This window comes from Phyllostomus hastatus, unplaced genomic scaffold (assembly GCF_019186645.2).
Source record: "Phyllostomus hastatus isolate PE091 unplaced genomic scaffold, TTU_PhHast_1.1 phas_contig_80, whole genome shotgun sequence".
Classification (NCBI taxonomy): Eukaryota; Metazoa; Chordata; class Mammalia; order Chiroptera; family Phyllostomidae; genus Phyllostomus; species Phyllostomus hastatus.
The window spans coordinates 11,463,480-11,751,837 of NW_025333960.1; the positions used below are offsets into that span (position 1 = coordinate 11,463,480).

Consider the following 288,358-nt stretch of genomic DNA (forward strand, 5'->3'; position numbering starts at 1 on the left):
GACAGATTAGAAGGCTTGTGTGATTTGACTCAAAATACTCTGGAAGAAAATTTTGAAAAATAAACACAATTTGTCCTGGACCTAATAGGCTGACACAGAAATCAGGAGAATATGCCAGGGAATGAATCTTGACATTTTTGGAAGGGGTGAGGGTGAGAAGGCATGAACATAAGGTTGGCTGGGACAGTGTTTATTGCTACGTGGGCACTTTCCCACAGAGAAATAAAATGCAGTTCTTGATTGTAGTTATATACTTTTTCCCTTACCAGTCTTACCTTAAATCACTTCAGTCATTTGTGAAAAGTCATTTCAGTCATTTCGGGTCATCAGTCACTCTCACTCTTATTGTTATGTTTTTAATCATGAATAGAAGTCTGTGTGTGGGGGGGTGTCAAATGATCTTTAATTGAAATATTTTCCTTTGTAGTTTTTAACTAGCCAGGCACTTCACTGCACCACTACTGATGTCTTCTGTTATGTCATGAGGGTGGTGTCCATCAACACGCAGCCCACAGACTGGGCAGTTTCCAGGGTCTCTTTAATGGTTTCAGAGAGTTCTCTAGCTAAACATCAGTGCTGCATCTGTCAGGCAATGTTGATAATCTTGTCCAGTGACATTTTCCATTGTGCTTAATGTGTTTTGCTTCTTTCTTGCTTGTGGTAGTTCTTTGAGGCCTCTGGTGATCAGGGCAGAGGCAGAAGGCACAGCCTCCATCTGGGCCTGTCTGTTCTGAATAGTCAGTTTCACTGAAATCCTCAGACTCTTGCAACCACCAGTTGCTTTGGTGATGTCATTACCAACCTTTTTTGAAGACAGACCCGGGGTGGGGGGGTCTGTGGGCCAATGCATGGAACAGTCTTTAAATGCTAAAATTCCATTTTTGTTGTGACTTAATTCTGCAGACATGCAGTGTATGTTCTTCTCAGATAAATTTTAATATATTTCACTTCTAATTACCTAAATGTAGATGCTTGATGAATTTCTAGTATTGACTTTGTTTCCTTGTTTTTCATGACTTTAACTTAAATCCTATCTATGTCTAAGTAAAATATAACCTAGGTGCAAAGGATTACAAAAAACACAAAAATCAATATTCAAAGTCCTGACTTCTCCTTCAAAATCCATTCCTGTTTTCTACCATGCATTTGCACTTGGATGTGTCACCCAGCACCTGAAACTCACCTTGTCTGCACATGCCTATATCCTACCCCACTGTAGCCCACCCAGCTAGCTCCACCTCTGGACTTCCCTTTTTTTTTGGTTCTGCTATCATTTTCTCAAACCATTATATAAATTCTCCTATTGCCGGAAGTGTTAGGATAATCTTGATACTCATATTCAATAAGTCACCTAGTGTTATTACTTTTTCTTTCAAAATGCTTTTTGCATTACCAACTTTATTTCTATGTGCTAGTTTGTCTTTTCTCATTCATTCAATAAATAAATATCAGTGATATCAAGGGCACCATTGTTTGGCCCTGAGGATAGGGCAGTGAACAAAACAAACCAAGTCATGCCCTTCTGACTTCATCTGTCCTATCTTGGTGTCAGCCTCTTTCAGCTTGCGGGCTCTCTACTCCATGCAGCCAGCTGGCACTGCGGAAGTGCTCCTTGGATGGCATCACTAGTCCTCCTCTAGCCGCTCAGAGGGCTCTGTAAGATGAAACCCGCCTCCTGGAGTTCCAGTTTTCTACAGCCTATAGAAGACCATCTTAAACCCCTTACCTCCCTGAAACTTCTGTTCCAGTCAAAATGGGCTCTTTGTGGGCTCATTCCCATTTCACTACTCTCTCCTTTCTACTTTTCCAGCTATAATTTATTCCTCTCCTCTCTCTTCATGTAAAATTCAAAATTCCTCCTCCTGTGTGAATTTTTTCCAACCTACTTCCACTAACAGACATCTCTCCACTTCTGAATTCATTTAGCATGCACACTTGGCAATTAATCATGTTTTACCTTAGGGCATTCTTTCCCCAGTCTTAATCAGTGCTTCTTAATTAACAATGAATTCTCCAAATATCTGATAACAGGAATTTGAAATGACTCCTTCTTTGAGGAATCATTAGTTTTGGCTTATTGTATTTTGTTGTACTTTTACTGTTCTTGTAATCAATCAATCACACAGTTTAAAAAACAGAAGAGGAGGAAACAGTTCCCAACTCATTCCATGAGGCCAGCATTAACATCAAAGATGAATAATATATAATATCAAAGACAAAGATACTAGAAGAAAACCACAGACCAATAACCTGTGAAAATAAAGGAAATCTCATTTAAAATGGAGTCAAGAAGCCCTAAAGTGGGTACATCTCATGCATCTACCACTCCTTACAGCCTAAATAACCAGCAAGTAGAAAATAAGAATTATTTTGACAAGGGAGGACAATAATCACATAGTAATTTCATCTCTTGCTTTTAAAAAATGGAGAAGTGTCAAGTGTCAACTCCATGAGACTTTCCATGCCCAGGTAGAAGTTGTAAAGAAGTATGGATTAAAACACTAACGTTATAAAATAGAGGGGAAGAAAATAACTCTCATTCTAGAATAAATTTACTCCCTCTTCAACTGAATCCTAAAGAAACTGGCATGAACTGTGCTGAATGGTGGAACTTGGTATTTCCGTTTGTGCTGTTGTCATCTGTTTCCTGTTTCAATGTGTGGGAGGGGCTTAATCATGGTTTGCCTTAGAAAATTGGCACATTTGCAGCTTTTATTCCCTATGCAGAAAAAGCTTAGGACCTGTTAAAGGAATATTAAAATACAAGTTGCTGAGTGCAAATGATAATTAGTGATGCAAATAAAAACTTTGATTTGTTAAAAATAACTAAGTAGATCTATTAAAGGAAATTGCCCTCCTTAATGTGGGTATACTTTGTCAAATCATTGAAAGCCTACATGTAACAAAAAGTTAGGGTTTTTTTTATCATCTTTTTTTTTTAGAGAGAGAAGGGAGGGAGAAAGAGAGAGAAACATCAATGTGCGGTTGCGGGGGGCCGTGGCCTGCAACACAGGCATGTGCCCTTACTGGGAATGGAACCTGCGACACTTTGGTTTGCAGCACATGCTCAATCCACTGAGCTACGCCAGCCAGGGCAAAAAATTATTTTTTAAAAAACTTTTTAGAGTCTAACATGCTTTGGGTCTTTTAAGATGTTATACTAAGTTCTACTTCATTAGATATTATAAGTCTGAAGGAAAAGATGAGAAAAATTCCCCGAGCCAGTAAGACAAGAGGATGCCCATGCTCTTAGTCTCAGGAAATAGCTGAGTGTTTCTATTTTGTTAGAAAGAAGGGTGGGGGAGGGGGAACTTCAATTAAAGGAGAAAATATTAATTGAAGGTATATACACTAATAGCATAGTTGAATTTTAAGAAAAATGTAAAACATTCACTCCTCCCACTCAAGGCAAAAAAAAAGCTATTAATGATAAATTATTTCCTCATTAATTCTTGTTTAGAGAGAGGGAAAAAACAGATAACAAATAGGGAAATGATAGATAATAGAAAATGCTCGTGTTTTTCTGATCTTTGTGTCTGGAAGTTCTTTGGAGAAGGGGTTGGAGGCAAACTCCTCTGGAGGGTTTACACTGACAACCAGTGGTTGATGGCACCAATTCAGCACCAACAGGAATCCCCAGGGTGGTATGTGGTGAAGGAGGAAATTTTATTCAGTGAAAAACAGTTCAGTGATGATGAAGCACAGCTGTAAAAACAGCCGGGCTGTGAGTGCTCCCTGGGGCCAGCCCCCTCTCATGGTAGACAGCTCAGCTTCTGCTTGTCTGCTCTGTGCTGGTCTGCTCTGGCTGCATGGGTCTGCTTCGCCCTGCTCTGCTGCACACCTTCAGACGGCAGAAACACAGTGCAGGTAGGCGGTTCAGTGCAAAGGCACCTGTGTAGACATGGCTGTCAGGCTCTGTTTGTTTTGTTTTTTGAGCCCAGTTAGCCACCAGGAGCTGTTTTAGTAGGTATCTTCTTTCTCAAGGTCCACAGTAGTTAACCACAAGTTCTGATGTTTTTGTTAGGAAAATATTGTCACCTATTTTTACCCAGGCCTCAACCTAATTCTTATTGGTTTCAGTTTCTCCTACCTGCTACTAAATGGTTAGGCAAAGTGACCCTTTGTTGACCTTATTACCATCCTTGTCACTAGTGCAAAGAAACCCCTGGCCCTACCTTGTTTAGGGAAGGCGATCCCTCCCCCGATTTTCTCTGAGAAGTCACCATGTTCCGCCTTACCTGCCTTCACCCTCCCAGCCTTGGATTCAGACACCTATAGAAGTTAACTGACTTGCATTTGCTTTTATAGGTAGTAGGTAGCAGAGTGAAACTTGAATAGAGGACTTTATATCTGTTTATCTGTCTCCACTTCCTTGCTCTTAATTACCACACTAAGTTTGGTACTGACACACATATTCATTTCCAAAGGGAGATTATAAAGTAGTGAAATGGGTTTGTCTGTGTGTCTTGTGAAAACTCTGTAGGTACTTTGCATGCCATGCAAATGGGAATATATGTGCAATGCTTATTCCTGATTAGAAAGGTTTCTTATGGGTTTTCTCAGGAGAGCATTGATCGGTGCTCTGCTGAAACACTTCAAGTTCCATGTGCTTGTAGATTTTGACTAGTGAAGAACTGCAAATTTTATAACTAAAGATTTTAATCTACAAATTATTTTCTTGCCATCAGGAAGTAACTGGACAAAAGAAATGTGTGTTGTTGTGTTCTTTCTTTCTTTTAAATATATTTTATTGACTATGCTATTACAGTTGTCCCCTTTCCTCCCTTCACTCCCCTCCACCCTGTACACCTTCTCCCACCCACATCCCCCCTTTTAGTTCATGTCCATGTGTCATAAGTTCTTTAGCTTCTACATTTCTCATACTATTCTTACCCTCCCCCTATCTATTTCCAACTTACAATCTACGCTATTTATTCTCTGTACCCTTTCCCCCTCTCTCCTCCTCCCACTCCCCTGTTGCTAACCCTCCATGTGATCTCCATTTCTGTGGTTCTGTTCCTGTTCTATTCGTTTGCTTAGTTTCTTTTGGTTTTGCTTTAGGTGGTTGTTAATAATTGTGAGTTTGCTGTCCTTTTACTATACATGTTTTTTTTTATCTTCTTTTCTTAGATAAGTCCCTTTAACATTTCATAAAATAAGGGCTTGGTGATGATGAACTTCTTTAACTTGACCTTATCTGAGAAGCACTTTATCTGCCCTTCCATTCTAAATGAAAGCTTTGCTGGATAGAGCAATCTTGGATATAAGTCCTTGCCTTTCATGACTTTGAATACTTCTTTCCAGCCCCTTCTTGCCTGTAAGATCTCTTTTGAGAAATCAACTGACACTCTGATGGGAACTCCTTTGTAGGTTACTGTCCCGTTATCTCTTGCTGCTTCTAGGATTCTCTCCTTCATTTTTACCTTGGCTAATGTAACTATGATGTGCCTTGGTGTGTTTCTTCTTGGGTCCAACTTCTTTGGGACTCTCTGAGTTTCCTGGATTTCCTGGAAGTCTATTTCCTTTGCCAGAATGGGGAAGTTCTCCTTTATTATTTGTCAAATACATTTTCAATTTGTTGCCCTTCCTCTTCCCCTTCTGGTACCCCTATAATTCGGATGTTGGAACGTTCAAAGATGTCCTGGAGGTTCCTAAGCTTCTCCTCATTTTTTTGAATTCTTATTTCTCTGTTCTTGTCTGTTTGGTTGCTTCTTTCTTCCTTCTGGTCCACTCTATTGTTTTGAGTCCCAGTTTCCTTCCAATCACTATTGGTTCCCTGTGCATTTTCCTTCATTTCTTTTATCGTAACCTGCATTTTTTCATGTAATTTGCACCCAAAATCAACCAGTTCTGTGAGCTTCCTGATCACCAGTGTTTTGAACTGTGCATCTGATAGGTTGTCTATCTCTTGGTCGCTTAAAAGGATGAGTGAGTTCTGGGGCATTGATTTGTTCTTCTGTTTGAGCCATCTCTCTCTCTCTCTCTCTTTGGTCTGGTCGCTCCTGTTACAGTGAGGGGTGGAGCCTTAGGTGTTTACCAGGGCTGGGCACCCCAGTTGCTGGATTGTGACATTGTATGTGAGGGTGGGGTCGAGAGGGAACAATGGCAATAGCTGTGTTCTCCGTTGGACCTCAGTCCCTTCTCTGGGATCCTGGGTGTGCGCTCTGCCCTGCTCCACAATCACCGCCTCACTGGGTCTGCCAGCTGCCGCCTGCGTGCTCAGGGTTCATCCGCTGCGATCTTGGGTACCCCAGATGCCTTATGCGCCCCTGGATGCCTTATGCGCCCAACTTTCTCTGCTCTCCGCATTGCAACACATGCCTCGTCTTCGCCCCTCCTACTGGTCTGGATGAACAGGTCTATTTCAACTTCTTGCCTGTCCGACTTCCATTCAGATAAATTCTCTATCAGTTCTGAGTATTATTCTACCTCTAAATTGTTGTTGTTCCAATCTTGGTTGTGTGTGGAGGTACAGTGCGTCCACCTATGCCTCCATCTTGGCCAGAAGTTTGTGTTATTTCTAATAAAGGATACAAATAAAACATTAGAGGGCTTAGCTCCTGCACAGACAACAAAAGGATTAATTGCACCTGTTTAGTTGTACCTCTAAGTACCTTTAAGAAACCTTTGAGAAGAAACCAAGTGTCTTTAAGAAGAAGCCAAGTTTGGCCCTGACCATGTGTTAGTTGCTTAGAGCACAGTCCCAAACACCAAAATGGTCGCAGGCTAGTCCCCTGCATACCCAGGTTGAGAGTTTGACCCTCAGTCAGGGCACCTGTGGGAGGCAACCAATCAATGTTTCTCTCTCACATCCATCTTTCTCTCTCTCACCCTTCCTTCCTCTCTCTCTAAAAAAAAATTCAATAAATCATATCCTTGGGTGAGGATAAAAAATTAAAAAAGAAAAAGAAAGCAATTTCCAAAGGAGAAGCAAGGGAGGGTATTTTCATCATTCCATATTGGTATGATAAACTGCAAACCAACCAAAAGGTGGAGAGGTTGGTTCTGCATCAATTACTGAAAAGCATTAATAGCAAAAATAAGTTTCTAAAGTTTTAGAGTTCTAGAAAGAGTCCTAAAATTTTCAAAGTGCTCTTACAGATATGATCTCATTTGACCATAGTGGTCCATGCAGCAGTTTACAGAGAAGGGAGCTGATGCCCAGAGCATCCTACACACAGTATTTCACACTTAACAAATAAATGGCAGGGAGCACAAGTAATCTGAATATTGGTCTAAGACCTTTGAAAACAGCTGTGTAGTTCCTGAATGGCAGCACTGACTTCACAAATGAAGTTGTTGTTGCTGTTGTTGTTTGACAATATAAACCAAAAAATACAGAGGTATTTTTTTAGGCCAAATTATTAATTGAGATAATCCTGATTGATTTTTACTTATTATATAACTGGCTCTCAGGGATCATATGGAGATAATGAACAATGGACAAAAAGAAAGCAGTCACAAATTTTATTACATTTCCAAGTTGTTAAAGACAATATTCATTTATTCAACAAATATTTATTGAACAACTACCACATGCCAACCTCTGTGTTAGATGGTGGGGATCCCATGGTCATGTGTATGAAAAAAAGGGGTTCTATGAAAAGTAACCTCACAGGGTGATCTGATCACAAAGTCCTCACTGGGCAGATCATGGTGCGTAGTCATACCCCAGGCATATCATTTTTTATTTTAGTAAAAGGTTTATCTTTGCCTTAAGCAAGCCCTATCCATTATTTCTATGCATTTGGATTTGAAATAAGGTACAACCACCCTCACAAGAACACAGGATCTTAAGCATCCTGTAATCTAACCCAGCCTTGCACTTTCCCACCTCCATGTAAGTGGAGGTTACCAGTGGAGGCCAGGGTGCCAATCTCATGGTCATGTTTCTGTGACTAGTCTGTCTTTCACTCAGCAGCAATTAGCTACCACTCTAGAGCAGATGCTGTTGATGCCTCACCCATTTTCCCTGGGCACACGGATAAGATCACACCTACCAGATCCCACTGCAAGACCTGTGGCTCTTCCTGATCACCTTGTGTTGACTCACACGGAATGTAACAGCCCTGAGAGCAGCCCTTACTCAGCCAATGAAGTAGCCCCTGCCTTTGCCCTGGTTTGATTCCTTGACTCCCAGTCTCACCTGAAAGCCTCTGTTGCCTTGTGCCCAGTCTGTCTCTCAGATTCTCAACCCCATTCATACCCTGGGTTTCCAGTCCTCCCACCCTGACCCGAGCCCAGCCTAGGTTTCTGGGCAGGATTCCCCATCACCTTTATGGCGGGACGTAGGTGTTGGTTTCTCTTGAAAGAAATGGTACAAATAATTGGGGAGGATGCGGGGGGAAGCATGGTAGCCCAGGTGGAAGCCCAGCTGGTAGTGATGATAATGGTGCTGGAGTGGCCGCTGGCTTAGGACTCAGGTCCGGCCTAGGGGCTCCATGGCTCCTCCCGTAGCCAGATCTAGGTCATTTTGACAGATCTGTCTACTCAACTAACCACGGGCACTGGGTCTCAGTAGGTACATGAGTCGCCAGTTTGCACTACAGGAATAACCTGGGCATTCTGTGGCCCATCTCCCCTGGTACTCAAGGTCAGTTTTCTTGGCCACTTGGATATTTGGTCTCTGCTGGTTCCACAGTTTCGTGGTTCTCTCAATCTGTTCTCAAATCTCAAACAGACAGGGACAGGAATGTAGGGGAAGGAAGCAGGCGGCACAGTTCCTCAAAGCCACATCATTTGAGTCCACGTAGAAAAGGCACCAAGACGCGATGCACAGAGAGAGGCACATCAGGCTGTTAGTGGCAGTCAGACTGGCAAAGGTTCCACGTGGCTGGAAAACCTGTGTGCCGCACCCCGCCCACCCCCAATAAACAGATAATGTCTAGGGTGGGGCGGGGCTGTGCATCAGGAGGCGTGACCTGAGAGCAGTAAGGAGGGCCCAGTGGGGTGGGGCTGGCCTGGTAGTGGGCGTGGTCGTTGAATGGAGTGGGCGGAGTCAGAAAGCTGTGGAGAGGGCTGGTAGAGGAGCAGCACCGGCCTTTTGGCTTCGGTGGTAGAGCTGTTGGTGTCCAGTTGAGCAGCCGTTGGGAAGGTTTGGGTGGTGCAGCTGGGACCTGGGCCAGAGTCATTCATATGAAGGCTGGGTCCAGTTCTGCGGAAAGCAGAAATCCGCAGCCCAGAATGAAATGAATGACTGCCCCAGCTTGGTCCTTCAGCAAAGAGAGAGCCTGTTCTCTCAGCCCTGCACTACAGAACCTAAATCCAGTATTCGTTTTGTTCTCAGTATTTTATAGCACCAACTCCAAATTTGGGCAAGATGCCGAACTACATTTCTTTTCAGTCCAGCAGTGAGATTTGCTGATTCTAATAACTCTATCTACATGTTTACAGTTTACTTTCTCTGAGCCTTCAATAGTCTTTACCTGTAAGAGAATCTTATTAACATGTAAATATCCCTTGGGGTGGTCAGGATACCTCATAACAAACAGGTGAAAACGGGACTAAATAAAAAGACCGTGGAGGAGAGTTGTGTGAGGAGACAACACTAAATAATTTGCTCCTCAGCTAGTTCTTCTGAATTGTCCATGGTGAAGGGCCAGTTGGTTTTGTTTTGTTTTTAATTTCCAGTCTATTGTGGACTTGTACTTTTGTAAAATACTAGAAAAATTATTTACTAGATAAATAAAATGAAAAATCAGACACAATACAAACCCAGTTTTCAAAATTAAAGACAGCACAATGAAACTGCATTTTAACTATCATTAGAGTAAGTATAATGAAAAAGAAAAGAATTTTAAATCAATACACATTCACTGAATGTACATAGGTGGTTAATATAGAGAATTCCTATTATATTTCTAACATTTTGTCTTTGCATAACTGTGCTTCTTGTTAGTTTATATAATATAATTTTAAGGTTTATGATACTCTTTGTAGGGGGTAAGGTTTATCTAAATGACTTTTATATATTAAAAACTCAGTAGAGAACCTAGTCCCACAGAGTTCGTTGATTGCAACATAGGAGATTTTTAAAATAGTTTCAGCAAGTTCAAGATAATTCATCTTTAACTTTCAACCAAAATAAAACAAGTGATACAATATTTTCAAAATTCATTTTCAATCCATCAATACTTAGTTCCACAGTTTACCTTGAAAGTTATAGTTACATTTCAAGGAGACAGTTACCTACAAAGGCGTTCCCATAAGACTATAAGCTGATTTCTCAAAAGAAATCTTACAGGCAAGAAGGGTCTGGAAAGAAGTATCCCAAGTCATGAAAGGCAAGGACCTACATCCAAGATTATGCAGCAAAGCTATCATTTAGAATGGAAGGGCAGACAAAATGCTTCCTAAATAAGGTCAAGTTAAAGGAGTTTGTCATCAACAAGCCCTTATTATATGAAATGTCAAAGGGACTTGTCTAAGAAAAAGGAGATGAAAAATATGAACAGTAAAATGACAACGAACTCACCACTATGAACAACTGAACCTAAAAAGAAACAAAAACTAAGCAAACAACTAGAACAAGAACAGAATCATAGAAATAGAGATCACATGGAGGGTTATCAGTGGGGAGGGGTAGAAGGAAAAATGGAGAAAAAGGTACAGGGGATAAGGAGCATAAATGGTAGGTACAAAATAGACAGGGGGAGGTTAAGAATAGTATGGGAAATGGAGAAGTCAAAGAACTTATATGTACGACCCATGGACACAAACTAAGGTAGGAGAATGCTGGTGGGAGGGGATTGTGCAGGGCAGAGGGGAATAAAGGGGAGAAAAAATTTGGACAACTTTAATAGCATAATCAATAAAATATATTTAAAAAAGAAAGTTATAGTTACATTTCGATTATCTTTTATAAAAAGAGCCATGATTTTCTTACATATGGATCTTCTACTAATGAAAAATAAACTTTAAATTGTGCTGTCAAATATATCTGTATAACTTTTCAGATTGACAATATTCAGATAATAACCTTCATTGACAGTCATTGGTAAATTGTGGAAGATGCCAAACAACTGTAAACTGATTCTTCCAAGCTTCTAACTTTTGTTTTGACCTTTAGTAATGTATTGCTTGGCAAAACATGTTGCCACGCCTCCTCACATGGAAGCACAGACATCAGTAAGATGATGATGAAAACCGATAAATGAGCAGGACTGACTACCCAGTTTACATGTAAAAAAATTAGAACCATAGTAGCTTCTTATTTCTTAGAAACATAAAGAATTTGTCTCATAATTCAGACATTCCTGATGCAATTTTTCCACTTCATGAAGATCCTAACATACCATGCAGTACCAGCTATGATTCAACTTCCATATTATTACATTATAACAGGAATGATCTTAAATTCACCCCATCAAGGTTTTGCTGTGTCACTAAACATAGTTGTTAGTTCTGCTGACATATTTCACAACAAGGCTTTTCTCGGTGAAGGATGTTGTAAACTGATTATAGTCGGTTGCAAGCTCTCAGTATGGGTAACCCAAAATGTTTTTAACTCACTGCAGGTGTGCTGTCAGAACGAACTCCTACGCAAAACTTGAATTCCAAAGCACATTTGTCACAATGTAATCAATCCTTCATAGTTTTATTCAGTTCAGAGCTAGTTGTTTATAAATATTAAAGCCAGGAAAATACATATATCTTTTTACTATCATGTACAAGTTACATAATACCCAAACATTCTCTTTAGCAGCAATATCAGTGCAGTTGTCAGTTGCAATGAAAAATGGGTTGCTTTATATTTTCTATGGGTGGGTCTTGTATCTCAATAGCCAGTTCCTAAACACATCAGACTGGACAGTGGTACTTGAATCCTGTGTTTCGCCCAATGTTCCTAAGCAAACATCCCTGGTGCGATCTTTTGCTAATCACTCAAGCAATTATAAATGGTTTTTCAGTCTTAGTAACCTGAAGAACAATTGCACTTGAAACCCCCCAAAGCTTTGATGTTTATGTGTGTAATACCAAACATGTGCTTCTGTCAGCCTTTTAATTCAAAACTCTCAAAGAATTATTTTCCGTTTTGAATTTGTTTGGCAAGTAAATGTCACCTAAGAGTCAGTTTCATTCATGATTTCATTAGTCAGTACTTTTCCACAAATTATATTATGAGGTTATCACTTTGCCATACAAATTTACTTGCCTAATGTAGCTGCTAAATATGTGTGTGCATTTATACTAAAAGTCTTAATTAAAAATCAAAATGATTACTAAAAACAATAAATGATAAGTGATATATACATACAAATTATATAATGTTGGATTGTAATTGCCAAACCTGGACAGACCCACATGTGAAAGAGGTCCTCCTGTGTGCGACGAGTACACAGCTAGTGCCACATGTCTCCCCTTGGGACACTTGTCTGGAAATATTTTTGGTTGTCACAACAGAGAGGAAGGGAAGTGTTACCAGCATCTAGTGGCTGCAGGCCAAGGATGCTTCTTAACATCCTACCATGCCCAAAACAGTCCCACGATGAAGAATTATCCGGCCCCAGATGTCAATAGTGTCAGGTTGAGAAACAATGATTTAGTTACACATTGAAGTGCCAGTGGCTCTGTCTCCCAACTTTACACAAGTTGAGATAGAGCAGAGCTCCTCTCGAGACATCAGATGTAATTAAAACTTTATCTCCTTTAATACCTGCAATAGTTGCAGTGCAGATCCGATAAAGCTTCCTTCTATTTATTGCTTCAAGCTCCATTCCCACCTTAAATTATTTAAGAATGGCTTTGGTAATTCCTTCCTACAGAATGTCAAAGTTGTGACTTCCGATCCGCTTAGAGTCCGTAAGAGGAACACTAGCCATGATGACATATTCACCTGCAACCCCCAAGGAAGGCAGAAGTAAAGCCCTCTTTCTCCCCGCAATGTGTCCTACAAGCTGTGTGGCTGTGGAGTCTATAAGCCTCCCAAAATATTTCTGTTGTCGCTCCCATCCAGTGTTAACTGTAATCTAGCACCTGTAATTCCAAGGACTGTGGCAATACATGCTGAAGCAATACTGTAGAGGTAACGTGCTTCCCTTTCAAACCGACTTCGAAGTTGTTAGCTGGAGGGATCTTGGACTGTGTTAAACACTGTGCAGGAGCACAGGAAGATCCAGTGCAGTCTTCCTGAGGGATAGTCTTCATTGTCCTCTTGACCTAATGTCTGTAATGTTTCCCCCATGGTGACCCCTTCTGCTGTTCTTTTTTCAGGTAATGGCAATGGACAAAGCATGGTTCTCTCCCAGCTCCACTCAGTGTACAAAGTCAGAGCACTGCACCACATTTTGGATTCTAAGCACAGAGCCCAGACCCGTCTTACTGAGATATAATTAACATACAATACACTTCACATATTTAAAGTGTACAGTTTGATGAGTTATAATTTATGTATATATCTCTGCAACTGTGACTGGATAGTAAGAAGCTAGGAAAATTCCTGGGCAAATGGAATAGGGAAACTGAGACAAGAAAATTAAACAAGGCCAAACAGTTTCAGCAACTTATAGCCAGCTAGTGAACCACAAGATCTGACCTCCCCTAACCAGGGACACTTGAGAGTGAATGGTTTATGCCTCTCCTCCCTAACTAGAGTGCGTAGCTTCAGTCACCCTGGTCTTGGAAATAGAAAACAGAGACCTACTCAATGACATTTGTGTCAGCCAAACCCAAGGACAGATGAAGTCGGGGGAACAAATAACAAAAACTCCATTAAAAGCTAAACGGACCTGAGATACAAGTAAACAGTATAACAGACCAAAGAATATTTCCAGCCCTCCTGTGTGCTCATTTTGATACATCAGCATTTTAAAAATACACCTGGAAGAGTGATGAATATTCTGCTGAAACCCTCCCCTAAGATTCTGACCAACAGAAGAAGGATCAAAAGCCCTCAGGGTAAAGATGCAGCGTGGGCTCACTCTAGAGGGTGCCCAGCCCCTTCCTGAGCATGAAGTTTTACTTCCTCCTACACTCTAAGGGTCCCCAAGAGACTTTCAGCAGAAGCGCAATGGGCAGTGGCAGCTCCACTCAGGCTTACCCCCGATCCTGGCTCCAAGGCCCCCCTTTTCTCTGACTTCCAGTGAAGTAAATGCGGCCCCACATTGGCTCCCTCCTGTAACACTTCTAGGGAGCCAAAGCAGAGCACCGCCCAGGCTCTCTCTTTTTCCTTCTTCCTCCATAAGCCCCTCCTTTGTTCCACTGTGCCCAGCTTGAATAAACACACTCTCAAAATCACCTGCACTTGTGTTGTGAAAACTTTCCTACACGAAGTCAAGAACCTATGCACCACGGGCTGGCCTGAGATAGACCTGACTGTCCAGTAACACAACCATCCCCACATCCAAGGTAATGAACCTGCCCATCACCCCTGAAGTACCCTCGGGCCCCTTGGTAGGGGCATGATTAATTTCATACTATTCTACCTGTTTTCAAAGTGGTTCTCCCTTATTACACTTTCACCAGCAATGTATAAGAATTCCAGTTGCTGCATATCTTTGCTAACACTTGGTATTACAACTTTTTAACTTTAGATATTTAAAAAAAATTTTTTGTGTGGTTATGTAGTGCTGTCACATTGTGGTTTAATTAGCATTTCCCTGATAGATGTTGCAGAGGTCCTTTTCCATGCACATGACCACCTCCGTACTTCGGTGGAGTGTTAGCGTTACCGAACAACCAGTAGGGTCCAACTGCTTGTCGCCAACACACAAAAACTCTGGAGGCAGAATTTGGTACTGGAGGCGGGTGGGCAGCTGCCTCCATGGCTTCCCATACACGGGGGTCAGCGTGAGAATTGCCACCCAGCCATGCTCCTCCGGCCACCAGCCTGAGCCTCTTCTTCTCCCCTCTTACTGAACCAGTGCCTGCTGTGCCCCAGGCAGGCTCTGGAGTGCTCGAGGAGGGGCCCCAGGAATGTTCCTAGACCACAGGGTCCCCAGGCCCAGGGCCCAGGAACTCCAGCCCACAGCAGGCAGGAAAAGGGGAGAATCCAAGGGGGCAATGTTTCTGCATGCTTTCCCTTTTAAAGGCTTCCACCCCACTCAGAATCCCCTGCACAGCCAGCGTTTGTCCCCCTAGTTGCCAAGGCAATGTATGCTGGTTTGGCAGCCACACTGAGGCTGCTACACCTGGGCCATCCTTGGTGCTTCCCAACCTCTCCCTTATTTCCAGGTGTGTGTGGGGGGGTCCTCTGTTACATTAGGTCAAGTCTTGCTCCTTAGAAAGAGTTGTCTTTTTTTATTATTGAGGTAGATTTCTTTATATATTCTGGATATAACACACACATAGTTCCTCCTCATCTGTGACTTGTCTTTTCATTTCTTAATGGTATATTTGCTGAGCAGAAATCTTAAATTTTGTGGGTCCAGTTTATCAATTATTTCCTTCTATGGCTAAGTTTCCGTTGTCCTGTTGTAGTGAGGGCTATGTGGTACAGAAGCCTACTCCCAATCTGCCATCTCAGGACATGGAGCTAAAGACTACAGCAAAGTCCACTGCTGTGCAGTGTTAAAACATTATATAAACGCAGAGAAACAACTGAGAATGAACAGTCACAAAAGTTCATAAATAAGATGATAATCTGAAGAGTATGCATATGTCTATTAGCTGATAATACTCAGATGAACCTTTCAAGATTTCTCCCCACCAGCCTTCCCCGCTTCCATCTGGACTGTCAGAAAGGGTATAATTTACTGCTGGGAAGATAAACATTTCTATGGGAGCTCCCAGCACCCCGGAAGTCCTGTTTTTTTAAAAAAGATTTTATTTGTTTTAAGAGAGAGAGGAATGGAGGGGGAGAGACGGAAAGAAACATTAATTGGCAAGAGATACATGGATTTATTGCCTTTAGTATGCCCCCAACTGGGGACCTGGCCTGCCACCCAGGCATGTGCCCTGACTGGAAATCCAACCAGCAACCTTTTGGTTTGCAGGCTGGCACTCAGTCCACTGAGCCACACTAACCAGGGCAGAACTCCTGATTTTTTTCAATCTGCTTGTATGCTTTGCTGTCAAACCACATTTTGCAGACATCTTTGGAGTTTAGATAATGCCCTGTGTCACTTGGCACAGTCAGCAGGCTGTGAGCAATTGAAGTAGTGGGCTCAGGGTAGGAATCTTCCAAGAAGGCCAAGAAGAGAAGGGCATACACGCTCTAGTCAGAAGCCACGGGGGTAGGTAACCTGAATGTGCCCTTAAAACTATTAACTGGTGCTTTGCAATGACATCTTCATCAGCCATGGAGCAGGAAAAATGCCTCATTGCAACAGAAAACTGTGGCATGGGATGACAGTTTCCCTTACTCTTCCAAATGGATTAACTGGCTACACCGAGAGAGAGTGTGCCTGCTTATGCCTATTCTCTGTGCCAAAGGCCAGGAGCTACTACATCTGAGGGAATAAATGAACCATTTGGAATGAAACAATATTTGTGTAGGAGAGTCAGAAAGAACCAGTCTACTGGTCTCACCTTGAGTGATGTCCTGAAAAAGACCACAAGTCCCTCTGAGCTGCAAGGGATAGATGCCACTTCTAAGTTCTCAGTCCCTACATTTAGGACTTGAGTCCGGGGGTGAGCCCAGAGATACTGGCTAAGGCTTCTGTGCACACTAGGGGACCTGGAACCCTGCCTTTCCCCAGGGGAGACCAACAAAACCCCCCTGGAGCCATGGCAGCCCAGGGCCCACTGAGCTTCAGGAAAAGCCCTGCCCACCCATCAACCTCCACATCACCCAGGGCTAACTAAGGTGCTGCCAGCTTCTGGGGCCCTGGGGCATAGAGGCAAAGCTTTAAGAGCTTTCTGCCGTTCAGTCCCCATGTAGGGGGATGTTCGGAAGAACTGTTCACAGGAGACTTCTGACACAAGAGAGGAGGACAACAATGTCCACAACAGCACAGCCGCAACCACCACCACCCCGGCGTAGCTCTGACTGCCCTAAACAACACTGCAATAGAATCCAAGCTTGTGTTTACATCTAGTGACATGTTCGTGAAGAGCCAGATAAAGTTCTCCAGGATAATTAATGATATCATATGATAAAGAGGCTGTTTAAAAGGCAAAAGTGACAGAACTTAAATGTTTAAAAGTTCCACCAGAGGACCCGGGCCTACCTGTGTTCTTTTGTAACTGGGATTTGACTGTGCTGTCAGACCTGACCACCCTGGCATTTTACCAGCAGGCTGATGTGAGTTCTGGCAAGAACAAAGGAGGCAACTGACTCTGAGTCTAGACTCGAGGAACTAAAACAATAAAGGTGCTGCTAACTGAGATTTAAAAAGAAATATGTGTGGGCAGAATGGATTTTGACATAAAGATTTGAAAATTCACTTGGAAACATGCTAACTTTGGAATGGGTAGGAGAGTACTTTTGCTAGACTGAAATTGCTCTGTGCCACGATTTGATGTGTTGCTGCCGTGTGCTGTTATTAGAAGCAAACATGCTTATAACCTCCAGGATGAAGAAACGGGCATGCTGTTAAGATTAGTTGCATAGATAGTAAATGGATCAGTTAAGAGGTCATAGGGAAATTATTGTCTCATGGAAAAAGTCAAGTCCTAATGATCATATGTATTGCTTTGTATATTTGTATGTTTAATGGGTTAAACATGCATCTTGGGTGAAAGGATATAAATAAGGGGTCACTATAGTGTGTTCTGCATCTGTATAGAAATACAACCTTAGGTTAACTTTCTACCTCTTTTTCTCTGGGGCCCTGGTGAGAGAACACCTTAACTGTATTGTTGGGAAGGATTGCTTTGAGTTAAAGAGAGGCACACCTTGCTATGCATACCTATGCTTTTAAACTAGGATTTTTGTAACCTTTTCTTCTGACACAGAAAACTGTTTCCTCGACTTGATGGGTAGCACAATGTATTGATATGCAGTTAAGGCTCCACTGGACACAAAAAGACCAAGGCAAATACAGTTGACCCTTTGCACAATATGGGTTTGAACTGCAGGGGTCCACTTAGGGGCAGGTGTTTTCCAATATCTACAGCCGGCCCTGGGCCCCTGGGCCACCTGGGTTTCACACCTGTGGATTCAATCAATCTCAGGTGGAAAATGGTACCACTGATCCTTGATATATGCAGGGTTAGGGGTATAGACCCCCATGTGATCAAAAATTCATATGTAACTTTACTCCCCTAAAACTTGGTTATTCCTAGGTATCCACAGAGGATTCGTTCCAGGACCCAGATCCATAGATGCTCACGTGCTCCACATAAAAAAGCCTAGATCAGTGCACATAGTTAGCCCTCTGCACCCACAGACTACCAGCTGTGGGTGGAAAGCAGCACAGGTATAAGTGGACCTGCACAATTCAAACCTGTATTATTCTAGGGTCAACGATAATTCCTCAGGCTCATCCCTCTGTATGAATTGCTGCACAGTGAGAAAATATGTGATGGGATCACAGAACAAACACTGAGAATGAATTATTGTTACCTTGAAGTTCATGAAGAAATTGTAAGAGTTCCCAAATGTTTGCTAGTTGATATAGCTCAGGTAAAACTTTTTAAAAGCATACTCTTCCCCATCCTCCTTTCTCCTCACCCCTACCCACCCTCTGTCAGAAGATATTTAGAGAAGGTGTAATTTACTCTGGGGATGATAAAAGAAAACATCTAAGGGGAATGCCAGCCTTGCTGAAACTCCCAATTTCTTTAATCTACCTTTATGTTTTATTGTCAAATATATCATATTTTGAAAAATCTTTGGAATTGAGAAACAGCATTGTCTGAAAACTCTTTGCTTACTCCCAAATCATGAACAGATGGTATTGCTTCTATATTTGATTTCTCAGTTGTCTTTGGCTAATATGTAGAACACAAGTGATTTTTGTGATTGACCTTGATCCTATGACCTTGCTAATTGTTCTTAATAAGTCTTATAGTTTTAACAATAGATTCCCTACTTAGGATTTTCTTTACATAATCATATAGTCATATTGTCTGCAAATTAAACAGCATTATTTCATCCTTTCAATTTTTTTTTGTCCTTTTTCTTAACTTACTACATTGGCTAGGATCTGCTGTACAGTGGTGAATAGAAATAGCAAAAGCAGATACCTTTTCCTTATCTGTGATCTCAGGGCAGGTTTTCTCAAGAGTAGCTTTATTGAAATTTAGGGCAAGATAATTCTTTGTTTAGCAGGATCTTGTGTGCAGGGTAACATGTTTAGCTGCATCCCTGGCTTCTCACATACTAGAGGCCAAGAGCATCCTCTCCCTCCCCAGTGATGACAACCAAACAAGTCTCCAGACATCACCAAATATCTCCTGGGGAACAAAATCATCCCCCATTTGAGAACCACTGTTGGAAAGAAAATGTTCAATATATCAGCATTAAGCATGATATTAACTATAAGAATTCTATTTTCAAATTTCTACTATGGAAAATTTCAAGCACAGAGAATATTACATTGAACACTGGTATATCCACCACCATTCCACCATAAATATTTTACTGCCTCTGGTCTGGTGCATAATCTACCCATCTATCGATCTTTCCCTCTATTCCTCAATCTATTTTATTTTTAAACACATTTCAAAATAAATTATAGACACCAGTACACTGCTTTCTAAATATTTCAGTATGTATATTAACCTAAATGGTAATATTTATATATTATTACATATTTTTTTCTTTTTAGGCAACATTTACATATAATAAAATGCAGAAATCTTAAGCAAACATTCAAGGAATTTTGACAAGTGCATACATCTATGTAACCCAAACCTTTATCAAAATATAAAGTACCCTAGCTGGTGTGGCTCAGTTAGTTGGAGCATTATCCCATAACTGAAAGGTTGCAGATTCCATTCCCCATGGGGCATGTACCTAGGTTGTGGGTTCGATCCCCAGCTGGGGCACATATGTCCCTGGTCCAGGTGGGTATGGGAGGCAACCAATTGATGTTTCTCTCTCACACTAATGTTTCTCTCTCCCCTTCCTCTCTCTCTAAAAAAGCAATGAAAAACTGTCCTCAGGTGAGGATAAAAAATATATATATATAATTATATAACAATATTGTCCCATAGAAATATAATGCAAAGCACATAAGCCACATGTTCAATATAATTCAGAATTTCTATTAGTCACATTAAAAAATAAAATGAAACTACTGAAATTTACTAGTATATTAAGTAAATTATGTAAAATATTACTAATGAGATATTTTATATATTTTTTTCCTACTAAGTCTTCAAAATCTGGTGCATATTTTATACCTAGAATACAGCTTGATGAAGACTAGTTACATAGCGCTCAATAGGCCCACGGGGCCAGTAGTCCTGTCTTGGACAGCACAGGTATAGAACATTTCCATTCCACAGAAAAGCTCCTCATGCCACCTCCAATCTCCATACCCACCTCCTTGGGGGCAAGCATTCTATCCTCCCTCCATCATTATTCAGCATCGCCTATGTTAAAAGTTCATGTAAACAGAATTGACAGTGTGTAGTCTTTTGTGTCTGGCTCCATTCACTCAGCATGCTGATTCTGAGATTCAAGTGTGCTGTTACCTATTATCAGTTTATTCCTTTTGACTACTGAGTAATGTCACCCTCCATCCCACAGTTTACTTATTTTTTTATTGATGGATACCTGTGATGTTCTCAGTTTTTGGATATTATAAATAAAACTGCTGTGTACATCCTTATACAAGTGTTTCGTGCAGGAATATATTTCCTTTGGGGTAAAGGTCTAGAATTGCTTTGTCATAGGAAAGTTGTGTGATGAGTTTGATAAGAAACTGCTAACCCTTTTCCAAAGTGGCCTTTTCCATTTTATGTTCCTATCAACAATTATAAATTCTGATTCATCCACACTCAGAATAATCAGTCAATTTTAACTGCTTTAGTTTATTTGTAATGGTATTTCATTGTGGTTTTAATTTGCATTTCCCTAATGGCACAGTGTTAATAAGCATTGGTCATTTGTGCATCTTCTTTCCTGAAATGTCCACGTCTTATGTCCATCTTAAAGGTTGGGTTGCCGTTTTAATCAGTGGGTTCCTTATATATCCTAAATTTCAGTCTTTTGTCAAATGTGAATTACAAATATATTTTTCCTAATCTGTGGTTTGCTATTTGATTTTTTTTCTTTGTAATCCTCACTCGAGGATATGTTTATTGATTGTAGAGAGAAAGGAAGGGAGACAGACTGAGAGAGAAACAATTGGTTGCCCCCAGTACGAGTCCTGACTGGGGTTGCAACTGGCTTAGAGGTCAGTGCTCTAGCTAACTTAGCCACCTGGCTAGGCAGTTTTAAAGTTTGTTGAAGTCTAATTTATTAGTTTCTTTTATAAGCATTGCTTTCTGTTTTTAAGAAATCAGTGCCCATTCTTGAGTCACAAAGCTATTATCTTTTATTTTTCTTCTAAAGGCCTCATTGTTTTAGGTTTTATAATTAGCTTTATGATTCATTTTGAATGATTTTTGTGTATACTGTGAGGGGGTCAACTTTTATTTTTTTCCATATGGATATTTAATCATTCTTGTACAATCTGTTGAAAGTTCCCTTTTCCCATAGGGTTGCTTTGGCACTTGTGCTGAAAATCAGATGACCATGAGTGGGCTGGCCATTTTGCTCTTTGCCCTATTTTGTCCCACTGATGTAGATGTCAATCTCTATTCTGTATCATACTGTCTTAAGAGCTGCAAGTTTATGGTAGGTCTTGAAACTGCTCATTCTAATCAACTTTGTTCTTTTTTGTAAGATTACTTGAGGTATTCTACGTTCTTTATACTTCCATGTAACTTTTATAATTTGTCCATTTCTATCTAAAAAAGCCCACTGGTATTATGACTGGAACAGCATTGAATCTATAGAGTTCTGGAGAACCGACATCTTGCAAGTTCTCTTCAATCCACCACTTGTTATTCAAAAATACGGGGTACACACACACACACACACACACACACACATTTAGCTATTCTTTAATTTCTACTATTTGTAGTTTTTAGCAAACATGTTTTGCATACATTTTATTAAATGTATTCAAATATGTTTCTTGGTGCTATAGTGAGTGGAAGTTAAAATTTTATTTTCTAATTCTTTGTTACTAATAAATTTATTTTTATATGTCTTATATGCCATGATCTTACAAATTATATTATTTAATAGTTGAAGATACTGTAGGCTTTTCTGTATCATATCATATGCAAACACAGGCCATTTTATTTTTTATATCTTTTTATTTTTCTTGCCTTTTGCACAGATATATGGTTAAATGTTGAGTTTTCTAAAAAACCATAAATGGGTTTTGAATTTTGTCAAATATCTTTTCTATATTGAAAATTTTTTTAAAGCGCCTATTAAAAACCTGTCCACACAAAGCACCAACTCAAACACATTTAGGAAATAGTGTTTGCTTATTCAGTCTATCTCCTACTCACAACCATCCACCATGGCCATAGTGCCACATGGCTTCTGTGCAAGCCCACCACCTGGCTAGTAAGTGACAAAGACTTACAGGTCTCACACACAAACCTTCCAATTCTCAAGCTCCTGTTCTTTCATTAGCACCATGGTGGACTTAGGAGTAGTTAAATATAAGAATTCTCGTGACAGTGATTTCAGTTTGTTTATCTTTATTGTTATGAATAAAATGCAACATCCATATTATAGTTCACAATGAAAGATGATAGGATTGGCCGGAGAACATATATGCATGACACACAGACAACAGTGTGGCGATGGTCAGAGGGAAGGAGGGGCAGGGGCTGTGTGGAGGTGGGCAAAGGTAGGGGGGAAATAGGGATGTCTGTAATAGTGGCAACAATAAAATAAAGTTAAAAACAATCATTACTAAGTTTTAAGATGAGAGACAACATAAAACATTGACATTCCTCTCATGACATTATGATTTTTTCAGTCAAGTCACATAGTTTTAGAAAATAGTTGGAAAATGCCTGAAAGAAAGCATGCAATTTTCAAATTAAGGGACATGTATAAAACTATTGAGAGTGCTTGAAACATTCTAATCCATGTCACATAATTTTTATTAAGTGACATATTTATGGAAAAGTGTTGAAAATGCCAGTCAGAAACTAGGAACTATTCAATCCCATAACATACATTCTTTTCAGGCATGTAATACATTCGTGAACAACAGTTAAAATATGCTCGATAGAAAGAAGGGTCATGTTTATCTCATACTACCTTTCAGTCAAGGGCAATAGAGGACAAGCAGTCGGAAAATGCCTGCAAGGAGAGAGGAATGTGAACTCCTGCACTGAAGACCCACGTGTCAGTGCGGTCAACACCTGGGACGACGACTACAGGACACAATGTCTCCACGTACACCACAGGTCACATTCCAGAGTGTTTTTGGCTTTAAAGCTTTTGCTAAAAACACTTTTCATTATCAAATGTATGTTATTAAATGTACACTGAAAGCTAACCGAAGTGAAAACTAGTAAGACTTAGGGACAGTTTGTAACACAAATTATTAAAGTCCATCAACTCTTTTTCCCAAGAAAGGCAAGTGAGGTAGTTATATTGTGTGTACATTATAAAGAGATCAATATTCCAGTTTGTTTGAAGATCATTCACTCCAAGAATTGTATCCCCAAATGAGCTGCTTAACAAAGGGATTCCTTTTTGCAGAATAGAGGAAAAAATGAGCCACTTCTAGGGTTTCTTCTTTTTTTTATGAATAGGTGTTCCTAACAGGTTAGTTTTCTTTAGTACTCTCCTGGATATTACTTTCCTAACTATATACCAAGGGCACTTGGGATGAGGTGGGGTGGGAAGCTATTAACAATAGAATTTAGAAGCCCAGTATCTGACTCTGTTTTTACTTGCAAATATACTATGCAATTTTACAGATTCCTATAACTATTTTAAAACAACTCTTGATAAGGCAGGTAGTTTTTAATACTTAGGTGGCAGGCATTTTTGAATGTTAAATTTAGGGATTTGTTTATTCTTTAAGTAAAAAGAACCTGTTTACCCACATAAAAATTAGTCTGTGTATCTGCTGGCAATTCTCCCTGAATCAGTTAGTTAACCCTAAGACTAAGAATAATGGCTATCATGGGATAATGGCATTGGCATGGACAAGGCCTTCCATATTATATATTTATTTGAAAGTTGTCACACTTCCTTGACTATGTTAAAGTGAGTAATTTAAAGTCATTGGCTCAGCTAAGTCATTGATATCTGAAAGCACACAGAAGCAGTTAAGAAATTCAGAAACTTACTGCTTTTATCTGTCATCGGTTAGCCATTTATTTAGAACCAATGACAAGTGAAGTAAATCTTGAAATCTTTAGAACTCATATAGATTCTAATATGTTCTCAGTCAAAATAAATGAAAATTCCTAAGGAAAAAATGAATAGATTAATGAATTTTCTATATAAACACAACAGAATTTATTCAAAATGGTAAGAAATACAATGAGATAAATCAATCGTTTTCATATATTCATAGAAGTGTAAGGTAGCTAATTTGAAGAATTTCTTCTGTGTGTGTAGGCATATATTACTGCCATCTTATGTCCATAAAGTGAAATGTTTACTCTTGTTGTTTGAATTGCACAGATGATACAAGCATTTTTTCAGACTCTTGAAGTTTATTATGTAAACTCACATGCCATCAATTACCCATATATTGATAAGTAATAAAATGTAAATCTGAATGTAACAGAACATGTTTATTTTCTAGTGTGTTTTCAGGAAAAGGAAATGAAAATTCTCAAATAAATAAAATGAATAGATATTTGAGTTTTCTATAAAAATATAACAAAACCCTAATGACCATAAACAGAATTACCTACAAGTTGAATATAAGTAATGTTTTTATAGACGTCAAGGCAAAATGCAGTATATAAAATTGTTCTTCTATATATGGGCTTAAATTATTATAACATTTTAAGACTTGGTAATATTTAATGTTTTCTGCAACTGTGAGCAACTTTGTCTCTCCTTTGAACTGCAAGAGTCACTTGCGTGTTAAATCTCATTAAAACTGATATAAAGTCATCAAAATACCAATCTGTGGATTCTAATCCAAAGCCTGTGGGACAGATGAGACTGCTGCTGCATTTCTAGCTAACCCTAATGACTATCTCTGCATTCTCAAGATAAGAGGCAGAGCTGTCTGACCCCCTCAGCACATTTTAGATTTGCTCTGTTGGAATCACAGGGGATTGTGTGTTCTTGCAGGTCTAGAAAAGAGTTCCACAGGATATTGATAGTGAGACAGTTTCTGCTCACAAAATATGCACCTGACTTTAACACTTGATGCTAATCCACAGTGCTTGGCCATGACTATTACTGACAAACAGAAACAGAACCTGCTTTTACAGAATATGAAATCTGAAATATAACAGTATTTTTCAGCACTCTTGGATAAAGGCAGTCTGTGTTTTTAAAATAGAGCTGCAGAAGTGACTATCTACAGTTGTAAAATATAAAAAATGATATGTTCAATCAGAAAAAGAAATCAGTGCCTGGCACATGGAAAGTTCTTCACTGAGCACCATAATCATGATGAAAATAATAGATGCTCTGTGACTTCTGGCTACACAGGTTATGAAAACAAAAGAATACCCTTTGTCGAACTAAGCTTGCCTAGGGTCCCCATATTCACAAGGGAACAACCTTTAAAATATCAATTTTCAACAGTCTATCAAAAAGAAATGTTTGTTTGCACCAGAATGCTCATTGTCACGATACAGTACAACATACGTAACAATACAGTGTTTTTAAACAAAAAGTTCTTTCTTCTCCAATTCAGGAGTAAGTCAGAGCATAAATATTGTATGTGTAACTTTAGAAACTGATTCCCTTTGGAAAGTAGATTTGAATAATTTTTCAGAGTGGCAGTTACTGATATTTCTGGCATTCTTGCTCAAAAAGGTCAATATATGTATATAACGTAAGTATAAAAAAGTCTTTTTCTACCTCTTTGTGTTTCGTAGTAGCATTTACTACGTATAGAAGTGTTTCTTATCTCTAGGCATAGAATCAAGTTCATTTCTGCTGTGAAGTCAAAGTACTAGAAATGATTCGGTTCTTGTTCTAGATTGGTCTTTCTTCAGGAAGGACCACAACTTCTCTTCTTCACTCTTATCAAGGAGCCATCATGAGAAAGCTTTAGCTCCAATGGTTAGCCGTATCCCCTTCCATGGTTCACACTGACAATGCCGGGAGATGCCACTTAGGCCAAGGAACACCAAGAGGGTTACAGGAACAAACATGTCAAAAGCAGTCTTTTTTAATCCTACTTAATTTAGAATTTTCTTGGCATATAATTCATACCAGCTGCCATCTTGAATGTACTTCAAAAACTTGGTTGGGGTTTGATCACCCATTCTGCTTGAGGATTGACATGATATACATCCAAAATGTAAGCATCTGGGTCCAAGCAATGCTGTCCTGAAAGAAAGAGAAAATCAGAGCATGTTTATGAGTGAACACTGCTGTGTGCATGTATGTCTGCGCATGTATGTATGTGAGGCTTGAATAAGGCCGGTATAGTCCTCTCAGCCAGGAGTAAATATCATAAGTGCTTTCCTCATTGTTTATAGAGTTGAACATTTTAGTTATTAAATACTTCCAAACCTTTGCTGATCACTTGACAAGCGATCAAAATATATAATGAGAAAAAATTTGGATGGTGAACCTTATAGTGTACTTACACAAATCTAGATGGTATGGCCTACTACTGTAGTTATATGTGCTATACTTTTATAAAACTGGCAGCACATAGGCTTGTTTACACCAGCAGCACCACAAATACATGAGTAATGGTTTTACAGATAGTAACTTGACCAGGAATAGAAAAGTTTAAAAGTTCATTTTAGTTTCTTTTCTATGGCTGCAATGCCCACAGGCAGAAAATATGGAAATAACAAGATCATTCCATGTAGAAAAATTTTATGTACAATGCATTTGAAATTATGTAGTTAAATTCTAAAACAAAACCACCAAGATCTGACTGCTTGCTTGATTCATTCATTTATCGAATATTTATTGAGAGCTATTATGCTCCAGGAACATAATAGGGGCTGGGACTACAGCAACACATCAGTCAAAAATATTTGCCCTCTGTGTGCTTACATTCTAGAAGTTGTAAAGGCAACTATCAAATAAACAGGTAAAATATAAAGCAAGTCTGATAATAAAAAGAGTGTTAGAGAACAACAAAGTTGGGAAGGAATGTAGAGAGTATATAATCCAGGGAGGTCTCATTGAGAAGGTGATACTCTCAAGACCTGAATGAGGCAAGGGAGTGAGAAACGAACTTGTGTGAGTGTTCTGCAGAGGTCCAAGGCAGAATGTGCTCAGTGACTCAATATGAAAGGTTGGTGTTTGAGAGAAAGTCTGGTTATAAACGTGAGAGGCATCAGCATACACATGTATTCAAAGCAATGAGATAAACTGAGCTCCCTAAGGAAGTTAAGTGTAGATATAGAAGAGTTGGAAGGACTGAGCCCCACAGCTCTCCAGTCTTAAGAGGCTGAGAGGATGAGAACAGGCAAAAGAGACTCATGAGGAGTAGCCAGTGTAGTGGGAGGAAAGCCAGAAGCTCAGGTTGTCCTTGAGACCAGGTGAAGAAAGTGTTTTTCAGAGAAGGAAAAGATCAACTCAGGTAGTTATAAAGACAGACTGAATTGTTGGATTTCACAACATAAGAGTTCTCTAGTGACCAAGACAAGAGAGCAATTTTGATGAAGTGTTGAAAGATAAAGCTTGACTGGAGAGGTTTCAAGAGACAACAAGAGGAAGACATTGGAATACAGATGATTGATTCAAGGAGCTAATGCTGTACAGCAGAACAAAAATGGGAGTTGACCTGAAGGGGTCAAGAGAGAATTTTGTAAAGATGAGAGACATTACCAGAATTTTTATGCAGATAGAAATGGTGCAGTTGGGGAGCAGAGCTGATGCTACAAGAGCGAAGGGGGAAGTAACTGGATCGATGTCCTAACTGGGTGGGGGAACATGAAGTGAGACATGAGTGGAGGTACTGGTCTTAAATAGCACAGATGTTTCCTCTGGACTGTGAAGAAGACAAAGCAGAAGATATGGACACAGAAGAAACTAAAGGGAATTTTCCTTGGATTCCCTTTCCCCTCAGGGAAGAATAGACTTGGGCTTCGAGTGAAAACAGGGAGTTAAACAAAAAGGGTGTTGTGATTTTGGAAGTTCCATGATGTTCTTTTCTTTGTCTTTCATGAATCTCCAGAAAGAGATTTTCCAACTTTGAGTCACATTTAGAAGGCCCCAAATCTACTCCATGTCAACTAAAATATTCACATTTAAAATTTGAAAGTATTTTAGGAAAATCATACTGTTCTTACATGAGATTAGAAAATCAGAAACTTCCTGATTTTGAATTTATATATAAAAACATGTAAAATATACTTTTATAGTAATAGCATATTTCTTTTAGAGTAATCAAAGAATCCAGGCAAAAAATTGTTAAAGAATCCTTACCTATATTTCCTCCAATTTCATATAACCTTTGGTTTTGAATTTTAATGCATTCTGAAGAACCATGACTGAAAAAAGGAGAAAGCAATATAATTTTAAGCTTTTCATAACCTGAGGTAAATATGTAGATTAAATAACCATGCAATAAATAATTCATTCTGCCTTGAGTAAAATACATCCCACAAATCATCATTATAATTGAAATTATATAAAAAACAATTTGTTTGTTTGTTTCACACAGATAAGCATCTGAGGCACAGACAGGACAGGAATTTTCCACACCAAGATCGATGCTGTGAGGCTCCACAGCAGCCCGGAGCCCGTTTTATCCACACCCGTCAGCTCTATTTGAGAGGCAACTGCTGCTGACATATGAAGGCTGGCCAAGTAGCAGCTGGATGTTTAATATTGCCTTGTCACTGGTCACAGTACTCTCAGTTCAAAAGAAGTCAGGTTTCATTTCCATATTAGCCAAAAATTAAATGAGATTCTCTCCTTAGCCCGTGTCACATTTCTAGGCTTGCCTAATTAATACTTTGCTAACTGTCTAATACTGATCTCATTGCATGTCTTTACCCTATAACAAAAGCAAGTCAGAGAAGATGAATGCCCAAGTTAATTTTTCTACCCCAGGCTAGAATGAATGCTGCGGTGGAAGAGTCTGGAAAGACCATATCTGATCTCCATCCCACTTCAGGAATGAGTTTCAGCTTGTTTTTTTCAAAAAGATTGTTCTTATTCTCTATTGTGAGAAAGAATATGTACATTCTCTTTTATTTAAAAACTTACTGAAATAATTATAAATTTGCATGTATTTGTAAGAATACAAACAGATCCTGTGTTCCCTTTATCCAGTTTCCTCTAATAGTAAAATCTTTAAATACAAGTGCAATATCACAACCGGGATGCTGATAATGACTCAGTTAATATAGAACATTCCCATCACCCCATGCACCCTCCTTTCCCTTCTACCACTATACCCACCCCTCCCCCATCCCTGTCCACACTCCCATCCTTTATCCCTCTATTCTACATTTCTATAAATTTGTCACTTCAAAATGTTATGTAAATAGAAATATATAGTATGGAACTCCTTTGAATTAGCTTTTTTTCAATTAGCATAAACCCCTGGAGATTCATCCAAGCTGCTGAATTTGTACTGCTGAGTAGCAAAGCATGGTATGGATGTACCATAGATTCTTTAGCCATTTACCTGTTACAGAATATCTGAGCTTTTTCCAGTTTTTGATGATTATAAATAGACCTGCTATAAGCATTTGTGCACTGCATTTTGTGAGAACACAGTCTTAATTTCTTTGGGATAAAACTCAGGAGCGTGAATGCTGGGTTCACATGGTAATTGCATATTTAGTTTTATAAGAAACTTTCAAACAGTTTTACAGAGTGACTGTATCATTTTACATTCCCATCAGCAATGTATGAGTGATCACATTTCTCTATGTCTTTGCCATTATTTTGTGTAGACACTTTTTTTTAGCCATTCTCATAGATGCCTAGTGACAAAAGATACTGAACATTTTCTCATGTGTATATTTGCCATCTGTACATTCTCTGGTAAAACGTTTGTTCATGTCTTTTGCCCATTTTCAGAGTAGATTAAGAAAAAGATTTTATTTATTTATTTATTTTTAGAGAGAGGGGAAGGAAGGAAGAAAGAGAAGGACAAAAACATTTACCAGTTGCTACATGTACCTGCCCCAACAGGGGACTGAACCTACAACCCAGGCATGTGCCCTGACCAGGAGTCAAACCAGCGGCCTTTCTCTGTGCTGGACAATGCCCAACCAGGAACTGAGCCACACAGGTCAGGGGCTAGATCATTTTGTTTGTCTGATTTTTGGTTTTTAGTGTTACATTTTGAGTGTTCTTTATATATTCTATATACTAGGCCTTTGTTTAATATGTGGTTTGTAAATATATCCTTCGAGTCTTTAGCTTGCCTTTTCATTCTTTTTTATGGGATCTTTCAGTGTACATTTTAATTCTGATGAGGTCCAACTTGTAAATTTTTACCTCTTATAGATCTTGGTTTCAATGTTAAGTCTAAGAATATTTCACTAGCCTTATACCACAAAGGTTTTGTCATGAGTAATTGTCTAAAAGTTTTATTTTTTACATTTAACTCTGTAACTCTTTTGGGTTAATTTTTGTGTAAGATGTGAGGTTTATATCAAGGGCCTTTTATTTTTTTTTGGCTCATGGATGTCCAAAATTTTCTTTCTGCAAATGTTCTACATGAGCATATGAGATGACTTTGTAATACCTGTAAGAATCTGATGGATGCCCAAATGCCTCAAATGGGATGTCAAGTCCCTCTATCAGTGCGCATTAGTAACTATTTACAATGTTTTGGGTGTTGGGGCCAGTGGCAGAGAGAAGTAAATGTTTGGGGTTCCTGTTGCCTCTGACTACTCTTCTTTTATTATGTAAGCTTTACATATGTATACAGTATAAAACATATAAAAAGTGCACATACCATGTGACCAGCCCCCATTTCTAGAGAAGGAACTTTGTAGAACTTTCTGTCATGCCTCTGAGTCACTAACCTTTCACCTTCACAGAAAACCACCATACTGGTTTCTAACAGGATAGATTACTTTTATTGGCTACTCCTGTTTTTCTTTTAATTGAACATTTTATTGAGGTAATTGTTGATTTACATGTATTTATAAGAAATAATTCAGAGAGATTATCCTTTGCTCAGTTCTCCCAAGGGGTAAGATTTTACCAAACTTTGGTATAATGTCGCAATCAGGATATTGACATCAATACAATCCATCCATCTTATTCAGATTTATCACTTTAATTGTACTCTGTTGTGTGCGTATTATGTTCAGGGTAATTATGTAGAGGCTCCTTTATCGACCAGCACAGTCCAGGCATCAATGCCAACCCCACAAAGGTGCTTTGTGCTGCCCTTTTATATAACCACACTGATCTCCACCCTCCTTTCAAAATGACACCTCCCAACCGTTGGTATCCATTAATTTATCTTCCATTACTAAAATCTTTTAATTTCAAAAATATTATATAAATGGAGTCTTGCAGTACATAATTTTGTACAACTGGCTTTTATTTTTTGCTCCAAAAAGGACCACAAGGTCCTTTTTGATATGATTTGAAAGCTCCTTTTTAAGGACATCAAAATTTAACTAGAGACCATCAAACTGTACCTGCTTTCTAATGGACAGATTTAAACTAGTGCTTCTCATCTTTTAAAAATCTTAGGGAAAATGTTTTTCCTTGAATAGGCATGCCTAGCCAAAAATGATTATTTATGCTCTTTAAAAGCAATTAATGGCTGACATGCAAAAGAAATTTTTTTGTAAATATCATTCTGATCCCAAAGTTTACTGATAGTACATTTTATATATTTTAAGGAAAGCAACCACTGTGATGTTCACTTAACTACATAAACCTGATCTGACACTGGCAAGTTAAAGCCCATTGGAGCCTGAAATAATGATATTCCTGGAAAGCTATTAAGAGATCTACAAAACTAACTTGCTATAATTTTATTCTAATAAAAGTAAAACTCATTGAGTAAATTAAAACATCAAGACAAAACAGGTTTCCTATTAAGAATCGAGGGTGGGAGGTGGGGATGGCTGGGGTAGGGGGAGTTGTGGGGGGAAAATGAAGACAACTGTACTTGGACAACAGAAAAAAAAAGAATCCCATTAGTAATCTTACACAAAAATCAACTCAAAGTGGATTAAGAGCAAGACCTAAAAGCCATAAAACTCCCAGAAGTAAATGTAAGCAATAAGCTCTTTGACATTGGTATTGGCAATGATTTTTTTTTGATTGACACCAAAATCAAAGGCAATGAATGCAAAAATAAACAAGTGAAACTATGTTTATCAAACTAAAAAGATTTTGCATAGCAAAGGAAGCCATCAAAAAATAAAAAGACAACCCATGTAATTGAAGATTATATTTGCAAATCATATATCTGATAAGAGGTCAATATCCAAAATACATAAAGAACTCAAACAACTCAATAGCAAAAAAGCAATTTAATTAAAAAATGAGCAGAAGGTCTGAACAGACATTTTTCCAAAGAAGACATACAAATAGCCAACAGGTACATGAAAAGATACTCAATGTCAGGGAAATGCAAATCAAAACCACAATGAGATATAACTTCAGACGTGTTAGAATGGCTGTTATTGAAAAGGCACACAAAAAAACTGTTGTCAGTGTTGTGAAGAAAAAAGGACCTCCACACACTGCTGATGGGAATATAAACTGGTTCAGTCACAAGAGAAAGCAGTATGGAGGTGCCTCAAAAAATTAAAAATAAAACTACCATCTGACCCAGCAATTCCACTTTTGGGTATTCATCCAAAGGAAACAAAAACACTAACTTGAAAAGATATATGTATTCTCATGTTCATTTCAGCATCATTTACAATAGCCAAGATATGGAACAACCTAAGTGTTCACTGACAGATAAATGGATAAAGAAAATGTGAAATACATAATGGAATATTATTCAGCCATCAAAAATGGTATCTTGCCATTTGCAATAACATGGATGGAGCTTGAAGGCATTATGCTAAGTGAAATAAGTCATATAGAAAAAAACAAACACCACATGATCTCCTTTAAAGGAGGAATCTAAAAAAAGAACAAAACAAACACAAAAACTAATCTCACAGATACAGAGAAAAGATTGATAGTTGCTAAAGTGAGGAGGTAGGGGAAATGGGTAAAGGGGGTCTAAAGGAACAAACTTCCAGTTAAAAAATAAGTCAGTCATGGTGATATAAAGTACATCATGATGATTACAGTTACTAATACTATATTGCATATTTAAAAGTTGCTAAGAGAGTAGATATTAAAAGTTTTCATTACAAGAAAAAATATTGTAACTATATATGGTGACAAATGTTAACTAGACTTTCTGTGGTGATCATTTTGCAATATATACAAGTATCAAGTTATTAACACCAATTCAGAAGAATTTATGCACCTCCATGTTCATAGCAGCACTATTTATAATAGCCAGGATTTGGAAATAGCTTAAGTGCCCATCAGTAGATGAGTGGATAAAAAAACTGTGGTACATCTACACGATGGAATACTATGCAGAGAAAGAAAGAAGGAATTCCTACTTTTTATGACAGCATGGATGGAATTGGAGACTATTATGCTAAGTGAAATAAGTAATCAGTGAAAGACAAATACTATATGGTCTCACTTATAAGAGGAATCTAATGAACAAAATAATGAGCAAAACAGAATCAGAGGCCTAGAAACATGGAATAGACTGACAGCGGTAAGAGGGGAGGAAGAAGGAAGGGACTGGTTAAAAGAAGGTGGAGGGATTAGCCAAAGAACAAGTATGAAGGACCCATGGACATGGACAACAGTGTGGGTGTTCACTGCAGAAGTGAGGGGTGGGCTGCGTCCAGGGGGACAAAGGGGAAAATTGGAATAACTGTAATAGCATAAACAATAAAATATTTTAAAAAAGCAAATATCGAGTTATTCTGTTGTATACCAGAAATGAGTATGTTATATGTCAATTATACTTCAATTTAAAAAAAGAAAAGAAAGAATCCCACTTGTAGAAATTCCTTTAAAAAATACAAAACTTCTGTTATTGACAATTCTTTCATTTACTAACTTCTTACTGTACGTTTGACTCTTCATCTATTGGTAAAGCCTCTGAAGTAACAGGCTTTAATTTTTCAAAGAGGCCAAATCTGTAAACTCCTGGAAAGTTACTCATCTGATAAAAGTTCATCATCTTTTAGGCAGGCCTTTAGCCTTTCACTCACCTGTTCTCATACTGAAATTTTGCCAGTATGTCTTTGGCTGTAGTTTGGCTATTGAGCTGAATGGCCATGGACACCTTTGAGAGCAGTGGAGCGTGGACTCGAATGACTCCTTCCGGCACGTCAGACTGCCAGTGAGGAAAAATTCAGCACAGTCTGTCAGACTAGGATGCACATCAGTTCAATGACCGCACTTAAGATATATAAAAATTAGTGGCACTCTGAATTAGGAAAACATGTAAACATGACTAGTATTTATTCAGAAGGAAACACTTCTTCCTTTTTTACAGGAGACTCGACAGATCTTAACCTAGGAAATTACTGTCACTACATGCTTAGGTCTCATACAATGCCTTAAAAATTAGGAGAGTAGAACTGGGTTATGACAGAAATCTTATGTGACTATTACTACATTTTCATGAACAATGTTCTAAATAAGCCTACTGTAAGCATAATTCTATATTTCAATATATTTTAAGCATCCTCTTCTGAACCATTCAAGGATCATTATAAAATATGACTTTTTAACTATCCCCTTTCTTTAGCCAGCCCAAAGTTAATCCCAGATGGGCACTTGGAGCTTGAGCCCTCACAGTGCACTGGTGACTCTGTGAAGAGCAGGGTAAGGGTGGCTCCGGGGAAGAGGGTCTCTGCGTTCACACGGCATGACTGGTTTGGAGACTTTCGAGATATTCAAAAACTGTTGCTTTCTAATTAACAGAAATTTGTGTTTTGTCAGGGTCGACTGTAAAATTCCTTTGTTTCAAAATTTTGAGTGTGTTAAACTTTAATTCTCTAACTAGAGATGAACAGATATAAACTGGTATTTGTTTGAGGGCCTGGCCACTCCTCAGGTAATCATTTTAAATCTCTCTATTCTCAAAGGATGGTATTGTTGATGTATGTTTATGTGAACTGCCTCAATATCTACCCTAGAAGGGATATGTTGTGTGTGGCATTGTGTCCCCCGCAAATATATGTGGAAGTCCTTACCCCCAATCCCTGAGAATATGACCTTATTTGGAAATAGGGTCATTGCAGATACAATTAGCTAAGATGAGCTCATGCTGGAATACAGTAAGCCCTTCATCCAATATAACTGGTGTCCTCATAAGAGGAGAAAAGGCATACACAGGGTGAATGCCATAGAAAGACAGAGGCAGCGACTGCAATGCGCTGGCAAGCTAAGGAGTATCAAGAATTGTTGGCATTTCCAAAATCAAGAAACGACATCAACAGCAGGTCCTTCTTTCAAAGCCCTCAAAAGAAACAAACCGACACACTGATTTTGGACTTTTAGCCTCCAGAACTATGAGAGTATGAATTTCTATTGTTTTAAGTCACCCAGTTTGGGCCATTTTGTTATGGCAGCACTAGAAAACTAATACAGAATATTTTAAAGGAGGATCAGTTCTTATAGGATTCTTTTGACCATTCCCAGAAAGAAGCAGGAGAGCAGGGCAGGAAATGCACAGAAGGGATTTCGACCTGGGGTGGGGCAGAGTGCCCCTGGTTCACTGTGCTCCCTGGCTACCATGTGGGGGGCTAATCATTAGGGAGGAAAGGAAATTATTTATTTTCTTACCATTCTTCTTAAAGAGGGTGATTTCTGTAGTACCTTTGAAGTCTTAGGGCTTATAACCTAAATAAAACACATTTAGTTTTTAAGATTAATGTTAGAAAAACAAGCATATGCTGTTGTTGGAAGTATAAAATGGAACAATCTTATGGAAAACATTTTAGACTATTTACCAAGTTATAAAATGTATATGTACTTTGATACAATTCCAAATCTACAAATTTGTTACAAATATACATTTTTTTGAGAAATAACTTACAACAAATTTATTCACTTGCAAAATCTTAATAGCAAAATACTGGATACAGTCTAGGTGTTCAATAATATGGGATGGTTTAAATAAATTATGATGTGTCTATGGAATATCATGCAAAAGAAGCAGAGAAGAAGGCTTTGTGGACCTACGTGGAATAATCACCATGATTTCTTAAGTGAGTAACACGAGATGAAGATAGTGTTTCATATGTGTTATCATTCATGTGAAAAGGGGGAAGGACATTTACCCGTGTTTGCTTGTATGTGCATAGCACTTCTCTGGAAGTATGTACACCTGCAAGTTTGTGAGCCCACACAACCTGTCACAGGTAACATTATTTGTCTCTCCGAGGGGAAGTCAAGGTGGCCAGTTTTTATCCTATAGTCTTTCTTAACCTTTTGAATTTTTTAACCTATTGATGAACTGTCTGTTCCAATCAAAGTTAAGAATTAAAAGCATGGTAGAATAAAATAGAACTGAAGAAATACTGTTTCTTCAACTTTAAGTGTTGCTTTTATGGTACTTATAACTTTTAAATTCTATCTTGATTCTAACTTACAATCAAAACACTGAAATAATTGATATTCATGTGGCATTGTACAATTTACAAAGTGCTTTATACACACAGTACATCAGTTGATGCTAATGAAAACTCTGTGAGATAGATGACATTAATCCCCAACTTTATAATAAAGTTGAAATTCAGATAAAAAGTTTAATTTACTCAGGCTTGTATGGCAAAGCCTGGCCTGACCTCAGTTTCAGCTCTGAGCACATAATTTTGACATTAAAATTTCTCACAGTGAAGAAGGCAGAGTCAGGAGTTCAAAAGTCTGTCCCAACAGAAAAGCAATGAATAAACTGGCAGAAGCTGTCGTTATCAACATTTTCAGAACTCTGGATACTAAACCAAAGTTTGCAGTCAGGGAAATACTTAAGTCACGAAAACAGATGAATCTTGGTAGGGACACAGGCTTTGTGGCTTTTTAACTTACCTTTTCCACATCTCTGTTCCCTAGCTCAGCAATAAATAACCTTGGAAATAATGGCCTGCATTCCTGGCACAGAAACCAGATGATGCAGAAGACCTGACTGGTGGCTCCCTGGAAGACTCGCTCAAAAGGCTTGCCTTTTGCTTGCTTAGCTTAGAACTTGATCAGTGTTAAATTGGTATGATGTTTAAAATCTCTATAGGCAAATGTTTTAGCCACTGCTGCCTGATGCAGTGGGTAAGAATTGGGGTAAACAAGAGACTAACTAAGAAGCTTTGGAGGTAAGCCTAGAGATTAAGATACTTTGAGGAAGAAGGGCTTGGAAAAGCTCCAGTATATTATAAAGAATCCGGAAGGCCAAGTGCATGTCCAGGGCTGTGCATGTGTTCAGAAGAGACCTGAAAAGAACTTAAACTCTCCCCTCTCACTGACATTCAGGCTCTGTCCAAGCAGAAAGTGAAGGTTCAGGCAGAGTTATAAGCTGTCTGACTGAATGTTAAAGATGTGCCCCAACAAACACACAACTCATCTGCAAAGACTTGGAAGTTTTTTTGGTTCCAGCTGTTTAAGAAAATCTCTGTCCAAACATTAGTTAACCACTAAGCTAATGAAAGAGACACTTCAGTAGCCACACAAAATGAAGAATACAGGCTTTATAAAATTAGTTCAGCAGCAAAGTTACTAGACCAAGGAACAATAGCTACTATAGCAGCAACAACAAACCCTGGGAAATGTCCATGCAAAATGTCCATTTTTTAATAAAAAATTATGAGTCAGGCAAGAAAATATGGCCCATATACAGAAAAAATTAGTTTCAATAATTTCAGAAGAAACTCCTTAAAGAAACCTAGACATTATACTAACTAGAAAAAGCTTTCAAATCAGCTATTTTAAATTTGTTTAAAGAACTAATGTAACCCATGACTAAAGAACTAAAAAAAAAGAAAGAAAATGATATCAAATTGGGAATAAACACAGATTAGAAATTATAAAAAGGGATTAAATAGAATTTCTAGAGTTAAAAGTCCTACTGAAATAAAAAATACACTAGATAATTCAATAGCAGATTTAAGGAGTCAAAAGAAAATAATAGCAAATTTGAAGATAGGTTAATTGAGACTATCCAGTTTAAGAAACAGAAAGAAAAAACAATGAAGAAAAGTAAACAGACTTGGAAGAGAAACTGTGGGACAACATCAAGTACACCAACATACACATGATTAGTATCCCAGAAGAAAAAAAGATAAAGGAACTGAAAGAATATTTGAAGTAATAATGAATCAAAATCCCCAAATTTGCTAAAAGACATTGATCTACCTATCCATTAAACTCCAAATAAAATAAACTCACAAAGAGATTCACACCTAAATACATCATAATCAAACTGTTGAAGGATAAAAAGAATGTTGAAAGCAGCAAGAAAAAAGTAATTCATCACAAAAAGCCTCAATAAGATTCACAGCCAATTTCCCAACTGAAACCATGGAATCCAGGAGATAGTGAAATGACATATTCAAAGTGGGGAAAGAAAAAACTGTCAACTAAAATTCTATCTGGCAAAACAATCCTTAAAAAAATGGAGAATTTAAGGCATTCTCAGATAAACAAAAGCTGAGAGAGTTCATTGCTAACAGACTTTCCCCAGGAGAAATGACAGAGAGTCCTTCAGGCTGAAATAAAAGGATAGTAACTCAAATCCACATAAAGAAATAAAGGACATCACTAAAGGTAACTATAGAGGTAAATATAAAAAGCAGTATTAATGTACTCTTTGTTTGTAACTCTACTTTTCCCCAATCTCATTTAAAAGACACATGCACAGAGCTCTTATGATAAACCTATACTGATAAGAACACGATTTTATGAAGACGTAATTCGTGGCAACACCATAAAGTAGGGGCAAGAGAGGTATATAGGTAGAACGTTTTTATATACAATTGAATTTAAGGTGCTATTAATATAAAGTTGATTTTTACAAATTAAGATAGTACTTATAATCCCCAGCACAACCACTAAAGAAATATTAAGATGGCCAAATGTTTTTTCAGTTCTTATGTTAAAAAAGATACCTTTTTTCATTTTCACCAATAACAATTGACCATCTTATTCACCGTTTTGTTCCACTACCTTCTGCCACTGTTCAGGCAACTTCATAATTCCATCTTCCCAAAACTTTTTATCTTTTTTAAGTGAAGAGCTGTTCCAGGTGTCTTTTGCAGTTTTCCAGAGAACTGAAATTTCTTCCACTGAGAGAATTTTGTAAACACTGAAATAACAGAACTTCAAAGGTGCAATGTCGGGTGAATATGGCAGATGAATCAGAACTTCCCAGATAAGCTGTAACAGTTTTTGAGTGGTTATCCAAAAAAAAAAAAAAATTGCAGCCTTGCACTATCCTAATGGAAGATTACGCATTTCTGTTGACTAATTCCAGATGCTTTTTGTGGAATGCTACTCTCAGTTGGTGTAACTGGGACCAGTACTTGCTGGAATTAATCATTTGGTTTTCTTGAGAGGACTTCATAATAAAAGATTCCCTTCAAATCCTACTATATACATGACATCACCTTGTTTGGATAAAGACCAGCCTTTGGCGTGGTTGGTGATGGTTCATTTCACTTGCCCCATGATCTCTTCCATGCAACATTATTGTAACATATCCTCTTTTCATCACCTGTCACAATGTGTTTTAAAAATGGAACATTTTTGTTATGTTTAAGTAGGGAATCTCATGCAGAAATACAGTCAAGAAGATTTTTCTGCTTAACTTACGTGGAAACTAAACATCAAAGCGATTAACATAACCAACGTGGTGCAAATGATTTTCAATGCTTGATTTGGGTATTTTGAGTTGTAGTAGACTGTTCTCTGTGGCATGGGCCCAGCTCCCACTTGGAGATGCACAGGACCCACACCCACAGATAGGTTCTCCCATGGGGAATCAGGCCTGCAATGTACCTAGGCCACTTTGAGTCTTGCTTTTTGCTAAAACTCCCTCTCCCTGAATTGAGGACATTTACTGCAAAGCAACTTCCTAAAATACATGCTAAACCTTCCAAGGATGAGTGTAACTGGTCCAGCTATTTTTGCCTTTTCATTTGTAAATATCCTTCTTCTGTGATATGATTAGCAGCACTGGCTCCTTTGTTTTCTGTAATAGGTAACCACCTAAAGCAAGCTTGTGCATAGTTAATGAGGACCTTCTTGTGATGTGTACAGTAAGACAAGAAAAGCTCATTGGAGCAAGGGTGAAGGCTTTTGCTCCCCTTGAGAGAAAAGCCATGCTGTCCCTTTTCCTCCACTGGATTCGGTAACCCATGTGAATGTCTCATTTCATCTATAATGATGAGGACCCCACGAGCCAGCGTACACATCATTGAGTGTGTCGGCTATCTCCTGCATAGTGTAATGTTGATTGTTCTCAATTAATGTTTCCATTTGATCACTATCAACTTCAACTGGTCTGTCCAACCATGGAGTGTCGTCCAGCAAGAAATTTCCAGCATGAAACTTCACAAACCACTTTTGACACAAATAGTCACAGCACCTTCTCCACACACTGCACAAATCTTCCTTTGTGTTTCAGTTGTGTTTTTACCTTTCTTGAAATAATAAAGCATAATATGCCAAATATATTGCTTATTTTCTTCCATCTTCAATATTAAAATGGCTACACAAAAATTCATCAATTTTGATAAGTTTTTTAAATGCATACTGATATGACAGCTGTCACAATACAATCTAACAAAATTGCTTCAAATGCAATTAAAGACAGCTAAGCGCTACTAAAGCCATCTTACAGGAAAAACAAAACAAAACAAAAAAACTTTTCAGCCGACCTAATATTTCAAACAGATATAGCAAAAGAAACAATAAAAGAATTAAGACAATACACTTGACAATACAAATGAAGGCAGTACTGGAGGAATTGGGGAACACAACCATGTAAGACATATAGCAAAAAAAAAAAAAAAAAGGAATTGAAGGTAGAAATAGTTTGACAATAGTTGGACACTTTAATACTTCACTTTTATTAATGGAGAAATAGACTAAACAGAAGATCAGAAAGAAAATAAGATAACTCCAAGAACACTCTAAACCAAGTAGAGCTAATAGACATCTTTAGAACACTCCACCCAACATCAGGAGAATCCATCCCTCTTAAGTGCACATAACATTGCCTAAGATAAACAATGTTAGACCACAAAACAAGTCTCAATGAAATTTAATATATCTAAAGAAACAAGCAAAATATAACCAAAGACACTGAAATACAGGACAGGCTGATGGTGACCGGAGGGGAGAGAAGAGGGAATTTAAGGGGACAGTGGGAAGGGTTCACAGGAACAAACTTAAAGGACACATGGTCATAGACTAAGGGGAAGGTGGTAATGGGAGGGAAGTGGGGAGGGTGGAAGGGGGGACTGGATTGGGAATAAAAAGGAGAAAACTGTATTTGAACAATGATTAAAATAATAATAATAATAAAAATTTAATATATCAATATAATACAAAGTATGTTCTTCAACAATAATGCTATGAAATTAGAAGTCATTAACAGGAGGAATTTTGGAAAATTCACAAATATGTGGAAATTAAACAATAAATAACCAATGGATAAAAAGGGAAACTTAAAAATTCTTTAAAAGAAACAAAAATGAAATACAACATACTAAAACTTATGGGATGGAAAATTTGTAGATGTAAATGGCTACAATTTAAAAAAATTCTCAAATCTATAATCTAACCTTTTTCCTTAAGAAACTAAAAAATGGAAAACTAAACTCAAGCATAAAGAAGAAAATAATAAAAATTAGAGTTTTAATAAGGACTAGAGACTAGCGAAAATTAATGAAACAAAGGTTGATTCTTCAAAAACATAGACAAAATTGACAACCTTATAGCTATCTGACCAGGGAAAAAGAAAATTCAAATTATTAATCAGGAATATAAGTATAGATATTACTAACAGAATGACCAAACTTACAGAAATAAAAAGGAATGTAAGAGAATACTGTGAGCACTTTGTATACCAACAGTTAAATAACCTAGATGAAACAGACAAAATCTTAAAAACAGAACCAACACTGACTCAAGAAGAAATGGAAAATCTGAATAGAACCATAACATGTAAAGAAATGGAGTTAGTAATCAAAAATATTTCTACAAATAAAAGTCCAGGACCAGATGGTTTCACTACTGAATTCTACCACGCATTTAAAGAATTAACACTAATCATTCTTCAACTCTTCCAAAAAGAAGAAAACAGGGAACACTTCCTAACTCATCCTATAAAATCAGTATTACACTGTTGCCAAAGCCAGACAAAGACATGACATGAAAACTATATCCTAATATCCTTTGTACATGTTAATGTAAAAATACTAAACAAAGTACTAGCAACCTGTCAAGCAGCATATTAGAAAGGATTATACAACTTGGCCAACTAGGATTTTTCTCAAGAATGCAGGGTTAGTTTAACACATAAAAACCAATTAATAAGACATACCATATTAATAGAATGAAGAAAAACCAATTATCCTATCAATAGATGGGAAAAAAGCATTAGAGATAATTTAACACAGTTTCATGATAACAAAACACCCCCAAAAAGTAAGAATAGAAGTGAGTTTCCTCAAAATGTAAAGGGAATCTGAAATACTCACATACATTGTAACATCATACTTAACGGTAAAAGACGGAAAGCTTTCCCCTTAAGATCAGAAATGAGATAAAGATCTCTGCTCCTGCCTTCTCACTTTCATTTTACTGAAAGTTCTAGCCAGGGCAATTCAACAAGAAAAAAAAATAATAAAAGGCACCCAGATTGGAAAGGAAGAAGGAAAATTATCTCTATTCACAGAAAACATGACCTCATATATAGAAAATCTTACAGAATCTACACAAAGCTAAACTTTTAGAACTAATAAATGAATTTGGCAAGATTCAATATATAAAACTCAGTTGTATTTCCATACTCTAACAATTTACAATCCAAAAATTAATTAAGAGAACAATTTCATTTACAATAGTATCAAAAAATATTGTGTGATCAAGAAAGTACCAGACTTACACACTGAAAATTATAAAACATTGAAAAAATTATACAAAACCCAAATAAATGAAAGATGGCTCATTTTCATGGATTGGAAAACTTAATGTTATTGGAATGGCAATACTTCCCAAATAATCTACATAGTCAATCAACCTCTATCAAAATTCCAAGCACTTTTTATCTTTTTGCAGGAATGGAAATGTTGATCCTAATATTCATATGGAAATGCATGGAATCTAAAATAACCAAAGTTATTTGAAAAATAAAAACTTGGAGTACTTACATCTTTCAATTTCAAAACTTAAAGATACAATAATCAAAACTATGTGGTACTGGCATGAGAACAGACATATAGATCAATGCAATAGAATTTTTATTGTGGAAATAAACTTTTATATCTATTATCATTTAATTTTTGACAGGAGTACCAAGACCATTCACTGGAGAAACAACAGTCTTTTCAACAAATGGTGCTGTGATAACTGGATATTCACATGCAAAGGAATGAACTTGTACCCCCTACCTCATATCTTACACTAAAAATAACTCCAAATAGAATAAAGATATAAATATAAAAATTAAAACTATAAAATTCTTAGAAGAAAACATAGGGTTAAATCTTCATGATCTTGGATTTGACAAAGGATTCTTAGATATGACAACAAAAACATGATCAACAAAATAAATAGACAAATTACACTTTCTCATAATTAAAAACCTTTGGGCATCAAAGTACAAAATCAAAAACTGAAATGAAAATCCATAGAATGGAAAAATATTTTCAAATTATACACTTGATAATGAATTTGTATCCATAATATATGAAGAACTTTTACAACATAATAAAAATGAGAATAACCCAAACAAAAATGAGAAAGGATCTGGATAGACATTTCTTGAAGAAGATATACAAAGAGGCAAAAAGCACATGAAAAGATGCTCAACATCATTAGTCATCAGGCAAGTACAAATCAAAGCCATGACAAGATACCCCTTCTTACCCACTAGGTTGTTAGAATAACAAAATTCAGATAATAGTAAGTATTGGTAAGGATTTGCAGAAATCTGAACCCTCGTACACTGACGGTGCAAACGTAAAATTGGGCAGCCTCTTTGGAAAATGGTGGCAATTCCTCAGATGATTCAACCTAGGGTTGCCATATGACCCAGCATATACCCAAAGGAGTTGAAAACATATATCCACACAGTAACTCATATGTGAGTATAGCATTGTTCATAGTAGCTAAAAGGTATAACCAACCTAAATGTCCATCAATGGATAAATGGATAAACAATATGTGGTATGTTCATATGATGGATATTATTCAGCCATAAAAAAGAAGTGCTGATACATACTAAAAGTTGAGTTGGATGAACCATAAAAATATGGTAAGTAAAATAAATCAGTCACAAAAAAAACACATATTATATGAATTTGATTCATTAGAAGTGCAGAATAGGGAACTCTTCAGAGATAGAAAGTAGATTAGTTACTGCTTAGTGCTGGTGGGTGCAAATGGGGTGGGTGGGGTTAGAGGGATGAGAGGCAAAGGGCATGTTTTTTTTTCTGAGATGATGAAATATTCTAGAATTGATTGTGTTACTGGCTGCACATATCTATGAATATACTAAAATCCACTGAATGGTACACTTTAAATGGATGAATTGTATATGTGGATTATATCTCAATACAGTTTAAAAATAAAATCAAATTTCAAAAAGGAATAAATGAAGTACAATACATGCTATAGTATGATGAACCCAGAAAACATTATGCTAAGTGAAAGATATCAGACACAAAAGGCCACATATCGCATGATTCCATTTCTATGAAATGTCCAGAATAGGTAAATTCAGAGATGAAAAATAGAGTAATGTTCCTCAGGGACTATGGGGAGGGAGTAATGAGGAGTGAGTGCTTAACTGGCATGGGGTTTCTTTTTGAAATGATGAAAATATTAGGGAATTGGTGGTGATAGTTGCATGACATTGTAAATATACTAGAACCAATGAATTCTACTTTTTAAAATACTTAAAATGGTAAATTTTCTACTAGGTGAATTTTTCTCAAAACAAATTCTTTTTTTCATATGAATGTGTTGGTTCTACTTGACCTGAAGTCACTTTGCCTGCAATCGACGAGGGACTGCAGCCATTCATCATGACTGTGAGAAATCAGCCAGCAGCAACCCCTTCAATGTCTTGGCATTCACTACTCCTTTCCCTGGATGAGCTTTCCCTGCCTTTCTCCCTTCAAATGCTATCCATCCTTCAATATGCGGCTCAAATGTTATTTCCTCCATGAAGTTGCTCACAATTTCCCATATTGGAGCGCATCTTTCTCCTCTGCATGGTCCTCGCACATTGTGGGCACTGCTGATCTTGCACTTAATGCATACTTATAGCTCCTGTACACACTTGTCTCCCATGTTAGGTGTAAATTCCTTTAAGTGCAGAATAAGTTGTAAATCTTCCTCAAGGTCAAATGCAATGCCTGACACTCAGAGTCACCTTCAAATTAAATTAAAGCAATAAAGATAATTCTTCTGAAGCCCATTTCCGTTATGCACCTCCACACAAACAATTGTGCTAATATTCCTCAGAATGCAATGGATTTGTACAACACAACTTGAGAGTAAGATATTCTTTCAGTATTCAGTCACTAAAGAAATTTCTCAGGACTTCCAGCAAGATGGAGGCATAGATGGATGCACCGTACCTCCACGCACAACCAAGATTAGAACAACAACAATTTAGAGGCAGAATAACACCAGAACTGACAGAGAATTTATCTGAATGGAAGTCGGACAGCCAAGAATTTGAAATAGACCCATTCATCAAGACCGGTAGGAGGGGCGAAGATGAGCAGCGAAGATGAGGTGCGGGTCGCGGCACACGGAGAAAAGGGAGAGTTGGGTGCAGAAGGCAACCGGGAGTGTGTAAGGCACTTGGGGCGCACAATATCGCAGCGGGTGGACCCTGAGTACGCAAGTGGCAGCTGGTGGACCCAGTGAGGCGGCGATTATGGACCAGGGCAGAGAGAGCAACCCAGGAACCCAGAGAAGGGACTGAGGTCCAATGGAGAACGGAGCTACCGCCATTGTTCCCTCCCGCCCCCGCCCCCACATACAACGTCACAATCTAGCAACTGGGGTGCCCAGCCCTGGTGAGCCCCTAAGGCTCTACCCCTCACCGTAACAGGAGCGACCAGACCAAAAAAAAAAAACAAAACAAAAGAGAGAGAGAGAGACATGTCTCAAATAGAAGAACATATCAATGCCCCCAGGACTCATCCTTTTGACCGACCAAGAGATAGCCAATCTATCAGATGCACAGTTCAAAACACTGGTGATCAGGAAGCTCACAGAATTGGTTGATTTTGGGTGCAAATTACATGAAAAAATGCAGGTTACCATAAAAGAGATGAAGGAAGATGCACGGAGAGCCAATAGTGATGGGAAGGAAACTGGGACTCAAAACAATAGAGTGGACCAGAAAGAAGAAAAAAACAACCAAATAGGAAAGAATGGAGAAATAAGAATTCAAAAAAGCGAGGAGAAGCTTAGGAACCTCCAGGACATCTTTCAATGTTCCAACATCCGAATTATAGGGGTACCAGAAGGGGAAGAGGAAAAGCAACAGATTGAACATGTATTTGAACAATGAACATGTATTTGAACAAATAATAAAGGAGAACTTCCCCATTCTGGCAAAGGAAATAGACTTCCAGGAAATCCAGGAAGCTCAGAGAGCCCCAAAGAAGTTGGACCCAAGAAGAAACACACCAAGGCACATCATAATTACATTGCCAAGGTAAAAATGAAGGAGAGAATCCTAGAAGCAGCAAGAGATAAGGGGACAGTAACCTACAAAGGAGTAACCATCAGACTGTCAGCTGATTTCTCAAAAGAGACCTTACAGGCAAGAAGGGGCTGGAAAGAAGTATTCCAAGTCATGAAAGACAAGGACCTATATCCCAGATTACTCTATCCAGCAAAGCTGTCATTTAGAATGGAAGGGCAGATAAAGTGCTTATCAGATAAGGTCAAGTTAAAGGAGTTCATCATCACCAAGCCCTTATTTTATGAAATGTTAAAGGGACTTATCTAAGAAAAGAAGATAAAGAAAAAACATGTATAGTAAAAGGACAGCAAACTCACAATTACTAACAACCACAACTAAAGCAAAACCAAAACAAACTAAGCAAACAACTAGAACAGGAACAGAACCACAGAAATGGAGATCACATGGAGGGTTAGCAACAGGGGAGGGGGAGGAGGAGAGAAGGGGAAAAGGTACAAAGAATAAGTAGCATAGACTGTAGGTTGAAAATAGGAGGAGGGTAAGAATAGTGTGGGAAATGTAGAAGCTAAAGAACTTATAAGTATGACACATGGACATGACTAAAGGGGGAAATATGGGTGGAAGAGGGTGTTCAGGGTGGAGGGGAGTGAAGGGGGCAAAATGGGACAACTGTAATAGCATAATCAATAAAATATAGTAAAAAAAGAAATTTCTCTACTTATTATATATACTGCATATTGGAATCTTATATCTAGTTCACAGGGACTAAAACATCAACTTTCAGCTTTTGTGAGAACCATTCTATCTTTAAGTACTTAACAGAATAAAATAGTAAATAATCTTCATGAAAGAGATATTTCAAGAACCTCAACCAAGAAAGAACAATAAGATAAAAAAGACGACAGTTCTCTGCCATGGATAGAATTTTCATAATGTTTAGTCACAAGACTGACACTGTGAGAATACAAAATATTTGGTTCTCGGATACAATATTTGGTTCTTGCTCCGAGAAATAGAAATCTGGGTAGTAACACTATTTGCACCCTTATTTGTTGTCATTACCTCTCGTTCTATGGTTTTCCTCCTCAGCAACTTTTTGACACTTGGGAGTTGCTTCTTTAATAACATCGTGGCTTCATTCATTCTTCTGACTTGAGTGATTAAGAAAGATGGGACCTGGAGAAGAAAAATAGCTTGACTAGAAGGAAAACACCTGAATTAAACCACCCAGGTAGATCCTGTCTTTGGATATGGTAACTCCTAGCCACCTAGTATCCTGCAACTTTGGCATTTGTCCTTGTAAAAATCGGAAAAAAACTATTAGGATTCATACTTAAAAGAGAGAGCATATTCAGGAACAGGCCCTAAAGTGTATAAAGATGCCCCAGGCAACCTGGAATTATATTCTCATATTTTCTCCCTGTGACTGCAGGCATTACTTGTGCACAGAGCCTTTATGTTTTCCTGGTGCTGGTAGACTTCAAAGGAGCATGTCCATCTTCACACTGGAACTCACCTTCCATAGCATTTTCTGGTAGGTAAGCATTAAGCGGATGATGTGGGCTGCAGTGTTTGCTAACCGCAATTCTTCATAATCAGAATGTTTGCTTCTACTGAAGAAAAGGTTTGGTGCCATTACAGTTGAAATGTTCCATATACTCATTCGGTTTTTTGATTCATTGGCAATCACTTTATTAAAGAATGTCATGAGGGCCTAAAAAAGAAAGAGCACTATGTCACAGCGCTGTGAATTATCAGAATGCATCACTGATTGATGACATTTATTTCTATAACCACTCACTGTGCCTCTGGAAAACAGCCAGAACGCTGTTAGAAGTACAGAATGGTTAAATGTCACAGTCCCCTTTACTTGCTTAAAAGTGCTAATGAGAAATGTGGACAGTTGTTATGGAGTTTATTATATTGGAGTCTCTATAAATAATACTTTGCGTTTTCTTACTTTCTTTTATCCTAAATAAGTTTGACAAATATTAAAATTAAATAGCAAACTAGGAAGAGAAAATGCATCTCAAAAAATGTAATGCATTTTTATTATGAAGAAGGTAATTCTAGAAAACACCCTTAATTTAAAGCATTACTATTAAAAACTATTTACTGTTTCCTTGTGAATGGGAAACTCATTTCTTAAATAAATGAGTATCTTATTCCTTAGCCTAAATGTAAATAAAATTGAAAAAAATTAATTTTACTTTTTGGGTATGATTTTTCTGCTGCTTTTCAATTTTTGAATCTTCAATATACTGAAGGGAAATGCTTACATGCAGCGGTTAACAATATCAAATAAAAAAAGATTTGAGAAAGCTTAATAAAAGTTTGGCTATGCCACCAAAGTATAAATGCTTATTAGATATTCTGAAATTCACCAAGAAGACCAAAACCATAAAAGGAGATGCTCTTTAATTCCACAAGTTAAATTTGGGGAATTCTGCCAAATTTATACTGATACAGTATTTATAATGAGAAAATGGACAGCACATAATAGTAATAATAGCATTCATCTGAGGGTTTATTGTGAGCTAGGCATTATTCTTAGTAATATATATATCTCCACTGATTTTATCATTATTACAAATTCTGTGAGGTAGGTACTACTAGTAAGCTGTATGGATGGGAAACTAAGGTGTAGAGGGACAGATTGCTTTGTCAAACATCAGATTATTAAGTGGCAAAGCCAGGATTTGAACTGAGGAAACTGGATTCTTGAGCCAGAGCTCCTGATTGCTATACCACACCAACTTCTATCTTGGTTCCAGTTGAAAGTTAGGATGGGGGAGATGGAGGGAGGGAGGGAGGGAGAGAAGGAAGGAGGGAAGGAGGTTAGGGAAGGAGGGGGGAGAGAGAGAGAAAGAGAGAAAGGGAGAGAGAGAGAGAGAGAGAGAGATTTTTTCACAAGTTTCATAATGTTTTTTGAGGATATTCTGTTAGAAATATATCGAATTTTTTGATAATTGCTGCATCCTCAGTTATATAAAAGGATAGTGACATGTTGACCAAAATATGTTATACCAGACACATTTTTTTTTGGATAAAAGATTATTTAGACAGAGCCAAAAATAAACTAATAAATTCCAGTTTTTGAAAAGTTACCAAACTGTATTAGAGAAAGATTCTTATGCTATAGTCAACCCCATCCCTGGATTGAGGATATAGTATAACTGACATAAGCTATAATTAACACAGTTGTTTTCACTATGTAGGAGAAAAGTCCTCACCAAAATGAATTATCTGATATGAGGTAGCATTAAGAATCATTTCTTTTTTTAGCTTTATGTTTACTGACCTCAAAACTACTGGCTCCTTGTAACTTATTCTTACCTCATTTCAAAGATTCTCAACTCCTATTGTACTTAAAACAAATTTCCTGTTGTTACAGAATTACTATGAAGATAGCAAGATAAACTTTGATATTTACCAAGATACAGCAAAGAGATGAATATGAAATAAAGGGAAGGATATTTGGGATGAAGAATTATGGAATAGGATTCTACCCAATGTTCTCTTATATGTTAAAGGAGAAATTATTTTTCTGAGCTTAATTTTCCTAATCTATAAAGTAATAAGATCCTATCAGGTAATCTCTAAAATTCAGAGATTGTAGAATTCTTTACATTGAATTGAATTCATAAATTGTAAGGCATGAACATTTAAAAAAATTTATTTAAATCAGTGATTTCAAATTTTCTCCCCACAGACACTCATCAGATATTTGCTACTAGACTCAAGTGGGCAGCTGAGGACCGACAATTACAGCGTTTTATATTTACAACTTATATAACGTTTTCACATTATTCTGACATTATTCCATTTACGTCTTCCATCTTTGCTTTTCCTGCTCCTAACCCTAGCCAGTGCCTGGCATGTGGTGGACACTCAATATCTCTGGATGGATTGAATGAATGCAACTGAAATGTTCAAAGAAGACTCCAGGATTTACATTCTTTGCTGTCTTCTACGGATGGCGATGGGAACACTGAAAGGAACAGGAAGCAGCATGCTCAGCTGGCTTAGTGGGCTGCCATCTTGTTTTTCACTTTTCCACCTGAGCCATTTCCTCTGACCAATAAGAGCCAATGACAAACCATGAGGTCAACACAACATACCTGGGCTGTGTCCCTGTTGGCATCAGGCAGTGCCATGACCATGAGATGTAAGGCTTGAAACTGTACTTTGATGTGAGGCCCTCCTAACAAGAAAACAGAAATAACCACACGTTTGGAACACCACTGATGTATTCTGGCAGCATTCCTTGATAACACCTGGCAGCATGGGAGGGCTCCTGACTGCTCCCCGTGGTAAGGACTCAGTTGTTGTGCCCAACAACGGGCATTCGTTTGCTTGGACAGTCTATCAACCCCCCCTTCCACATCCCATGGTGCCATTGTAGAGGCAGGTGGCCAAGAAGATCCTCAAAATAATTCTGGAATTGTGTAACATTTTCCTTTTCAAAGTACTTTTACATACCTTACTTTACTTTTATGCTATAAACAGAAGGCTTGAAGCTCAATTCAAGAGAAAATAAACCTTGCTTCCACATAAAGCCACAACAAAGTAGAATTATTAGGAGCATAACCAGATTCAAATACTACTTAGTCACTGAGTGACCTCAAGCAGACTATTTAACTCTTTGTTGCTTCTATGTTATCTTTGCAAAATGGGATTAGTCATTTTACCTACCTCACTGGGCTAATATAAAATTTATATGACTTAAAACTTACAATGGATTAAAGACTTGAATGTTAGACCTGGAACCATAAAACTCCTAGGAGAAAACATGGCAGTAATGTCCTTGACAAAGGTCTTAGTGACAAACTTTTGAATCTGATGCCAAAATCAAAGAAACAGAAAGAAAAATTAACAAGTAGGGCTATATCAAACTAAAGAGTATATGCACAGGAAAGAGTACCATCAAGCCCTGGCTGGCGTAGCTCAGTGGATGGAGCGCGGGCTGGGAACCAAAGTGTCCCAGGTTCGATTCCCAGCCAGGGTACATGCCTGGGTTGCGGGCCATGACCCCCAGCAACCGCACATTGATGTTTCTCTCTCTCTCTCTCTCTCTCTCTCTCTCTCTCTCTCTCTCTCTCTCTCTCTCTCTCTCTCCCTCCCTTCCCTCTCTAAAAATAAATAAATAAAATCTTAAAAAAAAAAGATCCTGCTTTAAAAAAAAAAAAGAGTACCATCAACAGAATAAAAAGGCAGACTGCTGAATGCAAGATATATCTGCAAATCTTATATGTGATAAGAGGCTAATATCTAAAACATATAAAGAACTCATACAACCCAACAGCCAAAAACTCCGAACAGTCTGGTTTTAAAATGTGCAGAACAGACATCTGAATGTTTTTCAGAGAAGACATACAGGAGGCCAACTGGTACACCAAAAGATGCTCACCATCATTAATAATCAAGGAAATGCAAATCAAAACCACAATGAAATATTACCTCACACTTGTAAGAACAGATATTATCAAAAAGGCAAGAAATAACAAGTGTTGGCAGGGGTGTGGAGAAAAGGGAACCCTCATACACTGCTGGTGGGAATGTAAATTCCTACAGCCACTATAGAAAACAGTAAGGAGGTGCCTCAAAAAATTAAAAATAGATTTATCATGTGATCCAGCAATTCCACTTTTGGGTATTTATCTGAAGAAAATGAAACACTAACTCAAAACACATATGCACCTGAGTGTTTACTGAAGCATTATTTATAATAGCAAAGATGTAGAAACAATTAAGTGTCCATTTATAGGTGAAAGGAAAAAGAAAATGTGCTATACGCACACACACACACATACAATGGAATATCATTCAGCCATAAAAATCAAAATCTTGCCATTTGCAATAACACGGATGGACCTTGAGGGCATTATGATAAGTGAAAAAAGTCAGATAAAGAAAGACTAATACCATCTGGTCTCTTATCTGTGGGATCTAAATATAAAAAAATACCCCTCCAAACCCCCCACCCCTAAAGCCCCACAACCAAGTTCATAGATACAGAGGACAGATTAAAAGAAAAAAAAATCCTGAAACCTACTTAAGGCTTTGTGATTTGGACAATTATATAAAATCCATTTGTAAATGCTCAAGTTATCCTTGAAGTGGGGTGTGAATTATGCCCTACATTTATAGTTTTTCCTAGGTTGTGAGAGTTACAGAAATTGCAAGATTTGGTCACCTGTTGAGGTCTTTGGGGACATTTCCCACCAATAATTTTGCAAAGTTTGGACCACTTTGCCTTTGCCATTGTGGGTGCTTTATGTAGCATGTGCTCTAAAGTTCTGGACTTTCACTTGGGTGCCACTGAGTAAACACTTTGGGAGCATCCAAATCCATTGCTGGATGAGGGACAGTGCTAAGATATCATCTTCTTCTTTTTTAATGTAGAGATGGATTATTTTATTTGCATTAGTACTTTGTATTCAAATATGGATTCATGAAATCAGAGAGGACACCTTCTTTAAACACCAAGGGAAACAAAATCAGTAAAAAGTGCTTAGATGAATAAACCCCTTTAGCTTCTGAAATGTGGGCTCTATTTCATAGCTAAGACTTCCTTCCTATGTTGGACTGCCTCTAAAGCTCATTTTTGTTTCTTCTTCACATAGAAGTGATTTGGGAACTTAGAAATCTCTTCGTTTTTTCATATCATGCCTGTAGTGGTGCATGGTACATGATGCCTGCATTGCCCCTTCCTGAACGCAGAACCTGGTCCCTCAGCTGTCAGCTCTTCCTAGAAACGGCTCTCTCCAGTTACTTCGCCTGAGGTCATGCTGTCCTCTCAGGTACAGTATATATCCAATGATGGCCTGAGTCAGAGTAAAAATGCCCAACCTTCTCCCTGTATGGGAAACAATGAAAGGCCACCAAGCTTCAGAGTTCCCCCCAGGGTTGCAGGTGGTCTGGGCTGAGACTGCATCACTCATTGCCAACCTTATCCTCTGCCCAATTCTTCTTCCTTTCCCCTTCCCTTTCAGAAGTGGGGAACCCAAGTGGATGCCCGAATAAACGTTCTAAACAAACTAATATCGGTCTTCAACGCTGTTTCTGGGAAACACAACATAGCTTCAATCATGAGCAACCTTCTGTGGCATATTAGCAGCAAAGATGATACCTTAAAACTTTAAATAAGGTAGCTTCTGTAAACAGAGTGCCTGGCATTAAAAAAAAAGACAAAGATTAAATGAGTTAATATGTGTAGAATGTTCCCATCTGTACCTGTAAGTAGTTACCTCTATGTGTGTTTGCTCTTGCTATGATTAAATGACACATTCTAGATCTTAAATGGACATTTAAGGAAGGTGATCCTAGTGGGATCTCTGGAGATTGTTGATCCTTTATTCCTTGACAATCACAGAAGATGGCGCCAGAGGGTTGGCATTTATACTTGTGTTCTCAAAGCTGGCTTTTTTTCCCTCATCAAGAAAAGGATTTTTGCAATTCCATTAACAACTGGATAATCCACAACCATCTGTGCTGAAAAATGTATTTACTACAGCATCCAGGTTTTGCTTTGTCTCTCTGTAGTTTCCTCAAAATGGTCTCTTAGTGGGGAGTTCCTGGAGGGAAGCATTATGTTCTAGAATCCCTGGGGAGTTCTCAAGTTGAAGAAAAATCTCCCTCTTCCATGGATGAAAGGCAGTCAGCTGCTTACAAAGTTACTGAGCTTTACCGTACTGGAAACACTCCCATGACAAGCTGCTTGTTAGAGGAGGTTATGTGCACCCGAGTTAGGCGTGAATGACTAATGTTTGTAAGCACAGAATGAAGGAAGAGTTAGAAGGAGTATTTATAGGGCTGCATCATATCGTTTCAGCACAATCCCCATGGAGATTTCTAGAAATTTATGTCAAATTTGTAAAGCAAAATGACACAGGTCCAGGGTATTTTTGAAAACAGCTAATGCACGTTGACATGAGTTTGACTGGATAACAGCCTAACAGGAGCACATCGCAGGACAAGTATTTAGCAGAGAGAAAGCATTACTTTTATGAGTAAACTGCAGGCTACAGGCTGCCTGTAACCTTCCAATGCAACCTCCCCAGACTCCCAAAAACCCTCTGGTGCAGGGAGATAATAGATGCAGATGCAGAGCCTATACTTCCATCAATTTCAGAGAAACCATAAAGTTTGTGTTAAGGCTAAAAATCTAAACTGGCAAAGAGTCCATTTTTATTTTATTTAGGAAACCTGGCCCTACAGTGTTTTGTGGTTGATAGTATTTTCAGTTATTGTTAACGCTTTTTTGTCCTGAGGTCATTATTTCCTCAGAAAGGTATTAAACTTTTCATGAAAATATCTAAGGTTTGATTGATGAAATGTTAGTCTTTTAGTTTCACGGGTAACTTTTGGGCCAAGTTTGAAAAGAGAAATAATTACACTAGTGGAAATGACTCTATATCCTCCAAACTCTGTTCCAGAGTATAAAAAAGGGTAGTTTAAACATACTTACCCACATGTCTACAAGTCTTCCCTTTGGAAAATCTCTTACAACTACAGCTTATTCTAAATGGTAAAAGGGCTGTTTTTCCTGCAGGTAACAGCCCTGAACTTTGGGCTTCCTGTGGGGTTGGCTGGTTTCAAATCAATCACTGCAATACCGTATTTCTCACTTTCAAAGTCATGCAAAGAAATGTGGAATCCTCTGTGAACCTTCTCAGGATATTTCCCAGATTCCCTCTCTTAACTGAAGTGTGCTGGCCGCTGTGGGAGAGGGAACAATAAAGCCGAGTGGCGGCCACCGCTTTATTTGGGGGTGTCCTCCGAAGCTGCCCACAGCCTTTTCTGTGCATACGGAATCACCCTGTACTTAGCAAGCTTGTACACTCGGTCCTCGAGTAACACCCTCTCATTCAACATTGTTTCCGTATAATGTTGATGCAATGCTCTAGGAGTTTAACTCTCGTTTATATCAGTTAGCCTGTGGTAAAATTGGTTTCCTTATAATTGTTTTGCTTAAAGTGGCAGAATCTATCAATGACTTGTTTAAGTCTGTGATCCCTGAACTCCTCAGGTTAGTAGTGAATGCCTCTGCTCTCTAGCTCCATTCTACTTTTCTCGATTTCTCTCTTGCCGCACCCTCCAAAACATTCATCCCTGAGGCTGAACCGTGACAAATGACGCCTTTGCTGCTAAATACAATATGCACTTTCCACCACTATACTTTTTACTGAATTCCATCACTTAAGGGCTAATCTATGTGAATTTGTAATTTTCAAAAACACTATGTAATGTTACAATTTTCAGAGACTAAACACCTTCTGTGTAACATTTAATATGTGCTCCATCATCAGCACAGGACCTCAGGTTTAAAGAAAAGAGGTCTTATATTTTTGTCAAGGATTATTACACACAAGGCACTATTCTAGGTGCTTTCACTCAACGACAGCTCCGATGCACAGCTATTAACTGTAAGTTACAGGCACAGCTCAGAAAAGGTTCACTGCGTGGCTAACGGATGGTTGAGCAGGAATTTAAATCTCAAGAGTCTATCCTTTGTGCAAACCCCTCTGTCTTTTAATGATCATAAAACCCTTTAAATTTTATCTACCAGACTTAGATATATAAATATGTAAAGAGGTGGCTGTTTACCAGCAAACACAATATTCCACCAAGCCTTGCCGGGAAAGAGCAAATACACACTTCTGGTCCCATTTCATCGTGCACTTTCTTCCACTCTGTGTCAGCTTATTGACCTTATATCAGCCCATTCAGACTTAACATTTTCCACATACTTTCCATTAGCGTGATGAAGGCAGGTATGTATTCCACAGGGAAGAGAGAAGTGGGTAATTCTCTGAAAAAGGCTTTCAACATCACTGCAGCTTCTCTGTGGCACATTTTGTCCCATTTAAATTTGTCAGCATTAAACTTGGCATCCAGTTCTTCACGGTATTGCTGAAAGTCAAGGAAAACAGACAATATTTAATGAGCTTTGACTACCTGACATCACCTTTGAAAGCTGTCATTACACAAACGATTAAAAAGCCAATCTCCACTAAGCCTAACTTTTCAAAAGGCGAGTAAAGAACTGATAGTTATTTTTTGAATTAACTTTTAAAAATGGGTTTTCTAAAATCTTTTTAGGACAACGCTAATCTTGAAATCACTTGCTAATTCTACACAAATACAGGAGCTCTTTACTGCGGTCACAGTTTTATCTGTGCAGCTTTGACAGAACGCCACCTGTCTGCACATGACAGTTCACTGTCCGATTCTGACGAAGCTTCCATTTCTCTGCTATCCATGATCCCTTCCTTTTGTCATCCCTTTCTAAATGAGATCATGAATGTATGCCTCTCAGCTAGTTCACATCCAGAATGAGAAATACCCCAGTAAAGAAACTCTGATCTCATCGCAACATGAAAACCAACAACATCTCCCTGGAGCAGTTACGGCAGTTTTATGCCAAGACATACACATGCCCTCCACATGTTTGCATACTTGTCCAATCTTTCGTAAGGTTCAGAACACCGTGTAAATACTTAAAAATCCACTAAGCCCCCATAAGTGCTATTTATGTTATACACTTTACATTATCAATTCATTTCACTGTCAGTGCCACCTATTATCCATGTTTCTATTTCAAAGTCAAACTCACTTTTTCTTGCTCTCTTGAACTACAGATTCTACTATTAATAGCAGGTAGTTATTAGGTCAGTTACTTGATTGACCCTGACTGCTCCAAAAAGGAAACTTAGAAAGACAGCTTGGAAAACTCCCCATTTCTTTAAGTCCCCTGCTTTATTCCCATAAGAAGCCTATTTCCTCTAGCCTTAAACACGCATCATTTTCACATCTGACTTCTTCCTTCCAAGGAGCAGCTCATTAACCACCCTAGAAATAAACACCCTCATGGCTCCCAAAGCCTGCAAAACAGGGGTGCCCTGGGAGGACACATCTTTTAGAGAAAGACAGACATGATTTTAAGCCATCCTTCGATGGCATCAAAGGGTTGTTCTTCTTGTCCTTGAGAGGCTCTCAACATACAGCTTATCAATCAACTCTTTGCTGATACACTTAGTAAGAGCATTGAAGCATACACACAAAACTCTTCCTAGAATAAAAAAGCATAGACTGGGATCTAAGGAAAGGAGGATGCATGAGATCCATCTTGTAGTCCAATGGATATAAGTGTTTCATTAGTCATAATGCTAATTTAGGGCACTAAATACTGTAAGAAAGTATTTATTGAATGCTATGCAGTCCTGAAGGAAAATTGAACTCTGCCAGGGCAAAGTCTTGAGGACCACTGAGGAGTTGCCAGGGGAAGAGGAAATATAAGGGTGTCCTAGACAGAAGAAACTGTTTAAGCAGTGATACAAATCAAGGAGGCCCAGTAGGTCTGGGGAACTCCAACTAGTTCAGTGTTGCTGGTGCATCACAGGCAAGGAGGAAAATCAAGAGAAAGATGAGACTGAGGAACAGACCAGAGGCAACTGGACTTCATTCTGTAGGCAGTGCAACAACATGGAATGTTTCCAAACAAGAGAAGGACATGGTGACATTTATCTTTTCTTACAGCTAGATGCAAAAGTGATTTGGAGAAGTGAGGTTCTTGGCACTGGTTAAGGAGCAGGCTAGAGGCAAGGAAATAAGTTGTTGGACCATGGCACCATTTCTAGTGATGGATAATCAAATACTAACCTGGATGGATAAGCAGTTGTGAGAAAGGAAGAATTAAAATACATCATTGAGGGAAAGTTCTCAAAAATAAAAGATGATTATGGAGCTACTCCAAAAGAACATAGATGAAGGATTCCATCTTGGCACACTCCCCATTACCTTGCTCCAGCTCACTGGTATCTCACAGAAAAGAGCTTATATACTCGTCTAGAGCCCCAGTTAGTGCAACTGATGAGAAGTAAATACTGCCAGATCACCTGGCCAGCAGGGCTTAAGATTTCAGTCCCAAAGGATATATTTGCATATTTTAAAAAGCTGCTACCTGAAGGTCTGGCTTTCAAACAGCCTGAATCTAGGTGCTTAGATCCTGCCCTTAGGGACATTGGCAGGTCCTCAACCACTGGGAGCTTTCAAAAATATAACAAGCTATTTGGAGAAGTACAAAGATTTCAGAGACGACCAAGTGTTGGGGTCCGCCCTGCCTGGTCTCATGAAACTGTAACCTCCCGTGGCTAAAGCTGAATAAGAGGCCTCTGAACCAGGAGATAGTAAGGAGACAAAACTTATTTCCCTGGCATGAACGCTGCCTGTTCTAATGCCTGGCCCCCAATGTTTGATCAGTTAGCCAATGATGGGTAAGATTTCCCAAGGGGGGAATCGCCTAAGACAGGCAGGCATGATCACATGGAGGCTTCAGGAAAGGACTTGGGGGGCTGTGGAAATGAAGGGGTGATCAACATCGACCCCTGCCCCCTCAGCTTTGACAAAGCCTAAGTCCTTATTCTGGCTGTGAGAAATCCAAGTCTCCTGGGTTCCTTTGTCTCCTCTGCCCAACTCAGGCCTATGGAAATAACAGGGGCAGTACAGCCCAGACCAGAGTCGGCGAACCCCCGGGGTAATCAGGTCTGAGACATAGAATATGCAAAATCCTGTGAGATGTGCTTGCTGGAGGATGCTCTTTAATTAGGATATAAAGGCACAGGCAGGAAATGAAACTAAGCTTCAGGTCCTGTAGTCTTTTTAAATAATAAAACCCCAAAATCTCAGCCCAGAATCCCAGCGGGAGATCTGCCAGCCCCTTTAAAATCTAACTACTTGTTTTATCTTCCCTGTCAGACTGTAATTCACAAACTGTATCAGTATTCTTAATAAAAGCCTGCTTGGGTGGGAGAACAGGGTGATCTCCACTAGAGAGAGTGGCCGTTTCGTCCCTATTTCCCCACAGGACTTGGTTGTCCGTGTGTATGTTTTTCTCGTGTTTCGACGAGCATCTGCAGCAGTGATGGATACTGCTGGCCAGTATCTGCCACAACCAAGAGCTGGGGCAAGGTTGAATGGCATGGTTCACCTCCTACACAAGGCTACTCCCTCAAGACTGGGAGAGGTGATTGCTTCATCTACTTTATAAAAATCACAACAGAGAGAATAGCAAAATGAAGAAACAAAAGTGTATGTTCTAATAAAGAGCAAGATAAAACAGAAATAAAGTAATTTACCTGGTAAAGAGTTCAAAGTAATGGTCATAAATATGCTCACCAATTTGGGAGGAGGGATGGATAAACACAGTTAAGAACTCAAGAAAGAGATGGAAAAATATAAGAAGGTACCAAATATTAATAGAAGTCACAGAGCTGAACACAATGATTGAACGGAAAAATACCCTAGAGAGGGTTAACAGCAGACTAACTGAAGCAGGTGAGAGGATCAGTCACATTAAACACAAGGCAGTGGAATTCACCTAGTAAGGGCATCAAAAGGAAAAAAGAGAATCTTTTAAAAAGTGAAGATAGCTTAGGGCTTACGTGACAACATGAAACAATTGACATTTTCACGGCAGAGGTCCCAGAAGGAGAAAAGAGAGATGGGGAGAAAACCAGTTTGAAGAATAACGGCTGCAAATATCCCTGACTGGTGACGGAAACAGATATCCAGGTCCAGGAAGCCCAAAGAGTTCCAAACTAAGATAAAAGATAAACCCAAGAGACCCAAACTAAGACATAATTGAAATGTCCAAATTTAAAGACAAAGAGGAAATATTAAAAGCAGCAAAGAAAAGCTGTTACATACAAGGGAACCCCAAAAAGACTTTCAGCAGGTTTTTCAGTAAAAACTGTAGGCTAGAAAGGAATGGCATAACATATTCAATGTGCTGAGGGAAAAAAACTGCAGCCAAGAATACTTTACCCAGCAAAGTTTTCATTCAGAATTGAAGGAGGAATAGAGTTTTCCAGACAAGCAAAAGCTAAAGGGGCTCACCACCAGTAAATAGGCTTTAGAATAAATGTTTAAGAGACCTCTTTAAGCTAAAAAGAAAGTGTACTTATATAGTTACAATAAAATTTATGAAACAATAAATCCTACTAGAAAGGTAAATATATAGTTATGGTAGCAAACTAATCATGTATAAAGCCAGTATGAAAATTAAAAGACAAAAATCATAAAAATAACAGTGACTGCAATAACTTGTTAAGAGATACACAAGATAAAAAATGTAAAATGTGACATCAAAAACAAAATATGGGAGGGGGAGAGTAAAAAGTTGAGCTTTAGAGTGGAATCAAACTTAAATTGTTGTCAACTCAGAATATACTGTTATAGACATAAATTGTTATATCTAAGCATTATGGTAACCACAAAGCAAAAACCTATAGTAAATACACAAAAGACAGAGAAAGAAATATAAGTATACCACTAAAAAACTCATCAACCCACAAAAGAAGAGAAAGAAACAGAGAGAAACTACAAAACACTCATTAAACAACAAAATGGCAGTAAGTATATGCCTATTGATAATTACTTTAAATGTAAATGGACAAAATTCTCCAACCAAAAGACATGGAATAGTTGAATGGAGAAAAAACAAAATCTATCTATATGTTGCTTACAAGAGACTCCCTTTGGATGTAAGAACACTGACAGTGAATAAATGGGAAGAGACAGTTCATGCAAATGGAAATCAAAAGAAAGTTGGAGTAGCTATACTTTTATCAGACAAAATAGACTTTAAAACCAAGACTATAACAAGAGAAAAAGATGGGCTTAATAATGATAAAGGGGACAATCCAACAATAGGATACAACATTTGTCAATATTTATGCATTAAATATAGGATCTCCTAAATATATAAAACAAATGTTAACAGACTTAAAGAAAGAAACAGACAATAATACACTAATAGTAGGAGATTTTCATATCCCAATTTTATCAACTGATATATCATCCAGAAAGAAAATTAACAAGGAAACACTGGCCTTATATGACAGCATTAGATTAGATGGACTTAATAATATAGACATATGAGGTCTGTCCAGAAAAAGTCCAGCCATTGTTAATATACAGAGAATGATTCACATGATATTGATAGAACCTGGTAGTCAATGAGAGTGGACTGGAATGCACATGTGTGAACAATGATGACTTCACAATTGATGATAAGCAATTTTAATAGAGTGGCAGGACACAAATTAATATGCAAAAATTATCTGTGCTTCAACCAAAGTGTCCCAGGTTCGATTCCCAGCCAGGGTACATTCCTGGGTTGCAGGCCATAACCCCCAGCAACCGCACATTGATGTTTCTCTCTCTCTCTCCATCTCCCTCCCTTCCCTCTCTAAAAAAATAAAAAAAAAAATTATCTGTGCTTCTATACACAGATACAAAACTATCAGAAAGGGAAATAAAGAACAGAGTCCCATTTAAAATTGCATCAATAAAGAATGAAATACCTAAAAATTCTTTGGATCAAGGATTTGAAAGAACTGTATATTGAAAACTACAAAAACATTCATAAAAGAAATTGAAGAAGAAACAAATAATGAAAGATAATTTCTGCTTATGAATTTGAAGAATCAATATTATTAAATGTCCACACTACCCAGTGCAATCTACAGCTTCAATGCAATTCCTATAAATATTCCAATGGCATGCTTCAAAGAAATAGAACAAGTAATCCTAAACTTTGTTTGAAACCACACAAAACTGATCTTGAGAAAGTAAAGCAAAGCTGGAGGCATCATGTTCCTAATTTTAAACTATATTACACATAGTACTTAAAATAGCAGGGTAATGGCATGAAAACAGACACATATATTACTGAAGCAGAATAGAGAGCCCAAAAATAAAGCCACACATATAAAATCAATTGGTTTATGACAAAAGGAGCCAAGAATATACAATGAAGAACGAACAGTTTCTTTAATAAATGGTGTTGGAAACACTGAACAGCCACTTGCAAAAGAATGAAACTTGACCCATTTCTTATGCCATACACAAAAATTCACTGAAAATAAATCAAACCCTTGAACATAAGACCTGAAACCATAAAACTCCTAGGAGAAAACATAGATGGTACGCTGATGGTTTTTTAAATCTCACACCAAAAGCAAAAGCAACAAAAGCAAAAATAAACAACTGGAATGACATCATACTAAAACACTTCTGAACAGCAAACAAAACTATGAACAGTGGAAAAGCAACCTATTGAATGTGAGAAAATATTTGCAAATCATATATCTGATAAGAGGCCAGTATCCAAAATATATAAAGAACTTATATAGCTCAATAGCAAAAAAATTTTAATCTGATTTAAAAATGAGCAGAAGATCTGAATACACAATTTTGCAAAGACTACATACAAATGACTGTCAGGCACAAGAAAGGATGTCAACATCACTAATCACCAGGGAGATAAAAACCAAAGCCACAATGTGTATCATCTCACACCTGTTAGCAGGGCCATTTTCAAAAAGACAAAAAACAGCAAGTGCTGGTAAGGACGAGGAGGAAAAGGAACAGTTGCACATTGTTGATGGGAATGCCAGCCATTGCAGCCACTATCAAAAACAGTATAGAGGTGGCTCAAAAAATTAAAAATACATTTATCATATGTCTAAAAAAATAAAACATTAACTCATAATAACATATGTACCCCTCTGTTCACTGTAACATTATTTACAATTGCTAAGATATGTAAATAATCTGTGTCTATCAATGAGTGAAGAGATAAAAAGTAGCATATAATATATATTATATATGTATATATATTATATATAATATACATGTATATATTATGTGTTATATATACAATTCAGTCATCTTTTAAAAGAATGAAATCGTGCCATTTGCAATCACACAGATGGACCTTGAAGGCATTATGCTAAGTGAAATAAGTCAGATAGAGAAAATCAATTACTCATTACTGTATGGTCTCACTTTTATTGTGACATCACAAAAAGCTCATAGATACAGACTGGTGGTTGCCCAAGACAAGGGTGCTGAAGGAGAGGAGAAATGGGTGTAGGAGGTCAAAAGATAAAGAGGAAAAAAAATAAAAAATCAGTGATGAATTGAACGTGAGACTCAGAGGGAGAAGTAACAGCCCAAGATGGGGCTCTTCTCAGATCACTAGCTGGAGTAATGGGCAAATGGAAGTGTTGCTAACAGGAAATACAGGAGGAGAAAAATGTTTTCCATCCATTGCTTCGTACCACTGGTGTAAAGCGAAGGGAAATGGTGTTCAAATGGGCAGGAAGTGCCGGCGAGGGCAGAATAATTCAAATTCATTTCCTACGTACCCCTGCCATAGGAAGCTCCCTGAACACTAATGTGGCCATCATTCCAGCCGGCAGTGGTGCCTAGTCACCTAAAAGGTAACGTGGCTCCAGTGTTGCGAGCAGGCTCTAGAAAGATTCTTTAGGTTTTACCCCAGTTCCACAAATGACTGGTTGTATGGCTGGTGTCTCGAGTTTCTCACCGTATAAGAGGAATATTAACATGATCTCAAAGAGATTAGGTCAGATGATACAACGTGAAGGTCAGGGGGCAAGGCCTGCCATACAGTAAGTGCTCGGTAAATGCCAGCTGCTGGTAAGTCCCCCTTCTCTATTATAACCTTTAGTTTTATTACTAGGGGAAACACATGCATATGTGGTTGTGGATATTTGGGTAATAATATCATTTTGTCTTGTCTGAATGGCCAGTGTAAAACAACTGAGAGAAAAGGTCTCTTCTATCAGTTTCAACCAGAGCAGACTGTGGCACACGGGAGCAGAGCTGGTATTTCTGTGGTCCTGAATGTGAAACCATATAAATCTGGTGTTGCATTTACCTTGCCAAAGGCAGGTAGCATTTAAAGGTTAAAGAAGTCATGTTTTCCATCCAGTGTTAATGCAAACACTACGCAAGGGTCAGAATCATGTCCTTAAATCTCCTCTGGCAAATAAGACAGTCTGTTTCCATTTGAGGTAGTTTTGTAACAATGCCTTCAGCTTCAAAAACCAGTTCAGGAAGGAAAACCAGCAGAGCAGGTCACTAATTATAAAACATTTACAGAAGCCTCAGAATAATTCTGTGAGTCAAAAAAGAAAATCTTGCATGTCAAACAGTCTGCCTTTTTCCCTAAAATATATTTCCTAGTGTTTGGCTCAAATTTCTGTCATTTGGCAGAGGGAACATCATTGAAACAACGTAGTATGAAATTGGTTCCAAATAATCTGAGGCCTTAAATCCAGGAATGGGCTCTGCTGCTGTGGGCCCTGGGTGGCTCAAACTAGCAGGTTCCCCTAGCAGCGCGTTCCAGTTAGTCTTCCCAGGCCCTGAAAACATGAGACTCGCCTGGCCTGTTCACGATACATTAGTGTCAGCGTCACCTACCTGGCACAACTAGAGGATGAGTACATGGTTTTTGTTAATAGTCTTCCCCCACATGCATTCCTAGAAAAAACAGCCTAACAGATGAAAGTACAACAAAATAAAGTTTGTACAAGGAGAGAAATAAAGACCCCTTTAATATATCAAGTTACAATGCCTTTCTAACAGCAATATTCCTGTTTTTGTTCACTGGCCCAGATTTTTTTCACATCAGCTTTCCTGGAGCTCAAACCATGAAAACATCTGGATTACATTTTTTGGAGATGGAATAAATAGGCTGAAACTACATGGAACTGATGTAAGGAGAAAAGGGACTTCTAACCAAATGTGATCTAGAAATGCATGTGCCAATAAGGACACTTTGAAGGAATTATTAGCTTATAATCAGCATTTTTCAGTCAAAGATTAGCTAAAGAAAAGCAATGTCTGCTATGATGTTAAAATTCATGCATGTAAGAAATGTCATGTAATGTATTCTCTTCTTGGTTATTTAAGAAGAGAACTTTAAATCACATGCATTACGCTTCTCTGTCTCTCTGTGTGTCTCTCTCATGCACATGCACACACACACACAAACAGGAGCCAGCAAGAATGTGTTCAAATAGAGCTCCCTGATTCTAAAGAGATGGTTAGAGGTACACAGTCTAATTCTCTTCAAGAAAAAAAGTTTTTTTTTACTTCATTTTGATTCTATGGCTCTACAGATACAACCAAAGGTTTAACCAAAAGTAGTGTTAGCCTTCATCCTCAGGCTGATACATTTGTTCAGCCGTCTACAACAACCATACCTATGAGAACCTGAGATGAAAGCAGATTCAATTTAGAAAGCACACATTTTAAGGAGCCACTAGGGATTTCTGCCTTCCAAGAGAACCTGTGCCAGTATTTAGTGATCTCGAGCCGTGGGAAGTGACAAGTCACCCACATGCCCTAACCCTTACTACCACTGGCAAAGCATGGTGCACCGCTCTGATCTCCCTTCACAAAGAACTTACCAATCATCTGCAACAATCCAGGTAACTGACTCCCTGCTGTTAGGACCTCCTGATCTGCCTCAGCCCCTCCACCAAAGAAAGCCCCAGCAACAACTGAGTGTGGTGTCCACTGGCACTCTGCACAGGGCTGCTTTGTGGGACAGGATGAATTGTCAGATCCGCATTGTGGCCTGAGGCTCAGCCTGCCCAGTTCTCACCTCCATCCCTTATCTCACAGAAGCACCATCCTCCAAGAACATTCACCTTCTCCCCAGAATCTGCTTTCGGGATCTTCCAATAGACACAGCCTATTTATTCTCAGTTTCCACTTAGAAACACATCTTGTCAGATTTCTATATACAAACTTGGAGACTGCTGATAGAATTTCTCAAAACACGTACAAAAGTGAATTAATGAAGAGATGCTTTTTCACCTCTATACATTTCCTTTTAATAGTTCTAAACAGAAGCAGGCTCACTTTTCCCTCTCCCTGAGACTGTTTTCTGAGAGATTCATCATTTAAAATGCTCATGTTTCCATGCCCACCAGCCAGAGAGTGATCCTGGGGCAGGCAGGAATTCTTCATCGTGTTTGCCCACTGCTAGATGAAGTAGTATATTTTCCTGGACATTTATGAGAAAAGCTTTGCTTTTCTAATGACTTTTTTCCCTGATAGAGTTTGCCACCCTACATAAGTAAGAAAGCAAAGTAAAAGAATTCACATTGCACGGGTGCTTTTATATGTAGGAACTAACATCACTTTAAAATGGAATTTGGTTTTAGAGCTGCTGAGTATCATAGCAGTTATGGCCATCCTACAGATTCTTATAAAGACTTTGATTAAGGAGAACCAAAGAATATTTCTGAATATAAAGCAACTGGTAATGGGAATAAGGGCTCATATAATAATTGGCTTCATGAATTCCATGACTGAGAGGAACACAGCAAACTAAAGTGTTTAACCCCCCAAACAGTGATGGGACATTTCAACTTTTCAAACTAAAGACAAGCAGCAGTTTTGATGGTGAATTGATGTGCCATCTCATCACTGGTGGTTTTTTATTGTTGTTTGTTTAAGAGGATACACAACTCAGGACGATGGAACACCTGACTATAGGTATAGAGGAAAACTAGGCAGGAACAAGTGACAGTATCAAAACAACAACAAGGGACTTGATATCTGATGCTTGTGTGAACTGGGTCTGGCTAGCTTAGATCTCCAACTAGGAAGAGAGAAAATGTTTGTTACCTTGACTTTGGCAGTACATCCTGAAAGTCGAAAAATTCCTTCAGATTCCAAACCGGATTCCTCAACTTTCTCAAAAAACTAAAAAGCAATGATACATTACAAAAATAAATACCTCCAATACAATTACAAATAGTAAAACAATAGTGTTGATGACAACAAATGATAAATTACCAAGCATTATACATGCTTGGTACTGGAACACTGTGTTGAGTGTTTGCAACCACCCCATGAGGTCTCCATGAGGAAATGGGGACCGAGAGGCATTGCATCACTTTCCCAAGGTCGACCGTAAAGGTAATGGCACCAACTCACTGAAGCTCGTGCTCTTCGCCACTCAAGTATGCTGCCTGGTAACTACTTTAAGAGGTGATTACTACCTCTCTTTCTGCAGTCTGACCAGTAAGAAAAAATTCTAAATTCACTCTCAGTACTTGCAACCACTCTGGCTAAGAAACTATAGGAACTCTACAAAATGACCAAGGAGGTAGAAATTATAAACGTTTATAGCTCCCGTGAACTCTCACAGTGATGAGGATGGCGTTAATAATCTACTAACATTGATTGTGTACATTTTGTGTGTTAGATACTGTTCTCAATACTTCACACTGATCAACTCATTTAAATCCTCACAATAATCCTTTGAGGAAGGTTCTATTAGAATCCTTATTCTACTGCTGATGAGACTGAGGCATGGTAAGGATGAATACTTGCCCAGCTTCACACAAGAGCAGATCTACAGTCTTTGCTATTTTCCCTTCAAGATATGATGGTGCCTGAAACTAGGGTAGTTCTTGTAGGTATGGAGAGAAATAGATATGTAGGAGGAAGAAACTCACAAGAAAAGACTCTCTCATAGGAGCAGGAAGGTAATAAGTTAGGTTGTCTTAAATGAGGAACACTTAATATTAACATCAGTAGGAATAATAGCGGACATTTATTGAGTTGCTAATGCAATATAATCCTGGGTTTAGTTGAACTGTCATTCATTGTGCACCTTCCATTTGCTATGTCCTTTGCTAGGCTTCTGCACTTACATAGCAACATAAATTCATGTACTGAAATTTCTGTCTTGGATTTTTATTCATTTTCTTCAAACACTGTCCTGTACAGAGAGATCAAAGGGCATAATTCTGGTTCTAATTCAAGAACGGAAAACAAAATCTTAGGGTCACCATGGACTTTGACCTTGATTATATACTGTGTTCCTTTTCACATATACCTCTTGCTAGCTGTGTGTTCTTGGGTAAACTACCTTACTTTACTATGTCTTAGTTGTCTCATCAGTAGGAGATGGTAACACTGACCTCCTTGGGCTGATTAGTGCTGACAAAATGTGACAGGATTGGAGGGTACTGGAGCAGCCCTGAGCAGGAGAGGTGCCCTACAGACAGGCCCCACACACACTGGCACGTGGCCAGCATCCTCTGCCATCCTCCCTTCTCCCATTGGCAGCCAATTAATCACCTGATTTGAGGAGTAGCTCAACTTGAGGTATTAGTAGCAAAATTTAGAAAGATAGTGAAGAGATGGAGAATTATTACTGTGAATAATGTACGTTTCCTCAGTATTTTCACAAATCACTTAAAAACTCAATTTAAAGTTCAATAGAATTTGTGTTTAGGGTTTTCAATTTTAATTGTGCCATTGGATTTCACTGTTAAATAAATGCATACTCAGTAAATTGGTGTAAACTGTTGGGTATAAAAAAATGTAATTTAAAGCACATGTCCCAATCACCAATGACAGATACTAGCATATGACAGTTTAAATAATATCACTTTCAAAACTTCCCAAATCAAAATTCTTCTTTGTCTAACTCTATCCTATTTTCCTAGTCATACCTAAAAGACTACCATAACAAGCTGGTTTTTATACTTTATTAAGCTTTGCTTGGAAAACTCATTTAAATGATTACAAGCACACATTTGAAACACTCAACCTATATCTCAGCATATATTTGCATGATCAGTAAATACACTGCTCATAATTGTCATCTTTTATTTCAGACAGAATAATCAAATATACACAAACACATACATACAAATAATTTTTTGTCCAAACATTTTTCATTTTTTAAAATATATTTTATTGATTATGCTATTATAGTTCTCCCATTTTTTCTCCCCTTTATTCCCCTCTGCCCTGTAATCCCCTCCCACCAGCATTCCCCATCCCTTAGTTCATGTCCATGGGTTGTACACATAAGTTCTTTGGCTTCTCCATTTTCCATACTATTCTTAATCTCCTCCCATCTATTTTCTATATACATTTTATGCTTCTTATTCACTGTACCTTTCCTCTGACCCTCCCTGCTGATAACCCGCCATGTGATCTCCATCTCTGTGGTTCTGTCCCTGTTCTAATTGTTTACTTAGTTTTTGTTTTCAGGTTCAATTGTTGATAGTTGTGAGTTTGTCATCATTTTACTGTTCATAGCTCTGATCATCTTCTTTTTCTTAGTTAAGTCCTTTAACCTTTTATATAATATGGGCTTGGTTATGATGAACTCCTTTAACTTGACCTTATCTAAGAAGCACTTTATCTGCCCTTCCATTCTAAATGATAGCTTTGCTGGATAAAGTAATCTTGGATGTAGGTCCTTGCCTTTCATGACTTGGAATACTTCTTTCCAGCCCCTTCTTGCCTGTAAGGTTTCTATTGAGAAATCAGCTGATAGTCTTATGGGAACTCCTTTGTAGGTAACTGTCTCCTTTTCTCTTACTACTTCTAAGATTCTCTCCTTATCTTTCATCTTGGTTAATGCAACTATGATGTGCTTTGGTGTGTGCTCCCTTGGGTCCAACTTCTTTGGGACTCTCTGCTTCCTGGACTTCCTGGAAGTCTATTTCCTTTGCCAGATTGGGGAAGTTCTCCTTCATTATTTGTTCAAATAAGTTTTCAATGTCTTGCTCTTCCTCTTCTCCTTCTGGCACCTATATGATTTCTATGTTGGAACATATAAAGTTGTCCCAGGGGTTCCTAAGCCTCTCATTATTTTGAATTTTTGTTTCTTCATTCTGTTCTGGTTGAATGCTTATTTCTTCCTTCTGGACCAAATAGTTTATTTGAGTCCCAGTTTCCTTCCCTTCACTGTAGGTCCCCTGTATATTTTCTGTTATTTCACTTTGCTTTGCTGTCACTTTTTCCTCCAGTTTGCGACCATACTCAACCATTTTTGTGAAAATCTGGATTACCAGTGTTTTGAACTGTGTATCAGTTAGGTTGGCTACCTATTCATCACTTCTGTTTTTGGAGCTTTGATCTGTTCTTTCATTTGAGCCTTTTGTTTTTTGTCTCCATGCACCTGTTACTAGTAAGGGGCGGAGCCTTAGGTATTGGGCAGGGCAGGGCAGGGCAATCCACATGGTTGCATTGCGGCACTGTACATGGGGGAGAGGCCAGGGAAGAAACAATGCAGCTTGCTCAGCTCTCGGCTGGCTTTCAGTCACTTCACCCACTACCCACAAGCAAATTGGGCTCTTCTGGCACTGATTCCCAGGTGGGTGGGTTTGTATACATTCTAGGACCCTGTGGGTCTCTCCAGCAAACTGTCCTATGAACCTGGGAGGTTCTCCCACCACTGCAATTCCCACAGATTTTTACAGCCAGAGATTTTGAGGCTTTATTTCCTGGCACTGGAATCTTGGGTTGCACAATCTGTCTCACTCCCCAGTTGTTCCTCCCGGTTTATCCACAGGCAAATGTGGGACCACCCACTCTGCCAGTCACCACCTTGCCTGATCCTCCAGCCTCCATCTTACTTGCCCCAGTCCTCCAGTCATTGCCTTGCTACCAGTCCTTTCCACCTCAGCTGCCTGTTTCTGCCCCTCCCACCAGTCTGGGCAAATGTTGCTTCTTTAATTCCTTGGTCATTGGACTTCCAGACAGTTTGATTTTCTGGTTATTTTTTGTTTTTAAATTTGTTGTTGTTCTTTTAATTGTGTGAGGAAGCAAAATGTATCTACCTACACCTCCATCTTGGTCAGAAGTCGCCACACATAATATTTTTAAAAAATATTGGAAAAAGATATAACCAAAGGAAGCCATGGATGCTCTATGGTTAAACAATGTAACAGGCTCCAAGAGTTCACAGCAAGGCCAACAGGTCCAGGTGCTTGTAGGATGGATGGGATTTCTTGGAATAAAACAGAAATTCACCAAAGGCCTGAGCCCTAACAGGGCTTGCCTCAGTGTCTTTAAAGCTAAAGAAAAAATCATTAGCAGCTTTACAAATAGCAAATTGCAAGCACAAGTTCTATTAATTCCCCACTCATATTCTACTCACTTTTTGTAATACAAGGGGAACTTTTACTCCAGGGTCCTTCTTTCGGTCATTGTCCAGTAGGACTGTAAGTGGAACTCCAAAAATCCCATTGTCTTCATTGTAAAATAGTTGAGAAAAAAAAAGAATCAGAAAAGCACTATGTATTCCAGTATGTCAAAGTGTTAAAATCAGAAGAAATCAATCCTCTTAATTACCTCTTCCTTTTACTTTCTCTGTTTTGTTTCTCTTCAGTGGAATTCCAAAGGCATCAAAAAAGGCTGTCAATTCAATCAGAGAGAGGTGGCGAATTTTCTTCATGTCTTCGGCAGATAGATCTCCTGCTTCAGTTAGGCCAAATCTGGTTTTCTGAACAATAAATTTCTAAAATACATATTAAGAATATTTATTATTTAAGAAAAATCATTATACTTTCATTCAAATGCTATCTGGACATTCTAAATCTGTACAACACATGCTATTTGCACATATTAATAATAATAACTTTTTAAAAATCTGAGGCACATGCTGAATCATAAAAGATTATATGTGTGATTTTTAGAATATTTGCTGTTTACTACTATGCTAAATTTGAAGTAAAGTAATGGCATGAATACACTATAGTATTTGCAACACAACTGTAAAAACTGCTTCTTCCAAGGACCACCCTTACTGTTGACAACAAATACCCAGGCATCGTGTGACATGTGCATGCCATGGGCACAGGTGAGACAGGTATACAGAGCACTCCTTCTGTGTACTCTCAGAAGAGCTTTCAGCGTATTTTTTTGTTTTGGACTATAGTCCTTAAATCAGGTACCACATACTCTCTTCTGAATAGTTTAAAAGACTGTAAGTAATTTCCCAGTTGAAACTGATTACACATGTTTGCTGACACAGTAGTTATTCTACCTTAAAAATCAAATTTAGATGATTCTAAATATTCTTAAAAAGAACAATGCATAAAAAGTGCCAAGTAATCTACTATTATTTTAAAGACAATGATATTATTACATTCTCTATTTCTATATTAGAAAGAAAAATACACTAAAACAACAAAAAAACCTTCAATAATCCAGAAATATTGTGAAGACTATAAGAAGACTTTTTAAAACCAAGAGATTGTTCTTGTTAACATGTTAGTATCACTGCAAGTATTATATGTACCGTATTTTTTGGACCACAAGATGCACCTAGGTTTTAGAGGAGAAAAATAGGGAAAAATTTTGAAGCAAAAAATGTAGTAAAATATTTAATAACATAAATAATATTTCATCAATGTAAATAAATGTAAAGCTATATTCTGACTATAAGATGCACCCCCCTTTTCCTCCCAAATTTTGGGGAGAAGTGCATCTTATAGTCTGAACAATACAGTAATAATAATAATAAAATGTAAATATTATATAATTAACATAGAATTATATAACAAGTATAGACTAAGTATTATATATAGTCAGTATATAGTATATAACAAATATTTTGCTGTCAGGAAATGTGGCACTAAAAAATGCTAAAGTAGAAAACTATAATAGTGACTTAAATTACAAAGCTTTAAGTCCACAATTTTCCCTAGGGGTTCCTTAAATTAGAGCTTCCTTGGGGTTTTAAAACCATCCACCAATTCATTCATTCATTTATCCATTCAACAATTGTTCCTTGGAACTCCCAGTATTTAAAAGTTAAATAACAAAAGGTAGGATGTGGTTTGGGGTATAACTTGTGTTATTAGGTACTTAGCTATTTTACCTTCTGAGACCAAGCTTTCATGTAACACATAACAACATATATAACAATACATACAATAACAATATATAACAACACATAACAATAATACATAATATATAACAACACATAACAATGATACCATAAAACAATATATAACAACACATAACAATAACACATAACAACAATATAAACAACCACCACAATCCCTTATTGAGTAATTACCTCATGCTAAACCTCATGCAAAGTTCATCATGGGAGGGAGGCTGCTCTGCACCCTAGGCAAGCCAAACCTCAGGAAAAGACATACACTTGGAAGAGGGCTCTGGGGACCAGCATGCTTGCTTGGACAGTTCTCTCTCAAGGCTCAGAGGGACTCCCCTGGAAACCAGAGTCCTGCTGGATTTCCTCTCTTGGTCCAGAATGCCACTGAGCCCTTCAACATAGAGGCTGCTTAGGAACCAAGAGGGATTACTTAGTTTCTCTGGGCCTCAGTTTTCTCAGCTGAAAAATGGGACCAATCATAGGGATGATTATAACTGAATACCTAGTACAGTGTTAGGCCCATAGAAGGTACTCAATGAATCTTAAAGTTCTGGTTCTGCCCTCTGCTTCCTCTCCATCATGGGATGTTTGTCTGAGAATGGCCCAGGCTCCCTGGGGCAGACTCTGCCTATTGCCTTTGGCTCTGAACTGACCTGATCCCTGCTCATCGTGCTGTCTGCTGATCAGCACAAAATATTCAGGGCTCCATATCACCAACTCTTCACAAGTGCATTTGTTGAGTAGCAAATAGATTAATGTAGCATTTTCTGTATTGGGCTTTCAGGATATAATATCATATATATATACACACATAATGTATATTATATTACATATAATACATAAAAATATATGCATTTGTGTGTATGTATATATATATATATATATAAATATATAAATGAGGCTTCCAGGATAATGAAGCATGTAGCACTACTTGCTCTTCCATAATAATAATATAAATTCTTGAATTTATTTTGAATTTTAGTGCCTATCCTGTAAGCTCTCATTTCTTGTTAGGACTGTGACTTTCTGCAATACTCTCTTCTGATATGTGCTTCTAGAAGTACAAGTAGATAATACAGTTAGAGTCTCCACTAACCTATAAGTAAGGATATGAAATGCATGAAAGCACACAAGCCAGGTAGAAATCCTATTTCATCTATACAATGATACTCACACATACACCCTTACAACTCTTCCCCAACCCAGGGCTGCCAGAAACAGCCAGGCAGGCTGTGTGCACTGCACAGTAGGTGCTCCCTGAGTGCTACGAGACACTGCTGCCCGGCCTCTCGCCATCCTTTGTGCACACACAAAGAAATTTGTTTTGAAATCCTTGTTTGTGCTCTGGGCAGTGTGGTTTAGTTGGTTGGAGCATCATCCCATTGCCAAAATGTTGTGGGTTTGATCCCTGGTTGGGGTGTGTATGGCAAGGCAACCAATTGATGTTTCTCTCTCACACTGTTTCTCTCCCTCCCTTCCTCTCTTTTTGAAAACAATAAAAAATATGTCCTCAGGTGAGAATAAAAAAAAATCTAGTTTGTGCCATGGAGAAGTGACAGGAAGCTAGTGCAATAAGGATGAAGGGTTTTACTCACAGTTAAAATATAGTCTTCTTTTTTAAAATCTGACTTCTTAAACTTATTTCTTTTTGGAGCCTCTGTAACCATTTCCGAGTAAGATACTTCAAAGGACAGCTCTTCGGCTTTTGATGGAATGTTCTTTTCCAGATAATCATCATCTAATTAAAAAAGATATAAAACATTTAATATGCCATTTAATCAATCAATACCATTTACTGTAAAATAAACACAAACTATTTACGAGTTAATTCATAAGCACGTTAGTATGTTTAAATGTGAGGAAAGGCATCAGATTCATCCAGAATGATTTCAGTTCAACAGTAATACAGTGTCATCAGACTCCCCTATGAACACATTTCTGTAATCATTATCTAAACAAATTTCCTATTTAATGTGATGTTTTCAATTTTAGATTTTTATGTCTCATGAAAGGCACTGAGTATAACTAGAGGAAAGCCTGAACATGGGATATTTCCATATATTTTATGGTATTAAAATTAAGCCCATCTAAACCCAATGTTGCTGCTACTGGGGAGTGGCCTACTGGTTGGCTTGCTTGCAGCTGTTAAGCAGAGTGCTTACGGAAGAGGCTCCAAATCAAAGACACTACCCGAGTGAGTAGTTTCTGAATGACATGGTGGCAGCAAAGGAGGGAAAGATTCTGCCTCCAGTTTGGCTCTATTAATTTTGTCTGGTGCAGCAGAGCAGGGTGTTTGGAGGTGGTAGGAGTGCCTGCTGGAGTGACAGAATCAGTATGGGGAGAGTAACACACTTATATTTCCCTTTCAGAAATTTACTGCTCATTTTACTGAGCACCAGCACAGAAGTGAGAAGACATAGATCAAGGTCAATAGGAGTGTGTATCACTCACCACTCACTGCACTCTGAACTGCCTGTCCAGGGTCTGCCGATCCATTGGAATGAACTGGTATATCTGGAATAGTCTCAAGGATAGGCTGTGAAACAAGGGAAGAGAAACACAAAACATTTACTGTAAATGAAGTCTATTTCACATTTCAATCTGACTTCTGTTTGGTAGTATAAAAGAATTAGAAGCAATTCTTGATTTCATAAAGAGTCTGCATCTAATTTCCTTTGTTTTTTTCATTCAATTCAGACCTCTACAGCCCACATAGTTATCTCCAAAGAGAATTAAGTGAAGGTCAAAATAAGCACTTAGCTCTTAAATATTCTTAGCTCTGAAATATTTGTTGCTCATCTATTTCCTAATATATTGAAAGCACAATGCTTGATGTAACAACATAGTTTGACAATCAGTGTATTTGTTATTCTTAATGTGCCTGGTCACAGATCTTGTTTACAAACTCTAAGTCATGAGATAGGCAGGTGGTCAGTGAAAGGGATGCTAGCACCAGGCTGCTTGAATTTTAATCCTGGCTTTACCGCTTGCTGTGTAACTTTCACCAAGTTACTGAACTCTCTATTGTGTAGTCTCCTAATCTGTAAAATGAAGATGACAGCAGAACATATTTTAGAGAGTTATTCTGAACTTGACATCCTATGTGAAATCACATGAAACAATATCTGGGATATAGAACTATGTAAGAGTTAGCTACTATTAATATACTAACATATTAATTCCTTTACTATAAAATAGTTATAACAACTGCCAAAAAATTAGGAATGTTTCCTAGTTGTTTCCCCTCTTAATAAACTTACTGTCTTCTGCACAGAGACCCCACCAAAGCACTGCGCCCCCTGCAACACTATCAGATGCTGAGGATGCGCCTCTGTACAGGCCTGAGAAGCAAGTCACTGCTCTGGATGGATGGATACTAATAAGAAACATTTACACACAAATCCTACCATTTCTATGAATAACATTTTAATGTGGTAGTTATCTCATATTATGGGTGTGAGCATGAAAATCTTATTTTCACATTTATTTAGCAATTTCTGAACACCTGCTTCACAAAAGATGCTTTGTTGTACTACAAATTACACAAAGGAGTCTGAAATTCTGAGCCTGCAATCTTTTTTTCCTATTTAATTCAAAGGAGATGACACAACTTATTGTGTAAACAGCATGTGAATACACGGCCAATTATTAAAACATAGATGACTAATCACACAATTGGTAGAAGAATAAAAAGACAAAAAGGTCTAGGGCCATGAAATTCCTGGTTAGTCAGATTTTTGGTGGCTCTAAAACCTAACACTACAGAATAAAGATTACCCATTCACTAAAATTCTGAAAAAGATATGGACCATTTTCAGTGGTTTCCTCAAGTTTTCCAATGAAGAAATGTGTTATCAAACTTTGAAATAATTCCCCCATAAGACAGAACTCGAAAATTGAAAGATATTGATGTAGGGCTTAAAGTTGATAGTTTAGGATACTTTAACCTACTTAATGTTAATTCCTTACTCTGTAAAATGGAGAAGCTAGCCTGTTGGGCCGAATGAGTGCCTGCACTTTGTAAATTATTCTGGGACTTTGTGAGGAAGCCGAAGTTTAAATTGTGATCCTTGCTCCTGACTATTTATAATGAGGAAAACAGAGTAACATTTATGCAACATTATTTAAAGATAATAAGTCCACTGGTAAGAGGGAATTTCCATAACACAAACATAAGCAGAGAGAGCATTGGAGAGGAAGGTGTGGCCCAGAAGGTTTTACTAAAGAGGTGATTGAACTGGCCCTGAACTCAAGGGAAGATGAAAAGGACGTACAAAGGCAGAGGAGACGGGCAAAAGCATTCAGGCCAGATGTGGAAGTATAAATTGCAGGTATGGAACTATCTGAAGCATTTCAGCTATAAGGGATCATGGAGAAACTAGTTGCCAGGAGTTGAGGCAAAATGTTAAAAAATGTGAGAGACAACATTAGTCAAGATGATCTGTTCAAGCTACTGAAGGCTTTGAAAGTCAGGTAAAGGAGCTGAGACTTAGAGTCACAAGGGTTAAAACAAAGCAGAACAAAAACAAAAGACATTCCCTGTGATAAAGCAGAGGAACAGCAAGGTGAAAGTGAAAAAGGAAGATGGCCTGCCAGTGAATGGACTTTGAATTTTGAAGTAGATTGAGAAAAAAGGCTATGTGCTTGGTATTCAGTTTTTTTTCCATTGTACTTTTTTTCCCCATTACTATTTAGTCCCCTTACACCCCGCTCACCCCAACCCAAACCTCAATCACCATACAGTTGTCCACATCCATGAGTCATTTTTCCTTTTTGCTCAATCACCCTGTCCCCTCCCCTGCCCCCTCTTTGCTATCATCCTGCTCTCTATCAGTGAGTCTGTCTCTCTTTTACTTGTTAGTTCGGGTTGTTCATTAGATTCCACATATGAGTGAAATCATATGGTATTCACAGTTTTAAAACATCTATTTACCCATTAAACATAATAACACCAGTAGTTTAAAAAACTTACTAGCGATTTTAATCTATTTAAAGCATAAATGCCACTCTCATTTAAAACAAACTCCCCTGGCTTGTCCGTAACAGATCCTACTGTTTATCTGTGGGTCCACCCACAAGAGTTCCTCATTGGGGCTTCAAATGGCAAAGAATGGCAACATTTTCAGCCACCAAAGCTCCCTCTGCTGTTCAAATCATACTGCATTGGGACTGGAGAGTAAAGTAGGGAGGATTATTATTTTAAATTCCAAATTACAGAAGGTTTGCACTACCTGCTTGAGCTCTCTTAAAAGTAGACTTTGACTATCTGATACATCCTTCACATTAAAAAAACACCATAACGCCCTGGCTGTGTGGCTCAGTGGACTGAGCGCCAGACTGCGAAGCAGAGAGTCACTGGTTCGATTCCCAGTCAGGGCACACGCCTGGGTTGCAGGCCAGGTTCCCCAGTGTGGGGAAGCACAGGAGGCAACCGCACACTGATGTTTCTCTCCCTTTCTTTCTCCCTCCCTTCCCCTCTGTCTAAAAATAAATAAATAAAATCTTTAACAACAACAACAACAACAACAAAACACTATACTGCTTTCCTATTCATTACTTACAGGAGAAATTCACTGACTCAAGAGATGTTTCTGACCCTCCTGACTGGCTGCTTGTTTTTTTCCTCATGGTTTGAGATTATATACTATATCTATGTGTTGTAACTCTATGTACTAAAGCTGCCTGTGCTTGAGTCACTACAGATAATAAGGTCCCCCATCTTCCTCTTTTGCAACTGAGATCAGAACTAATTGACCTATGCTTTGCAACAGCTGTGCCAAATTCCTCAGAGAACTTAAATAAGCCACATTCACTGACAAATGTGCAATAAATTTTGAATTGAAAAATAACAATTACAAAATCTATCCAAATGTGAATTTATAAAGGAATCCCAATGACATCTTGGATTCAAAATTAAATCACACTTAAAATTATGAACTAAACATTAAAAACAATAAGTACATTAAATTCCAAAAATCCATGAGAATGGCCAAAGTACTGAGATTCTTAACCTTAAATGCAAATGAGAAAGATTATATATAAATAAAATGTTTATAACCCGAGAGAAGGAAAATATTATCTAAGCAGATCTATGAATAGATAAAAAATTAATAATTAAATAAATCAATATAACAGAAAAAGTAGGCTTAATTAAAGGTTAAAAATTGGCAATACTGCAACTATTTAGTTAGATTGAAAAAAATTTTAAAACCATAAATTATGCAAAAATAAAGGAAAAATAGCTACCTTCAAAGGAAATTTAAAAATGACATACTTAAATAAATGTGTATATATAGTCATGTATATGTAATAACATATATTAAAACTAAATAAACTGGATACTTTGCTAGAATATATATTACTCAAATTCATACAAGTTGGGATTGAAGGGACTATAAACCCCAAACCACATCAATTGAAAAATTAACTAAAGCATTATGCCTACTACGATGCAATGCCCTGGATATTTTATAAACACGTTACATTATAATAGAAATTTATATATAATAGATTTTATAGATTATTTATACTAATAAATAATCTACAATAAATGGCTACAAAATACTGAAAAGTGTTCAAAGTGCTCAACCTATTTGTACCAAGATTAGCACAATTCTGGTAACAACAATAGAAATTATACACACACACACACCTTATTAGACTAGTGGTTAAAAATGCTAAAATAGTAGCAAATCATAGTCTGTAGTATGATAAGAGTACCATAACATGATAAGCGGGGTATATATAAGCAACAGAATTATAGTTCAATATTAGGAAAACCTGTCATTAATTTCCTGAATTGCTTAAATAATAAAAATAATATATTCATTTTAATAGATGATGAAATCATTTGATATAATTCAAACTTCATTCCTTATAAAAGCAACTACAAGGCTGAGAAACCAAGAATAAATAAATATTCTACTTAGTGATGAAACTTACAATTCATGAGAAAATTAAAAACTGTAATCTAAAGATCTCCAACATTATTACTCAATGTTACAAGTGATTACAATCAGTCAACAAGAAAAAGAAATAAGATACATTGAGTAAATAAAACTTTCATTACTTCAGATAACTGCACAAATTATAAAATCAAATGAAAAATTCTTAGTAAAAATTTTTTCAGAAAGGAAGTTATAAGAGATATTTTTGTACAAAAACAAAATAATTACTTTTCTTATATATGAGTATCTGCAAAAATAAACTAGATATCATAAATACCCTACTATTTAAAATATGAACAAAAACTATTAAGTGCTGAATAATTAACCAGTAAAAAGATGTGTAAGAAAAAAATATAAGAAAGTTATAAAGTTTTTTTGAAGGATAGACGGTATAAATGGAAAGACACACCATTGTTTCTAAATGAGGAAACTCAGTATTTTACGATGTGAATTCTTTTCCTGACATTAATCTTTAAATTCAATAAAGTTCTCAGGTGAATCCTAAGAAGATTTTATAATGGGAAGTAACAGTTTTATTTATTCTAAGCTCATTTGAAAGAAAACATCTCAGAAGAGCAAAGAAAATTTCGATGCAGAATAATGACAGTGACCTTATAACAAATTTAAAATTAAACTACAGAGTCATAGTAATTAAAAACAGACCCCATATTTATAGGGGTTTCATGTATCACAAAGGTTCATTTCAGACCTGTGGAAAAGATGACAGGCTGAAACAAGTACTGGTCAAGCCAAAGTTATCCCTTTGGAGAAGGTCAAGTGAGGTTACCTCCTCTATACAATGCCACAGCATAAATTCCAATGTGGCAAATTATCAGCAGTCTCTGCAGTCTTGGAGATGACAGTGAAATGTCCCTGGGAATCTATCTAGGCAGGTGAGATTTACCTTTACAGAGGTCATGGCTGGGACCTCTGAATCACTTGCCACCACTTCACTGAATTACTAGAAATTCCACCATCTAGAAGAGACTGGGGAACAAAACTAGGGTGCCCATAGCTCCAACAACCAAGAAACAGGGGAAGCAAAATGTATTTAGCTCCCAGTTCTAGAAGGTTTACCTCCAGATGTTCTACAATGATTTTCAATACAGGTGCATGAAGGGTTACGTTGGCATTTGCGGGCTAGTCTAACAAATAACCAATTTGCTTAACATTTCTAAGTAAAGCTATTCTGAATAACAAACCAAAATCAGTCATGTTAGAGACTGGTGCTGATGAGATTTTTTTTAGATGTTTTTGCTGAAACTTTTATTTTTGTCATTATCAGTATTCAATCAGTTTTCCAAAAACAAGATGAAAATAAAACCAAAATCTGAGTAATTAACTTATCCCAGGAAACTCTATCTATTAATTCCCAAAAAAGATAATTTATTTCTCCTATGCTCTCAAATTTTCAAAAAGTCTATTTGCAGACAACATGTGCTCAGTAAGGATATGTTAAATGAATGAATGAATGTATGAATAAATGAAGTAAGCAACCAATGATATGTAGAAGCTAACAGAAAAAAAGAATAAAAAAATGAAAAAAACACGACTAGCATCAGTCTTTTTTTGCTTAAGGTTTATTTGGTGTTTTAGTTGGTGTGACACTTAGATACTTGGGTGCATTATTTATACGTAGACTTATCTTTTTACATGTATGGCAATGTACACTAATCTGATACACACACTACACAAAATAAGATCCTTTAGAACAATTATGCACAAGACATGCAATATTGGATTTATACACTGGATCCCAGCGTGCTTGACTGGAGAAAATGTTGAACTAGCCATGTTCAAACTGCCATGGAAAAGCCTCAAAAACAAGGCCCATCCAACTGACTTTTTTCTACTCAACTGTGCAAACATCCTGGTCCCATTTCTGCTTGGCATGTGCCTGGAACCAAATGCCTGGGGTGGGAAAGTCAGCTGGAGAGGCAGATGAGGTGTCAGACTGTGTCAGGAAGGTGGGGAGGAAGGGCTGTGAGCTTTAAGCATGACATGCAGCTCTCAGAAAGATGAGTTTGAGGATGTAAACTGAAGTCCAGGGGATGACTTAAGGGACTATTTCAGTAGTACAGAAAGATGATGGTGGGTGTCTGTACTAAAAAAGTAGTTGTAGGAAAAAAGGGGGACTAGACATGTGCTAGAACTACTTAACATAATAAAATCCACAGGTCTCAGTGATGGGCATGTAGAGGAGGAGAAGATCATGAACTTGAAGCTAATATTTAAATCTTAGGCACATGGGTACCACCTGCTGAGGCAGAAAATAATGGATCATAAGCAGGATCCCCATTCAGAGGAGTACAGCACAATTGTATTGAGGTCTATTATGGCTAACTAATTCACTTCCAGTACTTATTAGAGTATATGAATGACTTACTTTAATAAGTAGGGTGGGTTGGAGATCATTATTTGAGATGTATTCACTCATTTGCATTCCAATGCATGGTGTTGAATAAGAAAGTAAGGGCTGACTTTATAGCCAGTTGTTCAGACATTGTGGGTAATTCTTAGCCTATCTATACCAACACCTGTAGTGCTAATGATCAGTTACTCATTGACAAGTCACTCAGAGTATTTTATTTCTTATGTGATCAATGTGCAACAAATCAACTCCATAACCAAAAATCTAAAAACAGAAAAATTGATTTTCATGGGGCTAACAGCATTATCTCCCTGAACAATGGCGATATACTGGAAGGATGATATGCATGTGAATGTCAACTGTCCTGTGCCTCAGAACAGACAAGGAGAAACTACTGCCCTGCAGGGGCATCTGAATGTGCCCCCTCCTATCTGTCTGAAGTGCTATCTGTTGTCCATCAACTTGCTATCAGGGAACCACTACCCCATCTAACAGAATCTCTCACTCCCTCTTGTACATTATGTTACTGCCTGCAGAGACACCATGTGGGGATTCCCAATGAAGGTGGGGAGAGGGGAGTTTTAACAAACAAAAGTACAGGTTCTGTTACTCAAGGCTAAGTAAGTGACTTTGTATGGAGTGGAGGGTTTGCATGAGTGAGTCCTGAGAGCTAAGGCTGGAGATGTAGGCAGTAGTGGAAAACCTTAAATATCAAGATGAGGGGTTTTAATTTATTCTGCAGGTAAAGGGACTTTGGTCAAGATGGTAGAATGCAGCCAGAGCATGTGAGTGAACTCAGCTAAAAGGCCCAAAGCTGGCAAATTCCTCCCTGTTTGGTACACGTAAAGAACATCCTTGGTTTATGGCTGTAGTGGTCTTCTTAATTTAAGAAGTCCTCTTTTAAACTGAAATCTATTCATTCCTCAGTTTTGGGTCTCCTTCCTAATTATTACAAGGTTGGTGGGTCTATTGGGAGACATAAAGTAGGAATACTCTGGCACTCTTTGTTCAAGTTTTTATCTGTTTTGAAGAAACTGCTTCTTTTTGCCTTGACCTTGAAAATTTGTCCTGACATGCAATTACGTTGGCATGCAACGACTTACCACGGAGCCACTGCTGGAAAGTGCAAACTTCCCTCCTTCATCCTGGCACCCATCTGAGAAAGTACTACTGTTGAGAGAAGCATCGTCTGGCTAAATGGAGACATGAAAGTACCATTCTTATTCAGGCAAGTACTTTCTAAAGTGATCGTGTACTCTGCCACATGTACTTATTTAGGTATGTCTGGCAACCTAGGGAGCCATGACTGTCTGGGCCCAAACAACTGCATCCAGCCCGCCAAGGATCATCATTGTGAGCCACCTAAACAGCTTCTGACAGTGGCTGCTGTGGCAAACACTGCTATTGCCTGCCATGAACTCCATTTTCCTTAATAATATCTTGATTTTTGTTCCAAAGATTTAGGTATTGAACTAAAGAATTTGATCTCCAGGAGTTTTTTGCAGCTAAGAGTGATCATGTGACAGGTATGGCCAATGAGGTATCAGACTAATTTTACCAAGAGCCCTTCCAGAAAAGCTGAGGCTTTCCAGAACAAGAACAAGGTCCGCTGCTGCATGCTCATGACAGCACACAGATGAAAGCCGAGAACTGCCTCGCGCCCTGTATGGACAGGGATGATGACCATAGGGGAGAATGCCAGACAGAGATCATGTGTGGTTGGACCCATGCTCAGGGTCATCATGTAGCTGCTCTGTCAGATTTGGGCCATGTCTCTTAATGAGAAGCAAAGCAACTTCTAATTTTCTATTAAATGCAGCCAAACACCAACTTAACTCATCTAACCTTATTTTCTTAACAAACCTGAAACTAACTTTTTTGGAGATTAGAATTCCGTAGCAATAGTACCAAGTTGAGCTGGAACTAAGAAATTTTTGCTTCAGTGTACAATGGCTTTACTGAGATTTAAGACGTAAATATTCTTTCCTTTACTAAAGGAACCTGTTACAAAACTGAGTACAATTTATACTTATGAAGATATACTCTGTCATTCATCTTGCTTGACCATATTTTCTAAATTTTCTATACATAGTATGTATCACTTTGTAAAGTGAACAGAAACATTTTTAAAGAAAGAAATAAAGCATAAGAACTAGCAAAAAATTAAGTCAAGATGATGAATTGACAATCACTATATTTCCTCCCAACCCAAACCACTAAAAATGGTAGAAAAGATATTTTTTAAAGGAACAGATTTTGAATAGCACTTTAAACCAGTAAAGAAATCTGTAGCAGATCAACTGATAGAAATTTCTAGATAAAAAACAAATAGAATTGGTTTGGTAAAATAAAAACCTCTACCTAAAAGCAGAATTTAAAAAAGAAAACCTAAAAAAAGTTTTAAAGGAAACTTGTTGGGAGGGAAGAGAAAAACAAATAACATAGACTGTACACAGAGAAGGAAAGGGCTGCAGGTGAATAATTAGAAATGTTTACAAAAGTGGAGCCAAGCAGATTTCTCTCCCTTAAATATGTAAACATTAACATAACCCTAGGAAAAAATACAGTCTACATAAAATGAACTAATTGCTTTGAAGGTATGTCGGTTTTTAGTTGAGTATAGTGATCTAAGTGAGAGGGAACTTAGGAAGAGAGAAAAAATGACATGGAGGGGAGATTGAAAAATAGCATCAGCTTGGACTGGAAGTAATTAGAAATTCTTCATTCCCTTCATTGGTTTTGTATTGGGGGAGTGTTTACTAACCTACCTGCTTCCTCCAAGCAACTTAAATTTAAGTGTACCCCACTCACAACACATACAACCAACAACTTTGACCTTTCGGGAAAATTCATCTATTATAGGGGGAAAATACAGCAATTTCTTACAATAATCAATCGTAAACTAGTAACTGCAAAGAACTCTAGGGGCCTGGAGAGCTGCAGCTGCACCTGTAAGTGCGCTGGTATCTTCTGCCTGTGGAACACTTTCTGCCCCTTGTCTTCACGGGTGGGGTTTTTGGTGCATCACCTACCTCACCTTCCTGCTGTGACAGGATTCTGGTCCATAGGGCCATTGGGGGAGGGACTGGGAGCTGAACAGGAAAAGATGACAGTCGTAGTCTTGGCCAGAAGCTGTCCCTGCACTGAGGATACCTGCTGCCACCCAAGGGGAGAGGGGCACTTCTCTGACCAGGCACTGCTCTCCCTCAGGCAGACGTTTCACTGTTTGCATCACTTACTGCCTCACAATCCAAATGTTAGCGTGTTCTCCACACAAGATGTTTACATTTGAAAAATAACTGTAAAAAACTAAAGATTTATGCCTTAATACTGAATTACTGAAAAATATTTAAATGCTAGTCTGTTGTTCTTTATGAACTCACCCACAAGGACCAAGTTTGAGTTTCATTTAGGACACACATTAAAAAACAAACTGGTATTTGTTGTTACTGCCTATAGATGCTTTTTTTTTAAAAGGTATAATTTAGTTATTTTTAATTTGTCTATTAAATTAGTCCTTGTTGAGTTTAAGAGCTATGAACCATGGGGCTGTGGGTATCTGTGTTTACCAATAATATGTACCTTTACCCAAGAGGAATAAGAATATATAATTTTTATATTACATGAGTATTCATGGAAGCATTACTTATAAAAGTTTAAACCTGGAAACAATCCAAATGTCCATCATATAGTATATTTTATAGTTATATAAATATACCAATATAGTATATTTATGCAATGAAATAATAGTAATAAAAGCACCAAACTTATAATACAAGCAATAGATGAATCAAAAAAATATTATTATGAGTAAAATAAGTCATTTTCATAGGTGCATACTACATTTATAATTCCATTTATATGGAAGGTGAAATCAACATAAGGTGTTAGAAATCACAACGGGGCTTGCCTCTACAGGAGTAGACCAGAAAGAGTTTCAGAGAAATTTCTGGGGTGACAAAAATGTTTTATATTTTGACTAACTGTGGTTACATAGGTGCAAACATGTTAAAACTAAGTGAATTATACACCTAAAATGTATGCATTTGTTATTTTTAAATTATACCTCAATAAAAAACACATTACAATAATTTGATTCCTTAAAAATAATTGAATTGTTTTCCTCACAGTGATTTATGGATCACTGTAATGAATCAAGAGTCTATGACTATACTAACTGGTCCATCAGAGAGAAAAAGTTGTTCTTGGGAAAGGAGAATAAGTTTGCTAACATTTACAAAAAGTGTGAGGCAAGTTGAAAAAATAATACATTCATGAACAAGAAAAAAATTACTAATTTGGAACATAATGTTGAAGAAATCTAGAACACGAAGTAAACATGATAAAAAAATTTAGAAGATATTAAAATCCAATTCGAGCAAAGCAACAACCATTCGACATGTGTTCCAGAGGGGTGGGGCACAGAAAATGGGGAAATAATGACGACAGAACAGAAGACAACTCTGAACTTGAAGAAAACCATTCTTTGATGGAAAGTACTCACTGAGTTCTGACCAAGACCAATGAAATAAAAGGCAAATTCTTGCAAAAGTTCAGAACTCCAGCAATAAATTCAAAATTCAAAAATGTTGAAGACAGGGTACACAAAAATAACCTAAGAAGCTTATTTAACTTAAAGGAATGAGATTCAGGCAACTAAAATAAGAGTGTAACTAACAGTCTCTCCACGAACAATAGGAGAAATTCTACTGTGCAGGTTTTCCAGAATTACGTCTTCTAATAATAATGGACAGTCAGTTGGCACGTGTTCCTTATAGAAACACCAATGTGGTATCCATACGTTGCTGACCATCTGGTAAGTGTAAGGATTAAAGCCGCACGCTAAGGTGGCAGCATGCAAGAAAAATGTTAGACGTTCATGCTAACGTTTGCACTGTATTGAGTTGCACCAGCCTTGGTCTACCTACCAAGAGTTTTCCAGTTTTGTGACTAAAATATACTCCTACTTATTTAAATCAAGGTTCCTTAGATTTTCTTTTCTATGAAGCAAACCCATATGTAACTGTTCACAGATGGTGTGATTATATTCTGCAGTGAACTGTGAGTCAACACAAGTGTAGCCATGTGATTTTCCTTAGGGCAGGGGTGCCCGACTCACTTTCCCCAGGGCCACATCAGCCTCAAGGTTGCCTTCAAAGGGTGAATGTAACTTCAACTCCTTAACAGTTAAGGAGGAGTTACATTTATACAGTCCTAAAATGATTTTGGCCCTTTGAAGGCAACCTCGAGGCTGATGTGGCCCCCTGTGAAAATGAGCTTGACACCCCTGCCTTAAGGCATTGGAAGTAAACTCAACCGACTGCCTTGTAAATAAACACCTCAATTGATTAATTCATTTATGTCAACTGCACACGTGGGAAATGCTTTCTCTAAAATGCTTTTAGAGGTGTGGGTGATTCAGAGTCAAGGGTCAACCACAAATAATACATGAATAGACTATTCTTTATTGGAAGCAGCCTATTGCTGAATAAACACTTTGAGTATTAATGAAATCATAAAGCATTGTATGTGCTCTTTTTAACAGGTTTATCGTGGTATAACTGACATACCATTAACTGAACATATTTAAATAGTATAAAAGTGTACAATTTGACGAGTTTGGACAAACAGACCTGTGAAACCACTACAATCATAACAATGAACAAAACCAGCACCCCCCAAAATGTCCTCATGCCTCTTTGTCATCTTCCCTTTTCTGCCCTCCTTCACACCAGGTCCCCAGGCAATCACTAATCTTCTTTTTATCATTAAAGGTTAGTTTATGTTTTCTATAATTTTTATGTAAACTGAATCTCTTTTTCTGGCTTCTTTCACATGGCATGATTATTTTGAGGTCTATCCACTTCTACTGTGATAATCCACGGTGCATTGTCTATCTCTATAGTGTATATCAATATTTCACTGCTTTTTTGGGGAGCTAGTATTCAATTATATGGATGGATATACCACAATTTGTTAATCTATTTATTTGCAGGAAAAAAAACTGGGTTATTTCCAGTTTGGGGCCATTATGCTATAAACATCTGTGGATAGTCTCTGTAAAACTATATTAATGTATTATCTATAAGTAGAATGGCTGGGTCTATGGTAGGTATATATGTAACAATTTAAGAAGCTGTCAAATTATTTTTCAAAGTGGATGGGCCATTTTACATTTCCAGTAGCAATGTCTGAGAGGCCGAGTTGCTCTGCATCCGTAGCACCAGCTGGCATGATACATCTTTTTAATTTCAGCCATTGTACAGGGTATATACAGATATATCATTTGGCCTTATTTCCATAACCACTAATGATACTGAGTACCTTTTCATGAGCTTATTTTCCATCCATATGTCTTCTTCGATGAAGTGTCTGTTCAAATCTTTTGATTTGAAATCATTTAAAAAGACGAGAAAAGACTGGATAAAATTGTACCACTGGAAAACTCAAAATATGTTCCTAAAAGACAAAGTTGATCTTTCTTTAAAAATTAGAGGATGCTGTGGCTAAGTCAAGAGAACTCACAGTGGAAAATAGCAGCATGGAACAGATTGTAAATAATTTTTAGTATTAAAAAAAGGGAGTTTTCTGTAAACAACAGGGATTACATTCTGGGATAAAATAGAAGAGTATGTCAAATGACCGAGTCTCTCTCTCCTAAAACATAGTGGAGTCAACAAAACATAACTAAAAAACAAGAAAAGAGAACCCTGGCAGCATTCACATGAGTGATAAGGGAGAGAGAGAGTCCAGAAATCATGTGAGCTCTTTTCCAAAATCTACCTTCCTCCCAGTCAAAACAGCACCAAAGAAGAGAACAAATGGAGAAAAATTTGAAAAAGACAGTTATCTCCTCCTTATTATGAGGGAAAACGACTGAAGATGTGAGTAATCACATCTGGGTTCAATATATCCCTGCTCTTTCAAAGCCTCCCCACGATACCACCTCAGCAGGGAGCATGGACCTGCAGGGACTCACCATTTTGCTTTGTTCTCCTTAGGAGGAAGTTAGAAGAGGGTCTATGACACAGGTGGCAAACACAAGGCCTATGGGCCAAATCTGGCCTTCTGCCTTGTTTTATCTGGCCTGGCACCTTGTTCCTACCCGGTGGCAGTGTGGACCTCTCACTTAACTGTTAAGGAGTAGTTCCATTTATTTATACAGTACTAACATTAAATTCGGCCCTTTGAAGGCAACCGCGAGGCTGATGTGGCCCCTGGTGAAAATTAGTTTGACACCCTGGACTATGAGGATAGAAAAATAAAGAAAATAGATTAAATAAGCTGCATCAATGGAGAGAAAAGATAGCTTTCAATAGGAATGCAGGCAGAAACAAATGTGAGAAAAGGCTGTGGGATAAAACACAAATACAGCAACTGTTTCCATTTGCAGTTTGACAGCAGCCTGATCATTCCCCGAGGGCTGCCTGACTTTGCCATCTTTGGGGTCAGCATGAAGCAGAAGTGGCTCATGCCACCATGGTAGGAGCAGGGACTGGACACCGAGGGTGAGAAGTACTGTCTGCACATGGAGCCTGCAGCCCACCCACACTGGAGACACAACAGGAGCCCTCAGGACACCTGCTGCTGCTCCACCTAACCATCCTATGAGAGGTTTTAAATGAAAGGAAAAATGTAAGGAACCAGAATGGTTGAACAATCGTAGGTTTCCTGGGTATGTATCTGTTTTTACAGAGTGTGCAGTTATTTGTGGATTTAACAAGGGCTCATTTACTGCTGAATGTCTTCCTACAAATCAGTTAAGGGCCGGGAGGTATGGTGACAGCTGCAGCTGTCCAGCCATCTTAACTATGTTGCTTCATGTTGAAGTTCTGCACAATTGTTTTGAAGAAAAACCTCTTCTTTCATCCCCACCCCCAGTTGCCCTGCTATAACTTACCGAGGAACCACTGGTTTTGATAACTACCGGCAGCTCTTTTTCCTCCTGCGTAGTATGATTGTCACAGGCATCACCTGGCTAATGAGAGAAATGAAAGTAATTTTTATCCAGGCATAGCCTTCCCAACATGACTGTTTCTTCAACTGTGAATTACCCTAGAACCTGTAAAAATGTACAGTCATTTCAGTGACTTGTCCATAATTATATTGAACCTTAGAAATATCATGCACTATAGTAGAAACTGGTTTCCAAAGCAGACATTGCTAAACACCTGTCAAAATCCACTTTAATTCTTTAACTTTTGAGTATCATGATTTTCTCCCACATGCTGTGCATCTGACTAAAAGGACTAAGTGTGATCTTGCGCTGGTTACACCCAATGGGATCTGAGTAAAATCGTACATGGTGAAGCCTTTGGGAAGGCTAACGTCTTCCTGTTGAAGTGGAAATTACCAGCTGGCTAACGCTTCTTCCAGAACGTGGACAGGTGCCTGTGATGCCCAGACCGTCTATAAGCATTAAATATGAGCCCGTATGCTGAGGGGAGCAGAATGAAAAGATAAAGAAGTTGGTAGATCCGTGTAAAAGAATGTCAGCCATACCGGCCTCAGATTTCTTATTTTGTAAGGAAAATAAACCTCTAATTTTAGGTCTAAGTCATGCGGCATACTGATAAAACTGTGCCATTTTAGTATCAGGCTTCATGACTATATTTTGCAATGATTATAGATCAACAGCAAGGACAGTCAGTTTTATTCAATTATGAAATTGGAAATACATTAGATTATCTCACACATACATATGACTGAAACATATTTCATTCTCAGTCACAGAAGACTGGAAAAGCTCTGGTTTTCATTATTCAGGAATTATATGTGCAGACTATTCTGACAATGATGGGCTACATCATAGGTCTCTCACAGACATTCTAAGACTTTTAGCAACACTTGCAATATGATGGCATTCCCCAAAATAAGATGAAAATATTCTGTTCTCTGATGAAAGCAACTTTTGCAAAATTAAATATAATGGGTATTAATATAACCATAAACTTTTGCATGAGACCTTAGAAACATTTATTTTTCATTTTGCTTTTCTGTATTTTCTTTCTCCAAAAGTATATGTATTGTATGTATTAAATTGATAACAAAAACACATGATCTATTTTGAAGTGGAAACAACTAAGGAGGCACTACAGGAAAACTCAGGTAAGGATGGTGGGTGGAGGTGCACCACTCCCAGTCAAAATTAGAGGAAGTGTATATTTTTATAAGAACAAACCATAGGACGAACCTGGACTGGGGTGGCGGTCACAGGCTGGAACAGTACCAGAGAAACTGGGGAGACAGTGACACCTGGAGCTGGAAGAAGAGATGGGCCGCAAGTGGCCGTGTCACAGACAGATTCTGGACTGGTCAGTTGGACTGTATGGAAAGCCAGGTGCTTGTCAGGAGCGGCAGGAGGCACCCAGCGAGATTTTTCTCAATAAAAGAACTGAGCAGCCACGCAGGCACCTCACGCACATAGAAACCTTGCATGTGCATCAGCCAGGCCAGTGAAGAGGGAGGAGTGGGAATGCGATTTGCTCCCACTCAGAGCCTCACGAATTGATCCAAGAGGTGCTGCAAGGGCTGGGAGAGGCAGCCCAGGGAGACTTTTTCTAATACAGGAATGGAGCCCTTGGCACACACTGAGGCCAGGCCAACAAAAGGGGAGAAGGGTGGGTGCAATCTGCTCCCACTCGGGGTACTTCACAGATTGATCAAAGGGTTGCACAACCACGTAGATAATCGGCGCTGGCCTAACACAAATACATGGAGTGGACAGTGTGGGCCGCACAGTGCTCTGAGTGTATGGGCTGGAAACTGGGCACCTGTGAATACTGTAGCCCAGACTGGGCCCCCCATCCTCATGGAACCACAGGGAAGGGAAAAAGGAACGCAGCTCCACTGGGCCTGCAGGATCCAGGAAGACCTACAAAACCTGTTTGGTAGGTTTAAAATCACCAGGAGGCTTCTTTTTCTTTAGGAGTAAGACAGTAAGACCTGGAGCCCAGAGAAAACCAGAGATGGATCCAGGAAGAAGTCAGAAGGTGAACACCAACAGCTGAGACAAATTTCACTTTACTACCCTTTAGAATTACATGTTTTTTTATTTCTTTTCTGTTTATTTAGTTCTTTTGTTTTGTTTGCTTTTATTGTTTGATTTGTTTTTTAATTTTCCCTTTCATATTGCATTTTAGTTTTTCTTCTTTCACTTCACTCATATTTCAAATAACTCACTACCCTTGGTCTTTTACTTTTTATTCTGATTATATATTTCTTATCATACCATTGTTATTCCAAATCCCACACAGCACCCTTCCTTGGTCTTAATCCATTTCGCCATCTTCCTCAGCTTTATTAATGTTGTGGTTAACTTTATTTTCTCTCAGACTATGCTGGGTTTCTAACTCTTACTCTCACTGTTTCTCCTCCATCTAACGTCACATAGCGCTCCTCTTTCTTATGTCAGGTCACATTCTTTTTCCCTTCTAATAGTCTTATTTCTTTTTCACCTTTTATAAACAGTGTCTAGTTGGGTGAAATATCATGGTTATTGCTGTACTTCTCCAAACAAACTCCTATATGTTCACTATTTGTTTGTACTTTAAACCCCATAGAACATAGGTGCCAAATACAAGGCCCACGGGCCAAATCCAGTCCTTCACCTTATTACACCGGGCAAGGCACCTTGTTTCTACCCGGTGGCAGCGCCAAGCTCCTTGCCCCTACTTAAGGAGTAGTTACATTTATACAGTCCTATAATTACATTCGGCGCTTTGAAGGCAACCTCGGGGTTGATGTGCCCCTCCCCACCATGAAAATGAGTTTGACATCCCTACACTAGAATATTCTCCCACTGTCTCACTCCATTTCACCTTCACCCTGACCCCGATCATCTGAGTAAAGAATTTTATTTTTCTCTCCCCTCCTTTTCTTTCTTTTCTTTTTTCCTCCCACCCTCTCTCAATCTGGGCTTTACTTCCTACTCTCATTAGTTTGCTTCCTCTGTCCTCTCAAACTCATTTTTTCTTTACTGTAGACATCTCACATTCACTTTTCACTTTTCGACAATATTCTTATTCCTGTTCTACCTTTATTAAACTTCATTCAGCTGTCGTTGCTACAGACCCTGCTATGGTTTTTCTGCAATTTTTTTCCCATTAGTCTAGCACCTTTTCAATTTCACCTCAAACCTCATAGTATACTCTTCCTCCTTCTTACCCATTGTTTCCATCATGCTTTCGTGTTTCACTTATGTTGTAAATTTTGCTCTCACTCTTTCTTCACCTCAGTTCTATCCCAGCTCTTATCAAGTCTCCTCCCTCTTACCACACAACAATACTTTCCCCTCTTTTAGTCATCTCATATACCCTTTGTCATATCTTATAATATCTGTATTCTCTCTTTACGTTTATTGATCTTAGTTCAATTGTGGTAGAGACTACTGATGTGGTAGTGGGTTCATTTTGCTGACGTAGGTTTGGTTGTCTGGTAATACTGCTTTGTTAACCAACACTTGTACAATACCATACGAGACAAGGTGGGAGTTGTGAATTCCAGTAAACCCACTAGAGGGGAAAACCCACCAACAAAGGAGCAACCGACAGCTAAATCCCAAGTACAAGAGAGATGACACAAATGGAAGAAGGGATAATCCTAGAACATCCAGACAAGTTGATCAAAGAGACCACACCACTGAGTCCCACAGAATCCCTACCACAGAAGTTCACCCTACGAAGTCAGCTGGAAAAGCATAGCATCTAGAATCACAGAAACAAACAAAAAGAGTCACCTAAAATGGGAAAGCAAGAATGGCCCACAACTGAAAGGAATGGAAGACTCCCCAGTAAAAGAGCTAAATGAAATGGAGACAAGCAAACTATCAGTTATAGAATTCAAACAGATGGTTATAAGGATACCCAAGAAACCCACTGACAACTATAAGGAACTGAGTGTGAACTAAAACAGCATGAAAAAGGAAATAGAAACTATAACCAAGAAGCAGGAAGAAACAAAGAATACATTATTTGAAATAAAAAAAAATACACTAGAAGGAATTACAAGCAGACTGGATGAAGCAGAGGACTTAATTAGTGAGCTGGAAGACAAAGTAAAGAGAAATACTTAGGCAGAGCAGCTGCACAAAAAAAAAGACAAAAAATATGAAGATGGCATAAGGGAACTGCAAGACAACATGAAACACAACAATGTTCAAATCATAGGAATACCAGAAGAAGAAAGGGAGCAAGAAATAGAAACCCTGTTGGAAAAATAATGACAGAAAAATTCCTGAACCTGGAAAAGGGAAAAGCCACACAAGTTCAGGAAGTGCAGAGGATCCCAATCAAGATGAATCCAAAGAGGCCTTCTCTAAGACACATCATGATTAAAATGACAAATATTAAAGACAAAAAGAATCATAAAGGCAACAAGGAAGAAACAACCAGTAACATACAAGGGAGCTCCAATAAGGCTATCATCTGATTTCTCAAAAGAAACACTACAGGCCAGAAGGGAATGGTAAGAAATATTCCAAGTAATGAAAAGCAAAGGCCTGCAACCGAGACTACTCTATCCAGCAAGGCTCTCAATTAAAATGGAAGGTGAAATAAGGAGTTTCCCAGACAAAAGAAGGATAAAAGAGTACATCTCCACCAAACCAGCACTGTGAGAGATGATAAAGGAACTGCTATAAGAAGAGAAAGAAAAAGAGTAAGAGAGGAGCACAGGTACAAAGGGGGTAAAATGAGTAAGTGCCTATCAATAATAACTTTAAATGTAAATGGATTAAATGCTCCAATCAAAAGACATAGAGCAGCTGAATAGATAAGAAAACATGACCTGCACACATGCTGGCTACAAGAGACACACCTCAGAACAAAAGACCTACACAGACTGAAAGTGAAGGGTTGAAAAAAATATTCCAAGCAAGTGAACAGAAAAAAGAAGCTGGGGTAGCAATACTTGTATCAGACAAAATAGACTTGAAAAGGCCATAAAAACAGACACAGAAGGACACTTCATTATACTCAAAGGAAGAATCCATCAAGAAGACATCAACATTATAAACATATATGCACCCAACATAGGAGCACCCAAATACATAAGGAAAATCTTGGAGGACTTAAAAAAAAATATAGACCAGCAACACACATATACAAGGGGATTTTTAAAACCCCACTGTCAACAATGGATAGGTCTTCCAAACAAAATATCAACAAGGATATTGTGGCACTGAACAATACCGTAGATCAAATGGACTTAACTGATATATACAGAACCTTTCATCCCAAAGAAACAAAATACACATTCTTTTGAAAAGCATGTGGAACATTTTCAAAGATAAATCCCATGATAGGACACAAAACAAGCCTCAACAAATTCAGGAAAACTGAAATTATATCAAGTATTTTCTCAGACCACAAGGGCTTGAAACTAGAAACCAACCTCAAACAAACAAAAAAAAGTCAAAAACACTCAAATTCACGGAGATTGAATAGCATGCTATTAAACAATAAATGGATTAATAATGACATAAAGGAAAAAATCAAAAAGTTTCTGGAAACAAATGAAAATGAACACACAACAGTCCAAAATCTATGGAACACAGCAAAGGCAGTCCTGAGAGGAAGTTCACAGCATTACAGGCCTACCTAAAAAAGGAAGAAACATTTCAAATAAACAACCTAACCCTACAGCTACAAGAACTGGAGAAACAACAACAAACAAAGCCCAGAGGAAGTAGAAGGAAGGAAATAACCAAGATCAGAGCAGAATTAAATGACATAGAGACTAAAAGACAATTCAGAGGGTTAATAAGTCCAGGAGCTGGTTGTTTGAAAAGATAAACAAAATTGATAAGCCTATAAGCATACTCATCAAGAAAAATGTAAAGAGGACCCAGAAATAAAATCAGAAATGGAAGAGGAAAAAGATTACAACTGATACCACAGAAATACAAAGGATTGTAAGAAATTACTACAAACAGTTGTTTGCCAAGAAATTTGAAAACCTGGGTGAAATGGGCAAATTTCTAAAATGGTATAATCTTCCAAAACTGAATGAAGAAGCAGAAATCCTGAACAGAATGATAACAGCTAGTGAAACTAAAGCAGTAATCAAAAAACTCCCAGCATACAAAAGCCCTGGACCAGACAGTTTCAGAGAAGAATTTTACAAAACATTTCAGGAAGAGCTAACCCCTATCCTTCTCAGACTATTCCAAAAACTCCAAGAAGGAGGAAGACTCTCAAACTCTTTTTATGAGGCCAACATTATCCTAATCTCAAAACCAGATAAAAACACATTAGAGAAAGAAAACTACAGGCCAATATCGCTGATGAATATAGATGCTAACATCCTCAACAAAATATTGGTGAACTGCATCCAGCAGATCATATACCATAATCAAGTGGGATTCATCCCGAGGATTCAAGGTGGAACAATATTTGCAAATCAATAAACATAATACATCACATAAACAAAAGGAAAGATGAAAATCTCATGATCCTTTAAACAGATGCAGACAAAGCATTTGATAAGATACAGCACCCATTTATGATAAAAAGACTCAGCAAAGTGGGAGTAGAGAGAGCATACTTCAATATAATAAAGGCCATACACGAAAAACCTACAGCCAACATCATACTCAATGGGCAAAAACTAAAAGCTTTTCCACTAAGATCAGGAACAAGGCAAGGATGTCCACTTTCACCACTGCTATTCAACATTGTACTGGAAGTCCTACCCACAGTGATGAGACAAGATAAAGAACTAAAAGGCATCCAAATTGGAAAGGAGGAAGTAAAACTGTCATTGTTTGCAGATGACTTGATAATGTACATAGAAAATCCTTTAGACTCCCCGCCAAAAGTACTTGACCTAATAAGTGGATCTGGCAAAATAGCAGGACACAAAGTCAATATTCAGAAATCGAAGGCATTTTTGTACACCAATAATGAAATATCAAAAACAGAAATCAGAAAAAAATACCATTTGCTATAGCAACAAGAAAAATAAAGTACCTAGGAATAAACCTAAACAAGGAGGTAAAAGACCTGTACTCAGAAAACTATACAATACTGAAAAAAGAAATTAAGGAAGACACAAATAAATGGAAGCATACACCATGTTCATGGATTGAAAGAATTAACATCATCAAAATGACCATACTACCCAAAGCAATTTATAGATTTAATGCAATCCATATTAAAATACCAATGACATATTTCAGCAATACAGAACATTTCAAAAATGTGTATGGAACCCTAAACAACCCCAAATAGCCACAGCAATTTTGGGAAAGAAGAACAAAGTAGGAGGCATCACAATACTTGATATCAAACTATATTACAAGACCACTGTAATCAAAACAGTCTGGTACTGGCATAAGAACAGACATATAAACCAACAGAACAGAACGAAGAGCCCAGAAATAACCCCCCATCTCTATGGTCAATTAATATTTGACAAAGGGGGCAGAAGCATAAAACGGAGTAAAAATAGCCCCTTCAACAAATGGTGTAGGGAGACCTGGACAGCTACATACAAAAAAATGGAACTCAACCACCTACTTACACCATACACAAAAATAAACTCAAGATGGATAAAAGACTTAAATATAAGTCATGACATTATAACAGTCCTAGAGGAGAACATAAGCAGGAAAATCTCAGATATTCCACACAGCAACATTTTCACTGATATGTCCCCTAGAGCAAGGGACATAAACAAATGGGACTTTATCAAAGTAAAAAGCTTCTGCATGGCTAAAGAAAACATCAGCAAAATGAAAAGGGAACCAAACATATGGGAAAATATATTTGCCAATGATACTTTGGACAAGGGTTTGATCTCCAAAATATATAAAGAACTCACATGACTCCACTCTAGGAAAACAAACAACCCATTTAAAAAATGGGCAATGGACCTGAACAGACACTTCTCCAAGGAAGACATGCAGAGGGCCCAGAGACATATAAAAGGATGCTCTGCATCACTAGCCATTAGAGAGATGCAAATTAAAACCACAAGGAGATACCCTTCATACCAGTCAGAATGGCAATCATAAACAAATCAACAAACAAGTGCTGGCAAGGCTGTGGAGAAAAGGGAACCCTAGTGCACTGTTGGTGGGAATGCAGACTGGAGCAGCCACTGTGGAGAACATGGAATTTCCTCAGAAAACTAAAAATGGGACTGCTTTTTGACCCGGCAATTCTACTGCTGGTATTATACCTTTAGAACCCTAAAACACCAACTCAAAAGAACCTATGCACCCCAATGTTCACAGCAGTGCAATTTCCAATAGCCAAGTACTGGAAGCAACCTAGATACCCATCAGTAAATGGGTGGATCAAAAAACTATGATACATTTACATGATGGAATACTATGCAGCAGAAAGAAAGAAAGAAGGAGCTCCTACACTTCTCGACAGCATGGATGGTACTGGAAAGCATTATGCTAAATGAAATAAGCCAGGTGGTGAAAGACAAACACCACATGATCGCACCTATAAGTGGAACCTAATCAAGAAAACAAACGAGCAAGAAAAATATAACCAGAGACATTGAAATAAAGAACAAATTGACAGTAAACTGAGGGGTGGGGAGAGGCAGATAACAGGGGAATTAAGGGGAAGGGTCATCAACCACCCATGGACAAAGCCAAAGGGGTTAGGATTGAGGGTGGGAGGTGAGGGTGTGTGTGACAGGGAAGAGTGGTGGGGGACAAATGGAGACAACTGTACTTGAACAACAAAATAAATAAATTAATGTTTATGTTGTTGTATTGAGGAAAAAAAGAACAAGCTGCAAACGGCACTGGAAACCAACAAAGTGTTCTAATAACAGATCAGAATTTGTTAGAAATTCCTGAAATTAAAATGTAAGCAATTTATTTCATAACTGTACAGAAATTCTCAGACTAAGCAGCATAAGACAACCTTGCTGTCATGGAAAGGAGGGATCCACAAAAAAACAAATAAACAACAAAGCTGAGAGTGAAAATTACAAAGGGCAGTGAGGGGCTTGAGGGTAACAGCCAGGATAACTTATTGTAAAGTGCTTTCTCAAAAGAGGGGCTAGGCTGACCTCCCCACAGCCCTTTTTATACTAAACAGCAGGCAGGAGCTATGTATGAACCCAAGAAAAGCACTCTAAATGAAGGAACTATCTGCCTTGGTAAGATGTCCAGTGTTGGGACCAAAACAAGACTTTAATTTAATCAGGTTATTCTGAACCTCCACAAAAGATGGATGGGAGAATAAAAGGAAAACATCAGCTTTGTCTAGGATAGAAAATAAAGTTGTTCACTGCTCTCCCTTTGGCACTGAAGATGTGTGTGTGTGTGTACTAATGCAGGTGTGTTGTTTAACTTCCATTTACACACCGTTCTCATACTTGATTTACGTATACAGTACCCAAAGCTTTCCCTCTTATTCAAGAAAGAATTATTGGAAAAATCTATGTAATGGCAGGAAATAATATAGCAATGACATATCATAAATCATTGAAAAATCAACCTAGTTCATTAATAAATATAAATTAATCACCAAATATCATCAGTCATTGGAGAAAATCAACATAAAAAGTCAGCCATGGAGAAAATTAACATCCTGAAAAAGACATGTAGTGATAAACAGTCTGGGAGAAAGAGATAACTGAAGGAAGAGAAGGCAGCTTATAATGATTTAATAATTTCACAGGGATTTGAGAAGCTATTGTATCCATAAATCAGAAGCTAACTATAATAATAAAGGAGAAGTCATTTAAACAGCAAGAGTTCTTGTGAAATAACAGAATTTAATTGCTGAATTAAAAAAATTAATGGCAGTTAAATTATAACTACTCAGGGCAAATATTAAAATTAGGGATCTATAAAATGATGTACACAAAATCATTACCAGCATACAAAACAAACAAAAAAGATAGGTAAAATATAAAAGAAAATTTAAGAGATATGTGAGTTTAATTAAAGCAATGAAAGAAAAGATAGAGAAAATGAGAAAAATAAAATAATTAGAGAAATGATTGGAAGAGAATGTTCAGAACTAAAAGGAACATTTACAGAAACAAAAAAACTGAGTGCTAATCATGATTAAAGAAATGATTTTATATCCTGATGAAAGTTCAAGTCTCCAACAATAACAATAATCCTAAAAATCTTCAGGAAATATGAAAATAAGAACAGGATATACATAGAGGAATAAGATTTAGAGAGGCATCAGACTTCTCAATACTGACCCTCTATGTAAAAGCAAATAGATGAGTATTTACATATATCTTAAAGAAACTGACTTAGGGTCTAACATTTTGACACTCACTATGTTAGGATTTAAGCCTTTAGATATGAAAATTTAGTATCCAGAGATATTTCTTGCCAGATATGCTCCAAGGATAAAAGGCTGAATCTGCTAAGAAGATGTAATATTTTGTAATATGAGTGATTACACAGATTAATATTTTGACTGCTCTCTGTAGTCATTCTGTAATGCTAGCCTCATGACCCCGCTGTGAGAAAGAACAGTACAACTGACCCCTGAACCACAGGAGTTCGAGTGGCTCGAGCTCACTTCTACATTCATGAGTCAGGTGTACTTGCTTTATCATTCTGTAAACTTGTGAGCAGTTCAGGGGTATGGCTAGGGTAAAACAAATGTTCTCTTCCATCTCAGGGAGAAGTTTCTTCACGTCTTGGCACCACACCTGACCCTGATTAACCTTTAAAAGGAGATAAGACCTTCAAGAAATTGAAATAAAAGGTGATAAAAGTGAGAAAAGAGAAAAGAAATAAAATGAATACAGACTATTCATGAGAGTCCACGGCTAGGGGTGGAAGTGTCAGGGGTGTGGCGTAAGACCTAACGTAAGGCCAGCTGTTCTGTGCTGCCTGGACAGCTGATAAAATCGGGGAGGCCATGAGTGGCCTGACCACAAGTTCCCCTCCCATTCTGCCTCTGTACATAAGGTTCCCCAGCCAGACAACGCTCCCGATCCAGGAGACCAGACACAGTTCCTCATTATCCTTGAGTAGTGGGTTTCAGTTCCTCTCCAGCCTGTGAACTCATTCAAACAAGCCAATCACATCCTCCCCTGGGAGCCAGGGGGCACCCAACCCTCTTGTTACTACAAAGCATGCCTCCTGCAGTCTGGCTTGTTCACTAGGCCCTGAGAGCACCCCACCTGTGGCTCTGTGTGGTGTCCTCCACCCGCAGGCTGTGAGAATATGTGACTCATAAGTTGCTGTCAAGTGCCAGGTGTCATGTGTTTGGCCATCCCTATAGCCCTAGGGTAGGAAAACCTCCTCACCTGTGAGGTAAATGGGAGGCAATCAAAATGTAGGTAGAGTCAGGTGGGGTAAAGGCTCATAGAAACCCATTATTTGGAAAGAGGCCAGTGTCTACTCTGACTTGTTCTTCCTCTGGCTGAGGGAAGAGGCAGTGGCTGCTGTGAAGGAAAATGGGGTAGGAAGAGAGGAATAAATACTTTGGGTCAAGTTCCTGGTTACAAGTGGGGTATATAAGACTCCTTGCACTGAGAAGGCCACATGAGGCCTGTTTCTAACTCAACAGAAAATGTAAAAACCTCTGACTAGAAAGAGCTCTCTTATGAGAAATACAATAAAATTAGAAAAAAATTAGAGACAAAAATCTGCAAAACAGGATGGCTCACAGCCCTAACCTCCTCTACCTCCGCCCTTGGCTTACTCTCAGTAAATGACGGGCAACCAGAATACAAACTGTTCACATCCAAACCCTGCAAAAGAATTTTGGAAGGGACCAAAAGTAACCCATGATAGAGTGCCCCATGCAAAATATACATAAGATGAAAATAGATTATATAGAAACTAAAAAACTGAACATCATCATCATCATCTTCATCAGATCAAAGGTGATACAAGGGTTATTCTTAGACTAGCAAAGATCCCTCTTCTTCTGTTAGGAAGAAAAAAAACTGAGCTAAAGAGAAGGAAACATATTAAAGCGTAAAAGGAAAGTCTCCCACTGCAAATGCTCTGCAGCTGTGAGTCCAAATGGAGAAAGATATCAGCAAACCCATGACCTTTCTACTTTTCCTACTTGGGGTGCAAAAAGGACTTCAAAAAGGACCCAAGTCTCCTGCCAAGTGGTACAGATCACAATGGGATAAACTCATCTCACAAAAATAAAGCTGTCTATTGAGACAGTTTTACTGGCAGTTATAAACTTCAATTTGCTCTCTTTGAAACTCTGGACTAAAATGAAAAAAGTGCACTCTAATGAAATGTCTCACCTCCTGTGACATGAAAAATGTCTAAACCCCTGTGCTAGATGCTGCACTTTTTCCCACTTACTGCTGTACATTTAAGATGCTGTTGTGCTTCTGTCCCCCAGATATTTACATTTAAAAAATAACTGAAATGTCTAAATATTTCCTATAGTGAGAATTACATTAATATTGAAAGTTACATGGAGGGTAGTGCAAGATTTTCCATTATTCACTCAACAAACAGAACAGAAGTTTAGCTAATGACCTCCCCCACATTCTGACATGGCTGTGGCTGTAGCTAGAGCTGTGGTTGTTTTCCATGTTGTAGATATAGGTAGGCCATGTAGTTATTTGTGGTTTGAGTCTCTTTTTTGTTGTTACAAACAGGGATTTTTTTCTCAAGTATTCCTGACTGCCTTGAACTAATTACTTTTTTTTCCCAGTCTCCTTACTCTTAATCCCCCTTGCTTTATCTTACCAGTAGGCCATTTCTGGAGGGAACTGCTGACAGCCCTTCTTCATCCAGGGTTGCATCCAAAAGAGGAGTTGGGATACAGGAAAAATCATCTGGCTATTGAAAAAAAGTGAAAGTGCATTTTTATTCAGGCATATTCTCCCAAAGGCCAATGTGCATTCAGTTATGTGGTATGTATAATACGTGTACATTCATACATATTTGTGGAGCTCTACATACAAATGACCTGCCTGCATTCACTGATCATTGCATTCAGTCATTTATCAGCTAATACTTGCCAGGATGATGATAGACACTGGTCTCTGTGGAGACCAGATGCTGTCAACTGCCTACCCCTCACTTAGGCACCTATATTCCTTAATAGCATACTAATACATTTTTAGAAGTTTTTGTGTCCATCTTTAAAAAATTTGATTTTCCAGGCCTTCTTGCAACTTAAAGATGTTCATTTAACAGTGCTGGATGACAGGTAGTAAATGGAATTCTACCATATCAGATTTCCAGGAAAGGAAGGCCAGAGGGACAGAAGCAGTCGGTACAAGTTCCAGGAACTGCCAGGAACATAGACATGGTGCCTGTAGTGGCCAAATCAACTTGTAAGCAATAGGACCAAGGCCTCATATAAAAGACAAAATAGAAATGCAAAAGGAAGTTGGGTCAATGCTAAGGAAAAGGAACACTTACCTTATCTTCTTAAAGAGAGAAAAACAAACATCTATATTTGTACAACTCATGATTTTTGGGGTTTTCAGTTAAATGTTGTCAAATGTATATAAGTGATGTAATCAATCATATTTTTCTTAAAACAGGATATATGACCCACTTTTACAGTCAATTATAAGTCAGTACCACCTTTAACAGTTATCAATAATGAAATTAGAAATAAATTAGAATGTCTATTTTGCTCAATTAAAAAAATACTTGGTTCACGTATTCTGATTACTATAAAAATGTATCTGGGTACTGGAATTCTATTCATGATGAGAAAGACTACAGACCTTGTGTTATGTATCCAAAGGTTGATTTAGTATTTGTGACTTAGTGTATAATGGCTCTACTAAAACAAAGGTTGAATATTCTATTCCTTTATGGTAAGAACTCCATTGAAAATAAAATTTATTGGATATTTAATGAAATCATAAAATTTTACTTGGGTCCATAGAAATAGTCATTTTTTTTACCTTCCTTGTCTATATTTTCTAAGTTTCCAGTAAAGATTATGTATTACTTTTATAATAAGGAAAAAGAAACATTTTTGGGAAGGAACAATACTACTTACTAGCATGAGAAAATTGGATCAAGATAACAAAATACACATACCACTTTCTCTTCCCCCTGAAAATCACTCAAAGTGTCAAGAGAGATACCTTTTCCATAGAGTAATTCTAGAAACCATTAACATTTCCACTAGAAGAACAGAAATTGTTGAATGTTCCTGGAAGATAAAAAGCAAGCAAGAATGGTTTGATAAGAATAGAGAAAAACCTCAGCCTGAAAAAAAAAAAAGGTACAAGAGGAAAATGTGTAGCAGACAAATGCTGGTCCAGAAAAAATCTCCTAGTAAGAACAACAACAACAATAAAAAGCACATAGTCATCCCTCAATTTGGAAAACAATGAACAAAGTAACTGAAGAATGTTTTTCTGAACAGAGAGGCCAGGAGACCTTTTTTCTCTCTGACACTGAGCAATAGGTAACAGCTAAATGTGATTCTAGGTTAAAACCCTAGAATTGTCCTCTTGGTGTCAGAGTGGCCACCTGCCTTGGGGATGGTGGTGGCTGTCCTACCAAGTGCGTGGTTGTCTTGAACAAAAAGAGAGTTGAACTGCACTTCACTGAGGACTTGTAAAAGGATATGGGCAGGAGTATAAAAAGGGAAGTTAGGCTTGCCTGATGGGAAAATTGGTTAGGATTCTGCAGGACTCTTTTTACTTTGACACTGATGGCATATTTTTGCCTCTTAAAGTGAAATGTGACAGTTGACATGGACACACTTCACCATTCACAGATACCCAGACTCCTATTACAAGGGATCTCTGGAGATAAAACAGGCTTACATAACTGCATAGGAAATATATAGCCATAACCTTTACTAATCAATCAATATAGTCCTCTGTAAATAAATATCAATCAACACCCAGGGGTCAAAATCAATTGAATAGCAGTGAAAGAGAAAGATGATGCCAAAAAAAAACACTTAACCCTGAAATAAACAGATAATTTAAAGAAAATAAGAACTCTGGAATTTAGGTTTTAATTTAGTAATTTCAGAGTGTTGAGAGGCTACTGCAGCCAAGAAACAAGAACGGATGGCTAAAAAATGGAAAAATCAGGGGCAAGGAGAGCCTGTGGGTAATTAACAATATAACTGTTAAATTTTAAAAAATAAAGGCATATTCTTCTGGCCAAGATGGAAGTGTAGGTAGACACACTTTGCCTCCCTGCACAACCAAAAGATCAACAAATTCAAAAACAAAAAAACAACCAGAACTGACAAAAAAATTGAAATGTACAGAAGTCTGACAACCAAGGACCTAAAGAAGGAACATTCATTCAGACCACTAGGAGGAGCAGAGACAGGCAGCCAGGAGGAGAGGACTTGTGGCAAGGTGGGGGCTGGAGGACCAGGGAAGTCAAGGCGGCAGCTGGCAGAGCAGGGAGTCCCACGGTTGAGTGCAGATAAATGGGGAGGAACAACTGAGGAGTGAGACAGACCATGCAACCAGGGTTCCAGCTCAGGGAAATAAAGCCTCAAACCTCTGACTGAAAAAACCTGTGGGGTTTGAGACAGCAGCGGGAGAAACTCCCAGCCTCACAGGAGAGTTTGTTGGAGAGACCAAGAGAGTCCTAGGACGTACACAAACCCATCCACCTGGGAATCAGCACCAGAAGGGCCCAATTTGCCTGTGGGTAGCAGGGGAAGTGACTGAAAGCTGGCAGAGAGCTGAGTGGGCCAAATTGTTCCCTCTTGGACCCCTCCACCACATACAGCATCATAACGCAGCAATGTGGGTTGCCCCGCCCTGGTGAATACCTAAGGCTCTACCACTTACTACGTAACAGGTACACCCAGACAAAAAAAAAAAAAGACTCAAATGAAAGAACAAATCAAAGCTTCAGAAAAAATACAAGTAAGCAACGGAGAGATAACCAACCTATCAGATGCACAATTCAAAACAGGTAATTAGAATGCTTACAGAATTGGTTGAGTATGTTCACAAAACAGAGGAAAAAGTGAAGGTTATGAAAAGTTAAGTAAAGAGAACCAACAGTGAAGGGAAGGAAATCGGGGTTCAAATCAACAGTTTGGACCAGAAGGAAGAAATAAACATTCAACCAGAACAGAATGAAGAAACAAGAATTCAAAAAAATGAGGAAAGGCTTAGGTACCTCTAGGACAACTTTAAACGTTCCAACATCTTCATAGGGGTGTCAGAAGGAGAAGAGGAAGAGCAAGAAGCTGAAAACTTATTTTAAAAAATAATGAAGGAGAACTTCCCCAATCTGACAAATAGACTTCCAGGAAGCCCAGAAAGCTCAGAGAGTCCCAAAGAAGTTGGACCCAAGGAAGCACACACCAAAACACATCATAATTACATTACCCAAGATTAAAGATAAGGAGATAATCTTAAAAGCAGCAATAGAAAAAAAGACAGTTACCTACAAAGGAGTTCTCACAAGACTCTATTGATTTCTCAATAGAAACCTTACAGCAAGAAGGGGCTGGAAAGAAGTATTCCAAGTCATGAAAGACATGGACCTACATCCAAGATTACTCTATCCAGCAAAGCTCTCATTTAGAATGGAAGAGTAGATCAAGTGCTTTGCAGATAAGGTCAAGTTAAAGGAGTTCATCATCTCTAAGTCCTTATGATATGAAATGTTAAAGGGACTTATCTAAGAGAAAGAAGATCAAAAATATGAACAGTAAAATGACAAGAAACTCACAACTATCAACAACCTAATCTAAAAAAAACCTAAACCAAAAATGAACTAAGCAAACAACTAGGGCAGGAACAGAATCACAGAAATGGAGATCACATGGAGGGTATCCAGCAGGGAAGGGGAGGGGGGAATGGAGGAAAAGGTATAGGGAATAAGTAGCATAAATGGTAGGTAGAAAAATAGGGGATGGGGGCGGAGGTGGTTAAGAATTGTATGGGAAATATAGAAGCCAAAGAACTTATATGTATGATCCATGGACATGAAAACAGGGAGAGAGGGAATGTGGGTGGGAGGGAGTGTGCAGGGCAGAGGTGAATAAGGGGGGGGGGGCGGAAATGGGACAACTGTAATAGCATAAAATATATTTTAAAATAACAGCATATTACTAATATAAAAAGTGATATTGAAGGGATATTCAAGAATGTAGACCAAACATACATGCAAAACAAATCTTGGAATATATAAGGGGACATTTAGGAGAAAGAGAGATTCAATCCAAACATTGCAACAATTATCTAACAGGAATTTTACAAGGAGATAACAGAGAATTTGAATGGAATCAGTATTGTTTTAAATGTTAGAAAAAACATGTGGAACTTGTAGAATAAATGAGCTGTTATATTGGAAGAGCTCACTTAGTAGTGACCACGATGAATTTTTCAAAATGGTAAAACAGGTAAAACTTTCAAGGTTCCAATGATAAAAATAAAATGTGAAACAAGCCTCCATATCTGCATGTAACGAAGTGCGAATAATACACACACTGCAGCCGTGGTGCCCGAGAGGAGCTGATGGACAAGCACCTTCAAAATTCTGAAGGAAAATGGTTTTCAGAGTGGGCTTCTATGTGCAAAAAATTAAAAGAAAAACTAGTTTAATCTACACATTTATCTTTCAAGTCATTGAGTTTATATCTCCACTAGGTAAGTTTGCTGGGTCAAATTCATATGGCTAAGATTGATGCAAAATTACCTTACAAAAATTATAACGTGAAGTGGAAAAATTTAGGTAATTATTCTATTAATGTAGATTAATGATGCCAAAGAAAGAAAGAAATAGTAGTAGAAAAAAAGTAGTAGTAGGAAATAATGGGAGGGAGACAGAGAGACAAAGAAGAGGAAGAGGAGGAGAAGGAAAAGCACATTCGCAAGAGACAGACCAAGACAGATATTTGGAGAAAAAGGAGAGGGAGGAATTGGTGTTTATGCTGTCAAATTTAAATAGGAAACTGAAAATTTTAGGTGCGTTCCTAAAAGACTTTCACATGTCTTTACTTGGGGAAACAGATGCTGATTTTTTGAAAATCTGTGAGGGTGATTATTAGGCTTTATATATTGTAAATGTACAATATTTTTAAAAATACTGCTTTTTATAATTGAACCAAGAACAAACTGAATTTTTAAGCAATGTATATAATGCCAGGCTTTCACTGACTTTCAGACATTCCACTTGCCTGGACAGCACAAGACCTCTCCCCCTTGAGCACCTGGTCTTAAGTACCTGCAACTGCTCTCCCTGCCTCATTTCCATTCTCCATTCCTGGCACTTCAGCAGCAAGAGCGGAAGAGGAGAAGAGGAAGACAGCAGGAGGAAGCGCCACCCCTGCCCTCCCCAGGCTGCCTCTGTCCCCACAATAGCACTGTCGTAGGCCCTGTCTCTGCCTTTGCTGGAGTTGAACACCCAACAGTTCATTGTACCTGTGCATTATGGAAAAGTCAAAGACTTTTCCTTTCTTTTTACACTTAAAGCCCCAATGGGCAAGTGCCCACTTTATGTTTCCCTTCAGGATCTAAGTAAAAGAAGGGGAGGAGCACAAAAAGATCCCTTTGCCTCCCTGTTTCTATTTCACTAAACAGCCAGTTTTTTAGGAACTCTAAAGAGGCTACTTTTGTGTTTTCTTAAGTAACTGGAGAATTTGGGAGAAACCAGTAGACCCTTTCCTATTTTGTAGTTTGCTAGCAAAGAGCAACAAACTTTGTCTGAAGTAGCTGTAAACGGAAGTGGGAAAGAAACCATATAGCCCAAGTCTCATGACTCTCTCAAGATGATCTGGAAGAACACTGAAAATGACCCAGAGAATTTAAATCAGCAGGGTAAGACTTCTTTGGTAGACATCTCAGCCAGGAACTTGTGGCTGGAGCCCTTGCCTGAAGTTGTGGGCATCCCTCTTATTTACTTGATTACAGCTGTAGGATATCTCACCAACCAGAAGACACAGGTTTCAAGTAGTTTGAAAGTTCAAACAGCACAGAACTCTAAACACACGTACCTCAAAGTGTATCATTATATACAGAAGATTCTAGAAGTGTGCTCTTCAATTCATTAGCTACAGGCCAAGTGTAACTAATTAGATTTAAATCAATTAAGATTAGGTAAAATTAAAAATTCAATTCCTTATTCACACCAGCTGTATTTCAAATGCAGGCTATCATATTGGACAGCACAGAAGTACATCATTTCTATCACTGTAGCAAGTTCTAAAGGCTAGTGCCATTCTAGGACAATATTAGCACAAATGCAAAGGTTAACTAAGTGTATGTGAGCTGCTCTGGCCACTACTCAATGTGATTAATATATCTAGGAGAAGATATGACTTACAGACAACCTAAAGTAACTCAAGTGGGAAACTGTCTTCAACTATGCTTGCTACCCAAGATCCTTGAGGTTTTAAATTATGTCATTATTGACTTCCAGCCAAGATAGAGGCATAGGCAGACACACTGTGCCTCCTCGAACAACCAAGATAGAGACAACAACAATTTAGAAACAGAATAACAACCAGAACTGACAGAAAATTGATCTGAATGGAAGTCGGACAACCAAGAACACATTCTAAAATAGACATGTTCATCCAGACCAGTAGAAGGGGCAGAATTGGGCAGCCGGGTCCGGGTCTTGGTGAGGAGAGTAGAGGGCATTGGGACCAGGCACGTAAGGCATCCAGGGTGCGCAATACCGCAGCAGGTGGATCCTGAGCACGCAAGTGGCACCTGGCAGACCCCAGTTGAGGGGTGGCAACTGGCAGACCCAATGAGGTGGTGATTGTGAAGCAAGGCACTGCGCGCAACCCAGGATCACAGCGCTGGAAAATAGAGTGTTGGGGCACTGATTGAAAACACCTGTGGGGGTTGAGGCATTGGGAGAGACTCCCAGCCTCACAGGAGAGATCCTTGGAGGGTCCCACGGTGTGCACAAGCCCAGCCACCTGGGAATTGGCACCAGAGGGGACCAGTTTGCTTGGGGGAAGCAGCGGAAGGGACTGAGGTCCCACGGAGAGCAGAGCAAGTGCCATTGTTCCTGCTCGACCCCGCCCCACATACAACATCACAACCCAATGACTGGGGTGCCCTGCCCTGGTGAACACCTAAGGCTCCACCCCCATACATAACAGGTGCGACCAGACCAAAGGGAAAAAGAAAAAAACATGGCTCAAACAGAATTGAAAGCCCCAGAACCAGTACTTTTAAGTGACTGAGAGATAGCCAACCTATCAGATGCACAATTCAAAGGACTGGTGATGAGGATGCTCACAGAATTGGTTCATTTTAGTCACAAATTAGATGAAAAACTGGAGGCTACAATAAGTGAAATGGAGAAAAATGCACAGGGATTCAATAGTGATGGAATGAAAGCTGGGTCTCACATCAATGGAGTGGACCAGAAGGAAGAAAAAAACATACAACCAGAAAAGAATGAAGAAATAAGAATTCAAAAAAAGAGGAGAGGCTTAGGAACCTCCAGGACATCTTTAAACGTTCCAACATCCGAATTATAGGATACCAGAAGGAGAAGAGGAAGAGCAACAAGTGGAAAAGTTATTTGAGCAAATAATAAAGGAGAACTTCCCCATTCTGGCAAAGGAAATACACTTCTAGGAAGTCCAGGAAGCTCAGAGAGTCCCAAAGAAGTTGGACCCAAGGAGGAATACACCAAGGCACATCATAATTATATTACCCAAGATTAAAATGAGGGAAAGAATCCTAGAAGCAGCAAGAGACAAGGAGAAGGTAACCTACAAAAGAGTTCCAATCAGACTGTCAGCTGATTTCTCAAAAGAGACCTTACAAGCAAGAAGGGGCTGGAAAGAAGTATTCCGAGTCATGAAAGGCAAGGACCTACATCCAAGATTACTCTATCCAGCAAAGCTTTCATTTAGAATGGAAGGGCAGATAAAGTGCTTTTCAGATAAGGTCAAGTTAAAGGAGTTCATCATCAACAAGCCCTTACTTTATGAAATGTTAAAGGCACTTATCTAAGAAAAAGAATATAAAAAAACATGTATAGTAAAATGATAGCAAACATAATTATTAACAACCACACCTAAAAAAAACAAAAAGAAACTAAGCAAACAACTAGAATAGGAACAGAACCACAGAAATGGAGATCACATGGAGGGTTAGCAACAGGGGAGTGGGAGGAGGAGAGACGGGGAAAAGGTATGGAGAATAAGTAACATAGATGGTAGGTAGAAAATAGACAGGGGGAGGACAAGAATAGTATGGGAAATGTAGAAGCTAAAGAACTTATGACACATGGGCATGAACTAAAGGGGGGAATGTGGGTGGGAGAGGGTGTGCAGGGTAGAGGGGAATGAAGGGGGGAATGGGACAACTGTAATAGCATAATCAATAAAATTTTAAAAATTATGTCATTATTGATATTACAGTTAAACAGGTGGATAACCTAAATCAGAGTGATTAACTAATCTGCCTCAGGCAACTTTTTTGAAACTGCAGCAGAATATCTAGTCTCCCTTACCTATATACGAATTATCCCCCAAGTTCCAAGAATCCTATCTGCATACAACTTAATATAGGACCTTTCACAGAAAATGTGTCCAATCACTATTTGTTGCATCAATAACTCAGTTATGCAACACACATTGCAAGGATGCAATGAATGCATGAATAAATGAGTTGTAAGGCAGAGCACACAGTGAAACAAACATACAGCAGAACACGATGAACAGCTTCAGAAACAAAAGGCTGTGGAGCTGCTCAAGGTAAGCTGAAATTTCAACCAGCTGTTCCTTATAAAACATGTGATGTTTCCCTTATGCTTTTTATGAGTCATTCTCTCTCCTACTTAATTAATGCTCATATCTTTTGATTTTTTACCTTTTTAATTTATTTGACCACAAAGGCTACCCTAGGCACTCACCCACGTCCGCCCCCCCACCCCCGCCGCCCGCCCCCCGCCCCCCCGCCCCCATTTAAAACAAACCACCCAGACTTGCTTGTAATACTGGGGCCATTTTCACAGAAATCCTGCAACTGTTTCCATTTAGCACTTAGATTTAACTAAAAGCTCTGTGTATCCCATCCACAAAGACTTGCTCCATGCCAAAAAGTTATTGTATAAGTCAATGAAAAAGGGAATGCATTTAGTGTTGAGGGAGATTGCTGAATGGGAGATAAGGAATGATAGCCTAAGTTTCAAATTTGTAAAAATTTGGATCATGCTGTCTTTAGTTTTCTTTAAAATCTAGTGAGTGAATGGCCTTTTCTGATACTCTTCTTATTCTACTCCTTCCCCTTCCCTCCACCCCCAATTAGCCAAACCAAACCAAACCAAACCAAACCAAACCAAACCAAACCTTTGAGCTATGTTGGTTACTTACAGGAGAGGCGCTGACGCCAAAGATGTCTCTGACATCCCTGATGGACTGCTTGTTCTTTTTCCTCATGGTTTGGGTATAAGTATTGTATCTCTTTTTCACTGCAGCTGCTTGGGTTCGAGTCAATGTGGAGAGCAAGGCTTTGCCATCCTCTTCTTCATCACCTGAGATGAGGGTTGATAAACCCACATCTTGCAACCACTCTGCTTCAAGTTCCCCCTCTGTAAAATGACATGACCAATAAAAGGTTAGAATATTCTGTCTAATTGGATGACGTGTATATCTCTAGGTCTTGCACATCAGGGAATAAGAAATATCAGTAAGCAATATATTAAGATGGTCCTTTTTCAAAGTTATGGAAAAGACCTATAAAATGAATAAAAGTCTGTATTTCATTTTTCAAATAAGTCAAATTTTAAAGTGTTTTCTAGTACAGTAAGGTTAATTGGCAGATTGGGTAAGGAAAAATGCCTTTTTCCTTGTCAGACAGTTAAATATAAGCCATATCTGGACTATCAATTCAAAAAAGGATAAAATATGAATATTTAAACTAAAACCATAATAGAAAAAGAGGGGTTTAACAGCACATAAAACACTGTTTTCATCCCTCAAAGGCAGATTGAAATCCCAATGCTACCATTTATTAGATGAAAGGCTAAGGAAAGTTTTAAGATATCTCTTGGGCTCAGTGTCCTCTTGGCAAAATAGAGGTAATAATAACAAAATTATTAGGTGGCTATGAGGATTGTTTTATCAACACAGTTGTAAAAATATACGTTCAATAGATATTTGTTCTTTTACTGTTCTCCTTATTCTAAACAGTAGGTAATTTTTCTGTTTTTCAGAAGGCAATTTAAAAATGTAAGATCTGTCATAATAAGAATCAACTGCTGTGGTAAATCAGAAGTACAGAAATAATAAATAATTCCGAATAACAACATCTTATAATAGAAAATCCACTGCACGTACAATTTTGGGAACTATGCTAAACAAGCATTCCTGAATGGGGTTTGTCTAAAGAGCAGATTAGACTGATTTGTAAATAGCCTCTTCAAAATATCAGTCTAGGAATCTTGGGCTATGCTTACATTATTGCATCATTGGTATGTGAACAAAGCCTTCCAATGTGCTTCACAGGTCCAGTTTCTTAGCTAGGCAAATCTTTTATTTACATCCTTGTTTTTATTGTTCATTGGCTTTATAAACATCCCCTTTAACAGAAAATGCAACAGTGGGCCTAAGTTGTGCCATTCTGCGCTAATCCACCACATTAGTAAGTTTGTTGGGGAACCATATTTAAAAGGGAATAAAATCTTCCAGGAAAGGTAGAGTAGCTTGTGTATAACAATTATGAACTCTGAACTAAGTATATAAAATAATTAAATTTGAAGGTAATGGAGAGGAACCAAGTGCAGGCAGGAACTGAAAAACAATTAAATTTGATAAAAGAAAAAGCACTGCATAAGAGTCACACTTATGCAACTTTAAAACTGAGGTCCTTTTCCAATTCCTACAGTGCTAGGTGGCTAGAACTCAAATAGAAAACCATAGTTTTACTTATTTGAGAAGTCAGAGCATAGAGTATGGGATTATTAGAACAGCTGGAAAGTGGAAACATCCCTGTTAAGACAGTCACCTAGGAAAGACCTCCAAAATCTGTGCATAAATTCTGACCAAATCACTGACTAAACCTTAAACTAAAAAGGCATATGAGAGACACCAGGCAACCTATTGAAAAACAGCAGCTACCAGGCTAAATGAATGACCAAGATTATAGATGCTGCACTGGGCAGGGAAGACAGACTCAGGAGTGTGAGTCTCATCAAGTTAACTGCTGCAACTAAAATTAACCCCCTTTACAGGAAGATAAGAGAATCCAGAGTCTCTAAAACATATTAATAATGTCACAATATTATTACACTATCAAAAATGTTATAATATCTAGTATATAGTAAAAAGAAAAATGGATTAATTTACCCAAGGAAAGGTAGTTGATAGACTCAGATAACTGATGTTGGGCAAGGACTACAGAAGCCTTTATATCTATACTCAGAAACAAAAGAAAAGATGCCCATGATGAGTGCACAGTATATTACAGCAAAAGTGAAAGTATAAAAATATCTAAAAGAACTAAAATTTAAATTATAGAACTAGAAATTAAAATATATTAAATACAAAATTTGCTGAAAGGGCTTAACAGCATACTAGAAACTGTAAAGGGGCCACTCAACTTGGATATTCAATGGAAATTACCCAATGTAAAAGAAAGAAAAATATTTTAAACATTTAAAACATTCCCCAGTGATCTTAGGGAAATGCTAAGTTGTGTAATACACATAGAGTTGAAGTTTCAGAGGAGAGAGAGAGTAGTGCAAAAAAAATTTTTTAAGAAATAATGTCCAAAAGTTTCCAAAATTTGTGGAAAACCCAACTAGTTCAGCAAGTAAATACAAAAGAAAGTGCACTTAGGCATTTTAAAATCAAACTGTTGAAAACCAAAGATAGAAAGAAAATTTATGCAGTTAGAGAAAGACAACACATTACATACAGGGGAACAATAATATGAATACATTAACTCCTTAATAATATGAATACATTAACTCCTTAATGTAATAATGGATGTCAAAAGACAATAAGATAACATCTTTAAAATCCTGAAAGAAAAAAAAAACCTGTCAAACAATAATTAGATATCCAGCAAGAATACTCTTCAAGAATGAAGGTGGAAAAAAGTCATTTTCAAGTGAATAAAAATGAAGAGAATTTATCACCAGCAAATTTGCTCTGTAAAAATATGTTAAAGATAGCTCTTTTTAGGCTAAAGGGAAAAGACATGAGATAGATACTGAATATATAAAAAAAGTAGTAGAAATGTTAAATATGTGGATATTAATTTCTTTAAAAGACAGATAGCCACTGTCTCTTCTCCCTAAATTTAGTCTTAAAGCCTAAAGCCATCCGTTGGAGCAGAGCAAGGGAGGGGCACATGCAGAGGAGTAATCTAGGGATGTCGGAGCCTGCGATGAGAAGGGCAACCTGAGAGGAAGAGAAAAATTCATACTGTCAGGGGCACTGATCAAATAAGTATAAGTAAGTGCATATATTTAAGATGATGAAGGCCAGTTTTCTCACTAAGAAGGAAGTCAGAACTGCTAAGGAAGAACAGTATAATGAACTGAGTGGTATTATATTGAAATTGAAGGTATAGGTGTGAACTCAAATATTTCAATGTCTAATTATAGAAATATAGATATAAATGTGTATGTATGTAATATACATATACATTGTATAAATATATAGGTACATACACATATGTGTGTAGGTATATGTGTGTATGTATACAAAATATATGTGTGTATATATAATGTGCCTAATGAAAACATTCTTATGTGTATACTTACTAGTTAAACCACCTTTAGTCTTTCCTGGTTGTTATGTGTTTACGTGTTGATAGGTAGCACCTGGAGGAAATGACATATGCTTTTAATCCCAGGTGAGTAATCTTGCTCTTTTTGAAAACTAAAGATAATTACACTCTTACTATTTTCATTTATTTTGGTCTTTAACCTTCTTTTATTTAATTTTACTGAAAACTAGTACATTTTTATGGTATTTATTTTAGGTAGCACAAAAGAATACATTCTCTAAATACACTATTATCAATAAACGCTTCAAAGATTTTTAAAAATATTTTATTTATTTTTAGAGAGGGGAAGGAAGGGAGAAAGAGAGGGAGAGAAACATAGATGTGTGGTTGCCTCTCAAGCGCCCCCTACTGGGTACCTGGACCACAACCCAGGCATGTGTCCTAACTGGGAATCAAATTGGTGATCCTTTGGTTCACCACAGGCCAGGGCTCAATCCACTGAGCCACACCAGCCAGGGTACTTCAAAGATTTGAATTGGCAGTATTTTCCATCTCGCTCTCTCTTTCTCTTGCTTTCACTCTCTGTCTTCATAATTAATAGTCAAGTACATAGATGTAGAGGCCATCAAAGTTAGAATACTCAAACTGATTTTATTGAAATACTGTATCAAATATAGCAGCTAGAAGGCTAAATGAATGACCAAGATATAGATGCTGCATAGAGCAGGGAAGACAGACTTGGGAGTATGGGTCTAGTCAAGTTACCTGCTAAAACTAAAATTAACCCCATTAGAGGGGGATAATGGACTACAGAGTCTTTAAAACTGAATTAAATTAATAGGCACAGCATCCCTAAGTAGCAATATGTAAGAGGTCAATTTGAATTTTGTTGATAGCCTGCCTTTAGGTCATGTCTTCTTAAACAGAATCTACCTTGAACCAGTCCAGTAGATACAAACCAATGGGAGCAGGTGGCTGATATGCTGAATTCTACTAAATTCATTTGTTAAATTGTTAATGGGATGAGTTCTATCTGCTGACAGAACAAGAGAGAGCATACTGAGATAGTAAGTCAGCACACAGGAAAGGGAATCTAGAACCTTACCATCCACAGGCTTGAGCTCGGCTGGTGTCTGCTCGTCCTGCCCTCCCATGCTGTTCTCTTTAATGCTTTCTATTTCCCGGCAGAAATCCTCCATGGAGGCGCTGTCTACGGAGGCTTGTGAGTTGGAGCGGCTGAATGCAGGAGAATGTAGGGATTCATTGGAGAGCATCCTGTTAATTCTTTGGCAGCGAGGGATGGATTTTCTGAGGAAAGAATAATATCTGTGAATAAAAATCAGTGTTTTCTATGGCATAAATTGCATAATTCAATTTAGGTTTAAAGCCGTGGAGAAATGGAGTTAGTGTGGTAGAGAGAGATTTGAAGGAACAATCTCCGTTCAGTAGTGCCCCTCCCCCTTTTTTTTACTCTATATAATTCATAATGCCTCTGTGGTCATTTAAGACTTACAACAGAAGTACTCTTATACTTTTCATATACTTATAAAGTAGGAAGTTATTTGTATTAGTCAAAACATGTATAGCATGTCTCTGTAAAGTATCTAAGATGACGATAGAGAAGGGTGTAAGAAGTTGGCTGCTCACATCCATTAGGATTGCCCCCCACCCAAAACAAAAGAAAAGGAAACAACAATGTTGATGAGAATGTGGAGAAGCGAATCCTGGTTCACTGTTGGGAGGAATGTAAAATGGTTCAGCTGTTGTAAACAAGATCTCAAAGAGATTTTTATATGTTCGTATTCATAGAAGCATTACTCACAAAAGCTACAAGGTAGAAACAACACAAATATCTGTTAATGAATGAACAGGTAAACAAAATATGGGACATAATACATACAATAAAATATTATTCAGCCTTGAAAAGGAAAGAAACCCTGATATTTGCTACAACATGGATGAAACTTAAAGATTTATGCTACGTGAAATAAACCAGGCACAATAAAAAGAGACTGTATGATTCTACTTATATGAGGTGCCTAGAGTAGTCAAACTCACAGAGACAGAAAGTAGAATGACAGATTCCAGGGGCTTGAGAGAAGAGGGAATGGGTATTTTAATGTGAACCGAGGCTTATTTTCTTAAGGTGAAATGAGTTCTGGAGCTGGATGGTGGAGATGGTTGTACAACAATGTGAATGTACTTAATACTTAATATAGGCTTGATGCTTAATACACATTTAAAATGGCTAAGAGGGCCCTGAATGGAGTAGTTCAGTGTGTTGGGCATTGTCCCACAAAACGAAAGGTCACCAGTTCGAATCCTGGTCAGGGCACATGCCTGGGTTGCAGGCCTGGTCCCTGACCTATGTTTCTCTCAAACATTGATGTCTCCCTCTCTTTCTCCCTTCCTTCTCTTTTCTCTAAAAATAAATCAATGAAATCTTTAAAAAATAAAAAAACATTGAAGTAGCTTTTTAAAAAATGATTAAGAGGGTAAATTTTATCTTATGTGTATTTTGCTAGAATTTTTTAAATTGGAAAAAAATTGGCTTTTGAGATAATGAGATAGTGAGAAAAAATAATCCATAACCTTCAATGGAAAACCCTATATTAGGATGGGGAAGTGGGCATCAACCTGGAGCACAGAGACCCATGGTCAGTTCAGGGACAACTGGATCACCACCAAGGCTGGGAACCAATCACCGAGAAGGGCAGGGTAGGCTCCGGTTATCACTCGCCAACTGGACAACCATCTATCTAGGAGACAGATGCCGAGAATGGAGCAGCTTCCTGGGGCACATTCCTCACGGGGCTGCTGCAAGGACTAAATGAATTAGCACATGTAAAGCATTTAGAACATAATAACGTTTAATGATTTAGTTTAAAAAACAAGAGACATCATAAGGTAGATATGTCAAAATGTTGGAATTCTGAGAGATTTTGTGGTTTATGTATTTTTATGTAAGGTATACATGTGTTAACTAACCTTATTGTGGCAATCATGTGACAATACATGTGCATCAAATCATCAGGTTGTACACCTTAAACCTACACAATGCTGTTAATTATATCTCAATAAAGCTAGAAAAAAAATTAAATATTTGACTTCCATGATCTATGATTGACAAATATTACACTTCCTAAAAGCAGAATTTTTTTAACTGAACACGGTAGTCCCCAATAACAAAAAATAATTAACTTCATGTAGAAAATCTTTTGTTCTTGTACTTACATGTTTTTAGATTTATTTTCCTATTTGGTATGAGTATGCAACTCCTTTCAAAGCATCTCTGAGTTTACCCTGCTCTCCTTGGGTTTAGGTGGAATTGAACTAAAAGAATGAGACTGCCTCTTACCCAATGTGTGGTCTGAGCTGTTTCACCGCCCCTCCACCAAAAAACACTCAGACAGAAAGAGGTAATGGCACAGAAACGTCCAACTGCGGGCATTATGACTGAGAACAGTTAACTTTCGATATGTGGAACTGCAGTAGTCATGTCTTATATTTAGCATGTCTGATAGCACACATAAAGCACACTGATATTCATGAAAGTACAAAAAGGGAAGGAGATAAGAAAAAAGTCTCTTTCCTCATACTGCCCATACCCCTAGGAATCCTAGGTTTCTAAACCACCTTTAGTAAAACTTTCTGGAATTTTATCATTTACCAGAAAGTTTTACTTTCTGGTTCCAGACTGAGAGTAATTCTAGATTTGAACATTAACTAGAGCAAGATAGTCAATTTATTTTTAAAAACCACAGTGTTTCAGCCCTGGCTTCTGTGGCTTAGTGGATTGAGCACCAGCCTGCAAATCAAAAGGTCATAAATTTGATTCTCAGTAAGGGCACATGCCTGGGTTGCAGGCCAGGTCCCCAGATGGGGTTGGGGGGCGCACGAGAAGTAACCAATGCCTGTTTCTTTCCCTCCCTCTCTCTCTCTTCTCCTCTCTCTAAAAATAAATAAAATCTTTTTTAAAAAGCAAAGCATTTCAGGAAAATATGAAACACCTTTTTTATGTTTATAAGTTGTGCTGTGTGATAAAAATAATTTTAAGTTGCTTTGTTTGATAATTAGGTAATAAGAGTTTTTGACTCAATTCTTTATAGTTTGACAAGACACATTCTGGTGGGTGAAATATAGATTAAATCAACACAGGTAACAAGACAGTTATTGCTTTCTTTATTAGTTTTAGGCCTTAAGCGTTTTCCCTCTTGCAACAAGACTAATACTGAAAACTACTAACAAATTCCTAGAGTTCTAGAATATACACATACCTACTTCTTATAAATTTAACCAATCACCACTGCTCATACCGCTGACTGCCCTCTGTGTACCATATTCAGAAAAGGTTACAGATGCCCCAAACATCCTCTACTTCTGGATTTTTTAGGTTTATTTCTTTAAAAACATTAATATACTTAATTTGAATAAATACACAGTTTTAACCATATACATAAAAGTAGTTTTTAAAAATTTTTATACAGTATATTAATAAGTGTAAAAGGTTAAGTAACATACTGTTGCATAAAGCAGAAATTCTCCTCCTATCTGTACCACATCAACACTGCTGTATAAGCTGATTTCTCTCCCCCACTCAAAACCATGTCATAGACATCTTTTCCAGCCAATATAAATATATCATCTTAATAGCTGCATAGAGTAGCATAATTTGTCTTGGAAATTAAGCAAAATGCAGATATACCCAAGCACTGAAAATGTTCGAAGAAGTGGTAAATTTGGGACACAATAAGTGAATCTTAGAAGATGAAAAGCAGATGTAGTTAGGGCTAATAATGATGATCTGAGTTACAGGACACAGTGCGGCGCTCATGCGGAGGGTATACTGATGAACCTCAGGGAACAGATCATCATACAACTGCTGAGGGCAGGGGGTCAGAAGGGAAACACAGATCATGAGCATCTGACTAACACCCTGGTTTCATCTGAGACAATCCGCCAGAAGAATGCTGTAATTGCAATGATCCACTATTCATTTTTGGCCAAAGTGGACAGACAGCATTTCTGGGACAGGCACATTTGGAAGAGTCCTCACAGTTTTAGTTAGATATCTAAATATTTCCCCCCTCATCACGGGGTGGAGCTGGGAGACCATGACCTTCCATTCTTAAAGCATCACATAATTGCGATCCTCAGGCTCATCCAACACTTTGATGAGCCTTAATCTGTAGCTGCATACCTCACCATATTAGGATAAATAAGAGCTTAAGCTTCATCAGCTGTTTGTATTTTTTTTTATTTCAAAACAAGACCAGGAAAACATTACATGAAAAACAGAATGCAATTGTATTACATAGCAACTTAGGGAGGGAAAACACTTTGGGGTTAGGTTTAACATTAGATTTAAAGTTCATGGTAATTACCATAAATTCAAAGTGACATTTTAAAAAACATTGTATTATTGTATTTTCCTTGATCATTTTTTAAGGAATAACTTGTATTATATTTTAATGATTATTAGAGACCTATAATTTATTATTGTCTACTTTGAATTAGTGTGTTACAATTTCACAACAATGTAAATATCTTACAAGAGTATAATCTCTTTCCTCTTTATATTATTATCATAATGTTGCTTCTTCACATGTCTACATTCCACAATAGTTATCATTGCTATTTCTTTAAAAAAGTTAACAATCTTTTCAGAAAGTAAGTAAATAGTTTTTATCCATCTTTGTGCTCTTTATTCCTTCCTGCACGTTAAGTATATCCACAACAGGTCATTTCCCCTCAGCTTTGAGAACTTCCTATAGCATTTCTCTTCTCTTTCCTTGCCATTTCTAGTACTATGGATCTGCTGGCAACAAACTCTGTCAGGTTTCTTTCAGAATATGTCTTTAATTCATTTTCAGGGGGGTATTTTTGTTGTGGTTGTTGTTCACTGGACATACTAATTTAGACTGACAGTTTTTTGTTTGCTTTTTAAAATCCTTTTAAAGATGTCATTGCACTGTCTTGTGGACTATTGACAGTAATAAGAAGAGAATTAAAATTCATATTGATGTTCTCCTAAATATAATGCATTTTTTTTAGCTGCTTGTGAAACATTTTTGCTGTCAGCTGTTTAAGTAGGATGTGCCTAGATTGTGGATTTCTGGGTATTTATTCTGCTTTAGGTTTACTGAGCGTCTAGAATCTGTCATCGATTTTGGTTTATTCTTATCTTTTTCTCTTGAAATATTACTTGCATCCCATTCTCTCTCCTCTCCCTCTGGGACCACAGAAACATGACTGTGGGGCCACTGGCGCCATCCCAAACATCCCTCACAACCCGCTTTGCCTCCCCCTCATTCTCTGTGCTTCTGTTTGGAGATTTTCCATTGCCCTGTCTCCCACGTCTTCCTTTCTTCCATGTGTCCAGTCTGCTGTTAAGTCCATCCAATGACTGCTTCAATTCTGATTTTGTGTTTTCATATCAAGAATGTCCAATCAGTTCTTTTTAGAGATTCTATTTCTATGTTGACATTATTCATGTTTATAGATTTTTCTCTATTTTCTTCAACATTTATTATTACTTGAAAGTTATTGTTTTTTAATGTCAACATCTGTGTCATCAATGTGTCTGCTAATAGTGAAATATAGTCAATTAATTGTTCATGGGTCACATTTTTCATTTACAAATCTCCTAACTTTTTGTTGTATGGCAGACATTGATTTTAAAAGAACTCTAGACTACTAGAGTAAATAATAATTTCCTCCAGGAGGGCAAGCCCTTTCCTTTGTCTGACAGTTCAAGTGAGGCACAGATCAGTTCAGTCCAACATGGAATTGAGCTGGTCTGGGCTGGGTTGCAATTTTGTAAAGTGTAGGTCATCTAAATGTTTCAAATGTTTCAAGGGAGAGATCTGTCCCATCTGTATTATAGGTCCCTCCCTCTAGAAGGACTGTGAGATAAATATCATGGTACTACTGAAATCTCTCTCTGCTTTACAGCTCATCCCCAGCCTCCTGTGTTGCTGTGCTCTAAGCAAAAATATCAAGGAGAAAACTCAGGTGTGGAGAACTAGTTCTGTATTTGGCACTTCTTCAAATTCCAATGTGCTTAGACTGTGCAGGCCGCCATTAACAGCTCCACTGGTGCCTCCTCACCACTGCAGAGTCCCTCTACCCATTCAGGTGTGATCTTCTGCCCAGCAGTGCACATACTCAGGGAGAGATTCATTCCCATGGAGGGAAATGACTTCTGCCTAGGTGTTCTGCTCACCTAGGAAGTACTCTTCCCTCATTGGAATTTAGCTCCTTTACACTTCTCTGGTCCACAATTCTCCATTAAAGTTTTTTTTAAACATGCATGATTTTAACATTTGTTCTTTTTTTTCTCTAGTTATTACAGCAGGAAAGATAGCCTGCCACAACCTATTTATGACCTAGCTAGAAGTGGGACTCCCAAAGAACACTGTACACATTTTGTTTATACTCCCGAGAAACACTGTAAAAATGGATATTTTTAACATTGTATTTGCTTACACACTACTTGCTCTGTCTAACCACAAGTTCAAGTGTTCTGAATATTTTCCAAAGAATATTTGTAAAATATTTGTAATACTTCTTGCTAAGAAATAGTTACTCTGTGGGCCTTTACTATCTCTTATTTTATAGAGAATTTCACATATAACAAGTTTATATCACACACATTATATCATTTGTTATTTACATTAACACCATGAAGTAGTCAAAGCAAGTATTATACATCTCATTATATTAAAACAATGAAAGAAACAGTTGCCCAGACTAAAGTGGGGACGCATAACTTCCCATTGCAACTACCACAAAATGCAAAGTCTTTTCTAGGATTTCGCAGCCCAGCATGCTCTGTCCTGGAACTTCTTCTCCAGTCTTACCTTATATCACTCTCTCTGGCATTAGAAATAGGCATGCTAACCTTTTCAGTTTCCAAAAAGACAAGCTCTTTCTTCTGTTAGGACATTTTCTCTTGTTGTTTTTTATTCTGCCTGAAACGCCCTCCTGAAATTTCCATGGCAAGATGCTTCTCACCACTCAGCTCCTGGCCTAAATGTCACCTCCTCAGGGTCACTTTCCCAGCCACGCCAGCATGGTGTTCCTCCAGTAATCCACAATCTTGGCTTTCTGCCTTTCCTTCAACAATATGCAATTAATTCATTCACTTATGTCAATTTTTTGGAACTATTTTCCCCATCAGAATATAGAGGAGCCATGTCTGTCTTATTTACACAGTATCTGGCAAATAATAGAAACTCAGTTATATTTGCTGAATCAATGACTAGCGTGGACCACAAGAAAGAAGATGAATACTAAGAAGGTCTCCAGGAAGCTAATGGAGCTCGAGTTTTAAAAACAGAGCCTAGCAGTCATTTCCACACAGGCAACCTCTCATGCAAACTGCACTTTGCACTTTGGGGAGAAGCCTGCACTGAACTACCTGCCTCTGCACTGAGCTGCCTGCCTGTACCAAGTTCCTGTCATCTGGGCCAGCCCTTACAAAGGAGTTCCTGGAACTTTATTCCTCAGGCTTCCCCTGTTCCATCAGAGCTGAGCAACTACATCCCCATCAACTTCTTTGCCAACCAATCAGAGCAGCTCCATTCTAACCAATCAGGACAGTGCCTTTTAGACCAATCAAACTATAAGGATTTGAAGTCCTCATTTCCATGAAGACAGACCAATAAGGGATAGGGACACTGATTTCTGTCTATATAAGTCAGCTCCCCTGTGGCTCAGAGAGTGCACTTTCCTTTTCCACCAAAGACTTTATAGGCTTCATTTCCCTGGCTGGGCTGAAACACCAAAGACCAAACACCAAAGATGCCCTGCTGCAGCAGGGCAGGCAGGTACAGGGCAGAGCAGGCAGTGAAGAGCACAGCAGAGCTGTCTAGCAAGAGAGGGGCCTGGCCTCAGGGTCGGCCTGCCCCAGGGCTGCCTTGCCCCAGGCCTGGTAACAGCAGTGGTGTTTTCACAGCCCTGCTTTATCACAATTGAGCTGTTCCATAGCCTTGTTGTTTTCACAGCCATACACGGTTCAATTGAGCTGTTTGAACTGAATAAAGTTTCCTTCTTCACCACAACTCATAATGGGCATTCCTGCTGGTGTTGAATCGATGCCAATGACTTTCAGTTGATACGAGTGACAGAGGAGCCAGGATATGAATTCAAGCCTTTTCCACATTGATGCAATGCCCTCCCCACAGTAGTTTTTCTTAATTTTAAAAGTCCCCTGACATATTTGTATATCTGCTTATAGCTACCAACATCTTTATATCAGAGAAGGAATATAATATAGGGATTTAAAGGAAAATCTATGAAGCCAGCTGGCCTGGGCTTAAATGTAGATCTAAGGCTTTAAACAAGCTGCTGAAACTCTGTGCCTCCATTTCCTTATTTATAAAATATTTACCAAACCGAAGGGGTTCCCTGCTTGGGGTGTTCTATTCAAGAATGAGACCTTGTTGTTGCAAGGTAGTTTTATTTACTTGAAGCCAGTAAAGAAGATATATTCAAAGCTCTGTCTCCTCAAAGGGAGGCAGAGCCACTGCTTATATACACTATTTAGTTAATTACATACTGATTTCTTCTTTGCGTTTGACTACACTTCACTTGGTTCAGTATCTGTCAAGCTCATCCTCTTGACATCTGTATCTACAAAATACTGCGCTACATTTTAACATTTAGCAAGAATAGCATTTAGCGATAACATTTAGAACTGATCAGACCTTGAGACCCTTGTCCTATCTAACAGAAATATTAATCATATCTATTTCAGAGTTGTTAGAAGGACTGAGTTAATAAATATATATGTAAAAATACATGGCACATAGTTAAGCCCATGTTTTAAGTGATAACTATAATTTGACTAATTTGCTAGTATGTTTATAGCTAGATTTAGGATCAGACTACAGCAGGTTCTAGAATACTACCAGGGGACTAAAACATCACTAGAACTGTAATGAGATAAATAAAACTAGATCAATCAGAACTCCTCTTGACCCAACGCCATTTTCAAGGCTTGTTTCCCCAACTCCCTTAGGCTGAATATAGATATAGGACACAAATTTAGCCAAAGTCACACAAGGAATATTCCCCTTTATGGTTTCAATAAAATTATCCCCCCCCCATATAGGTACTATTCCCTTCTCCCTTATTAAAATGTGGACAAAATGACTGATGCTTCAGCAGCCATCTTGTAACCATGAGAAAAAAGCCAAGAAAAATTATAGTAATTATTTCTTATAGTAATCAGTAATTATTTCTGAGTCTCAGAAATAATGTGAAATGCTACCTATCTCTGGACTTTGAGAAATCTGAGAATAACAAACACTCACTTCTGAAAACTAATTTTTATTGTTACTTGCAACCAAACTCATTCTTAACTGATATAATTGGAAAAAATACTTTAATAGGTCATTTGGAGTAGTGTGAGATAAGACATCCTCTTCAACCCACTGAAAGGAATATTCAATTAAGAATAAGCAGTCAATAACCTGCTTCCTAAAGAAGGTGAGTTCTAATATAATGATTTTCAGTTTTATAAACTGCCAAATTATGAGCCTCATCCCATGTCTTGGTCTGATCCAGATCCCTATACTACAGAGTTAAACTTCATGACTGAAGACATTCCTGCCACACACAGGAATTATATTCACATTGCTCTCCAGTCCAACATATTTCAAGAGTTTTATGAAGAATATGCATAAAATCAAAGATTTCTTCTTCCCCTTCTGAAAGAAGAGAAGGACTTCATTCTTTATTGTCAGTGTCTTTGAGTGATGTTGATGCCAGCACAGTGTGGTCATCTGAAGGAATGGTCTTGGGGACTGACCACAGTGGGACTTTACAGCAGGGCTCTTGCAAGACAATTACTTGCTCTCTGGGAAAGGCCCCAGGCACAGTCCCAGTAATGCCGCTGTTTGCCCTCTTTGCTTCCTCAGGAGGCCATTCAGATAAAGTAAAAGGACATTCCCTTGTTTTTATGTTCTGGCTTCTCAGTAATCTTGGATTCTAACATGCATATAAACAAGCTCAAGTTGGATGTCTTGCAAAAAACACTTGAAAGGCACTGGTGATAAAAGGAAGCTATAGTTTCAGAGTAATAGAAGCCAGAACAGAGAAGAGGTTCCCACTTTCTTTCTCAGGCTCCCTGACTCTGTCTTTCAATATCATTCTGGCGTCCTCTCACTTTCATCCTGCCATCCCAGTTTTATGTTCCTTTCCTGGCCTGCCTCTCCCTCTTAAGGGACAAGGAGAAGGCTGATGAAGCTATTCCATCACAAGGTAAACAGGTGTGCCTGAACCTCCCCCTGTTGGCAGAAAGGGATACAGAAAATGTGTTTGTAGATTAGGGGGAGGCGTACAACAGGAAACAAACCTCAGTCACTCAACAAGGAATATTCTAAATCATCTTGAAAGCTGGAATTTTTTTTAACTAACTGAAGTTCACATCAGCAATGAAAGTCTTATGCATCTATCTATCACCTTTGTGCTAGAAATAAGGAAAGTTGCAATGGAGAAAAGAACAACTTTAAACCATTATACACCTAACCCCAGTGATTTACACACAAGGATTTACAAGGAGGCTCAAATGGGGCAACAAGCCCTTTTGTAAAACAGAATGACAGACCTTTTCCTGGGGGTGGGGGGAGGGCAGCATGTTTTTCTGTACTTCTAGCTATGAAAGTAAAGCACATCCACATGCTCGACTCAAAGTAATCTATGCTATGTTCTGTCTACCAATCTACCAAAGAAAAGGTGATTAAATAGAATCATTATTTATATAGTAACTACATAATTAATATACATATACACACATATATTTAACAAAATCAAAATACAACCTGTTTCTTAAAATCTCCCTACCTTGGCTGAAGGGAGTGGGAAATGGAGAGTGAATAGCAATGGGTATGGAGCTTCTTTTTGGAGATGAATAGGTTCTGGAGTTAGTGATGATGGTATTGCAACTTCTTGAATATACTAAAAACTATGGAACTGTATACTTTAAGAGGGTGAACTTTATATCATGTGAATTATATCTCAATAAAAATATCAAATCAGAAAAATTACCTTTAATTTTTTAAAAAGATTTTGAAAATTAAAAGTGCTTTGATACTGACAACACCAAAGAGTGGTAAGGATGCACAGCAAGAGGAGTTCTCCGTCTTTGCTGGTGGGAATGCAGAATGGCACAGCTACTTGGGAAGACAGCTTGGTGGGTTCACACAAAATGAATACCCTTACCATACAACTCAACAATCACTCTCTTTGGTATCTACCCAAGGATTTGAAAACTTAGGTCCATGTAAAAAACCTGCACACAATGTTTAAAGCAACTTTATTTATAATTGTTATGACTTGGAAGCAACTAAGATGTTCTTCAGTAGGTGAATGGATAAACTATGGTATGTCCTGACAATGTAATGTTATTCAGAGCTAAAAAGAAATGAGCTAACAATCCATGACAAGACATGAGGAAAACTTGAACACATATTAGTAAGTGAAAGAAGCCAATCTAAAAAGGTTGCATACTGTATGGTTCCAACCACATGACTTTCTGGGAAAGGTAAAACTATGGGGACAGTAAAACATCCATGGCTGCCAGGGGCTGGGAGGAGTGGCAGTAGGGATGAGGGAGGGGTGAGGGAGGGGTGAGCAGGTGGAGAACAGAAGGATTTGAGGGCAGTAAAACTGTTAGCATAGGTAGCTACTTTGTATTATTAAGGGAAGGAAGCAAAGGGAATCAGACATTAAGCCTTATTAAACTAGAGAGCCGAATCACATATTAAGCCTATTTTACTGGGCTGTTGAATGGGACATTACACCTGCTTCACTAGGAAGATGCAGCATTCACAGGCTCCCCAGGAGACCGCCACATCCTCTGCCCTAGGGACTTAGTCCCTGAGCAGGCAGGAAGAATCTTCTAGGGAAACTGCATGCCTGATACTGGGACGATCTGGGGAAAAAGAGGGGGAATTCCTCTGCTAGGCACATGCACAGTAGCAACAAAGATGGCAACAGGGGAAGTAAGCTTATGCACAATAGAAACCAGATGACACAGCAAAACTTTGAGGCATTTGCCATAGGAGTCAAAATGGTGACACAAATTTGCAAAAAGAGGTATGGGCTTAGACAGATGGAAAGGTTCTTTCATGAGTAGTTAGTGGCTGCTCTGAGCAAAAATAACAGTCAAAGATGGGAAATGGTCTAAACTATTCAACTAATAATATTTGAAACAAGTGACAGGCTAAAACAAAACGTTTGCTTTGCTGGCAAAGGAAATCACGAAGTGTGAACCTCTTATGTTCTGTCTGTTTTAAAACTAATATGCAGTTCATGACCTTGATGTTCTCAGTCAAGCCTACATGACTCATTATATTATCCTCAAAGATAAAGTTGAAATTATGAGTGGAATACTAGTTTGGTGATACCTAATCATTGCTCAGAGGCTCATATTTTTATTCAATTAGGAGATGCCCGGGAAAGAATCTACAAAACAGAATGTAAGAAAAAAGCAGCTTTCTTTTACTTTTTAATAGAATAGAATTCTACCTTAATCCGTTTAGAGACACAGGTTACTATAAGAGTCTTGGTGATCTGTATGTTTTATGCTTCTGAAATTACTTTTCTCCATTTAATAAAAAATGTTTAAATACTGTTTTTATGCAAAAAGTTATATATTTTCTCTATATTTTAGTACCAAACTGCAGTGTGTGTGTGTGCGTGTATATATATATATTTTATTATGTGATTTAGAGGTGCCTGCTGTGGCTGGTATTGCTATGCATGACCTTCAAAGAGTTTAACCAGATGATTTCTCCATTCAGAGGGCCGGCCTTGGTTTTCCAGCTCTCTGTCTGCCTCTCTGGTGCTGTGATGGTTTGTTGGAATGCAACCGTGTAACTAACCTCTGTTTCCTCAGGTGGCCTCTCCTGTAAAACGGAACTCCTCAAACATATTCTGTTGCATTTATTGTTATTATTACTCAGTTATTAATGTTCAGCCATAAAATGTGAAAACTCTATTCCATTGCTTTCTTGTACTGTTTGTTATTGAAATGTCTTTCTTTCTGTTGCTCCTCTTCAGTTCCAAAAATTGAGTAATAGGACAGAATCACAAACAAGATCAAAGGGATCATCAGGCAGTCTCTCTGCCTGGTGTCTCATATGGTCATCTGCACGTACAGGACCTTAAAGAGCTCTGTGGTCTGGACTGACAGATTTTCCCCTAAGCCGGACTGGCCTTCTTCCTCATGGGGTCCTAGCATCAGCTCAGCTTTAAAGTATTTGGTATCAAATCCAAAGTAAAATATAAACTCCATTTATTAAATTCTGGCAGGAGTGAGTTAGACATTTGAGTAAATATTTATCAACATCACTTGACTTCTCTTCTTAAACAATGTAATTTTCCATACTCAGGCTCACTCCATAATGGTTTTAGTTCTACAGGGTGAATCTGAGTAACATCTTGTGTTCCGCCGTTTGTTTTTATTTGCTAACCTTAAGATGGCCGCTTCCCAATTTCCATACAAACAACTTTAAATTGTAAAGCCATAACTAGGGTTTCCAATGAAACAGGGTCCTAGAATTGAAGAGCAGAGAGGGAATTTGAGAAATGCCCAAACAAATCACTATGTTTTACAGATAAGAAAAGTGAAGCTCAGAGATGTCAAGTAACTCATCAAAGATTACACCATTAATTAGTAAGAACTAGAACTACAAATTTGGTTTCCTGATGCCTAATCCCATAATCTTTCCCCCTGATCACCAGGCTTCTGATTCATTTATACTTTATATAGTTTAATCACTCACCAAAAAAATAATATAGATTCAAACTTTCACATTAGAGATTATTCTTTTCCCTTATTATACTTCTGAAAAGGACATGATGACATATATTATCAAGTGAATAATATTTTTATTATGAAATATTCTAGGAATTATGTCCTTACTCAAAGTTTTTATTAAATAACAAAGAGAGTCCTGGCTGGTGTAGCTCAGTGGATTGAGTGTGGGCTGCGAACCAAAGGGTCACCAGTTTGATTCCTAGTCAGGGCACATGCCTGGGTTGCAGGCCAGGTCCCCAGTGGGGCCCATGGGAGAGGCAACTACACACTGGTGTTTCTCTCTCTTTCTCTCTCCCTCCCCCTCTCTCTAAATAAATAAATAAAGTCTTTAAAAATAACAAAGAAAGCTATATACTGAAGTGTCTCATAAGATAAAGATTTTTTTAAAAGTTCTCTAAGAATCCGAAATAATAAAATTGGTGAGTGTAGCAGACCAAATACACTGGCTACTGTAAGTTGTATATAACATATATACAGCTATCACATGTTAAAAGAAACAACTGATATGTATCTGACCTAAAAGGACTATATTAGCACTATTAAACATAAATCACATTTTCATTTATCCATTGATTAGCATTTTAGAATATATTAGTTTCTTGAAATACTATCAATAATTTATGTCTTCTATTTCAAAACCATTCAAGGAAGTAGAAACTAAGACTTCTTTTTACTCAGCTTTCTTCTGTGGCAGGTAGAGACACTGCCTGAATATCATAGCCAATTTAAAATAATAAATTCTAAATTCATATTTTTGTTAATGCTTGCTGTTAATAACAGCAATACAACTGAAGAAATTTTAAATTAATTCTCTACCTCACCCTTTACAATGTATTCAAAACACTGTTCATCATCAGATAAATTCCTCGTGCAAAATGTAAGAGCCAGCAGTCAGAAGCTCTTCACACTCTAAAATGCCCTAAGAAAAAATGTCAGAATTAGGGTCCTCCCAGTCCTTCTCACAGGATGATAAGGCAAAGTACAGACTAGTAATGTGAATGCCCATGATAAACATGAACTTTGAGAAGACAAGAGGTCTAAGTTCCATCTAAAAGAATCAAATAAGCAATTTGATACTGCCTGACACCTCACATAATAGGAGCCCATGTTGCTAGTATATCTGAAGGTCCACCAGAGTTTGGATAAATGACTTGAGTAGTTCAGTATCTAATCCCTGACCAGTAGACAGGCAACTATAACTCTGACCAATAGTTTATGACATGGGAATGGAGAATGACTTATTTTCTATCACCTCAGGTGAAGCTTTTTCTTTCTAAAAAGAGTAACCCAAACAGAAACTTTTCCCTCTTCAAACACTTCCCATCCACTTATTTGCCATTAGTATTATCTTTCTTTTTCACTAGGATCCCACTGGCTGGGATTAATTATGATATCAGTAAATCCTTGAATAGACTCTGATGAGGGCAAATTTGTTGAGCTTTCATCCATTGTTTTTTGTTTGTTTGTTTGTTTGTTTAATACCGTGGATTTGAAAAAGAAGATACCTCCTAACGAGGACTCCTGGTGGCTAACTGGGCATAAGTAAATACACACATAGCTACATACATACATACCTACATACATATACACATACACATAAACAGAGCCGGGCAGCCTCTTCACAGCGGCCTCTCGTGCAAACCGCACTTCAGGGAGAAGCCTGCACTAAGCAGCCTGCTCCTGCACTGAACTGCCTTCCTGCACTGTGCCACTGCAGTCTGAGTCTGCCCTTAATAAAAGAGTTTCTGGAATCCTATTTCTACCAATAGAACTAAGGCTTTCCCCATCCAATCAGAACTGTGCAGCAATATCTTCAGAAGCATCTTCACCAACCAATCAGAACAGCTCCATCTGACCAATCAGGGCTGTGTCTTTTGGATCAAACTTCAAGGACTTGGAGTCTTCACTGGGACCCGAGATAGGGACTTCTGTCTGTGTAAGTCAGCTACTCTGGCTCTGGGAACACAGTTTTCCTTTCCATTCAAGACAGAAAATGGTGTTTCCCAGGATGGAGTTGAAACACCAAAGATGAAATAGTGAAGATGAAACAGAAAGATGTCTTGCTGGTGCAGAGTGGAGCAGACTGGCACAGGGCAAAGTAGAGTGGACTGAATCAAAGCAGATGGAGCAGAGCTGAGCAGAACTAAGTAGAGTGAGTAGAGCTGTCTCACCAGAGATGGGCCTATTCTTAGAGCTGCCTCACCACCAAGCTGTTCCACAGCTGTGCTGTATCAATCACAATTCAGTGTTTACACTGAATAGTTTCCCTCTTTACCACATTCCAGACTGGGGATTCTTGTTGGTGCTCAATTGACACCAACGATCAGACAATACAAATAATGCAAAGGAGTTAGGTGTCACATTTCATTGTATTTCATTTATTTAAAAAGAAGTTGACACTTAAATTTTAGACTTTTTAAAATTTTGATAAAAAGGCAAGAGTGTTTCCATTTTTGCTTTTATTTCCCATGCAAAGCTTCTTCTTTAAAGCAAAAATTACCCAGATTCTACTTAACAGAATATCTGTATCTCAGCAGAGTTGTAAAATAAAATTCTACTGGGGCCCCTGCTAACCAATATACATAGTACCTCTGTATGAGTTCAACAACGGCTATCCTTTCTGGAAAAATATGGTTTGGCTAATAGAGCAAGGTTAAATCTCCACTTAATGCCTTGGCATTTCTATTCAATAAATAACCTGTACAACTATATTCATTGATCCTGAATTCTACTAAATGAGTCAGAGTTTTCCAGTTATTTCTATTATAAATTCTTTTAGGAAAATGCCAATCTCTAGCCAAACTTCTGAAATCACATATTTAACAAGAAATAATTTTCTTAAATGTTTGGTAAATATGGATTCATAGCAATTCATTAATAAAAAAGTAATAATTATGGGAAGGTTGTGAATATTAGTTTGTGAATATTAGTTACTCAAGTTCTGACAACTTGAGTAACCTTGTGAGGAATATGCTCTTTCACAAAAGAACTATTAGTTTTATTATCCTCAATAGAAAAAAAGAAAAATAAACACTTTGCATTTCTCAAAAGAAGCTATAAAAATACATTGTGATGGGAAAAAATAGATTTGTAGTGTTAAAAACTCTAGAATAATAAGGGAAAGCTTCCTGAGTTTTCCATACACCTCTGCACTTCTGATCACCATAAACATGAATAGGTAAACTCTGTTGCACTAGGAAGTATAGTTGCATATGTGCAACAGACACATATTAAGGGACCTCTATATGGCAACCCCTTTGAAATGTCTACTGAATGAACTGAACAGGCTTTGCAAAAGAATGGAAGATAGGTTCATCCCACTTTTGAGAAGTGAATGCATGATCATCAGCAAATTGAACGTTGGTTCAAAGATTGTTCTTTCCCCCTCCCTCCTTCAAGTATTTTCGTCTTTCTAATATGCCAAATTAGTTATTAATAATATTCAGAAATTTTTATTTTAAGATGATTTTTTCATCAATCCAATAAATGTTCATTAAACTAATATAGTACTAAGTTTTGGAGAAAATTGGCCAAAGGTGACCCTAGTTGCAGCAGCAAGAAGATCCAGGATCCAGGGATACCCTTTGAATGGGCAGAAAATGTGGATGCTCTTACAGTCCCATAGGACTGGTACTTTCTTTTGTATTTGACTGAGTTGATGAGTTTTCCTTCTCAAAACTCTATTTTATTTTGTTGAAGATTTCTTAGAGAACTTCACAGAAACTTGAATTCAGAAGCTTTTGAGAGGTCTGAGTACAAGTGTTTTTATAAGCACCACCTCCGTGCCTACCCTAATTCTAGTGCCACTTTTTGTGAGTCCCACTGAAAAACAAATCTGTCTCCTAGCAAAAGATTACTCTCTCCTGATTCTCATTAAACCTCGCTGACCAGGGCTTCTTTGTCTATGCTCTAAATCCTCTTTACCCATCAATCTTTACATATTGCTATCTCTCTCTAGACTCTACTTTTAGTACACAGTTCTTTATAGTCTACATATCTACCTGCATAGATTCCTCCAAAAAGCTCTTCTTGTCAGAATTTAGCTGTAACCTATGTGCTGGTGCCTCCCCAGACCTTAACTTTATTCTCAACTACTCCCTTAGACTCATCTAACAGCCCGGGACAGCACTATCTGGACGAGACTTCAAGACAATGCCATGCAGTTCCTCAATTACACATCCTACAGGTTAAAAGCTGGGTGCCTTTGCTCATGTTTTCCCTATGCTTGGAATCTTCCCTCCCACTCTTGACTTAATTTGAGACCCATTTTATGCAGCCTCTCCTGAGAAAAGAAACTCCTCAAACCTATTCTGCTGCATTCCTCACAATGTGGGCTGCTGGACTTCTGAGCACACTTCTGTTAGTGCACTTACTGCTATCTCCATGAAAAACATACAAAAGTAATTTGTGTGTGAATGAAGACACAGGCCATCACACCCAAATACTTCTACTGAGCTCCAACTTTCTCAATAATTGGCCAAAATTTTGGCTTGGTAGCAGAAAAGAAAAAAATAGACTTATGAAATGTACCTACAACTAAGAATTTTAATCTGAGGGGGATTTAGAGGTGAAAGTGAAGTAGAAAATGTGTGCAAAAAGAATAATAGATTTCTGAAGAAACTTACTGACTACAATATGATGATAATAATAATGAATAATTTAACAAATATTTACTGAGTACCTACTGGTCATGGGTATGAGGTTAAAGGTGGCAGACACTGTTGTAGGTACAGTAGATACAATTATAAACAAAAAGATCTAGCTCTCATTGAGCTTTCATTCTAATAAAGTCAAAAGGAACCAAAAAGCAAATACTGTATATGTTAATGCATGCAGATGTATAATAATGAAAATTTCACAAGTGATCTTCCATTGCCAACCATAAGAGCAACAGGGTTCAAAATTACCCTCCTGCTGTAAAGAACTAGGAAACTGGACAAATAAAGAAAACAACTGTTTTAAATTTGACAGTCGTCAGTGGGAGACTGTGATACCACAGAGAAAGGAAACAAATGAGGTGAGTCTTCCAATGGACATGGCTATCTATTTGGAGGCAATTTCAAGAATAAAGCACAGAGAAAGAGATCATGAACAGATCGTGAACCCATCCTCACTGAAGTGAAGGAACAGGTATCAAAGCTCAGGGGGCAGCGTCAGCTAGACTTTGCTGGCCAGAGTACCAGAAAGACAGGATCTACAAAGCAAAATTGCTCCAGGAATCAGCATGCTCCTTAATTCTTTGGCTGAACACCTACCTATCAAGGCTGCATAAGGTGAACATTCACACAAAAGAGTAAAAAATCAATCCTAGGAATATCACCCAAGTGCTATAATCCAAAAAATTTCCAGCTGAGGAATACTTCATGGTTCTGTGGATTGAGTGCAGGCCTGCAAACCAAGGGGTCACCAGTTTGATTCCTGGTCTAGGGCACACAGCTGGGTTGTAGGCCAGGTCCCCAGTGAAGGGGTGCATGAGGTACAAACACACATTGATGTTTCTCTCCCTCTCTTTCTCCTTCCCTTCCTCTCTCTAAAAATAAATAAATAAAATCTTTAAAAAATTTCTAGTATTCACAAGGGCCAGGAATGTGTGTTTGTACAGTAGTGTGTATATGAAAAACATATCAGGTGTACTTCTGCTTTCAACCATGACAGAGTAACACATAATACCAGTGAAAGAGATGTGGTAGAATACACAGAGCATACATAGACTGAGAAATCTCACACCTTACTACTAAGGCTAAATTTACACAAGCTAGAGTGTACTCTAGAATGCACCCACTCCCTAAAAACCCACAAATACCTGTCTGCCAAAATAAATTTATATACTCTTTTTAAAAATACAATAATAAAAAACTAAAATCTACTGATCCACAACCTAAAATGTACAAGTTCAAGAATTCAATGAACATTACTAAATATGTGAAGGAAAAAAAGTGACTCATAACCAGAGAAAATCAGTTAGTAGAATGACACAAAAATGATGGAATTAGCAAAAAATTAATGTTAAAACCGCTATAATAAAAATACTCAAAATGCACAGGGACTTTACATAAAACATAAACATAAAAGAAAAAGAAATATAGGATAAAAATATAAAGTTTCTATACATAAAAATGCAGTATGTAAAATGAGACATTCACTGGGTAGAATTAATAACAGATTTGGCACTGGAGAAAAAAACAGCAGTAAAAACGGCACAATGTGAAACACACAGAGAAAAGAGAGTGAAAAATAATAAAAAAGAACCAATAAGAGGATGTCGGACTGTCTAATGTGTCAACTTTCAACCAAGATAAAGAAACAGGAACCAGATTTACCTCTCACCCCAAATAAAGAAGAAAAAACCAAATGAAATGTATTAATTCTCAAGATACTAAATGTCAGGAAATTAAAAACAGTGATCCTTGACAGACAGAAAGCAAACTGAGTCCTACAACAGCTCTAGCTTAAGACCTAGAGGGAGCTTCCAGAGCCATGGCACAGGGACAGGGAACCTAGCTGAGCCTGACTGCAGCAGATGGAGCTGGAACTCAAGGATGTCATGGAGCTCACAGAGAAAACTAACAGAAGTAAGTTCTACAAAGGGGCACAACTGCAGAGATACTCAGTGGGTCCTCAAGCCTTCAGCTTAGTACTAGTCAGCAAACTCATTCATGGGAATTACTCTAAGCCAGGAGGAAACTACTGGAAGGATTAAAGAAAAGTATACCCAGTAATCACAGAAGGTCAGAAATAGTTAGTGCTCCCACTAGCCAGAGTGAAAAACCTCATGATTTACAGATAGAACCTTGGATAGAACACTCAAGTGTGTTATCTGACAGTAGGGGAAACTTTTCCTCAGGCTAAATGGTATTCCACTCCTATCCAACGAATCTTAAAAGCAAGACACTATAGGGTAAACTCTAAAGTTTTCAAGTCCCTGGGGTGGGGATGGGGCAGAAGTATTTATAGACATATAAAAATATTCAGCACCAACAAAATAAAATTCACAACATTAATTCTGATCAAAGATTACCAGGCAAGAAAAGAAGCAGGAGAGTACGTCCTGTATTGAGGAGACAACTCAATCAATACAAACAGACGTAGAAATGACATAAATGATAGAATTAAAAAGGACATTAAGACAGTTATTACAACTTTATTTTGTATGTTCAAGTAGCTAGAGGAAAAATTGACATCCATATCAAGTAAATGTATGGAAGATTTAAAAAAGACCCAAATAGAATATCCAAATTTGACGAAATCTCCTCTGAAGCCACAGATTCAAGGAGCTCAATGAACTCAAAGTATAAGAAACACATAGAAAACTATACTGTGGCACATCATAATCTAATTGTTTAAAAACTGATAAAGAAAAAATAGCTTAAAATCATTCAAATATATTATGAACAGAGAAACTTTTAAAAAATGATTATCAGAAAATTTCATATCAGAAACAATGCAATCCAAAAAAACAACAAAGAAACATCTTTTAAACACTTAAAGAAACAACTATCAACCCAGAATTATATATAAAGTGGAAATGACTTTCAGAAATGAAAGGGAAATAAGGTTCCTTCAGAGATAAAAAAGGTAAGATTCATCAACAGCAGAAGTTTTCTATAAAAAAATGCTAAAGGAAAGCCTTCAAGCAAAAGAAAACTGATGCCAGGCAGAAATACAGATCCACATAATGGAACGAAGAGCACAGGAAATGGTAAACACAGGAGTAAATATATAACATTTTTACTTATTACTTAAATCCCCTGAAAGACATTGATTATTTAAAACAAAAATAATATAGTGTTATTTCATAGATATTAATATTAATCTATAATACATTAAGTAACAATATATATTAATACATGGTAGACTGTGATAAGTTACAGATTGTAATATGTATCTTGAAGTAATCATTAAAATAACAAAACAAAGAAAAAAGTTCATATGAACCTGATAGATACAGTTATTGATCAAATTCCTTAAAAAATAAATAAATAAATAAAACACAACAAAGAGCTGTTAAATAAAAAGTACTCAATTTGTCCAAAATAAACTCCCCCCAAAAGAGAAGGGGATAAAGAACAATTACAAAGACATATAAAAATAGATTTACATCCAACTATAACCTATTAGAGTGTAAATAGTTTAAACTTTCCAATTAAAAAACAGATTGTCCCATTAGATTAAAAACCAAGACAAAAAAAAACCCCACTGTTGACAAGAAGTCTACGTTAAATGTAACAACACAAATAGCTTAACAATAAAAGCAGAGGGAAAAACACCATGCAAAAAAAAATTAATGAAAGCTGAGTGGCTATATTAATATTAGGAAAAGTTGATTATAGAGTGAAAATTATTACCAGAGATTAATCAAATCATTTTATGGTAGTAAAAAGATCAAAAAGGAATAATCTTAAACCTTTATGCATCTAATAACAGAGCTTTTAAAAACAAAGCAAGAACCAATAGAACCTCAAAGAAAATAGACAAAAATCACAGTTATAGTAAGAAATTTCAAAACTTTTTTCCAACAATTTATATATAGAACAAGCAGACAGTAAATCCGTAAGTATAGGAGATAAATTCCTTGACATTTACAGAATGCTCTAATCACCAGTAGCAGAATTCATATTATTTTCAAGTGTACACATAACACTACCCGTAGTTAATATTTGGTCCAGAAATAACTGTCAATAAATTCTAAAGAATTCAAGTCACAAAAACACGTTCTTTGACTACAACTGAATAGAATGAAAAATTTATAGCTAAATATGGGTGGAAGATACTGGAAAGTTTTTTAACTAAATAGCATACTTATTACAAATAACCAATGGGTCAAAAGAGAAAGCAAGATGCAATTATAAAGTATAAATGCATAAACACAGCATGACAAAAGCTGTGGGATACAGCTAAAGCAGTACTTGGTGGGAAAATTAATAGCACTAAACACCTACATTTAAAAAAAGACAAAGGCTTTTTAGCCAATGACTTCAGATTCCTCCTTAAGAAATTAGATAAAAAAGCAAATTAAACCTAAAACAAGCAGAAAATAGAAAATAAAAAAATACCAGCCCTGACTCCTGTCACTCGGTTGGGCATCATCCCATCCCACAAAATGAAAGGTCACCATTTCCATCCCTGATCAGGGCACGTGCCTGGGTTGCAGGTTTGGCCCCTGGTCCGGATGTGCATGAGGAGCAACAAATCAATGTTTCTCTATCACATCAATGTTTCTCTTCCCCCTCTTTCTCCTTCCCTACCCTTCCCTCTAAAAATAAATAAAAATAAAAAATATATTAGAACTAAAACAATAAAGTAGAAGACAGAAAAATAATACAGCAAATCAGTGAAACCAAATGCTTGTCCAATAAAATTAATAAACCTCTATCCACACAGATTAGGGGGAAAAGATAAACAATACAAATTAGCAATACCAAGAATGAAATGTTCTATCACTATACATTTTACAGATATTAGAATACAATGTAGCAATATTATAAACTTTATGCTAACAAGGGCAACAATTTAGGTGTAAAGAACAAATTCCTTATAAGTTAAAATCTACCAAAGCTCACTAAGAAGAAATACATAACCTGAGTAGTCCTATATCTATAAAAGAAATTGAATTTGCAGTTAAACACCTTCCCACAAAGAATACTTCAAATGCAGGTAGCTTCACCAAACATCTAGAAGAAATAATACCAATTCCACACAAACTTTTCCAGAAAATTAAAGAGATGGAAACATTTACTAATTCCTTATAAGAGGCCAGCATTATCCAAATACGAGAATGAGGTAGATACCATAAGAAAAGAAAATCAGCACCAATGCCCTCAACATATGTAGGTGCAAACATTCTTAACGACTTTTAGCCAAATTCATAAATGCATAAAAAGGATAATACATCCTAACCAGTGACTTTGTCCTAAGACAGCACAGATGATTTAACATTTAAAAATTGTTCATTTAATTCATCATATTTAGTCATCATCACTTAAGTCACATATTAACAGTAAAAAATAGAAAACACATGATTGTCACAATAGATGCGGGAACAGTTATTTGACAAAGTCCAGCATCCATTCCTGGGGCGGGGCAGGAAATCCTCTTAGCAAATTAAGATAGGAGAATTGCCTGCAAAGGGCATCTGAGAAAAAACAACAACAATAAGAAAAACAGCTAATAAAACATATTTAATGATTAAAGAATCAATGTTTCTCCCTAAAATCAAGAACAACACCTGGATAACTGCTCTCACCACTTCTATTTAGTCTTGTACTGGAGACTCTAACCAGTGCAATCAGGCAAAAAAAGGACAGAAAGGGCATCCTGATTGGAGGAAAGAAAGATACCTGCATATCTCTTTATGCAGGTATAATCACCTATGTGGAAAATCATATAGAATACAGAAGTTACTAAAATTAACAAATAACTTTAGCATGTTTACAAGATAAAGGTCAATATATAAAATAACAATATACAAAAGAAGTTGTATTTCTATATACTGACAGTGAGCAATTAGAAATAAACGTTTAACAGCAATACAGCCCTGGCCAGCGTGGGTCAGTGGGTTGGAGCACCATTCTGTAAACTGAAAGGTCATGGGCTTGATTCCTGGTCAGGGCACATGCCTAGGTTGCAGGTTTGGTCCTTGAACTTCGCTCTCTCCAAAATCAATAAGTATGTCTTTGGGTGAGGATAAAAATTATTTTTTAATAAAAAATAAAAGCAATACCATTCACAATACCATTAAAAATGCAAACTATGAGGTCTGCCCAGAAGGCATCCAGCCAAGTAATTTGAAAAATAGAGACATTTATTGAAGAAGATACAACATATAAGAAACATTGTACAGCCCTGGCTGGCGTAGCTCAGTGGATTGAGCACGGGCTGCAAACCAGGCATCGCAGGTTCGATTCCCAGTCAGGGCACATGCCTAGGTTGCAGGCCATGACCCCCAGCAACCGCACAGTGATGTTTCTCTCCCTCTCTCTCTCCCTCTCTCTCTCTCTCTCTCTCTCTCTCTCTCTCTCTCTCCCTTCCCTCTCTAAAATAAATAAATAAATAAATAAAATCTAAAAAAAAAAGTTAAAAAAAAAGAAACATTGTACATAGGACAATGATACCTCAGTCCCCTTTAAATTAGGCACCTTGGGACCCCACACAGTTCTCCCAGTTGCCATCAGCCACCCCATCACATTTTCCTGAATTTCATTAATGGTCTGAAATTTCTTCCCTTTCAAAGGTGACTTTAGTTTTGGGAAAAGCCAGAAGTCACAGGGTACCAAATCTGGGCTTTAAGGGGGCTGAGTCACCTGGGTAATTTGATGTTTCACCAAAAAACTCTGCACAAAGCACAATGCACAAATGGGCACGCTGTCATGATGAAGCTGCCAATCACCAGCTGCCCATAGTTGTGGCCTTCTGCATCATTCAGTTTCTGTGGAGGAATGTTCAAGCTTAACACAAAATTTGATGCAGGTCCATTGCTCTACTCACTCAGTCATTTTGCATGTGACAGGCACACAGTACACATACATGCTCACTCAATGGCATCTATGGCCCCTACTGACCAGTACAGTGAAGCTGTCATTGTTCACACATGCACATTCCAGTCCACTCTCCTTGGCTGCCAAGTCACATTTATGTCACACAAGCCATTCTCATTATTTTAACCGTGGCTGGATTTTTTCCAGACAGACCTTGCATATAGAAGAAAAACCTAACTAAAGATGGGCAAGACCTACGTATTGACAACTAGAAACATTGCCGAGGGATATTAAACACAATCTAAATAAATGGAGAGATAGAAATTGTACAGAAATTGGAAGATTGAATACTTCAAAAATTGCCAATTTTCCCCATATTAATCTATAGATTTAATGCAATCCTACTCAAAATCCCAGGAAACTTTCTTTGGAAAAATTGACAAGTTTTCTGAAGTTCATATGGAAATACAAAAAATCTATAATAGCCAAAACAAATGTGGAAAAAAAGAAAATCAGAATGCACATCTAAATTCAATACTTTTTATAAAGCTGCAGGAGAAAGCAATACAGTATTGTCATCAAACAGACACACAGATCAATTGAATAAAACAGAGTCCCAAAATATACCCACATGTATGTTGTCAACTGGTTTTCAACAAAGGTGCAAAGGCAATTCAGTGTAGATATGATAATCTTTTCAACAAATAGTGTGAGAACAAATGAAGATCCATATGCAAAGAGAAAACTTCATACCATATATAAATATTAACTCAAAATGAATCACTTATCTAAATGTAAAACATAAAACCTTTTAAAACTTCTAGAAGAAAACATAAGAGAAAATTTTTGTGACCTGGGGTTAGATGAAGATTTCAAAGGTAAGACTCAACAGACACAATCCATAAAATAAAGCATTTACAAAATGGATTTTTTTATTTATTGATATTTAGAGAGAAAGAGGGAGAGAGAGAAACATCAGTTTATTGCTCCATTTATCCATGCATTCATTAGCTGATTTTCCTCTGTGCCCTGACCAGAGACCGAACCTACAGCCAGTATACTAGGACAGTGTTCTAACCAACTGAGCTACCTGGTCCAGGCTGTAAAATGGATTTAAAATCTGCTCTTCAAAAACACCATTAAAGAATGAAAACATCAGCCACAACACTGCAAATCACATATCTGATAAGGTGCTTGTATACAGAATATTTAAAGAACTTTCAAAATTCTGTAATAATAAAAGACTTTTTAAAATGAGCTAAAGATTTGAATACTTCACACACACACACAAAAACTGTACACATTGTTGAGAGAAAAAAAGAGGTAATGTACAAGCCAAGAATGAAAGTTAAGTACTACTTTCTCTAACATACTGTCCCTGATCTTCCTACTTGAAAAGTAACATATGCCACTTACACATTGATTTGAAGATATGACTCATCTCAACTATTAAATTTTAAACTACTTGCAATTAGAAATTAGAAGAGATTTATTTGACATCTCTCAGACCATCATAGGTCCTGGCATGGTGCCTGCTTCATGAGTAAATACTAAATGCATAAAGATGAATGAATTATAGGTACACATAGATCCTTTCTTAAGTGAATGCTGTATTGAAGAAACATGGCTAAGAAAATTATTTTATAGGTTTAACAATTTTATCATTTATTTTTGTGTTGTAGAAAACTTTGAATTTTATTAAACAATAAAAACCTATCTTCTTCCTCCTTCTAAATTTACAAACAAAATTTAATGATGTTCCTTTAAACTCAAGTTTTAACAAAACAAAACTAAATTTTTAAAAAAACCTAAGAGCTTGTTTTTAAAAACCTGAAGTTAATCACTGTTCTCTAATTTCCTTTCTCTCACAAACCTCCAAATTATAGAAATCAGTTCCAGGCAGTGCCAGCTCCAAAAAGATAACAAAGGTATGCTGTTTTGGAAAAGAAAAGGAAACAGAAGACTCGAGAGGAGGAGAGAAGGAGAGAGGGAAGGGGAAGAAATACCACATAAACTTTCATGGAAATCCACAGTCCTTGTGTGCACTGTCCCAGAGACAACTGCCAGGACACTTTGGCCTCAGACAATACTCTGAAGCAAAGGCAGATAGATGCCTCAGCTTGGAGAGCACCCAGAATGCAGGGATCAATGAGCTGACAGCCATCTTTTCTCAAAGTGGCACAGAATAAACTCCAAAAAGCATCAAAGTGATCTAGGTTTTTTCCATCTCTAAAGTTTTGCTGCAGGTGTGGCACACTCATGCCAAAGGGGGGAAAAAGGCCATCTCCCACAAAGTAGGACATATTTTGAAAGTGGATATATACGCGAGAGAAAGTTAACTTTACACAACGCCTGAAGGGCAACAAACAGAGAGCAAGAGATCTATTAGGCACCCAAAGCCTACTCACTTTCAATAAATATTTATTGGGCACAGACATATAAAATTTTTTTCCCCTGTGGTGAGCTCTTAAGTCTGCCTAAATAAACCTTATCTTATTGCCATGTCAGTTTCCAGAACTCTCTACCAAACAGCCACCCTGGCTAATATTTGTGTCTCATTTCCATTCGTTATATAAACTTTTAAATTAATTGTAAAAGAAAATATAAAAGCACAGAAGTGTATAAGTATACACACCAAAAGGAGAGGAAAACACAAATAGATAGTTTCACTGACAGCAGACTCTGTCCATTTTATTCCTAAAGATCTAATGGCACTTTAAAAAATATTTTTATTTTTTAATAGTTCATTTTTATTGTATTTTTCTCATTACCATTTATCCTCCCCCCCCCAACTCTGAGATACTTTCTTCCACCTCCACCCACCCCCTTACCCCCCGGCAATCACCACATTGTTGTCCACGTCCATGAATTCTTTTTCTTTTTGGCCCAACTCCTCCACAACCCCAACCATCCTTCTCAGAGCTGTCAGCCTGCTCTCTGTGAGTCTGCCTCTATTTTGCTTGTTTGTTCAATTTGTTCTTTAGATTCCACATGAGTAAAATCATGGTATTTGTATTTCTCTGACTGGCTTATTTCACTTAGTATAATGTCCAAGAATGTAAATGACCTCTACTTGGAAAACTATAAGACACTGAAGAAAGAAAGTGAAGATGAAACAAAAAAGTGGAAGCATATACCTCATTCATGGACAGGAAGAATTAACATCATTAAAACGTCCACACTACACAAAGCAATCTATACATTCAATGCAATTCCTACCAAGATATCAATGACATCCTAGAACAAGAACAGATATTTCACAAATTTATTTTGTACCAAAAAACCCCCAAACAACCACAGCAATCTTGAAAAAGAAGACCAAAATTGGAGGAATCATGCTACTTAATATTAAATTATACTATAAGGCCATAGTAATCAAAACAGCATGGTACTGGCATAAAAACAAACTCATAGATCAATAGAACAGAATAGAGACTCCAGAAATTAATACCCACATTTATAGTCAATTAATACTTGACAGAAGAGGCAAAAACATACAATGGACTCAAGATAATTAATTCAAAAAATGGTGTTGGCAAAATTGGACAAATACATATAAAAAATGAAACTAGACCACCTTCTTATGGCACACAAAAGAATAAACTCAAAATGGGACTTCTGTTAAATAAGTTAACTTGCTATTCTCATTATTTAAAAGATCTACAGGGTGTTGTAACGAGATGTTTTTGGAAAAAGACAAAGAGTTGAACTTAACACAATTCAGAGGGGAAAAAGAAAGAAAGTCACTATAAAAAAAAGTGCAGTGAACTGGCTACTACTGATTTTCTTAGCCTGCACAAACACCTAACTTTTTCTGAAGAAATGACTTAACATGCTGAAAAAAAGTGTTGCACTCAAATAAGTGGTTACTGATTTAGAATAAGGAAGACATGAGTATCTTTGAAGTCAAAAGGCATAAAACCACTTGAAAAGGAGAGACTGATGTGGGGGTGGGGAGTGTTGGGGTACCAAGCAGGGCTGCCAAGGGGCAGGTGAATAAAGCTTCAAGCTTAGCAAAAATCCCATTTTTCTCAATCAGGACTGAAGAAAGGGAAGATAAAGATCTGTAATTCAGAAAGGCAAGTCCCATGTGATCTCGTTATCCTCTAGAAAAATTTACATATGCATACATGCATGTAGGCATACTCTGTTACCATCTACTGAGGATTCTTTCCAGTAAGTGATCACAAGTAGAACCTTGCTGGCTGCCTATTACTAGAGCCTCTTGCTCTTGGTAGTACCTGGGACTTCCTAAAAGTTATTAAATATTAGGGCCTGGCCATATAGCTCAGTTTGGTAAAGTGTTGTCCTGATATGTCAAGCTTGCAGGTTTGATCCTGGGTCAGGGCACATATAGGAAGCAACCAAATGAGTGCATGAATAAGTGGAACAATAAATTGATGTCTTTCTCTCAAACCAATAAATTTAGACTTCTGGCCAAGTTGGAGGCATAGGTAGACACACTGTGCCTCCTTGCACAACCAAAAGAAGGACAACAGCAAATTTAAAACAAAAACAACCAGAACCGACAGAAAATCAAACTGTATGGAAGTCCGACAACCAAGGAGTTAAAGAAGAAACATTCATCCAGACCAGTAGGAGGGGCAGAGATGGGCAGCTGGGCGGGGAGGACTTGCAGTACGGCAGTGGCTGGAGGACTGGGTGGTCCCACATTTGTGTGTGGATAAACTGGGAGTAACAACTGAGGAGTGAGACAGACCGTGCAATGCAAGTTTCCAGAGCAGGGAAATAAAGCCTCAAAACCTCTGACTAAAAAAACCTGTGAGGGTTCAGGCAAGTGGGAGAAATTCCCAGCCTCACAGGAGAGTTTGTTGGAGAGACCCACAGGGTTTTAGAATGCACACAAACCCACCCACCCGCAATCAGCACCAGAAGGGACCAATTTGCTTGTGGGTAGTGGGTGAAGTGACTGAAAGCTGGCCAAGAGCTGAACAAGCAGCATTGTTCCCTCTCAGACCCCTCCCCCCCATACAGTGCCACAATGCAGTGATGTGGGTTGCCCCGCCCTGGCAAATACTGAGGCTCCCCCCCTACTATGTAACAGGTATTACAAGACAAAAAAATATGGCCCAAATGAAAGAACAGATCAAAGTTCCAGGAAAAGTACAACTAAGTGATGAAAAGATAACCACACTATCAGATGCGTTGTTCAAAGCACTGGTGATCAGGATACTCACAGAATTGGCTGAGTATGGTTGCAAAATAGAGGAAAAAGTGAAGCTATGAAAAGTGAAATAAAGGAAAATGTACAGAGAACCAACATTGAAGAGAAGGAAACCGGAACTCAAATCCAACAGTTCTAACGAGAAGGAAGAAGTAAACATCCAACCAGAGCAGAATAAAGAAACAAGAATTCAAAAAATGAGGAATGGCTTAGGAACATCCAGGAAAACCTTAAACATTCCAACATCGAATAATAGGGGTGCCAGAGGGAGAAGAGGAAGACCAAAACATTGAAAACTTATTTGAAAACATAATGAAAGATACCTTCCCCAATCTGGCAAAGGAAATAGATTTCCAGGAAGTCCAGGAAGCTCAGATAGTCCCAAAGAAGTTGGACCCAAGGATGCACACACCAAAGCACATCATAATTACATTGCCCAAGATTAAAGATAAGGAGAGAATCTTAAAAGCAACAAGAGGAAAGGAGAGAGTTACTTGCAAAAGAATTTCCACAAGATGCTCAGCTGATTTCTCAAAAGAATCTTCACGGGTAAGAAGGGGTTGGAAAGAAGTATTCAAAGTGATGAAAAGCAAGGACCTACAACTTAGATTACTCTATTCAGCAAAGCTATCATTTAGAATTGAAAGGCAGATAAAGTGCTTCCAGATACGGTCAAGTTAAAGGAGTTCATCATCACCAAGCCCTTATTACATGAAATGTTAAAGGCACTTATTTAAGAAAAAGAAGATCAAAACTATGAACATTAAAAATGGCAATAAATTCACAACTACTAAAAACTGAATCTAAAAAAAACAAACTAGCAAACAACTGGAACAGGAAGAGAATCATAGAAATGCAGATCATTTGAAGAGTTAGCAGCTGGGAGGGGAGAAGGGGAGAATGGGGTAAAAGGTGCAAGAATTAAGAAGCATAAATAGTAGGTACAAAATAGATGGGAATTTTAAGAGTAGTACAGGAAATGGAGAAGCCAAAGATCTTACATGCATAACCCATGGACATGAACTAAGGGTGAATATTGCTGGAGGGAAGGGGATACTGGGTGGAGTGAGGCAAAGGGAGAAAAATTTAGACAACTCATGGTGTAATCAATAAAATACATTAAAAAAAAACCCAGTTTTGTTACTCCTCCCCAGAAAAAGCAGGATTTAAAATAAAGAATTTAGACCCTTTAGTGAATCTAAACAATGTACAAGAAAAAGTGAAAACCACTGTGAATTTTCAATATCACAAGTTAAGAAAGACAATGCACTTTAAAACAAAATTATTGGAGCCTAGCTACGTCACGTGAGACACGCACAGAACAGCAACACCATGTCAATAGCCAGGGAAGGATCACGTTCCTCCTGCAGAGTCTGGTCAATTCCAAGACCCCTCTGCAAATCATAGGATTTTTCCCCGATATTGAACACTAAGTGGAAAAACAGCTTAACAGTGTTTAGCTATTATTTTTATTTTTCCAAACTGAAAATGAATAAAAAATATTAATTTTATCATTGTATAGAATGTACAAAGCACAACCTCTCTTTTCCCTCTATATTTATTGCATGATCTAACAGAGCCTTGAGCAAATAATCCAACACTCTCATACTGATGCATGAATTTGGTGTAAAACTTTCTATTCACGTTATGAATTACGTGAATTCCTGTTATCCTTCTTGATTACCCTTAACCTTCCTGGGTCTCCCTGGACAAATGACAAGTTTAAATCAAATCCTCATTTGGAAGCCAATATATATCCTTCACCGTTGAAAACAAGGGAACTTACCATCTTTTAAATGTCACGGCCAAAAAAACATACTATGTTTTACAATTCACAATATTGCCTCAAATGGAACTGAGATGGGGGAAGGAAGGAGAGCAGAAAAAGACATTTAAACAGTTTCCTGAAAATTGGCTGCAATTCCTTATTCTTTTTCACTCAGAACATAACCTCCAGAGCTCTAAATTTAATTTTCTTCCACACCGTTTCTATATGCCCTGAATTTGCTAATTTCCTTTAGGCACAGTAAGACAGAAAAAAGAAGAAATAAACATAAAATGACATATGGTCTATATAAAAAGAGCACCACTGGTCTGTATACCTAAAATGACAGTTCAAAGAAATATTGGAGGAGCAACTTTCTCCTTTGTCCTGACTTCGAGTATAAGAAAACCTTATTCGCTCTTAGATGCCAAGGTCTTCTGTTTAACCATGATCCATAACAGCTATGGACGTTATACTTCATAGCATTTCAGAATTCACATTTATCAAGTCTGATAAATTAGGAAGAAATGGAAGTTCCATGTGTTAACTGACTTGCCCAAGGTCACGTGACTTTAGTAGCATGGTCTTTTGGGAAGAAATGTGGAAAGCCTTTGCATACAAATGATCAGTATAAATGCCACACAAATCACCCAGACTAACTGAGGTGGTTTTTTCAAGATTATCTTTATGTTCTGCTTAATGTTTACAATGCAAGTTTGAACCAAGTAATTAGGATCATCAGCCTGGAAGCAGATGTAAGGAATAGATTTTGTTTAGAAGTTGGCTGGAAACTGGCTAGATTAGACCCATTGCTAGGGGAACCTGCAACATTGTGTGTCTAATGAATTAACCTAAGAGTGTATAGTTGAAAGAAGAAAGAAATTGCAGCAATTTATGTAAAATTGAGGGGGGAACACTCTATCATCTGATTAGGGAGGGAAATACAGAGTTCTGAAGATGTCATGATAACTACACTATCATGTAGTCCCCCTCCACTTCTTCCTTAGCCTAAGCTCCAAAGATTGAAGAACCCTGAGGAGCATTTGACACTGTGAGCCCATGCATCTGCAGGGAGAGCTCCGAAATGCTGTGGGAGAGCTTTTTCATTGTTGGAACGACTAGGGTTCTTGCTACAATTTAAGTGGCAGGGCCAGGAATGCTAAGAGTCCTCAATGCAGTGGACAGTCCTACACCAAGAAAGAATTGTCCTGTGTCACATATGACTTTCAAACACCCTGGTGGGTATTCACTACAGGTGAAAGACCTGTTTATAATTTTCAGAAACTAGAGCCTGATTCAGTTTTAGACCTGAAAGTATTTTTTTACACACAGAATTTTCCAGCCACATAATTATGATGTAAGTTGAGAGAAAAGTGTACTTTTAAAACCTCACCCAAGGATATGTTTGATTCGAGAGAGAGACATGAATATGAGGGAGAAACATCGATCAGTTGTCTCCCATATGTCCCCTAACAGGAAATCAAACCCACAGCATTTCAGTGATCCGGATGATGCTCCAACAAACTGAGCCACCCGGTTAGTGGAAATTTACCATTCTGGAAATTCAGGTCATGTGCAACAACAGGGCAACACAGCTAGTGTGGGCCAGTCTCCACTCGCAGCATCCCCATTCCTGGTGATTCTGCACATTGGAGCGACCATCTGACTCCTTCGTCTTGCCGTCTTGTTTAGTCATTTCCCAGTGTTTATATATGGAAATACTTATTCTGTATACTTTCATGTTTCCTTTATTTTACATGAAAGTTGGGACATTTTTAAAAAATTGTATGCTGTCCTGGCTGGCGTAGCTCAATGGATTGAGCGTGGGCTGCAAACCAAACTATTGCAGGTTCGATTCCGAGCCAGGGCACATGCCTGGGTTGCAGGCCATGGCCCCCAGCAACCGCACATTGATGTTTCTCTCTCTCTGTCTCCCCCTCCCTTCTCTCTCTAAAAATAAATAAATAAAAATCTTTAAAAAGAAATTGTATGCTTAGGTAGGTTATATTATCCATAAATTCTAATTTGGGATTGTAAAGCAGGTGACATGTCTAACAGGACCCAGAGCCAGAGCTGTAAATCATTCTTTCTTTTCTCTGGAAAACCTCATTCCTGGATTCAGTAAGTATGCTGTCTCTGGTTTTCCTGAACATTCTTTCTTCATTTATTTCACTTGTACCCAACTCTTTAACTTTTTTTCATTGTTGACACTGTCACAGATGTCTCCATTTCACCCCCCTTTACCTGTCTACACCCAGTCCCTGCCCCCCACCCTCAGGCCATGACCACTCTGTTGTCTGTGTCTCTGTGTCAGCACACGTGTTCTTTGTCTAATCCCTTCACCTTCCTTCATCCAGTCCCACCCACCTCTGACAGCGGTCAGTCCGTTCCATGTGTCCGTGCTTCCGTTCCTGTTTTGTTCTTCAGTTTATTTACCCACTTCTTAAAAGCAGCAGTGCTCCACAGTTTCATCCCCACCCCTCTATTCTTACTGATTTATCTCTCCCTCTTACTTCTCAGACTTCGACTAACACTTATTTGCCAAATTGCTCTCAAATCTAGACCTCGAGTTTCCCACTTCTTTTGCTGAATCTGACATTAACATTTTCATGTTCTCACTGTACAGTAGCTGGATATTCTACCAGTGTAATATCTCAGATGAAGCAAGTCTGAAACAGAACTCATTGTCTTCCCTGCAAAGTCTGCTCCACCTATATTCTTGTTTTTCTTGGTAGTGATAATATAATTTAACAAGTCTGACAAATTAGAAAACTGAAATCATTTTAGACTAATTCATCATTTTTTACTTTCCCAAAGCTATTGTTCACCAAATCAGGCTAAACTATCCTACATCTTAAATATTTCTAAGATCCATCTACAGCACAATTGTTTACATTTTTTTCTGAAATACAATACAGCAGTATTAAAGTCTTACTGTTAAGTGTGATTTAACTCATTTTACTAAAGTTATATAGCCTATAAAAATCATAATTTTAGATAACTTTAGTCACAAAGATGTTAATTAAATATTAGGGTTTTTTATGAAAGTTTGGAAAAAAAACAAAGGAAACAGTTTGGTATTTTTATTGTGCATCCATACAAAAGTTATTTTGTAGCCATTAAAATTTGCTAATGGGGTGCCTTTATTTATAATAAAAAATGCTTTTCACAGTGTTAAATAACAAAACCAGGATCTAAAAATTATGTTAACCATATGACATATACACAGGGGAAAATAACCAGAATGAATCATTAATGGTGGTTATCTCTGGTTACAGATTATTTGTATTTTTCTCCTAGTATTTATTTTATCTTCCAGATTTTCCACAGTGCTAATGGTTTTCCTATAAATAATTATTTTAAGTCCTTTTCAAGTCTTGTCAATAGTGCCTGAACTATGGGTTAGTCTCCTAATGCTCTTTCCATGCTTCTAGTATCTCTTCCCTTCACCCCACCCTCCACACTGCTATCAGATGCATTTTTTCAAAGTACCTATCTGTTCAAGGAAGTCCCTTTCTACTGGCTCCCTACCACTCAAAGACCAAGGAGCAAACATGTAAGCATGTCATGAAAAGGTTGGGCAACTTCTCTCCCAAGCCTGTTTTCTCAGCTTCATCCCCGGCAACCCCTCACCAGCGAAGAAGCTTTGCCACCTTTGCTTGAACAAGCCATGGATTGTGGCATTTTTGGCAAGGCTGTCCTTTTGTTCCTTCGTTGCCACGTCAAGTAACATATTTATCCTTAAGACTCATTTTGAATGCCATTACCTCTCTGAAGCATTTGCTGACAGAGGTAGGAGCCACTTACACTCTCCTCCCAAATACCATTGTGGATACTCTCCCATTTACCTCTTGGTACCAGAGAGAAATGGCCTCAAGAATTAATCTTCCTGGGAAAACACTGTGTCTTAGTAATCTTTGTATCCCAAGCCCTGACACAGCATCTGGCACACACCAAGCACTGAAAATATCTGATGGATGACCAAAATATCTGATGGATGGCCAAAACCTAGTAGGAAGAAACTCAACAAGCACCCCAGACACCTATTTGGTGGGGAGAAACTGAAGCCCAGCTGTGGTTTCTGACCATTCAAAAGGCAGAAGGAACCAAAACATATTGAAAGAAGCAGAACTACTAGGTAAGTTAAAGAGAAAATGACAGTTAGATTAAAGTGATTGATAACTGCTGGAGATTGTTTAAAAAGGTAAATTAAACTTTTACATTAAAAAGAAATATCTTGTACCTATTATTTAAAACAAGAAGTCCCGAGAGTTGTGCCTAACACAGCCCACCCTCCACCCTTGGGGCCCACCAGGGGCTCCATTTCCAACTCTTAAAGCTTGAATAAGATAGTCATGTTTAAAGAAATGACTAAGAATTGTTAGCAAAATTTAAAAAAGTTGTCTTTAACAAAAATTCAAATTATATTTAACACAAAACAACAAACTAAAAGTAACACCCAGGGTCAGATGACAAGGGTAAGTGGCACACATTTCTGCACAGGAACCGGTTAGTGGGTACAGATAATATTACAGGGATCCTATCCTTTGGCTCAGCAATTCCAAGAATCAAATGCTGTACCTAACACTTTTAATAGAAAATCATAACTTTGCTTAAAACTATGTTTTTGAGAAGTAAAACAAAACACCCATGGAAACACTTATGGGAGGCCAAGACACCAGATTCCTATTCAAGGTACTATCTATCACTTTGTGCATCACAAATTTTCAAAATCTTAATTCCTGGGCCACATTCTAGGTCAGCTGAATCAGAATCCCAGGGAGTAGAGCCCAGATATCAGCATTTTTTGAAAGCTCCCCCTATTGAAACCATTACTCTACCTGAAATGATTTCCCCAATTGTGGACCATGCCCCTGCAAGGAAATGTGCATCTTCATTATTACTTTCATTGTTAATCCCATTCTGAAAAAGTGAGGGGCTATGATATAATTCACTCTCAAAAAAAAAAAGTGGTTAACACAGTGTAGTTAAAGAACTTTCTTTACTCCAGGGATGCTGATTTTTCTTTTAGTTGATTTTTTCTTATTTTTAAAATATATTTCAATACGAAATTTAAATATGAACAAATGATCATATTGGAACATTTTAATATGTTTAGGCCAAAGGAAAAAGCCTGGAGAATAAAGAATTTTATAAGAAACTGAGCTGGAAAATAAAAATTTGCCATTGTAGGGATTTCCCCCCCCCCCCCATAGCAACATTTTAATAGCTTTGAATAGCAGTTCTTGCTCTAGGAAGTATTTATTTTAATCTTTTCAATCAAATTTTAAATGATACAATCTTATATCATTTTTCAGGGATTCATTTAATAGCAATAATGATTTCAAAGAATGAAGAGAACTGTGTGGTCACTCATCCTAGGACGGTGTCCTATCAGGCAGGTACTGATGAAAAGGTCACCGTGAGAAAACTGTGGGGGCAGTAGGTTCTCACTCTCCATTCCTGAGGGCTTCCATTCTCCTCTGAGTTCTCAATTCTTTACCCTCGCTGTCGCCAATTTATCCTGACTTGGGTATACACTTGGTCCTTTCAGCCTCTGGATAGTTAGGGAAATCCTTTCAACTTTTTCTTTAAGTATATATGACAAGATATGTTTCCAAAAATTATTTACTAAAACTAAAGAAATAAGGGGAAAATAAAATAGTAAAGCAATGGGAAATTTATAATATTAACTTGGGGCTAATAGTGCAATTTGACTGGCATAAACTGACAACTCTAGAAATTATTACCTTGGTCACTTGATCTCAAAATGCTGTTTTTGTTTAACTGACTCTTTCTGCTCTGTGTAAAGATAAGTAGGGCCTTACTCCCAATTCCACCCCCACCCCCAATAAAACTTACTTCAAATATTGTGTCTCTTCTAGGGAAGTATTTTTAGACAATGTTTAATCTCAACCCATATCAACAAACATAACATATATCTCTATTCAGTAGACACACATATCATATGTGCAACAAATACAAATCTCGTGAGTCTGGTTATATGTGATGTGTTATTTCCTCTTCTATTCCATGTTTTCAAATGCTAATAGTAACATAATAAGTTGATTTCACAACCCACTACTTGCCAGTATTAGTAGTTAGAAAACTAAGCAGAGTCTGCAGATTTCTATCTCAGTCTTGTGCTCACATGTACATGGAAGCTCGTTTCTAGATCATAGGCACAAACATGCCCCCTTCTCAGTTTCTCTACTCTGTCTGCTTCTTTGAAATCCCCAGGACCTTGCTGGCTGGTTCAGTCACTCCCCATACAGTAAGGACAATGATATAACAGGGGTGTAAGAATAAAAGAATCACAATCAGGGTGTCAGCTGTTAGTATGCACAGAAGTTAACCCAAGTTCTAGCTGCTTGCAAGCGGAGGAAGCAGAGAGGAGGGAGCAATATGTGGTGGTTGAAGGTATCACTCAGTTCTTATGCCAGGAAGAAGTAGCAAAACTGTGGGTAAAGAATGTATTTTGAGTGATACATCTGGTTTTTTTTTTTTTTGAATGGTGAATAAATGAATTGTTAATTCAATACTCATGATCCTAAGGCAATATTTTTTAAAAATTCATAATGGTATAAAAAATTGTCCCCTCATTTTGTGTGGGTAGTTTGAAATCTGTGTTATTCTATTTAAATAAGTGATACAGAGACTTGAATGGGAGTTGCTTACAGGTAACATAATCAGGAACTCCCGTAAGAACCTTTATAAAGGGGAATTTAGATTCTTTAACTAGCACTGAAATTAATTCCATTGACAGCTTATGAGGTAATAAGTTGGTTGTTTTCTGGATGAATTTCCTTTTGGAAAAAATCAGCTCTTTAATTTCTTTGGGGCTCTGGCTATCCACAGGTATCTGCTGCTCAACAGCTACTGCAACATGAAAACTGAGGCCGCAGATCACTAGCTGCTCCTGAGGGAGATGCTGCTGTTTGTCAAATCTGGCATTAGGATGAAGTTTTCGAGCAGGGGATTACAATCAACTATCTTTACTCAAGATTTTCAATGTGATTAAATGGAGAAAACACACCTTTCCCTGGCTTTACAGAGGGACTTCATCACATGAATTAATTTCAATAACTCTGGCTTGTGTTTCTCTCTCTGCCTTCCCTGCTCACCTTGCTCCAACCCCTCTATCCCTCAGGGACTTAGCCTTTCCCTAAGATAATCAGCAACCTCCTAGATAACAGAAAAGAGTAGCCAGGACCTGACTAATCGTCTCATGGTCTGAAACTGGCAGGCAGAGATAACATCTTCCCCTAAGTTGTATTTCACTTCCTGAGCCCTAAGATGGAATGAACCCCTGGCTACTTGCCCATTAGACCAGACAGGAGGATGTCGGAAAAGACCATAGAACTATCCTCAAGACATGAAGAAATGATTCATTACGCTTACCTCACTTCTAACCAGCCAGCTCCCAACTGGACCCCGAACCTCTAACCCACAGTGTCTTGTGATTTTACCCTGCATAAACCTACAGGCCCTTGGGAGCCAGGTTTATAGCATTGGCTCCTGTCTGCACATTGACCAATTCAACATTGAACTATTTTTCTTTCTATACATTATACAGACTCCTGCTGATGCTTTTCTTTGGATCAGTGTGCACAGGCAGACACAGTCATTAAAAACAATCAGGGTACAGGTAACATATGAACATGTCTTCATTCCTTCACTAAATCTAGTTGAGGGCTTATTCTTATGCTTGTCTTGTTATTTGTATCCCTGACACCTAAGACAGCACACCTAGAGTTTAGAGTGGGCTCAATAACTCATTAACAAATAACAGGAAGGGTACAAAGGATGTGAGCTTTGCTCCAGGGTAGAGGGTAGAAGGTAGAGGCAGGGTAAGAGAAGCAAGAAGAGTTGTAGGCTTTCCCCAGAAATGAGGATTACAGTCAGAGGAGCAAGCCTCCACCCAGCAGAGTTCCTGGCCACTTACTCCCTGAAAAGGAAGCTTATTTCTAGAGCAGGGCTTCCCCACGTTTAAGGCGCATTTAAATCACATAGAGATCTGGCCAGCTTCTGATTCAGGGAGTCTGGGGCAGAACCTGAGTCTGTATTTTTAACAAAGCTCCCAGGTGTTACAAATACTGCTGGTCCCTAGTTTACAAGCAGCTCAGGCAGCAAGGCGGCCCGGGGCCCTGTGTGCTAAGACTCTGTGACTTTGTGGGGCTCAGGGGGGCTCTGGGAAGAAAAGCCAAAACTAAACAAGGTAATTGTTTGGAAGAGACTTCACCATGATGTGAGAAGCATTAGAGGATGCAGCAAGAACAAAATGGGAGATCTTATTGCTAGTTATGAGGAGGATGACCTGTCACCATCCCCAGACCAAAGGGCAAAAGGAAGAAGAGGTTACCAGGACCAAAGAACCTGAGGCTGGAACAGGCACAGTGGGACAGGGTCTTGGACAGAGCTTGTTCTTGAGTATCTGGGGTAAAGGAACACACACACTTCCTAGGAGAGAAGGGAGAACAACCCAATCTCACTCCCTTCCTGCCTTCTCATTCCCTCCTGTACACTCACCTTGGCCAGTCCCATCTGGGACCCAGAGGATGAGGGGGCTTGTTGATGAGCCCCAGAGAGCTGTCTGTAACAGAGACGGTGGAGCAGAAGGGAAACTGGATTGAAGGACATAGGAAGGTATCCAACATAGGAACTTTGGACCAATCTGACAACTTATGATTTCCTGTAGTTAAAAGTAAATACCCTTAAAACAGAAAGAGTTTGGACTTGTCTATGGGGGTACAGAAAAAGACTGCAATGAGTCTGTGCTATTTCTGTAGGTAATCTTCAGGAAGAAAAGAGTCTCAAGGGACTTGGTAAGTAGGGACAGCTTTAGGGATAAAAGAAAAACAAGCTAAATGCCTGAGGCAACATCATAAAAGAAGTGCTGGAAAGCCATTAAAGACCAGCTCAGGAAGTTAAGAATGGAGTGGCCCTACAGGGTTCTCCCAGAGAAACAGGCCTGGCAGGTTGGGGCTGGGGGGCAGGCGAGAAAGCCAGCCTTCCCTCTGCCTAAAACCTCCTTTTTTTTGAATTTAGTGCAGTATCAATCAATGGTGGATTTCCAAGATTTGGGGATGAAAGCAGACCCAGGAAAAATCAGAAATGTAAGCACCATGAATAAAGTCAGCTCCTGAAAAAAATCCATCCAGAAGTTTGTTACACCAATAAGATTTTAATTATACATGTATGTATATACATATATATGGATTCCTCATTAGAGCCCTCATCAAGGCTCTTGGGAAAACATTCAGAAATGGAAAGAGTAAAATCCTCATATCAGACTTTTCAACACATTAAACACCAGTGTCCTTTCCTCTAAAAAAGTGTCATCTCCCATCTCTGAGGGAAATGCCATGCTCCTCACCAGTAACAGTGGGGACAATGCTGTACACAGCAGTCCTTCCCAGGTGCGGACAGCAGCCAAAGTTTCTGAAACCTCAAGATAGTGCAAACCCAATCTGGACCTTGACTGATGAGTCGGATTTGGGAGTCCTTTGCCAGGATGACATGATATAACGCTGCTGGACATGTCCCCACTTCAGCCCCTCCAACTGCCTTCCTTAAGCCCATATTCGAAGAGATGGATATGATGTGGTCAGTTTACCACTTGCTCCAGGTGAGGCAGGAGATAGTCAGGAAGGAAGCCTCAGAGGCCCCACAGGGCTGAGGTAGAAAACATCTATACGTGACAAAGACCCCGTAAGACGGATTGTTCCTGTTTTCTGGGATAACTCTAAATCATAGAATGCGCCTGCACGCTACCCCTGATTCATTATAATATCATTATAATGAAATAACATTGTGGGACTCCCTTCTCCAGTAGCCAATCAAGAAAGTCATAGGAAACCACACATGCGCAGTAGCTTTGAAATCCAACTCCTTGTACCTGCGCAGGAAAAGCCCGCCAAAGACTAGCAAGGGGGCTATAAGAATAGAATCCCCCCAGCCCATGTGCCCTTTTTTCCTTCTCTGCTCAGAGTTGGCTCACTCCTGTGTCTTGTGGTGTGTACTATCACTTTATAAACCTCCCCTCTTTCTTTATGCTATAAACTTTGTGTGTTCGGTTCAATTCTTTGTCCTCGATCACTAAGAACCTGGTTACCTGTGCACACCTGTGCACACCTGTGACACAGGGAGGGCTGTCAAAAGAAAAAAAATTAAGGAAAAAAAAAAACAACCCAGCAAAGATTCTAAATTCTTGGCTCTAGTTCAAATGAGACAGGTAAGTTTTGAAAAGAGATAAACTGGCAGAACAAGTTGTTTTGTTGTTTTTGTTGTTTTCCTACCCCATTCCAAAGTGCGAAGAAGGGAAAACTACCTGGAGAGAAAAAAGCATTATAAGCAATTAGAGGTCCTGCCCTCCAAAGAAGGCCATGATGTAGCCAGTGGGAGCTGGGTTTCTTACAGTTTCCCCAAGAAGTTTGGAAGGCTCCAGGAGGAGGCTTGCTGCTTGCTTCTCTTCTTTAATCACTAAGAGAGACTGCTACTGCAGAGACATCCCATATCACAGGGACCAAGAAGAGGGAGTAGAGAAGAGCATGGTGGGCTAAGGCAGAGGGAGTCAGGCATTCCCTGCATTGCTTAAGGGGTGCTGGCTTTAACTAAAAGAGAAAATAAAGAAGGCAAACTGGTTGATCTCAGTCTGACAGACAATCCAGGCTGGAAATAAGGGTCCAGATGGCAGGGACTGCTCTGTGAGTAGTTCCTAATAGGAATTCAAGTGGGAACCACGCCCATGCCCACAGATCTGCATTTGCATTCCAGGAGCCCTGAATCTAATTCCATTGGGGTCAGGAGGTCAGTGGAAGGCTCAGAGAAGTCAAGGGAGGGGAGTCTGAGTCCAGAACACAGGTCCCTTAACTGCTGCTATAGAAGTTCTTGCTTAACGCAGTAGTATTGTAACAGGGCAGCCAAGAGGGGGGCCCCAAATAAGGATTTGGAATGGGGTCCAGAACTCAGGGTGTCCAGGAAATATTAGAAAAATATATACGATGTCCTTCCCCCTCCCACCACAGGGTTGAGCTGGGGGAAGGGCCACATGGAGCAGGGCCATTGAGAGCTGTTTTGTACAGCAACAGCTTCACAGCTAACCTCTGACATGGTCATTTAACATATCTATAACCTTTAACTGGTTTCATAGATATGTTAAATAGTTGTGGCCATGCTTTGAGCCAAGGGGATGGGAGTGACTTCTACCCAGGATGTAAGTGGGAGGCAACTCCCCCTGGTTACAGTGCCTGCATGAGAGCTTGGAGATGGTTGGCTCCACACCATGGGGCCACGCCTGCCCAGACTCATGATGGCAGCCCAGAAAAGCTGGAAGAATACTGGAATGCTGGCAGGTGTAACTGATTGTAGGAGGAGTCAAAAATAGGGCTATAGTGGAAGATTGACTTGGTGTTTTAAACCCAGGCGCAGCAGCCATAGAAAGAGAACCCTGCAGCTTTGGCAGAGTGAGGACCACGTGGCTTTAGGGTACTCCCTTTTGCCACATGGCTTAGGAAGCAGGAGAGACTATGCCTGGAAGAAAAATGGAGAGAGGACTCTTGCTGGTGGGTTGTGAGAAGGTGCCACATGGCTCTGGATTAATTGGAGATTGTGGCGGTGACACAGCTGATGGTGCCAGGAGCCTGAATCATGGACTTCTTTTTTTCCTGAGATATGGTATGCTGGACTGGGCAGAGGGAGAAGGAAGGACTGTGTGCGTCTGTGGATATTCTAAAGGACTTTAGTCTGTATAACTTTAAAATATTTCCTTTCCTTTTCGCCAATTTCTGTCATTAAGAGATGTCTTTCCTCTGGCAGCAGGCACAGCGAACCCAGTGGGGGGTCCTTTCGGTAATAGTATATCCTACACCCCCCATGACCCTATTCTATAACAGTATAGGGTGTTGGGAGAGGGAGAAAAGGGAAAGAGTCTGCATATTCCTGGTATTTAACCAGGAGCAATTTAGAAAGCACTAAATTGGATGAAGCTGACTGGCTGTGGCTGTGACTAGATTAAGTTCTTCTGCTGTCTGTCAAAAATGGAAGATTAGAGTTAGAATATAAATGTATTGCCAGAAATAATACAAATTATAGTCTGTGACTGTGAAATTCATGTGCATTACAAGACTAACTGATTTTTCCCAGGCTCCACTGCTTAGATGTTATATGTGAATATTCAGTTACACTCGAATTCTTTCCAAAAGCAGCAGTCCTGTGGTCTGGCTCCTGCAGAGGAGAGAGAATCTGATTCTGGTTGGCCATGTGGTCTTGGCCTTGACCTTACCTAAAGTCAGATTTAGAGCTAGGATGGCTTCATGGGTCCAGCCCATGCTCAAGGATTGGCAGCCCTGCCTGGAATCAGCTGGGCCTATCAGGGTCCTTGGTCCTGCCTGGGAGGTGAAATGTGCAGGCAAGTCCTGCTCACACATGTGACAAGACAGCTGCCACATGCAACCCCACTGCTCACAAGCACAACCTGACCCTTCTGCTCACCTCTCCATTCTAATGTCTTATTGATCCTCATATTTCCCCTAAGTTTTTCAAACTATTTTAGTTCATAGGGATCCCTTTTACATAAGCTAGGGACTCAGGTTCCATGCCAGTGAAGTTTTGGGTTCTCTTCAATTTACTTTTATAACAGGATGGTTGAATTTCTAGCAGAGTTTGCTAGAAAGACACACATTGACCAGAGTCATTTTGAAGCAATAAAGAATTATCACAGGCCTATGAACACCTTGGCAAATGGATGTCACCATTAACTAACACATCTTTTCCTGATAATAAGGAAGCTATTTAAATGCTACGTAAGATTAGGCAGATGTTCTGGGCTCCAGAAGGACTGAAGAGCAACTGAAGGTGATGTTTGCCCTAGAGCCAGGGCAGATGTTCGTAAAATGGCTTTTAGGAGGTCATGGGATACCTGTACGCTGGGAGTTATATACTGAAACTTTAGTTGTAGAATGCTGATAAAAACAACACGGAGACCCATTTTACATAAACGCAGTCTTCTTATTCAGTTTGTGAAAACCAAGCAGGAGAATGGTAAAACCATCTTGTAATCTTGTTCTACCCAAGAAATGTAATAAACATATGTAATCCCTGAAAATGACTATTTGTCAGCAATATTATGCATTTTCTATCACGTGAATTCCACAACTCTGATCAGAAGCCCAAAGAGAACAGCTCTACCTAACTTCACAGAGCTTTAAAATCTGTCTGAATACTGCACTTTGGGGCAATTTACCCAAGAACATGATGCAGGATGGTTTTTATATGCAGGACACCGTGCACCATTCAACAATACCTAGCCATTTTTATAATGGCCTATGACAAGGACCAGGCTCTTATGTTTGCACAACTCTATGGCACGGATGTTAGAGGAAAAACTTCTCTAATACTCAGGCAGTGTTCTTTGAGGCCTGGTCTGGAGAATAAAGGAAGGGAACATACCAGGATACCAGCAGATTGCTACGGATGTTCTGACCCCTGCTTAAACTGCAGAGTTAGGCCAACACTCGGCTTACAGATGTGAAGTGGTGATTCTGTGAGACGAAGTGAGGGACACCCTGAAAAAATACGGCCTTCCAAACCCATTAGAATGACCTTCTGTGATAATCCAATACCCTTAGTATGAGAGAGTCTGTTATTCACAGTACCATTTAGCTAGGAACTAGATCTAGGAACCGTATCACATTCAAGGAAGTCAGTTAAAAACATTTCCAGATAGTACAGCATTCACAAAGTTATTTAAAACATAATTAAAGTCCTGGCTGCTGTTGGTCAGTGAGTTGAGCACTGGCCTATGCACTGAAAGGTCTGATTCCCAGTCAGGGCACATGCCTGGGCTGCCAGCCAGGTCCCCAGTTGGGGGCGTGCAGGAGGCAACCCATTGATGTTTCTCTCCCACCTCACTCTCTTTTTTCCTCCCATCCCCTCTCTCTGAAATATAAGCATTAAAAAAAAACAGAATTAAAGAGAGAAATTGACTCTAGTCAATGTGCACTAATAATCAGTAATTAAATGCAAAAATCCCTAGTGTCCAACATTCAACACTTCTGTGAGAAGTACTATCTGTACTATCACAATTTATTTTTATGGATAAAGAAACAAAGGCTTAAAGGAGAGATAATCAATGGCCCGAGAACCCACAGCTGGTAAGAGGAAGACCTAGAGTTCAAACTCACACTGTAGAACTTCTGCCAGAACTCTGTGTATCTCAGATACTTTCCCCATAGGCTGCTTGCAGCGTTATTTCTCATGCAGTGGTCATTGCTTATGAACGAACAGTACAACCAATTTTTAGAGAGCCTTCTGCTCACTAATGAAAGAGCACACCACAGTGGAATCAAAGCACTTACACATTTTTAGGACCTCGGAAGCTGCCCATAAAGTTTCTAAGACGTTTCACAAGAAACCTGGAGCTCATTAAGGGGTTGTCAATCGTCATGTGGATTCCATCACTGCACTAATTTATTTTAAAACTAGAAATGTAACATGTAAACTTTATTTAAAAAATCCTAAAGAAAAGCTGGGACATCTAACAACTGGTTTATGAATGAGTTATACATATTTCCAGACTATATCAATCCTTAGTCAATGTACAGAGAACAGTATTTCCCAAGTTTGGAGTCAACCCTCCGAGAGTGACAGCAGTAAGAACAGCCAATGGTTTAGTCACTGTCTAAGGAAGCTACTCTTAAGCACAGCTTGGAATAATGTTGACAGGCTTGAGAAACACTTACATCCAATCCAAGAGTTCTTATTGCACTCAGCAGATGGGAACACTGCTCAAGAGAGTCAGATCTTCAACATTTGTGGCTTCCCTGCATTTAGTGCTTCATCCTCTTTCAATCTCTCTCTACTTGCAGCACCCCACCCCTCTCCATGACCTTATCTATTGTCATAGTTACACTTACAGGCTGAGGATTCACAAATCTTTGGCTTGATGGCTCTTGAGCTCTGACTCTTCCAGACGTTAAAGTCCCTTCAGTGTGTTCTCTTCACCTGAAGCTCATTATTTCTAAAGTTCAGCCCCCTTCTAATTGTAACCACTCCTTTTTCCAACCTCAGGAGTAGTGTCAGTAAACACCCTGCAATTTTTATTCCTCCCTCTCCTTTGCCCTCCATATTGGAAAGGTCCACAAATCTGGGCGAGTCTACCTCAGACACATCTCTCAAATCCATCTTTTCTGATTTTCTTGTAGGTCCAATGTACAAATGTATGATACATCTAAGGCATTGTACCACCTAAATCGTCTCCCAATACACTGTCTCCTCCCATTTTAAAACCCTTTACATACACTTGAAAGAATTATGTTGCTAAAACAAAATTTAATAATGATATTCTCTTGTTAATAATCAGTTGCTGTGCCTTCCCTAACTGTTGACAGGGTATTCCAAACTCATAGCCTTATATAGAAATTTCTTTATAAGCTACCTTAGCTTACTTTTTCCAACACATCTCTATCCCCTACTCCAAAGTTTGTTCATAATGATCTATGTCGAGGGGGACAAGATATTTCAGTGGTTAAGAAAGAGGGCTTTTAACCCTGTGGAGGTCACAGATCATCTGAGAGATACAAGAACTCTTTTCTTAAATATTGTTACACATATCAGGTGCAAAGGCTCACCGCCATAGCTAGATGTGTGTTTGTATTTGACTAATGCTACACCATAATGTTTAAGCCATAAGTTTGGTTATAACATATGTTTTGTAAGGGTGTATAATATTCAACAGTAAATTGTATCAGAGATACTGTGAACTCTGAAGTCAGTGATGGTGTAGTTGTTTTATTCATGAACTTCAAAATCAGTGTTCTGTTTTCATTTACTGTTGAAATGGCTAGAAAAATATACTGATGTGATAATCCAAGAGATATTAAAGAAGTTCATTGAATACTTATCAAGTCACTTATCAAAATATTTTGCTGCCCTGGCTGGTGTGGTTCAGTGGATTGAGCACTGGCCTGAGAACCAAAGAGTTGCTTGTTCAATTCCCAGTCAGGGCACATGCCTGGGTTCTGGGCCAGGTCCCCAGTAGAGGGAATGTGAGAGGCAACCACACATTGATGTTTCTCTCCCTCCTCCTTCCTCCCCTCCCCTGTCTAAAAATAAATAAAATCTTTAAAAAATATTTTGCAAGTGTTATAAAAAGTATTTATGCCTTGAGCATAGCAATCTTGTTTATGATGACTATTACAAACATTTTGCAAAGTCAACTATTGGAGATTCTGATTAATTAATATTAAAGATTTTATTGGTTGTATTTTTTAGTAATATCCATGTTTCTATTATTTGAAAAGAAAATTTTAGCCCTGGCTGGCGTAGCTCAGTGGATTGAGCGTGGGCTGTGAACCCAAGTGTCACAGGTTCAATTCCCAGCCAGGGTACATGCCTGGGTTGCAGGCCATAACCCCCAGCAACCACACATTGATGTTTCTCTCTCTCTCCCTCTCCCTCCCTTCCCTCTCTAAAAATAAATAAATAAATAATATTTTTTTAAAAGAAAAATTTTTATTCTTCATGTTTTATTTTCTATATTTAATATTTTCTAGATTGTAACTGAAAAGTTAAAATCATGTACTTTATTACATAAGTATAATAAATGCAAATTTTCACTTTTTAATTTTTTTTCACTTAAGCACATACTAATAATGAATGTATCTCTTGGGTACATATGACTTACGCTGTAATTTTTTTTTTAATGCAACATCTACAAGGTTAAGCTGCACTGATGGGAACTGAACCACAGATTTACTTGTTACTGATGTGATAACCTATGTGTCCACTCTGAGGCTGATTTCTTATGTCTCAAAAAGGGGATAAATTGGGAAACAGTCAAAAGTGGCAGCCTAAGTAAACACAGCTCGCCTTCTCATACAACCATATCAAAATTACAACTAACCTACATTCAGAACTGCCAGAAATGGAGCTGAATGGAAGTCCTACAGCTACGAAATTGAAGAAAACACATCAAGACTGTTAGGAGGGGGCACAGGCACAAAACAGGCTGGTCTCACACCCACATGTGGCAGATAAAAATCAGGAGGGATATCTCAAAAGCAAGGGGTCCCAGCTCCACACCAGAACCCAAAGCCCAGGGTGCTAGTGCCAGGAAGATAAGTCTCCATAACTTCTGGCTGTAAAAACCAGTTGGGATTGAGGCTGTGGAAGACAGAAACTACTGGAGTCCCAGGCAGTTCCTTTTAAAGGGCCCATACAAGGACTTACTCAAAATCACTCCCTCTCATCTGCAGCACCAGGGCGGCAGCCTGAAAGGCAGCACAGACAAACAGGGAGGAACTAAAGTGTCTGGCATTAGGGCGAGGGCAGGGTGGCAGCTTTCTCCCAGATGGAAGTGCTGGCAAAGGCCATTGTTCTTTTTCTGAGCCCTCCCTCCACAGAGCTGGCAGGTGGGCACCATATTTGAGACTCCATCAAACTGGTTCACACTGTTTGCCCCACCCTGGTGATTTCTCGAGGTTCCATCTCACCCAACTTTAAGGCCCACCCTGTTTCCAGTGGCTTTTTCACATGAATGGCTTGTCTTGGCCCATGCTTCAGATTTTCCTAAACCTTGTCAAACAAGCAGCATCTGGCCTCAGCATTCCCCATACATCTTGCTAAATGGCCCCAGGCCTAGCACTGCCAGCATCTAGCCTTAAGTTACAGCTTGGCCTCACCTGGGTACCTCTAAGCCAGCATAAATAGCAGTCATCTGCAGATCACTTTGAAGCTTATGCCAGGTAGCTTCAGACAGAACACAGGCAGAAACTGACATTGGCCTGCGCCTCTTGGGACACCCCAGAGTCCAGGCTCCCAGTTGACAGCTATAGACCACATCGGAGCACCACCACCCAACCACCTTTATAAGTCACACACTCAAGGGGCAGACTCAGAGGGTACCAGAGGCCTGCTGAAGTAATTCCTGCTCTGTGGCGTGGGCCGCTGCACAGCTGATCCTCCACAGTGATCAGAGCTTGGTGATTAGTGGTCACAGGCAATCCTTGCATCTGACAAGCCCAGGTAACCGCCCCCTCCCCCATTTAGCTTGCAGCAATCAAGGCTGAACTACAAGAGGAGGATGTTTACAACCCACACAGTGGGCATACCTTGAGTGCCCAGCTTAGGTAATAAGGGAGGCTGTGCTATTTGACCCTATGGGACACCTACTACATTAGGTCAATCTGTCAAGCCAGGAAGTCATAGCAGCTCTACCTACTACATAGAAACAAACATGGGAGGCTACCAAAAAGAGGATACAAAGAAACATGCCCAAAATAAAGAACAGAACAAAATTCCAGAAAAAGAATTAAACAAAACGGAGACAAGCAACCTACTAAATGCAGAGTTCAAAACACTGGCTATAAGGAGGCTCAGTAAACATAGGGGAAGAGCAGATGAACTGAGAGAGAACTTCAGCAGCATAAAAAAAGATCTGGAAACCATAAAAATAACCAGTCAGAAGTGAAGGATACACTAACTGAAATGAAGAACAACTTACAGGAACTTAACAGTCGAGTGGATAAAGCTGGGACTCAAATCAGTGATTTGGAATATAAGGAAGCAAAAAACACCCAATTGGAACAGCAAAAAGGAAAAAATGAGGAAGTCCTGGAAGCACAGAGAGTCCTAAATAAGATGAACCCAAAGAGGTCCACACCAAGACACATTATAATTAAAATGCCAAAGGTTAAAGACAAAGAGAGAATCTTAAAAGCTGCAAGAGAAAACCAGCTAGTTACCTAAAAGGGAGTTCCCATAAGACTATCAGCTGATTTCTCAAAAGAAACCTTGTAGGCTAAAAGGGAATGGCAAGAAATATTCAAAATGATGAAAAGTAATGACCTACAAACACTTTTACTCTAACCAGCAAAGCTATCATGTAAAATTGAAGGACAAAGGGCTTCTCAGACAAGAAAAAGCTAAAGAAGTTCATTACCACCAAACCAGTTTTATGTGATATGTTGAAGAGTCTCCTTTATTAAAAAGATAAAAAGTATGAACAATAAAATGGTAATAAATATATATCTATCTACAACTGAATCTGAAAAACAAAAAAATAAATGAACAAGCAGAATAGAAACAGAATCATAGATACAGAGAATATTTTGATGGTTGTCAGATGGTGGGGGGAGATTAGGGGGATGGGTAGAAAAAATAAAGGGATTAAGAAGTACAAGTTGGTTCTTACAGAATAGTCATGGGGATGTAAAGGAGAGCACAGGGAATATAGTAGCCAAAGAATATATATGAATATATATGCATTGCAAATGGATATGGACAACAGGGTGGGAACTGCCTGATTAGGGAAGGGGGCATCTGGGTAGAGGGGTGTAAAGGGGGAAAATTGGGACAACTGTAATAGCATAAATAATATAATTTAAATATTAAAAAATGGGATACCTTAAGGTTATCATCAGAATTTATTAAGTGAATGTGTTAGCTATTATAATCCTCATCATCAGGTATATATATAAACTATTATTTAATGTAGAAGAAATTTTCAAAGAAGAAACACTTTGTTCAAATATGTTATTTTACTTAATTAGTGCTATCCTCAAGGCTTGTATCCTTTGGTCTCTAGAGGTCCTTGAAGTGACGGTTCAAAAAGAAAATTGAAATAGGTTTGTAGCACTTAAAAACTGTCCTGTTGAGACTCTGATGATACCCCACTATTTTATACCACTAATTTAGTAATTCACTGAACACAGAACTTCCATATGATATACCTTACACTTTTATTTTATTTACTGTGTTATATCTCCAAAGAAACCTGAGCATAGAAATTTTATCTCATACTTAACATCTCAGCACTATATAGCCCAACACTAGATTCTTGATAGACTATCAATAAACACAGAGGTTGGAGTAAGTTATCACACTTAAGATTGCTAATCTCCATGGTAAATGCCAAAAAAGAAATTCAAGAGTTTCTGATGTTGGTGAACCATGATTTTCTTCAAGGGAATAATGATTATACTTCATAAAAGAAATAAATTTTTTATTTCTTTTATTCTCTATAAAGGAAAATGCAAATTAGCATGAGTCCGTGCACACAGAAGTTAATATTAGGCTTTGAGTAAGTATTTTAACTATAGTGTTGACAAACATAGTTTATAACATGGAAGCCGTATTTCTCCAGGTGACCTACACTATTTGGTACAAGTAAATGTGCACAGCACTTATAAAAACGTCAGCTAATATATGACTGCCAGCAAACATGTCTTCAAGTCTGGCCCCTTTTGTAGACTATCTCACAGGGCCCCCTTGGGAAAATGCTGTTCCTCTACAACAGTCTGTCTCTGGAAATGTATCAGTGTTTCTTTGGACAGTCAAGTTTTGAGGTTTTGAAAAATCATGTACATAAGTTATTCTGAGCTTCTTCAGTAAAATATATACCTACTGAGTACCTACTGATACAGCTGACAACTCTTAGCAGTTACTGTGTGCCAGGTACCATTTTAAGCACTTCACACGTACAGACTGGTTCAATCCTCACAATAACCATGAGAAATAGGTACTACCACCTCCATTTTACAGATGTTGACAATTGAGGTTTAGGGAGAAAAATTCATATATCCATGATTATACCAAAACTAAGGGCTACAGCCTGAGTTTGCACACAGTCTGGCCATTCCCAGAGCCTCTGCTCTCAACCACTGTGCCAAGCTGCTCACATAAAGTAGGACTCGGTAGGTGCTAGGAGTCTCAGACAATGCTTTGGGAACTCGAGGGAAGAAGAAAGTAGTCCCTATTAAAATTCAGGGAAGACCTCAAGGAGAAGGATATACAAGAGTGTGAATAGTGGAGATGAGATAGGCATGAGTACTTACTATTCTGGTAGACTATTTTGAATAATCTGAAATGAAAAAATTTCCATTGGGAGGATTAATGGACTAAAATTAACAGGACAAACAATAGGAATGAGGATGAAGTTCAGAAACTTCAGCTGCACATATTTAGGATGACTGTTTCCTGGCATGAGTACCATTCGCATGAAAAAGATGAAAAGATTTTGGTTAAGTGGAAGGTAATTACCAGCCAACAACATTACATGGATGCCACGAAAACTACCGGTAACTGGATTCTAAGTATCATAGAAGTGGATCATTCAGGAAGGGGAGATAATTATCTCAAATGCAGCAGAACTGGAACTCAGCTGTGGGCTTCACATTAAGGAAGAATGCTGACAACCAGGACTGAATTCAGAGTGGGATGGATTGGGAGACCATCAAAAAGCCATGCCACATGTGAAATGTTGAGAGCACAGGAGAACTTTAGGAGGCTTCGAGGAAGTGTCATCACTGTCTTCAAATATTCAAGAACTGTCTTGGGAAAAACAATCTGTGTAGACTCACTCACAATATAAAATTAGAACCAATGGGAGAATAATAGGACCAATGAATCAATTAATATTAATGGCTAGCTCTATATTAACTATGTGGGAGGAGGAATGTTACTGAGGTACAAGAAGTAATCTGTATTCAGTGGGGCCTACATGCTAGCTAAAGAGACAAGATAATGCTTTTTAAAAAAATACTCATCTTGCTAAGTATGGGAGTGCATAAATATTAAAGGAAAGATATTGATAACCTAGTCTTTACAGATTTGGAGAAGTCGATTTGAGGGAAGTGGTGAGATAGTGCTTTAAGGAAAAAAGGGGTGTGGAATTTGAGCTGGACTTTTATAGACAAATCAGTTTACAAATCCAAAGTGGTCAGGTCGCCACCCTAAAGCCCAATCTTCAGTAAACAAAATTGCAAAAAGATTACTGAAAATGCTCAGTGAATTCCCTAGGGTTTAAGAACACAGAAAATTCTCTGTACTATACTGCTAAGAAGTAAAGTGATTCCTTTCCCTTCTTTTCTCACAGTAGTACCCTCCCACTGCCCCTCCCCCACCCCGCCCCCGCCCCAGTCCAACACAAAACCATAGTGACAAGATCACATGTTACTAGGGAAGAGGAATAGATGCTATTGGAAAAGGTAGTAAAAATGGGCTGAGAATACAGAATGAGGGCCCCCCTTTAATGAAGAGAAACAGCCTCCCCAATCTGTTCTACAAGTAAGTCCTGCAGCTACTTCCACCAAAACCTCAAAGAGTTTTCCTACAATCTCCAGATCGAAAAACACAGACAGATAAAAAATTTTATCCTTCACTCTGCACTGTGTGGGGGAAAATGCCCAGGCCTCGGGAGTCAAACTTTCACATTCTTGTCCTGCCGCTTATCAGCTGTATAAACTTGGTCAACACACATCACCTCTTTGTGCCTCAGTTTCCTTATCTGTAAACTGCAGACAACCACTTCTCCGTGGAGTTCTTATGGAGATTAATGAAGCAGTGTTCCCAACATGCCTGCGCACATTCGGTGTTTCACTGCTTACCTCCAACCTAGAGATTTCTAGAGAGCTGTTTAGGCAGCCCAGATACCTTGGTTCTTTGGAAGTTACACTGCTTCTTGAAAAAATTCAAGATGAGTTTATTTAATATCACAGATTTCTTCAATTTCATAGATGAGAAAGCAGCATTGAAGGGGTTGCAACCTCTTACTGTAAGGGATTGCCATAAATTTATCTTTTTACCAAAAGAGATTATGCTTAGGGTGTCTGGTTTTGTAAGGAAGAGGAGGTGGAGGGACTGGGGGGTTGGGGAGGGAGAAGGAAGAGAGGAGAGGGGGAGGAAGAAGAGGAGTTGCCACTTCTAGGGACAGATCAAGTGATAAACCCTGTAGTCTAACTAAAATATACTAGTAGATTCACGCCTACTAAATAATTTGAGGTTAGCAAAGAATGAAAGACAATTAAAATTTAATATGCTGTTATTTAAAAACAATCTTTTGAAGTAAATTGTTTGCCTCCATTTTACTTACATTTCCAAAAGGCTTACATTACTCACGTACATTTACTTACATTTCTTGAGTATTCACACAGTTCCCGTGGGTGTCCGACACCGGTGCTGAACTCACCTCATCACCCAGTTCGGGCTGTCCCAAACTCCTGCCTTCAGCAAGCAGCACTGTGTCCTGGGTACTGCCTGCATTTCTGCAGCTTCCATAAACTTTTGAAGTTTATGAAAGCACTATTTGGAATGAGCTCCACAAATTGTGGAACAAGAAGAAAAACTGGGTGAAGTATCTCTGATCCTGTGTTCCAATGTATACTTATCCCATGTTTCAGGTAGCTAAGTATATAAGTAACCAAAATATTGTGATTTTTGTGAAGCACCAGGATGGTTTCTTGGAAAGTCAAAACCAGGTTGATCTGCAGCTAGGCAGAAAATATGGTTTACCTAGCTGGCACTAATTTTACTAAGTATATTCTTAAGAGAAAGAAAAAAGTTTAAATCTTCATGTTCATTTAATTAAATACACCTAACAAATAGAGAATCACTGCGTATAGCCATCGCTCACCGAGATAAGACTTTTCACTCTGCTCACTTACAAGCCCTGAGTTTGTTTGGTATCTGAGCTTTGTAAATGTATCATTTATTCATCACTAAAGTCACCTAGGAATGAATGGCCATCTAATCAGCACTTATATTGTCCAAACACTCCTCTCAATAGTTTTCTTTCCCTCTTAAATAATGCACAGGCTTCTCTATCACTAAGAAACAATTTCCCTTTCTCAATCCTTCCTTCCTTGTGTTTATACAAGCCTTTGAGGGTGGCTGTTCTTGGTGCAATCTTCTCTCAGTGAATGGTCTTATCACCAGGTCACACGGCACCTTCAAAGAGGGCTGCCAGGCTGGTTTACTGTCCTGAGGCAGTGCAGCACTGCTGCCCTGCACGGTTACTAGAATAACACAGCACATCTTGACTGGACTGCTTTCACCCTCTGCTTTTGGAAAATTTCCAGGCAGGGTCTGTGTTTACATCAGCAAGACTGATTCAAAACACCATCTCAGGGGTTTTAAACAGGCTTTGAGACACATTCCTGCACTCAGCTCAGGGGGGTGAGTAGGAGGCCTTCCAGTAAATCTGTTACTTTGCTTTGTCCTTCTACTTATTGCAGAGGGGCTCTGATTTCCTTTTAGAGCATCTCATAAGCCATTTTGTTATTTTTTCCTGAAGTTTTTGCCAGGACTTCAGCTAAGAAGAGGCCCTTGCATGATCATGTCTGTTGTCTTCAGAATTCCTTATCTGCAAAGATTCTTTCTTAGGTAAATTAAACTGTGATCTTTTTTCCATCTGATTTTGTTCTTCAGCTTTAGGATCAAAAAACCTTTTGTTTACATTTTCAAATGTAAACACAAATCTTATCTTGTTCAACTTGCCTTTGATTAGCAAAGTTTCTACTCAATCCCTTGGTTACAGTTTAGCATGAGACCCACAAAATTTGCAAAGGGGCAGGACAGTGATTACATGCAGAACTACAGGGGCCGTCAAAATGAAACTGTAGAATATAAGACTTAAAAACATTTTCTAAATATAATGGAAATTCCTTATTACTTACAAGATTTAAAGTTAAAGAAACTGTCCCTATTTACAAATTTGGTAATACTCATCAAAGCACATAAATGTTAAGTTATTTTCACAAATGAACACATTTGGTCCACAATACTGCCACATCCTAAACACCATGTTGTATATTTATGCCCTATCATGGACCTTGATTTTGCTTACCACCTTCTAAAATCTGAGTTAAAAGTTAAAGAAAAAAAAACCTCTTACAAAAATGCAATATTTCATCTAAGAAGGTGTTCTTATCACACGCTAATTTAAAAAGATGCTCTTTGGGGCCAAAGTAGACATCACCTGTGAAGAAACTACGGACACAATTGTAAAATATAAAGCTACGTAACTAAGAGGAACCCAGAATGCACTAAAGCAAATGATTCTAATCTAATTTAAAGGAAATAAAATTCAAATAACCAACCACAACCACCCCTTCCTAACATTTCTACTTCCCTCCAAAAGACAACACATAGGACCTGAACAAAAGTTAAAAGAAAATAAAGACCAATGAGTTATTGACAGGGTGGCTAGACAACAGTATTCTGAACATTAAACATAAAAGGTTAATCATTATTATGGAAACCTTTCTGGGAAAAGCAAGCCATTTGTGTTACTTGAAGTAGACCTTTGGTTTGCTCTTAAACAGACTAATCATGACTTTGGGAATACACTCTAACATAAGCACTGGTTTCTCGAAGAAGGTACATAGGAAGAGTAGGCAGAAGCCAGGAAAAGAGCAGAAGAAATGGTCAGATGCAGGTCACTCAAATCTCCAGGCAGGATACTTTTCTGTAAAGCAGGCACATCTGAGAACTGCCTCCCTATTCACCTGTCTTCTCCACTAGGCCAAGGGCAACAGACACAGCCACTTGAGATTGGTGCCCTTTTCCTAGCACTGAAAACAAGAGGAAGAGCTTGGTAGCCTGACCAGAGAAATACATTAATTCCGTTAAAGAGTGGATGATCTTGCTTGGTTAACGCTGGCAAGGGAGTCCACCTCAGTAGGCACTTATATGGAAAGATTGGATTAGATCCTTGAAAAGCTCCCACTCAAAAATAAGAATTGGAATAAAAAGACTGCTAAGGTATACTATTTTATGTCTCTATTAAGATCCTATTTTAAATAGTCTTCCCAAATTAGTAACAGGATTTATCTACTTTCTTTCTATGTCTGACCTTGAGACATTTACAATCCCACAGTAACAAAAATCTTTAAAAGGTTAAAAAATTACAATTGACTATCACTTACCAGTATTACCTATATTCTGCTGATCAAACTGTAAGCCCCACCTATGCATTCACTTAAAAACTGATTTTTTACAAATCTGTAGTAACAACGTCCTCTTTTCTTTTCTCTTTTAAATAAAAGAAAGAACCAGGCTACAAAAAGAAGTCTGTACCCCAAATTGTTGATTTAGGAAGCTCTCTGAACCTTACCTCTTAGCAGATTAAAAGTCTTCAGGGGTGATCTTCTTAAGGGAGGGGCACAAAACATCCCTGAGCCCAGGTGTCCTCATGGCCCAGAGGTGGGGAGCCCAACCCCCAGCCCACATTCACCACCCCACACCACTGACTGCTGCCCCCGCCCCCAAGGGAGGACGGTGCTGCTGCCTCCAGCCTGCAGGCCCAGTGAGACACCGGGCAGTGGAGTTCCTTGCCGAAGTGGAGAACTAATTCCCATCACACAGTAGCTATTTAAAGAGGTGGGGCCTGCAGGACAAATGTGGCCTCTGAGCCTTCCTGTTTGTGTCCTAGCTCAAATTTTCATCCATTTCCTAAGGAAGACTACAAAGTGTAATAAGCCTTGAGAGGGCGAGATTTATGATAACGGTGTGCAAGGGCAATTTTTAGAAACAGTTTTTTCCTTTCTTTCTTTTCCCCAAAAGCAGATATGAGGCTTTGAAAGTACTTTAAAATTCGAAAGCAAAAACTATCTGTTGTGGTTTGGTAAAGATTTTCTATTCCTGAAAGATTTTGAACCTGAAATGTAGAAAGGAAAAATTTTGTCGATGATTAATCTAATATATGTTACATAACAATGCAGAAAATAATACGTAACTTTTGGTCAGAGGTGAGGGTTTGTTTCGAAAAACCTTTGCCATGTACTACCTTTAATTAAAGAAATTCACCCACTCTCTCAGGGTCTCAGTTTCTTTGTCTGAAATAATGGGACTAATAACATGTAACTTACTTGTGTGTTGTGAGACCTGCATAAAATGACTAAAAGAACCTATACTTTGCCTCATATAAGTCAGACCATGCTGTCATTACATTGAACTATCTAATTTCCACATGCTATTGCCTAACATCAGGACCTTGTAGCTAGACAAAAAATACAAATACATCTCCTTTCTTCTCTGCAAAGTACGTATGCATTTGTTGGCTTGTGTATTGTCTGACTTCTCCATTGGCACCAAGGTTGTAGGAGGGCCAGAGTCCTCACTGGTGATGCTAATTTAACAACTCCAAGTACCAAGAACAGCTCTTGGCATGTATTACTATGCAATATGCAATAAATTCGGTTAAATAAATAAGTAGATAAATGCACAATTTCAGACAAATCAAGCACAATGTTCTATATATAGCAAGAGTGCAATAAATACATATTGAATTATTAAATGAACAAAACATTTTCTGTAAAGAAACATCCCATGAAGATGCAATCAAATTTTAAGAAAGTTGAAGGTCTTACAAACATTTGAGATAAATATGACTATATGTTTTATTAATCCCTGTTCAAATATTAAGATGGTTAATGTATATACAATCTTCTTACATCATGAATATTAGGTACAATATTCAATATGAATTAACTCACTGAAAAACAAATTTAGGTTAATTTAGAATGTAACTAAAATCATTCCTCAGGCCTGTTTCTGTTAAAAATGGAAACGCCCCTCTGATGCCCTCTAAGTCCTAACTTGGGGGCAGTGGGACCTGATAAGGACTCATGGATTTCTTTAAAAGCATTACCAGCCAAGAAGGATAAACATGCGTGGTCCCCTGTGGTTCCAACAATACCAATGCTAATGTTTACTATCACTAACATGCCAGGAGGCAGGACAGCCTCAGGAATCTGGAACAATAGGTTTTGTTTCGAGCCTTCACATTATTGCCTGAACCCAGTTCGGGCCACTTCAGGCCACTAAGAGACTAAAATCAATTCTTTCATATCTTCTCATTAATCTATTCTGTGTACAAAAGATATGGACTTTAGTGGATATTTGTCCACTTGACCAAATTACCAAGAGAAGTATCCTGAATTTTAAACATCATTGGAAACATAATTCTCTCTTCTAAGGATTTCTCTAGCTTTGCCTAAGAAATAGGAACTTCCACATCTCTCTCTTCCTTTCCTCTCTGCCTTCTCTTGGCTCCCACTTTACAGGAAGAACAAGAGCTCTCTTGCCACAGATCTTTTCACAAGCATTAAAAATGGAGGAAAAGAAGATTTGAAGGTACTTACTCTGAATTAAGTCATTTTAGTTCCAAAATATGAGGAAGCACTTCATAATCATAAAATCTGAAAGTTCTATAGCCTTTGGCTGATGAAAAAGAATCTCTGAAGAAAAGTGGTGGTCAAATAAAAACAATTTACTGCCATTAGCAAGTTATTTGTCCTCTCTGTTTTTTCAAGCTACAAGTTTCAGGCACAGTAAAGATGTTTTTCGCCACATCCCTTCTCCTCCTCCCCCTCTCAAGCAGTTTCTCTACTGCTAGAGGCATTTTTAACTGAGTAATTAGAGATTCTAAAGAAGTTTTGAAGTAGATTCTTGACAGCTTTCAGCAGCAAGGCTTTCTCGCCTTACATGTAGCCTCTGGCCTAACAAATACCAATCTACATGGAGCTCGTGAGTTCAACTCGGAGAGATCAGATGTGGCTTAAATACCTCCTGGAACATGCACGTTTGACCCTAGGGATGGAGGGTGAATTGTGAAAACTGTCATCCAATAGTCCAGCCTCTTCTTCATCTAATGTAAGAACTCTTGTAAGCACTCACCCAGAAGCTCTGACATCCTCTCCTGGGGATTCTGAGGAACCTGCCAGCCAGATCCTGGATTAGTGGCTTTATAGCCCTGGCTAGTAACAGACTTAATCAAGATATCATTGTGTTACTTGGTTAGCAAATAAAGAGATAACTTCAAGCTAATGACTACAGGGTCTTCTTGTGCTATTTCCATAATTATTTGGGATCATATATCTGATTTAAAAAAACATTTATCTAATACTACAGAAAATATAGCAATCAATCTTGCAAGAGAAGACAATTTACAGGTAATACTAAAAGGAGCAAATACAGAATACATTATCCCAAAGTCTGCCATTACTGGGTATTACACTGCACAAAAGAACAACATGAATTTCTCCTTTTTGCCATCCATTATTTTATAGAAGGACAGCTAATTTCCTGTCAGCTGACTCTAGTAACTATGCTTAGTTAGGAATAAAATGAAAGATTTATCTTATTGATAAGGAAGTACTGTGATAGCAAGTTAATTCCAAAAGTTTAGGGCTATTTCTTGTCCAGAAGGAGAAATAAAGGAGATAATAGTTCTTCCTCCTTTTCTCCTTTTCAGCTTCCTGTGGACAGTGCTCTTCTAGATGCTTTGAAGACACAAGATGTGTAAGTACAGTGTTCCTATTCTCAATTCATGAACTGGTAAGGCAGCTCCAGAAATAACTATAGTATGAAGGTACTACGTAGTAAAGAGGGAAGTGCAGCCTAATATCAAGAGTACAGGGCTTGAAGTGAGGACATCAGTTCAAATTCTGGCTTTGCTGTATCCATGCTATGTGATCTTGGGCAAATTTCTGAATCCCTTAAAGTCTTGCTTTCCTTATGGGTAAAATGGAGAATACACTAGACCTGCCTCACAGGAACATGGTGAAAATTAGAAGAATTTATGAATGCAAATCCTTAATGGAGTGCCTGTCTTTTGGAAGTCCTTAATAAACAGTGCTGATGTAGAATAAAAACATTAAAAGAAATACTTAAGTTGCTATGGACATTCAAAGGAGAAAAAAATTCTATCCATAACTAAACTAAGAGAGACAGAATTTTCCAGCCAGGAAACTGCTCTGTTAGAATAGCTGGATATTGAGGTTATTTTTTACTTATATCCCTTAAGATTGGAAGATAATTAGGAAAAGGGTACCAGAAAAGAAGAGGGGCCACCCCTAATTTTCCAGTTGCCATACCCCTACTTCTCTGATATGCCCAACATGGTCCTGTGTCTAATCTCAGCCTGTGCTAACCCAAAGCACAGCAAATGGCCTTGGAGTCTCTTCTCCCCCTCCTGCAAAATTCCTTCTCTCTCAACACCAGAGATGGTCTCAAAGGCTACCTTAGTATGTAGGAGAAAACATCCAGAATATTCCTAAAAATGAAAACTTCTGTTTCTGGCTATGGTGAATTAAGTGGGACTGGATTAGCCTTTCTACAGTAAATAACTGGAAAACTGGATAAAATATGTGAAAAACTGTTCATAGATATTAGATTAAAGGAAGCACAAAACATGATCCCTGAGAAAAGGGGGACATCTGCAGTGAGTTCTGCAGTTACCCCACCTTTCGGCCTGGATGCTCATTTCAGACTGGCAGTGCGGTGAGAGGAAACCCGAGAACACTGGGGTCTCACAGAGTTGAGGGGACACAGAACAGAGTTCACAGAGGCTAAGGCATATGGAATTTGCCAGGAAAAGTACCTTACAGGAAGGATCTATGCAGACGAGATCTCAAGAAATCAACAAAGGGATTTCCTTGAGTTTGTTGCTGAATGTTAAGTCATACATGCATAGGTCCAACATTATAATTATGGGCAAAAAAACAAGTAAATATCTATGTTAAACAATTCCAAGATCTGCTGAAGGGCTAGGAGACACTTGGGTTGTTACCAGCCTTTGCTGAGCACCTGGGGCTTGAGGTCACAACACCAGAAAATTATCTGGCAGAATGACAATTGAAAGTACAGCATCAGTGTCACAGCATGGCTAACTCGGCCCTAGAGTACCGGCTGTTCCAGACCTGCCCTAACAAACCTTTGTAGAGAAAGACAACAAAAGTTTACACAAAACAAAACAAAACAAAACCATCACAAGTCTATCATTCAATAAAAAACTAAGACAGCAAAAAATCAAGAAAATGAGACACAGAAACAGACTCAGAAATGACAGAGCTGAAGAATTAGCACAAAAGGGCAATTATAAATATGCTTAAAGTATTTATGGATTTAAAAGAAAGATATGGGGAGATAAATGGAAGATTAAAAAGGAATTAAGAGGTTATAGAAATATTTTTTAAAATTTTGAAATGAAAATATACCAAATAGAATTATCAGAACATTAACTGCAAAAGAAGAGACCAGTAAATTCAAAGGCAAAACAATACAGAAAATACCTTTCATGTCCGTTATATCTCAATTAAAAAAAAAAAATTAGGTGGCAGTGGTGGTGGTGCTGGCGCTGGAGCGCTCCTCTCAGGGACCAGCTGACCCCAGGAATGAGGACATTCTTCCGCCACCATGCTGCTTTTCCTACCTGCTGCCGGGCCCTCCGTTCTCACCACAGCGCCAGTGCCAGAGAAGGTATCACGCGGTGGACCCACCACTGGAGTGCAAGGACAGCAGGACCTTCAGCTTGGGGAATATGGTCACAGCTAAGCCAGGGAAAACACCAGTTCACGTTTAAGACCAAGAACATCGGAATGCTTTATGAATGTGAAATATCTGATGTGCAAATACACATGTCCACTTTCACCTTCAGAATAACAACTGGTGACATAACCTGAGAAGGTGAAGGTACGCTTAAGAAGCTGGTAAAACATAGAGCTGCAGAAGCTGCCATAAACATTTGGAAAGTCAGTGCTTTGTATTCATGCCTGATCCTTCCAAACAACCGTGGAAACCAGCTTAATCCTGCTTGTTCATTACAGGCAATTCATCCTGGCTAGAGACTTCCTGAATATACCCTTTCCCAGAAAGGAGGAACTGCTCAGAAAATATACCTTGCAGGCTCAAGGCATTATGGAAACTGGAAAAGGGACCTCAAAAAAAAAAAACAAAACAGGCCAACAGAAATGCTGCTGAGAAATTTCTTGTGAGACTCAGTAATATTTCTCCAGAGAACCACATTTCCCTAACAAACATAGTAGGTCATTCTTTAGGATGCACTTGGCATTCCTTGAGGAATTCTTCTGATGAAAGGATCAACTTACTGGAAAGAAGCCCCCTAAATATTTCAAATACAGATTATATCCAGCTGCTTAGTAAAATCAGCAAGGAACAAGGTTTTAATATAATATATTTGGATACAGGAAAATGAGGGCCAGCAGATACCAGTGTCTCGCTGAAGGGTCCACCAGTCCCATCACAGTCTGCCGTGGCTCTGGGATCTCCTGTGGTGATCACAGAGTGATGCAGCTCACAATGCTTTGCAGTATTTAAGACAATAGCAGAAAGAAAGTAAACTTGGAGCAACTTAGAAAACCCTTCAGCAGCACATTTAAAAAACTCCCCTTTGACCCCTTCCCAGGTAAATCGTTTACTGCAATGTTTAGTTTGTTTGCTATTTTAAATCTCTTCATAGATTCCATTAAGACTCCAGATTTAATTATCTCCCAGTAGTTGTTATTAAGCTCTTTTTAATAGTGTCAGCATTGTATGGTATATTATACTTATACACTTTGTCCTGTAGGCAGAGTGTAGCCCCCATTTTACAATGCCATGCATGTAAAGAGAAGAAATGCATGTTTATGGACGATGATAAAGATTATGATCTAAAACTATTGCTAACAATGTCTTTCTTACTAGTGATTAACTTCTTCTTTGTGCGAGACTTTATAAAGGGAATCTGAAGGAAGCCCCTTAGCAATGAGTGTTGAGAAACGTACTAAAAGGCTTTTATTGAATGTGATTGTTAAATGGCAGGGAACATGAGTGGTCTGCTGCATATTTGAATCCATGTAATAAAGAGCTCTTGTTACAAAAATTAAAAATTAAAAAATTAATTAAGCAATTAAATATGTCAACTACACTTCAATAATAAAAAGAAAACACCCAAACTGAAAACACAGAGAAAAAAAGCTGAAAAAATGAAGTGTCAGTGACCCGTGGACCAACATAAAGCAATCTAACACAAGTGTTACCAGAGTGCTGGGAAGGGAAGGGAGGGCGGGGGATTAAAGTGATGTAAAGGAATAATGGCTGAAATGTGCCCAAATTCAATGAAAAGTACAAACCAGAGATCCAATAAATTCAATGGACCCCAACAAACATAAAACAAGAAACCACAGCCAGGGACAGCATGATAAAAATAGTTGCTGAAAACAGAGATAAAGAGAAAGAGCAAATGTGGCAGAGTGGGGAAGCACAGGCACATTACGTACAGAAGAGCAAAGATAAGAATGACTGTCAACTTCTTATTAGAAATAACACAAGCAAAAAGCAGGGTTTTTTCTTTCAAGTACTGAAAGTAAAAAGTAAAAAGGTCAACCTAGAATTCTATATCCAGTGAAAGTATCCTTCAAAAACAAGGACTAAGTAAATCCAATCTTAGACAAACAAAAGTACAGAGAATTCATTGCCAGCAGATCTGTACTACAAGAAATATTAGAGTATGTTTTTTCAATAAGAAAGAAAATAATACTAGATGGAAACATGAAACTATACAAAAGAATAAAAGTGTGGGAATTTGTAAGTATGTGGTCACATAAAAAAGTATCTTCTCATATTTGTACCTCTTTAAAATAAAATTGACTGTTTAAAATAAAAATAATAACAATTCATTGTAAGGTTTATGACACATGTAACAAATAAAATGTATGATGACAATTCCACAAAGGACAGAAAGGAGAAAATGAAAGCATAGAGTAAAAAGTTTCTTACATTATACATATAATATTATTTGAAGGTGGGATGTGATAAGATAAAGTGGCACAGTGTAAACCCTGGCATGACCATTAAAAATAATCAACAAAGAGCTATAAGACAAGAGTGGAAATAAAAAGAAATACTAAAAATAATAATAATACTTAAGTAACCCAAAAGAAGGATAGGAAAGAAGACAAGGAGGAAAGAGAACAAATGGGATAAATAGAAAACATATGGCAAGACAGTAGATTAAACCCAGCCCTGTAGGATGCCTACAAGAAAAACACTTTAATTATAAAGACACCGTGTACAAGTAAAAGGATGGACTAACTTTACCAGGCAAACATTAATCACAACAAAGCATGCATGGCCATATTAATTCAGACAAAGCAGACTTCTGTGGTAGTTTGGGTCTTTAGGGGAAGCAGATATCAAGAACTGAATCAGAAGTTCAAGAGACTTATTGCAGGACACACTTGTGAAAAATAAAGGTGAGAGGGAGCAGGAATGGGTAGAGAAAGGCCTTCGGACATGACTGCAGATCTGACACATGTGAAAGGAGAGGAGGAGAAAAATCTGGGTTGGGAGAGCCTCACACTGCAGTGCAGGTCCAAGAACATCTCAGCCAGTCTAACTGCCAGTCCCCAGCAGAAACTGGCCATCAGAAGACCTGGTATTGGTTAGAAATGGCCCAGATCTAGTTTCATGTTGAGCTCAGTCATGGGCTAACAGCATCCTGTTGAGAGCATAGCTACAGTGCGACTGTGCGGCAGATCCCAAAAGTGTGACAGCTGAGGGTACGGGCTAAGGAAACTACTTTGGGGAAAAGAGGTCTGAACAGAACAACTCTATTGCTGACACAACTTTGGAATAAGGGATATGACCAAGGACAATGAGCAATATTTCTTAATGATAAAAGGCTAATTTCATAGTAGAAACTAATGACCCTACATGTGTATACATAAACCACAAGGCTTCAAAATAACTGAAGTAAAAACTCTCAGACCTGAAAGGGGAAACAGATAAACCCCAGTGATAGTTGGAGATGTCAGCCCTCCTCTCAGTAATAATAGAACAAGTAGACAGAAAATCAGGAAAACTATAGAAAGCTTAAATAACAGCATCAAGCCCTGGCGGGCGTAGCTCAGTGGACTGAGCACAGGCTGCGAACCAAAGTGTTGTAGGTTCGATTCCCAGCCAGGGCACATGCCAGGGTTGCAGGCCATGGCCCCCAGCAAACGCACATTCCCCTTTCTCTCTCTCTCTCTTTCTCCCTCCCTTCTCTCTCTAAAAATAAATAAATAAATCTTTAAAAAAATAACAGCATCAAACAAATGAAAACATAAAGGACATTTATAGAATACTCCCACTCAAAAGAGCAGAATACACATTCTTTTTAAGTTCACAGGGAACAATACCAAGATAAATTATATGCATGGCCATAAAACACCTCTCAATAAATTTTAAGGTACTTAACTCATACAAAGTATGTTCTTTGACCACAAAAAAATTCATTCAAAGGTATCTAAAAATCAGAGATCATAAAAGAAATCCTAAGGGAAATTAGAAAATATTTTAAACTGAATAATAAGAAAATTACAACATATCAGTATTCATGGGATACTACTAAAGCAGTCCTTAGAGAAGCAATTTTATTGCGTTGAATGCTTGTATTAAAAGAGAGGTCAATAATCACTGTCCATCCTAGGAAGCTAGTAAAAGAACAACAAATTAAGCCCAAAATAAGTCAAAGAAAATAAATAATTAAGAATAAAAATCCCCTGGCGGGCGTAGCTCAGTGGATTGAGTGTGGGCTGCGAACCAAAGCATCGCAGGTTCAATTCCCAGTCAGGGCACATGCCTGGGTTACACGCCATGGCCCCCAGCAACCGCACATTGATGTTTCTCTCTCTCTCTCTTTCTCCCTCCCTTCCCTCTCTAAAAATAAATAAATAAAATCTAAAAAAAGAATAAAAATCAATGAAAGAAAAAGAGTAAGCAGGTGAAAAATAGAGGAAATAAGTTTTTTAAAAGCTAGGTTTTGGAGAAGATGAATAAAACTGATAAATTTGTAACAGTGTGATAAAGAAAAGAGGAGAAAAGGCAAAAATTACTAGTATCAGGAAGGAAAAAGATGATCGTCCCTAATTATGATGAGTATCCTACAGATAACAAATGGATAATAATGGAATATTATAAACAACTAAGAATGCCAACAAATTCAATGAATGCTCCCATGAAATGGTCAAATTTCTTAAAAGATGTGAACTACTAAAACTGATAGCAGAAGAAGCAATCTGCCCATATGCATTAAAGAAACTGAACTCATAATTTAAAACTTTGTCACAAAGAAAACCTTTGGCCTAGACAGCCTCCCTGATATGCTATCAAAAATTTGAAAGTGAAATAAGCCAGTCAAAAAAAGAAAAAAAACAAATACCATATGATCTTATTTATATGTGGATCTAAGGAACAAAATAAACGAACACACCAAATAGAAACAGAGACATGGGAATACAGAACAGACTGACAGCTGTCAGAGGGGAGAAGGGAGTGGAGACTGGAAGAAAGAAGGTGAAGGGATTAGCCAAAGAACATACAAGGTCTGTCCAGAAGATATCCAGCCATGTAATATGAAAAACAGAGACATTTATTGAAGAAGATACAAGATACATGAAACATTGTGCATAAGACAATGATGCCTCAGTCCCCTTCAAAGTAGACACCTTGGGGCCTCACACAGTTCTCCCAATCATCATCAACTGCCCTTATCCTTAAACCATGGGAAGCCATGAAGATAATTTTAATTGGAATTTTATTACTGTCTTCTCAAATTTTATCTGTACAAAGTATACTAAGGTGAAACATGAAAATCTTAATGAAAATAATTCCCATGGAGTCTTCTAATATGGTATACATATAACAGTCCCTTTTAACATGCAGTAAAAAAGACTCAATGCAAAGAAGAAACTTAGAATTTTCATTTATCAAGCAAATATTTATCGAGTACTATATACAAGACACAGATCTTGGCATTTTATATTTATCAGAAAACAACATGAACTCTCTTACCCTCATAAAGTTTAAGTCTAATGAAAAGATAATCAAGATGGTAAATAAATAAAGTATGTAGTGTTTAAAAAGATAATAAGTATCATGAAAATGAGGAAAGATGAGTAGGGTTAAGGTGGATACAGGAAGGTGTGGGGAGCAAGAGAGGGAGGTAGCGAGTGGCAGTATTAAAATTGTTAAGGCCTCTCTTGGAAAATGAAATTTGTAATATTTTGGTTGTTTATGAAATTTTGGCAGTTTCTGCTGTAGTAAGAGAATTATTCCAGTGCCATTTCTAAAAGCACTTCAAGTTTAATGCCTGAGACAAAGAGATCACAGGAAATATTAGCTGTTGCTCAAAACTTACTGCTTCTGTCCTTGCTGTGTCCTTGTAATGATCCTTCTTTTAACAACAACATTTTAAATATTGGCTGATGACTTCATTATACTTTCCACATGTCAGTAATTTATTGATGGACAAAAGAAAACCAGCCTTGCCAGTGTTGTAACTGTAGCTTCTTTTGGCTGGAAAATGCTGACATATTTTCATCTTCAAAAATCCTTATTCCACTAGAAAGGAAAAACTGAAAAGATACCTCCTAGTACAGATACAGCAGGAAGGGAAAATGAAGGGTGAATGCACATTGCTAATGTAACAATGCTTGCATAAAACTAGGGAAAATTATTAACTAATACCTTTAGTTACAAGCAAGTTTTAAAATAGGTTTTAATATATATTGAAATCTCAGCCCATCTTTTTTTTTTTTTGGAAAAAAAGAGTCTGGAAATAAAACTGTTTCCTTGAAAACACAAATGGTCCCAAAATGATTACTGGGAACAAAAGAAGCAAAATGATTGTCAAGAGGAAATGTGCTCTGAATCCAGGATAGAAAATAGTTCTTGTTTACAATGAGCTGTGAACAGCCAGCTTTGACTGTTAATGGTTATGTGCCAATGATTATTAATTCAACTGCATAGCAAGGATATTAAGTCACAGGATGACTGTTGCATTTACGCTGTACTTCTACTAAAGCTTGATTTTATTGGCTATTTTCAACAGCACTTAGGCTTAGGTTTGTATTCAACAGCCTTTGGTAATTCTTCTATAGGAACCAAACTGAGGAAAGCCTTTATTATTTAATCATATACACATTCAACAAGGAAGGACAAATAACAAAACCAAGTGTGATCCCCTTTTTAAGTCAAACAAGCTATTTGCCTTACCTAATAGGTTGTCTTTGATTTTGATCAGTTATCATTAATGAGTGAAACAAGTTTACTTTTCTGAAATGTTTATATTTTTTATATTAGCAAGCCAAACCATAGTCTGTACTTTAATAGGGAGACATGAACAATCAAGATGTCATTCCAAGCTTAAAATAATGATAATAAAATATTGTACTTAATGCTGACTAGTGATGTATGTGCTTTAGATATACGAACTAATCTCACCACTCTATGAGACTGTACTATTATTACTACCATCATTTCACAGATAAAGAAATGGAGGTACAGAGGAGTTAAGTAATTTGGCCAGGGTTGCATAGCCAGGCTTCTGATGGTGAATGAGACTCAAAAAAGTTAAGCAGCTGGCCCAGGATTACACAGCTAGCTCCTGATGCTTACAAGTTGAAGAGAAATCCCTAGTGTGTCATTTACTATGTCCACTTTCACAATGCAGGAATTTACATTTCTACAAGGTCTTCTACTTCTGGGAATGAATTTTTTAGGCATCTCTATAGGTATAATAAACTGAACCAGGAAAAATATAACATGAGGAAATAATAATATGGTTCTTCAGTGAGCTTTCTGCAGCACATCAACATGCCGAGTAGAAAAGCCTTTTCTTTTTCCTTTTTTTTTTTAAAAGATTTTACTTATTTATTTTTTAGAGAGGGAAGGAAGGGGGGGGGAGAGAGAGAGAGAGAGAGAGAGAGAGAGAGAAACATCAATGTGCGGTTGCTGGGGGTCATGGCCTGCAACCCAGGCATGTACCCTGACTGGGAATCGAACCTGAGACACTTTGGTTCGCAGCCTGTGCTCAATCCACTGAGCTATGCCAGCCAGGGCAAAAAGCCTTTTCAATACAGCACATTTCCAAGGCTACAAAAGCATTTGCGGACAGTATAGTAACAGCGTGTGAGAAGGTGTCATATTGAAAGGTAGGCAGGGTAGAGCTGTGCCCAGCAGAAATGGCTGGCTTCCACTGACTCAGAAGAAAAAGAAATCAGTTCAGCTCTAAATACAAAATTTAACCAACCCATACATGATGGAACGAGAAAAGGATGCTACATCTATTTACAGAACTTTGTAAACCTGTAGTGTAAGACAAGAAGAATCATACTTGCTCAAGTATTCTCTTCGACTAGAAGACTTGCAAGGCAAATATAACTAACTGTTGGGTAATATTTACATAACTCGTGGAACGGGAAAGGGTTAAAACAAAATATCTATTGTGTACCCAGATTTCGTCAAACAGTGTGCTACAATGTTCCCATTCCATCTACAAATGACCCTGAACGATGCAAGGGTAAGGGGTGTCAATCCTCCCATGCTGTTGAAAATCCATTTATAACTTTTGGCTTCCCCAAAACTTAACTACTAAGCCTACTGTTGATAGGAAGCCTTACTGATAATATAGACAGTTGATTAAAACATTTAACATGTTATATGTATTATATACTGTATTCTTACAATAAAATAAGCTAGAGGAAAATATTAAGAAAATCATAAGGAGGAAAAAATACATTTATTCTATTTATTTTAAAAATTCTATGTATAAGTAGACCCATGCAGTTCAAACACATGTTGTTCAAGGGTCAACTATAATTAAATCTTGACAACTTACTTATAAGGTGTTTTTCTCCGCATTCCTAAGGATTAGAAAAATTGAGGGTAAAAGGGTTCAGTTATGCAAATTGCCACAGTAAACAAAAGGGGAAGTCAGAGTTGCACCTAAGATCTGTGAGACTGAGGATTACACCACACTCACGTTGCCCTGCAAGGCTACCCCACCTCAGAGAAGAAATCTTCATAAGAGGTGGTCTACTTCCTATGAAAGATCACATTGTATATATCATAGTCAAGGGCTGAGCTCTGAGGTGAGACCCCTTAGGTTTGAAGCCTAGTGCTGCTGATGACTAACCACATAAACCTGAGCAAGTTACTCGACCTTATTGTGGTCTTAGTTTCCCCAGCCATGGGTAACAGTACCTATTTTATAGTAATGCTGTGATATTAAAGAAATATATATATACATAAACCCTTAGGGCAATGCCTGGTATATAAGTGTCCAGTACATGTTCTTATTTATATCATTATTAAGGAAACTCACTGCTATAACTTAAACTACTTGAAAGCAAGTGTTATACTTGAAGGCAAGAATTATAAGCCTATTGTCTCCCTGGCACTTTATATAATCCCTGATACAAAACAGATGTTCAATGCAGTTTAATAGATGAATATCTAGACTACTGTAAAAACAAAAAGTTTTTAAAATGGCTTACTAGATCCAATGTTATCTGACCTGCCTTTACCTCCCCCCACATCATCTCTTACTATTCTACCCTCTTGCCTTATTCTCACCACTGCAGTAACATTAGCTTTCTTGCTCTTTCCTGAAACAATGGGCATCAAGGGCCTTTGTACTTGCTATTCTCTCTGGCAGATTGGATATTTTCGGGTCTGAGTTCAAATGTTATTTCCTTAGTGAATCCCTCCTTACCACCCCATTTTAAATTTCAACAACTCCTCACCTAGCCCCTTATATTTTGACCCCTTTAATTTTTTCCAACAGCAATTATTATAATACAATATATATTAACTAAAAGCTTAACTTATTTATTTGTTTTCTACTCCCTAGAATGTCAGCCTCATGACAGCAGAAATTATTGTCTGTTTTGTTTTGAATACTACTGTATCCTCAGTATCAAAAGGCCAATTGTATTCGAACATGAGAAAAAAAGAAAGAAAGAAAGAAGAAGGCCTGATATTTAGTAGGTTCAATACATATTTGTTGGGTGGTGAATGAATATAAGTCATTAACTTATTAAAGATTATATTTCAATTTGTACATCTGTATATAGAAATACGTGGTGATACAAAATCTGATGGACAGACTATGGGGATGACTTTATATGTAAGTTAAACTGGAATTTCAATTCCTGTATTGCATCAATATCCACAGAAAGTGAGGAAGCTACCTCTGTTTTACGGGAAATAAAAAGTCATTAGCCTTTCCTTCACAAACACGCATGGTACGTAGATACTGTTAAGCTTTCTCTTTGTTGGAAACTTAGGCTGACTCTACAGTTCACCTAAGTTAAATGTCTTTTCTTTTCAACAGGAAACATATGACACTCTTTTCTTGTGGTTTTCTAATTCTAAATTCCTAATGAGAAAAACACAAAATTTTCTGTGCATAGACCCGCTTATAAAAAACTCAATGGTAAAATGCTTTGAACAAAGACATTACCCTCTGCCACACTGTTAGGATATTAAAGACATCTTACTTATTTTTCCTGGGTTTTTCCTTTATTAGTCTGAATATAAAAAGATTAAGGTCATACAGATAATATTAATAAACTATGCTTTTTGTAGCTCCTTTATATATACAAAATAGACCTAAATAGGCAATGTATATTGTCACCTGTAGTATATATAAGTACAGGAGGTTAAGTCCATGCACTTATCAATTACATTTGATATTATATACAGAAAATCCCCCATAAACACTGCACTTAAAATGTAATGTCAGGGTTGTTGTTTTTTTGTTTGTTTGTTTTGTTTTGCTTTCTTTTAAAATTCCAAATTTATTTAGCTTTCAAAACCCTATCCAAATGTCACTACATCCAAGAAAAGAAATCTTACCAAGATCCTTCACTAATCAGAGTTAAACACATATTATCAGGTGTAGTTAACACCTGCATTTTAAAAGGCTTATTGGTTTCCCTATGAGACTGTGAACCAAAGAGCAAGAAATTCAACTCTCTGTGTCAGAGCCTAGAACACTACCTGGCACAAGAAAGTGTTCAATAAATGTTGAATTGAGTTACTTAATGTAGATTCAAAATAAATGTAACTAATAAGATGAGTCATATCAAGTATAAAATAAAGATGAGACTTCCAGCTAAGATGGAGGTATAGGTAGATACACTTTGCCTCCTTGCACAACCAAAAGAAGGGTAACAACAAATTTAAAAACAAAAACCAACTAGAACTGCCAGAAAATCTAACTGTATGGAAGTTCAACAACCAAGGAGTTAAAGAGGAAACATTCATCCAGACTGGTAGGAGGGGCAGAGACGGACAGCCGGGGTGGAGAGGATTCTTAGCAAGGTGGCAGCTGGAGGACCAGGGCGGGCAAGGCAGCAGCTGGCAGAGCAGGGGTCCCACATTTGCGTGCAGATGAAATGAGAAAAACAACTGGGGAGAGAGACAGACCAGGCAACCCAGGGTCCAGCACAGTGAAATGAAGCCTGAAAACCTCTGACTGAAAAAAACCTGTGGGAGTTGAGGGAGAAGGAGAAATTCTCAGCCTCACTGGAGAGTTCATTGGAGAGACCCACAGGGTCCTAGAACGTACACAAACCCACCAACCTAAATATCAGCACCAGAAGAGCCCAACTGGCTTGTGGGTAGCAGGTGAAGTGACTGAAAGCTGCTAAGAGCTGAACAAGTGGCATTGGTCCTTCTCAGACCCCTCCTCCCCATACAGCACCACAAACCAGCCACTTGGGTTGCCCCACCCTGGGGAATACCTAAGACTCCACCCCTTCCTATGTAACAGGCATGCCAAGACAAAAAAATATGGCCCAAATGAAAGAATAGATCAAAGCTCCAGAACAAAATACAACTAAGAGATGAAGAGATAGCTAACCCTATCGGATGCACAGTTCAAAACACCAGTAATCAGGATGCTCAGAGCATTGGTTGAATTTGGTCCCAAATTAGATGAAAAAATGAAGGCTACACTAAGTGAAATAAAGAAAAATGTACAGGGAACCAATAGTGATGGGAAGGAAACTGGGACTCTAATCAATGGTGTGGACCAGAAGGAAGAAAGAAACATTCAACCAGAAAAGAATAGAAACAAGAATAAAAAAAAATGAGGAGAGGCTTAGGAACCTCCAGGACATCCTTAAATGTCCTAACATCCAAATCAGGGGTGTCAGAAGAGGAAGAGCAAGAAAATGAAAACTTATTTGAAAACATAATGAAGGAAAATTTCCCCAATCTAGCAAAGGAAATAGACTTCCAGGAAGTCCAGGAAGCTCAGAGAGTCCCAAAGAGGTTGGACCCAAGGAAGCACACACCAAGGCACATCATAATTACATTACCCAAGATGAAAGATAAGGAGAGAATCTTAAAAGCAGCAAGAGGAAAGGAGAGAGTTACCTACAAAGGAGTTCCACTAAGACTCTCAGCTGATTTCTCAAAAGAAACTCCACAGTTAAGAAGGGGCTGGAGAGAAGTACTCACAGTTATGAAAGGGAAGGACATACATCCAAGATTGCTCTATCCAGCAAAGCTTTCATTTAGAATGGAAGGGCAGATAAAGTGCTTCTCAGATAAGGTAAAACTAAAGCGGTTCACCATCACCAAGCCCTTATTGTATGAAATGTTAAAGGGACTTATCTAAGAAAAAGAAGATCAAAAATACAAACAGTAAAATGACAAACTCAGAGCCATCAACAACTGAACCTAAACAAAAACAAAAACAAAAATGAACTAAGTAAACAACTAGAACAGGAGCAGAATCACAGAAATGGAGATCACTTGGAGGGTTATCAGTGGGAAAAGGGAGAGAGGAAATGGGGGGAAAGGTACAGGGAACAACAAGCACAAATGGTAGGTAGAAAATAGACAGGGAGAGGTTAGGAATAGTACAGGAAATGTAGAAGCCAAAGAACTTACATGTATGACCCATGGACATGAGCTAAGTGGAGGGTAGGGGATGGGTTTGGGAAGGGGTATACAGGGAGGAGAGGAACAAAGGGGAGAAAAAATAGGACAACTCTAATAGCACAATCAATAAAATATATTTAAAAAAATAAAGATGAGCCCTGGCTGGTGTAGCTCAGTGGACTGAGAGCAGGCTGCAAACCAAAGGGTCGCCAGTTTGATTACCAGTTAGGGCACATGCCTGGGTTGCTGGCCAGGTCCCCAGTGGGGGCCACATGAGAGGCAACCACACATTGATGTTTCTCTCTTTCTCCCTCCCTTCCCCTCTCTCTAAAAATAAGTAAATAAAATCTTTTTTTAAAAAAGAAGAGGCATTCTCTTTAAAAAAAATAAATAAAAGACGAACTCAAGTAGAAAGTAAGTGTGCTTGAATTATGGCTATGACCATTTTTTGAAAGTAATTTTTGATGATGATTTTGTACTTAGAACTAAGTTTTATGACATGTGCCAAAAGCATTGTCTGAAATAATTGGTTTTATTTTTTTATTTTAATTAATCTTTAACAATATCATTCTAATGGAAAGATGTGTAAGTAATTGGTGTTACTTCTATGTGGCACTTCATGTGTTTCAAGGATTCCTCTCCCAGACCATTTAAGGCCACTTCCCCCATAGAGCTCTGCTGTCTCCCCAGGCAGTAATAGCTGCTGCCTCCTTCGTGCCCTTGGTCTTGAACAGATTTCCATCCCAGCCCTTGTCTCCCTCATTGCATGTATTTGCTCTCATGTTTGTCTCTTTGAGGGCGGAGACTGTCTTACTGTAATGGCAGGGGAAAGCCCTCAGAAATGGGAAGGGGTGAAAAAGTGTGGAAGGTTGTGCATGCGAGTGGCCCCTCTACAACCCGGACACAACCAGGATGACACACGCATGACTCAGCAGAAAAGAAGCTTGGGAAGGGCTGATGCTTGTTGGATGGGAAGGACATACCCTCCCTTTTACTTCCACTGCATGGGTGATTATGAGAGCAGTCTTTTAAAAGCCGAGTGTGTGGAAAATGTACTCTTTTGCTCTCCCCTCCCCTGGCTGGTTGGTTGGCAGCTGGGGGGCTCAGGCTCCTCAACCAGCGGGCCTTGTAGGGACTGAGTTGTCTGGGAATATTCCCCAGGCCACTCCCCGGGTACTTCAGGACCTGCCTGGCCAGGAGTGCTGTGAGCTCTAGGCTGGCTAGAGGGGAGGGGAGGAAGGTTTGGCTGGGGAGGATGGTGTTCCGGAAGGCAGCGGGGGCCAAGCCCTGCGCCCCTCTTCTGTGTCAGAAGTCGCCAGAGTGGCCACCCCTCCTAGGGAGCCCCAGCTACAGTCACCCACAGTCGCTGCTGCTCTGCCTGCTCCAGCCCAGGCAGGGCCTCTGACCCACCACACTAACGTGTGGGGCGGGGCGGGGCGGGGCGGGGCGGGGCGGGGCGGGGCCTAGCGAACAGATCAGTGCCAGTCCTGGAAGCTCCGCAGCCAAGTGACAAACTCCACATTCCTCCCCTGCACAAATGCCACATCAGTAGCAGCAGCACTGATGACCAGAGCTGTGCTGCCAGGGTCCTGCCCAGATAGGCACACAGACACACCAGAGAAAGAGAATAGCACCCTAGGAGTGGGACGCATGGACACACAGACTCTGAAGGATGCCGGAAGCCAGGCAGTGACTGGAAACCAGCTAAGCGAGCTGCATTTCTTAAAGAATGGTGCTTTTGGGTAGGAGAAGAGGTTCCTGGGCAACCTTATACTGCGCTGACAGAGGGTGGCAGGGTGATTTTCTTTGGATGTTTTAGAGGAAACAGGCTTTGATGCAGAAACCTGCCATTATTTCATATACTTTAAATAAAGGATTCCTTTTCCTTTCCACCAGACTCTGTCTCCAGAGTTTCTGCCTATGGACAGAGAGCAGTAAATCCCTACTACTGGCTGTTCTGGAATAGCAGGATGCTGTCCTGTAACATTATTCCCTTCATGTCCCAGGTATCTGGCACATACTAAGTCCTTGATCAATCACCAAAAATTTAAATGTATTAAAGTTTCTCTTAAGTTTAAAATTATAATTCTGAACCAGCCTGGCTCAGCTTTCATTGGATGCCTGGACAGGGCCAGTATGTTAGTGTTAATGGACTTTGGATTGTAGGAAGTACCTGTGAAATTCTAGAAAATGTACCAACTTGCATTATTTTTTTAAACACCAAATAATTCAATAATTGAGCTATTTGTCCTTCACTAAATTTACTCGCTCTTATTCTTTTATTCAATGAGTTCTCTTCTCCTGCACAAATTAAATTGTGTAGAATTAGCCCTGGCCAGGTGGCTCAGTTCATTGAAACACCATCTGGTACACCAAAAGGACACAGTTTGATTCCTGGTAGGAGCACATCCCTACTCTACAGGTTCAGTCCCCAGCTGGGGCGTGAAGGAGGCAATAGATTGATGTTTCTCTCTCTGTCTCTTTCTCTATCTCTCTAAACAAATCCTTGGGTGAGAATTAAAAAAATTATGTATCATTACATTTTATCATCCATTCTGAAATTTCTTAAGAACTGCATTTAATATTTCAAAAGAATAAAATAGCCAAGAGAGGGCCAAACAAATGTAGGGATATAGCTTAGTTATATTTCTGGATAACTACTTGTCTGCTTTCATACTTTCCTTCCTTGACCCCAAATAAAACTGCAAACACTGTGGGGAAAGAAAAGGGAGATGCTAAGAGATACCGTGTTCACTGGAGCCCTGGCAGCCACACTTCTGTCTTTCATCCCTTCCCCTGAAGCACACAGCTGCTGTTCTCCTTCCCATCTGCAGTCTGGGTAGGATTGCTTATGGTAGTTCATGTGCCTCAGCACCAGAGCTGGGAGCATCCAACTGATATTTGTGGGCCACACACCATGCTGGACACTGGCCAGAAAAAATACAGACAGACTTTGTGCTACTGGAGAAGAAAATTAAACAAGTATTTGAAACAATATTAGATGAATGCTATGATAAGGTAAATAAAGCTAGTCTGGAGTCAAACTCTAATAATAGCTGAAGAAAGAGATTGGGTGATTTGTACACAATCACATTGGTTGGCACTCTCTCTTTTCCTGTTTTCTGATCAGTAAATTTAGGATGATAAAACTACCTCCCCATCATAAAGGTATTTTGAGAATTAAATGGATGACACAAGGCAAAACACTGTGACTGGGCCTAGCCTGTAGTGACTAGTCAGTACATTGATGTTGTCATATGAAATAGCACCTGGTCTAACCCAGGAAAGATCAAGTGACTTCTGAGTTCAGTCCTGAAGAATGAAATAAATTCATCATGGGTATAGAGCTAGTTAGGGCTGTCCCAACAATATCCCATCAGCTGAGTGGCTTAAACAGAGAAATTTCTTTTCTTCCAGTTCCAGAGGCTAGAAGTCTGAGAGCAAAGTATCAGCAGTTCTGGTTCCATTCTTCGACCTCTCTCCTTGGCTTCTTCTCACGCTGTCTTCACTGGGTCTTCCCTCTGTGCTAGTATGTGACCTAACCCCCTCTTCTTATAAGATCAATGAGACTGCAGTAAGGACAATTATAATGACCCCATTCTAACTCAACTGTCTTATCTCCAAATATACTCACATTCTAATATACTGAGTGTTAGGACTCCAACATATTGTAATATAGATTAGAACACAATTCAGCACGTAACAGCGGGGAAGGCACAGAGAATTATTTCTAACAGTAGGGATAACATGTATGAATTGAAAGAAGATGGTCTAGCATGTTGAAAAGAAACTGAATGAAATTAAACCCTTTTTGCAATATAGATCTTAGAGAAGAAATAGCAAAAGGTGACTCTAGAATGGGAAGTAGAAGCAAATTAGGCCTCGTAAGGCCTTATAAGATAGTTTAGATATTAAGCAGTTGGAGTTTATCCTAAGGGAAAGAGAAACACATTGTACAATTTTAAGCAGGGCACATATGGGACATGATTGAATTCCATTTCAGAAAAACTATGCTGTCTGCATCATAAGGAGTTTTGAGAGGGATGAAAGCAGAGTAAGCACCTGGCAGGCATTTGAAGTAAGAAAAGGGGGAAAGACTGATAGCTTGAGTCATGCCAGGGGGGTGAAAGGAACTAACGTACCAGTATTCTGAAAAGCTAGTCAATAGACTTGGTGATTGCTGGAGGGCAGGAGGGAAAAGGAGAATAATCTGTTTGTTACCAGCAAATAAGTCAATAATGGTGAAGGGAGATAACAAAGTCAAAACGGACCTCTTAAATTTGAGAAGCCGGGGGGACTATGAGTAGATCATTGACTATTAACAGAGCCTACTGCTTATTAAACCCTTACTACACATCTCACAGTGTGCCAAGAACTCTATACACACTATTACACACCTTTCTACAGATGGGGGAGCTGAGCCTTCATGACATAATATAACTTGGCCATGATGGCCCCACATTCCTTTGACACTCTGCCCCCACTCCCACCCCTGGGGCACCACTATCTTGAGCTCTGATACTGTAGATTAGTTTTCCCTGTTATTGTACAGTGTGTGACTGGAGTCATGCAGTGTGTGCACTCTTGTCTGTATGTCTACATGCATTTTAAAGTCTGCAACTTAACTTGCGGAGGAAAGTGTTATTGTAGACAGAGAAACGTAAGTATAATCTCATGAATTCATCTTCTTATATTCTAAGGCCCCCTGACATGAATATATAGTGCCTACACATTTGTATTCTGAATTACACCCAGGTAAAATCAGTAACGTGAAATGAATCCAGGGAAAGACAAGGCCTATGTCAGTGTTGTATCCTTTGGAAGAGATTGAGTCATTGACCCAAACTAACTGTAACAAATCCCTTCATATGAATTAAAGATTAATGTAAAGTAATAGTAATGGTGAGAGAAATTTTAAAGGGAAAGTTCTATTGCAGTAGCTTAAAGTCAGTTGATAAGATTTAGATAATAAATTTGAAATCAACACTAAGTGTTACTTTATCAAATTAATCCCTTTTTCTAGTTATGAATCTTTTGTACTGCAAAGGAACTGCAAGTGACTTTAGAAAGTGTTCTGAATGTGTTTTAAAAACAATAGCAATGTCAGTAGAAAATAAGCTTTTAACTAGATTTAAAATTATTTTCTAAAGCAATTTCATAGAAGTTGTGTCTTTAACTTTCAACATTTTACTGTATATTTATTATCTGATACAACCATATATTGTACTTGCTGAATTCTGTTTCTCACATGACCCTAAGAATGTCTTGGTGAAGTAAGGATTATAGTCTTATTTTTAGGATAAGAGGGTCTTGGCCCTGAGAGTTCTACCCTACTACTTTTGTTTTTGAATCACAGTATTAAAAAACTGTAAGAAATTTTTTACTTGAAAGATGAAAAATGTTTATAAAGGGAGAAAAAACTTATCTACTCACTGTAGTTCTCCAGAACAGGTAGTTTGGTTGGTTGGTTTAAATTTACATAGGTGTGTACAGTTAGGCTATATAACTCCATTTCAGAAAAGATTCACATCATTTTTTATTTTATTTTTTTAAAGATTTTATTTATTTTTAGGCAGAGGGGAAGGGAAGGAGAAAGAGAAGGAGAGAAACATCAGTGTGCTGCTGCCTTTCAAGCACCCCACCACCAGGTACTTGGTCCACAACTCAGACATGTGCCCTGACTGAGAATTGAACCAGCGACCCTTTGGTTTGAAGGCCATTGCTCAGTCCACTGAGCCACACCAAGGCTGTCTATTGATTTTAGAGAGGAAAGGAGACAGAGAGACAGAGACAGACAGACAGAGACAGAGACAGAGAGAGACAGAGAAACATCAAATGGTTGCCCCCCATATGGTCCCCAACTGGAGACTGAATACCCTACCTAGGTATGTCCCTGACTGGGAGACAAACCCACAACTTTTTGGTGTACTAGATGACTTTCCAACCAACTGACTCACCCAGCCAGGGCTGTGATCAAAATTCTGACTGCAGGACACTATGCCTTTTAACACAGTGAAGAGCAGAAATTTCTAGGTGAAATTTAAAGTCAGGTTATTTTGCAAAAGGGCAGCTCTGCAGCTGGGTGTGTAGGAGCCTAGTTTCTCTGTTATATAACTTTAATTTTTTTTTAAGGTCAGATGGCATTCAGTGAGAGTGCTCAAATTTTAGTTACTTTTTACTTTTCTTTCTGGTTCTTGTAATTTCCATATATATTTCCTGTCACACCTGAATTCTAGATTTCAATTCCTTTATTCACTTAAGACTGATGTTCCATAAGCATCTGTGGCTTATTTAAAATTCTTAAATATATTTTCTGTCCTTTATTATTGAGAAGTCAGCTGCTAGCCTTATTTGTACTTGAACAATGATTAAAATAAAATTAAAAAAAGAAAATTCTTATATATGTTCTGTGCAGAGCTCAAGCTAGAATTAACCAACCACACTTTATGCAGAATAATTGGGTAAAAATTAGTAACATTTTAATAATAACTGAAAGAATTATTGAAAGGAAGGGAGCAACTGCAACTTTATATATAGTTCAGTAAAGGTATAAGATAAAAAAAAACTATACCCAAACTAAGGCTTTTAATAGTCATGGATAGGATGTTCTAAATGAGAACTACAATTTCCTTACTGGTTTCTAAGCTTTACATTTTGAAAAATGTGATTTGTTCCAAAGTTTGTACCAACTCCTTAATAAAATTTTTTGAAACTTGAGTAGCTGTGTCTGAAAGGATTAGAGTGAGAACTAAATCCCTATCTGCCAGGACACCTGAATTTGTCTCCTGTTAAATCATATCTGTCAGTAGTGAAATGAAGATTGGAAGGAAACTGTAATCATTTAAAAGAAAGCTTGCTAAGTATTCAATTCATTTTAATTGATTTTAACCAGTATTTTATTCAAACTTACATTATACAGTGTCACATGTGCAACTAGGATTAAAAATACCTCATTAATAAAAACCCATTTAACAAGGCAATAAATTCCATATTATTTCACAGCAACCCTAAAGTCATTCTACGTCCTTACCTGACTCTCACTGTAAATAAATCATTGTTTCCACTTTGCCTTTGATCTTCTGTGGTTAAAAACCACAATTCTCATGTATCTAAGGCAATAACAAGTGGACAAATATTGAATAAAAAATTTCACAATTACCATAAAACCTCATTATCTGGTCTGGCTACCTACAAATTTTTAACTAGACCAACCAACTAGAAAGAAAATTGGATAATTTGCATTTCCCTTTCTTTCCCTTGCTTTGTGATATAATATTAAAAAGCAAGAAAGCAACAAACTTCTACAGCAGAATCTACAACCTAAACCAAGAACAGAACAATCTTATTTATGCTGTATGAATTTTAAGATCCCCCTCCTCATTTCACATCTGAGGTAATTATTATGTTTGCCTCAGGAATTCCTTACTTTGAATCTTCTAAATAATATTTCCAGAAAACCTGTAATTCCATGCATGCAGTGACATGTATAAAGAACAGTATATAAGTTTTAGGTTTTTTCCCCAGCACCTCACCTCGAATTTCGGAAATATAGTAGGTATTTAACACAGCACAAAGAAGGGACTCACAGGCACTTAGAAAATGTCCCTCAAACTCAAAAATGTATAGCTCCACCTTGAGCTGTTGAGGATCAGTCCTGGGGAAACCACCCTGTACGCTTCTCAAGGGACAGAGCTCATTCATTTTCTTCTGGGGCTGTACAGTAAACCGGATGTCTAGTCCTGCTTGGACAGGGTCAACAGCTCTGCGTTCAGTGTTTTATTCTACTGAACTCTGAAAAAAGCCTTCACAGCAGTTTTTAAAGAATTTACCAACATTGCTTAAAAACACTAGACAGCCTGTTCCTGGGCCTCTGATGTCTCCAGCCCCATTATCTTTGGAATGATGGAAAGAAGGACAGAAAGAGAAATCACAAAATTTTAGAAAATTCCTATATCTTTGTCATTACTTAATTATTTTTAATCTTTACCAGAGGATATATTTTCACTGCTTTTTTTAGGGACAAAAGAAGAGAAACATCAATGTAAGAGAAAAGCATGAATTAGTTGCCTCTCATTCGTGCCCATACTGGGGATTGCAGGTGCCCAGACCTAGGATCATACAGCAGAGTCCATCAAACCTGCAACCTGGGTATGCGCCCTGACCAGGAATCAAACCCACTACTGTTCGCTTACATATGGGACGATACTCCAAACAACTGAGCCATACCAGCCAGGGAGTCATTGTTTAGTTCTCCATTGAACAGGAAGGATCAGTGGCACATTGGCCACTAAACATTTCTTTACCAGATCTATATCGATTTTATTTCCTTGGGGTTGTAAACATCATAATATAAACCCAGGCCCCATATTAATCATCAATATGTCCCTATGATTCCTAATACACTCTTCTCAATATGTAATGCTGGCCACGTTTGTATTCTTACTTTTTTCTTCCTCTGACCCATCACTCTAGATACATTTTACTTCTCTAGAAAAGAGAACTAAATTTTACTCCATTTGCTTATCTTCCTGTCTTCCAATCCTGCTCCACTGAACCCTAGTTCTCCCTTATATGTCTCTAAGAATATTTAATAGAACCTTTACCTGTTTCCCAAACTTCACCATGTTAAGAATGGCTTATTCCACTAGTCAGTTCCATGTTTCCAAAAAAATATTATTTCCCATTTTTGATACCTATTACACAGGCCATATTCTCTGCAAAAGGTCAGAAAGGATATTCTATGCTGGGTGTTTCTGAGAGTTGTTTTCATTACTCAAATTAGGTTTTCAGCACTTTAAAGGTAGTGGCATGAAGCAGGGAGAGGGGGGAGGTAAGGGGAGCAGGAAATGCTGATTCAAAGGACTGTGTGAAAAATGAATGATGCATAATAAAAACATAAGAAGAATACAATAGTACCCCCCTTCCCCATGGCTGTATTTTCCACAGTTTTAATATTAAATGGAAAAATCCAGAGAGAAACAATTTATAAGTTTTAAAATGTACATTACTCTGAGTAGTGTGATCAAATCTCTCACTGTCCTAATTTATAAGTTTGACTTTATCATAAGTATGTATGTATAGAAAAAAACACAGTATATGTAGAGTTCAGTAACAAACACTATTTCAGGCACCCACTGGGGGGTCTTGGAACGTATCCCTCATGGAAAAGGGGGAACTACTGAGTCAATTCTTACATTGCTCTCACTATGTGGCAGTCGTTCTAAGGTCTTTACTTACGTTGGTGTTTTTAATTCTCACAATAAGTCTACGAGATAGTCTCCACTATTATTCCCTGAGAGGAAGCTGAGCTCCAGAGAAACTAAATAACTCGCCCAAGGTCCTACAATCAGTAGAAGAGCCAGCATTCCAGTTCCCTCAGTGTGGCTCCAGAAATCTTGCCCTCACCAGTGAAAGTAAAATTAGCAGTGACTTATGACCGCAATTCTCTTCTGATTCATATATTAACTGTAATAGTTAAGACATACACTAACTTAATCGATATTTTTGGTGTTTACTGATAATACAAAGAAACTGCTCAAATGCTGTCCAGAAGTGATACTCATTTTAGGAAACAAGAAACACATTTTATGGCATTTGGACTCATGCACAGAGTGACCATTCCTGGTTTGATGAGAAAAGCGCAGGTGTGCCTGTTGTCCAGACATGGTCACTGCTATGGTTGCTGCTAGCATATCCTTTCACTTCCAAAGGTGTCCCGACTTGGACAATAAAATAGTCATCTTGCTTATTATGCACAGCCAGTGAAACTGGCACGAGTCAAAATACACTAAATTCAGATAGGATTTATTATTCATGAATGAATAGTATTATTCATGAGTAATATTCATTATTCATAATAATGAGTATTCTTTTTCATCTCATTATCATTCTTTATAGCAACTTCAGAAGCCACTGATTTATGCCAACAACAGTGGTAGTTATATGTCCAGCATTTAGTCTGTTATCTTAATGTATTTTTTCCTGCTGTATGGTCCCATCTCCAAACTTTCTATTCAATAAGAATCTTTCACTTAGTTTTTTCTACCTATAAAATTCATTAGGACTACTTATTAACTCCAAGCTTCTAAAAGGTAAAAATATCAATGTAAAACAAATACCCTCCTTCTTCCTGACCTTAAAAAGTAGTATATAATAAAATTTCGGGCAGAAAACTATCTCTATAAATGTTATTTTGTAATCTTATATGTTCATTAAAGGGAGAGTTCTATTGACCTTTTTAAACATTTTATAGAATTTGGTATATCACCACATGAGTTTTAAATGATCTTTTAATCATCTTCTGAAATTAATATTTGAATAGAGGCTGACAAATGCTGCATTTAGTTTTAAAAATTCAGATTCTTTCTTTTCTTCATAAACTCAGTTGTTTTTACCATCATGAGCTGGGTAGTGCCTTTTCCCATTTCTCTTTTTTCTGCCTCTTCCCACCTTTACACATTTGATTTCAGTCTAGTCCTTTTGCCAAATGACCACCTCTTTTCCTCCAGTACTTGCTGGTCTATAATAACCACCCTATTGACATTTCTATCCTTAAGGAGTCCATTGTCACTTTCTGGAAATAAGACACTGAATAGTTTCCTTCTCTCACACTATGCCTCCAGGTCAGCAATTACCTCGGTAGGCCTACACTTTCTCTGTATAACTTTATGGTTCTTCTGAAAAGTGACTTTGGTCCCCTTACACAAACTCCCCGCGCTCCTTACTCTTGGATCAAATTCATCATCCTTAAAATATCATCAGATGTGTGGTATGCTTGGGAAATAGCTGGTGAATTAAGCTGCCCAGACCCTGGGCTTTATTTACCACACTGCTTATGAAGATCTTAGGGAAACTGACCTGCAGAAGAAGGGTAGAAATTATTGCCCTTCCTCCAGGGAAGATCAGCTTGATATGCTCTGAAGCACTGGGTTTCATTATTTTACCTTTATCTCAGTCCATATAGATATTGGTACAGTCAATCACTAGTTCTGGAAAGTTGCTCCAAAGCAGCAGTGAATTATATAAAACAGACAACTACCCATTGTATTCTGCTTAGTGATTTGAAAGGCTTTTTACTTTTCCATGTGCATTTTATTTTTTTAAATTATTTTATTATTGTTCAATTACAGTTATCTGTATTTACCCCCTACCACTCCCCGCCCCAACCCCAGCCATCCCCACCTCCCTCCCCTGCTTCCATTCGATAATGTTCTTTTTATCTTAGCATGGGTTTTTAAGATCTTAGTATTTAAACTTATCCTGACTATGATGCCCAGTAAAAAACTGTATTCATCTTTAATTTCCCTGAAATGTACCTTATCCTGCCATCAGTTAGCATCACTAAATGCTGTTATCCAAAGAAAGGTTTAACCTCACTGTGATCTATAAATGTTGCTTGCATGTGTTACCATTTGGGGAGAAACTACAATAAGGTCTGAAGATGACATTTAATAGAAAGAAGTGGATATTTTATTAAAGAAGAAAAGAATTATAGCTTCAGAGTCACATGACCAAAAATGAAGTATATATTCCATTCCATAATAATGTTTTAAAGTCATTTCTTCCTAATTACCTGTTATCTTCTTTCTTCATGAAAATGGTCTTATTTAAGATGAGCAGATATTAAAAAAGGTATAATTATTTCAAACAGAGAAATGATTGTATTGTATGTTTTAGAGCTACTGATGCGATACTTATGATAAGCACTTATCCCCTTAATGCAGACCAGAATTTAACCAAATCTTAATCAGAAAAAATAAGCATGATTCTGTGTGTCAGCTTTACAGTTAGACTCCTAAAAGAATTTCAGCAACCGCTTTGTCTTTCATGGACACAGACCATCTTCACTAAGATGAAAATCGGTATGCTTGGGGTGAAATGTTTCCAGATGAAACTCCACTAAACAGAGTCAGAAACGTGCAACAGCCGTGCCTCTGGGAAGATCATCAGAACTCAATCTTAAAAACAGAAGTGAAAATAAGGTGCCTCAACTTACTCAACCCTATTTCTCCAAATACTATCCTTTTGTTTAATTTAGAAAATATCCATTTTATTAAAAGTCAATCTCAAACCCAATGGCATGCTATATGAGATTTTGTATATTACATTCTTCCAATGTAATATACATTGTGGTCTACAGTTACAAAATGGCTGAAACTTTATTATATGATATATAGTATATCATAATATTGTTTAGAAATATATAAAAAAACACTTTAAAGGGATAATTTGAAGGACCTTATTAATTTTTTTACTTCCTGGGGATGTCTAACCTTTTGGCTTCTCTGGCCCACACTGGAAGAAGAAGAGTTGTCTTGGGCCACACGTTAAAAACACAAACACTAACAAAAACAGATGAGCAAAAAAAAAAAGTTTTAAGTAAATTCATGATTTTGTGTTGGGTTGCATTAATGGCCATCTCAGGCTGCATGTGGCCCACGGGCCACAGGTTGGACACCCCTGCAAGCTTTTACAATTGCAATATTGTACTTGAAAGTAAGCAGAAATATTTAATAGTCTCTTTTAAAGACTTTACGGAAAACTATAAAATAAGCCCACTAGTACCATTTCAAAAAGGACACCTATATATTACAAGTCCCATATTTCTCTGGCCCCTACAAATTATAGCTTAGACTCAGAATCACTTGACTAAGTGACATTTCTGTAAGACACAAAAGCTATTGACTTATTAGAAAATGGTTTGAAGCACTATTTTTACTTTACCTATTAGTCCTACATATAGTATTTACAGCAACAACAGAAGAGAAATCATTGTCAATCAGTGAGTCAAAGACAAGAGTAAATAGAATGATTATGAGCATACAGAAAGGGAAAAAAATAACTTGGTGCGATGACACTGAGAACTGCACAGGAGCCTAACCTCTGTATTCTCAAATTGTGCCCAGAGATGATCAAAAACGTTGAGAAGAACAAGTGACCTCACTGGAACCTGTCTATGCTCTTTAGGGGAGCGGAAGCAAAGCCTGTTATATTATCACACAGCGATCCCAGGCTAAAAATCAACCTTGCACCCAGTGAGAAGCTTCCACAGTGCATTTCACAGCAGTTCTTTCTGTACAGACATGGTCTTCCTTGTGCAGCGGCTGGAGTGGATTCAGCCATTGGTTTGCTGAGCCCGGAGTCTTTGTTGCACTGCATGAGGACTGTAATGTTAACTGAAGAAACAAATGGCCTCAAATGAAAACATAAAAGATTGTGAGAGACTGAATTAGGGAGAGAAGATCAAAACAAAGCTTGAAAGGAAATTTTAAGGTTAAACACTAATCCTTGATCAACTTGTGATGCCAGTGATGCAGTCAGGACAGGAAGAAGAGTCTGTTTTACCTGGTTGTTTAAATTCGGATCTAAAGACCAAGTAATTTATCATAATGCTCACATTCATTTAAAACAATTCCAGAAACTGTGGTGTTGAAGTGACTAAAGGGAAGGAATTCCACTTGGCCCATTTGTGTTTTCCACCCAAGAGTAGTAATGAGGATTAATAAAAAGCATGGCTGAGTAGAAATCTTATTAGTCTACCAAGGGTGAATGGGCATTGGCCAACTTATAAAGGGAGCTAAAATTAAATTCTTAATATAATTTAATGTCAATTAAATATGTAATAAAGAATGGCCGTCCTGAAAATTGATCTATTTAAAAGTTAAAACAATCAAGTTGGTCTGTTCTATAAATGTAGTTCTTCCTTTCTAATTAAGCAGTACTTTATGAAGTTCAGTTTCCCTGATGCCTGGAATTTTTTTAAAGTCTTGTAGGCACGTCTTCGAAATGGAAGATACTTTGCTATTTCTTAGAAACAGTGGTTTCTTGTCTTAGCAATTGCCTATTTACTTCACAACCCTAGAGAATTTCAAAGACAGGAAATCACACTAAAATCAGAAAGAAAAATTAAATAGCAAATCTTATGGTTTACACAATTACAGAGAGGTAGTACTACTGTATTCTGTAATCTATGATGCTGCTGCAGCTGTTCTTACTGAGTCTGGCAGTGCCATCTGGGGATAGAACGCCCCAGTAGAGAACCAGCAGATACTCCACATACCCCCATAGAGTATGTGTGTGCCCACAAGTTGAATGATATTTCTTCTTGTTGACTCAGTTGGCATAGCTCATTTTGCCCTTCTATGCTTCAGCCCCAACAGTCTTAATTTCTATGTATATTCCTTATGGCCATCATTTTCCAGTCTTTAAAATTATAGTCTCTGATATCCTATGAATCATCTCAAGTTACTGAGCCCTAAATTAGATGCTGCACTTTTAGCATAAGGAGACATATTATCTCCAACAAGAGGGATTGCCTCACAATGAGGTCATGGAAATTCTAGTTTTACAGTTTGAAAAACAAAAGCATTTCCTTTCTCTTTCACCTGCAGTGATTTTTTTTCTTTATAAGAGATAAAATCTGACAAAGTAAAAATATAAACAACTGACCTTGTGGAACCTGACCCTGATTAGCATTTCCCTGTTTCTTTTCAGCATTTCATTTTGTATTTCTTATTTTAAAAAACTGTCTTCTGTGACAAATTTTAACCAAAGTTTGGTAAAGAAAATGTGTTTTACAATTTTGGAAAATAAAATTCATACACTGCTCCTTTCCCTTCATGCCATAAACATTTATAGAGCATGTTACTGGACAGTGAGATTATAAAGGTAAACCAGGGCTCCTGCTCTGAGGGAGCTATAGTCCAGTGTGGGAGCAGGAGGCAGTTACAGAATAACATCACGATTATCATTGGCCTGGGGTTCACAGGGAGTGCAACAGAGATAAATGGAGCCAGGCTGAAAGGTATTAGGGAAGGTTTTCTAGGCAAAGTAAGTTGTGACCCAGTCCCCCAAAACAATAATACTTAATAGGGTGAAGACTGGCTCATCAGGCAAGAGAGGCAGGATGTGTAGAAAGCGGGCAGAGTATGGGGGTTAAGAATGACAGGCTCTAGAAGAAAGTAGGAAAGTAGGAGGAAGGTACACTCCTCCCAGGACCAAACTGGAATTACAGCTAAATTATAGAACAATCATTCTGAATAAACAGATGCAAACTAGCTGGAGAAAAGTCTTATAGCCAAGGATTTACAAAAGAAGCCACATTGAGACTGGTAGAAAGGCTGGAGACACGAAAAGGCCCCGATTGCACAGACAGTGGCTGAAATTCCAAAGGTGCATCTCAGCTGTGGGGTTCTCCCTGAGAAGCATAGGTTCTAAATCCCAAGCCGTGCTCCCCTGTGCAGAGCACCAGAGCTGCTAAGAGGTGTGCACATAAAATCTGGCTGTGAAAATCACAAGGGATTCTGTCCATCAGGGAGAGATAGGAGTCTGCTGGAAACACAAGCACCCTCTTAAAGGGCCAATACATGGAATGTCAATCAGCTGCTCAACCTGGGCTCCTGCTGAGGGAGGGCGTAGTGGACTAGAGTCACATGAGAAGAATCAGGAGTTTGTGACTCTGGGGAGAAGGCTGAAGGGATAGAACCCTTCAGATCCCTGTGCTGAGTCCCTCTCCCAGAAGCCATTTTTTCTTGAGTAGAGCATTTCCCTCCGTGTAGTATCAGCCTGGGGGGATGCAACAGCCCCACCCTCTGGACTCTCTCTTGCCCCACTCTCTGGATCCTTTTTCACTTCACACTGTGGAGCTTATGCCCTACTAAGGAATCAGCTGCGTCAGCCAGGGTGTAGAGATCCAGGCAGACTCAAGAGATGTCAGTGACTGAGTTGAATGGCAATTCTCCCACTTTTCCCTAAACCTAACTAGTGCTTTCCCCTCATGAGAGATCCACTAGTACCACCCTCTGGGCTTAAGGAAGACCCAGTCTCTAAGCTCTGGAAACCCTACCTGGCCAACTCCTAGTGACTCTGCCCTGCTGAAGTCAGGGAAAAATCTGGAAAAGACTAAGTTGTGTGGCTCTGGGGCAGGGACCACATGCACCATGTTTCCTGAAGCCTGACCAGCACCACCCTCTCATGGGACAACTACTTTCCCTTACCTGGTGTCTCACTGTGAACCTACCTAGGTACCTGAATATCACCTAGGTACCTGAATACCACCTAGGTACCTAGGTACCTGAATACCACCAAGTGCTCTTTCAGTAACTGAGCCTAACAGGCAGCCCGTAGGCAGAGGCAGGTGGAGGTGAATCCTGAGGTGCCATGGGACTTCTGCTAAACTGCCTCTGGGCCTGGAGCTGGTAAAAGCCAGCCTCAGTGCACAGCTTGGTCCTTCCCATGCACCTAAACACAGCAGAGGCAGCCACAAACTGTGAATCGCCTCTGGCTCCAAACAGATTGCCAAGGGCTATTCACAGTGTCTTACACTGGCTTGCACCAAAGTCCTGCCCAAGAGACTCAGAACCAACACACCCAGTGGCCAGCTTCAGACAACATTAGAGCAGGATCCAATAAGCTCCACAAGAGACATATACATTGGGAGATCTCAGCAGGCACCAAACCCTGCTGAGGCAAATTCTGCTTTGTGTGGTCAGCACCTACACAAAGGCTCACACACTGTGGTTGGTGTTGAGCCTCATATTCATTCAATTTGAGGGTCAATCCCAGGCACCAACAGGCCAATAGGAATCAAGGTTCAATTACAATAGGAGGGCCTACATAACCTACATAAGAGACATTCCTGGAGCATTCAGCTTAGGTGATAAAAGAGTCTGCACCACTGGACCTCTAGGACACTGACTACATAAGTCCACCCCACAAAGACTGGGAGTCACAGCAGATCTATCTAATAAATAGAAACAAACACAAAGAAGCAACCAAAATGGGAATATAAAGAAAAAGGCCCCAAATGAAAGTTCAGGAGAAACCTCCAAAAAAAGATCTAAATGAAATAAAGGCAAGCTATGGATCATATATACAGTTCAAAGTAATAGTTATAAGAATGTTCAACAGAATGAAAAAGGACACAGAAACCATAAAAAAGACCCAGTCAGAAGTGAAGACTACAGTATCTGAAATGAAGAATACACTGGGAAGTAGGTTGGATGAAGAGAGGAATGAGTGATTTAGAAGACAAGGTATAAAAAGATACCCAATCAAAGCAGCAAAAAGAAAAGAACAATTTAAAAATATGAGGATAGTTTAAGGGATCTTTGGCATAGCATGAAACATAACAACATCCGAATCATAGTAGAACCCAAGGAAGAGAGAGGAAGGGATTGAGAGCCTATTTGAAGAAATAATGACCAAAAACTTCCCTAACCTGGACAAGGAAAAAGACACACAAGTCCAGGAAGCAGAGAGAGTCCCAAACAAGATGAACCCAAAGAGGCCCACATCAAAACATGTCATAATTAAAATGGAAAAGGTAAAAGATGATGAGAGAATATTAAAAGAGCAAGGGAAAGACAGTTACCTACAAAAGAGCTCTCATAAAACTGTGAGCTGATTTCTCAACAGAAGCATTTCAGGCTAGAATGGATTGGCATGAAATATTCAAAGTGATGAAAAGCAAGGACCTAAACCAAGTCTACTTTACCAAGCATGGCTAGAATTTAAAATTAAAGGAGAAATAAAGAGATTCCCAGACAAAAAAAAGCTAAGGAGTTTGTTACCACAAAATGAGCAATACAACAAATGTTAAAGGGCCTGCTTGAAGAAGAAGGAAGAGGAGGGGAAAGGGGAGGAGGGGAAGGGGGAGGAGGAGGGGGAAGGGAAAGGGGAGGAGGAAGAGGTTTAGTCTCCCCAAACTAAAAGTAAAGGGAAAGAGAAAGATATTCCATGCAAATGGAAAGAAAAAAAGCTGCGGAAGCAATACTTATATCTGACAAAATAGACTTTAAAATAAAAGCTATAGTAAGAGACAAAGAAGGACATTACATAATGATAAAGTGAGAATATAATCCTTGTAAACATATATGCACCCAGAATAGGAACACCTAAATATGTAAAGCAAATTTTGATGGGCAAAAAGGAAGAGATTGATAGCAATACAGCCATAGTAGGGGATTTAACACCACATTGACATCAATTGATAGATCTTCCAGACAGAAAATCAACAGACAAGTAAAAAAAAAAACACATTCAATTGAAAAAAAAGAAACTGTGATACACACACACAGTGGAATATTATTTGGCCATAAAAAAGAACATAATCTTGTTTGTTACAACAACATTTAGAGACTGCAAGGGCATTATATTAAATGAATTGTCAAGCAGAGAAAGAAAAATATCATAAGATCTTTTTTATATGTGAAACAAACAAATAAATAAACAAAGAAACAAACCAAGCTCATAGATAAAGAGAACAAAATGATGGTCACCAAACGCAGAGGTGTGGGTGAGAAAAGTTTGTGAAATGTTTTGTTTTGTTTTTAGTTTAAATGAATTTATTTTTTTTAAAAAAGAAACAAAAATCAACAATGAATTGGTACCTTTGAATAACACACTAGAGAAGATGGATTTAATAGGTATCTTCAGAACATTTCATGCCAAAGTAGCAGAATATACATTCTTTTCAAGCACACACGCAACATTTTCTAGGCTTGACCACATGATAGGAAACAATACAACTCTGAATATATTTAAGAAGACTGAAATTATGTCAAGCATCTTCTCTGACCACAATGCTATGAAACTAGAAATCAATCACAAGAAAAAAACTGAAAAACACACAAAGACGTAGAGGCCAAATAACATGTTATTAAACAATGAATGGATTAACAGTTAGATCACAGAAGAAATCAAAAGGCATCTTGAAACAAATTGAAGAAAATACAAATAAGCAGAAGCACATACAATGTTCATGGATAGGAAGAATTAACATAATTAGAATGTCCATAGTACCCAAAGCAATCTACAGATTCAACACAATTCCTATCAAGATACCAGTGATATATTTCACAAAACTAGAACAAATATTCTAAAAATTTATATGGAACTACAAAAGAACCCAAATAGCCACAACAATATTGAGAGAGAAGAACAAAGTTGGAGAAATTATGCTATCTGATATCGAACTACACCATAAAGCCATGGTAATCAAAACAGCATGTTACTGGCATAAAAATAGATATATAGATCAATGGAATGGAGTAGAGAGCCCAGTATGAGAAATAAACCCACACCTTCACGGTCAATCAATATTTGACCAAAGAGGCAAAAACATACAATAAAGACAGTCTATTCAATTCAATAAATGGTGTTAGGAAAATTGGACAGATACATGCAAAAAAGGAAAATAGACCACCTTCTTATAGCACGCATAAGAATAAATTGAAAATGGATTAAAGACTTAAATTGAAGACTTGAAACCATAACAATCCTGGAAGAAGACACAACCAGTAAAACCTCAGACATTTCCCATAGCAATTTTTTTTCTGATATATCTCCTCGGGCAAGGGAAACAAAAGAGGAAATAAACAAATGGGACTACATCAAGCTAAAAACGTTTTGCACAGCAAAGGAAACCATTAAAAAATGAAAATAGAACCCATTGAATGGGAGAATATATTCACAAATGATACATATGATAAAGGGTTAATATCCAACATTTATAAAGAACTTATAAAACTGCCCTGGCTGACATAGCTCAGTGGATTAAGCGTGGGCTGCGAACCAAAGTGTCGCAGGTTTGATTCACAGTCAGGGCACATGCCTGGGTTGCAGGCCATAACCCCCAGCAACCGCACATTGATGTTTCTCTCTCTCTCTCTTTCTCGCTCCCTTCCCTCTCTAAAAATAAATAAACAAACAAACAAACAAACAAACAAATAAGAACTTATAAAACTCAACACACAAAAAAACCTAAACAATCCTTTTTAAAAATGGGCAAAGGCCCTGAATACACACTTCACCAAAGAGGACACATAGATAACTAAAAGACATATGAAAAAGATGCTCAATTTCACTAATCAGAAAATTCAAATTAAAACCACAATGAGATATCATCTCACACCTGTCAGAATGGCTATCAATAAATCAATAAACAACAAGTGTTGGAGAAGCTGTGGAGAAAAGGGAACCCACGTGCATTGTTGGTGGGAATACAGACCGGTGCAGCTACTAGGGAAAGCAGTATGAAATTACTTCAAAAAATTAAAAAATGGAACTGCCTTATGGCACAGCGATTCCACTCCTGGGAATATACCCAAAGAAACACAAAACACTGATTTGAAACAGCACATGCACCCCTATGTTCACTGCAGCATTATTTATAACAGTCAAGATTTGGAAGCAACCCAAATGTCCAGGAGTAGATGAGGGGATAAAAAAGCTGTGGTACATTTACACAATGCAATACTACTTGGCCACAAAAAAGAAGGAAATCTTAGAGACTTCTGGCCAAGATGGAGGCATAGGTAGACACACTTGTGCCTCCTCATACAACCAAAAGGACACCAACAAAAACACCTAAACGATCCTTTTGGATTGTTTAACAAAAAACAAACAACAACCAGAACTGACAGAAAATGAACTGTATGAAAGTCCAACAACCAAGGAGTTAAAGAAGAAACATCTATCCAGACCGGTAGGAGGGGCGGAGACAGACAGCCAGGCAGAGAGGACTTATGGCAAAACGGCAGTGGAGGACCAGGGCAGGCAAGGTGGTGGCTGGCTGGCAAGGAGGCAGCTAGTGGATCCGGCAGTCCAACGTTCACATGCGGATAAACTGGGAGGAACACCTGGGGAGCGAGACAGACTGTGAAACCCCAGGTCCCAGCACAGGGAAATAAAGCCTTAAACCACCAATTGAAAACACCTGTGGGGGTTGAGGCACTGGGAGAAACTCCCAGTCTCACAGGAGAGTTCGTGGGAGAGACCCACAGGGTCCTAGAATGTACACAAATCCACCTACCCAAGAATCAGCACCAAAAGGGCTCACTTTGCTTGTGGGCAGTGGGGGAAGTGACTGAAATCCAGCAGAGAGTGGAGCAAAAGCCATTGTTCCCTCTCAGACCCCTCCCCCACATCCAGCATCACAAAGCAGTGATGTGGGTGGCCCCACCCTGGTGAATACCTAAGGCTCCTCCCCTCACATGTAGCAGGTGCACCGAACCAAAAAAAAAAAAAGGCCCAAATGGACGAACAGATCAAAGCTCCAGAAAAAATACAACTAGGAGATGAAGAGAGATAGCCAACCTATCAGATGCACAGTTCAAAACAATGGTATTCAGGATGCTCACAAAATTGGTTGAATTTGGTCGCAAATTAGATGAAGATATGAAGGCTATATTAAGTGAAATACAGGAAAATGTACAGGGAACCAACAGTGATGGGAAGGAAACTGGGACTCTAATCAATGGTGTGGACCAGAAGGAAAAAGGAACAACCAAACAGAAAAGAATGAAGAAACAAGAATTCAAAAAAATGAGGAGAGGCTTAGAAACCTCTGGAACATCTTTCAATGTTCCAACATCCAAGTTATAGGGGTGCCAGAAGGAGAAGAGGAAGACCAAGACATTGAAAACTTATTTGAACAAACAATGAAGGAGAACTTCCCCAATCTGACGAAGGAAATAGACTTCCAGGAAGTCCAAGAAGCTCAGAGAGTCCCAAACAAGTTGGACCCAATGAGGAACACACTAAAGCACATCATGATTACATTACCCAAGATGAAAGATAAGAAGAGAATCTTAAAAGCAGTAACACAAAAGGAGACAGTTACCTACAAAGGAGTGCACATGAGACTGTCAGCTAATTTCTCCAAAGAGACCTTACAGGCAAGAAGGGGCTGGAAAGAGGAATTCCAAGTCATGAAAGGCAAGGACCTACATCCAAGATTGCTCTATCCAGCAAAGCTTTCATTTAGAATGGAAGGGCAGATCAAGTGCTTCTCAGATAAGGTCAAGTTAAAGGAGTTCATCATCACCATCATCATCAACATTATATGAAATGTTAAAAGGATTTATCTAAGAAAAAGAAGATAAAAATATGAACAGTAAAATGACAGCAAACTCAGTTATTAACAACCACACCTAAAACAAAAACAAAAGCAAACTAAGCAAACAATAGAACAGGAACAGAACCACAGAAATGGAGATCACATGGAGGGTTAGCAACAGGGGAGTGGGATGGGGAGAGAGGGGGGAAAGGTACAGAGAATAAGTAGCATAAATTGTAGGTAGAAAATATACAGGGGAAGGTTAAGAATAGTATAGGAAATGTAGAAGGCAAAGAACCCATATGTATGACACATGGACATGAACTAAAGCTGGGGAATATGGATGGGAGTGGGTGTTAAGGGCAAAGGGGAATAAAGAGGGTGAAATGGGACAACTGTAATAGCATAATCAATAAAATATATATTTAAAAAGTTTTTTAAAAAAGAAAGAAATCTTACCCTTTGCAACAGTATGAATGGACCTGGAGAGCATTATGCTAAGTAATATAAGCCAGTCAGAGAAAGACAAATACAATATGATTTCACTCATATGTGGAATCTAATTAACAAAATCAACTAACAAAAACAGAAAGTCTTAGAGAACAGACTGACAGGTGTCAGAGGTAAAAGGGGTTGCAAGCCAGGTAAAAAGGTGAAGAGATTAAGCAAGCAAAAAAAACTCATGGATACAGATAAGAGTATGGTGATAATCAGAGGGAAAGTGGGGTTGGGAGAGATAGAAGAAGGTATGGGGGGACAAATGGTGATAAAAGGAGATTTGACTTGGGGTGTTGAACACAATAAAATATACAGATGGTGTATTAATTGTTATCTAAAACCTACATAATTTTGTTAATTGATGTCATCCCAATAAATTCAATAAGAAAGAAAATGATAGGTTCTGTATGTTATGTATAATTTACCACAATTTTTTTAAATCCTCACCTGGAAATATATTTATTGATTTCAGAGAGAGCGAGAAAGAGAGATCAATGCGAGAGAGAAACATTGTTCAGTCACCTCCTGCATGTACATTGACCAGGGATCAAACCCACAACTTAGGTATGTGCCCTGACCAGGAATTGAATTTACAACCTTTTGATGTACAGTATGATGCTCCAACCAACTGAGCCACCCACCAAGGCTTTACCACATTTTTTTTTTTTAAAAAGAAGCAGCAGTTTGGGTTTTGAAATGAGGCCATTATATTTCACTCAGGCAAGTTACTTATATTCTGTGTTTCCAAATCTATAAAATGAGAAGCAAAATAGAACCTACCTCCTAGGAATAAAACCATGGGCACTTGAACACACACAAAGCACTTGGTCTCTGGTGGCTTTAGAGGAGGAACTTTACTATTGTGTATACAGATCCAGAGAGGAGTGAAGCCAGGGTACCTTCAAGGGCATGGTGAGTTAAAGTTCCCTTCTCTGAAAGGAAAAGTGCAGGAGACAAAAAAAGAAACCCAGAAAAGAGAATTGAATTGGAAGTTTTCAGAAATTATATTTTTTAAAAATTTGTTTTTTCTTTTACTTTTGCATCTACATAAAATAATGGATGTTAAACTTATTGCAATAATCATTTCAAAATGTATGTAAGTCAAATCATTATGCTGTATGCACCTTAAACTTATGCAGCATTTGTCAATCACATCTCAAAAACTGGAAGAAGGAATTTGGAAGGAAGGAAGGGAGGGAGGAAGGGAGGGAGGGAGGAAAGGACTTTTTGAAGATATCATTTTTGCCTTCCTAAGATCCTCACTGAACTTTGAATGTGCCCTGAGGATATATCCTTGAAGTTACCTACTACACTTTACTACTTGAGAATAACATGTCAATGCAAAATAATTACATCTTCCTCCATTAAAACACACCTTTTCAAAGGGCAGAGTGATCTTAATGCTGTAAATATATCTTCTATCCAAGGTCTGAGAGGGAGTGTGGTCCTAAATCTATGGTTGCCAAACATCCTCACAAAACTCCTGTTTGGTTGCATAGGACCACTTGATAGTCTGGACAGAGGAATGTTATGGTATTACAATAACGACAAAACAACAATATGAGAAAATATCATGAGTTGGTCCTTCCCATTAAAAATGATATAGAAATGTTAGAATAATGGGAGACTGAGACGCTTAATGTCTTAGTTTCCTCATTGGAAAAATAAGGCTAGATGTTTTCTAAGGATCCTTGGACCACTGAATGTCCAATAAACTGGTTGATGGACAGACTGTATAGAATCAAACAAGATATAAACCCCTGAGTAAGGAGAAATATATATCCAGTCCAGAAATTTGTCAGACACGGCTACCAGGTGCTGTTGGCAGGAGAGCATACAGTAACATTTGTTTGGCATTTCCATTTCTCACTTTCCTATAAAGATGTGCTACTAATTTGCTAGTCATGACTTCAGTGAACCTTTCTTAAATTTCTGTTTGCAATGTACCATGGCCTCCTAAATGGATAATGTGCAAACAGAACACATTACTTGTTTGTTCTGCTGGACTTTTAGTGCTCACATTTTTTACCTCATGTTGTTATGATAATATTCATCAGAGACATGCTAGAAGCTTTAACATTAATCTCAGAAATGCTTCATTTGCATAAACTAACATTTTCCTCTCTGTCTTAGCACACAAAACTAGAAAGTGGAGGTCTCATGCCAATCACACCCCAGTATAGGCATCAAGGAGGAAAGGACTGAAAACACCAAGCAGACTCCCTTTAAGGTCATGAGCCATGGACTGTGTGTGTGAGGGTCAAAAAAAAAAAGGGATCAATTTCCCTTATTTTCCTATTAGACAACAGACAATTCCCACCCCTCATGTGTACAATATGGAAAAGCTTCTGTTTCCTCTACTCCTTCCTTAAGAAGTGGCTAAAACTCAGTTCTTTCTTGCACCATGATCTCATTACGTGTTGATTGCCAACATTTTTCACTTCTGAGAACATAAATATCCTATTCATACAGGTATTATCTCTGAGCCCAGGGCGCTCCCAGACTCTGCCCTGTCAGCTTTCTCACATCAGCCAGAAATGCCCGAGCCACAGGTGTTGCCCTTCGTGACAATGCCACCCAGAACTGTCCTGATTATAGGAACACAAGACAGAATGTAGCCTCAGACACAGGAGGCATTCTAGCAGCCTCCCCTTAGGTTAGCCCTGGGCTATATTTATATTGAAATTGTTCCACATTTGTTCAAAGATAATCTCTAGGGAAACACTCCTTAATACTATAAGAGGTTTCTCTGGCTACATAAAATGGTCATGGTAGCTATAAATATAAAGATACCTTGGATAAAAAAAAGAAAAGAAATTTTAATTACTATTGTAACCAACATCTTCTTAATCAGTATGTAGACCATGAAATCACCTGAAAATGCATGCAAATTTGTGTAGCATACATATATGTATACTTTTTATAGGGACCTAAAACTTTTATTAGATCCTCAAACAGTTCTTTGACTTGAAAAAACTAAGAACTATATGACAAAAATAATAATCTTTTTTATTTCAGCATGTATAAATTCAACTCAGGTTCCCAAGCTAGGGATAATAAGAAAACACAAAATGTATCACTTTTTGCTTCCATTTAAATACCTCTGTATAATGAATATAAATTTCAAATCAAAATGCAGTATCTGCAATATATGTTGAATTTGTGAAAAGTTACTTTGCTTCAATAGTTCATCAAATAATTTTGACAATACACTTTGTAATTTGTCTCTAAATACAAGTTCATCGTAACACCAAAAAAAAGATATCCTAATTATAAAACTGTTCCCCCAAATAAGTACTGATGCAGTAAACGGATCATTTAATTGAATACTTGCTGAATGTGAGTCCAATCATGTTTGGCTATGTGGAGAATTCTATTCTAGGAGTGGCGTCATTCCAGGAAGGCGGAAAACCTGTAACTGAATCTCTTTCACCACTTTCCCAAAACAAATAGGGGTGCGTTCCATAACACCACCAGCCACGGACTTAACTGCAGCTGACCGAGTCTGAGATGACCTCCAAAATCTGCTCTGTTATTAGTAACATTCTTGCCTTCATGGAATTACCAAAATGCCTTTGCGGGTCAGGGTTTCATTAGTGTTGATCTAAAGTCTTCTCCAACGGCCTGCCCTGTATCCACACACTGGGAACACTCTGTCGCCCACCATACCCAGCTGTGTCATGCAATTGCAGGTCAAGTTCACTGCGGGTAAGAGCTATGCATGTCTCTGCTAAATGTGAAGCATATGTTTGCGATTAATATTAAGGCAGCTACACCCAACATATAAGTTAGTTTGTATAGGTTATTTGATTTCTTTTTTTGGTGTGGGAGACCATAAACTCTTCCAGAGTTCCAAAAGAATTAAGTTTTTGCTTGAGTTTGATTCTTTTCAAATTAATGCTTGGGGAGGAGGAAGTGGGGACAACTGTAATTGAACAACAATAGTAATTTTTTTTAAATCCAAACATAGGCAAAAAAATTTTAAATTAAATTAATACTTTACTTCAAGACTATCTGATATCTATAAAGAGTTGAAGACACTATTCCAAAATGAGGCACTTTTGTTCATTTATTTTCATTGCTATGGCTGGAACAACTGATATCTCTTTGACAACTTGTTCATTGAGCCAACCCCATCTTGCAAATAAAATACTACAAACATGTGTACAAGATCTACCACTACTTCCCTCACCAATTGTCATATATTTAAGCTCAATTACTGGCCCGTTCCTACACCCTCTCCTTGCCCCGCACCTCGTCAATACACTAATATACCCATATCACACAGTATCCCCACCTGCCCATCTCAAATACCATTTCCTCTATGAAACAAACGCTGTGTTCTCTCCAGAGGCTCCAAAGCTAAACAAGACATGGTTCCAAATTAGCCTGAGTCCCTGTGTAAGCTCTTAAGCACAAGAACCCCATCTTGTCTAGCTTTGATCCTTCACAGTGCATTCAAAATAAGACACTCAATGAATGTTTGCTGAAAAAAGATTTTTTTTAAAAAAAGAATAAATGGGTGAATGAACTGAATGAAAGAGAATCTAGAGGTCTCAATTTTCTCAGTTAAAAATGTTATTTATTTTTTCTCACACAGTTATGTTAAAACAATTATGTTGACAAAATGTTCAATATACTGTTTATTTTCACTAATTAATCTGGTTGCTAAAGAGTAACTCTCATTCTTTCTTGGCCAACCTTGGTTCAGTTTCCAGAATGCTACCACTTGAATTTTTATTTCTCTCTCTCCTCTCTCCCCACTCCTCTCTCCCTCCCTCCCTCTGTCTATTCCTTTAAAATATGTGAGCAAGATAGTACAAGACAGTTTTCCCAAAGGTCAATCCAATAGTACAATATACTTGGGGTATACACAATGTGAATAGAGCCAAGAACCCTAGTGAAAGACTTAAGAGTTCTGAATTGCCTGGGCTCTTCCACTGACTCTTTCTGACCTTCAAAATTTACTGCTCTGAGATTCAGGATCCTCATGGAAAAATGAGAGCTTGTAGTAGGTGAAATACCCAGTTCTTTTCAGCTTTATGTATTCTAAAGAACTGATTGTCTGTATTTTGCTATGATAAACTTACTATACAAGCCCCATGAGTAGGCAGAAGAAGCGTCTACATCAGGGGACTGAGTTCTATTGCCCAAGGATCGCATCTGGCCCTCTGAACTTTTTGTAAATAAAATCTTATCATAACACAGTTGTATCTCTTGGTTTATTTATTGTTGCTTTCATGCTAACAATAGCAGAGTTGCAACAGAAACCATATGGTCAGCAAAGCCCAAACTACTTTTTTTATTTTATTTATTTACTTTTAGAGAGGGAATGGAGGGAGAAAGAGAGAGAGAAACATCAATGTGCGGTTGCTGGGGGTCATGGCCTGCAACCCAGGCATGTGCCCTGACTAGGAATCGAACCTGCGACACTTTGGTTCGCAGCCCTCACTCAATCCACTGAGCTATGCCAGCCAGGGCCCAAACTACTTTTTTAGAAAAACTTTTCTAGTCCCTGGTCTAAAAGATATTCATGAGGTGTGTGACTTCCTACCTAAAGAACTATCCTCTCTTCCTTGAATCAAACGTGGAATTGAACCATTAGGGATAAAAAGAAATGTACATACGCTTTAGAAAGACAAAACACCTTAAGTGTTAAGCAGATGGTCCCTTGGTAAGAATACAAGGATTCCCTCCCTCATGCACTGGAGGGAAACTGGAAGGGCTCCAAAGGTCAAAGCAAATCGAACAGGTACCAACAATATACCTGCTTACATCCCAATTTTGCCTGGGTCTACCATGAATAGATGAGTTAAAACCACTAAAGAATCCATGTACTTTTTTACTATTTTGGGACTCTGATGAAATGATATGTTTAAATCTCAAACATCATTACTCTGAGTAAATAAAGGCAAACATAAAATAAATATACGGTATTATTCTGTTTACATGATGTCCAACAATAGACAATGTTATTACTCTGTGACAACAGAAATCAGAAACTGGTTGGGAGGAGCAATTAAAGAAAAGAAGGCATGAGGGAAATTTCTAGGGTGATGAAAATGTTCTATATCTTGTTTTGGATGGTAGTTACACCAGTGAAAGTAATCTAATTGAACATTTAACTGGGCATTTTACTGTATATTGAACATACCTCAATTTTTTTTTATTTTTTAATATATTTTATTGATTATGCTATTACAGTTGCCCCATTTTTTTCTCCCCTTTATTACCCTCCACCCTGTTCCTCCCTCCCACCAGCATTCCCCCACCATTAGTGCATGTCCATGGGTCATGCATATACGTTCCTTGGCTTCTCCATTTCCCATACTATTCTTAACCTCCTCCTATCTTGTACCTACCATTAATGCTTCTTATTCCCTGTACCTTTTCCCCCATTCTTAGTCCTCCCCTTCCCCCCTGATAACTCCTCCATTTCTGTGATTTGGTTCCTCTTCTAGTTGTTTGCTTAGTTTGTTTTTATTTTTGTTTTAGGTTCAGTTGTTGATAGTTGTGAGTTTGCTGTCATTTTACTGTTCATAGTTTTGATCTTCTTTTTCTTAGATAAGTCCTTTTAACATTTCATATAATAAGGGCTTGGTGATGATGAACTCCTTTAACTTGACCTTATATGGGGGGCACTTCATTTGCCCTTCCATTCTAAATGATAGCTTTGCTGGATAGAGTAATCTTGGATTTAAGTCCTTGCCTAAACTTTGAATACTTGGAATACTTCTTTCCAGCCCCTTGTTGCCTGCAAGCTTTCTTTTGAGAAATCAGCTGATAATTTTATGGGAACTCCTTTGTAGGTAACCATCTCTCTTTCTCTTTCTACTTTTAAGATTCTCTCCTTATCTTTCATCTTGGGTAATGTAATTATGATGTGCTTTGGTGTTTGCTTCCATGGGTCTAATTTCTTTGGGACTCTCTGAACTTCCTGGACTTCCTAGAAGTCTATTTCCTTTGCCAGACTGGGGAAGTTTTCCTTCACTATGTTTTCAAATAAGTTTTCCATTTCTTGTTCTTCCTCCTCTCCTTCCAGCACCCCTATGATTCAGATGTTGGAACGTTTAAAGTTTCCCTGGAGGTTTCTAAGCCTCTCCTTATTTTTTTTATGGGTTTTTTTTTGAATCCTTATTTCTTCATTCTGTTGTGGTTGAATATTTATTTCTTCCTTCTGGTCCAAAATGTTGCTTGAGTCCCGGTTTGCTTCCCATCACTGTTGGTTCCCTGTACATTTTGCTTTATTTCATCTTTCATAGCCTTCATTTTTTCCTCTATTTTGTGACCACACTCAACCATTTCTGTGAGCATTCTGGTTACCAGTGTTTTGAACTGTGCATCTGATAGGTTAACTATCTTTTTGTTGCTTAGTTCTGTTTTTGGAATTTTGATCTGTACTTTTACTTGGGCCATATTTTTTTGTCTTGGTATGCCTGTTCCATAGTAAGGGGTGGAGCTTTAGGTATTTAACAGGGCAGGGCAACCCACAACACTGTGTTATGGCACTGTATGTGGGGGAGGGGTCAGAGAGAGAACAATGCTGCTTGTTCAGCTCTTGGCCAGCTTTTAGTCACTTCCACCACTACCCACAAGTAAATTGGCCCTTCTGGTGCTGATTCCCAGGTGGGTGGATTTGTGTATGTTCTAGGACCCTGTGGGTCTCTCCAACAAACTATCCTGTGAGACTGGGAGTTTCTCCTACCACCTCAACCCCCATAGGTTTTTACAGTCAGAGGTTTTGAGGCTCTGTTTCTCTACACTAGAACCCTTGGTTACACAGTCTATCTCGTTCCCCAGTTGTTCCTCCCAGTTTATCTGCACACAAATGTGGGACCACCTGGTCTGCCAGACACCACCTCACCTGGCCTGCCAGCCTCCACCTTGCCACAAGTCCGCTCCACCCCAGCTGCATATCTCTGCCCCTGCTACTGGTCTGGATGAATGTGTCTTCTTTAACTCCTTGTTTGTCAGACTTCCATTCAGTTTGATTTTCTGGCAGTTCTGCTTAATTTTTGTTTTTAAATTTGTTGTTGTCCTTCTTTTAGTTGTGTGAGGAGGCAAAGTGTATCTACCCATGCCTCCATCTTGGTCAGAAGTCTCTCAATTTTTGATTTAGTATAATCACTAAATAAAGGATCTTTCTGTTTATTTGAGAATATGCATTCAAAAATCTTGGAATGCTTTAGGATCATTGCCATCATATGATTTTTCCCTCCATTATGAAAAAGAGTGTGATTATTTAAGTGAAAGAGAAGAATGGAGAAAGTAGGGAGAGGGATTTCCTAAGTGTCTAACCCATTTCCTTCACAGGCGCATTCTTGCAATATTCTATCAGATAGCTCAGCTTTTGGACCTAGTATTTTAGAAAAAACTCAAGAGAAGAAAATGAAGTAACAAGTAAAATTTTTTTTCAAATTGTGTGTGTGTTTGTTGAACTATTAAAAAATACAGAGAAAATATTCAACAACATGCTCAAGTTTCTCTATTTAAATTATATTAAATATTTATTCTAATTTTGTACCAATATTAATAGACATATTAAATCTAGAATATATGATCTTAATGATAAAATGTATCTTTTAAAAAAGAAATTATTAATGAATACTCTTTTTAATCTGGAGCAAAAATAAATAAAATATTATGGAATTCTTAAATGGTACCCAACATTTCTATTAATTGGCCTACCAATTTGCAATCATCTCAAAAATAAATACCAGCTCTATGTATTGAACAGCCTATATTATTCAAAGAAAAGCTGAAAGACAAACATTATACTGATATATGATCCTGACTTGGGTAGCTTGATTAAAATAAACCAAACATAGAGTAACTGAAAGCACTACAAGTAGACAATAATTTATACCAACTGCACAGACAACATAAGTACTCAAGTGATCAATTAAATAAGCAAAGTTAAATGAGAAGGAGAAGGATGTTATAAAATCTGTACAGGTTTGAAATCATGTTATGGTTAAATATCTACTATTATCTAATTACCTTAATTTCCAACTTAATAACAGAGAAAATATAATTTAAGTGATACAATAGATCTTATAGGTCAACTAATGGAACCGCTTCAATATTCTAATGAAGAAAATGGGCGCGTAACTGAGGTTAGTCTGACCCTAATCACTACTCAAGTGCACAGTAAACGGTTGCTCCCCTCCCTCCTAGTTCCACATCACCTGGCCTCAGACATCAGCAACTAGGGCCACGTGCTGCTGTCCCTGTTCCTCAGACTGGGTCTCCTTCCAGAAACAGTCTTACCCCTCTCACTTTCTCTTTAACATTTAACTTAGTTAACAACTCCTCCCACAAGTTTTCTTAGGCCCTCTCTCACTTTCACCAACCTGGCCCCTGAGCATTAATTATACCTTCTCCACTCTCCTACAGCACCCTGTGTCTTTTTCCATAATCATTCTTTCAGCCAGTTACAGACTGAGTGCCCATTCTTGGCCACTGGGCTAATGCTAGGGACAAAGAGAGAGAGATCGCTGCTGCCCTCAAGAAGCCACTCTTCAGATGCCGCTGAGATTGCCTGTCAATGAGTCTATCTATTCTTATCAAAGAACTACTAACCATCTTTGTGTCCCAGAAGCTGATATAGTATATGCATACAGAGGCTCAATAGAAGCTCAATAGAGGCTCAATACATGTTTGTTCAAGTTCACTTTTATTGTAAGAATGAATTTTAAATTCTTTTTATCTTAATAGTGAAATGACCCTTAAGTAAAACTTAATCTTTAACAATGAAGGGTATATTTACCTATTAATTAACCATACAGCTTTCAGTTTTACATATCAAGACATGCTCATTTACAACTGTTGCCAGTTTTAATTTTTATTAATTATTCTTTACTTCATAGCATATTATCAAGAGTTTATATTATCCTATGAAAAAAGACTAATTTGGTGGATTCTGGGAAAGCAGGTAGTATGTGATATTAGAACACTATATTCTCTAACAGGATACCAATCCAAGATTTCTAATCCTCCTAGGGTCAAAATAACAGCAAATTGTGAACATATTATGAACATATTATATATATATATATATATATATATATATATATATATATATATATATATATATAATTATTATCTTCGCTACTATTTAGTAAATTATTCATTTACTCAATAAGCATATCTATGCCTGGCATTGAATTAGGCCAGAGATACTAAGATGAGTAAGACATGGTGCTGGGTGGGCATCAACAAACTCCTGGTCTTTAGAGAAGTCAGCTTTGTAAGTATAGTACCTCTAATAAACAGTGAGATACGTGCAACACTAGAAAAATTTATGAGGTAGAGGAGGCAAAAGATGAAGTGAACAACTTAGATTGACACAGGAGACAGTCAGTGAAGACTTTACAAAGGAAGTGATGCTCAGATTTTGAAGACTTCCTTGGTAGCTTCGAAACCCAAGGGGAGGTCACATTTCCATATTTCGACCTCCAGTGTTTATTCAGCAGCCCTTTGTTAAGCCTGCTGAGTGCCAGAACCTTTAATGGGGGAGGGGAAGGTAGTTAAGGATACAGCAATGAAGCAAATAGACAATGTTTCTGTTCTAACAGTGCTCACAGACTCTTATAGGGCTAACAATAAAGTTTATGCTATATGCAAGAATGTTATTATCAAAGGATTCAAGTAGGAGACTAAGTGTGTTAAGTCTTGCATTTTTAAAATGCTAGGTCTCTTTCCTGACTTCTTAACCAGATCTAGAGCTTTTTGGTAAGTTTTAAGATCACCCCCTCAGTCTGCCTTGGCTCTCTCTTTTCTCTCCCCAAAACTAAAATTTTATAATAAGATCTACCTGCTGACTCTACTTCCTTCTCTCACATTCACTCTTCAACTTGCAGCAAACTGGCTTCCACCTCCACAGCTTTATTTAAGACACACTAGCAAAGGTCTTCATTGCTGTCCACACTACACATCCAGTGGACAATTTTCAGTCTTCACATTATTGGTCATTTAGCTTCTCTCGGCATGGTTGTCCACTCATTCTAAATCTAATGCCTTGGCTTCCAGAAAGCTGCTGTCCTTTTGGTCTCTGTCAGAGGTCCTCAGTGTTCTCTGTCAGCACGGCTGCTCCAGGTTTCCATCCTCATTCCACTGCTGCCTCTATAGCTGCTCTATGCTCTCCTACCAGATCTTACCTGGTCCCAGTTGCAGCGATCTCGTAAATGCTGAAGTCGCCAATGAATAAATAGCTTAGAACTTTCAGCCTTGATCTCCCTCCAAAGCTTCTAATTGTATAGCCAACTATCCGCTGTGCATATACACTTAGCTCAAAATTCCGTAAGTTAAACTCATCTCCCCGCCCACACAAAGTGCTCATCCACCAGAATTCTCTCTCTTTTTTTAAGGCACACAATTTTTACTAACACTTCATGCATAAGAGTTTACAGAAAATAAGTGAAACCCCAAGAGGCAGTTATACTTAGGAGCTTTTATACTCTTCTTAAATAAGGGATAGAATTTTGGCTTCAAGGGATGATAAATTGTGGTGAAATGATGAGAAAATATGTGGGGGAAATGAATGGAAGCTAAGGGCTATTTTAGTAAGGCCTGTTGATGTAAGCTCCTCTTGCCCATCTCAGATGATAGGAGTGGCTCTTCTCTCCCTAGTTGTGGAGGGGGGCACCTACCTCAAAGAGAAGTCTATATCCTGCTTTTAGGTAATGGGGAAAGGGCAGCGAACTCTCCCTGCATCTGTTGACTTCCAATTGCCTTCACCTCAAAATCACCTTTATGCCATATTTTGGGCATCTTATGGGGTGGCATATCCTGATCCTCTTGAGGGTTCAGAAAGATTAAATACTTGTCCAGGTTTACTCAGGTAATGAGTGGAGGACTCTGGGGTTTAGATTCACCTCTGGTAGGCATTAAAACATCTGCTTTTTAAATGTAAACATTCAGAAAAACAGTCTGGTGTCCCTATTTTATTTTTGATTTTTGAAATAATACTTTCATCCCAAATAATAGCTGTCTTTTTTTTATATAACATCATGCTGGTTCAAAGTGCTTTTATGAATTAGCTCATTTGATCCCCCAGGTATTAGAATGGCAGGATTTGCTAAATTGGTTTTGCAGATGCAGAAACGAGGTAACAAACAATGTGATGACTTTACCACCACCAAGCAACCAGTTGGTAACACTGTCGCAACCTTGTCTAGGTCTCCTGAATCCCAGAAAGATGCCTTTTTTGGCTATTTCCTTATTGCCTCTTTCCTCACTTCCCACCCAATGAATATAAACAGAATCATTTCATTTAACCACAGACCTCTGGGGCATAGCCTCTCAGGGTAGCATGAAAATCACTGTTCTGAAATCCCATGACCTGGGTGAGTCCACGTTTAGCTATGTGGGGTGATAGGCCTAACCCTGTGAAATGAACTGAAAAGGAGATAAGGCAGTAAAGGATATTACAGAGGGGCCTCCAATTCCCTGACCAGAAGCTTCTCTGTTGTAGAAGGATCTCCACCCGAAAAACCCGCTTTACTCTTTCCATCTGGATTGTTTATCCCCAGGGCAGAAGGAGTGATCTATCTGCTTGGAATGTTTGGGAGCAAGAACTGGGTGGCGCTCATCTGTCCAGGGCTGCATTCTGCCTCACTGTGGTACCAAAGGGGCCTGTCTGTGGGGAGGCCTGTGTTTACAGTCAGAGAAGAAGTCCACCTCGAACAGAACAGCGAGCCTGTTCTCCAACCTAGCTTATCTCTAAGAAGGGTGTTGTTTTGATTCCATTTGCCTGCCTCTTTCAACTGATTCTAAACTCAGCCAGGGAAAATAAATTCCTTTGCCTTCCTTATTCATAGAAGAAGGTGTCCTAAATTCACTGAAAAATAGTATCTGAGAAAAGTTATAAATAATTGTTGATATCTGAACCAAGCTTTAACTTGCATGTGTGAAAAATGTTTTTATGTCACTATAAATCTAAGTGGGTGTTGCTTTCCCACAAAAGTCACAGTGTTTGTTACTGGTGATTCTGGTGAAATCTGGTAAGTATTTCAGAAGCTTCAAAATGTCATAAAAGCAAACTAAATATATTTTTTAAAACACCTGAATAAGTGGAACAATTATTATGCTAATAAAATATCACTAAAATTGGGAAAAGGGAAAGTAAAACATTTCTTTCTACCCTTTAAATTAGAGCCATTAAAGTAATTAACAGGAGGCAAGTGCTAGGTAGGATTTTCCTCTAGTGCTAATTCTTGATACAGAAAACTAGCCCACTTGGACTTTCAAAAATTATTGTTTGAACTTGTTGTAGCTCTTATTACTGAGGTCTGAGAACTCTTCCATCCAAGGGAATCAGTACATCAACTCATAGCAAGAATAGGCTGATAAACCCTGACCATTCACCTTCCTCCTCTGGCATCTCAGATATTCCAGTCTGCCTTTTCTTCTACTCCAGCTCAGCCTTGCTGACTCTTCTGCCAAGTCTCTGAATGCTGGAGTTCCTGGCCCTCTTGTTTTCCTCTTACCTTTTCCCCAGGCATCCTCATCTATAACACTTGGGTTGAGGAACTCTAAATCCATGCTTGCCCCCTGCTTATTCTCCGAAAACTGCACATTCAAATTCCTAACTGCTGGAGATAACAGAGCTGTCTCAAACATAGCATGTCTAAAATTCAATGCATTTTATACATTTCTTCCAAATTGAAAGATTTCATATAAAAGTCGGCTTCTCTTGAAATATTGGAAAATCTGATAATACTGAACCCATGTGACAACATCTGGCCGAAGTAAGAAGTGGACACCTCCTTTAAATGAAGCCCGTGGTCTCCCCTCGTTCACGATCCCTACCACTCCCAATGTCCTGACGGACTTCACACAATACATTCATTCTTTGCCTGGCACCTGTAGATGCTTGAGTCTGTGACCACTGATCTAGGCCATACTAGACTATCTGCTGAATTAAGAAATGAATTAATGAGTCGAGTAGGATCACTCTTCTCTATTCAGGCTGGAATTACCTGATTTCATTGAATCCTGGCTCCACCAGTTACTAAACTGATTGCAACTTTGCATAAGTTATTTAACCTCTCTATACCTCAATGACTTCATCTATGAAACAGTCATTCACCAGAATTCTCAATTTGAATTAATAATATTCCAAAACAGAAACCCAAGTTATATTTTTTCTGAGTCTCCAGTATGTATTTAATCACCAAATTGAACCAATTTTATTGCTTGTTTTTTTCCACTAAATCTATTATTCTCTTTCATCCATATTCCCAGGACCCTAGTCCAGATCCTTACTACCTTCTGTAGAACAACCTTAGTCCTCTAAATTGTTTCTCTACCAGTCATAGTCCTCCTTAAAACCATCTTTTATACTCTAGAGAAATAAAGAGATTGGGAGATCCTGGAACAGAATGAGCAAACTGTTATAAAATTATATTTTTTAAAAGATTTTCTTTAATTTTAGAGAGAGGGGAAGGGAGGGAGAAAGTGAGGGAGAGAAACATCAATGTGTGGTTGCCTCTCACGCTCCCCGCTCTGGGGACCTGGCCTGCAACCCAGGCATGTGCCCTGACTGGGAATCGAGCCGGTGACCTTTGGTTCTCAGGCCAGTGCTCAATCCACTGAGCTACACCAGCCAGAGCTAAAAATTACATTTTTTATTTTATAGATTTTAACCAAACAGTGCTGAAACCAAATTAAAATAGTAATGATCTGAATCCAGTATGTGCAGGGTGTGGGTGGCGAGTAGAAGAGACAGAACAGAGAACAAACCTGGGTAAAATTTGGTTAACTGGAGAGAGTTCTTTCTTAAGACACATTAAAAAAAAGTCCTCTGAGTAGCAACTTCCATGAACTCCAAGAAGAATTAGTGCTAATTTTTTAACTCCCACAGCAAGGACTTTTTTATGGTCTGGATAAAAGGACTATCATGTTTGTTTAGGATTGGTATAATCAAAACCAGCCTCACTTGGGCTTCTTCTAAGCAATGACTCATGTTGTTTTAGCTGGTGTTGACTCATCGCCCCACAAAGGGTGACACAGCTTTAAACAGGCAGTGTACCGCCTGCTTTTCCAATTACATGCTTTCAGCGACTGGAAGAGGTGGGAGTTCTCTAGAGCAGCTCTTTCTGCAACTAAGCACAATTCAGATTTTACAAACACAGTTGCCAAGTCAACCTTGTAATCACTGAGCTTTATAAATGAGGAGGGAAAGAAGTCAAGTTGTGGTATGTTAAAAATCACAAGGGCCAGGCATCCCCTGTTTTTCAAAACAGAATGTGCGGAAACTTACAGTCAGCTTTTTTCCCATTTAATTGCTTACTCTATTGAGGTCAGCAAATGTTTTTCTTTAAGATGCCAATGAAAAGTTGCAGCAAGTGTGTTTTCAAGACTCTCCAAGTTAAACCTAATGAGATAACGTGCAAGGGTAGTTGCAAAAGTGTCTGAAAGGAAACTAAGGAAATGCCATTCTCACAATCATTACCACCTTTTCTCTAGGTCTGCGCTGTTCATGTTTCCCAGTTAGAAAGCCAGTTTTCCCTTCACCCGTGATGACTGGCTGTTGGCCTGGCTGCTCCTGAAACACCCTGGGCCATGTTGTGGGCCACAGTCCCCGGGTTATGGGAGCTGGTGGCCAGCAGTCAGCAGAAGGTATTCAGAGCCTGGCTCATCGGGCTGGGTATTCCTTCTCAGGGTCCCAGCAAGACGCTTCCATACTCTGCTTCCCAGTTGTATCACAGAGATTGTTCCTTGCAGTCCTCACTCTTGACTGGTTTTTCATGATGCTTAGTTCCTATTAATAACATACTCTGAACGATCTGGCTGCTTAAGAATAGTTAGAGAAGATGTCTGAAAACATGGCAGTTAGCAGAGAAGCCCAGACCACTCTGTGTATATGTAACTAAACTAACTGTCCAATCTCCGTAGTTCTGGTGTGCTAGGAACCAAAGTTTATTAAAATGAATACCTTCAAATACAAACACAAGTGCCCAGAGCCTAGAGGCCATTCTGATTCTGACTTCTCCATAAGATTCAAGTCCAGACTAAGACGGGCCCTGCATTTGTTTTCTAAAAAGAAAGCCTTGAAGCCAAATCTAGGCTCAGCATTATCCCCGGCTCCAAGGCTACTGATGGATAAGGACTATGCCCAGGTTTAGGGGAGACTAGGGTGGTTCATGGGTCTGGATTGCCACAGCCTGTTTTATCTCATCCTAAATTTTTTATCAAGATTTGGAACAGAACTGATCTTCGAGAAGGTATGGTCCAGGACCTGACTTGGTTTCTCGGGTGGTTTCAAATCAAGACAAAGTGAAAACTTGGCTTGAATATTGGGAGACAAAAGAATAAATCCCCATTAATTTTTATGGAGTGTTTTCTCAACTTACATTAAGAATTCTTATGTTATAAGTCATATTGCAAAGAATAAAGTGGAAAATACATTTTTAACCACAAAAATCTATCTTAGTATCTAAAGAAAGCAATTGATAAAACTAAAATGAAGAATTCTAAGAGCTAATTCCTAAGAACATGAACCTAAGGATTAAAGATTAAAAACTGCCTTCCTCACTCCTGGAAAAAAAAAGCTATAGGAAGATTTCCTGCTTAATTTCTTTGTCAAGTTGAATGACTTCTCTAGCACATTTTGTTTATTTTAAAATATTCTTACCTAAATAAAAACTATTTTTTATTTTGCATAAAAGGCAAAAATAGTTTTTAAATTTAAAAAAACTTTTTGCACTACTTTCAGGTGATAAAATTGTTCAAGTTATGTATATTCATGTTTAACCTACTCCTGCTTATTCCTTTAAAACAAAGTAGAAATTATTGCAAAAGGAAAGACTACATCAAAACTAAAGATCTGTAGAACCTACAATGTGGAGATTGCTACAGCTGGTTGCTGGGGGGCTACAACACTGTCCCTACTCAATACACCTACAACCAAATTCAGGCAGAAGGAACGTTAAATACATAATATGTTAAATAACATTTCAAGATTTAAATAACAGGTTTAAAAAGCACCAGTTTCAGAAGCATTGGGTGGGAACCCGGGCTCTATCATTAGCCCACTGTGTGATCATGGGCTACTTCTTTGTGCCTCAGTTTCTTCCTGTCACAGGACTATTGTAAGGACTCAACGAAATAATACATGTCAAGGTCAGGAAGCTACTGATAAAACTAGGCCTTTCTTTTAAAGCGCTGACACCACAGGACAGTGCATTTCTTATTTCTTAATAAGAAATTGTTGTTATGGCAGGTGAAAACTCTTCAGGCAACTGTTCTGAAGGAAGTCTTAAGAAGTTTAGTCTTTATTCTTATTCCTCGACTATGTTTATTCTCTTTTGTTTTGCTTTTCACCTCCTGCCACTTAAACATGGGTCTAGTCCCAACCACAGACATGCTCACTTTGTCACTGTGTGAATTTTCCAGTATGGGAGTGAAGGTGCGGAACAGTGGGAAGGAAAGGGATCAAATGTCATGTTATTAGTTAAATGTCATTTTAGTACATTTAACAATTTGTTAAACACCTGTCAGATTTCTCCACTGATCTGTAAAAGTAAAATCCTTAGAAGGATCTTTGTAGAAAAGTAAATGCACTGACCAGTGTTTTCTAAGTTGATTTTCGTAAATAAATACTGAACAAGAAATTATCTTCCCTATACATTACAGATGTGTAAGATATAAAGATTTATCCCATATACATGAAAGATCATCAGTATCACAACTAAGAATTACTAAACAGCACAAATAAATCTCACGTGTTCACTATTTAAAAATGACTGCATACTACGCAGCCTTTTGTCCCCCTTTCTCTGTCTTGCCCTTCATACTGGGCGCCTGGGAGCAGCCGTCACCTGGTCAGCCAAGGCATCAGAGACGGAATGCGTAGCTTGAACTAGTTTTTAACAGTAACATAAGACACTTCAGGTGGTTCCCCAAGTGCCAGCGAATATGTTCTCCCACCTTTGGAGTTCCTTGGCACTTACTGCCTGTCAAATGGGTAGTTTTAGCAGTAATATTCATTTTTAAAAGAGTGATTTAACACATTTGATACTCAGAGAATGTGTCATAAGCCCCAGATATTTAAGAAGATGAATACATAGTAAAACAATCTATTGGTTTTGTTAGTTCCCAGTTTAGAGAATAAAGCAGCTTTATTATTTTGCTTTGATGCACGTCTCCTAGTAATCACAAAGAGGTGGACACATGAAACTTCATGTGATGAAGATGATACATCACAAAAAACTCACTAACTCAAGTAACCAGAGCACATCAAGAAACTGAAAACAAACAAGCAACCCCAAAAAACATTCAAAGAAGCCGAAATAAATGCTATCAAAATCTTTTGTTAGATTATACATTTTAGTCCTTTGAACAAAATTTTCTTTACACAGTTCTAACAAGCTTGAACATCTAATCAAAAATGAATTACAAAGCATGTTAAAAAGAACCATACTAGAAAGAACAGAGAGCTGCCAAAGGCTTTCAGGGCTGCCTGAAAATAAGGGGGAAATAAAAATAGCAATAAATAATATTTAACTTACATGAGAAATAAAACAATGCACCAATATATAAACTATTTACTATTAAGACAAGAAAACTTAACATCTCAACAGGTGCCTTACTACAGTATCATAAATTATGATATTGTTTCTGTACTATTTAAGGATATGTCTAACTTTTCATCCAAAGAGGGTTAAATGCAAAACAAAGTCTATTGCTTAAATGGATAAACTATTGCCAAAATGTTCTCCCAAGGAAGTTTTTCCCTTCCTTTGCTTTGCTATATAACATTTTACTTTTATTCTTTGATGGAAATGATATCTAGAGACCACAAATTGAGAAAAAAAGAACTGAAATTACTTTAGAAATGAAATAGTTTGGTTTAAGGATAGAATGAGAAAAAATTTTGATTATACACAAATTAGAGTGTTTGCTCTCATTCTAATACATTTGTAAATGTTCAAGTAACATCTTAGGAACACTGGAGGGGAAAAATGTTTTCAGGAGGTAGAAACATAGTTCTAAGAAAGTAAAAGACTCAGTAATAGTCTCCAGCAAAGTGAGATTTAACAACTACCTTTTTTAGTGCAGAATTTAACTTAGTACCTTTCTGATTATTTTTTTCTTATTCCTATGATAAAATTTTACTTCTAAAAAATCATGTAATTTTAAAAATCAGAGAATTTATTTTTATAGATTCATGAACTCTAACCAGAAAAAAATATAAACCATTTTATTGTACTTTGTGACAAAACCATGAAAAAATAGAAGGTTAAATGACTATTGATGCCTTTTTTATTTGGTTGACTTTTTAAAGGTGTACAGTACCTCTCCCATGATATATATATGAGGTCTGTTCAGAAAGAGTCCAATCATTGATTCGTAAAGAGCACGGTTTGCACAACATCGATATAACCTGGCAGCCAAGCAGAGTAGACTGGAATGCCCATGCAGAAACAATGGTGACTTCACTGTACTAGCCAGTGGGGTGGCAGATGTCACTGTACCGTGTGGCCTTCAAAATGACTGAGTAGAGCAAGAAATACGCATCAAATTTTGCATTAAGCTTGAACATCCCTCTGTGGAAACTATTTGGATGATTCAGAAGGCTGCAGCCATGGCAACTGATGATTGGCATCTTCATCACAACAAAGGGTCTGCTCATGCATCATGTCTTGTGCAAGGTTTTACGGCAAAACTTCAAATCACCGAGGTAACTCAGCCCTCCTACAGCCCAGGTTTGTTTGGCACCCTGGGACTTCTGGCTTTTCCCAAAATGAAAATCACCTTCGAAAGAGAAGACCATCAGTAAGTTTCAGGAAAATATGACAGGGCAGCTGATGGCAACTGAGAGAACTGTGTGAGGTTCCAAGGTGCGCACTTTGGAGGGGACCGAGGCATCCTTGTCTTATATACAATGTTTCTTGTATCTTCCTCAGTAAATGTTTCTATTTTTCATATTACATGGCTGGATACCTTCTGGACAGACCTTGTATATTACAGGGGGTAAAATAGTTTTACAATAAGGAAACCTGACAGACATCACCTTAACTAGGTGATCAGAGCTAACATCAACATCAATGAGACATAACAATATCATATACCCCCAATGTGATATACTGAGAAGAACCTGAAATCATTCTGCAGAATTCTCACCCAAAATGCATAACTTCAATTCAATCATAAGTTATCAGACCAATCCAAATTGAGAGACTTCCTTCAAAACAACCAATTAGTACTCCGAAAGTGCTAAGGTCATAAGAGACAAAAGTCAGATTGTCAGATTGGAGGAGGTTTGGGAGGCATGAGTAAATCCAATGGAATCCAAAATTTAATTCTACAACAGAAAAATTCAAATTCCAGTGGAAAAAACTGGTGAAACCAGGATAAAATCTGTAGTTTAATTAATAGTATGGTACCAGTGTTAATTTTTCAGGGTTTTTAAAAAGATTTTATTTATTTTTTAGAGAGGGGAAGGGAGAAAGAGAGGGAGAGAAGAATGGTTGTGTGAGAGAAACATCCATCAGTTGCTTCCCACTCAGCCCCAACTGGGGACCTGGCCCCCAACCCAGGCATGTGCCCTGACTGGGAACTGAAGCGGCAACCTTTGGGTTTGCATGCTGGCGCTCATCCCACTGAGCCACACCAGCCAGCGCTAATTTTTCAGTTTTAATAATGAAGCTATGGTTATGCAAAATACTAATATTGGGAGAAGCTGAAAGAAACTTACATAGAACTCACTGTACTACTTTTGCAAGTTTTCCATTAAGTTCAACATTATATCAAAACAAGTATATAAAAAGTTGTCATCTTCATCTACATGAAAGGAACTCTATAATACCCTAAGTTTTCTAAGTTTTTGTGGATACATGAAGGATTAATGATCAGGGAGAACTGAGTAGGTTAAAAATGGGCAGAGCAACCAGCCAAATGTTTAGCCAAATGACATGATCAAAGGAAATATGCCAGATGTTTTCCACTAGCTCTACATATGGAAGCACCTACACTCGGCAGGGACCCCCTGTAAAGAGAAACCAGAGACACAAACTCTGATTTCAACCACAGCATGAAGACTGACCAATAAATATCTTATTCTCTGTCAAGATTTCTATTTCCCTTATTATTCCTGAATCCTCTAGAGGTGTAACTTGTGTGCACCAGAACTTGGTGTGCCTGTGTATATGTCCATAAGCTCATGTAAATATCTTTTAATTAATTTCAGTCCAGGAAAGTACCAATGAATATGTCATTAAATTTAGTCTTTTCTACAAAATAGTTATTCTCTACTCATCATTATTTCCATTTTAATAATATCTTTCTCATTATAGTTATGATACTATTAGGAAACAATATCCCCTTTACAAAACTTTTAACATTGGTGTAGAATTAGAATTCCTGGGATAACCTTGGTTAGCTTCTATATTTGTTTTTGAGGAAGAGTTGTTTCTTCTCTTCTTTTATTTTTATCCTCTTTCAGGAAGTTTATGGCATAAAGAGATAAACATAAGAAATACTCATGGCCATTTAACACTATACCTTCACTGAGAAATGTCATCTATGTTATTTCTATATTACTTAGAAAACCTTTGAAACCATAAGATATCCCCAGCTTTATCTCAGCTACTTTTCATGTTGTAAGTGAAGTTATTTTGTATGTATGTCAACATTTTCCCTATGGATTCTGAATAAGGGTGTAGGAGCTTAGCTTCTATAAAATCACATGATTCTAAAGATAGTTCCAATCATTTGTTTAACAACTAAGAATTTATAATCCTTCCTTCTAATTTTCCTTTATGGTATAAAATATAAAGGATAGAACGTTTGTGGAAAAAGAAATTTCTTCTCCTCTTCCCAACAAATATTTAGTACTCTTGAGTCTATTTCCTGCATGAGTAAGTTTTGGGGATTGGTACCAAGACTGTTTTATTCTTCTCCTTACATCAACAACTGTGGTTAAAATTAATAATAGTAATAATAAAGCTAACAACGATCAGATGCTTGCTTGGTGTTAGACACGATTCTAAGCAACTGAAGCATGCTGTCAAATGCCACATGGCAGCCAATGGTGCAGGTGATGTGTGGGTCTGGCAGTCTAACCCCAAGCCTGAGTAACAGGAAAGTAAACTTCACACTGGTTACTGGCTACTTACTTTAATAAAATAAAATGGACAGGCCCCCCAAAATCACAATGGACACCCAGCTTCAGAGCTAAAGATTAACAGGGAGAAGTGTACAATTGAGCGGCCATTACTCAGCTTCAGCCAGTGCTGGCAGGCAGCAGCACAGGCCTAAGTAGCTGCATCCTCTGAATTTCTTTCCCTCCTTCCTTTCTTCCTTCCTTCCTTCCTTCCTTTTTTCCTTCTTTCCTTCCTTCCTTTCTTCCCTCCCTCCCTCCCTTTCTTTTTTTCTTGGAAGCCAGCAGTACAGAGTTATATCAGAAGCCTCTTGATTTTGAAATGGTGCTGTGTATTTCAATCATTTTATAAAAAAAACTATTGGTCTGAAAGTAAAGAGCCATATTCTCATGGCAGGGACTGTGTCTCATTCCTCTTTGTATGCCTAACACCTAATAAGCTGTTGGCACATAGTAGGTGCAAAGAAGGCTGTCTTCTACTGTTAAAAAACCTGTCATTTTATCTTGGCCATTTTATAATTTTGGTAGGAATTCATTAAAGTATTCTACAACTATTTACGGAACTACAACATGTCAGCCAGTGCTCTGGGCACTTGGAATACAGTAGTGAAGAGAAGAGAATAGTGAAGAGAGCAACAGTGAGAGAGAGAAAGGAAATAGATACTATTTTAGTGAAAAAAAAATAGGCCAAAAAATATCAAAAACACATAAACTCAGATGGAGAAGGTTGGAAAATAAGGAGATGGTTTGCTTTGAATTGAAGCCATACTACCCAGAGCTACAGAATGATACTTGGAAAGTTAGATACAATAGTCTAAGCTTCCTAATGCCATATTGGTCACTACACCACAAATATGTCACACATATGTAAGCAATTTAAAGGAAAGGGTATTCTTGAAAAAGAGAGTGCTTTCTACATAAGTGGAACAATACGATCTTGCTCCTTGGCTTGAAAGGAAGTATTGATCAGTAGTTAGTGAGTCAAAGGTTAATAACTTGGGCTTGATTATTTCTGTTATCAGGCTCATGATTGATGGTGTCCTCTGGCTCCATGAAATACAGGGACCTCTTTTTGATTGCTGTTACTGAGAACCAAGAAATCAAGCTATTCTCTAGTCATTTAGTTGCAGGGGCAGTGGTCATCTACATCCTGCATCAGAGGGTGAGTGGTACAAAGGTCCCCATAGAGAGGGTACAGGGTAATCACCACAAGTGCAAACCTGGAGCAACATAAATCTAATTGGCAACTTGTATGGTAAAGCACTAGCTAGCTATGACACACAGCTCTTCTGCTCTCATGTATTATCATTCCACAAGGCCACATACTGAGTTAATGGAACTTCTCCAGTTTGCTTTGGAAACGGATATAGTTTCAGATAGCCCAAATGGCACAATCTGGCTATTGCTCCTAGACAGCTGCTGGGAGTCATAGACAGAAGAGCTACTGCAGGGTCATCCAAAAAAGCACAAACCTGGCCCCTTGCTTCTTAGCTAATTACTTATATCTATTTAGTTCCTCATAATTTGAGTCATTATAGTGAATGGCCAATGAATATATTTAGAAAACACCCTAAAGACAAATGCAAGTTTGTATGTTCAAGCAGCCTTTAAAATAATGTATGCAGACCCTAAAGCTGGAAGGAAAATGTTATTTTCTCATTGTCTTTATATAAAAATTAGATTCTACTCGACCTGCTCTTTTTGGAAGAAACAATATTTTCTTTGTTAGCCAAGTCCAAAACAGACCTCACACCAGCGCATCGTGTTCTTCTCGTGTACACTAGCCAAAGGAGTATTCCTTGAAATAGAAGTCACCATCTGTTGAAAGCCTCACAAGTCAATTAAATTAGAAAACAAATAATCATTATCGCATAACTAAAAAGTATGAGAAAAATAAATGATTGAAAATAAATATGCAAAAAGCACACCACTCAAACTCCCAACTTGCAAAGAACACCATTCATCAACGGACCCACAGCAGGCAAATAACCATGTTAAAACAAATCAAACTTCCCCTAAATATGTGTCAGATATCAAACCATCTCAGTAGTGTACCATTTTTGTCTACCCACAGAAACTTCTTAACATTTTTGATTTAGTGAGTGGAAGTCTCATTGGCTTTAATCTTGCATCAAATAGAAAATGATAAAATAATTTAGCACAGATTACTGATTTATTAAATCTAAAATGCACTTAATGACCCAAAGGAAATACGTTATAATTGCATATAAAGGATAAAGTCAACATTAGCAATAATAAAATGATACCAATGTATTTACACAATTCAAAGATTTTTTTAATCTATAGATAAAATCGTCTTTAAAAGTCTACTGAGATTTACTTTTTAGAGAAAGTAGTACGTTTTAGCTCGGGGGCATGGAGTTAACTCTAAAGAAGCTCTGGATAGTATTCGAGGATTTAGGACAATGTATTTCAATTTTTTTCTCTTTCTGCTTGTGTTTCATTTTAAATGATTTTTTAAAAAATTCTCCAATACCTCAAAGGGTGAATCTGGCAGGAATGAGGCATATGCCTACTATCACCAAGTTGTATTAAGAACACGACTATGCTGCTAATAACCTCTGCTAAACATGGACTTAATTAAGCCTTTGCGCGTGAGACTTTGTGCACTTCCCACTTCCAATCAAAGACAACACAAAGAACAGTAGGCTCAACTCATCCAGTCCACCAAAACCTGAAACAACAATCAAGTGACGGCGGTGGAACTCCCTGGCAGAAAACCCCGCTGCAAGCTGGAACCCCCAAGCCCAGAAAACCCCTGCTCCTTTCGGAGCGGCTCTTGGTACCTGCTGCCCGTGTGGCTGCTGGCGGCCCCGGGAGCGCAGCGCGGTTCGGAACTGGGCGGCTGGGAGCGAGCGTACGAGTGGTAGGCGGTCAGCACCACGCCGCCGGAGTCCTCCACTTCCATCGTCAGCCGCGCATGTCTCGGCTCCCGCCCGAGAACAAAGGCGGGGACCAGCATGGACCAGCACCGGGACCCCGTCACCAGCGGGGAGGCTGGGCCCGTCCGGTTCCTAGGGGCTTTCTCCGGGCTGTCAGGGAAAGCCCGCCCCGCCCGCAGTGCAGCCCTATTAACATGGATTGAAAAACACGCCCCGGAGCCCCGAAGGGGGGTGGGGGAGACGAAGAGGACTGGACCGTGGGGTAGAATCCCTGTTTCTAGGAAACTAGAAACCGGCCTTGATCCTTCAGGGCTTGAACTAGCTGCTCCAGTAAAGTTTCTCTTGCTTTGTTTCTTTTCCTTTTCCTCTAATCACCCCGCCCCCTCCAAATACACACACACACACACACACACACACACACACACACACACACACACACACACACTTCCAACCGGAGGCTTATCCCATAGTTAAGAACATTTCCTGCCTGGTAGCAAGGAGTGAGAGCAAGAAGCCGTGAGTTGGGAGCCCGGGCTGAGAAGGAGAGGAGCCAGGTCTACATTGTCGTCCGGGGAAGAAAGGAAGAAAATGTGACACCTCATTTAAAGCATCCACATCAAAAATTGAAGAACCGGGTTACGTTGCTGTGTACTTAGTCAAGTTACAATAAATTTGATTTCCTTTCTGGCAGGTAATTCCCTCTTACAGCAAGCAGCACATATCCCTCCCTCAGCCTCAGGGCCACAGCCAGCAGACTCTGACCTCTCTCCCACATCCCTTTCCTCCTCCCAATCCTAATCAAAGTAACAGACACTGCTTTCAGCTGCTCTGGAAATTAAACTTAATTCTTATGGGCTGAATGCATGTTATTTCTAAAGGTCTTCATGGGTGTGGGAGGGGCGACGGAGGAGGCTAGAAAGAAGACTACAGAAACTCTGTCTTTCACACCCTGACTAGGTGTGTTACCTGCTGACCCTTACACGCCCCTGGGAGATAGAGTGGAAAGGGAAGTTGCTTTACCCCTCACTGAGGAATGATGGCCTCAATTAGGCTACATAATTTCTCAGAATGTGTTTCTGCATCTGTGAAAGGGGGAAATAATATTCTTTTCATGAGATTAAAATCACCAATCACATGCTAAGTTCTCAAGAAATGTGGTTCTCTCTACTACTTCCTTTACAATCAAGGGAGGCATTTGTTTTCACTGCAGTTTCAGAGGTTGGGAAAGCAAGACATTTTTCATCCGAAACGCTTTTTTATAAAGTGTTTTGTCGATGAAAGAAAGGGTGGAATAACAACTAACATGTACCAAAATACTCATGTGTCGGATCCTGCACGTTAGCCGTTCAAAAACAACTCCATGAGGTAGGTGGTATTATTAGATCCCAATTTTATGAATATACTTATCAAGCATCCGTGTATGGAAAAGTTACTGCAAAGAATGCTTCATTCTCCCAAACTTTCAGATACAAAGAGGCATCTGTTTACCTACTGTGTCTAATGCCAAATACATCAAAACTAAGATAATACTTTCTTAAAATGTGAAACAAAGAAATAGTGTTAGTATTGATACATGTCCACAATGCCTCATCTATAGTAAAACCTTGGGACCAGACACATTGCAGAATTTATAAATATCTTTAGTTTTAAAAAGTAACGTGGTGCATACACAATTTAACATAGAACACTCTCCATTGGGACAGAACTCTTTTTTAAACATACCATTTCTTTATCAAAAATAACTGACCCTAAGTGGAATAAATAAAGTCTACTAATAGCCTCACATTGACTCAGATCAGGTTTGTCACCAAATATATTTTGGCACCAAACTTTTTAAAAAAATACACAAACTTTTTACAGCTTTTTGAATTTTGGAATTACCATAAGGAATCGTTGTAGTGGAACTTTTTCTGGCTATGGAATTTCTCCCTGGCACTTTTTTTTTCTTAACTATGTACTCACAATTTTAAATACCTTCAGGGTACTTTCTTGAAAATACTTTGGCCATAACTCTACCACAGATGTCCAACATGGCAGCAGAGCTTCCTCATGCCAGCTTCGGTGAGCCTCCTCTTCCTCTGTATACTCTCATTTAACACCCCTGGAGTCACTTCTACTCCACTCTCCAATGGATAATCAAATTTGGCATCTCTTTCTCAAAATGTCTGCGAGCCAGTCCTTCCCACTGCTACTGTCTTTGTTCTCACACCACCATCTCTCACCTGGTGATGGGACTCCTTCCTTGACAGATTACCTTCAATCACCTTCCTCTTAAACATTCCCCCTACTCAAAGTGCTGGGAGAGTGATTTTCCTAAAATAGAAGACCTCCCCTTCTCAAAAGTCCTCAGGTATAACCCATTTACTACAACATAAAGTCGGAACTCATTAGAATATCTTCTTGTTAATGTGTTTTGGTCACCTAAAATTTCTTCACCTCCAAGACTCTAAAGCCCATCTTACTTTGCCTTTGCTCCTATTTGTCATTTTCCTGTCTGTGAATCCTTGAAAATCCTCTACCTAACCCCATAAAGGTGACAAACACAAGGCCTGCGGGCCGAATCCGACCTTCCACCTTGTTTTATGCAGCCTGGCACCTTGTTTCTACCTGGCAGCAGCACCCAGCTCTCATTTAACTGTTAAGGAGTCGTTACATTTATATAGTCCTAAAATTACATTCAGCCCTTTGAAGGCAACTGCAAGGCTGATGTGGCCCCCAGTGAAAATGAGTTTGATACCCCCAATATACACCATGAGGGATAAATACAAACAATAAATACACTCATGTCAATTTAGGTGTCTTGTCACCAAGTAAGCTCAGGTCTGAAAAGTTTTGCAGTCAGATGAGTTATAAAAAAGCTTTCAGATTGAAGCGATTTTTGGATTTCAGAGTACAGACACGGGATTGTGGATCCGGTAGAGCCTGTGCACATCTTCGGCACGCTGGGAACCACTGAGCTAGGGATGACAGCTGATTCGGCAGCAAGCTAACCAGGAACACTGGGGAAGATTCTTTGTCTGGGAGCTGGGCTGATAAATTGCCCTTATGGTGGATGATGGACATTCAGGCATGGAAAAAGCATTTCCAGTTTACCTGGAGTAGGGCAGCAGTAGAGGGAAAACTCTAGTTTCCTTCCCTGTGCTGCTCAGATGTTACTGCAGTGCCCAGCACTGGAGCAAGAAAGGGAAACCTGAGTGTCACCAGCTCTGCCACAACCAGAGCATGGAAGCAAATCACTGAACTGCAGACCTGTTTCTTCACATGTGAAAGAAATAAAACAGCCCACATTTATTAAATATGTGTCATGTGCCCAGTTCTGTTCCGGGCTTCAGAGCCACAACTCATGAAATGCTCCCAATAGCCTTCTGAGACAAGTGTTATTGCTAGCAACCTTCCCAGGGTAGGCCACAGCAAATCTGGGTAGGGATTCAAACCCAGGCAGTCTGGTTCCCTGAATCCAGGCTTTAAAATATTATATTTCTCTCATACAAGTTTGCTGAGATTCAAACTATGCACAGTCTGTCCAGAAAGTATCCAGCCATGTAATATGAAAAATAGAGACATTTATTGAGGAAGATATAAGAAACGTTGTACATAAGACAATGATGTTTCAGTCCCCTTCAAAGGAGGCACCTTGGAACCTCACACAGTTCTCCCAGTTGCCATCAGCTGCCCTGTTGTATTTTCTGAATCTTATCAACAATCTGGAATCTCTTCTCTTTCAAAGGTGATTTTAGTTTGGGGAAAAGTCAGAAGTCACAGGGCACTAATCTGGGCTGTAGAGGGGCTGAGTCAACTGGGTGATTTGATGTTTCTCCAAAAATCTCTGCAGAAGAAATGATGCATGAACAGGCACATAGTTGTGATGAAGCTGCCTATCACCACTTACCCATAGATGTGGCCTTCTGCATCATCCATAGTTTCCCCCAAGGAATGTTCAAGCTTAATGCAAAATTTGATGCAGATTCATTGCTCTACTCACTCAGTCATTTTTAATTCAACAACCACACAGTATACATGCTCACTCAACAGCATCCACTGCCCCCACTGACTAGCACAGTGAAGTCATCAATTTGTTCACATATACGCATTCCAGTCCACTCTTCTTGGCTGTTGGATTACATCAATGTCATGCAAAACCATTCTCGTTATATTAACAATGGCTAGACTTTTTCCAGGTATTACTCCATTATAATGTAGTAAAATGGATATGATTATGTTTCTTTGTGTCAGCTTTCCATAAACCTATTTAGCATATTGAAGGATAGATATCACTAGCATATAATAATGATGATGAAAATAGGAATAAATGAAAGAATTACATATTTTCAATGCACAATACTAAGGTAGTTCAAAATGTATATCTATTTCATTAACTGCTAAGAGCAGTTCCCCAAACTGCTCTTAGAATGTGCTGAAGGTTAATTCAGTAATATTTCATCTGCCTTGCAAATTTGTCAGTACATACACATAAATAAGTCGCTAAAGAGTAACAACATACGTGAACTACAAGTGCATAAAGACTGTACTTTCCAAATAAACAGAGGAGACAGAGTAAAAAATCCAAAAGGGTCAAGCAGAGCTGAGTTTGAATTGGAGTTATGAATTTGCTGCTTACTGTCTGTGTGACCTTAATTTCTCTGTGTTTCAGTGTCCTAATGTGAAAAGTGAGGAATATCCTCAAGTAGCTGTTGGGAAGGTAAAATGAGATAGCATCTTTGGACCACCAGTCACCATGCTAATCATATCGTAGATGCTCAGTAGATGCTAGTTGTCTTCTCTTTTCTTTACTATCTCCATCACCTGTCTTCTACTCAGTCTTTCCAGAAGCATCATCTGAGTTCAACCCCCAAGAGTAAACAACCCGATCTTAGGAATTCCAAAGGAATTTCATAACCTTTACTGAGAGATGAGTCAGTCTCGATTTGAATAATTAAACTCCTGTGAGAAAGCCTCACAAACTCTAGGCCCTGAGTGTAAGTGAAATGGCAACAAGTATTATGCAGTATGGAATATTTCAACACATTCAACCCCACGAAGAAAGGCAAGAAAACAGAGCATTTATACAAAGCCTTAACAGTGACAAAAGAAAAGTGTCTCTCGTGGCCTTGCCTGCTTCTCTGGCAGAATGACTTCTAGGATAACCGTTTAATACCAGAACAGGAAAACAGCTGCAGCTGCCTGAATCTTTGCAGGCTCTGACGGTCATTCTCTCAGCAAGAGGGTGTGAAGTTACAGAGTCACTGCCACTGTGCCACAGGAAATGAAGGCACAGTTTTTATCTTTGTAGGGGAACCTGTTAACTCTGTCAAAATGCCACCTCACATACATTCACTGCTTAGCCCAAAATCCTCTAGAAAGACTGGGTAAAATGAGGGGAATGAATGAAAATTGCATTTACTACAAAGAGGACATACTTTATTGGGATGAATATTTTTAAAGTGTTTAAAAAGGTAATGTGTAAATTTTGAATTGCTAGCATGAAATATTTTTAAAACCTATTTGCACTAATTACATTACACATATTTATTTTCTGAGTGCTCTCACTGTGATGCAGAATTTCTAGAATGTTTCTATTGCTTTCTTAGCATCTGTTTTTGAAAAGGTATCAAGGGCCTATTTTTCTTCAGTCATCTTTCTGTGTTCTGTGATCACTTTGGTACATAGTGATCAATTGGGTTACATAGACTATGTCTCCATGACAGCCTCTCGGCCAAGGCAGGATTTTTTTGTTATTTGTGTGGTGAGCATAACCGAGTCACTTAAGTGACTTAACTTAGTGGCATAAATGACTTCTACAAGTAAACTGAATCAGCATTGATTGGAAATGAAACACTACTATTAGACCCAGCAGAGTAGGGGAAGGGAATAGACCAGCCATAGACATGAAGGTTTGGTCTAGAAAGCCTTGCATTATGGAATACTTTCTGCAGTGCCATGTTTTACCATTATACAGGGGCTTTATTTGTTTGTCTGTCCATCCTAAGAACTTCAATCACCATTAGTACCAACAATGCTAAGCACCAGGAATATAAAAATTAATAAGAATCTGAAAGCATAGTCTCTGCAGGGCTTAGGGTTTGGAGTTGGAGCAGGAGGTCATCAAAGAGCACTTCCCTGAGGAGGTAAGGCTAGGAAGGGGTCTTAAGAGATGAATGACAACTGGCCAGCTCAGCAGTAGGTGTGGAGAGCTGGTGAGGGATGAGAAGAAGGGCATTCCAGAGAGAAATAATAGACTGACAGAAAAGCCCATAGAAAAGAAACAAGTGGCTCATACAGAGAACCACCTTTAGTTTAGCTTTGCTGAAGAATGAGTTGTAAAGGAGAGAATGCTGGTGAGGAAGCTAAAGGCAAAGGCCAGGTACTGGTGGCATCTGAATGCCATGTAAGGCATTTAAACATTAACCTCAAGTTCAGACTGGAAATCCACTGCAGATTTCAAATAGGATATGACTAGGATCTACTTGTGCTTTCAGATGGTCTCCCCTGGGCTCTACATAACTTGGTCTTCACTCAACTCTTCTGACCTACATTCCTATGCTTTCCAACCTTCTTCAGAGATGAGTTTACACCAGACCCTGGGAAAGAAGAAAGTCAGTTTAAATGGCCAGATGCTAAGCCCCAAATACAATCCTAAAATAAAGTCCAAGATGGGTTCTAAACAGCTGTTGAGAAGTTTAGCGTAATGAGTTAAATAAGTGCCTCTCTGTGTCACTAGCTCATTATTGTAGATCAGTTACCTGCTTTGGTAACAGACATTCCGGGCTGGACAGACCACCTGACCTGACCTGGAAAGGGATAGAGTCACATTAGATTTCCACTAATGAGAGAAGAACCTGACAATGGTAAGATACTTGGGGAGAAATGCAGCATGGAGGGCTACCAGTGACAGGGAAATTCATGCAAATGTTCTTTGGTTGGAAACCACAGAAATATTTCTGACCCTGAAACAAGGAAGAATGGTTTATAGCACTGTGGGAACGTAACAGGATCGAAGGTCAAAACTGAAGAACAAGGTTTGGAGCGGGAATGAGAGCACAATCTTGCCAGACTGTCTTGCTAGGACACTTCTTACAAAATTAACCGATTTTAATTTTTCTCCTGTCCTTGCTTTATTCTGCAGTACCAGAATACGGCACCAGATTCACACTGATTGTGCTTAGGTTGCTCATCTCCCCCTTGGCAGTCCCTGAGTATTAAAAGAAATGGCCAGCTGATGTAAACTTCAGGGACCTCCTTACCTTCTGTAATGGCAAAGCAGGCCCCAGGATTATACACCATGTGGAAGGGAAGTCCCCAGGTTTATATCTGGGGGCTTTTAGGGAGCAAGAGTAAGTGCCAAGATGCTAACACGTGATCGATATTCACTAGAGAAAAGTTTGGTGAAGCCTCAAGGAGCCAGGTTTGGCCTGAAAGTGCTGACCCAGAGACACACCAGATTCATGGATGGTAAAGACGTCCAAGAGCTGAGACAAGAAGAAGCCTTACACAGAGTGAGATGGGGAAGTGATGCCCAGAGAAAGAACACACTTGCCCACCTTGTGTTTTTGCCTGTATGTGGCCCTGAATAAGGAGAGTCTTATTTCCTGAAGTTTACAAATCAAACAGACCTGTGGTTTTATGATGAGAATAGGAAGGTTCAAATCCATACTGACTAATCAGTCCTCAAATAAGGCCCAGACTACAATATTCAATAATACTTAGGTGCCTACACTAAGGATGGAGGAGTATAACTGAATGTGTAATTTTAAAGTAAGTATATGCAAAGGGTGGTTAAGATGGTACAGTGGAAGGAAGGCAGGGTTCGAAGCAGAGCAGACATTTGAGTAAACACCATTTCACCTATTTAGTGTCGTAGGATTAGGAACTTTATTACCCTCTCTGGAATCTGATTTTTCCCATCTATAAAATGTGATGCTATTGTCTCCCTTACAGAGCTGTTGGCCAGGATTTAGACAGGATAACTTGTAAAATCACTATGTACATCATTTTCAATAAATATATGTTCCTTTTATTATGTTATATTTTCAAGAAATTGTTATTTACCTTCTACTTTGTTAGCAATACCTCTTTGATTGTTCCAAGGGAATTCAATAAACTCTAGCTAACATTATTAGTCAGCTAATAAAGACATTTCAATACACTCAGAAGGCTATATTTCCACAGCAAAGGTCATGGTTGTGTTAACAAAGCCATGTTTTGAAACTGAGCAGGCACTAGTAGATAGAAGGAAACTGATGTTTGTCAGTTGAAACATTATTCAATGATATACCTAGCTATTGCTAATTATTACCCAGGTCAAAAAAGTCACAGAAAGCCTGAATGTCTTAGTGTCTCTGGGCCGGAACATTGGCACACTCCTGAAGAGGAAGTCTTGACTCAGCACCAGCACTCCAGATCAGTCATTTCTGGTTGCTTTCTCAGAAAGCTGCTAGCATACTTAGTAAACACATCTGACTCAGACTAGGCTTAAACAATGATGTAATGTACAAAGACCCCTCTTTCATTCAATCCTCAGTTTTTACATCTATAAATGTACAATGAAACTACAGGGCTGTTAACTTACTGTGACTTTCTTGAAAAAGTGGGAGGATTGCTAAGTCCTAAGAGAATAGTGCCAATGAGCCTCAAAACTAGAGAGCAGGTAGCTGTGCCACTTACACCCTGGAGCTGAGCAGTGCTGAAGACAGGAGTACAGGGCTAAATTCAACAACAGTTGTAGTAAAACTTTGCTGGAAGAAGAAAATGCTGCTCTTTCTGACTTCCACTTTTTCACCTGCTAGTAATGAGTGAGACCATATATTGTATACTATGTAATATATATGTAGTATGTGCACATCTGTAAAAAGTATTTATTCATTTATCTTCCCGATCCCTTTCTTTGGGGAACCATCTGAGAGCCTCTACACAAGAACCCCCCTCAGGTCATGTGGTCTGGATTAGGCACACCCAGCCCTCCTGCCTCAGTGCTTGTCACATGACTCAGGCCCAGGGGCAGGAATGGGTATTTAACTAAACCTGGACCACTTCCATGGGACCGCTGCCAGATCTTCCCCAAAACAATTCTTTCTTTCTGTGTAAGGATAGTGCAACCCTGTGGCTTCAGACAGCCATCTTGCTACCACAAAGCCTGTCTGAGGTATCTTGAAGCCAAGGAAAAGCAATCTGACATGCTGGTGAACTTCCAAAAACATCACTCGAACCTCCTTCTTCAGGCTTGTCTAAAGCAAATACTACTACTTTTTCTTTGCTGCTTAAGCTAATGTGAGTTGGGTTTATTATCTGCAACCACAAATAGCACTCACATGGCATTTATATGTGCCACAAGTTATTCTGATCATTGACTCACTTAATCTTCACAATAATCCCATTAGGTAAGTACCATTATTGTCATCCCATCCACTTTGCAGCAGAAATATGGGAGCTCAGAGAGGTTAATTCATCCAAGGTCACAGACCTCAAAAAAAATGTAGGTGAGCTTCAACCCAGGGAATCTGGCACAAGGGTCCAGGAACGTAGCAACTACACCACCCTTCTCTCAGTCACCCAGAGTTGTATTGTGAAGCTGGGCAAGTAATATCTCTGAGCTTCTACCTTATCCGAGTAGGCTCTCAGTAAAGAGTTGTGATCACTGTATTTGTAATTGTTTCACTACCTCATTTCATTTCCTTCACTCTGAGTGGTGCTTGGTGGGTGGGAATAAATGAGTATAAGTTTGCAAACAACTTTGAGGATTTGGAATAAAAACTAGGTTTTAAGAATCATGATAGTCTGTCCTCTAAAAACAAGTACCTTGTTTTGTTCCTTTCCTCTCCCTGTCTGTCCCTGTCGCCACCACATGTATGAATAAATGGTTACTTGAGGCTTGGCCGATTTTAAAAATATCCTCTCAAAGTGAATGAAAAGAGGCTGAAAATGATGATACACTCCAGAAATAATAATCATGTCCTTAACTACAATGAAGAATTTAGAATCCCTTTGTTCTGAATTAATTTCAATGGCTAATGGTAGAAAGGGGGTATATTTCTTAAATTAGATGAATTCTTGTTATTGACAGATCACATATCTGATCCAAATGAAATGTAGTTCTAAAGGTAACTCGATTAGTAACAATTTACTTTCAGGTAACATCAGTCATTTAGTGTCTGTTAAAAGAATATTGCTTTTCCCCTGCAGCTTCCTCATTTTCATTTGGACCTATTGTCCTCTGCAGACCTAGGACAAACCAGCTACTTCCCTCTTCTGGACGGATTTGCTCCTCCTGGTCCCCTCAGTGAAAAGGAATGTGCTCAGCACTGAGGCATTCCTGGGTGGAGTCACTTGGCTGTACCTATCGAAGGGAAAAACCACCCTAATTATCTTCCAATCTGTAAAACTACTGGGGGTGGGTTAGATGCTATCTACAGTTCTAATTCTTCTATTTATTCCTGGATTCACTTATTAAACATGTTTACAAATTTATATATCTTTTGACAATGTCTATGCCAGCCACCATTGTGGGGTGTGAAGATACAAATCTAGTGAAATTACATTATGAAATGTATTCCTCTGCTTGTTTTGTGTTTCCCAATATGATAGTCCTTCTATTCAACCAGAGGTTACAACTGCTTTAGTGTGGATTCTTCATAGGAAATAGCAAACACACAAAAGAAATGCAACATGGCTCATTGCTAGCAGGTGACAGAGCACAGATCAGAATTGTCCCCTCCCTCCAACACAAGTTTTATTATAGCAACTACTGTTTGATTTAGCCTTATACTCCTGTCTTCAAAGCCATTGGAACAGGGCTGCAGTGCACAACTCCAGAGGCACAAGTTACACAGCATTCTGCTTTTGGGAACCATTGGCACTGCTCTCATATGCTTTTTAGTCCTACTTTTTAGAGGAAGTCAGAGTAAGGTAACATTTTACATTTGCAGGTATAGAAACTGATAGAGTTTGCTATAGTTAAAATAGAGAAATAGCTAAAGATTTCACATTCAGATTTTCGCTTTCAAGATTGACTCATGAAGAACATTTGAGATATATCAATCAAGAAAATTCGATTTTTTCATGACTACAATTCAGCACTTGAGTTTCTTAAATTTCAAAAGCATCCTGTTAATATCAAACTTTGGAAGACTGATTGTGGAGATTTTTAAACCAGGACTGGTAGGGCTGCAGATAGTGATGTAAGAAAAAGGGCAGCATTGCTTGCACACTCTGGGGACTCAGAAACTTGCAGAGATTGGGAGAGATGGAAAAGAGGGAAGACAGATCAATTCAAGAGGGGCTAGCTAACCTGCCCCTTCCTGGGTCGAACCTCTGGGACACAGGATAATAGTGCTAGCCTTGAGTATTTGAGGATGGAGAAGCTTATGTTCCATCTGCTACCTGAAACCCTGGATGAGGCAGTCCTGCAGAGAATCTCAGGTGGCCTGCACCTCCTGGGAACTGTCATGGAGGTCATGGAAGGGATCAACAATTCCCCAGGTGCCGCAGCAGGAACTGACTGGCAAGCTCTCAGAGAAATCACTATAGCTGAGTGAAATGACCTTGCGAAAGAAGGTCTCAAGGTTGATAGCCCAAGCTGAGGAACCAAAGAATTGGTCTAGCCAGGTGAGAGGAGATCTCCAGGGCTAGCAAGTTCTGAGGTAGGGATCTAATGTGCAGGGGGAAATGTCCAAGTCCTCAAAGAGCATTACATAAGCTGGCAGAGTGAACAAAGAACTCCACCAGCAGTGGGGACAATGAGGACAACCACGCCCCACTATCACCAAAGAGGTGGCCTGCCATGTCACATAATGTCTCCTATGCCCAGACACATTTTCATGGTGAAGCAGAAGACAAGAATCCACCAGAGAGGAGAAAAACCATGAAGAAAAGTTGAAACTTTAATAGGCTAAGCTTAAGTCTTGAATATAGTGATTTCCTGAAAGAAAAAAAAACTTCTTTAAATCACAAGACACTGGGTGTCCTTGATGTGGTAGAGAAGGCTAAGAGGAGTTTAATGATAGATGAATAAAGGTACATTTTTTTGTCGATCTGACTAAAGACTATTTGAAATGTAAAACCTATTGCACAAAGATAAATGATACAGAATTCCTGTCTTATAAGGCTTATAATCTAAGGGTGTATATACAGTGAGGCATAGAAGCCAGGAGTTTTCCGTACTATAATTTTGCATATGATTGGTCTTAACATTTTTATAAATCAGAACACATTATGCTTGTAAATTAGGTCTATGGGAGCTAATGTGAAACTACAGTCTAGGGCCAGAAGAGCTAATGTTCTACCAGAAACATGGTGCCCATTGAGAAAACATAATAGAACTCTGTAAAAGCCAAGTCTAAAACTCTGTAAAAGGACAGTCTAAATAATCACCAAGTTGAGGAAGATGCTTTATGAGAAGAAATATTAAGATGATAAATCAGTCAAAAAATGCAGCTGCTGAAAGGGAACAGACTAAAGTCTATCAGGTTTTTTTTTTAAAGCTATTGAAATCATCATCAGCCATTGTTCTATTAAAAAAAAATTAAGAATGAGTTGGATAGCTCCAAGGTCTGATTCACTGTGGCACTTATTTTTTGACTCAATAAACCCCACATGATATCCGAAGTGACATGATCCCAGATACTTGTATTTTAAATGCTAGGGAGGTAAGCAAAATTCATATAGTATGTTTATTAGTGTTGCCCAGGAAATGGCCCAGCTATGGAGAGTCTGTTTTCAGAACTGACCTTAGTCAGGAGGAGATTTTCCTCCCAGATACCTTAAAACCAGACACTGAGGAAATCCAGGTACAAAGTAAAAGAATGCTCATTCTCCAGGGAAATCCCCGGCACAGAGATATTTTCCATATGGAGCCTTCTGGGGAAAGGCTCAAAGATCTGCAGACTTGTCACTCCTAGGAGAGGTGAGACAAGTCTCACAACTCAGTGTGGGCTTTGGGAAAATGCATAAGAAACAACTTTGTACTAGGATTTTGAGGCAAGAAGCAGACATCTCAGAACAGAGATTTTGAGTTATGGCAGCAATTTGGGTCACGTAGCACAAAAGGTGACCGGGGCCAGCAAGGTCATTCAATCACAGTAGATAAAGTACTGCTATCAATTCCTTAGCAAAGAAGAAGCAAACACCTGTATAAAGTAAAAACACTCTGCTTCCTTTTACATGTTCTAAATGGTCCAGAGATCTTATTACAGAGTCTGGGTTAAGTTATTCTCAAAAAATGCTTTTGATGTTTCCATAAAAATCTAAGTTAAATATTGCCCTCTGCATAGATTCTGACTGGTTATTAAAATCAAGATTCTGGTAAGAGTGGCAAGAACTTTTTTTTTGATGAGTATGCAAATTGAGCTATGCTTATTTATGTTTCTGCAGCTCCTCTGTGCAGCTTTTATCATTTGTCCAAGCTGTACAATTTCATGTTGGTTTTGCATCCCTGTGTAACTAAGCTGGATGATGAGATTTGTTCCATGCACTTCTTTTTAAGTCAACCTATAAGGTCCCCATACTTGGGCTGATGGTGGCTGGAGCTGATTTGTACTGACTCGTAAAAGCCTGTTATTAAATTTTTAAGAATTTGTGAGCCAGTTGTTAGGCAGAGCTGTTATTAACATTAAATTATATAAATTTACAATTGAATACATTATATTTAAACAAAGGTAAATCATTCTCTATAGTTATTTTATTACATTTTACTATTTTTATGCCTTTGAGTCTGTTTACATCTATTGTTCCTGGATAGTGAAAATACAATATAATGGTGTGTTACTGTGAATCTCTCCCCAGTTCTGAGTTCAATGATATGTCAGTAGCTTGAAATTAGCTTTGGTGGGGATGTTTACACCAAGGAAATGAGCAAACTACCACAAATGAGAACTTGATTGTTTTGTTGATACCTGCAACTTAAAAAGTGAAGGCAAATGTATTCATGATACAAGTTAAGCCTAAAAGTATGATATGTGTGTAGCCACTATACTGTATAATAAATAACAAAAATACATATTCTTCCATTATTTAAAAACTATTTTCTGATGCCGCAAAGTGACTCCTGTCATCTACAAAAGAGTGACGTTCTAACGTGTGCTGATGGTTTCACTGCAGTCTTCCTGGTTAGCACACACGTAAATGTCAACCAGCACCCATGTCCAAGCTACAGTCATTTATCAGTTGCTACAAGATATAAAAGCTCAGCAAAAACAAATCAACAAAAGGATTTTATGAGAATCCATTGCCTATATGGAGTTTACAACAAAGGGCATACTATATTATTATCATTTATAAATTATGGTATACATCCTATATATAAAATGTATAGTAATTTTATATATAGAACACATACTATTTTTTCCAGAAAGACAGTTGCTAAACATTTATCAGCATATTTCTGCTCATATAGAAATAATACAATAATTAGTAAATAATACAAGAATAAACTCTGTGTTTCCCATATCCACAACTGTAAACCTACTTTTGCCCCATCCTGTATAGATAAAGAAGGAAATTGAGCCACTTTTTGTTTCTTTATTTGTTTTAGGTTTACTCTTAGAGAGGACAGTTATCTCTTTTTTTTGAGAAATACCCAGTTTGAGATCTCTGCCTATTGGCTCCTTGTTGTTTTCTGGTGTGGAAAGAAGCTTGGCTGAAGCACTACTACAGGAAAAGAGAAGGCAGTACTTACCTTTCCATTTTTCCTTACTGTTAAAATTTACTTTTGAATATGTACATACTACATTATCTGTGCTAATCAAGCTGACCCAAAACATATCAGCTGTGGCTTTGAAATTATTTTTATTTTTATGAGTCTGAAAAAGATTTAAGTTTGTGGTGTTTAAAAGAAAATAACAGCTTAATTGTTTCCTTTTCCCTTTGTAAAAAACAGTATGTGTAGTGGTTAAAGGCATGAGCCTGAGAACCAGAATATCTGCAATCTACCAGCTCTGCACTCTTTTTAGATAACACCTCTGTCCTTCAGTTTCCTGATCTGTGAAATGAAAATGATAATAAAATCTACTGCACAGGCTGCTGTAATAATTAGATTAGTTAATACGTGCAAAGTATTTAAAATAGTGCCCAGCACACAATAGACAGTTTTTCCATTATCATTACCACTACTACCACCACAATGCTGCTGCTGCGTAAAGCAGTTAGTTCATTGACTTCAGATATTAAAAGTCATCTGTAAAAGCAGTCCTGACCTGGATTTATTCTGGTGCAGAAAAATTGACTTACAAAAGACCACACAGCTTTTAGTGTTCGAATCCAAAGCAGACACCACATCTCCTGATAATCTATGCCCTTTTTAAGCTAAACGGCTTCTTTCTGAGTTGTATTACTATATTTTTTGGACTGTAAGATGCACTCTACCCTCCAAATTTGGGAGGAAATGGGGGTGCATCTTATAGTCTGAATGTAGCTCACCTGTCTCATGGGCGGGGGCAGGCAGTGGAGCGGAGTCACAAGTTATTAAATATTTTACCACATTTCTTGCTTCAAAATTTTTTTTCCTATTTTCCTCCTCTAACACCTAAGTGCACCATGGTCCGGTCAGTCTTATGTGGTAGAAAATACAGTATTTATCTTACCTAGTTAATCAGTCAATTTCCAGGAGCTATATGGTTCTTTCATGAAAGAGAATGCTTTTATCTAAGTTTATTGTAATGCTCAAAGGGGTGTCCAGCCTGCAGCCCACAGGCCATACAGAGCCCAGGATAGCTGTGTAGGTGACCCAATACAAAATCGTAAATTTACTTAAAACAGTATGAGATTTTTTTGTGATTACATGTCACAATGTATTTAATGTGTGGCCCAAAGCAATCTTCTTCCCCCAGTGTGGTACAGAGATGCCAAAAGGGTGGACACCTCTGCTGCAGGCACACTTCTGTAGCCACTAGCTTCATGTGACTATTGAGTATTTGAAGTGTGAATAGGGTGAACTGAGGTGTACTGTAAGTATAAAACACACACTAGATTTTGAAGACTTTGGATAAAAATAAAATGTAAAATACTAATTAATAATTTTTATATTATTGTGAGTCTAAATTATGATATTTTGAATATGCTAGATTAAATAAAATGTACTATTAAAATTAATTTCACCTGTTTCTTTTTACATAATGTGGCTTCTAGAAAACTTAAAATTACATATGTGGCTCATGTTTGTGGCTTGCATTATACTTACCTTTTTGAAAGATTTTATTTATTTTTACAGAGAGAGGGGAAGGAAGGGAGAAAGAGAGGAAGAGAAATATCACTGTGTTGTTGCCTCTTGCATGCCCCCTACTGGGGACCTGACCCACAACCCAGGCATGTGCCTTGCCTGGGAATCAAACCTGTTATACTTTGCTTTGAAGTCCAGCGCTCAATCCACAGAACTACCCTAGCCAGGGCTGTGGCTTGCATTAATTTATATGGGGCAGTGCTGCTTTATACAAGATTACTCTTCATGTCCAGCTTTGAAAGCTGAAAATATTGCTTTGTTTAATAAGTCAGGAACATTCTTTGCCTCAGTTAAGGGCACTATCATCCACCTAGTCTGCCCAGCCAGAAAGCCAAGAGGTACTGATGACTCTTTCCTCTTCCTCTACTCCACACACAATTATAGTTGAATCATTCTCACATCTATCCCTCTGTCTCCATTCCTTCTACCAATGCAGACCTTACCATTTCTTAAGTGGACATTACAAGAGTCTTCACTCTAGTCTATATGGCCATCAGCCAGCTCCCCAAAATCTAGCCCCTCCATTGCTGTCAGAAGAACACATATCTAAAACACAAATCCTATCATATCACTCTCCTGAAAAAGGCCCTTCCATTGGTCTCTATTACCAAGTTCAGTGGCATTGCAAAACCATCACCCCCATGGCTTAGCCAATACTTACTTGCTTAGCCTCATCTCATCTACTTTTACATGTTACCTTTTAAAGTGATATGGAGAAATTCTTAAGAATGCACATTCTGCTAGGTATTGAGTTGTAGTGGGGTATGGGAAGTAGAAGAAATTGAAGAAGAAGATCTGGGCAATAGTATGAAATTATCATTTATTATGTTTATAAACTCGTTAGTAGCTTTTCTGAATGAAATACAAAACACAAATTCAACATCATACTAGATATCCTGGCTGATGAGTTAAAACAAGAGAAGAAACAATCTATGTGGTTTACTATACACATATTTTTAAAAAATATTTTATTGATTATGCTATTATAGCTGTCCCATTATCCCCCCTCCATCCCCCTCCACCTTGCACACCCTCCCCCTCCCACATTCCCCCCACCCCAGTTCATGTCCATGTGTCATACGTTCTTTACACATCTTAATATGAGTTCTCCGATTTCCTTAGGACTGTGGCCTGCTTAAATGAAATAACATACGAAGAGTTTTGAATAGTTCCTAGGGCACAGTATATATTTAATTCATAATCATGTTTAAACCTTTGCTGGTGTCTTGCCTCCATCAACCCTACCCCTGCCCCCATCAACATTACCCCTGCCCCTGTCATGTCCTTAAGTGAAGTGAAGGGGATGAAGTCCAAACTTTCAAAAATAATGGTGGTCAAAGCAAGAGATTACTCTTTTTTTAAAAAAAAGATTTTAGTTATTTATTTTTAGAGAGGGAAGGGAGGGAGAAAGAGAGAGAGAGAGAGAAACATCAATGTGTGGTTGCTGGGGGCCATGGCCTGCAACCCAGGCATGTGCCTTGACTGGGAATTGAACCTGCGACACTTTGGTTTGCAGCCCACGCTCAATCCACTGAGCTATGCCAGCCAGGGCTGCAAGAGATCACTCTTAAGGCTTTTATTCAGGTCATAGACCACTGATTACTGATGAGCTTAAGTATATGTTATTGCATAGAGGAAAAAAGCAAAACAAAAATCTTATTTGTTGAGAACAGTGAGGAGAGAAAAATACAGATGAGCCCAAGAAGCAAAGTGACCAATAATTGAAAAAATAGAGCAAACATGTTTGATACTTGCTTTTTTGCTGACAAATTAAACAAACAAGGAAAAAAGAATGGCTAAGTTATTTATAAATATGTTTCAAAAAATGTGTATTGTCATGTGTGGAAGTACACTGGAGAATTTCATTTAGTATTAACATAAAAATTTACCTTTTTGGAAAGAATTTGCTTCTGGCTAACATACATAATAACTATCCTACTCACTAACTACCTTCACTCTCTCTAGTAAATTCTAAAAATTAAAAAGTAATTATAAAGTGAATGACTGACTTAAACACTTATATAAACCAATATTTATGGATATACCATTGGTGTGCTGATGAGAGTTGCCATTTTAATAATTTTTAGATTTTTTCCTGCAGAAATGTAGAATCATTTTTTTATCTTTAAGATTATAAGAATTTTTGAATAGTTATCACCTTTGTGACTTAATAAAATTTATATTCAGATGAATGAATTATTTGAAATACATAATTAATAATTATTTGTACTGTTACCAAAGTAAAGATGCGTGTTACACAACTGAACTCTATTATTTGATAGCTGGCCCAGAACAAACATTTTGATAGGCTCTGTTATTAAGCTGTTTATATTTGTAGAATCTGATAATATGAGGATTATTTAGAATCCATCTGATCCACCTTCAGACCCAATTTAGGCATCCCATTGAATTCATCAAGAGTCTTTCCCTTCTGCCCTCAAATTCATCAAGCTTTCATGTAATGCTTGAAAAGCCTTTAAGCTTTCTGTATGTTTAACCATCCAAATGACACCCCTGGCTAATTACCACACTAAGCAGCTGATTTCCAATGTCGAAATTCCCTACTCTGAGAAAGTTCTGGCACAGTGTGGTACTTCCTTGTAACTGGAATAAGATTACCCAAGTTTCTGGAAGACATAGCTTTTACTGCTCCCACTTGGGCAAGGCAAAATGAGATCATTCTTTTCTGATTTGCACAACTCATGTTTTTCAGTAAGAAGGTCAAGAGGATCCCAATCTAAAACTTGCATACTGTTTTTGTAAAATTACATAGTGGAAGCGACCACACTAGAAGACTTAGCACTCTGAGAATGCTAAAATAAAGTAACAATATGTTGTTCTGACTTTTTATCCTATACCTCCTAGACTTTGCTGTGTTTTGAGCACCCCATAGCCCAACCTGCTCTCCAGTCCCAATCCAGGTCAGGGCAAACCTTAGCATATGGGCCAATTCCAGACTGCCACTACTCTTTGTAAATAAAACCCTACTGGGATACAACTCTACTCACGTATGTACAGATTGTCTATGGCTGCTTTCATGCTACAAGAGAACTGAGTTATTTTGACAAAGGTCATATGGTTTTCAAGTCTAAAATATTATTATTTGGCTCTTTAAGAAGACATTTTCTGACCTTTGGTCTACAAAAATCATGGAGTCCTTTCTTTCATCCCCCCTCCTCACAGCCCATGTGCTAAGTGACAAGTCAAGGAACTCTTCCACTTTTTCAAGAACATGGCAACTATTTTCATGCCACACAAATGCTCACTTTGTTAGGAATATCCCCCTTTCTTATCTTCCCTTTGTTGCATTCTTTTAAAAAAATTTTTTAAACCCCTGGCTGGCGTAGCTCAGTGGATTGAGCGCGGGCTGAGAACCAAAGTGTCGTAGGTTCGATTCCCAGCCAGGGCACATGCCAGGGTTGCAGGCCATGGTCCCCAGCAACTGCACATTCCCGTTTCTCTCTCTCTCTCTTTCTCCCTCCCTTCCCTCTCTAAAAATAAATAAATAAAATCTTTAAAAAAAAAGAGATGACTTTATTAAAAAATTTTTTTAATAATGAGATATCACTTCACACCTGCCAGAATGGCCATCATTAATAAAGCAACAAACAACCAGTGCTGGAGAGGATGTGGTGAAAAGGGAACCGACCATAGTGCACTGCTGGTAGGAATGCAGACTGATGCAGAAACTGTGGAAAACACTATTGAATTTCCTCAAAAAATAAAAAAGGAACTGCCTTTTGACCCAGTGATTCCACTGCTGGGAATATATTCCAAGAATCCCCAAATACCAATTCAAATGAATATAAGCATTCCTATGTTCATAGCAGCACTATTTATCATAGCCAAGATTTGGAAACAGCTTAAGTGCCCATCACTAGCTCAGTGGATTAAAAAAAAACACACCAGTGGTACATGTATACAATGGAATACTACACAGCAGTCAAGAAGAAGGCATTTGTACCTTTTGCAGCAGCATGGATGGAACTGGAGACTATTATGCCAAATGAAATAAGCCAGTTGGTGAAAGACAAATACCATATGATCTCACTTATAAGTAGAATCTAATGAATAAAATAAACTAATGAGTAAAATAGAGCCAGAGGCATAGAACCATGGGACAGATTGGCAGCTGTAAGAGGGCAGGTGGGAGATGGGGACGGGTTGAAAGAAGGTGAAGGAATTAGTCAAAGAGCATACATACATGACCCAGGGACATGGACAATGGTGTGGGGATTGACTGTGAGAGCGGGGGTTGGGCTGGGTGAAGAAGGGCAAAGGGGGAATAATTAGAACAAGTGTAATAGCATAAACAATGCAATATTTAAATTTAAAAAAGAATATCTTTGCATCCTCATGCAAATCAATAAATTCATTTGAAGAGAAACATTTTTTTAAAATGCATTATCTTACCATCAGACTCATGGCATCCATTTAGTGGATTCTTCTCAAGAGCTGTTTTGATTCTTCTTCTAGTAATAGCACTTTGACTCAAAAATGTGTATCTTACATCACTTTGTATTTGTTTCATTGCCCCCGCATCCCTAACCAACTCTGCCCTTGTCACTCTCTATCTCAAAACAGAGTCCCTAGCTTACAGTATGAAATAAATTCCAAAAGGATCAGAGATTAAATATAAAAATTATATGACACAAGTTTTTTAAAAAGGATGAATTTCTTTATAATTTGATAGTAGTAAAAAATTTCCTAACTGTAACTCAAAGTTTAGAAAAAATGGGAGAAAGCATTGATAAGTTTCCTAACATAAAATATTAAAAATAAAAACTTTTATATAGGAAAGGTGCCATGAATAAAAATGACAAACTGAGGGAAAAATATCTATAATTTCCATCAAAAAGGATAATATTCTGAATATAGTTTCTAAAATAGAGAATAAGTGAACATCCTTTTGAAATATGAGCTAAAGATATTAACAGATAAATCACAGAGGTGCAAATAGTTCTTAACTATATGAGAAGATATTCAACCTCACTCATAATAAGAAAAATGCAAATTAAACTAATGCCAGATATTCCTTGCTGAACAGATTGACAACAATTAAAAAGTGTGAACTCTGATGAGGAGACCTTGAGGCAATAGGCATTCATATATTGCTGTAGAAATTCAAAATGGCACAACTCTTATGAGGAGAATGTGGTAATTTCTAGCAAAACTACATAGGCATTAATCTTCTAACTCAGCAATTTGGTGTCAATAATCTACCCAAAGATACACTGGCAAAACTATGAAAGAATATATGTGGAAAGCTATTATTTATGCTACTATTTGTAATAGAAAAAGACAGGAACTACCCACGTGTTCATCAAGAGCAGACTGCTTGAGACAATAACGGAGAACTGTGCAGCTACCAAAACAAAGGAACAATACCTCTACATACTACTGTGGAGAAAGCTCTACACTACATTTATTGCATTTATTACATTCTGAAAACAGCAGAGTGGAGGAAAGTGCATATGGTGCGTTCCTGCTGTTTTTCAGAAACAGTTGTTTTTCCTGAGTCCACCTCCCTACTGCACAGACACACAGACCAACAGGAGTCAGTAGGTAACTTCAGGGAAGTGGCGTAGTGCCTCGATTCACTCTGAGTCACAAAAGCAGAAATGAAATGTCCTCTCACTACTGCCCCTCATTCAGAGTCTTCCCAGTAATACAGAAACTCCTCGGGGAACCGGGGTCAGCAACATTTGCCCTTTCTGCGACCTGACCTGGGGAATGTAAAGCATTTCTCAGACCAAATGAGTTAAGCTATCTTCATAATTTCCGACTGACCAGGCCCTAAAACAAGGGCCCACATAATAATGTGGTTTTTTAATACTTATCCAAAGAAGCAAAGAGCTGAAATTACATTGAATGCAATTTTATCGATAATTATGGGAAAACTTTGACTTACCATTTATTTTATGCCAATTCTGAGCTAGGCACTATTCCCAATACTTTATAAATATTAACTAATTTAACCTCAAGAATCTATAAGGTAATTACTATTTCCACAGTTTCATTAAAAAAGAAACCAAGGCAAAGAGAGATTAAATAATTTGTCCAAGATCACAGGGCTAGTAAGTGGCAGAGCTGGAACAGGAACGAAGGCTGGGTCTGTTTTCTACACTCGGCCACTCCCCTACTATTACATTCCTCTAACATCCGTGCTACACCACAGCTCACAGCACAGGCTCCCTTTTCCTCTTCAAACAAATGCCACGCATGCTTTAAACATATCAATCAAGTTAAGTATGTGGCAGTTTTTAAGTATCTATGAAGTGTGCTACACATTATAATAGCAAAACTCATTAGTTAAAAAAAATATTGTAGGTTTATTGGCTTTTTTCTTTTACTAAGGGGATTGTGTTTCATTTTATTTGCCAAAAGTTCACCTATGCTCAGTATGGCATACAGACGGACTCCTGGAAGATTGGGGCACTACTCATGGGCAAAGCCTTGGAAGTATGTAGGTGGAAATGCAGGCCCACATCCAGTGTATGCTCATAGGAGACCCATATGAAAGCTAGTGAATATGCCAGAGCAGAAATTTTGTTAAATGTAATATGACTATAGTCTACATATTTGCAGACAGGTTATGAGGGAGACAAAGTTGTATTACTATATAATTCATACTTCTAGTGAACCTATTTTACAATTAGTTTGAGAAAATGGCCTGCTGACAGAGACAGTATTTTATGCTTCTTCATGGTTGATCACACTCCTCCTATCACCTGAGTTCTTATCCCTGACTGCTAGCATGGCCTAAGAGTAAATATTCACTGAAGTTTATTTAAACTCGGGGATTAGTGATACAGGTATTCTTGTGCTAGATGGAAGTATCCAGTGGAAAAAAAAATGTCTTTGCAGGTCCTGTTCATTGAGATATTATAAGAATAATGGAAGAAGTGAGCAAAACCCCGTAAGCCATTAAAATGGGTAGGAAGTATCTCCAAGCAAAGTAGAAATTCTCTTGAATTTAGGAAATAATAAAGAGGAATTTAAATTGTCTTATAAGAATATCTTAGAGCAAGGGGGAGAGTTTTAAGAAGTGGGGGGAAATCCATTGAAGGCTGTAGCAATTTATTTATATTTAAATTTATAATTTATTTAATCAACTTCTTAAGAAAGAAGAAAATCAATTCATCTATCTTAAGACAAAAACATAATAAAAATGTATTTGTGTTCAGTATTCGGGCTAGACAAGGGGAAAAGATGACAGGAGCTAGGAGAAAGAAAAGAACGTCACCTTCAGCTACTCCAGGTGTCATTCCAGTAACAGTAACAATCATCTATGCTACAGTTTCCCAAATCATTCCAGTTTCAAATATTCTATATTAGTGTTCAGATACATTCATTTGTATTCATCACATGCTCCTCTCTCCTGACCAGTGACTAGCCAAAAGCGACCTTTGGTTCTCCTATCATTCCTCTTTTACCTTCCCTCACACCCAAACAACCCCCGACTCCAATCTGCTTTGGCATGGTAACCTTACCTTCTTCTTTGCTATGACAGCCAGAATTCCTAACATGACTAACCATCAGGCTTCCAGCCCCACACTACTCTCAAGTCTATAAATTGAATCCCCATCCCCCACCTCAATGGACAAAATTACTTTACTTGGCTCTCTGCCCTGAACTCTTTAATATCCTCTGGCTGTTTTTTGGCCACAAGTTCCCTTTCTACAAACCTCAACAAATAAATATATTTTAGGTACTTACCTTTTGTTATCCAACTAACATTAGTGTGTCCCTCTCTGAAAGTTTCTCTCACAGTGCAGTTAAGATGAGGAAACAGTCACTGGAATATTAGTTCAACTTCTCAAACATTTACTGAGCATCCACTACATGTTCCATGCACACACTGTAATCTGCACTAGCTGGTAGGGAATGGAACTGGCACACCCCAAATGAGTAAGACATCCTTACACTCAAAAGCCTTAGAACTGGATGGGTAGGGGACAGGGGTGAAAAATGAACTGGAATGGGATATGAGGATGATTCTTAAATAAGATACTCTAACTTAATTGGCAGAATGAATTGTAGAGAGAAAGGATGAACTAGGGAAAAATACTTGCCTCTCTCTGTTGTGAGCACAAAAGGGGAAGTGATGGCATCTGACCAGAAGACTGGGACAGTCTTTGTGGTGGAAATGGCTTTTGGACTAGACCTGTAGGGGTAAGTAGGATTTCAGTAAGGGACAATGGGAGGAAGTACGGGAGCATGTTCTTGGTGTCCCTGCTGACATTTTGGCCCCCTAAAATCTGAGTACTCTCACTCATTTGCCAGTGGAGAAGTACATTAGCTTGCTAGGAAGGCCATAACAAACCACCACAAATCGAGTAGCTTAAACAATAGAAATTTATTGCCTCATGGTTCTGGAGGCCAGAATTCCTAGATTAAGGTTCCTAGCAGGGTTGGTTCCTACTGAGTGCTGTGAAGGAGAATCTGCTTATGCCTCTCACCTAGCTTCTGCGGGTTTACTAGCAATCTTGCCATTCCCTAGCTTGTAGCAGAATCACCCTGATTTATTTCATCTTCTTCACATGATTTTTTTTTCCTTGTTTGCATGTCATTCTTCAAATTTTCCCTTTTTATAAAGATATCAGTTATATTGGATTGGGGCCTACCTGAATGACCTCATTTTAATTTGTTTATGTCTGTAAAGATCATATCCCCCAATAATGTCACATTCTGAGGTATTGTGTGTTACGATGTAAACATATTAATTAGGTAGTGGAAACACAATTCAACCCTAAGAAGAGGATACTAAAAATATATAATAATATGTGATTATTATATTAATTATATTACTAATTAACACTAAAATATAATACACACAAATTATATTAATATATAAATATAATGAATAGTATGATATAATTATTTTAATACATGATATATTATAAATATGTTATAATTAGATACAAAATATAGATATAACAATACAAATCTTTACTGACACTTACAATGACCTAAGTTATTTTTTCTCTTATTTCATTAATTCTTCACAACATTCTATGAGAAAATTCCCATTTATAGGTGAGGAAACAGATTTAGAGAGGTTACTAACTTGCATGGAACCACACGTTTACAGCAGCAAAGCTGAAACTCACCCCTAGATCTTTGTATCCCTGTACTCTGTACGCTAATCACTGCGCTAAGTATGGTGTTAATATCTATGCACATCCAGAAATGCATGGCTCTATGGTAATGAAATAGAGTCTTCCGTACAGTTTGTGAAAGCCACTTTATAGTTACTCTGCAAATTATGTAGATAAACTAGAAAGATTTCCTGTAGCACAAAGGCGTTTCATATTTACAGATTTTGATTAGGTGAAATATTGGTCTTTCTCAAATTCTTCGCTTCAAATCCCATAGCACCTTTAAGAAACACCTCAAGTTTCATGTTTTTAGATTCAGTAAGAAGAGCACATTTTATGCCTTCAGATTCCAGGTTCACAAATGAGTTGTTTTCTTCTCATGAGAGGTGAATGAACAAAGGAAACAGATAATGCATTACAGTACAAACAGGAATCATATAAAATATCAGAGTTTGGCTCCTGAACAAGTGATGAAAGATTTACTACCATCTATTCTTACAGTAAGTATCATTAAGAGGACACTAAGTTTTAAAGGGAGGAAAGCAAGCGAGGGTATTCTCATCTTTTCATTTTGATAATAGGAGTTGTATTAAGAAGGGATCATATGGTAATAATACTTTAGATTTTCATAATGCTTTAGAATTTTTCAAAGTGTTTTCACATATTTTATTTCATTTGACTAAACAACTCTGGTGGGCAAAATAAGAGCAATAATCCTTATTTAAAAAATAAAGATACAGAGGCCCCAAGTAAAGATACTAAGTGGTGTTCCAATTAATAAATAATAAGAAACACAAAGAATGTATTCTATATCTTCAGAACATCTTTTTAAAAGTATATTTTATTGATGATGCTATTACACTTGTCCCATTTTTTTTCTCCTTGTTACTCTCCTCTGCCCTGGACTGCCCCTCCCACCAGCACCCCCCATTCCTAAGCCTCTCCTTGTTTTTTTGAATTCCTGTTTCTTCATTCTGTTCCAGTTGAATGTTTATTTCTTCCTTCTGCTCCAAACTGTTGATTTGAGTCCTGGTTTCCTTCCCGTCACTGTTGGTTCCCTGTGCATTTTCCTTTATTTCACTTTTCATAGCCTTTACTTTTTCCTCAATTTTGAGACCATACTCAACCTATTTTGTGAGTATCCTGATTATCAGTGTTTTTGAACTGTGCATCTGATAGGTTGGCTATCTCTTTGTTGCTTAGTTCTATTTTTGGAGTTTTGATCTGTTTTATCATTTGAGCCATATTTCTTTGTCTCAGTGCTCCTGTTATGTAGCAAGGGGTGGAGGCTCAGGTATTCACCAGGGCAGGCAACCAACTTGGCTGCATTGTGGCACCGTATGTAGGGGCAGGTTCTAAGAGGGTACAGTGCTGCTTGCTTGGCTCTTGCCCAGCTTTCAGTTACTTCCTCTGCTACCTACAAGCAAATTGGGCCCTTCTGATGCTGATTCCAATGTGGATGGGTTTGTATACATTCTAGGACCCTGTGGGTCTCTCCAAGGAACTATCCTGTGAGGTTGAGAGTTTCTCCTACTACCACAATCTCCCATAGGTTTTTCAGTCAGTGGCTTGGAGGCTTTATTTCCCTGTGCTGGAACCCTGGGTTGCATGCTCTGTCTCACTCCCAAGTTGTTCCTCCCCATTTATCTGCACACAAATGTGGGACTGCCCACTTTGCCAGCCACCAACTTGTTACATGTCCTCTCTGCAATCGCTGCCCATCTCTGCCCTCCTACCAGTCTGGATGAATGATTCTTCTTTAACTTTTGGTTGTCAGACTTCCATACAGTTCAGTTTTCTGGCAGTTCTGGTTATTTCTTGTTTTTAAATTTGTTGTTATCTTTCTTTTGGTTGTGTGAGGGAGCAAAGTGGAACCTATGCCTCCATCTTGACTGGAAGTTCCAGAACAGCTTTTTGTTAGCCTTTGGGAGTGCTAGCCTTTGGAAAGAATGTGTAGCTCATCGGTGTCAAACTGAATTGATTTATGAAGCTCTTCACCAAGACCTTTTTGCAAAAGATGCTGAATTGTTTTCAAACCAAAATGTTTGTTAGCTGTTAATCAAAGTGTTCCTGAAAGAGCTTTGTAGTATTTCATGAGTAGCTGCCAAACACACATGAACTACAGAAGAAATAAAATACCACAGGACTATATCATTCATCCAGGGTATTAAAAGGTAATATGAATTTATTCACTGATTCAATGAATGAGTTAAATAAATGAGTTGAATGTTGAGCTTCTACTATGTGCTAGACATTGGGCTACTTACTAGGGATGCAATGATGAGCCAAAGTGAAATCATTCTATCTCCATGGAACTTACTATCCGGTATGTATATATTTATGTGTTTCTGTAAATGGTGACGGGGTCCCATAACTATATAATGACAGAAAGTACAGTGTACTATGAAAGAAAATTGTGACAGGAAGGCCTCTTTCAAGCAGTTTGAGTGGGATAATTAGGAAGCCCTTTCTGAGGAAATGATGTAAGAAGCACAGATACAGAGTTTATGAAGGAGCTAACAGGAACCAATGGTATGGTGGAGAAGGGCATAGTAAAGAGTTACCAGGCCTCAAATTGGGATGGTGCATAGCACATCTCAGAATATGGAACTATGATAGCCACCTTGACAGTTTCTCACTCCCTTTGTCTCTTGAACACTCTTCATTTAGGTCTCCATTTCCACCATTCCACTCAAATGGCTCAAGTCAGCAATGACCACCATATTATAAACTCAACAGGCACTTCTCTGTGATGTCATTAAATCTCTCACTGGCATTCAAACTGCTCACCATTCCTTGCCACCCCTCTTCCTCTTTAAAAAGCAGAAACAATCCCTTGGCTCACCTTCTCAGTCTTTTTGCTGCCTTTTCTTCTTTTGCTTGACTTCTTAATATTGGAGCCCTAGTGTTTGATCCTATACCCTTTTCTTTCCTGTATCTACAGCTTTAAGAAAGTGACCCAGTTCCATGGCCTTAAATCCCACTTATGTTGTGACTCTTAAATACGTTCCTCTAAACCTGACCCTTTTACTGAGATCAAGATTCAGAAAAATTGCCTTCCTGATGTTTCCACTTGAATACCAAATGGGCCTCTCAAAATTAACATGGAAAGAAAATGAATTCTCAGCCCCTTAAACATGATCATCATCTAGCCTTTTCGATCTTCATAAATGAGGGACTCATCCTTCATTCTTCTCTTCTCTTTACCTTCATATAAATATATTAGCAACTATCTATCTCCAAACTGCATCCTGTAATCATTCACTTCTCTTCACCTTTATTTCTATCACTCTAATCCAACTAACCATGTCCACATACTCCTTATTCACACACTCCAAATTCGCACACTCCCTAACTAATCTCCCTGCTGCCACTCTTTCCCTCTTTAAATCCAATTTCACATGACAAACAGAAAATTCCTTTTTAAAATCCAATTCAGATCACTTCAATGCTTTGCTTGTAAACCTCCAAGGACTTCCACTGTGAAATGGAATAAAGTCTAAAATCAACCTATCTTACAAGCTTTCATAACCTGATCTTAGCCCATCTATTTGACTTCATCTCCTTCTATACATTCCTACCTGTGACAGGCAGAATAATGGCTCTCTCCCCAAGTTTTTCACATACTAGCCCTTGGAACCTGTGAGTATGTTACCTTACCTGGCCAAGGGGAATTGAAGTTACAGATGAAATTAAGGTTGCTAATCAATTGACCTTAAAATGGAAAGCTTATTCTGCATTATCTGGGTAGTCCAATGTAATCAAAAGTGTTTTTAAAAGTAGAATAGGGAGAGGAGTCAGAGTCAGAGAATAAGATGTGACAATAAAAGCAAAGTAATCAGCATGATGCAATGTGAGAAAGACCCAGCCCATGTTGCTTGAGGATGGAGGATGGTGGCCATGAGCCAAGGAGTGCTGCTGGCAGCCTCCAGAAGCTGCAAAAAACAAGGAAATGTATTCTCCCTTAGAGTCTCCAGAAAGGAATGCAGTCTTGCAACACCTTGAATTTAGCCCAGTGAGAGCCATTTAAACTTCTGACTACCAGAACTATGAGGTAATAAATTTGTGGGGTTTTTTTAAGCCACTAAATATGTGGCAATTTGTTATAGCAGTAATAGAAAACTAATATGCTAACTCACTATGGACCAGGATACACACACTGGTCTATTACATAAACAAATACTTCTGCCTCAGAGCTTTAACTTTGTTGTCATCACTATCTGGAATGCTCCGTGCCCGGATATTAACATGGCTGACCTGGCTCCTTCTTGTCATTATGAACTCTGCTTCACGCAGTGGTCTTCCCTGAGCACCCAGTGCAAAAGTTGCTTGGCATTACTTTCTATCACATTGTTTAATTATCCTTGTAGCACTTTAATCATTTGAAATTATATTTGACATTTATTGGTATGGTGGCTTGTAGCCTAATTCCATACTCTAGAACATAATTTCCAGGAGAATAGAATCCCTGGTCTTGTTTATCATTGTAAAATCTCAGTGTCTGAACAGTATTGGGCATAAGGTGGGGGTTTAAACATAAATTTTGAGCCTAGCTTGGATTGCTACACAAGATTCTTGGTAATTTTTATGGGGGCGCATGGGTGTTAGCTTACTTTTGGAGAAAATGATACAAATAAATGGGGGGAGGTAACTATGTGAGACCTCTTATAACAGGGTGCAGCCAAGAGGGGGCCCCAAATAGGGATTTAGAATGGGGTCCAGAACTCAAGATGTCCAGGAAATATTAGGAAAATATATATAGGATGTCCTCACTCCCACAAGTCTGAGCTGGGGGATGGGACACATGGACCAGGGCCATTGAGAGCTATTTTGTACAGCAACAGCTTTTCAGCTAACCTCTGGCATGGTCATTTAACATATCTATAACATTTAACTGGTTTCATAGATATGTTAAATAGCTCTGGCCATGCTCTGAGCTAGAAGGATGGAAGTGACTTCCACCCAAGATGTAAGTGGGAGGCAACTCCCCCTGGTTACAGCGCCTGCATGAGAGCTTGGAGATGGTTGGCTCCACACCATGGGGCCACGCCTGCCCAGACTCATGATGGCAGCCCAGTAAAGCTGGAAGGATATGGGAGTGCTGGCAAGTATAGCCAAATTGTGGGAGGAGTTGAAAATGGGGCTGCAGAGGAAAATTGGCACAAGGACTTAAACCCAGGTGCAGCAGCCATTGAGGGGAGAACCATGCAACTTTAGCCAGAGTGGGGACCCCTGCAGCCCTGTCAGGGAGAATCACCACACAGCTTTAGCAGAGAACCTCCACTCAGCAGCCATGCAAAGAGAGAACCACAAGGCTTTGGCCAGGGTGGGGACTCCCAAGGCTTTGGCGAGAGTGAGGACCATGTGGCTTTCGGGTGCTCCGTTTTGCCATGTGGCTTAGGAAGCAGAAGAGACTTTGCCTGGAAGAAAAGGGGTGAAAGGACTTTTGTTGGTGGGCCATGAGAAGGTGCCACATGGCTTTGGATTAATTGGAGATTTTGATGGCGACACAGCTGTTGGTGCTGGAAGCCTGAATCATGAACTGCAACTTTTCCTGAGATATGGTACCCCAGTTAAGGGCAGAGGGAGAAGGAAGGACTGTGTGCATCTGTGGATATCTTTAATATTTACTTTAATATTTTAATGAAGATATTAGGTCACTACTTGAAGTCTATGTAGCTTTAAATAAACATTTCCTTTCCTTTTCACAAATCTCTGGCATTGAGATACATCTTTCCTCTAGTGGCAGACAATGTGAAACTCGTGGGGGTACTTTCAATAATAGTATATCATACCCCCCTTGGCCCTGTTCTGTAACAGTCTGGCCAGCTGACTGCCAGGGCTCAGGGGAGGCCCAAAGGCACATCAGGCTCTCCTGTGGCCAGATCCAGGCCCATCTTGCTGGTCCACCTGTTCACCTGAGTGCTGGGTCTCAGGAGTCACACAGGCCAGCCTTGTTTACCAGCACTCCAGCCCTCACCCCCAGGATAGACATTTTTGAACTCTGGAAAGAATATTTGACCCTAGAGCTATGGCATCTGTGTCAACAAGGTGAATTGTGGACAAGGTGCTGAGGAGCATGTAGCATCAACCTGACAGATCCCTAAAAGCCACTTCCAATGCACAATAGAGGCAGCACAGGACCTTTCAAGTGCCTCCATGTGGCCTCTTTAGGAGGGGTCCTTGGTCTCAAAATGGGGAGCGGTCAGCAAGCTGGGTTCTGTTTAGCATTTAATTTGATTAAGAACTGAGAGTATATTTTTGTTTGTTTCTGTTTTTAGATGGTGGAAATGTGTTTTAAGAATTAAAAACAAATGCTCTAGCCCTGGCCAGGTGGATCAGTTGGTTGGAATATAGCTCTGTACACCAAAAGGTTGGGGGTTATATCCCTGGTTAGGACACATACCTAGGTTGTGGGTTCCATCCTGGGCTGAGGGCACATGGGAAACAACCAATGGAAGTTTTTCTCTCACATCAATGTTTCTCTCTCTCTTGCTCTCTCCCTCAAGTCCATAAAAATATCCTTGGGTGATGATTAAAAAACAGGTACTCTAGTGAGCAGAGCATGACATGTATATGTTACCTGCAAACACTAGTTAGAAAGAGAATATAGTCAGACTACTCAATCTGGGGAGGGTTGTAAGGAGGGAGAACTGGGTGTACAGGAGCTGAATCAATATGATCACTTCATTTAGCCTCTGCCAAGCAAGCCTGCAGAATTGCCTGAGGTCATCTGGTGCCCACTGCCTGTCAGCATCTGAGTGAGTGCCCCTTTCTCCTGTCCTGAGAAGCCAGAGCAGTTGTGTGGTCCAACAGGAAAAAGTCCTGTATGAACTTAGAAACTTTTCTCAGCCCTTGGACAATCATGGGTGGAATGGTGGACTCCCAAGTGGCAGGGATGGTGCTGGGAATAAAAGGGTTCACCTCAATATTTACCCATTTCTCCATCCCTAAGCTCAAGCTAGAACAGTGGTGGAGATCCTCTCCATTCCAAGGGAAAGGGGATTGAACCCAGAAGGATGGAGAGGACTTGATCACAAGCCAAGGAAAGACATTTAAGTTAAGGAGCTAGTAAGAGAAGTGCTGAGCAGTAGGCTCCAAGAACTTGAATTTAAAAGGCAGTGGATTGTTCACCCCAATAAATTCAATAAAAAAATGAAAGACAGTAGAAACTTTCAATAACCCTCACAGCAAAAGGTGCTGTATCTCACAAACTCCATACAACACTGCTATATCAGCCTTTCCTTCTCCACCCTTGACACTCTCTAGTACATATTTTCTATATCTATCTGCACCTTCCAATTAAAAAAGAAGTCTTCCTTCTTGCAACTTGACTTTTCAATGTCCAGTCTACATTTTCTAATCATTATCATGTCTTACATAACTTTTTTAAATCCTCACCCCAGGATATGTTTATTGAGTTTGAGAGAGAGAGAGAGAGAGAGAGAAAGATATCAATTGGTTGGCAACCCAGGTATATGCCCTGACCAGGAATTGAACCCGCAACCTTCTGGTGGAGGGAACAATGCTCCAACCAACCCAGTCACCTAGCCAGAGCATGTTTTACATAATTTTTTAATGCCAAAGTAGGGTAACCTCATCAAGCCCTACTCACCAAAGTCAAAAGAACAATTAGCAAATTAACAAATTATAGTTATAAACTTCCTATTATTAAGTCTAATGATTTTTATGTAAACAGGACAATATGATAGATGTAGATACATTAAAATGCATTCAGTTGTTGCCTACCCAGAATGATACACATATACATACCAAGGCTAGAGATTTAGAAGCAGGTGTCTTGATAGAAATTCACATTTTCATGGCCACTTTTAGTGCTAATCAGTGCTGGATATATTACATTAAACAAAGCATAAGCCATTTCAAAACATAACAATCACAATGAAAACACAACTCTCAAAAATTTACCAATACTCAGTGCCCATCGAGAACTGAGTGAAGTCAGACTATGTGCAGGTTAGGAAAAAAGGAGGTTTACAGTTGTTCATATGGAAAATAATACAATAATTAATAAATGATAATACAAGAATAAACTCTGTGTTGTGCGACTCACAATGGAAACCTACTCTACCCCACTTGTATTATGTTCAGCTGTGTCTGAGAATGCAATAAGGGCCTTAGAAAGCCTTGTCACATATATATTTTGACACCTGGGAGACTCATTCACCTCACCAGACTACAAACGTTATCAGACATCATTTTCCATGACACAGAAATTGTGGGATATAGATGGATGACTGTATTCTTAAAGCACAGGAACCAAGAAAGCAGGCAATTTATCTCTCGGCTGCTTTGTTGAGTCAGCACAGTACTGGGGGCTGATGGCTTTGAAAGGCTGAGAGCAAATACCGGTTTACACAAGGGAAACACTGTACCAAGTTCATGAGGCTTCTTAGAAAATAAGAACTGTTACTGGGTTCTGCCTCTTAGGTTAAATATTATCTAGTAATGATTGGTGCAGAAGCAGAGGACTGAATTGAGATGGAATGAGAATGGTGTACGCCAGAAGAGAAAGCAGCATTCTTAGAGATTGACAAAATGTGATGACCACATGGCTTCCAGGTAGCAATTTGAAGCCGGAGGCATGATGGTTAAATGTCAGGACCTGGGAGTCAAACTGCCTAGGTTTGGATTTTGGCCTTGTCATGTCTCAACATTACAAATCGGGCAGGTGCATTTCAATCTATTTAATAGGAATTATAATGATATTATCATAAAGGATTCAATGAGAAGATGTATATAAAACACTTAGCAGAGTGCTTAGCACACATTACATGCTCAGGAAGGTACTTGGCATCAAGTGGCAGGACCAGGCCACCAAAAGTGAAGCTCCATACTTAGCCCATCTACAAGTGTTGAACCACACTCATCTCAGCCCCATGACTGGCCAGACACACAAGGAAAACAGCCACAGTGCAGAATTCCTCACGAACCAGACAGGATGTGATCACAGACAGGTGAGCATGAGACCTACTAGAGGATTCACTCAAACACAAGTCCAAGTTACAAGTTGTCATAGGTTATCTGGGCTCCATGAGAAAAAGAATTTTGGCTTTTCATGGTTTTCACAACCTTAACCTCTCAGACTTCCAAGGGCATAACGCACAGAAGTTAGGACAGAGTCAGGGGAACTAAACTCTTCTCTGCTTCCTGCCGTCTTTTAGCTCATTTGATTTCAGACATGCCAGTGAGCCTGTCTATATCCTCAGCCAACAAATGAAGGTAATAGAATTTTGACTTCTTGCTTAGCACATTTTGTTAAGAATATAGAGATAATGATTTATAAGCATTTTAGGGGATACAAGTTTCAGAGAGATAGAAACAGACTATAAACTTTATTAAGAGATCAATTCAGTCTTTGAATTGAGCTGAATAAATCACTATAGTAACAATTTGTAGATATGCATGACATACACATATATGAGTAGAAAAATGATATATATAAACATATATATATATATGTTTATGCAACCAGAGCTATGGGTTTGGAAGCAGGTGCTGTGGGAGCCAGTCCCTGCCCTGATACTAACTAGATCTGTGACTTTAATCAAGTCAGTTAACTCATCTTTAGTTTTGAGTGAAAGAATACAGATAATGGATTCCCAACTCACAGCAGTATTTGAAAATTGAATATATATGAACAGTTTATGATTTCCTCTAAAAATTACAATGTTAGTAATTAGTACCAATATGATATTTTGTGTTTAATGTAAAATATACATAGCATGAAATTTACCATCTTAACCATTTCGACATATACAGTCTGCAGTGTTAAGTACATTCACATTGTTGTATAACCAATCTCCAGAACATCTTAAAGAACTGAAACTCAGTACCTATTAAATAACTTCCCACCCCTTCTCAACTCAGTTCCTAGCAACTGTAGGAGACCATTCTGTGTGGCGTGGGCCCAGCTCCCACTCGGAGATGCACAGGGCCCACACCCACAGATAGGTTCTCCCATGGGGAATGAGGCTTGCAATGTACCTAGGCTGCTTTGAGACTTGCTTTTGCTAAAACTCCCTCACCCTGAATTGAGGCAGCAAACATTTACTGCAAAGTAACTTCCTAGAATCCATGCTAAACCTTCCAAGGATGAGTGTAACTGGTTCAACCACTTTTCCCTTTGCATTTGCAAATATCCTTCTTTTGTGATGTGATTAGCAGCATTGTCTCCTTTGTTTTCTGTAAAAGGTAACCACCTAAAGTCAACCTGTGCATAGTAAATGAAGACCATCATGTAATGTGCCAAGAAAAGAAATAAAGACCTGTCATGGCGGAGGCCGAGGCTTTTTGCTCCCCTTTTGAGAAAAAGCCATGTTGTCCCTTTTCCTCCACAGGACTCGGTAGTCCATGTGAATTTCTCGTATCTCATCCACAATGTGGCGGACCCTATGAGCCGGGGTCTGCATTAAGCAACCACCATTCCACTATGAACTTCTGTTCATTTTGTTTCTGTTTCTATGAATTTAACTACTCTAGGTACCTCACATAAATGGAATCATACAATAGTTGTCCTTTCTTGCCTGGCTGATTTCACTTAAGGTTGTGTCCTCAAGGATCATAATATCCTCAAGGTTTGTCCATATTGTAGCATGTGTAAGAATTTTCTTCCTTTCTAAGACTGTGGAGGAGTAATATTCTTCCATAGGATAATAATGTGAATTCATGTGCTCATAATTTGTAACTCATTTTCCCCCTGAACAAAGTTAAGCTTCACCTCTACCAATTTTTTTATCTTTAAACATGGGTTCATTTGCAACAACTGGCCTGATAAACCCATCCGTTCCATGTCCATGGTACTCTGCTCTCTACTGATTTTTTAAAATTGAGGCTCCTGACTATAGCTCATGCTATACCAAGCTGACATGAAAAGCATTTCAACAGATTCAACATGATTGATGACAGAGTCTCTTAATTTAGCTGTGTAAAAAGAAATTGCAATGATTTGGCATATTTGTCACTATCCTCAAAGAAAAACCATTTTCACGAGATCTATCATGTCAATTATTATCACTGATAACATGGTATAACAAAGTTTACTGCTGCCATTCCTGCAGGGAGCAAAGTTTGCCTAAACTAGAAAGCACTTATTCTACATAATATTTTACAACTGCTTATTAAAAGAAATTATCCAAATGCACATACATTTATAGAATATGGATTTCTATAAAGATTAGTGACTGAGTATTTTATTTCAAGTGTGTTTAAAAATTACCTTGTTTCCCCCTTTGTTAGTTAAAATACTTTTATGTAGCTTTCTCTCTTTTTTAAAGATTTTATTTATTTTTAGAAAGAGGGAAAGGGAGAGAGAGAGGGAGAGAAACATCAATGTGTGGTTGCCCCTCATGCGCTCCCTAATGGGGACCTGGCCTGCAACCCAGACATGTGCCCTGACTGGAAATCAAACCAGCAACCCTTTGCTTTGCAGTCTGCCGCTCAATCCACTGAGCCACACCAGCCAGGGCACTTTTATGTAGCTTTCTCTCTCACAGCAGATAGGAAATTTAAAGCTAATTTCAAATCTTTAAACAATTTTTTAGAATTATTTAAATATCTTATTCCAAATAAGGAAACATCACTCTTTCTCAGGTTTTATTTGCATACGGCCTGAACTGCTTCCTCAAATGTGTAGCGTATCAATATACAAAGGATGACGTGAATTTGAGATGAATATCAAGGTACTTCCCAAGAGAAGGTGGACTTTTTGTGTGCCTTGGCTCGTTGTTTCCCACTGCAATGTGCACTCAGTCTGAGCCAAACTTCTTTGTTTATTTTAGCAAACTGTCGTGAATGCTGTGAAGCACAGCATCCATCACAGTTTGGAAGAAATTTGTTTCTACTCATAGTTTATCCTGTGTGCTGAGTGGGGTGGAGGTGGCATGAGGTAGGAGGGTGGGAGTGGGTGAGTGCTAAAGTCTCCTGGTGTAGAGTGCTTGGGATCATTCCCTCTAGGCTCAGTGTATACAGGGTGCAGCCAAGAGGGGGGCCCAAAAAGGGATTTGGAATGGGATCCAGAATTCTACGTGTTCAGGAAATATTAGGATGTCCTCACCTGCTTCCCCCATAGGTGTGAGCTGGGGGAAGGGGCACATGGAGCAGGGCCATTGTTTTACATAGCAACAGCTTTGCAGCTAACCTCTGGCATGGTCATTTAACATATCTATAACCTTTAACTGGTTACATAGATATGTTAAATAGTTGTGGCCATGGTCTGAACCAGGGGAATGGAAGTAACTTCCCTACCAAGATGTAACTCGGGGCAGGTCCCCCGAGTTACAGCACCTGCGTGAGAGCTTGGAGATGGTTGGCTCCATGCCATGGGGCCACCCCTGCGCAGGCTCATGATGGCAGCCCAATAAAGCTGGAAAGATATGGGAGTGCTGGCAAGTGTAGCAGCAACTCCTCCCACAATCGAGCTGATTGTGCGAGGAGTTGGAAATGGGGCTGCAGAGGAAGATTGGTGTGGGGATTTAAACCCAGACACGGCAGCCATTGGAGAGAGAACCACGTGGCTTTGCCAGAGTGGGGACTCCCGCAGCCATTGTGCAGAGAGGACCACTCAGCTGTGGCAATAGAAAGGAGAGTCACGTGGCTGTGGACGTGTAAGAGAGCCACGGGGCTTTGCCAGAGTGGGGACACCTGTAGCTTTAGAAGGGGGAACCACCACCCGGCTTTAGCAGAGATCCCTGCGACACAACTGATGGTTCTGGGAACCGAGGGAGGCCTCCCAGCCAAGATGGATTACTGGGAAGAACTGGTGGGCTGCCTGAGCCATGGATTTCTATTTCTTTTCCTGAGATATGGTACCCCAGACTGGACAAAGGGGGAAGGAAGGACTGTGTGTGTTTGTTGATGTTTTAAGGGACTTTGGGATTTTGATGATAACATTAGGTCACTACTTTAAGTTTGTATAGCATTAAATAAACATTTCCTTTCCTTTTCATGAGTCTCTGGCATTGAGAGATGTCTTTCCTATAAGGCAGTGGACATAACAAACCTGGGGGGGGTTCCTTTCAGTAATAGTATATTGCCTTTGGCCCTCCCTTGTGTTCTGTAACAAGCTCAGTGATTGGAACAATTCAGAGGCACTCACCCTACTAGCTGCCACTTTGTTTTGACATTGCATCTACAAAACAGTTTCTCTTTTTAAGGATGCTTTATCTGCTGTGCCATATTATTTCTCTAGGGAGAGCAGAACACTTTTCTGTGCAGAAGAGCAAAAGCAGTATTCTCTTGGGAATCTCTCCATGTTAGAAATAACCACTGAAGGTGCTTCTTTTTCTGCTACCAAGAAAGATTTTCTCAGCCTACCACCTTCTGCTCCTAGAAAAAGGAAGATGGCTTATAGTCACCTGTCTCAGGCATGGGCTTCTTTGCTTAAACACAGGCAGGCTGTGCCTGGCCTGTGATATCTGGTAAAAGGAAAAGATGGCTGATTTCCAAAAACCTTTTTTGCAATACTTAGTACTTTTTGGAGGTATTTTTGAGTATCAATACCCCATCATGTATTGATATTTTTAAATGTAACATTTTTCTCTGATTATGAAAGTAATGTATATCCCACCGCCTATACCAGGGAAATAATCTGATATGTGGTTAAATCTTTATATACAACTTTATTCATTACATCATTATTTATATAAAAAAAACTGGAGATAATCTTAATGTCGAGCAGTAGAGGAACATGCTATAATATCCTGCCTTTGTTAAATATGATATTTTAAAAATTAAGGCTAAGTTAAAAAGCTCACCAAGTGAAAAAAAGCAGGATACATAACTGAACACTCAGTATCAACTTAAGTTTAACACATTTACATTCATATCTGGGTGCACAGAAAAAATGAAAATGAAATGTATCAAAGTGTTAACAGTTGTTTTCTCCAGGTGATGGGGTGGTGTTGTGAGTTTTACTTTTTTCCATACACTTACTAGCATTTTCCAATTTCCTTTTTTTTTAATTTTAAGTAAGTGTCTTTTCTTTTTTTCTTTTTTCTTAATATTTTATTTATTTATTTATAGAAAGGGAAGGGAGAGAGAAAGAGAGAGAGAGAAAAACATCAATGTGCGGTTGCTGGGGGCTGTGGCCTGCAACCCAGGCATATGCCCTGACCGGGAATCAAACCTGTGATGCTTTGGTTTGCAGCCTGTGCTCAATCCACTGAGCTACACAAGCCAGGGCTCATTTTCCAATTTCTTTACAATGACTGTATATTGCTTTTTATAATCAGAAAACATGCTTTTAAAAATGTATAACTGTTATAGAAAATTTGGAAATTACTAGAGAGTATAATAAATATAAAATAAAATTATCTATATTCTCACTGTCCAGAGTTAATAGCCCTTTTTTAAAAATTTATTTTTTCTGATCTTTTTTCCATGTATATTGTGGACTCACACTATACCCTTAATTTGACTTGTAATTTTTTAACTAAACTATAAATATAAATAGTACCAATTCTATAGTTACTCAAAAGGGGAATGCCAAACATTTCCAGGATGGTTGAACACAGAGTCTAAGCTGACATTGAGATATGAAGACTCAATGAAATATGAAATATGAACGCTCTCTGTTAGAGGGGAGTGTAAGAGAGCCAGGCAACAAATGGAGTCCTGACCGAGGTCTAGCTCACAGTAGGTTAGTCTGTAGACGTAACCAGAGGCAATTTCCCCAGTCCCTGAGTGTTTTATTGGAATGGATATATTTGATAGATGGCAAGAACCTCACCTTGGTTCCTTAGCTTGTGAGATAAGATCTATCATAGCAGTAGGGCTAAGTGGAGGCCTCTGGAACAATCTCCACTCTTTATCCACCACTATCACACACACACACACATACACAACCCCGGCCAAAACAATAACACCTTTTGTAGAAAAATCAGAGAATAGAGCTACACTTGAAGACTTTAAGGACACAGAGGTAGTAGACCCCTTTGCCATTTAATTTGTCACTTTGAGCAATTTTATTGAATTCTATCAAAAAATAGAATAAAGCAATTTTGTAAATAACCTCAACACTTCAGTTTAAATATTGACTTTGTCCCCTCTAACTATTGGCTAATTTTTATAGGCCATATATCATGACCACATATTCTCTATATACATTATTGTTAAATAAATTCTGGTTGATGTACCACCAAATTTAAGACCAGACAGAAACTGAGTAACTTTTTTTCATTGTAATAAAATTGGACATGATATCCCCATGTCAACTAGGAAAACAGAGTTATCAGACAATTTTACTGTAATCTGCTCTGCCTTTACTCTTAAAAATTAAATTTCTCATTTCTTTGAAGTGGTTATTTCCAATTTCACTTGGAGATGAAACAGTAATCTATATTCTGAGAGAGGCTGTCTAGCCAGATAGTATCATAAGTATGGAAAGGAAACAGTAGGAATAACCAATTCTTCAAGAAAAATATAGACTCAGAGAACACAGGGATATAAGAAGTACAGAGAAGAAAAATGATTATTCAGACTTCAATTTTTTTATGTTACTTTTAATTATATCTTTTGGGGAAAAAGCCCAAAAATCTTTATTAAGGATATGATGCAATTTCTAATTCAATATTAGTTTGCTTATGACTAGTGTAGGACATAAACAGTGATTATACTATGCCTTTGAGGTTGGATAGATGTAAATTTGGATCCCAGTGCTCCTACTTAGTGGCTGTCTTATACTGAGAAAGATGCTCAAATATTATGGTTCTCAGTTTTCTAGTCTAAAAAAAATGGAACTGATAAGTTATACTGTCTCTCATAGGATTTGTGTGAGTATTAAATGAGATAATGTGTGTAAATAATTAGCATGATGTCTATATACAGTAAAGGTTGATTTGTTTAGCTGTGGTAGATGAAACTATTCTTATGGTGACAATGATTTTCCATAATGTAGCTAAGAGTTTCTACTCCAAGTATCTTTTGGCTAAATGCAAAGTATCAGAATTTTTATTGCAATTACTAAAAACTATGCCACTATTTTTTGATTTGTAAGGTATTATCAGAAAGTAGAACTTCCTTTGAAGCAGTTATATAAGAGGAATAGGAATTCTTTGATAAAACAAAATGGTTATAATAGAAAAACTGGAGACTATTCCTATTACAAATGATTCTAATTGGTCACCTCCTAACTTTAAAACTCTAGACAAAAATTTTCATGGAAATATTTTTAATATTTTACTTGGGTTCTGCAGCTTTCAGTGTGATATATAATATTACTAAAGCCACTAGGAAGTGGGATTTGAGGGTGCTGACTGGACTCTGAAGGGAGACAATACTGTTATTCATGGAGAATGAGCATGTGTACTACTGATTGGGCAACATCTCCCTGCCTGAAGGTTGAGGGCTGAATTAGGTAATTATGTTTTTTTTTATTATGACATATCAGTTACATACAGAACAATGCAAAAACAACTAACCACTACCCAAATTCATCAGCAGATGTGATTATTACCTGGGAAACCTTAGATCAAGAAAAAGCACATTGCCAGGCCCCCAGAAGCTTCCCTGTGTACCTTCCCAATCTAACACTGCTTTATTTCTCCCATTCTCATTGTTTTCTTCAGGAAGCTCAATCTAAATAATCTAACTGGCCATTTCCAGAAATGGAAGGTCTGGGTGAATTTTAGGGAACCCTCTTAATCTGACCATTAAGGAATCAGCTCAAAAAGTACACTCTGTGTTTGTCTCTAATCTAATAAGAGAGTGCTACAGTAAATTGAAGGCCAAGGCTCTTCACTAAGCATTAGGCAACACTCAGCTAACCTGAAGGAAGGAAGAAAAACTTGAAAAATCCTTATGTAATATTCATGAATGTCTCCCATGATAAAGTCTGGTTGCTTGAAGGAATTACTCATGACTTCCTCTTTCATTGAAACTGTCTGAGATTTATTATACCTCCTTCCTGACTCTGTCCTCCTCTGCCTCCCAAACCTCACTCACTCATGCACTGAGCAATTCTTCAGGGAGCCATAGAGACTTACTAACCTTTACTTCTGAATTTCAAATTCCATTATAAACAAAGACCCCTTTTTCCTATTGATTTTGTCCCAGTCTTCTGGAAGCTCTAAATGGCTCTTGGCTTCTCTACATCAGTCTCAGAGTAATGTCTTTCTTTCCCCTTTGGAGCTTCTTAAAACAAATCAGTATAATTGTGTCTACTTACTTCTGTAGCATAAAGCCTTCATTCTAGTCTTTAAAACCACTCAATGATCTTAGAAATGTTTCTTCACATTTTTGTTGACTCTTTATTTTTAAAGCAAGTAAAAGCAAACAATCCACATATTTGATTTATTTTTATTAATAAGAAGACCCAGAAAAAATCCCTTTCTTCCTGAGAGTTAAGATTTATCTGACAATAACATTACTGGTTCAAACATTAATTCCTTAAAAAGACTGTTCTTTCTTAGGACACAGAAGCACAAAGCTGACATTATCTAGCTGAGCTATAGGATGAAATGCATATTTTTTCTTCTTTCCAAGATCATTTTAATACCACACACAAAAGGAATACTATATCCATCTAGACAAAAAAGGACTTTTCAGAGGGAAATTTTAAACATTATATGCTGTGTTTCTTATAGTAAAGATATATTTTCTACTTTAGAAAGGGCAACAGATCATTCCAATCCTTGCTTATGACAGTAGGCAATGGACAATGCCAATCCCACTTCTCAGGGAAAGAAAAATTCATTGCTTGAGTATGTCCATGGCTTTCCAACACACAAAAGGAATTTTATGAACATTTCACATTAGACAAGTAGTCAGACTTGCAAGTTGTTCAGCACAGTATTTATTCTTTTAAATTATAAATCCTGGAAGTTATCTTAAAATCCATTAATATAGAATTAGTTAAATAAACTATTCTCTGTTATATAGGAGAATATTGTGTAACTTTGACAGATGACCTATGGCTATAGTCATGGACAAGGAAATATCTCTATGACAGCTTGATTTAAAAGCAGATTATGAAATAATACATATAATTTTTCATTTGAAATTATTTATGTGCTTCTATACATGCATGTATGTGTATAAGGAGATGCTTAGAAAGATGTTCTAAATGTTCAGTTAAGATTCCTAACTCTGATGCTTTCTTCAAGTTTCAAAACACTTGATTATCTTGTGATATGGATTTTATCAAAATTTTAATCCATAGAAAACTAACTATATTGCTTGCCTTTTCTCCATGAACATGTATTATAATTAAAATCATAAAAAAGTAAATTTACCTTTATTTCAGAAAAGAATTACCCTGGCTAATTGATTTAGGTCTTTATTTTGTTCAATGATACCAAACTGGCTAGAAAGTAAGAGATTTAGTGAAAGAATCACCTTTGACAAGGTCTCTGTACAATGTCTCAGAGATGTGCCTGTACTTGAGTTTGCCTAGGAATACTTTACAGTAGATTTTGATTTTTTTAAATTTTGCATTAAATATAAAAGGTGAAATGAAAATAAAATAGCTAATTATTACTTGATATTTTTATAACTATATTATTTTCATGTTGTAGCCTTAGCAGAAACTCATGAAAAAGTACTTTGAGTTCTTGCCCTCTTTTTTTTCCTATGAAACTATTTTGGAAGACTGCCAAGCATGTGTTCAACAAATGCATTATACTGGAAATGTTTTGCCATAATCACAAACTGATTGAATAACCATGATAATTTAAGTGTTCTTTTGTTCATATACATCAATGTTTTGCTCATTTGCTTGAAATATATGCTTTGTTTTTTGCTAAAATCAAGTTCAGATGTGTTGAAAACTAAAGAGCTATACATTGCCTTAGCCATATTCTTTTAACGTGAGATCTGTAAAAGATTTTAGAAATAAGGTAATAATCACTTGGCATCAAGTGAAAAGAAAGCTATTTTTGTGAGATGTTTTCATAGCAAAAACATTTGATTTTGGTCAAAGAAGAGTTACAATTAATTTTAGCCTTGGTATGTCTAAGATATAGACAGCCAGATTATTTTAATAGGAAACATATTTTCACATTGAGAATTGCTTACTCTGAGGCACAAAGTTTCCATTTCAAACACTAGCTTGGTTACAGCAAATCCCCCATTTATCTGAAAACCTCAACTATCCAGATGACCACCGAAAATTAAGAACAGAGCAAAAAAGTCTCCTGAGCATCAAAATAGAAGTCACAAATCCTCAGTACACTAGCCCTTCTCTTAAAAGTCTCCAACAGATTAAGAACTTCAAATTCAGAAAGACTCTTAAAAGTCAAACTGAAAATGGTACAAAATAGTGACAATTAACATTAGGTTAACCCAAAAGAAAAATAGCAAAGCTATAAAGCAGGTATTATAATCAGAAAAATGACGTCTGGGGTCATTTCATATAGGATCAGTGTATCATTTTTTTTTCCCTCACCCAAGGACATGTTTTCATTGCTTTGAGAGAAAGAAAAGAAGTGGTGGGGAGGGGGAGAGAGAGAGGCCCATATATGCCCCATTGGAGGATTAAACCCAAAACCTAGGTATGTGCTCTGACCAGGAATTGAACCCGCAACATTTTTGGTGAACCTGCAACCAACTGAGCCACCTGGCCAGAGCAGGCTCTGTACACTTTTTAAAGGCAGCATATGGGCTGCAAAATACAATAATGGATATTTTAATGATATTTTTATTCCCCCCCCAAACACACTTTTCACTTGTGCTTCTTGGATAAGGCCACCTGCGGGTCTTGTCAATGGTTTCGTGTGTTGGTTGTGACCTGCTATTCACCAAGTACATGGACAGTGACTCTAATGGTGTTCAGAGCAGGGAAAGATCATGCAATTACCTACCCTCTTCAGTTACACTGGTTTTATCCTCATTGCCTGTACTTATATGAATTAATAGCATGGGAATAACAAGAACACAATTTCAGTACAGAGTGCCTTACAAGTAAGAATATGGCTAAAATGGTGATAAATTTGGGTCTGGAGCATTTTCAAGTTTATATTGTGAGATGTTCCTAAGTGTTCTAATGGAAAAAAATATCAGTCAAGTAGGATGTAATCAGCTTTTCAATATAGCTTAAAAATTATACTGTGATTTTGCAGGTGAACCATTAGGTTCCATGAAAGGAAAGGTGATTCTGATGAGTCTGTGTTCTAATGAGCAAAGGATAGAAAGGTTGTGAAAAAGAAACAGAAATTCTGTCTGGACTTTGCAAAGAAGCCTTTCCTTCTTTGTAACCATAGAAAGTAGAGATGAAAAAACTTGGTTTTGACCATCTCACACTTAAAAGACCTCACAGGTAGCAGGAGTGTCCCCTTGAATATGGCATTGTACACCTCTTACCTTGCTGCCTTGATACAAATAACAAAACAGGAGCATATGTGAGCTGCTAAAATAAAATTTACAGGAAATTAGGCAGCAGCCACAAGCATACTCTTTCCTTGAGGAATTTTTATAAAAGCACAAATCTTTCTATACAGAAAAAAAGTGAAATTTAATCTAAATATTCACTTTGTGTAGTTGAAATTTTGTAATGGAAATGTTTAGCATTTGCTTTGCTTCTGTTGCAGGGAGGGAGATACTGTGTTTTTCTTCTTAGAACAGTTAGGAATTTATGACCAGGGCTAACAAAAGCAGTATCTTTCTCCCTTTGCCTTTGTGTGGATTGCCTAATCCTGGGTTGAGTGATTAGGCACCATATGCCCTCTCCTGATACAATGTGAGGGCAGAGGAAATATGGGTTTCACATGCCTGGAGTTTTACATCTATTATCAGGCTGTAGCTCTTAATAGCCTTGATTGAAATCATATTATATTTTAATTTTATTATGTTATTGATTTTGTTTGGGAAGATAATACTCTTTTTTAACATTGAGGCATTTTTATAGAGTGTAAGGAAATGATGAGTGTAGAGCCGTCAGGCATGCTGATTAAGTCTTAACACACATTGCAATGTGCTGGAGAAAAACAAGGCTGTGATATGTTTTCCTGAATATATCTTTTTCCTTTTGATTTCCATTACTTAAACTGTCTTTTCTCCCCAATGGGGCACCAGAGAGGCTGTTGGCCACATGAGATGACAAAGATGTAATGCAGTCACTTTAACTTAATATGAATACTGTCACTAGGGAATACCAGTGGAGAGCAGAAACAAGAGGGACAAAAAACAACTACTAAGCAACAGAAAAAGAGTGAGAAATTTGACATTTCTATATAGTCTGCATACACAGTATGGGTATTAAGTGTTTAATACTAATAAAAAGTTATCAAAAGTAGTTTTATTTCCCGCCAAGATGGAGGTGTAGAAAGAGACCCTTCACTTCCTCACACAAACGAAAGGAAGATAACAACCAATCTGAAATCAATAAACTACTAAAAGCACCAAAAAATCAAACTGCATGGGACTCAGATAACAAAGGAATTAAAGAAAAAATCAACCAGAACAACCAGGCTGGTAAGGTGGTGGACTACGTGGGCTGACTCAGAAAAAACGCTGCACAGACCTTGGGGGCAGGGCTGGCTGCGGAGCCCGGTAGGCTGCAGACTGTGGTGGGAGGGGTTGACTTTAGGGGACACAGAAATGGCTGTGGGCTATGGCCAGGGTTGCCTTGGTAAGAGAAAGTTTCAGTCTCACATGAGAGTACAAGAGTCTGTTGAAAAATGCTCTAGAGACGAGAAGGCAAGCTGCACTGTTCTGTCTCTGGCCCCTTTTTCACAGGCAATGCAGCAAAAAGCGTTGCCCTGCTCAAGTGAATACCTAAGGCCCTTCCCCCTTACAACCTATCAGCTTTGCCAAGACAAAGAAAGAAATACAGCCCAAAGGAAAGAACAGAGTAAAGCCTCCGAAAGAGAGCTAAGCAAGAAGGTGATCACCAACCTATCTGATGGAGAATTTAAAGCCTTGATAATCAAAATACTTACAGATCTGATTAAGCTTGGTTGAAAAATGAAAAAACAAATGAAGGATACCCAAAGTGCAATAAAGCAGAATGTTCAGGGAACCAACAGTGACAGGAAGGAAACCAGGACTCAAAGCAATGAGTTGGAACAAAAGGAAAAAATAAACATCCATCTAGATCAAAATGAAGAACCAAGAATTTGAAAAAAGTGAACAGACTCTTACAAGCTTCTGGGACAACTGGAAACATTCCAATATCTGAATTATAGGGGTGCCAGCAAGAAAAGAGGAAAACCAAGAAATTGACAACTTATTTAAATAAATAATGAAAGAAAACTTCCTCAATCAGGTGAAGGAAATAGACTTCCAGGAAGCCCAGGAAGCCCAGAAAGTCCCAAAGAAGTTGGACCCAAGGAGGAATACACCAAGGCACATCATCAAGTTATCCAAGATTAAAGATAAGGAGAGAATCTTAAAAGCAGCAAGAGGGAAGGAAAGAGTTAGCTACAAAGGAGTGCCCATAAGGCTATCAGCTGATTCTCAAAAGAAACCTTGCAGGCAAGAAGGGGCTGGAAAGAAGTATTCCAAGTCATGAAAGGCAAGGACCTACATCCAAGAATACTCTATCCAGCAAAGCTTTCATTTAGAATGGAAGGGCAAATAAAGTGCTTCCCAGATAAGTTCAAGTTAAAGGAGTTCATCCTTGGTGATGACCAAGCCTTCATTATACGAAATGTTAAAAACCTTATCTAAGAAAAAGAAGATCAAAACTATGAAAAGTAAAATGACAACAAACTCATAACTATCAGCAAATGAACCTAAAAGAAAAGAAAAACAATGAAAACAAAAACTAAGCCAACAACCAGAACAGGAACAGAATCAGAGAAATGGATATCACATGGAG

The 288,358-nt window shown here is 38.4% G+C and overlaps 1 protein-coding gene and 1 pseudogene across 2 annotated transcripts; one reads left to right on the forward strand and one right to left on the reverse strand.

Moving 5' to 3' along the window:
• Positions 1 to 22,587: 22,587 nt before the first annotated feature.
• Positions 22,588 to 240,579, reverse strand: ARHGAP28 (Rho GTPase activating protein 28). Of its 2 annotated transcripts, XM_045850288.1 has the most exons (19): positions 240,184 to 240,579; positions 117,506 to 117,708; positions 113,037 to 113,254; positions 103,475 to 103,567; positions 90,704 to 90,781; positions 83,907 to 83,996; positions 75,937 to 76,021; positions 75,081 to 75,223; positions 71,934 to 72,099; positions 71,740 to 71,831; positions 67,455 to 67,532; positions 56,693 to 56,855; positions 51,062 to 51,144; positions 48,457 to 48,654; positions 48,003 to 48,116; positions 35,840 to 35,896; positions 34,258 to 34,382; positions 28,451 to 28,515; positions 22,588 to 26,386 (listed from the first exon to the last, which is right to left on the reverse strand). In XM_045850288.1, exons 1-19 carry the CDS (start codon positions 240,357 to 240,359, stop codon positions 26,292 to 26,294), a joined length of 2,322 nt encoding a protein of 773 aa, XP_045706244.1. In that variant the 5' UTR covers positions 240,360 to 240,579; the 3' UTR covers positions 22,588 to 26,291. The 2 variants fall into 2 exon arrangements, with proteins under 2 accessions (XP_045706244.1, XP_045706245.1); XM_045850289.1 differs by lacking the exon at positions 83,907 to 83,996.
• Positions 180,715 to 181,558, forward strand: LOC123826297 (annotated as a pseudogene).
• Positions 240,580 to 288,358: the final 47,779 nt, after the last annotated feature.

Coding starts and splice junctions, on each gene's coding strand:
- ARHGAP28 (XM_045850288.1), bottom strand. CDS start 240,359: ATGCTGGTCCCCGCCTTTGTTCTCGGGCGGGAGCCGAGACATGCGCGG. Junction 103,568..113,036: donor TTGGCGTCAGCGCCTCTCCT/GTAAGTAACCAA, acceptor TTTTTTCAATAG/CCAGATGATTTTTCCTGTAT. Junction 67,533..71,739: donor TTCCCCTTGTATTACAAAAA/GTGAGTAGAATA, acceptor ATTGCTTTTTAG/TTTTTTGAGAAAGTTGAGGA.